General features: G+C 39.7%; 14 protein-coding genes across 27 annotated transcripts; 8 read left to right on the top strand and 6 right to left on the bottom strand.

Moving 5' to 3' along the window:
- Window positions 1-12974: 12974 nt before the first annotated feature.
- tpm1 (tropomyosin 1 (alpha)) lies at window positions 12975-27038 on the top strand. 7 transcript variants are annotated; one of them, XM_037768480.1, is made up of 10 exons: window positions 12977-13227; window positions 13708-13833; window positions 19038-19171; window positions 19506-19623; window positions 20761-20831; window positions 21671-21746; window positions 21948-22010; window positions 22138-22207; window positions 22797-22875; window positions 23822-24057. In XM_037768480.1, the coding sequence occupies exons 1-10, from the start codon at window positions 13114-13116 to the stop codon at window positions 23823-23825; spliced, it is 855 nt and encodes a 284-aa protein (XP_037624408.1). In that variant the 5' UTR covers window positions 12977-13113; the 3' UTR covers window positions 23826-24057. The 7 variants fall into 7 exon arrangements, with proteins under 7 accessions (XP_037624412.1, XP_037624408.1, XP_037624411.1 ...); XM_037768479.1 differs by lacking the exon at window positions 13708-13833 and adding an exon at window positions 14026-14151 and having other exon boundaries at window positions 12980-13227; XM_037768484.1 differs by lacking the exons at window positions 22797-22875; window positions 23822-24057 and adding an exon at window positions 26332-27038 and having other exon boundaries at window positions 12975-13227.
- A 1632-nt stretch (window positions 27039-28670) lies between these two features.
- Window positions 28671-34613, top strand: lactb (lactamase, beta). 4 transcript variants are annotated; one of them, XM_037768477.1, is made up of 7 exons: window positions 28671-29175; window positions 30206-30436; window positions 30536-30602; window positions 32702-32892; window positions 32981-33293; window positions 33391-33556; window positions 33727-34613. In XM_037768477.1, the coding sequence occupies exons 2-7, from the start codon at window positions 30269-30271 to the stop codon at window positions 34250-34252; spliced, it is 1431 nt and encodes a 476-aa protein (XP_037624405.1). In that variant the 5' UTR covers window positions 28671-29175; window positions 30206-30268; the 3' UTR covers window positions 34253-34613. The 4 variants fall into 4 exon arrangements, with proteins under 4 accessions (XP_037624405.1, XP_037624406.1, XP_037624403.1 ...); XM_037768478.1 differs by having other exon boundaries at window positions 30154-30436; XM_037768475.1 differs by lacking the exon at window positions 28671-29175 and having other exon boundaries at window positions 30021-30436.
- Window positions 34614-36549: 1936 nt separating this feature from the next.
- LOC119487117 (pro-neuregulin-4, membrane-bound isoform-like) lies at window positions 36550-38177 on the bottom strand. Its single transcript, XM_037767779.1, has 5 exons — window positions 37837-38177; window positions 37582-37616; window positions 37400-37493; window positions 37071-37223; window positions 36550-36907 (listed from the first exon to the last, which is right to left on the bottom strand). The coding sequence occupies exons 1-5, from the start codon at window positions 37842-37844 to the stop codon at window positions 36835-36837; spliced, it is 363 nt and encodes a 120-aa protein (XP_037623707.1). The 5' UTR covers window positions 37845-38177; the 3' UTR covers window positions 36550-36834.
- A 2316-nt stretch (window positions 38178-40493) lies between these two features.
- On the top strand, window positions 40494-75893 carry tmem266 (transmembrane protein 266). The gene is made up of 11 exons (XM_037767088.1): window positions 40494-41232; window positions 42531-42640; window positions 50250-50438; window positions 64179-64333; window positions 66743-66816; window positions 67776-67832; window positions 67979-68117; window positions 68827-68942; window positions 69562-69754; window positions 74124-74186; window positions 74281-75893. Exons 2-11 carry the CDS (start codon window positions 42627-42629, stop codon window positions 74916-74918), a joined length of 1638 nt encoding a protein of 545 aa, XP_037623016.1. The 5' UTR covers window positions 40494-41232; window positions 42531-42626; the 3' UTR covers window positions 74919-75893.
- A 156-nt stretch (window positions 75894-76049) lies between these two features.
- On the bottom strand, window positions 76050-85917 carry etfa (electron transfer flavoprotein subunit alpha). The gene is made up of 12 exons (XM_037767089.1): window positions 85776-85917; window positions 83878-84027; window positions 83571-83652; window positions 82445-82527; window positions 82192-82291; window positions 81865-81975; window positions 81517-81618; window positions 80941-81009; window positions 80775-80857; window positions 79450-79515; window positions 78916-78996; window positions 76050-77194 (listed from the first exon to the last, which is right to left on the bottom strand). Exons 1-12 carry the CDS (start codon window positions 85812-85814, stop codon window positions 77159-77161), a joined length of 1002 nt encoding a protein of 333 aa, XP_037623017.1. The 5' UTR covers window positions 85815-85917; the 3' UTR covers window positions 76050-77158.
- Window positions 85918-88324: 2407 nt separating this feature from the next.
- On the top strand, window positions 88325-96747 carry isl2a (ISL LIM homeobox 2a). The gene is made up of 6 exons (XM_037766114.1): window positions 88325-89214; window positions 90241-90430; window positions 91547-91806; window positions 92633-92919; window positions 94459-94626; window positions 95348-96747. The coding sequence occupies exons 1-6, from the start codon at window positions 88872-88874 to the stop codon at window positions 95462-95464; spliced, it is 1365 nt and encodes a 454-aa protein (XP_037622042.1). The 5' UTR covers window positions 88325-88871; the 3' UTR covers window positions 95465-96747.
- A 1375-nt stretch (window positions 96748-98122) lies between these two features.
- On the bottom strand, window positions 98123-173654 carry scaper (S-phase cyclin A-associated protein in the ER). 3 transcript variants are annotated; one of them, XM_037767033.1, is made up of 31 exons: window positions 173319-173489; window positions 168260-168377; window positions 165646-165722; window positions 163551-163748; window positions 160051-160151; window positions 159484-159600; window positions 158778-158905; window positions 157658-157944; window positions 156817-157167; window positions 155216-155383; window positions 155040-155100; window positions 154829-154946; window positions 154426-154537; window positions 153840-153980; window positions 152643-152798; window positions 152410-152552; window positions 152206-152287; window positions 151966-152118; window positions 149882-149989; window positions 144637-144773; window positions 137244-137309; window positions 136071-136197; window positions 127969-128084; window positions 117091-117214; window positions 113986-114215; window positions 112212-112367; window positions 108601-108835; window positions 106926-107075; window positions 100289-100480; window positions 99147-99195; window positions 98123-98891 (listed from the first exon to the last, which is right to left on the bottom strand). In XM_037767033.1, the coding sequence occupies exons 1-31, from the start codon at window positions 173487-173489 to the stop codon at window positions 98794-98796; spliced, it is 4470 nt and encodes a 1489-aa protein (XP_037622961.1). In that variant the 3' UTR covers window positions 98123-98793. The 3 variants fall into 3 exon arrangements, with proteins under 3 accessions (XP_037622961.1, XP_037622962.1, XP_037622964.1); XM_037767034.1 differs by lacking the exon at window positions 173319-173489 and adding an exon at window positions 171390-171839; XM_037767036.1 differs by lacking the exon at window positions 156817-157167 and having other exon boundaries at window positions 173319-173654.
- A 2308-nt stretch (window positions 173655-175962) lies between these two features.
- Window positions 175963-181011, top strand: rcn2 (reticulocalbin 2). 2 transcript variants are annotated; one of them, XM_037767777.1, is made up of 8 exons: window positions 175963-176089; window positions 177351-177491; window positions 177597-177699; window positions 177794-177990; window positions 178075-178188; window positions 178312-178405; window positions 178494-178633; window positions 179835-181011. In XM_037767777.1, exons 2-8 carry the CDS (start codon window positions 177351-177353, stop codon window positions 179976-179978), a joined length of 933 nt encoding a protein of 310 aa, XP_037623705.1. In that variant the 5' UTR covers window positions 175963-176089; the 3' UTR covers window positions 179979-181011. The 2 variants fall into 2 exon arrangements, with proteins under 2 accessions (XP_037623705.1, XP_037623706.1); XM_037767778.1 differs by having other exon boundaries at window positions 176067-176114.
- On the top strand, window positions 180505-190637 carry pstpip1a (proline-serine-threonine phosphatase interacting protein 1a). Of its 2 annotated transcripts, XM_037767775.1 has the most exons (15): window positions 180505-180639; window positions 182235-182335; window positions 182432-182506; window positions 182654-182688; window positions 182788-182894; window positions 183000-183062; window positions 183630-183734; window positions 185729-185774; window positions 185991-186070; window positions 187184-187282; window positions 187385-187481; window positions 187669-187756; window positions 187866-187942; window positions 189732-189826; window positions 189919-190637. In XM_037767775.1, exons 1-15 carry the CDS (start codon window positions 180610-180612, stop codon window positions 190048-190050), a joined length of 1230 nt encoding a protein of 409 aa, XP_037623703.1. In that variant the 5' UTR covers window positions 180505-180609; the 3' UTR covers window positions 190051-190637. The 2 variants fall into 2 exon arrangements, with proteins under 2 accessions (XP_037623703.1, XP_037623704.1); XM_037767776.1 differs by lacking the exon at window positions 180505-180639 and having other exon boundaries at window positions 182301-182335; window positions 182432-182510.
- Window positions 190638-192000: 1363 nt separating this feature from the next.
- Window positions 192001-198267, bottom strand: tspan3a (tetraspanin 3a). Its single transcript, XM_037768093.1, has 7 exons — window positions 198068-198267; window positions 195500-195691; window positions 194832-194906; window positions 194516-194617; window positions 194249-194401; window positions 194039-194122; window positions 192001-192721 (listed from the first exon to the last, which is right to left on the bottom strand). Exons 1-7 carry the CDS (start codon window positions 198128-198130, stop codon window positions 192629-192631), a joined length of 762 nt encoding a protein of 253 aa, XP_037624021.1. The 5' UTR covers window positions 198131-198267; the 3' UTR covers window positions 192001-192628.
- Window positions 198268-200108: 1841 nt separating this feature from the next.
- On the bottom strand, window positions 200109-201265 carry ch25hl1.2 (cholesterol 25-hydroxylase like 1, tandem duplicate 2). The gene is given in 1 exon segment (XM_037766948.1): window positions 200109-201265. A coding segment is annotated over 1 exon segment (834 nt). The 3' UTR covers window positions 200109-200431.
- Window positions 201266-201998: 733 nt separating this feature from the next.
- On the top strand, window positions 201999-207546 carry si:dkey-24l11.2 (uncharacterized protein LOC100034462 homolog). The gene is made up of 12 exons (XM_037768235.1): window positions 201999-202129; window positions 203289-203909; window positions 204533-204592; window positions 204679-204731; window positions 204809-204953; window positions 205048-205415; window positions 205501-205729; window positions 205863-205977; window positions 206101-206218; window positions 206329-206440; window positions 206649-206761; window positions 206881-207546. Exons 2-12 carry the CDS (start codon window positions 203295-203297, stop codon window positions 206948-206950), a joined length of 1998 nt encoding a protein of 665 aa, XP_037624163.1. The 5' UTR covers window positions 201999-202129; window positions 203289-203294; the 3' UTR covers window positions 206951-207546.
- Window positions 207547-207681: 135 nt separating this feature from the next.
- Window positions 207682-209864, top strand: ch25hl1.1 (cholesterol 25-hydroxylase like 1, tandem duplicate 1). Its single transcript, XM_037768236.1, has one exon. The coding sequence runs from the start codon at window positions 208116-208118 to the stop codon at window positions 209136-209138; it is 1023 nt and encodes a 340-aa protein (XP_037624164.1). The 5' UTR covers window positions 207682-208115; the 3' UTR covers window positions 209139-209864.
- Window positions 209865-210617: 753 nt separating this feature from the next.
- Window positions 210618-217624, bottom strand: kti12 (KTI12 chromatin associated homolog). Its single transcript, XM_037768707.1, has 9 exons — window positions 217373-217624; window positions 214534-214585; window positions 214389-214441; window positions 214238-214293; window positions 214061-214140; window positions 213795-213954; window positions 213621-213683; window positions 212093-212161; window positions 210618-210828 (listed from the first exon to the last, which is right to left on the bottom strand). The coding sequence occupies exons 1-9, from the start codon at window positions 217521-217523 to the stop codon at window positions 210685-210687; spliced, it is 828 nt and encodes a 275-aa protein (XP_037624635.1). The 5' UTR covers window positions 217524-217624; the 3' UTR covers window positions 210618-210684.
- Between the last annotated feature and the right edge of the window lie 2697 nt (window positions 217625-220321).

Below are 220321 nucleotides of genomic sequence, written 5' to 3'. Positions count from 1 at the left end.
AAAAAAACAAAGAAGTCATCCTGCATTCTTTCCAGCAGATGTCAGTATTATCCTTCATAGTTCAGTCAGAGGGATCAGTGGATGTTTGGAGAAATACAGTATGCACTAGTGGAAGAAGGATTGGCAAAGTTAGCCTGACCAAATATGGACATAGTGGATGTGCTTTTTTTTCCTCCTGGTTCACAGACCAGACGTTGAAGTATGCACTGATTCCCATTTAGATGTTTTGGTCAAGAATGAGAGTTCACATTCATTTTGCACTCTGGGTTTCACAGTTACACTGCGAAAAAACATGTATTTGGCTGTTTAGAAGTAGCCTGATGTTGACATGTTGTTGGTCTGCTTCTGGCGATAACTCAGACTTGAACTTGGCCCTTTTGTCCTCAGCTGATTCAAAACTTATTTCACTCTGAAGCTGCTCCTCTTTCTGTGTCAGCAGCATGTGAGGGCAGAGTGTGTAAAGGATGGTTAGAGGTGGCCAGCACAATACACTGAGTCGTCCTAATGAACACCATATTTGGTTGTTTGAGTGTTTTGGTCTCATGCAAGGCCAGGCCACACAGTGGAGAGGGGAAACTGAAGCCATGTGTTTAACTGGGAGTGCCCATCCATTTACTTCTCACCCTCTCTCTCCCTCCAGTCCTGAAGACTATAGGAGGATGTTTGTCTGGTTAACTTTGGCATTTGTGCAAAGCAATCAAAACCTCAACAGATGAATGATGTAAAGCAGAGACGTGGGGTGGTTGAGTTTTTCCTCTTATTGTCCTGAACTTCATGATTTCAGACAGATTAGTAAACCACTCTGTTATAGCTATAATCAAGTTTTCCACAAAGGTCCTGCATTTATAGCCATTTTCTGCAAAAATGCCATTTAAGAAGCACCATGGTCAGCATGATGGTGTGCCTGTCGCATGTCATTTTCCTGCACATGAAAGAATGTATGGACTCCAGATCAGATGCACCTTGTTGGCACTTGGTTTGATGCCTGATTTGTTACACTATGGCATATAGGCCTATCATTAACTTCCTCAACTCCGCAGACTGTTGACAGGTCTATTGTTATAAAGTCATGTAGTATGGAGCACATTTGACCTCCAGAGCTTTGTCAAGATCCCAACTTTTGTAAAGATGCTAGAATTGTTGAGCTAAATTTCAGGGAAATGTGCACAGAATCATCTTGAATTTTCAGTTTGAAATCATAGTGCTGCAGCCAGGTGCTAAATACGGGATTGGGTGCATTTCTATCACCTCTCAACGGCTCTCAACATGGCGATGGCGAGCCGGCTTAACGGTGCTAACAGCAAGCCCAAAAGGCCAAAGATCGTAACTTTCTCCTCACTTTTCAATAACAAAACGCTGTAAAAAGTGTAAAAAAATGCTGCTTTTTACGTTACTCTAGTGAGGCCCAGTGAAATGCTGCTTTTCACAGCGTTTTTCCTTGATGATATGCATCTTCATGGATGCTTTGGTCTGGCTTTACTCTTCACTGATTGGTTACAGAAACTTTGAACTTCCTGGCCATGCAAAACAGAAGGAAGGGCTCATTATGATAAAGAAAAACGCCGTGAAAAAAAGCGTTCTTAACCGATTTTAAAGCAGAAAAAGCGGCGTTCTTCTAGACCTCACTATAGAGCGCCATAAAAAGCGGCGTTTTTACAACATAAAAAGCGCTGTTTCACCTTTGCATGACGTGAAAAGTGGCGTTTCACTGATATGTGCTGTAAAAAACGCCGTCCTGATGTTTTGTACGCCACTTTTTTTTACAAAGCAAGGAGAAGAGTGACTTCATCCTCTGCTCAGGTAGACACTACTCCTCTATATCTTTACATAGCAAATAGTTGTTTGCTCTTATATTAATGCTCTGAATATTAAATTTAGCACCTTTAAAAATGGTATCTTGACGTGAATATTTCACTTAAGTGGTTTAATGAAGCCCCTGAGAATTCTTCTTTTTTTTTTCTAAGTCTTATGACGCATACTGTACAGTAATCCTTAGCATCAACAGTGTATATCTCTGGCATCCTAAATGTTTTGCTGTGTTGGAAGCTACTTGTGTCAACCCTAATCCCCACAGCCTGGCAGCCATTTAGGTTCAGGCTTTGTTCCACGCTCAAGTTCTCAAAAATGAAGCCATGTTAACCCGACACTGGGTCAACTCTCATCTTTCATCGTTTCAACACTAATCTGCCATGGCAGAGCAACAACAAATGCACTTGGCCTGATAGGCTACAGGTTTCTTAAATCCATATGTTTATATATTTCCAGTGTTAATAACAGGCAGTGGGCTCAGAAGTGACACTCTGCAGGAATGGAGTCTTGGCTTGTGCTAAGAACAGAGTCGGTGAAATTGAGAGGTGTCACACTGGGAAGCTCTGTAGCCGGTTATAGCATGTTAAGAATACTCCGTAAAATGTCAATGTTTACCAGTTTCTTAATTTGCCTTTAGGGGAATTACTTTTACAGTTATATTACTAGACTAAACAATTGTGAATTATTTATATATTAATAATGTCACAGAGTAAACCTGCATGTGAATTTACAATGTGTTTTTTGTTTGTTTAAAATTATAAAACCGATTCAGAGGGCATCATGGTCTTTTACTGCACATAGACAGAGGGAAACAGTATCTGCCCTGAGCCAGTTTTCTCCACTTGTAGAGAAAATGATGAAAGAGGAAGTGAGGTTTGGAAAAAATGCACATCGGGAAAGGCTTTTGGGTTTTGGGCTGGGCCATTTGTCCAAAGCATGCTACTGAAACTTTCATTTTTTTCACAGACAACATCTCAATCTGACAGTGGCTTTCTTTCTTTCTTTGTCTGATCAAAACATCGGTGAATAAAAAGTTGTAGTGTACAAAGTGTAAACTTTGGGCAATGTGAGGGATATTCTCATCCCTTTTCCTTTTTGGCTGCTTTCCAAGCACGCCTGCCTTTCAAGATTTTTATGAAAGTTTACAGAAGTAAAGGAAGGGGTTTAGCGGTGTGCATGTCAAGCCAAGAAACTTCCAGCTTGCCCGAGCTGATAAAACAGTGGAAACCAGCATTGAATGGCTGCAATTAATGTTTGGCTTTGGTCCATTTGTCAGGAGTTTCACATAGTCCAGACCCAAAGATGGTATGGCAGAGAGAAGGTAGAAACTGCAGAGGAAAAATTACCAGAACTTCACAGACACATTTACATCCAGCTTTCTTTTTCTGATCGTTTATGTTACCTGTTTTGAAGATGGTGGCTTTTATGACTGAACCAACTATTGTGTTTGTCTTTATCCAAGTTTCTTTCAACAAGACTCTGGGGCTCTTCTGAGTAAAGTGAAGAAAAGGAACACAGTGGAATATAGCGTCGACTTGGTTTTCCCAAAGTTCATTGTGAAGATGCCTGTTGTTTACTCGTACTTACATACCATACCTCTGCCTGCTCTGAGAAGCAGGGCTTCTCAACATAAACCTGGGAGACAGCAGCTGATGGATGTACTGTAAGAGAGCCTTTTACTCAGGTCTGGAGCACATGACTATTTTAGGTCATCAGCATGGTTCTCCCAACATGATGGCTCCATAACGTATACACTGTACAGCCTTTGATTTAAAGAGAATAGTGCGTCTGTAGAGATGACTTCAGTGCTTTTATAACTCAGAACATGGCAATTGTCTATATAACTATGAGTTAAAACCCAAGAGGTTACTGCAATATTCCTCTAAATCAGTGGTTCCCAACCTGGGTTCGGGCCCCCCTTAGGGGGGCGCCAAAGATCACAGGGGGTGCGCCAGGATTTGTCTGCTCTGAGGTTGTCAAAATTAGATTTGCTCATGTCATATATATATGTCATATATCTAAAATCATAATAACTGGATAGTTTATACAAAAGTCTGTATATAAAACTATTCAAAAAGATATATTTCTTTGCTACTTATTAGCAAAATCTAACTACATTTTCAGCTTCAATCCATATTTGTTGGCATTTAGCCTTTCAAAAAAAAACATTTTCACTGCAGTCAAAAACCTATTTGCTCTCCCATTTGACGCACACAAAGGGAGGCACTCTACTTTATTTAAGCAATTAAGCAATCTATGTAACCAATAAAAATCAGCTATAACAAATAAAGCACATTATAAATAGTCAAAAATAGTAAAAAGAAAAGTGACGTCAGTGTAAAGGGACACTTGACACTTGGCCTCAATTGCCTGATGCACAGGTTGTCCGAGGATGGTCCAGCTTTAAATACAAGTAGGGGAGGCTTCAAGTAAAATAGGTTGGGAACCACTGCTCTAAATGGTTGATTTCACTATTTTGAATTTCGTATCTGACAGATATTCATCAGATGGAAGTCTCCTGAGACCAACTGGGGTGTATTAGATTAAATGAAAACCATGCTTTCCATTTAAAAATGTCAAACAAAGTTGGTTCACATACTCTTACTGCTCAGCAAAATGTTACTGAAGTGATATTTTGAGTGTCAAATTGCAGGAAGTGCCCCACATTTTAGCAGACATAATTCACCATTTCCATCATATAACAGGTGGGTGGTGCTTTTATGTGAAGTATTGCAGTCACATTCAGAGTGTCCATTCTCTGAGTGGCAGTATTCGCTGTCTATTTCTCCCATGACGGCACAGCAGCCCCTTTAGCCTTCATGTAAGGAGGTATTTCTCAGTCAGCAATGACAGCAAGGCTATATTGGGTCTCAGCTGAGACCCCAACCCTGGGTGCTAATTTTGGACGACTCCACAAGCAACATCAGTAATATCCATTAGATGTAATGTGTGACTCCAACACCCGTTCTTCCAACGTCAAGCTTTTCCCAGTGATTAACAGTGATTTTTCTCGGTGTTGCTCACGTCTTAAACAGTGTCGAGAATGAGACGCTGAACAGAGGAACCGTCGGCGTCAGACGGTGCCGCCGACTGGAACTGATCTTCAGTGTCTCCTGGGATTTAAGCTGTCCAGAGTGAAATGCAACACTCGTCCCTCCAAACCCTCTGTCTTAATAAGGAAACTCTGCTCGACACTCGTTAGATGACAGGCCACATTTCTGCAGAGAAAAAAGTCCTTGGCTCCTTTTCTTCTCTCAATCCTGCGGCCTCCCCGCCCTGTATTAAAGCTGAATAAACACTCAGCTCACTCAGTGCTCAGCACATTTTTTCTCAACACTGATGCCAGTTTTTTAAGAGAGGATTTGGTGTTGGTCACAGCCAAGATGATTAATCAATGTGACTTTATCCATACCATTATGTCTTTCATGGACAGTTAGTCTTTTTTTCATCTGCTGTATTTATTCAGCCAGAGACTCAGCTGATCACCTTTGAGTGACTGAAAAACTTTCTTCACCCAGTGGTGGAAAGTAACTGTGCATTTACTCAAGTACTGAACAGTAGAACAATTTAGAGGGCATTTTTATTTAATTTTTAGGTCCATTTCAGATAACTATTTGACAGCTCTAATTACTCGTTATTTTTCAGATTAAGATTTTAAATAGAAAACAAATGATACGCTTATTGTTAAACCATTTTGGCTTGTGACCCTTTACAAAAAAGCTAAATTGAAGGCAGGAGATGAAACAATGATTGTTTTTGATGTCCCGTGCGTTACGTTTCACTTTCACATTACAATCAGCTGATCGTTCGTGCCCCGTGCTCACAACTTTCAGTCACATTTTCACTGTACAAACGTAGTCATTTTAAGCCCAACCCTGTTGTTTTTCCTAAACCTAACTAAGTGGCTTTGTTGCCTAATCCTAAGCAAGTGTTTTTGTTTAATTCACAGCATTAAGCACGTGTTTACTGCGACCGAAAAGTGACACCGGGGTGTCTGACAAAGCGTCTGTATGTGACGAGGTGGGATAAGAATGTGTTGAAACTACCCATCTGCATATAAAGATAAATGGTAGATGGACTTGCATTTATATAGCGCTTTTCTAGTCTTCCAACCGCTCCAAGCGCTTTACACTACATGTGTACACTACAAGAAGATCTAATCTAAATACTCATTCACACACCGATGGCTATGCCTTCGGGAGCAATTTGGGGTTAAGTGTCTTGCTCAACAACACATCGACATGTGACCCGGAGCAGCCGGCGATCGAAACACCGACCTTCCGATTGGTGGACAACCTGCTCTACCCTCTGAGCCACAGCCGCCCCAAATGTGGCTCAAAATGTGAGCGTGAATTGTTGTCTTTCTCTATGTGTCAGCCCTGTGATAGTCTGTCGACCTGTCCAGGGTGTACCTCACCTTCGCCTTACGTATGTCAGCTGGGATCGGCTCCAGTCCCCCGCTCCCGAACAGAACAAGCGGTTACAGATAATGGATGGATGGATGAACTTCTACTACTTCAGTAGGATTTTAAATGCAAGACTTTTTTTTACTTTAATGTATTGGTATGTTTACTTAACTAAAGGATCTGAATACTTCTTCCACCTCTGGTCTTTCCCATTCTTTTGATGGGAGAGATGTGTTCTTTTGGCAGACTCGGAGCATAATTACCCTCTTATCGTACTGTATGTTATCTCAGACATCCGAGGCCTCTGGGCAACAACTATCCAGACCACACCAGATGGATGTCTATTTATTCTCACGTCCCTGCACTCAGACAGTTGTTTTATAACTGGCTAGGCACAACTGTTGTATCTAGCTCCCTCGCTGTGTGGTGGTGAGTCTGATCCTGACTGGAAAACGGTCACGGCATCTGATCAAACGTGGGGCTGCAGGCGGGCTTTGGTATAAGAATGCAGGTGCTGCAGAGAGCTGTGGGTTCCTTTGGCATTCCTCGCCGCAGAGAGACCGCTGTGACCCAGTCATAGTGAACATAGCCTGCAAGCTTTCAAACAAAACCACACTGGAATGTCTCATCACCACTGATTCTCACACACGCTCCACATTATGGCTTTTTCTTCAGCCAAGCTATGGTCATTTTGCGGTTTGAAGTTCATATACTCATATAAACCGTCACTTTCTCTTTCAAATTTAGAAAACTGGACTTTTTGTTTACCCAAAATGGAAAGTGTAAAGGTTTTGATCACTATCATTCTCCCTCAAGGAGAGCTTAGACAGATTTTGTTGTTAAGAGAGGATGTATTAAGAGAAGTTTGTGCAACTAACATACTCCCATAGAAGTCCAGCATCCTCCTCCTCTTGCCATTGTTTCATTTCTCTGCGCCAAGAGGGCTCTGACAGGCAGGACTGTAACAGAGAGAACAGTGGCTGAGCTGGAAGTGCATACCAAGAAGTTTTATAGCCCTGTGGAATGGAAAGAAATATCGAGTGCGTCTTTGGACCTCACAAAAAGCCCCCGCAACTTTCAGCCCTCTCCTCTCGTCTCCTCTACCTCACTGCTTACACCAGACAGAGAGTCCATATATGGACACATATATGAAAGATTCTCCCTCTGTGTGCAAACACGGAAACTTCTAGCCCTGTGACACGAGGGGCAAAAGATTGAAGGCAAATATTTAAAGAGGGCTATCAACAAGATGCTGGGCAGCTGTGGACTGAGTTACAAAAGAGCAAGAAGCAACAATTATTATGCCGTAGGAGGACAGTGAGCATTTAAGTCAACGATTTAGATCTTTCAACAGCCTCTGAGGACACTTCTTTGATGCCGTGGAAGGAATCTGTTATCTGGAACTGGGAGAAGTTCAAGCTGCCTGTAAACAATCATTTACTCCCCGTCTTGCCCTTTACTGTGTACAAACAAACAGAAGTGCAGAAAAGTGTTTTCCTGAATTGAAGGCAGATTTGTACAGCAGAATGTCGAACAGATTGACTTCTCTGTTCCAGTATTCGTGCAATGACACGTCTGGCCTTTTGGAGAATTTAATTTTACACAAGTATTCTAGCGTGGCATCCCGCATGAGTCTGAAATGAATCGTGACAGTTCCCCCCGAATGCTTTCTCTACTCCCCTCTTTTAGTCTGAGCTGACTGAGCAGCATCAGATACGGCTGGCATTCTTGCCTCTACTGTGTGTCTCCATCGACAGAGAGGGGGAACACAAACAAACAGTCTGGGAGGAGCCCTGTCGAGGCCACAAATATTCCTCCATTATGACTTCTTCCCACATTTGTGTGTGCAGCGCTGGAAGCCTTCACTTTTGGTATTTTTACACCACAGCTCAGCTTGTTTTCTCTCAATAAATCGTAGCAGGGTCACTGAGGCTTCTCTGCAAACTTTCTTCTCTAAAACTTGGACATCTAAATCTCAACTTTGACTAATTTCATCTGTCCAAGAAATCCATCCAATCATTGGGATTTCTATGAAACAATATACGACTATTTGTCCCCCCCTCCCTGGCCTGCAGGAGTTTTATTACAGGAGTCTTTACAGTCTGAGGGATGACAGATCCTTTCATTTAGCAGCAGCTACTTGTACTGTTGGCACAAGAAGAATGCTACCCATCTTCAATGGAGCACCTGCAGCTGAAATATTTGACCTTCATACCTCAATTTGACTCGAATTATTAAGCATGGGCGTGGTGAAAATTGGGAATTTCAAGCAGCTTATTCTGCGCTCTCAGTTTCCGTTAGCTAAATAGAAAGTTTAAATTGAATTACAACTGACTGAGGGACACTTCTGTTTGATTTACAGCCTTAAGGACAGATCTATCATCATGCACAACAGTCAAAGTGTCACAGCCTTATTGCAACTATCCATCAAGCAGAATACTGTGGCAGTGTCTGTGTCCTGGTTATGGTTAGATGTCCACCAGTGCTCTCTACCAGTTTGAGTCTTCCGAGTACCAGTAGGAACGTTACTGTGAATAGACCCAGCGGCAGTAGGCCATGAACTGGGCTTGGGTTACAGCTTGGGTTGCACCCCCCTCTCTCCGTTATGCTATGCTAAATGATTATGCCCCTGCATGGAGCTATCTAATCCCAGGGGTACCGTCTGAAAGAGCCGAGGAGTTCTCTCTATATATATCTGGACGATGTCTGCAGAAATCTTCAGATGGCATTTGACAAGGAGCCTGCCAACACTGTACTTCTCAGAGCTTCACTCGGCGGCCCTGCACTCAAACATGGGGGGACAGCTACCCTCATAATCCCCTTGCTGTAACTTCACACTAAATGACATAATTTTAGTACAGAGCAAGCAGTTTAAGATTCCCCCTCCTAGAAAACCTTGCCATTTTTGCACCATTTGGAGACATACTTTCTCTAATGCAGCACCATTTCAGCCATGAGCGAGCCTTAAATGTCTCTCCCAAGGGTCGCCTTATGCAAACATGATTTGAGGCACAACAGCCAAGCTCCTCCCTGAGCGGCGACGGAGGAGAACCGGACATTCCTTATGCATAGTGGGTTGTCACTGTAGGCCTAACAGATTAACTAATACAGCATTACAGTATTAGTGTTAAAGCACTTGGAAAGCTGCTGCGTCACTTCAATTGGCAAGCGGACAAATTGCACTACCACTTCAAGACCACAAAGTGACTGAGGTGAAAGTTTGAGAGTTGAGGGGATCTTAGGTCTCAGTTGTTGGTTTCCTGCCCCCTGTTCATCTATATTTGCTCATTTTAACGCTATAAATACATTTGTGGACTCGCAGATGTCTCGTGTTTTAATGTGGTTCTGTATACGGTCATTTTAACAACCTTTTTTATAACCACGGATGCTGTAAAAAAGCTCATATGGTAGGAAAGTAAGGATAATGATAGCGTAGTGAATAGGAATTCTGCTCATCGCTGCACCTGTCCCACTCAGCTGTTGCCTCCTGTAGACCAGATCTCAGATCTGTCCACATCAAATGGGCAACTGTTACTATTGTAACTGTTGTCTGACAGTCTGTTTATATATACTGTATGTTGTGAGAAATTAATTCCTCGTCATCCTCTCAGCTGTTCGCTGCCTCAGAGGGTGAATAGTGAGAAGATTCTTGACTTTTTCAATGAGCTCATGCAATCACTGTTTTCAGATTTGGGCCAGAAGAAATTATAACAAGAGTAAAATCACAAACATGTATTTGTTCATGTTGCTCATATGAGTAAGTTTTCTGTTAGATAAGATATAATAAGTTTTCATGTTTCCATACCAATTCAAATGCTACAAAATGTAAATGTAGGACATAGGTTTGAATGGATTTCAGATTCTTCCATCAGCTGCTCTGGTTGGAGGCTTTAGAGGCCTTGAGAAGGAGATTCTTTTCCAAAGAGCACAAAATTATAGGTCTGGAGATTTTTTTATTTTTTTTACTTCAGCAGCCACGAAAAATAAACTCTTGTCTTCAGAGCGCCACCACAGCCTATAAACTGCCTTAAATATTAAAAGACTTTGTAAATGCTGTTCTCATTACATGTAGTCAAATCAAGAAAACTAAGCTTTATGTCTTTTAGCTCTGTATTAAAGGTGCTATTCGAAATTCAGAACATTAATATAGCAGCAATGTAAAGATATAGAGGAGTAATGTCAACCTGAGCAGAGATTGAAATCACTCTCCCTCTGTGTGTGTTATAATCCAAGCTTCTTTGTGCTTTGTTGACATAGCCGGGCCGGCCATGCGTGCCTTTCAGTACATGAGTCTCTTTGTTGTGCCCCACTTGCTAGCTAATGGCCGCCGCTCTGCACTGCGCCATGATCATGTGTAGAAGGTAACCCACGAGTTGAAGATAGGTTGTCAGGCTGCGAGTCTTCCAAGAGTTTTTGCAGATTTCAGATCTGATTTCGAAATTTGCAGGTTACCTTGTAGACATAACCCCGCGCCGTCCCGACCCATGGCATTGTTGCGATGTAGCGCCCACCCTCCGGTTCCCCCTGCAGGTTAACACTGTAGCTCTGTCAGCACTATTTCTGTTTACACTGTTTGTGCTGTTAGCTCCATTAGCTGTCGCCATGTTGAGAGCCGTGTGGAGGCAATAGATATGCTCTGAATTCCGTATTGAGCAACGTAAATGGGTGAGTGCCTTTAATTTTCCAATATAACTCATAACACAGCTTTTCAATAAGGTCTGCTGGACAGAAGGAGAGATCTGTGACTATACTTTAATCAACACAAGCGTATTGGGCCCTGGGCTATATTAAGGAAACATCATAATGGAGCTTATTTTCATTCCCAGAATGCCACAGCAAATCCAGTGTGCCATCATAAACCTCCCCGGAGTCCTTTAAGTGCTTAAGATTATTAAGATCAAATTGCAAATCAAGATTAAAACCAGCTTTACTGTCAACAGTAAGGACATTACGAAGACAAGAAGATATTAAATACGACAATAGCGTAAAATGCTGATTGCACACAGCAGCCTATAAAATCTAGAAACATTTACAATATGTTTAATACAGCGTGTTTAATATGTTAAATGTGTTGGAAGCACATGATGAACATCCATGCACACTATAAAACATTACATAAAGCAAATGAGTTAATAAAGCAAATCATTGCAGTATGTTGGAGTATTCAGAGCCATTTCTGTGCAGTAACAACCTCCAAGCTTTATACATTTATTGGGGTTATATCATTTTTACTCATATGCATACTGAGAAAAAGAAAAAGACCTTCTCCAGTAATATGATCCTAAACCCACATGTATTACCTCAGAGTGAGAGAAGAGCAGGCAGAAATGAGGCCTGATCTGTGACCAGTATTTTTCAATGCCAATCACAATTATACAAATGCCAGTCTATGAGAACAAGGGCTGGCATGCAATTATCAAAATATTTGTTTCTATCACTGAGCCTGTCAATCAAAGTCTAAAACAAGTCTGATGCCTGAATTTCCAGGACAATATCTTAAATTATAGTATAAAAAATGGTAAACCCTTTTGCTGATATTGGTCATATTTTACTACTGACAATCTGCCAGGCGTATAGCAACAATAATCTGTAAAACAGACCAAAGTCTGCAGCAGGACAGGGATTATTTTAGGGGACATATCCAATAGCATTGGACCTTGGACACTTGACACTGAGTCATGGATCCATTTTACAGACCAAGGCAGGTGCAGGAAAGAGAAGGCAATCCTAAAAATATCCTTGAGGAACCTCGTAACGACGAGAAGACACTTGGAGTGTCCTCAGTCACCGCAGTTTTGTGTTTTAGCATTTCATTAGCTCAGTGCATTTATACAGGGTTTTTAAAAATCTAAAAAAAGGGAATATTTGATCAAGTGATTAATTTATAATCCATGCATTGTAATAAAAGAATATAATAAAATATTTATAAAATAATAAAATGTTACTCATTCATACCCTCTGAGATTTAACGCTACTAATAAATATTCTGCATATAAACTGAAATATTCTTCTTTAGTACTTTATAAAGCAGTTAACATTTCTCAAATGTCAAGACAATTAGCAGCTGAGCTGCTGTAATTGAGGTATAAAGCCCATCCTGGCTGGCTGCTGCTGGACGCTGTGCTGTCAAATTACACATCATCAGTTTACAGGGGGGATATCCGATCCATTATCAGGTAAACACTTGCCCAGACTGTGAACAATGCCTCTAGGGCTTGATGGGCTTATCGAAAGCATCTCCTCTTAAACAGCAGCTACTAATACTCATCCCAGAGGAACTTCACACACAGACACCAGTGGTTGACAAAAGCTGATAAAACTGTCTGCCTGTGGTCCCACTCCCAACCTGTTACAAGGTAGAAATGAGACACAGATGAGAATACTGTCACTATTACATGAAAAGCAAACTCAGATTTCTGCTGGAAACAAAAGACACTCAATGAAGACACAAATACCACATGCTGCTTTTACATGTGTTGCCACAGTTGTAAAACAAACAAGTGTCATCCAGTAGGCTAAGCTCCATCTGCATCCTCTCCATGCATTAAATGGCTAAGGTAACTTTACTATAAGGACTTTACTTTCAGTGGGAGCTGCCTGCTTGTCCATCACACCCCCATATACAGGCGTATCAAAAGTCAAATGTTTGGGAGCAACGAATCGCAGAGCACAGCCTTAAAGAGCCCACACACGCCCCTCTCCAAAAAAGTATTGGATGTCCAAAGGAATCCAGTCAACCCCCCTTGATGGTACATATTTGACAGGGTACAGTCAGGCAGAGCCTGCACTCCAGCTTCGTGTTCAGTTAGGCAACAGACGCTCTCCTCGCTCTCCCATCCCTTCTTGGTTTTCATTTTGTTTCGTTTTTGTTGGAGCAGAACATCAATAAGCAGCAGCCATGGACGCCATCAAGAAGAAGATGCAGATGCTCAAGCTCGACAAGGAGAATGCCTTGGACAGAGCTGAGCAGGCTGAGGGAGACAAGAAGGCAGCGGAGGACAGAAGCAAACAGGTCGGCTGAGTTTTTTTTTTTTCTTCTTTTGTTGGAAAATCCCATAGAGAAAGAAAAAAGCAGGAATACAAGTAGCAGTGTAAAAGCTGCTAAATGGATCGCCTCCCTAAATGCGGATTAATTACTTTCATGGATAATCCCAAATAAGGATTAAATTAAGAATCCTTCTTGATGTTTTTTTTTTGGGATGTTATAAATCCTCCTCTCAACAGTTTTTGGTGATGTAAATATAGCCATGTTGATAATTTAGAAATGATATTGATAATAAATTGCATGTTTTATTTAATCATATTTCTGTTTAACTTCATGATGGTTTTTTTGGGGGGGGGATGTTATAAATCCTCCTCTCAACAGTTTTGGTGATGTAAATACAGTTTATAATTTAGAAAAAGTGAATTATATTGATAATAAATTGCATGTTTTATTTAATCATATTTCTGTTTAACTTCATTTTTTTTTTGTTTATATATGCATGTATAGTTAGAGGACGATATAAGAGAGTTGGAAAAGAAATTGCGTTTATCTGAAGACGAGAGAGATAAAGTGTTTGAGGAGCACCAAACTGCTGAGGAGAAGCTGCTAAGCGCTGAGGAGGTCGCCACCAAGGTATTATCTGATGTGCATGAGCATCTCCTAACTTCTCTCCTTTTTCTTTCCCCTGTCCTGTCCTCTCCTCTCCTGTCCTGTCCTGTCCTGTCTTCTCCTGTCCTATGTGTGTCTCTCTACTTGCTCTTGCGCTCCTGTGCGCGCTCACGCATCTCCTCGCTGATCACCCTCTGAAACTGACGCGCGCCTCAGCTTGAGGACGATTTGGTAGCTCTGCAGAAGAAGCTCAAGGGAACAGAGGATGAGTTGGACAAGTACTCCGAGGCTCTTAAAGACGCCCAGGAGAAACTTGAACTCGCTGAGAAGAAAGCTGCAGATGTAAGTAAAGGAAAGGGTTTCACAAAAGGCACCATTCCTGCTTCTTCACTCCTTCACTCTTTCTCATCACTGTGACTGTTATGAAGCGACAGTTCAGCACCAAAGAGACATACAAGTTTATCATTCAAACTTCAAAAAAGACCAATTATTGTTGAACTGTCGCTTCATGTTAAAGGATACCACATGCACAATCACCTACAAGTCTGCCCAAAGAATGTCAGATTAATTAGCTCATTTCTTTATTCTAAATCCAATCAATCCCTATAGGCTAACTCATAACATTAATACCCTATATTTTATAATCGCATTGTGTTTTTTAGGCCTAAGTGTGTTCAATCTTATGGGTCTTATAGGCTGAATAAGTCTTTTTTCAGAGCAACCAGTGGCGGCTGGTGGAAGTTTTCCTTGGTAGGGGTTGTGCCACATCCTATCAATTTCAGCAAACATCCTGGTATGATTTAATGCAAAAAAAAAGTGAAGGTATCAAAAACACATTACTACTTTGCAGTTAAATAATTAACAATTATTTTATTCCAACAGGAAGAATAAATAATGCTTTTAAAAAACACCACAGTATAAAATGTACTCAGTGGTGGAATGTAACTAAGTACTTAAATACAATCTTGAGGTACTTTACTTGAGTATTTCCATGTTCTGCTACTTTCTACTTCTACTCCACTACATCTCAGAGGGAAATATGAGACTTTTTTACTCCACTACATTTATCTGACAACTTTAGTTACTTTACAGATTCAGACAGGCAGTCACTGAGAGCAGCCTATAATGCGCACTCTTCCTCTTCCTAGGAGCGCGCCTAGATAAATATAGCCCACTGCTTTATATGGTCAAGATAGAGCTCACATCTGCAGGCTGTGCTCTCTCTGCTTACCACAAGGGGGGGGAAACACTGTTTCCCATCAAAAAATATCCCAGGAAGCTTACTAATTTAAAAATAAACAACATAATAGCTCATCTACATGAAAAAAAATCATCCTTTTAAAATATCTTCCCTTTTGGATAATGACAGGATGTTTAAATTTAGGTATTTTAAAAGGTCTTGAGAGAAAAAATAGGTCCTCATAAACTTTTTTTTTTTTTTGCTCACTACAAACAATCCCGTGAATGACCGAGTTTAGTGTGACTATCGGGCTCAAGTGCAGCAGACACTTCACACAGGAGTCAATCAGTGTGTAGTGTGGCTTGTAAGTAACCTCCAGGATATAACCTGTTGTAATAATCCTTTAATTGGATTCCCTTGGGGGGAGTTAGGCCTTATAGTGTGACTGCTTTATAGTCTAGTGAGTTTTAGCACGTCACACTTGATGTTGTATTACTTTATTCCCCATAGGCCTATATATATATATATATATATATACACTGTAAACAATTGCTGTTAATTTACAGCAGGATTTCAACAATATTAACCTGTTATTGCTAAAAACAGTGCTCTGTTCTTCACTCACATGTTGTTATGGTATGTATTCTGTGCTTGTAGCCAGCTATAGACAGACATTTTGGGAAAAGTGTTAACAAGTCTATTATAGCCTTTTTCCTAACAAGTGCCTTTAATTGTATTTAGTGTGACTATTCCTATGTCTGTAACCTGCTAAGTCTATTCATCTAGGCAAAAAATAATGTTTATTAAAATGTATGTAAAAAATACAACCTAAATAGTGCATTAAAAAAAATCAGTAAGATAATGTAAAAGAAAGGTGAAAAAAGCTATATAATGTATCTTTAAACAGTAAATTTACTGTAAAATACTGTGAAATTGATAAAAAAAAAAAAAACAGTTCAAACTGTATTTGTCATTAACAGTACAAAGCTGTAAATTTCAGCGACAGTATAATAATGTTAATTTTACAGTAACATAAAGGCAACCCTGCTGCCAGTTCTTTACTGTTATTTTACTGAGAAATTCTTAACAGTGTATATATATATATACTTCTTTTCTTAATAGTGAGGTTTAAAATATGTCTGTAGTGCTCAGCTACTACTTAGTGTTTTATGGCCTTGTTTTTTCCCCTCTTTCATATTCTTAGAAGATTTTTTCTTTGATATTTGCAAACTCTAGTCTGTAATTACTGTATTCAGTACTGAATGGCCCTGTATAGTCTGTAGAAGTAATTTACTGCCATGTGTATTGCTCACAGCTGACCAGCAGATGGCGCTGTTGCTCTGTTAGATCACTATACAGGCGTGATTATTATTACAGTCTGGGGTGTGTTCTTATATCATTAGAAAATACAATACATCTATTAAATTTCACATTTTATTATTTTATGGTACAATGCAGCAGAAATGCACATGGTAAAGCTTTGCGCAACCGTTTTAGAATATTTAATTTTTTTTTTGTAGGTGTATTTTGAAATGAGCATCTACTTCCTGGACAATGACTCTAGTGCGTCTCCAGAAAGCTCTGCGCACCGCTCAGCGTCTCTTCACGCAGCTTTCAGAGCAATCAAGGACGTCATCTCGCTCCTTGGCACATTTCTCTCGGAAATCGGTGCTGCAGCTCACAGTGTAGTCTTTTTATATATATATATATATATTTATATATATATATATATATAAATATATATATTGTAAACAATGGCCGGAGCGACGTCGCTAGAGGCAGTCAAACGAAAGATCAAATCGTTGCAAGATCAGGCGGACGTTGCTGAAGACAGAGCCGAGAGATTACAGAAGGAGTTGCTTGAGCAGAGGAAAACCAGGGAACAAGTAAGCATGTTTACCAGACAAGACAATTAGCTGCTTATCAAAAATTACACATCCTCCTCTTTCTGTGTGATGTGTTTTTCCTCTGAATTGATGGGCCACACAGTGAGGTAGCAGGATTTCTCTTCTTGATACACCCGCAGTGCTGCAAGCTGAGCTTTACATGGCTCCATGCAGAGCCAGCCACCACAGACAGAGTCTAGTCCTCTACTGAGGGTTGATTTAGCTGCTGCTGCTGCTCAAGGGTTATAATTGGTAACGTTAGGCCGCCGATGCACAAGTCAATTTAGAGATGAACAACCGTGCATCACTGTGTTGCCTCATACTGTGTTTCACTTCTTGCATCTCCTTTTGATGCACTTAACGGTCCCATTCAACCTGCTCTCTAGTAACTTCCGCTTCTTCTACTCTTGCAGGATGCAGGTTAAACATTTGAATAGATTATTCTCAGCAACCAGGAAGTTGCAACTAAACTGTGGCAACATTTAAGGTGCCAGTGATGCTCTTTGACTTGCCCATATAAGGACAATAGGTTGACACACAGCCACTAGAGAGTGTGAACAGTTATCTAGAGGGGGAATAAATCTTTCTGCAGGAGGGATTATAGCAGTCTGAGCCCATCTCAGGCTGGCAGTTTGTAAGAGTAAGCTTTGTTAATCAACCGTGCAACATGCAATTGAATGCATTGCTTCACTTTATAGGTTATTTGTAACTTCCTTGTTTTTTCACAACCCTCAGATGCACTTTGGTCCACCGCTGCACACATTGAGAAACAGTCACACTTGTGGTAGTTGTAGTGTGGGGTGGATTAATGCACTATAGGCTGCAGCCTAGGGGCAACATGTTTGCAAGGGCTAGATAATTTTACTTATTTAAATGTACTTCAGAGAAAAAAACAAATACATTTTGATCCTTATTGGCCCATAAGAAACATTTAAAAAAATATTAAGCAGCTGATTTGTCACTGCTACTGGACAGAATAGTGGCAATATGTAATTTAACCCTTATTTAACCAGGAGTAAAAAACTCATTGAGATTAAAAATCTCTTTTCCAAGAGTGTCCTGGCTGCCAAGATAGGCAGCAGCACAGTTACAAGGTTGCAGACATAAAACAAACATAACAATTGAAAACGAAGATAAAAAAACAAATTACAGAATCATAAGGTATCAAAAAAACATTCATCAACATTCAAAACATCTAGAGCCAGATGTGCCTGTTTCCATGTAAGAAAGAAAATATGATTGCGGAGCACAAAAAACTAAAAACACAATAGCTGAAAGGACACCGTGACCAAGATCTACTAAAGAAACTCCCTAAATTGCTAGATATTTCCAGGCTTAGCTTATTCGGCTGTCTCAACTCAATCCGCCACTGGTTGTAGCCTGTTTTCAGATCAATCAGTCTCATACCTGCTGAAAAGACATCATAAAGCAAAACAGGTTTGCTACCTGTATTCACGGCCTTTGCAAAAAAATACAAATTGAAAAGAAATGCAAAAATGAAATAAAATATTCAAGTTGTTTAAGTTTAGTTGACAAGAAAAATGTAAAGTTACAAACTAAAAATTAAATACAAAAATTAAATTAAATGCTTGATTACTTTAAGTTTTGTTGACAAGAAAAATGTAAAGTTACAAGTTTACAGGTTCGAATAATCATAGAAAAGGTCAAATTTTCTTCAAAGATACCAGATCATGTAACCAATTCATCAACATGTTGCAAATGTGACCAGTTCAATTACACTTAAATGTCTCCAAACTATCCAGGGAGTCTCCTCCGTGGTTGTATGTGCGCCATGTGAGCAGTCATTTACAGTTTAATTGTCTCCCTTTCACTTGAGCCTTGTTAATATTCTCTCAGGGGCCTAGTAGTAATGAAGCCGGGTATTCAACCTTCTGTCAGCTTGGGGACATTGTTATCATTATACATAGTCAGTGAGGAGCACAGGCAAAAGACTCCTGGGAGGTCTTATCCCAACATACAGAAACACTTTTGAACAGCAGTTCATCCACGTGGCATAAAACAAAAAACAAAAAATCCACCACCTATACTGTTAATTCTTTGGGCTGACGTGTATGTGTGCACTTGTGTGTAATTTCCACGTTGTTTGTTAAAGACGGCAACTTCCAGATTTTCTCCTGACGTGCTCCTCTTCTCTCCCAAAGGCTGAGTCAGATGTCGCCTCCCTTAACAGACGTATCCAGCTGGTTGAGGAGGAGTTGGATCGTGCTCAGGAGCGTCTTGCCACTGCCCTGACCAAGCTGGAGGAGGCTGAGAAGGCTGCTGATGAGAGCGAGAGGTGGGTTCTTATGAGCAGCGTTGACTCGGACCTCTGATCAGCTGCAGAGACCAGGTGGCAGGGCTGTGTTTCCATCCCTTTGTATGGGGTACAAGCAGAGCCTCTGTGCTGCAGAGCTGGATGTCAAACAGATAGTGCAGTCATTTCCTAACATCCCAACATGTTGTATTTTATCCCTCTTTCATGTCAGAAAACAATTCACTTTAGAAGGATATATTAAAGATTTACCAGCCAACACAGTAGTGTGCACTAGACATTGTGTGTCCTCAGAGAGACTTTCAGGTCTCAGTTCCTGATTTTCTAACACCCCTCGACTGTTTGTTCCCTCACACAGAGGCATGAAGGTCATTGAGAACAGGGCCATGAAGGACGAGGAGAAGATGGAGCTGCAGGAGATCCAGCTCAAAGAGGCCAAGCACATCGCTGAGGAGGCTGACCGCAAATATGAGGAGGCGAGTCTTTCAGCCGCTGGCAGCCACCCCGAAAGACTTCTACAACATCAAACACACAGCTGCTCATTTACTGCGATCAGTCATTCTGCGACAGACGTCTTACACTTATTGATAATAGGCGGATTCCCAAGATATTTGTTTGATAATATCTTAATCTGTTAATTCTTTGTAACTTTTCTACATTTTATGGTCCAATTAGGAAGCATTTTTTACCGAATTATGACAACACTTTTGAAGTTTCAATCCAACATCAGCATTCTAGCTGTACATTATCCCACTTATTACACGACTACTTACTGAAGAAATCAATATTTTGACACAAATACGGTCCGCCAGAGTCTGACATCTGAGCTGCGCCCATAGCAACGGTCTGTTATACAGAAATGACAGAACGCCGTCATTGACCAATCAGAATCGAGTATTCAACACGTATAATAAAAACTTCTAATAAATGGTTTATAACACACTATAATCTAGTTGTAAGCACATATGAAAATACATTAATGTATTATTCAACAACTATAACTCCCATGGGCACCCCTAAGTAGAGGCTGGTGTATAAACAGATGATGAATGACAGCATCGTAAAACAATAGTAATCAAACTAAGTACATTTTTTTAAGGACTCTACCCAAGTAAACATTTGAGGTACTTATGCTTTACTTGAGTATCTCCAGTTTGCACCACTTTATACTTCTACTCCACTACATACATATACAATTAGAGCTGAAACAAGTAGTTGATTGACAGAATCTTCCTGATAATACTGTACTATTACACTTTTATTTAAGTAACCTTTTCAATGCAGGAATATTACTTGTAATGGAATATTTTTTTTACAGAAACTAGAGTAAAGTACTTTTACTTAAGTAAAGGGTCGTAAGACAAAGTTATAATTGTTGGCAAATACTCTACATTAATAAACACAAAAAAGTTCTTATATCTGCTTACAACTACATTATAGTGTGTTACAAACCATTCGTTAAGTGTTTATATCATGCTTATAAATGCTAAATAAGGGGGGATAAAGTTACCAAGTGTAGTTAATTCATATTAGAGGGTGACACTTTCACATTAAGTCGTGTCACAGTTGAAGTCTTTGTTGTGTTGTAACACTTTGCTGTGCTGCACCTAAAGGTTGCCCGTAAGCTGGTCATCATTGAGAGTGACCTGGAGCGCACAGAGGAGCGCGCTGAGCTCTCAGAAGGGTAAGAAGTTTCACCTTTACATGCACTAAATTTGCACTTAACACTTTTGCACGTGCACCGCCATTTCAACAGTCGCAGCTTTGAAGCACTAATACACAAAGTATCCGACTTATATCCATTTGAACAGTGTGTGTGTGTGTGTCCTGTGTTCTCACTTACCGTATGTGCTGACTATTTGCATGCTCTCCATGGTTTGTTTAAATGGATTTGGCTTGCGCTCGTACGCCGCACCCACAAACAGACGGGTTCGGAGAGCGGATGATGAGCTAAGGGTTTTGGAGCAAAGCATGAAATCACTAAACTCCTCAGTCATACAGGTACTACAAACAAAAACTAACACACTTAAATGTTTTATTGAATGGCTCTTCCCATTTTCATTCATTCATGCTGCTGAATGAACCCTCTGCTTTGCTTGCTGTGCTTGTTCATTTCTTCTTTAATGCTCTTTTATTCTGGGTATATTAGACTCACTTTCAGGCCTCTAACATGGCAGAGACTGTGCAAGAATAACACCTCACATTTTAATAGAAGCATGACATTGTCGATGCGGAAATAACCAAATTATTGATTTCATTGTAACCAACTACTACTACGTTGTGTGATCACAAGTGTGCTGTTTTCACATTCCCGCTATGTTAAGGCACTTTAAAGTTACTTTGGGTTCCCTCCTCGTTTAATCCCTGTAGTTCTTATTTATCTTGTTTCCTCTCCCCCTTTTTCTTACTTTCCCTCTACCTGTTTTGTGTCCACCTCTGGTTCTGTCTGCCCTCGCTTCCCTCCTCTTCCTCCACCCCTTCCTCTTGTCCTTTGCAACTTTACCCCCTCGTCTAAAACACCAGCAAATGCTCTGAGCTTGAGGAAGAGTTGAAAACTGTGACCAACAACCTGAAGTCACTGGAGGCCCAGGCCGAGAAGGTAAGTCTGGCCGAGTGCATGCAGTCTCCCCCCGTTAGACTGGGTGGATGTGGAGCAGACAAAGAAGAAGACTTCAGTTGTTTTTTTAATAATCCATATCTGTATTAAGTGTATGAAAAGCGTTTGAATGCACTACTAGGACATTCAGAGTTTGACTCCGTGTCCACATGTTTGACACCTTGCATTGTTTTCCTCCCACAGTACTCACAGAAGGAGGACAAATACGAGGAGGAGATCAAGGTCCTCACCGACAAGCTGAAGGAGGTAAAGTTTCACGAGGCCTTATCTGGGCTTGCAGGCTGAGTCTGCAGGGTAATTTACACAAGTCACAGGTGCCGTATCAGAGTTTGCGTGTTGGACTAACTCATAAATCTGTCTCTGAAACACACAGGCTGAGACTCGTGCTGAGTTCGCTGAGAGATCAGTAGCCAAGCTTGAGAAGACCATTGATGACTTGGAAGGTATGTTTTTTTTGCCCCTCACCCCAGAATGCTACTCTGGTTATTTTGAAATGGTTATCAGTCGTGGTATTTGGGCTAAAAAAAAAAAAAAAGCTCTCTTTAGCCCATTATTTGCTTTGCTCTTGAACTTTATTTCTACTTCCCTCTTAATGCCATCACTTTTGTTGTGGTGACTCTGATCATTTCTCTATTAAGTGTAGTTGATTTGTTTTTGAGTTTCAAGGTAGGAAAGAATGGCTTTGAGGCTTATCAGAGATATCAGGCCTGAATGTTGACTTAGTGTTCAAGGAGTCATAGTGAGGGCTAAGAGTGATATATACAGTATATATGGTCCATTTCTTCATGACGTTGAGGCATTTCCCCTGACTTTTGTTGCACTTCCATTCTATCATTTTCTGGTGTAACTTTGTTTTCCTCTTTTTTTTTCCCTGTTTTCAATTTTTCTTTCTGTCACCTCTTCCTATCCTCCTCTCTCTCTCTCTCTCTCTTTTGTCAATGTTCTGGATACTTCACCCTTCACCTCCTTGCCATGTGCTCCTTCACCTTTGCCCCCTCCCTCCCTCCTCGTGCACCCCCGGCCCACCAATAGATGAGTTGTATGCCCAGAAACTGAAGTACAAGGCCATCAGCGAGGAGCTGGACCACGCCCTCAACGACATGACTTCCATGTAATTTTCAACTTGCCGCGCCTGCTTGTTCTGCCGTCACACACTCTCTTCCCCATGCACCTCTGTTCCCTGTACACCAGCTACCTCGCCTTCGTTTTCTCCCTTATATTTCCTTCTAGTACATCCAACCTCTGTATCTTTCCCTATACACTTAAAATGGTCATGCAGCTATGTTTTTATAGAGTCTTAAAGTCTTAAAAACAGACATTGTGCTATTCCGTGTCTGTGTAATTGCAATAATTACAACTCACTCGGAGCGGTTTCCCCCTTCACTCTTCTTCATCGGCGTGGTCATGATGATACTGAATGCCCTTTGTATCATTGGTGTTTGAGAATACTGTAAACTGGACTAAAGTTATGCATTGTTGATTTTGTCAGTCTATACATTTTTATAGCTTTATAGAAATTTCTAAATATTTTCACATGATATCTTGACATCAATGCATGCAAGTTGTCTATTGAAATGTTGTTAACTGTATTACAAAAGCATTTCAATGAATCTGATTCTAACTCAAGGTTATGAGTGTTTCCTCTTCTACTAACACGGTCTACTTCTGTCCAGAAGAGAGGCCCTCCCGCGTGTTTGTGAGATCCCCCCTTTGTTCTGTCGTTGAACCAGTTTAAGGTTAACTGTCGCAGTTTAGCATCACTGTTGTTGCTAAATTAGAGCTGTCCCTCAACTTCCGTTCTGTGGGAGATTGACATAGCGCACCACATGGGTCCGGTCGTATTTTAGCAGAGAGGTCTCGATGTAATCATTGGGAGGAGTTGGTCCTACCTCCAGTTTGTGTTTGCCAGTGTGTGCTACCTCCCAATGCACTGCCGTGGTGCATTGTGGTTTTGTGCCGTGACTCCTGTGGTTCTGGTGTATTGTGGTGCGCATCTCAAATTCCCGTAGGTCCCATGCCGACCCCCTGGTTCACTGTACTTCTTCTCTCCCACACAGATAAATATTTCACACCTCATCAAAGACGCCTCCTGCCGACTGAGCGGCATCTGTCCGCTCTCTCCAGCCATCTCTCAGTTTCCCCATCCCTCTCTGTCTTTGCTTTCCTTTCTTCCTCATGTTTTCATCCTCACGTCAAAGTCGATCGCATCCCATCACTTGTACAGAATCCTAGACTCTTTCTGCATTGTGTAAAAAATAAACGTCCTTCCTTCTATGTAAGCTGTATCTCTTTACTCTGTCCTTTTTTTTCTTCTTCTCCTTTTTCATTTATTTATTTTCAAGTGGCTCAAATAAAACCAGGAAGCCTTGATTTTAAGTTCTGTTTTTCATGTTGTTTCTGCATCTCAACAAAACCGTCAGTTGAGCTTTACCCTGCTTTCCTTGGTTCTTTTTATTTTCTCCTCTTCAAATATTGTTCTGTGAAGCTGAGATATGAGCACCGAAACTAGAACAACTACAGGTGCTTGACCCGAAAGCTAAGCCTAGTTGTCTTCTCTCTTAATTCGAGCGTGATGGATGCAAGCCCTTTTCAACATTTAGTACTGTGACAGGAGGAGCTGACTGGGAAGATTTGAGAATTGTAGGGAATTAGTGTTGCATTGTTATCAGGAAGGTTGTGGTGAAGTAGAGTAAAGGGTAGAAGTGCAGAACAGTATGTAAGATTTGTTGAGCTAATCTGGTTGGTGGAAAAATTGCTATCAGTGATTATGAGACATGGGCTTTGTATGATACACAGTATCCTGTCATATATTTGAATAAATATACAATCACACATTCTGAGTCTTTTTATTAAACTCGTTCCCATAACTTCAGACATAAAAAGATAAGCAGAAGTGAGCAATTCACTGGTGTTGTGTGTTTCGAGACGTCATAATTCAAATGAGACTAAATGAGAGTAATAGTTGAGTCACATCCTTAAAATGTCATAAAGGCAACAAAGTGGTTGATTCTCAGTAGCAGTTTATCCAGTTCTGATGTTGATCAGCCGTATGTACAGTAAGATGCACTTGATAGAGAATGGTATAACCAGCATTGCAGATATAGTTTAGTATTCATTTCGTTTTTTCTATTTTGTTCCCACACTATCCAGTTTAAAGATTTTATTTTAGGCTGCCATTTGAGCCTTTAACCTCTCTGGGTTACATCTGCTCTTCCTCTATTTTCACTCTACATGCTGTCCTGCCTTACTTTACCTGCTAAACATGAAAATCTAAAGAATGGATTGCCATAAACCGCCTCTCAAAAACAAGAAAATCAAACACAAAGTTTGATAATGTTATTTTGAGCCGTTCTCATTCCCAGGGCGTCAAAAACCAATGCTTTGTCACGGCCGTCGGAGTTTGATACCTGAGCGTCCCTTTAGCGCCGGTATGAGACGCACCGGGCTTTCTACTAACTTCAATGTAAACCCATCCGCGTCAATATTAAACGCTTAGAGAAAGTGCTGTGGTGACGTAGTTTAAAGAGCGAAAGAGACCCACCATGTGGGCGGGAGGGGAGGTGGATGGGTCCAACAAACACAGGGCTTCCATCCAGGACGCCGCTGTTGGCGTCCTGTGTGTCATGTTACAATCAGCTGTTCATTCGTGTCCTGTGTTCACAACGTTCAGTGTCATTTTCCCTCTACGGACATAGTAGTTTTAAGCCCAACCATGTTGCTTTTTTCCTTAACCTAACTATAGTGGTTTTATATGGTTTTATAACCTAAGCACATTTTTGTTTAATTCACAAAGCATGTGTTTATTGCGACCAAAAATTGACGCCGAGGGGTCTGACAAAGCGTTAGTATATGACGAGTTGGGATGAAAAGGTGATGGTTATTTAAGGACTATTCAGATACTGGCAGTGTGTTTTATAAAGATTAAAAAAGCCTCTGGTGATCTGTTCTAAAGGAGGTAAGTGTCAACGGGCATCTTCTGTTTTCCTATTTTCCTCTGACTTCCTGTCCCTCTCTCTTTTTTTCTACTTGCTTTCTGACTGCAAAGATCGCCTCCACCATCAACTGCAGAAAAGCCGCCTTCTCACTAATGAACTACGCGTGGCCTTGAATGAGGACTAAATTGCGTGAATGTGTTATGTGTTTGTTGCGTTTTCGTGTTTATGACAATCCGATCCAGAGCGAGATCCAAAGCTCTTCCGTTTGCATCGTCCACGTGCGATGCCTGCACTGCTTGAAATCTGTGTTGCTGTTTGTTGATTATAGTGAAAATCAGGGATTAACTCAAATATATCATTTATAGTCTTGCAACCTATAATATTATACAATAACCATTTTTTTATGGATTGTTGTTGTTTTTATGTGCATTAATAAGAACTTTGTTGTAACCTGTTTGCATGGTGGTTTGCACATCATAAAGTGTGTTTCTCTCGTTTTACTGTGAAGTTCAAAGCATTTAATAACTGACCTGAGTGATGTAGCCAGCTTGATTATTAACGCAAGCTAACCAGCTGACTCACTTTTGCTCGCTTGTGTGAAATTAAAACTTCTCCATTTGATGTTCTAACAGAGAAACTGTCACAAGCTAAAGAAGAGAACCTCGATATGCACCAGATGCTGGACCAGACTCTAATGGAACTGAATAATTTGTGAAAGCACGGTCTGACCCCCCACACGCACTGTGGTTTTGGCTTTTTGTACTTGCACCATGCTTACCCTAAACCCCTCGTCTCGTACCCCGCCCACGGTGGAGATGAACCAGCCAGATGCTATTCCTATTGCACCGTCCTGCCTTCAGCCGATCTCGACCAAGGGGCAAAGCTGAGGGGAAGTAAAGCTTAACCATTCCCTTTGATGAAGCCTCAACTGAGAAACAAGAGTGTTTTTTTTCTCAAGCCAGTTCTTAATCTTGTAATGGTGCCTGCCTTTTGCAATCCTTGAGATAGATTTTTTTCTTTTCTTATTTTGACAAGTCATCTGGTGAAATGACATTTGCAAGATTGTTTTCCACATCTGATCTGGTACGTTCCATTCCACCTTGATTATGCACATACCAAAGGACAAAGTGGAGAAATTTTGCACCTAGTTAAACCTTAACATTATGCACATTTTGGATTCTGTAAGACAAACTATGTTTAAAAAGATACATGCCCTCCTCCAAGAAACTTTCCTCACAAGTGTAAGTATACATTGGCTATGCCTGTCAGCGTGTATACTGGTGCTACTGGATTGTTAAGCAACGGCCGAATATTCGTAGTCTTTAAAACCACGGTTCAACATTTTTTCATCTTGTCTCTAAAGTATGATTTCAGTCATCTGGTTGTGCATTGTTTTAGCATAGTGTTAATGTAGATGTCTCAAGTGTTTATCATATCTGAAATGTACAAATTATGAAAATAAATAAAAGCACGTTTTGAAAGTTTTCTGACTTTGTTTGTGATGCATACACAGCCTTTTTGTCCATCGTAGATTTGACCTAAATTAATTAGATTTTGGGGTGATTGAATAAAAACTGATTCCAAGGAAAGTCTTCCCCACAAAGGTGTAGAACGTGTTACATCTTGGAGTGGAGATCTGTTCATTTATTGCATTGCGCCTGGCTCTTTTAGTTTTTTTGCTTGACACTCAATTTGACTTCCAGCTGGGTGAAAAACATTGTCATGTGTTTCTTTGGTTCACTGGAGCTCATATCAGGTCAGCTTCATAATAATTAAACCATGTAGCACTGGTGGAAAGCTTTTAAATGTATTTAGTCAAATGAAAGTAGCAGCACCATGAGAAAAATAAAAGATAGAGGTCTTGTATATGTTTAGGGCCTACAGTATGTATCAAGGTAAAAGCCTGCTTCTGAATTAAAATGCTTTTCATTTGTGTAGAATCATTGTTGCATTAAAATTTAAGAAGTGTTGGTGTAATTTATCAGTGTTGGGTAGATAATTGAAACTCCAATATTTACAATAATTTATGACTTTATTGTGGCCTATGCTATTTTATTTTACTCAGTAGCCCTCAGTGGAGTTAACGCAGGTGTTCCCTCTGACATGTTACGGAGTTTAAAAACCTGCAAAATTAAACAGACTACTATAGTATTATAAGGTATAAAGGGACAGAGCATAAGGACCTCAACGAGAAAAGGGCAAATAAGGCAAAGCCCCATCTGCTGGCAGCAGAAAATAAGTTTCAATGTTAGCCAATTGATATAATTCTGGATTAATGCCGGACTTATTATACAATTTAAGGTCGGTGGCTGGATATGACATTTTTTAAATGGTGTTTTAAATGCCCTTGGCAAAAGAGGTCACTATGTGGGGATAGCCCATAGTGCAAGGGTCAGCAACCTTTACTATCAAGAGCCATTTTAGGCAAAAGAAAATCTGTCTGGAGCGCAAAACATTTGAGCATTGTGATGAAGGTAACACAGTTTATAGTCTAAGTATATAAATCTAATGCAGTGAGGGCCAAAGAGCAAATGTACTACGGAGTATTAGGGTCACATTGAGGGAAAAAACATCTGAGATTTACAGAATAAAGTCATAACTTTACGAGAAAAAAGAAAATAACACGTAAAATTACTACTATATATATATATATATATATATATATACTAATATTATGACTTTATTCTCTAATACTACAACTTTGTTTCTCGTAATATTATGACTTTATTCCCGAAATCTCAGATTTATTTTTTTTCCTCAATGTGGCCCTAATACTCTGTCGTACCATAGACCTATAACAATGATAAATAAAAATGAAAATATTAACAAAAAAACAGTTATTCATTTCCACTATTTTTTTTTTTTTTTAAAGACCCACAGGGAGCCACTGGAGAGGGGCTAAAGAGCCACATGTGGCTCCGGAGCTGCAGGTTGCAGACTCCTGCTCTAGACAGTCTATTAACCCTTTACGCTGTCAAGTGGCCGGTGAGTGGGAACACAGTGCGCATGCGCAAAGAAGGATGTTTCATGTCTGATGCCGGGTGGAGCTGATTGGGCTGATTCTGGCTGATTGGCTCGTAACGTTAGTTGGCAGAAGTTAGTATGTCTTCAAAGAAGATAACATTACTAATTACAGTCATCATGAAAGATATGAGAATTATCTTTGACAGCACAAATGTTGAAAGTTTGCCTTTTGAAGAAAAACTTCAGATAAAGTGCTCACTAGCCTATTGTGGTATATTGTTATATAAACCAAACCTCTGGTAAAAAAAATAATGAATTTAACCATTTTGCTTCCGACGTGGCCTTCTGGATCTCAAGCATCTTCCTGAGAGGATTAACCAAACATGAGAGCAGCCGGACAACGTGGTAAGATTGGACTTGCTTGGCAGAGCAGAAACAGTTATCCCACTTTGACAGCCTGCATACAAACAAACGGGGGATTGAGCAACTGTTAACGGCAAAGGAGACTGCAGGTATGTACCCAGTCAGTCCAACTACATCCACTACTTGTGTATGCATCAAAGAACGTATATTGCCGAGAAGTGAAACTCAATTGTTTGTTCCAGCGCCCAGCAGCAAAGAAACACTGAAAGCGACTACCTAAAACTACTTAAAAAGTGTCCTACAAAAGCAAAACACAATTATTTCTATCGTACTGTCATATTCTACCGAAAGGGCCTGTGTTGAACAATAAAATATTATGAGTATAATAAGCGGTTTCAGTCCATAATGGCGGCAGCGGCTGTTGTCAAAAAAACACCAGAGTTTCTCGTCTCTTTGTTTTTATACTCTTTGGTGTGTATTATGGTTTGGGATAAATTAGGAGAATTAGAATTTATATATATATATATATATATACCCCAGTGTTTTTGTTGCCTCTTCCAACACTGTATATTATTCATTTATTTTTTTGTTATGTTGTGTAGTCTTAAATTGTGCAAAATAAATAAACAATAAATAAACAAACAATGAAGACAAAGTGCAATTATAAGCGGTTTTAAGGACACTGACACAGGTGAACACGAGAAATGTACTCTGAGAATGTTTTAATATATTCTGTATAATTAAAATAATTAATGATTGTCCATAAAGTCCAAAGTGTTTATTAAAGTAGAATTTAGGAAATTCTCTCTTTTTTTTTTTAATCCTGTTTCATGTATACATACAGATATTTTCACACTTCTATGTCTAAAAATAACTGCAGACTTACTTTACAATGTTTAAATAGTGTGTAGATCCAGGTCTCCAGGTCTGGGATGAATCATCCTCTCTTGCTCTATTATGTGAGTCTGAATCGTGGTTTGACTCTTCTGGTCTGGCTCGACCATGCAAAAACAGGAAGTAGTTAACCAGAGCTCATCAACAATAACAGCGGACAGTATATCTCATGAAGCATCATATGTAGCAATGTCGCGACTGTTTTTGCCAAATCGTTTTTGTGCCAAATGCAGCCTCCTAACAGCGCGACGGTCTGCAGACAAACTGAGTGTTTTAATTCAACAGCAGAGACGACATTATGTCGGAGGAGCAAACACAGCGTTTTATAAAGACTGGTCAAAGTCCAGCATGTGGATCTGTGGGGTCGGCGTGGGGGTTGCTGTAGCTGTCGGACTGAAACACCGAGCTGACACTAACTGTGATGATAAAGTGAGAGAAGCACGGAGGACTGATCGATACAGAGATGCAATACAAGTTAGCAGAGACCTCGTGCAGCGGATACAGGTGAGCATTGAGGTATGCATGAATACTCTGACCTCTAACCACTCTGCTTATCTTCTATCTGTCTGTATCCTCAGTGGCACCAGTTGAGTGTGTTTTGTTGTTGTCCCTCAGGCTGAGGTCGGGGCTCCAGGAGTGGTGGTAGGGGTCTCTGTGGATGGAGCTCAAGTCTGGAGTGAAGGTTGGTGCCTGTAAAAGTCCACTTTAAAGGCATTTATTAACAATTACAATACAAATGTAGCTAGTCTTGTTTCTACCCAGCATGATTTTGTATTAAAGGGACTGTTTGTAAGAATCAGAAATGCTTGTTAAAGTGGCAGTAGGCAACAATATTTTGGCATAATTTGGCAAAAATTCCATAATAACCTTTCAGCATATTGTAATTCAAGTGATCTGAGAGAAAACTACACCTCTGCACCTCCTCATGGCTCTGTTTACAGGCTTTAGAAAATCTTGCCCGTGACGGCAGACTTTGACCAATCACAGGGCATTTCAGAGAGAGCGTTCCTATTGGCTGTTCCACAAAAGGAGATGCGCGTTCACGTCTGGTCTCTGCAGATAGTGAAAGCCTCGGTCAATGGCGGAACAACCTACTGGAAAGCTTGCTATTCCAGCATTGGCAGCAACTGCCTACACCTCAAAACAACCCAAAAAAAGAAAGACAGACTTTCAAAAAGACAGTCCAAACTGTTGATGTCGTTAGAAGGTAATGTGTAGCTCGCTGCGGTAGCCTCCTCAGATGTAGCGAGCACGTATGAAGCGCGTGCATATGCCCGTTCTCGTGTGGGGGGAGGGGCTTCGGACAGAGAGGGGAGAGAGGAGAGAGAGGAGAGAGAGGAGAGAGCAGCTCGAGGGGATGCAGGATTTTGCGTTTTCCGGATTTCTACGCACTGCAGCTTTAACAGCAACACCTGTGGCTGTTAAAGGGACTATTTGTAACTTTGTACGCGCATAAATGTAGCGGGTCGTCACACATGCGCGCTCCCATATGCGCGTTCGCGTGTAGCCGCTGTACACTCCTCCTCTGCCTGCTCGCCTTCACTCAGACAGCTCAGCTCGCTCCACCTCTAGACGTGAACGCGCGCTCACTCCACACTGCAGAAGAGTTAGTTTAGCTCTGAGAATATCTAGTGAATGTACAGGGGGTGTTTGTGCAGAAATAACTGCTTCAGCTCCTCCAGACCAACAGAGGTTTTCCGTGTCTTGTGAAGTGACAGAGCTCTACAGAGATTTACGTTGTCTTCTCGTTACCGACCGGGTGCCGGTGTCTCCTCTGCTCTCTCCGGCTGCGGGCGGAGAGAGCAGAGGAGACTCGCTGCAGAGCCCCGCTGCATCAGCCTGCACTTAGGCAGGAAAAGCCAACACTAGGATCAGATCTAAATCATGTTCATGGAGAGACCTTCGTCTGGTCAGCTAACATTACTGCCAAGCAGCTGAAATATAGAGTGATGTTGTGGTTTTAGCTGACGTGTGTCGCCTCACTGTTTTGAGCGATGCTCGTTCAGATATATTTAGAGCGAGCAAGCGCGAGCCCGGCGCTGACTTTCGTTGATTTCACGGCCACAGGTGTCACTGTTAAGAAGCATTTCTGAAAGTTACAAATAGTCCCTTTAAATCAATGAAAGTCAGCGTCGAGCTCGCGCTTGTGCTCGCTCTAAATAGACATGAACGAGCACGTCAGCTAAAACCACAATATCACTATATTTCACCTGCTTGGCAGTAATGTTAGATGACCAGACGGAGGTCTCTCCATGAATCACTGCTGATCCTAGTGTTGGTTTTTCCTGCTTCCGCCTCCCGACCGATGCTTCACAAGACACGGAAAACCTCTGTTGGTCTGGAGGAGCTGCAGCAGTTATTTCTGCACACACGTCCACTGTACATTCACTAGGTATTCTCAGAGGCAAGCAGGCAGAGGAGCAGAGACTCCGGCCCTGGAGACCAAAGCTACGGTCTCCTCCGTGTCCTCCGACCGCGGCCAACAGTGTTTTGCAAGACGGGCTTCACTAGATATAACTTTTAGGAACAAGTAAAATATAAGAGATGAATAAATTGCTGTATTAACAAGTCGCTTTTAAGCTTTAGCTCTGTTTTCCTTAGAACACAAGTGGCCCACTTCTTGTTTGTGCCATGTCTCAAGCCAGTAAAATAATCTCCTTTTACTGAAATGTCTCAAAAATAAAGTGATAGTAGGTTTTCGCAGTAAATGATTTTGAAAATGCAACACATAATAACATTGACATTCTTATATGATGCATTTAAATTCTTCATGTAATTCAGGGATCGGTTATGCTGATTTGGAGAATCGTGTGCCATGCAGCCCAGCAACAGTGATGCGAATCGCCAGCATCAGTAAGCCCCTTACATCTGCAGCTGCTGCACGACTGTGTGAGGAGGGGAAACTAGAACTTGATGTCCCTGTCCAGAAATATGTCCCAGAATTTCCCCAGAAACAATTTGATGGACAGGATGTAAGTTACTTGAACAGAATGTAACCGTTTTCTTATTATCAGTAATAATGTCATGCTGTTGAGCTCACATGCACATCATTTATTTCAGGTCACAATAACCCCTCGTATGCTTCTGTCCCACCTGAGCGGTATACGGCATTATGAGAAGGATGCAAAGAAAGTGAAGGAGGACAAGGAGAAAGCTAAGCGTCTCTTAAAGCCAGAAAAGAAAGAGGATGTAAAGAGCTCGTCTGAAAACAAAGATAAACCTGCAACAGAACAGAACGCCAAAGACAAAGAAGCCACTCAGACTCAGAAGAAAAAAGAGTTTGAGCACGAGGAGTACTACTTAAAGGACAATTTTGAAAGTGTCATTCAGGCGTTGGACCTCTTTAAGGATGACCCACTCATTTTCAAACCTGGTAAAGCACATATCTGCTCGCTAAACCATTCAAATATGATACAATGTCTTGATGAGTGAGATTGATTTTTGTGTTTTTTTGTTTTTACTATGTGCAGACACCACTTTTCTGTACTCCACCCTCGCCTTTACCCTGCTGAGTGCTGCTGTGGAGCGAGCTGCTGGACAGCGCTTCCTGGATGTCATGACCAACATGTTCCATGAGCTGGGAATGCTTAATACTGTGCCCGATGAGAACGACCCGATTATTTACCGCCGCTCCAGGTAATCTATAATGACATCAGTGTCACGTTATGTCCAAAGTACTAAGTCACAATGAGAGATGAATCAGTGACATCAGAGTAGAACTTTGTCGAGATCTGTTATTTCTTTGAGGTTGTTTTTATGATAAAAATCTAATAGAGGCCAAATCAATCTTTGATGCTCCTCCACAGATTTTACCATCTCAACAAGAGAGGACGTGTTGTGAACTGCCCATACGTAGACAACTCCTACAAGTGGGCAGGAGGCGGCTTCCTCTCCACCGTGGGTGACCTGCTGCTGTTCGGTAACGCTCTGCTCTACAGCTACCAGGTGGCCCACCTGAAGGACACTGAGGGCTTGCTCCCTGGCTTCCTCAAACCCCAAACTGCCATAGATCTGTGGGCACCAGTTAACAGGACAGAGGCTAGCTGGGATAAGGATGGACTGTATGCCCAAGCCTGGCTGGTAGTGGAGAAACTACAGAAGTATGGCCAGTGCAGGAAGCGCAGACACTACGTGTCGCACACAGGAGGCGCTGTGGGGGCTAGCAGTGTCCTCCTGGTGTTACCCAGTGAGGAGATAGACGAGTGCCAAAGACAGACCCCTCTCCTCCCACAGGGAGTGGTGGTCACCATCATCACTAACATGCAGTCAGTGGGACTCAACAGCACAGCACTGAAAATTGCACATGAGTTTGACAAAGCCAGAAGCATGTAAGAGTAAGTTGTTTACAGAAAAGTGTGAGTTTATATTTTACTGAGAAGTATTCCAGATTAACCTTCTTTGACATTTTTATAATGCTTTTAAATGAGTCCATAGGAAATTAAATAAATCTTAAACATGTATTTTTTCTATACCATTTTAATTAAAGTAAACTCTACTTACTTTCCACTACAAGACTTGGCCACTAGGTGGAAGCAACTACATCTCTAAAACTAAAAGAAGCCACTGACTTGTGGTATCTGTTTGTTGGCTTAATACAGAAGTTCATACATCTCTACCTTTTTAAAAGCTAACACAACAACATTTTAATATATGTAATATGCATTATTGTGCATTTGAGAGAAATAAAAACATGTCATACTGTATGGAAAGAGGTCTGGTACATCTCCATAGTCTCCACATGACATGTAGTGACTTTTAAGGCCTACCCTGAACAGATATTTCCTCATTGCAACATGAAATGCTTTCGGGAAAACCCCCATGTGTGTCGAAATAATACTGTAGCTCCGTCAATTATCAATATGATGACATTTTCACAATGTACTCACTGCTTAGCCAACTTTCAGCCACGAGTACAATCCTGACTTTGTCTTTTGAATTCAACAAACAAGAACAGATTTTAATGCCCGAGTGTGCTGCAGAGCTAGTTCATCAATGGTGACAAGACTTTTAAAGAAATGACTAATCTGTCAGCAGTCCAAATTTAGTTTTTTTCTTCCACCGTTAGCAACTGTTGGAGAATACTGGAAGCCCATCAAAAAGAAAAGACTAACAAACTATTGGCAATGCAGTCCAACAAGTTTTAATTATCTCCTAACCTCGCTGAGCAGAAGCAGATTTGATGCCATTTTCATTATAAGCCTTCTGGGAGCTCCTGTGCCCCTGTTTTTAGATTTAAGGGGACTGATGAATAGCTTGGGATACGCTAATTATACAGACTCTCACACAGACACACACAAGTGTGTCACTAAATTTGCTACTTGTGTGTGTCCCTGCATGTCCAGCCATGTGAGATTCTATTTGAGTTATAAAACTGCTGCGTAAAGACATTTTTGAAAAGCGAGGTCACCCTGACCAGTTCTGGCTGCTTCAAGGGGCAATTATGGTTTAGGGTTACGATTAAATTTAGGATTAGGTTAAGAATAGGCTAAAGGTTGAGGTTAGGAATGAAGTGCTGATGGTTAGGTCTAAAGGATGACTATCAGGATCCTCTAAAGTATACAAATGCAACTGTGTGTGTATGTGTTTAGTCTCCCACCAGAAATCACACAGTCAAGTCATTCAGTAGGGATCATTGCATATATTTACAGAAAATATTAACTAATAGCATACTGAGCATATTTAGTAATTGATACAAGGGGTTATTTCATAATTCCATATTTCAAGTTCAATATTTAGAATATAACTTCACAAAATATTTTTACATCATCCAAATATGCTTTGTAAATACATTTCAGGCAAAGCACATAGATTGAAATGTGATTTAACACGAGTAACACCAGTGCCAACTTCATAGCTGTGTTAAAAAGGCCACTGTGCAAGGTGTGATTCAATTCCCACCCACTCACACTTGTTTCACACCCTGTTTGTGTGCGTGCGTGTGTGTGTGTGTGTGTAAATGAATTACACCTTCATAGCAAACCGCGTGGACTCCAGAAATCTCATGAGACGATTAATCAGCTCTTGACTGAAACTTGATTGAAAGTTAAAGCTGCAGTTGGGAACTTTGACAAATATGATTAAAAAGTTATTTATATAAAACTGTCACTATATCCTGACAGTAGTGCATGAGACAGACGGAACAAAATCATGTTCGTCTGTGTCCTCATGTGCCCTTAGTGCCAGTTTCTACCGCGCCCAAATAAAATCAACCAATCAGAGCCGAGCTGTCTCTGGGTAGCTGTCAATCACTGCTCGCAAAACTGGCAAACTCCGATGAAACTGTTAATCCAGGCAGTGCTTATCAAATATGAATCAATATTCTGTTACTGTAATGCCTGTTTCTCGCCTCAAATGTTTTCAGAAACACATTGTAGTGTACTGTTCAGCTATAAAAGGAGAGTTTGTGTCCCATGTTGAAAACAATCAAGCCACAACAAAGCACCGCCCACCAGCCAGAGCTAACTTTCTCATTTTAAAGCTAAACAGTTCACTAAAATGTTTCTGAAAACATTTGAGGCGAGAAATAGGCATTACATTAACAAAATATTGATTCATATTTGATCAGCGCTGCCTAGTTTGACAGTTTGATCGGAGAAACTCCTCGGCTCTGATTATTTGTTTTCCTTCGGTGTTGTGAAATCTTGCAAATGCCATCAGGAGCACAGGAGGAACATGCACTACTGTCAGGATATAGTGACCGTTTTATACAAATATTAGTTTCATATTTGCTCAATGTTACCGACTTCAGCTTTAAGGTCAGTGCAGCAGTTTTTCTCCTGCCTATTGGCCTTTTATAGTCACACCCAAAACAGTACCAAGTCCAATAAGGTAAGTGACACTCATCTCTGAGAATTATATCATCATCGCACCCAACACATAGCCAAAAGAGAAACAAGTGTACATCAGAAGAAATATCATACTCTGGGTTTTACTTTCCAATACTGTTGCGGATTGTTCTGTCGGCTCTGTTGCTTGGCTTTCAACATCCTGCGTGTGGACACAAGTAATGGTTATTAGCTTTCAAAGAATACATTCTGGCTGAAGAACAATAATACCAAGACTATATAACACATCAGACACTTCCACATCCTAATACTATTTTTAGACAGCTTGAGAACACTTGGTTATCCTAAATCCATAATGTACTTACTTGCGTATGTAGTAGATAGCAACTGCCAGTACCACTAAGATGAGGACGATAACAATGATCACGGCTGCCATTAACCCAGCTTGCCCTGCATTGGGGTTAGAGCTGAAGAGGTGGAACTGCTCACATCGGCTGCCTTTGAAATTGTCTTTGCACCTGAATTAAGATACGACATACAGAAATGTAGGCAGTCTGTCAGCACAGAGGAAAGATGTCAACAATAATGCCATCTTGTGACAACAACAGATATTCCAACATAAAAGTTAAAGTTTCCTGAAGACTCATTCTAATATCAAAGACAATTGAAATTAAGTTTTCTTTATTTAACTTACACACAGGAGAGTGTATTCATGGCAGGTATTTTGTAGCACGTTCCTCCATTCATGCAATAGGTGGCTTCCTGCCCATCGCACAGGTCTCCGTGATCTACACCGACATGACAACAACTTTTAGAGAGCTGAATAGTCACTTTTTAAAATGATTTGTTGCTTCGTATGATCAGTTTTATTATTACCTGCCATCATCAGGAAAGTTGTTTCTTGCTGTGTCCTGACAACAGAAGAAACATTCGTGTCTCAGAAAAGGAAGTAATCTCTCACCACAATGAAAGCAATCATGGCATAACCAGAAGTTTCAGATGCCTCTAATGAAAACAAAGCTGCGTATATAAACAGTTTCTTAAATCTGAAAGGCATCATAAACTAATATTGTGTTGTGAGAGGAAGGAATCATCACCCTGATTGAAATAAATCAAAAAATCCGTCCTTACCAGCTCATGAAATCCCAGCTTTTGATAGTTAGTGCAGGTTTCTGTGGTGAGTCATAGTGACGCTTCACAATAGCTCCTAACCGCTTTTTGTTGGAGCTCTGAAGACGCTTTCATGTAGGCGTGTTTCTCTCTTGGCCTGAAAAAATGTTGTGATTGCAGTTTGTCCACATTGTAAATGGCAAGGTAAACGTCAGGATACTACCTAGGTTATTTTGTAAGTGTGTCATAAATGGTGTCACTTAGTGGCGTGTGAGCAATACATAGAGCTATAGACAATGTTGACATCTGTGTGAGACTACTTACTGAAGATTAAGACGGAGTACATTACATTTTGTTTTTGTTCTCAGAGGCTTAGTTGCATCATGAGGAATGTTTTGTGGCTGAGCTATTCACCTGTTGTGCATGTGAGCTCAGCATGTCTGGGTTTGGTAAGAAACAACTGAATGATTGGTATGCGAAGAAGGCATGAATGGAATCGTGGGAACTTTTTCGTAGTCTTAAGAACACTTCCTTCAGACAGATAATTGCTGTTGTACGCTCAGAACCGTTAGTTGACTCATCAGCTGGTCATTTTTAATTGTTCCAGTGGCGGAAATAGTATTCAAATGAATTACTTAAGTAAAAGTGGCGGTACCACATTAAAAGTATACTCCATTACAAGTAAAAATATAGTTAGGGCTGCCCCTTCTTAGTCGGTTAGTCAACTAATTGGTCGTTTTGGTCTTTCTTTTAGTCGATTAGTTGTTTTTATTTGTTGTTTTATTTCTAAGAAACTTCTGAGCACATCTCTGGTAAACACAAGATTGATCTGTCTTTAAATCAACTAATCGAATTGTTGACAAAATCGTATGAGTGTTAGTCGAGGACAGCTCTAATAGAAGTATTAGCAACAAAATGTACTTAAAGTAAAAGATTCATAATGTAGAGTGGCTACTCTGTGTTATATTATTGAATCATTATCATTGATGTATTAATATAAAAGTGGCACTTTAATGTTGTCGTTGGTCAAGGTGGAGCTCATTTTAACTACTTCATATACAGTAACCTTTGGTAGTTTAATCTGTAACAATGGATCATAGTGTATAAACTGAACATATATTTTGTACGTAACATCTTAATTTGAAAAGCAACCATTACACTACAGGCAAAAACATTGTTTTTCATGCACTGGTCAATTTTGAGATTTGGGGCTATTTTGCTTCCATGACATGTCTTCTTTCAGACTAGTGGAAAGAAAACATCCAAAATACACATTTTGCGTCAGTAGATTTCTCCTAAATTCACCAAAAGTTAGCATTAGATAATGCCTCATTTGCATATTTAAACATACAATTTCTGAAAATTTGTAATACAAAAAAATAATTGCCTTAATTTAAGTAATGAACTGTGGAGGTTTTGTTATATCTATTAGTTTACCCTATTCACCTGTAGTGTCCCCATATAGTGAAGTGAAAAGTATAAAGTAGCATAAAATAGAAATACTCAAGTACCTCAAAATTGTACTTAAGTGCAGTACTTGCATAAATGTATTTAATTATTTTCCACCACTGCTGATTTCTTATTGAGAAATTGTGTTTGAGCAGTCTAGAGGCCTTTTGCAGGTTACAGCCTATAGACCTCAATCAAGAATCATTGTGGGGATGCTAAATGGACATTTCTGTTTAGTGTCATTTGATAGGGAGGGATTTTTATTTTATATCCTGGCAACCCAAAATGTTCCACCTTTACATGAGTGTAACTTACTGATCTCTTGGTGAAATATTTACTAAACACCAATAGAGCCGTTAGTTACAAATTATAAGCTCTTTATGATGGGTCCTTTAATAGAAAGTGATAGTATTAAAGGTCCCATATTGTAAAAAGTGAGATTTTCATGTCTTTTATATTATAAATTGGGTTTAAGTGATAAATAAATACTGTGAAAGTATCAAAACACTCAATCCATGGAGAAATACACACAGCCCGCATTCAGAAACTGTGCGTTTGAAACAAGCCGTTAAGATTTCTGTCCATTTGTGATGTCACGAATATGCAATATTTAGGCCATTTCACAGTTTTAAACGTAAACATTCTAAATGTGTCTCAGTTTATTCCTGGTTGCATTGTATGTGAATGTCATCAGCTGACAGGAAGTACACATGGACCCAAACTGTTGCCTAGCAACGCAATTCTGTAGCAATTCCATCACAATTCCATCAAAATGTGCTAAAACGGAGCGTTTCAGACAGAGGGTAAATACAGGCATATTCAAGCCGACAATATGAGGAAAATAAAGTTGTTTTTTTTAACATAACAGCATGTAAACATGTTCTACTAGAAACACAAAATACAAGTATGAACCTGAAAATTAGCATAATATGGGACCTTTAATATCCTGGCAACCCAAAAGGTTTTTCCATGAGTGTAACTTACTGATCTCTTGGTGAATTATTTATTAAACACCAATAGAGCCATTGGTTACAAATCATAAGCTCTTTATGATGGGTTCTCTAATAGAACGTGATAGTATTAATACAAATGACAACACAGATATGTTGCCATTCTCCACTTATCCTTTATTTCTGGGGCCTAATTCCTGCATTTCATTTTTTAGGAACATCTCAGCAAGGCTATCACCTGATACATGTCATTAAATACAGCAGATTCATTCAGGCATCACAGAAACACTTGAGGTCACTGTAAGAGAGTATTAGTGATGTGTGTTTTTCGTGCGGGTGGGTTGTTATCGCGAGGAACTCTGAAGCTCAAAGAGGTGAAGTGAAGCGAGAGTGTTTTTCTACGTCGTCGACGCTTCCAGGGTGGCATAGAGAAAAGAGGGGATGTGTGCAGGCTTGGATAGGAATATAGACTCTACATATTTGATATTATTTTGCATGTAAATCTATAGCTCGCGTTGACGGCGCTGCTCGTCGTCACACATCTGGAGCTGCAGCTGGAATCCCAGTTTTTCAGCACCTGGACAGCTCCTCTGGTCGTGAGCCTCTTCTCCTCTTCTCCTTTTATCATCGGGCACATGGAGTCCCTGGTGTGATTGTGGGGGAAGCCCTGCAAGCACATTATTATGCCTCCCTCCTCCTCCGAAGAAGAAGATGTCGTTATATCCTCCTGATTTCAGTCACAGCCTCCTCGTCGTCGTCTCTCCTCTGAAGGATGCTGCTTCCAGTCCGGAGTAGGTGTTTTCATCGTGCACTGTCTTCTTCTGCGAGGCGATCCGGCTGCTTGGCCAACGCAAATTTTAAGAGGGAATCGCAGCCTTACACACAGCAAGATCCGATCATCACCATCATCATCATCATCATCATCATCTGCGAGCAGAGCAGGGAGATATTACCATCATCACTGCGAGGGCAAAGCAGTCACGACCACACTTTACACAATGTAGAAAAACATAAAGAGGTTAGTGTGTATCTTCTTTTTTTCGAGGCTGATGCATTTGTGCTGGTTTGAGCAAGAATGAGACTGTGTGGCCCTCTAAGCACAGTGCTGGGGGAAAATGTTAACAGCACCATAACTGTTTATGTATGTAGCTGGGGAAATGATTGCAAAATGCATCTTGATCAGGTGAAATTGCAGAAAAGCCTGGACAGAGATGGCCCATGCATAGTGCTTGTTTGGTGAAATGAAATATAGTGGTAGTGCCTTTTGTGGACATGCACCTCCACTGATGAAGCACTCACTGTATGGACTGTACTTATAGTAATAAGTGGCAGCTCAAGATGCTAATTGTGAAATGCAATCTCTCTTAATACTGTGATTTACTCAAGTCTATAGAAATACTTTGCTCTGCATTAAATTACATCCATAAACAATCTTGCCTTTCTGATCCACCTCTATATGGTGATTCCTTACAGAAAGTGAAGCACCTTGTTAAGTGACTTTCTGCTCATCTGATGGCCAGATCAATATCTTTTTTTTTTTTTTTTACTGAGTATTATGCTAAAAAAAAAGAAATTTTTGGGTGCTGCAGTGAAACAGTGTCACTCTCAGCCCTTGAATGAACCTGGGCTGATTTATCCTGAGTAGCATTTAATCTGCTGTGCTTCACTACATTACTCTGCTGCGGCTGTGGATGCTGACTCCTCACCTCTGTGTGTGTCTCACACACACACACACACACACTACCCCAAATGTAATAATAGACGTTTCATGTTAAATCAGTGGCTATAGTGTGTATGTGACTTCCCCTGTCTGCTCATGTCATGTCTGCCTCCCTGCAAAGCAGCTGGAGTGGGCTTTTCAACTGAACGGACTTGGACATCAATGGCTCTCTATCCCCGTGGCACAAAGAGCTAGCATCCTGCTGTACTTGCTATGCAAGAGGTGTGATGTTCCTCAGTCCCTGATTCACGGAGCGGAGCGTATATTGGAGGAGATTTAAAATCCATTACAGTTTAGTGCTCCCCAGGAAAATAGTTGAACAGAGCATGGCTAAAGTTAGGACAGGGCGCCTTCAGGAAAAAGCACAAGCACTGATACTTCATGGATAATTTTGCATGCAGCTGTGTTACTCAACTGTATATACAGTAGATGTTTCATGATTTAGAGATTCATTTTTGACCTTGGAAACAGCAGTTGGCAAAAAAAAAGCTGCTGCTCAATCATATCTCATGATCTTCCTCAGCTAATAGATGATTTGCTTCACGATTTCCTTTTTTTCTGTAGTAATTACACTGCTCTTTTTCTATTTCCCATAGGTGTGGTAGGAGCCAGGTCTCTGCAGTGGTGAAATCCCATTTCACACTTGGGGTCATTTAGCGTGGACGTCTATTCGCAGCAACAAGAACCTCAACATGAGCCACCCCCAGTAAGTATAATACCTGCCAGAGCCTTGTTTGAAACCATGTCTGAGAGAGTGTGAAATCTTAAATCTCTATTTACAAACACGCAGTCTTATGCAAAGGGCATCTCAGCGTGGTAGGATATGATCAGCAGAATGGGACCTGCATATTCTCATAACCCCTCCTGCGAATGACTTTGAACAGGGGGATCAGCGGGAAAGCGGAGCCCGGCCTCGTCCGGCGTCTCAGAGTGTGAGACGCTGGCCGAGCCGTCTCCAGCCTCCTACTGGCATCTCTTAGCATTCAGGAGGGATGTTCACTTGTCATCTTCTCTTATTAATAATTACTCTGTGTGTGGTCCTCCAGACAGCCACTGCATTCTGATGACAGCCAGGGTTGGGGCTAAGAGAAGGGGAAAAGAGGGAGCATGGTGGAGTGGAGTGGAGTGGGAGGAGGTGGAGTAGAGTGGAGTGAAGGGTGAATGCAAAATGGGTTCAGTCAGCTGCATCTTCTGGTTAAAGGCACAGGATGCTGCTTTCCAAACCAGCAGAGATATATCTCTGTCCGGCCCCTCAGACCAGCAGATTAGTGCAGATGATTTCCATTTGAAGGACAACGTTGTGTGCAAAAACATCTGTAACCAGATAATATAGAGAATGTGTTGACTGGTTAGTACAAAGGCAATGATGTAATGCTGCTGAATGCCGGTGACTCTCTGTGATGTGACAGATGGGAAACTCTCATGCAGAGAAAGGTCTTTGGAGTTATTTTCACCCCTGCTCTCTTGACTTGATGCTGCTGTAAATCCCCTTTCTCTCTCTCTCTCTCTCTCTCTCTCCCTCTCTGTGTAACCCTGTAGCATCTCTGCTGTGGAAACAGTGGGAGGCGGGATGGGGAAATTATTAGATGCTCAAATACAACAAATTCAAAAGGTTTTATTTTAATCACATAACAATTTAATAAAAAAAAAAGTTTCATCTTTCTATGTCTGTCTGCAGTTTAGATTAAAAAAACAGTATACAAAGAGAAAATTGAAAACATTTCAGAGCCTTACAAGCAGAAGTTTTAACGCAACAGATACAGAAACACTGATGCAGTAATGCTCTTCCAGTTTGTGAAAAGCACACAAAGCGAACATCACATCCCAGTGGCTTTGAAACGGGTCAGCTAACATTTACTGTAACTAACCTCAGTGTCACGTGATCCAGTGCCCCGCTGCTCTTATAATTTCTCTCCATAATGAAGCCCTCTCTCCAATCACTAGAATAAAGTCTGCTGATTAGCAGGTCACTGCTGAGCAACTGTCTATGTTTATGTTCATCACTCTGATTTTTAAATGTGTCTCTGTTGAAATTTGGAACTGCAGATCTATTGAATATATTGAAGGAATCTATTGATAAACTGAATTTCTAATCTAATAAAAGGCAATGTGCTACACTTCCAGTACACAGTTTACAGTTAAATATTTAAGCTATAATGTGTCATGGTGTTAAAGTATTATTCAATGTAATTTCCCGTAAGATATAGAATTGTACAAAACAAGCACAGATTCCTCTTTAAGATAATACATTCAATCACTAAATTACATGGTTTAAAGAATAAGTCTGTATTTTATCTTATTCTTGTCAACAAATCCCATGAAAAGACTAAAACCACCAATTAATTGTTACCTACAAACAAATATTGTCTGTCTAGCCAATTCTTATTCTTATTCTTCTGTGCCACAGATCTCCATTGTTGTCTAAAAACTATTAAAAACACAACAATGAGTCTCACTGTTGCTCAGGATGACATGTTCCTCCACCATGACGAACCTGGACACTGCAGTTTATTTTAAGTATATCCCATATGCCGTCCTTTTGCTGTAAATACTCACAATTGCATTGAATGTGTATTAATCCTCGGCTGAAAATAGTCGCCCACAAATCCATTATTACTTGTGTCTGAATAACCTTTGCTAAAAACAACAGTGCAAATCTGTTTTAGGAAATGACTTTGCCCTTTTTATGCCTCCACGGTGGCAACAGCCGTGGCCGGAGGCATTATGTTTTCAGGTTAACTGTCTGTCCGTACCATTTTTGTGACCGCGAAATCTCAGGAACGCCTAAAGGGAATTTCTTCAAATTTGGCACAAACGCTCATTTGGACTCGAGGATGAACTGATTAGAATTTGGTGGTCAAAGGTCACTGTGACTTCACAATTTTGCACACATGTCTAATAGGATAAAATGATGATATTCTGGACAGACATGGATGTAAACTGCAACTTGACTGATCGGCGGAGGAATACAACTGCAACGCTGTAATTCTAGTTTTTAAATGAAACTATGTATTTGTGACCTGTTTCTAAGATTTACTTTTTCAGTGGGAATGAATGGTATTGGGACTGAGTACCAAAGACAGGGTAGGGAAGTAAGAAAGTATTGCGGAAACGTTGTTGGTGTTGGCCTTTCCATGGGATTTTTTTGACAATGAGAAAAATATAGAATGACTGCCTTACCTTTAAAGTGTTACTGTGTCCATATCCAACATAGTTATTGTTGGTTACTTGCATGCTGCTGTTGGGATGTCTACAGAGTAAATCTTAATGTTTCTCTGCCTGTTAATTGAGGTGATGTGGACATAAAACGACAACTGAAGCGCATTTTCTCTAATAACAGTAAAAAAGAAGACTCCAAAGACCAACAAAACACATTCAGTCTTCATTGATGCAGTGGAATTGTGAACTGCTGTAATTTCCCCTTGGACTTTGAAAGAGCAGGCATTGCGTAAAAGATCTGATCTTACAAATGTACCATTGTGTTGGGAGTTTGTGTCAGGGCTGCTGTTGCTGCTGCTGCTGGGAAATCTGGACGATGCCCATATAAATGATTTGGCACATTGGTCCCGCTCTCCTGATGATATCAGGGCAGTGAATTGCTGTGCACCGAGGAGTAGCCAAGTGTCCGTATACAAACTTATTGGGTGAGACAGAGCGGCTGGGTTGTAGACAGCTGGCCAGAAATCCCATGGCAGTGAGCACTCAGAATGACAATGATACCGATGCCCTCTGCAAACCACCAGTTCATGCTGAGGCTGCACTTTAAAATCCACTGAAGTGACAGGAGCAGAGGATGTATTGCCCCGAATAGGTCATTTAAGATATAATGTGACAAGCATCAATCTCACCCCTTATCACCTTGATAGAATAGCTATATTATACTCTGTTTGATGGTTGTTGTTGTTGTCCTGTGTTGGAATGCATCGCATTATAGTGACCATAAGCTATTGTCAATGTTTAGTTTGACTTTATTAACAGTTTATTTATCCATGGGAAGTTGTATAGCTGCTCTGTGTAATCACACCTGAGTGCTGAAGGTTGGGTGGCTGTGTTGTAGGACATGTCAGCTACAGTTTTACAGCCACTATGGGGAATTTGAAGGAAAGACCACTCAGCCACAGCTACCTCTTATCCCAAAAGACTATTATAAAGTAAAATACAAAATAATATAACTTGAACACTTTTGTGAGGCATTTAATATGTCCTGGATTAAAAGAGAAAGAAAGAAGAATTGAACACTGATTTTAGTCTACTTTTAACTTTACATATAACGATGAACAGACTCTCTCTCGATTGACGGTTAATACAGCCCCAACTACAGCTCTGGAAGTTAACATATTCCCTCATGACGTATTTTATGTCAGCATTTGAACCTCCTTTATGTGCGCTGGTGTTAGTATTCAGAGTAAAAAAAGTATGCTTTAGTTTTACTTTCTGTTGAGTTCAGCAGTATTGGACTTCTTCAGTGGTATTTGAGTATCTTTCTCACCGACGGCTGCAGAAAACTGAGGCTAGAATAGATTACAAGTGAGATTCATTTAAACTCCAGATCTATATGGAATCACTGAGTATTGCCAAGAAGAAGTTCTTATTGAAAATGTCCAAGTGAAAAAAGGCATTCTTGTATGTATTTCCAAGAAATGTGTTACTGGGGAGTGTCTTTGAATGGAGGGTTGTACCTTGTTGTAACTGCAAAGAGTCGAGGCAAATGAGGAGTCACATCATCGACATTATTAATAATGAAACCATGTAAACCTGATCACTTATTTTTGTTGTGTATTCAAGGTAAACAATAATAATATTATGCCTGTCATGTTGTGACAAATGGCACATGTTAGAGTTAGAACTGGAAAGGAGAGTTCACAGCTGGCTATTATATATTTTTTTATATAAATTGATAACTGCATGGTGACTTATAGTACATTCCTGTTTCCTAAAAATTACGTTACAGCGAAACTGCATTGTGAATTACGTTTTGAGGGAAATGTATTTTGTCGCTGATTACATTTGTTTTTGACGCACTGCAAATATGTTTGTAATGATAGTCTTAGGAGGTTGGGTGTTGGATGGGTCAAACTAACAGACTTTCGCCCATAATACCTCTGAACGCGTATCATGTGAAACTAAAAGTCAACTTTCACTTATTTTAATCATGATGCTTTTTTTTTTTTTTTTTTTTTTTTACTAAACCTAACCAAGTAGTTTTGTTGCGTTTTTCTTATTGTTTTGTTTTAATTTACGTTAATCACGTGTTTAAAATTGTTTAAAACTGTGATTGTAATCAGAGAGAAAATATGTTTCCCTCAAAACATAATTGAAAATGCAGTTTAGTTGTATGGGAACATCATTTTGTAGGAGACAGGGTTGTATAGTGATGTGATGTAAAATTACTGGGGGAATAACAATGCATCAACACACTCTCGAGGAGCCAATCCTTGGCCATAATGACACAAAAGGAGGAAAAACACTTCCTAGAAAACACAGTACTAAAACTACAGTACTATCTAAACACAAATTAATATTAACACAAACTACAAATTCCTAATAGTGTATTATATCTTTGACCAATGCATTGAATAAGGATTGCCAGTTAAAGAAAAAAAATGTTTGTGCTTAACAGTATAATTACTATAATAACTGTACTGAATAGATTAAAAGTTGAACTATAACCAGTTTATTTTAGTCCTTTGCATTATAATATAGCTTAAGACGTGGCTGTAAGAACAATACCATGTAGAACAAAACCAGACCAGCATTTAGAAACATAAGCTCATGTAGAAGCATGTTTTTTGCGCCTCTTGGGCTTCATGATGAGCCTTGGCTCTTACTCTGTATGGGTGCGATATTTCTCCTCCAGCCATGCATGCTCTATGTTAACCTTTTTGCTTCCCCGTGGCGTTTTGCTAATATCACATGCCTCTATAAAGATCCCGGCATTTAGCATGCTACTGGCTGTCCTTGCCTGCGTTGTTGAAGGGAGCAGGGTGTTCAGATGTGAAGCCTCCTCTCCCTCCCCAGGATGGCAACCAGCCACTCCACTGGGCTCTGTACATAATGGCTCCTGGCCCGCTCCGTGATTGTCTGGAAATGTGATTTTGATGCACTGAACAGTTTGTGTCTGTCATGACTGATTAGCGTCCTCCTTGTTTCGGTCGGTCAGAGGTGCCAAGTCCACAGATAACACTGGGATGCGCAAGCGTGTTTTGCGGCGAGCATGTTAATATATGGGCGTTTGACCCTCAGGCTAAACAACACATCTAGCAGGACACGCATAACGAAAGGATCACATATTTATATATTATTTTATGTAGTGAGGACACGAGAGTTTGTGTTCCACAGCCCGATTGTGCCATTTTAAGACAATATAGTTCAAGTGAGAATAACAAAATAACCTTTCAAGGGAGTCCATTAAACCGCTATTAGTCAAGAAGTAAGTCAGGAAAAAGACCTACTTTCCTTTCCAGGCCTGCCTACATTAACATTTAACAGGAAGGTGGGTCTGCTCAGTGATATTCTACTAACTGTCTTCTCCCACTCGGTTTCACCTCCAGCACAGAGGTTGTAGAATTCACCAAGCCAATGGCCTTTGTTCCCTCTGTCTTGTAATCAATGCCTTCCTCCACTGTTAAGCACTGGAGTTATTGATGTCTCCACACTGGCTGCACTGGGACGGCTGCCAAGCCGTGCGAGACTCCTGTTCCAGGGTGACTTCTCCTTGTCCGCTATTGGCTGAGCTCGAAGGATCGCAGCCCTCCCTGCGCATTTAAGTTTCAAGGACCTCAATGACCGATAAAATGACACTTTGTCCGGTTCTGCTGAATATAGCTAACCTCACAGAGGAAATACAGCGGATATATCAAAATGGAAAAAAACAAAGCTGAAACAAGCTTTTCAGTGCCCTCCAATGTCATTTATCCCATTTGAAAAATGTTGTGTTGTAGGATGACACTGCTAGTTTTGCATTCAATCTTGTAACCCATCGGCTATCAGTGTCATGATGGAGAAGCCTCTGGGGGGCTATATTTCTAGGTTCTGGTGTAGCCAGCGGATATCCGGGCCAAGACTTCCTTTTCCGCTGCTCATTGTTTACTGACCAATTAGCAACTTTGGATGCGAAACTGGAGTTTGAGTTGAGAGATGACGAATAGTAGCCAGTTTACCAGCTAATTATAAACCAATAAAAAGCTTAATCATCGTCAGACGATCGCCAGTGGGTTTCGAGATTGCGTTTCAGCCAATGCGTTCCACATGGACTGTTTATCTGCATTCAACCAAATCCTGCTCGAATGTGATTGGTCAATACTACAACAGAAACCAGAACACTTCCGATGCCAAAATGTTGTCCCGTTGCCTACAGATTCTATGTGTGAACGCAGAATATATAGAGATTATGCATGTTTTGACCCATGCCATAGGTTTTTATATTGATTTCAAGCAGCCATTGGTTTCCATTTATTTCATTATTCTGTCAGGTAGAAACGTAGGTAAACCATCCTAGAATACAGTCATGTTATTAGTCATGAACTATGTTTTCAGAAATTCAAAAGCTGAAATAATGAATGTTGTAAAAGTTGCCAGTTCTGTAGGCAACCGATTCTGAATTATCAGGTGTTGGAACATCCTTGAGTGCACCAACAGGGAGAGTTTTCAAAATGGTACCAAATGCACCAAATTGTTTACTGTAATAGATCACTCATCTCAAGCAAGTTTTAAGTTTTTAAGTTTCAGTCTGTAGTGATGAATGGAACATCAATGAATGCTTTGGAAAGTAGTCGGAAAGAATGTAAAGTATACATGATTTGTTGTTCAAGCTGATATCTATAATCTTTTTAATCAAGAAACTGTTAAAAATTCCATATTTGGGGAATACAAATTGCCATATTTACTGTGGCTTGAGACTTCGCTGCATACTCTGCTAATGAGAAATGTAGATCCGCTTGTCATCACTTGCCAGGTAAATGTGCCCTTGTTGAGTGTGCCAGGAAACACTGCAAACAAGGAATTTCACACCATGTTTGTGTTTTCATTCATCAAAATTAAGCGTCGTCCCAGTAGTTATTATCACACTCTGCTACCGGGAGCATTTCCCAAGTACGTGCATTGGCTAATTCAAATAAACGGCACACTTCCATACAACCTTGCACTTCATTATCTTTGCTGAAGACTTAACACCACTACACAGGGTGACAACATGCAGGTACACATTTTAGCTACAGTTTAATGAGGCATAAATGCGAAACCACCCATGGGTGACACTGACAACACATCCATCCTCTGACTCTAATGCTGGTTGTGTGTGTCTGTGTGCACTATAGGGCTCCTCCCAAGGCCGGAGCCTCAGACCTGGAGGTGATCTCCCAGCAGGTGGAGGAGGACAACCAGTGCGTGGCCCCTGTCCAGCTGGTCAGCTTCGCTTACAGAGACTTGCCTTTGGCCGCCCTGGACATATCCCTAGCTGGATCGCAGCTCATCTCGAACCCGGACGAAGAGGACAACAGAGACGGGTACGTCCCATAAATAAACTCACTCTTCAATTTCTGTTGTTGCTTGATACTTTGACCACCAGTCAGTAAAACAATCTCTAGTCGTGAGCAACTTGAGCATGTAGAAAGAGGCACTGTGTTCAAGGGAAGTAAAGCTCATGAAACTGAACACTTTTATCATTTGAAGCATATCAAACATCATACAAAATAGTAGCATAATTATCAATGAAATAATTCTATAATTAATTTATATACTAAAAAGCCCAAAATGTAATTACATACTGAGTGATGTTCCCCGATGTTTACCATCACAGTTAGGAAGATACCAGAAATGTGTCGTCGGAGACATTGTCTCTGCTTGTTGCGTGAAAGTGCTACATCCATAATTAAGGCAGAATTGCAATTACTACAATCTATAATCTACCCTGGCAGAGAAAAGCTCTGCTGTCACTCTCTCCATTGCTCGTTATTGCACATGGTAATTACACCTGGCGTATTGAATCACCCCTCATTTTATATTAGAGTCCGCGAGTCGAGGATATTTGGCGATGAATTTATTAGTGTCACCATGTCAAATGGACAATGTCTCCACTGATGTGTTCATTTCAGCTCAATGACACATCAATTTCTCGCTACCAGACAGGCTTCTGTTCATAATGTCGATTTCTGGCAGAAAACAAAGAGTGTTGTTAGCACCGTCGCTTTCCCTGAAATGTCAGAGCCCCGTGGCGGTGCTGTTTCTGTCCACGAGGCCTGCTTGTCCAGGGTTCGTGTTGTTTTCTTATCACCATATCGCCATGCTGCAGGCTCAGTACTCTCAGGACAGGACACGCCCCTGCTAGAGCACCCCTGTAGCAAGTGTCCATGGCTCTCCACTCAGGAAGCGTGACTCACAACCCCTTGGCATACTGCGACGCTGGCATCCATGCAGAGAAAGTCGTCAAACAGCATAAGCTTAATTAGAGCATCCGGCATTTCGCCATCCAAGCCCCGGTGTGTCAGCTGACCATGTCCGGCCGGACTCTGCCTGGTCTGGGCCGATGGCTCTGTGGGACGGAGGGCAGGGACAGATGGGTCCTGTCCAAACACCCACTCTCTCATCGTACCTCATAGCTTTCTCACTCTGCCTCGCTCACAAAAAGGACAGAAAAGACGCACATAGCAATGCCACAACAGAGCGCAGGATCTGGCAGCCCAGCAAAATTATCATCACAGTGGGCACTCTCATATGGCTCCATATGACACCCAGGTCCCCTGGGATTTGGCATCTTGCAGTGGAAAAAGTCATGCAGTGTCAAGAAATGTCTGTGAGGGATTTATCAAGTCAACAATGTGACTATTCTTTATCATGAAAATTAAGACGGCATTCAGAGAAACATACCTCCTCAGAGTCCAGGAAGCTGGAAAGTATTCAACTTCTAGTGAAAGCAGTGTGTAATCTGACACCCACGTGGGTGTTACGGCATGTTCAATGAGCCTTTTAGATTGGAATTCCCGATTTTCAGGTAACAGGCATTCCAGGACATACCTGTCATTACAGTTTCATGCACACATTCATCTCTTGGAAGCGCGTCTTGGAAAAAGCAACAGAGCCAGGTCGTCACCACAGTTTCTGGCTGCCTTTGTGACTCATGTGTGTAACATCAGAGGAATGACACAACGACGGGATGTGTTGTGTGCTGCAAGATTTTAAATGAATCAAGACTATCAACAGCCCTAATGGCAAAGCAATGAGCTGACTGATTCACTTTGCTCTGTCAGCTCTGCATCTATTTGTTTTCTTGTTTATCGGGATGTGTAGTCACGGAGACTCCTCTGCACACTGTAGGCTAATTTTAGCACTGATTATGTACAAGAATGTAAACCCACTTTCATTGTGTTGCAGTGGCTTTGTGCATTGATTTTGTTGATTAGCAGGATAGTTTGTTTTCTGAGCTACTATAACTTACATTCCTGAGATGTTTTTATATCTTAGTTACGTCATCTTGTGGATGTGACTCTATCCTGTGGTAGTAGATGTATGAGCAGGTGCGTTCTGATTTCAATTTGATCATAAACCTGACTGTTGTTTTTGGTTTGTAACGTTTATATTGACTTCTGCTCAGTGCTTTGGTTTGGATCTGGACATGGTGAAAGGAAAAGCATGAAGGTCAAAGGAATAGCTTTATAACAATGGTCAGAGAATGGAAAAGAAAGGGATCATTACTAAATCTTTTGATAGTGAGGCCTTGGTTTTGTTTTGTTCCAAATGGTTGTGAAAAAAAGAGCAGAAGAATACACACCAGAGATGCGCATTTAGTCTTGCATGGCAGCTCCTCGTGGCTCTTTATCAGGAGACGTGGGCGGTTATGTAGGAGGTGGATGTTCTTGCGGACTACAAGGGGCACACGCAGTCCTTGCAGATTCTGTGCAGTGGTGAGCTGGATGGAAATATTAATAGATTTTGGCAGCGCCATCTTCTCCAGAAGTTGCTGGAAAGTCCAAGATGAGGGTGGTGTGATTTCACGTCCACCTTAGGTCACTTAATTATTGTCTCATTTCTATTATTTCAAAGATTCTGCCTTTTAAATAGTGGATCATTTTTTGAAAACTACAGAATATCAGATTCTTTTAATGCATTGTCATTTTACTGTATTTTGATTAAACTGTAGCAACCTAACCAACATAATAGACCTATAATAGACGTGTGTAATTAGTGACAATAGCTGCATGTGTGTGCAAAGCATAAACAAAAAACAAATTATTTTCAAATTTGGAAGCAACATAATGGAGTGTGCTTCTGTTTCATCTATTGTTTTAATCAGAGGTTATTTTTATTTGCCAAAAATGAGTTTTGGATGCAGCCAGGGCTCGGCAGTAAGGGTTGCCAGGTTGCCATTGGCAACAATTTTGAGAAATTGGCAACCAATTCTTGGCCTGTGGTTGCCATCAGTGGCAACCACTTTTTAACATATAAAGAATAGGGGCAGCAAACCGCAAAACGTGTACCGCAGTCTCTTCAGCTGTATGTGAGAGAAGATTCGGCTGTCTAAGCAGAATCCAGACAGATTGGAGGTCGTCTCTGAAAGTAGAGATGATGGACAAGCTGACGTTGGTGTCGTGTTATGGACCCACAATCTATGGCTATGTTCCAAATTGCATACTTTTTCTTTTTACTTTTAGTAAGTACTGCAGCTGTCCTTACATAGTGTTGCATTCAGTATGCATACAGTTGGGACATACTACTGCGCCTTGAACTTTGACCCTCTTGCTCATATATCTGCTGCGCAGAGAATTCTGGATCAGAATAACCAGAAAAGCATGCTGGCTTGCATACTGCAAAATGCGACCAGATGTAGTAGGACATCCTGGTATTTTGGCATACTGCATTTGACATACTATGGATGGGACGTACTAAATCTTTTTCTGGCAAAATAAATAGTATGTTAGTATGGGTATTGGAACGCACAGCAAGACTTCAGAGCTGAAGGGCTATTGGATCTGTGGTGGGAATCGGCACAAAGGTTGAGAAAGCCAAAATTTGAAAGGGAGAGAACGAGCGAACAAGCAACCAGTGACTTGCTGGATTCATTTTTGAGGGATGTGTGAAGAACATGACAACAGCTACACTACTGGTATTTTGCATATCAGGATTTGAGGGTGGACACGTTAACTGATAACACTTAAGATTCAAATTCTTTAAAGTGCAGTATCAGATAAAACACAAACTACAAAGAATTTTATTTGGTTACTGTAATAAAGCTTTTTTTATGTCACATTTTCATTATTGAGGTGACATATAACTGCATCTTAATTACTGAAAATATATGGTGGTTTAAAATGGCAACCATATTTTCAGGTTCGGCAACCAAAAGCTGATTCCTGGTTGCCAGATTGGTTGTTTCCTGGGCTGTCACCAATATCCTCATCAATAACTCTCTTCTACAGTTTTTTCAGAATATGTCATAGATCACGACATAGTCAGAAGACTTAATGATAAAGCTGTAAAAAAAAAAAAAAAAAAACTTTATTAAGTATAAAATATTTTTTTATTAGACACTGCACATATAAATGCGATTACAATTTTGCGGGTCTGAACAAGGGTGCAGCAAAAAGGTGGTATGTTGAGATTTTCCTCCACCTTAATCCTGACCGTATCTCCCCAGTCTCCAGACTCCGTGCTGCACATCCCACACTTGTCCTGGGTTATCATCCCCAGATCAGCCTGCTGCCCACAGCAGCAGTAGCAGCATATGCCGTTGATCTCCAGGGGCCAGGCGGAGAGGTGTGAGGCACCGCAGCAATGACAGATGGTTCATATGGGTCAACCTGCCGCTTTGACTGGAGGAGAGGTGGAGGAGATAAAGAGAAGGATGGAGGCCTGACGACCATCCTCCACCACACTTTGATTCACAAAGCTGCCGGCTGCAGATCACAAGGAAATGGCTCCATTTGATGAATGTCATATCTGTTCATGTTGGACGGTAGAGTGGGATTAACCCTGTGCCACGTTGCGTGGTGACAGCGACAGTTTAGCTGATACAGTGTCGGGTGAAATATCGGCTATTAGATAAGAGATATTAGATAAGATAAGTGAGCCCAGGCCAGCCTATAGAGTGATTACATTACTCAACAGTGCTCAGACTTCCCCAATGAAATAAAGTTCTTGAGTCTCTAAAATGCATTAATAAAGCAGTATGTCAACATGCACATAATCAAACCTAGGTTGACAATACTCATGGTTTGAGTATAATGGAATAAAACATCTAGACTGTAGAATACATCACTGACGGACCTTGCCAGAGTCTAGTATGAATCTTGGCAGCAGCAATATTTCATGGGGCTTTGGAACCACAGCCATACTATACCTGCTCTGTGTTGATGGATGTCTGAAAAGAGAGCAGGATTTCTCCCTCCTCCCCTGACTCTATTTCAAACACACAGAGGAACAGTCCTCTCCATCAAATTGGCTCTCTTGCCTGGCACCATGTGCGACACAATAGATGACATTTGAGTGCAGGGTTTGAGGGTTTGTTAATATTCACAGACATGCAAAGTGTGAGATTGCTTTTTAGGCTGAGAGCGAGAGAGATCAAGTGTCCTGGTGAAAACCCATTTATCAGGGACAGCTTGTCTGCTGCTCCGCACATGGAGCCCCATCCATCTCCATTTGCTTAGTATCTGTGGCCCATTTCTCTGGCAAAGACCGGCTCAGAGTCCCCTCTGCTAGGTTGTACCACGGCGTATAGGATGCAAGGAGTGGAGAGATGATAGCTGATAACGCTTGGAAACCAGTGGAAAGGTCTGGTTATACTGGAAAGTAAGGGTGGGGGAAAACATCGATACAGCATAGTATCGCGATGTTTTGAGTGGTAATATTGTATCGATACACGGACGTCAAGTATAGATCTTTTATTATATAAACTATTAATACAGTACAGGTTAAACTTTTTGGTAACAATTGCTTTTTTAATCCACTAGGTGGTGCATAGTTTTTTTTCTGGTACGGTCATGTGTGAAGTCAGTGGGATTGGCAGGAAGTTAGTCAGGAGACATCAGAGAGATAAATCAGAAATGCGCTGTCCGCATTTAAATCTAACGTCTGGATTTATTTGGGATTTTTACACAAGAAAGAGAAGAAGGACATGGATATGACGCATGCAATTTGCAAGGAGTGTCCTAAATAAAAAAAAATAAAGTACTCTGGGAATACTAAAAACATGAGCGCTCACCTCACATGCCACCATCCACAGATGGCGTTAACCGTTGACGGCCAAGCCAACGTTAAATCAGCTCCACCAAAAAATTTGCCAACTCTGAACACACTTAGCTTGACAAAGTACCTTCCAATTCTGAGCAAGTTATAAGAAATGAACACAATCCATCACTTACTTCACGTGCAAAAACCTGCGTCCATACAACATTTTGCAAAACGAGGGCTTTTGTTACATAAATCTCAATAAAACACAATATATCTACTCACAATACTCAGCATATCGCAAAATGTTTGAAATCGCAATAAGATCACATCCTGATAATATCGTGTTGTGATTCCCACCCCTACTGGAAAGCTGGCTGCATTTTCATAAGAAGATAAAAATTTCCGTTTACCTATTACTCAGAGGGAATGCTAAAGCCTAAACTTTATTTATTGGCACCTGTAATCGATTAGGCCTTTTCATTTGATTTGTTAATTTACCGCAAAAGTGTTTGCTAATTCCCCAGGCGTGAGACTGTAAGAGATTAATAGCGGTGAGACGTGGATGTAAAATGTACAATTGATTACCTATGATAACTTCACTTTATTCAGCATATTTATTGCTTAGCTGGTTTTCCTCTCTCTCAGGGCTTCTTTGCCTCTTTTGGCTGTGATAACACAGATGACTCAGCAGTGGTTACACAGGAAAGGATTTAGCCAGTTGTTATGCTGGCATTTGTCTTGATTTTCAAGCAATCTAAGCGGATGCCCCACCTGTGCAGAAGCTCTCGAGTGGGATAAAAAATGCATATATCAGGGATTAAATTAAATGCCTCTTCAAGTGTATAAAGTAAGCTAAGGAGCAAGTGTAATGTAGAGAGTTTGAACAGCCTGAATGGGATGAAGTCCTCCAACCTCTGCTGTTCAGTAGCCTGCAGGCGCACAGTTGTGGTCCATTTTCCCCTGCCCGAGCCTGCTGAGTTCAGCAGATTGGTGTGAATTGGTTGAAGTTTATACTGGAGGAACCACGGGGCTATATAGTTATCAGTACAGAGAGAGAGTAATTGAGAGGAGACAGAAAACCTGAGTCAAGTAGTATCATTTTAAAATGCTGCCGGAGTAGTAGCTGGCATTGCCCCTTACACCTTCAAAGACGATACATTCAACTCAAAAGCTTTCCCCCAGTGTTCACATGTTTCCTGCTAACAGTCAGAGAGAGTCATGAGATGTCCTCCACCTGGAGAAAGAAAAATATTCTATAACAAGAACAGAAGTACCTTTCAGAAAATATTTAGGTTATCATTTTTAAAATCTTATTCATGGCATGTCCTAACCTGCGGGTCGGGACCCTCCTAGCGGTCCCAAGATAAATATGAGGGCTCACAAGATGATTTAAAGGAACAGTGTGTAACATTTTGGGGATCTATTGGCAGAAATGGTAATATAATAATCATAATGTTGTCATTTGTGTATAATCACCTGAAATTAAGACTTGTGTTTTTGTTAGCTTAGAAAGAGCCCTTCATATCTACATAGGGAGTGGGCCCTCCTTACGGACTCCGCCATGTTTCTACAGTAGCTAAGAACGGACAAACCAAACACTGGCTCTAGAGGGAGCCTACACACTACATGACTTTCAAAGTCATCTGATCGCTGTACTGTTCACACTACACAACTTGCTGTCTCGTAATCGGTCTTTAAGTCATTATGGTTTTCACACTACATGACTGACCGGCGACAGGGGGTCACACATTACAAGATCTTTCACCAGGAGAAATCCCCGATGAAGTCTCAAAACTATGTTTGATCACGAAAACTTGCGAGAAATACACGGTAAATGACGTGATACCATAAGCGAGACACATTGCTGATATTGTTGTTGGCACGTGTTCACAAAATAGCCTGTTTCCATCGGTTCCCACTCTCTTTTTTTATTATTTATTCCTCTAGGGGTCGGCAACCTTTACTATTAAAAGAGCCATTTTAGGCAAAAAAAATCTGTCTGGAGCCGCAAAACATTTGCAGCAAGGTATGGGTCAAGATTAAGGGAAAAACAAAATTTAGATTTCGAGAATAAAGTAAACAAAAAAAAGTTATTGATTTCCACTTAGTTCTTTAAAAAAATCCACGTTGAGCCACTGGAGAAGGGCTGAGGAGACACATGTGTCTCCGGAGCCGCAGGTTGCAGACCCCTGCTCTAGGTGAAACAACAACTTTGCTTCGTGTTGCAAATGCAGAACATACAGTTCCTACAGTCAACCCCTCCTCCCCCTGGTTTCCCCTCAACTGGTGTCTTGTACTCTCATTGGCTGTAGCTCATGGCCAGAGTCCCCGTCAGGTACAATGTGGATTTGCCTCTGTTTTGGAGCTTTCGGGAAGCTGAAAATCATGGCTAAAGTCGTGTAGAGTTAACTAGGCATGAAGTAGTAAGGATGGCCTCTGGGCGAGGCGAACGGTGTTACCACAGTTTTGCACTCAGTGGCTCACGTTACCGTAGTCTTGGAAAGGGAGGAGTGAGCGGAGTCAGTTGGTTATACTCTGCAACCACGGCGTTAGATGTCGCTAAATCCTACACACTGTACCTTTTGGAGGTCCCATTATTTTTTTTTCTGACTTTTCTATATAAGTGTGTTACATTCTTGATCACCTATTCAAGTCTCTAAAATTCCTGCTCACAACTCATGTTTTGAGCATTAAGCGTCACATATAGACACTGCTTCATTTTTGTCTGGCATGGGCCAAATAGATTGGGACCTACTGTACTGAAGTGACAAATATGATTTTTTTCTTTTTTTTCTTAAAATAATTTATATTTTTTTGCAAAAGCCTAATTTTCAGGTGTGCTTGAATATATTAATGGCTGCCAGGCACAGTGATCAGTCTTGGCCATGTAGAGTTGTTTTTTTTTTAGACTCATAGCATGATTAATCATATTGGAAGCAAATGTAATTGTGTGAGGGCTGTCACAGGTCTGTACCATAATGTGCTGGAGTTTTTCACCGAGCAAAGGTGCTCTGTTGTAAATGTGCAATCAAGACATCAATCAAGAACTCAATCAATTATTTAGAAGCCTTACACAGCAGTGTCGTTCAGAGCGACACTATTTTAGGCTTTCCTTTGCAAACACACTGAGGTAGAGGTTGGTGTTTGCAGCTGTTCATTGCTTGTTTGTGTGTGTGTGTGTGTGTGTTTGTGTGTATTTGTGCTACAATCAATACCTCTGACGGGTTGATAGAGTCTTTCAGACTCATTACTTCTGAATTAATTTTTCCCTTTGCTGCCCTTCCCCTCTCTCTCTCGCTCCATCTCTAAAGTCAAAAACACACACACAAACAAACAAACAGCACCACCTCTCTGATTTAATTTCCATTTAACTTGTACTTAATGAGTTTACATTGTATTTTATCGCGTCTCAATTACAGGAGACAGTGTAATAAAAGAGATGCTCCTTGTGATAGGCTCCCCACCTCAGTGAGAGTTACTTAGCCGGGGCCGGAGCCAAAGCTCTGTCCCGTCTGTGTGAATTGGTCCCAAAAGAGCGACCGGACACCTTCCTCTTTGCCTTTCACTCTGCCTGACGTCTCTGTCAGCTCTGTCCTGTCTGCTGTAAAGGCCGCTGCAGCCGGCGTCATGTACAGCATGCCTTTACTTCCATCTGAGGCCACTATTGATCGGTCTCATGATCTAATCCCCTCGCTCTGCGCTGCTGTCGGGCCCGCTTCGATCGTCCCTCAGTACTGCAGCTGCCGGCCTGTTGGATGTCTTTATGAACCTGTCCACAGCACATGCCACCCTGCATCTCTCATTCCCTCCACACAGTGTGTGTGTGTGTGTGTGTGTGTGTGTGTGTGTGTGTGTGTGTGATGTTTGCCTGTGCACGCACATATTTGTGCATGACCAACCCATAAGGTATTGCCCATTTGATCCGCACCTGGCGTGACGCTGGGAGAGAGTGAGGTGATATCATTCCTTGCCTTAAAGTGGTGGACACACTGCCCGCATACTCCACCACCGAAGCAGCCTCACTTCCTCATAAATACTTCAGGTCCTCAGCGTTCAAGGTTTAAAGTGATTTTCCTAAAATTAAGTTTCTGAGCTCGGAGTAATCCATCACTGCCATTTACTCTGCTTCCAGACAGGGTTTTTCTTTACAGGTTTATTAAATTAATACCTTTTCTGCCTGGCTTGTGAGAGAGGTCTGAATGAATTATGATTCTACACAGTATGAGTTAAATCATGCTTTTCAGTCCTGAAGGTAAGTGAGGTGTCTCTTGGAGTGCGTGCTGCTCATTCCTTCTTTTAACTAATGGTCCACAAATGTCCGGTGACTGTGTGTTAGGCGTATCATTAGGTAAATGTTTCTTTTTCTTGGCTCTCCTCCACTGGCAGATGGGGTTTGACATTGTTCCTTGGGAACAAATCGGTGCTGGGGGAAGTCTCCGTGGTATCTGCTAATGATACCATTACCCTCCACCACCTCTTTGTCACCCCAGGTGTTGAGCCCCTAATCTGTTGCCGTTGGCTGGTACTGAAAGTTGGTGCAGAGGGTTGAGTGCACCGGTTAGCCTCTGGGAGAGCACTGACAAAACGTGGCCCAGCTCCAGCCTCTCTGCTGACCTTGGTGAAGGATGGAGACGATGGATGTGTGCTACACCGGAGGTTCAGCTGCAACTGCAAAATGACGCCACTTGCTAGAATCCCCTCGAAGGATAACTTTATTTTAGTATTATTTTTTTATAGTTTTGGCCATGATTCCTATTCACCAAAGTCATTCTAACATCGGTGAACATTGGGACAGAGCTACAATGTAGTCCAATGGGCCAAGAAATAAGAGACCAGCAGACAAGTCATAAACAAGCCAACTTTTTTGGAGTTGAAACCAGAAGTAAAGCGTGCCCGAAATGTCAATGATAACCCCTCATTGTACAAGTACAGTTGGTCACAGTTGCTCCAAAGCATCAGTCAGTAAACTGAGGGATTTTTATAGTGGACATTTGGGTAATCATTTTACCGTTCACCTTTTGTTTTCTCTTCCATATACAGGCGAAATGACAAGACACAATAATTATAGGCAACTATTTTGATAATTGTTTAAAGGTCCAGTGTGTAGGATCTGGTGGTATCTAGCGGTGAGATGTGGAGATTGCAACCAACTGAAGCTTCTCTCATGTGCCAAGCGTGTTGGAGAGCTACGGTGGCCGACGCGAAAACGCAGATGGCCCTCTCTAGAACCAGTTGTTGTAAGAGTAGCGTAGGTCATTTGGAGCAGAGCGTGTGTGTATGTGGGAAGTGAGTGGTGAAGCGAGAGAGAGAGAGCGACAGAGACGGGAGCGTGTAATGTTATCGACTTTGGCCCAAGCAGGAAAAGTTAACAATATTTGGTTTGTCCATTCTGGGCTACTGTTCTGGGCTTCTGTGTAGATATAAACAGCTCATTCTAAGCTAACAAAAACACAACAATTCTTATTATCAGGTGATTATATGCTAAAGAAAACATACTTATTAATAATATATGTAATTTCTGCCAATAGATCCCCCTAATTGTTACACACTAGTCCTTTTAAGTAATTTTTTTCAAGCAAAAATACCAAACATTCCCTGCTTTCTGCTCCTCAGATGTGAGAATTTGCTACTTTTCATTGTCTTATATCATAGTAAAGTGAACATCTTTGGGATTTAGACATCTGAACGTACGTCGTCGTTTCACGTCGAGGATCCCACTTCTGACACCAAATTGTGGAGGCAATTTCTGTTTAATAAGTACTCAAAAACAAGAGAGCGTCTTTCAGAGTTTTAATCCACACTTGCAAGTGGGCACACAACCATCAACATAGAATGTTCAGGGCTGAGAGTCTCTCAGTTTAGACATTTATAACCTTGCATGAATGCTCACAGTCGTATATCTCACATTGTCCTCTCTGTCTGACACTTCTGTCCATTTAAGGTACTTGTCCTCAAATAGGCACTACATGTTTGTTGACTAGGTATGCAACACAGAAACTGAAATAGACTTCAAGGGCAGTGAGTGTCACCTGTCAAGACCTTAGGAATGTGCCTCATGTATGTATTTTTCCACCACATGTCATGTTGTGGTTCAGGAAACTAACATTTTCGCCATTTTCTGACAATTCATAGACTAAACAGTTGATCAATTAATTGATAAAATAATCATTGGTTGCAGACCTTCTTCCAAATAAGTTCAGCTTGGGCGTTTGTTTACACCTGTATGATCTTCTGACCGCTTGTGTTTCCTGCCCCTTTGGACTTCTGTCAAACGATTTTGCCACGTTCACAAATCCTAGCAATTAACTGCGTGCAGTACAGTCGTAATTTTGGCCATTATTCCTATTGACAAATAAGACCTAAGTTATAATAAGCCAGAATTATCCTTTAACTCAATCTGCATCTCTCTCTCTGTTCTTTCTTTCTCATTCTTCCTTCTCCAACTCCCCTCCTTCCTCCCTGGCTCTCTCTCCAGTTCACTTTTGGATGAGTCCCAATGCCTTTGAACCGGCTGCATCCCGCTTCCTCTCTGTGTTTGCCTCCTTCGTTCTGAGCTGAACCAAGAGGAGAGTAGAATAAATTGCATCCTCTTTTGTCCTCTGACAGACATTGCCCGTAGCTTTCCTCCTATGGGGGACAGGTGACAACGGATAGCTGCTATTTTCAAAGAAACCTACTGCCCTTCTCAGCGTCGCCTCAGAGAAAGGACGGCAACCTCCCACACACACACACACACACACACACACACACACACACACACACACCTTCCTTTTCTGCGTCTGGATCTCTAAGAGTACATCTGAGTAGCGTGTGCGTGGAATGCAGAGCTGTGACAGGAAGGGAAAGCCCCGGTGTGCCTCCTGGAGATTTGTCATTATTTATTGACCGTAAATCCCCAGGAGTCTCAGACAGTCACAGTCTCTGATTGGTGGGACTTGAAGGGAAGAGTAGGGATGGATTTAAGGCAGGTCTGACACTCACATCTTCAAGCACAATGTACCTGGACAAGGAGTAAGCACACGAGGGACACGGGGGCACTCCAAACTAATGGAAAATATATAGCAATGTGGAGGACGGTGTATAAAGCAGTAGCTGCTTAACCACTGTGCGATCAGGAATTATAAGTGTTGCTGTCTCAACAACCAGCCGGCCAGGTGCGACTGCACCCTCCAGATGGTGCACATGCACTGTCATGCCGGGAGAGTTACAGTACATCATGCAGTCGGTCGGTCGACCATCCAGAGCTCTAACAAGAGCAGCGCCAGTGAGATAACTACCAGCTTGATTGTTAGTAAAACAGTTGCAAGTCGGCTAGCCAGTTTTCACCCAGAGATCTGTCCCGTCACCCAGTGAAGCAGAAGGGACGGGAATTAAACACAGGAGACTCTAATCTGTACAGAACCACACTTTATCGACTGCAATGCTATAGATGTTTAATATGTCTAAGCAAATCTAGAGAGTATAAGACACCCACTGAGTCAGGAATCACCTCCTCTATAGATGTTCTGATTATTTAATGCTTGAATGTGGATTACAACAGACGTCATGTAATCTGTTTCTAAAAATAGGCAAAAACAAACTAATGGCTGTTATAGTAAGTAGGCTACACAGGCTTTAATGGGAAGAGGAAGGTTGCAGAAATATGTAATAGAATAAATGGTTTTATGAGATGAGGAAAGGGGCAAAGAAGCAATGACACCATAAATTCATGAACAGAATTACTTCATAATAATATATCATCTCAGTGCCGGCAGAACATGTATTTATGCTTCACATTAAATTTAAGAGTGTGAATTAATTTCAGCATGCATGCTCTGAATTTTGCCCTCTGCTGAAAACTATTTAGAAGAAAACGGAGCAAAATCAAGGTTGAATACACCTCACGATTTGTGTATCTTGACGTTTCTTGTGATTTATTGATTTGACCTTGCGTGCTGCCTGTCAGATCCACACTATGTACAAGTATTACATTTTAAAATAACACCGCAACAAGACCCACCATTTATCTTTGCACCCACGGGTTTTTCTAACCGCCTTTTCTCCCCCCTCTCTGTCTCTCACCCCGTCTCTCCACCGGTCAGGTCGAACTGGCTGAAGCCATGCTGTGGTCGAAGGGCAGCGCTGTGGCAGGTCTGTCTGCTGTCGGCAGGATTCAACTGTTTCCTGGTGGCCTTGGTCATTCTGGTGGTGGTGCTGCTGACGCTGGAGCTGCTCATAGACACCAAGCTGTTGCAGTGTGAGTGGATGAAAACATGTAATCACCTGAGATTATCAATATGATAAGGATGTTGTTTTGAGGGCCACATTCTTGTACTGATACTGTGGAAGTGGTTTGTTACACTCATTCTTCATGGTCCTGGCTTAAAATAGCATTCTTGAAGAGAGAGAGAAGTGGACCACTCAGCACAATTGTTTACTAATTGCTATACAAAGGCATTGGGTCAATGCATGGACTCGAGATCTACGGTACAAAGGAGTTGTTCACAAGAAGTTAATTAGCACAAAAACTCAGCCGCAGATGGATCATATATGCTTCATCTCGTTAGACTGAGCTGCAGTTTGGATGGAATGTGAACTGTTCATAAAGCTATAAAGCAAAGACTAAAAAACAGAAAGAAAATATGCAAACATTTTCTAAAATCTGTTGCGGAAATATAAATTTCATAGGTGAAGGTGTTTCTTTAATTAAGGATAGGCACCATTTACCTGCACCTGGCAGTATAATGCAGGTAACAGCTGTTTCCAGTAAACGGGAAAAAAAAAATGGCACACAGACACCTGCCTTTTCTGGCAAGTCTTTATTATATCATAGTTATTCATTAACAGTGTAAGTTTGAATATGTGTAAATGATAGTAACATAGAGAGCCAACACTATACAGTAATACACTATATAATAATATACTTACTAGAGCTAGACCAATAATTAACCAGGCCAACAGATCAGACAATTAGCTTTTTGCAGATATATCAGTATTTGCGTATATATGTCAGCCAATAAATAACAAAAATAATTGTTTTTGAGATAACTTATTTGTTATAACAAAAGTCTCCATTACATAGTTAGCCACCAAAAAGAGCTTAGAAGTCTATTTATCAACTGCAAAATGTTGCATTGTGGTCACACTTCTTTTCAAATTTAAGGGATCCTCATCAAAAATGTTTGAGTTTCTTTAAATAATGTACGTAACACAGTGAGAATTCAGGGGTCTGAAAAGTGAAGCCAATGCGCAAGTGCCTTAAACTTGCATTCTTTCTAATAGCCAGCAGGGGGCGACTCCTCTGGTTGCAGAAAGAAGTCTGATTGTATAGAAGTCTATGAGAAAGTGAGCCTACTTCTCACTTGATTTATTACCTCAGTAAACATTGTAAACATGAGTTTATGGTCTCAATCGCTGGTCAAGTCTTCATCAATACAGCATGATGTTCATTTAGTAAATTATGGTCCCATTTAGAGTCAGATAAACCATAAAGCAGGGGATGCTTTAGGGCGTGGCCACCTTGTGATGGACAGGTCGCTACCACGGCGTTGTCCGGTCTGGGAGTTGTCCGGGTTTCCTTTTTGAAAATGACCACAATGACCAAAATGATGACAGTCCCATCTATCAACAAAATATTACAAGTTCATATTTATGTCAATTATAATAGTATTAGTAGTCTGTGAATGTTCTATAGTGGTACCGGGACGGTAGGTACCAGGTGGAACAGTGGTTGATGAAGTTATACTATACCATAATTATGATATTTGATTTAATATACAGTAATTCAGGACAGTTTCTAGATCTGTACACAGAACATGTATGTGAGCATGTGCCGAAGGTCATATACGTCTAACTGTATAATGAGTCTGTGTCGCTGATGATCAACCTGAGGCTCTGATCAATCATGGCCTGTGGAATATAATCCACCTATTAGTATTCCACAGTTAACACAAAATGTCAAGTGGTCGAAATGCCGCTGTGACCCAAGTCACCCCAGTATCACCTTCATCTACATCATCCGGTGTGGTGGAGACATCCTCATTTATCATAAGTGGAAGGTCAAGGGTCAAACCTGTTTGATGTCACGGGGCTGAGTGAAGAACGCACGTGGCGGAGATGTCTCTCCGGCAGTATCCAAATGCACTCAAGTCTTTACTGTTCCCCTGGGACTGACTGACTGACTAGACGGGGCAGACAAAGGCAAAGTAAGACAAATGCGTGAAGGGAGATTAGCGGACAAAGAAATCAGGCAACACAGAGTTGGCTGGTGAGTGTGGTGAGGACTTGAGGAAGATGAATGGACTGATAGGCAGATCACTGAACACAGCAAACACAGACAGATGGGGGGAGAGGTGAAGCGTGAAGAGAAATGCCTCAGCTGACAGCCGAGTGCTGTTTCAGGCTCTTCACAATTAGCCTGATGAATAGACAAGAAGATACAGACACATGCATGTACATTAAGTGTTGAATTCATATTTATGATGTTGCTTCACACCTCTTGTCTGGGCATTTATTTGTGTTTGTGTGTGCATGAATGTGTTGCACCTTGTCAATGATTCGCAGCAGGTAACGGCTGTTAGAAACAAAAAAAAAGAAAGTTCATGTTCAGTTCATGCCACAGAAACGGTCCTTAGAAATAATCAGTTATTCTGTTTTATCCCTACAGTTAATAATGCATTCCAGTTTGCCAGCATCATGCACTGGATCAGCCTGGCTATTCTCTCTGTGTTCTTCACTGAGGTGAGTCTCTTATCTTCTCCGCGTTCAACACAAAACAGTCTCACTTACAGCTGATGCAGCGGCCTGTCGATTAATGCTATGTTGTGCAGTATGTGGGGGCCAGTGAAGTACACTGATGTGTCCTCATTTGAATACTAACAACACCGCATGAAACGCCCCGTGTCCTCTGTCACAGCTTGATTAGATTCTGATTAGTAGAGGTGAACTTGTGTGCGGCTCCATTAAAAGTGTACTTAACGGAAGTGACTACGAAATCACGAAACAAAGATCTACACTCTGTAAAAAAAACTTGCATAACTGCTGTTGTTAGAGCTGGCACAGTTGGTCCCTCTCGGGTTATTCGATTGATCCGCAGCACAAACACTTTAAAATGCAGATGGAGCTTTTCTGTGCTGCTAGTTTTAAATAATTTCGAGGCCTCAGGTGTGCTGTATTGATTACCATTTTCTTTACAGCCAGCCACATTTGTCTTAGTTCCCTACACTTGACCACCCCACTGCTAACGTTTGTGTAGCTCGCGTTTTACTTATCAATACAGTGATACATCGAAGGAGCAGAAACAGCAGGGGAGGCCGGTTTCTGCTCCAGTACAACCTTGAATATGTGAAATGAGGATGGGGGCTAGGGGACGGCAGGAGACGAAAGACAAAGGGAGACTTGTTTGCCCTCTGCAGCCCCTGCTGCGTCAGCAGAAGGAGCTAAATGCGGTGTCTCTAATTGTTTGGATGAAATCCTATCGCGCCGCCTGTGATGTGTATGAATATGATGTCATTGATGAATTACCAGTTGGAGGGATGAAATAAATCTGAATCGCGACTGCAAATTCACTAGGACTGTCAGGTTTATTATTGGGAATTACTACCCAGCATGCTCAGCCTCCATCATCCAGTCTCTTCTTCCATCGCACCCTGTGTGTAACCTGCTCTCTGTCTCGCTCTCTGTCCCTCTGTCTGTCTCAGACGGTGTTCAGGATCGTGGTGTTGGGGATATGGGATTACATAGAGAACAAAGTAGAGGTAAGCTCCCATGGGTGCCATTAGTCCTGTTACTCTGGGCCCCTTTTCACTGCAGTGTCATTCCCTCAATGTCATACCACTGTGGAAGCTATACAGACATAACAGTAGCTGAATGTGTGTTTGTGTGTGTGTGTGTATTTTCTCAGGTGTTTGATGGAGCTGTCATCGTCCTCTCTCTGGCCCCCATGGTGGCCTCCACAGTGGCCAACGGCCCCAGCAGCCCCTGGGATGCTATCGGTCTCATCATCACACTGCGCATCTGGAGGGTCAAGAGGATCATTGATGGTGAGGCTGGGAGGGGCTGATGTCCTCTGCATCCTGTCCTTTACTGTCAGGTCACAGAGATAGATACCGCAGTGTGCTCTCTGCGGTATCGGCCACATTCAATCTTGAGGTTGTTTGCTCAATTATTTGCTCGTCTTTTTTTCATGTTTTTTCACCAGTCAGGGCATCATCTGTTGTAACGGACCTGTGCTTTGAAGCTCACACATCAGCTGCTACACGCACATTATTTCATCATATAGGTCCATACAGAGTATTTTCTTTATTGGGAAGAATGCTTTTTTTTTAACAGTGTTGCTCCCCCTTGTGGTTTTTGAATACAGTACGTGTTCAAAGGGATGATACTGTATATAACACAATAGAAAACACCACCACAAACTAATGCCTTAAAGCTCACCATACAACTTTTCTGACACAACATCAACAAAAACTGAACATGACTGAAGCCTCACAATTGTATCGTCGCATTGTTTGCAGCATCCATTGTGCTGTTATTTTGTCCACTTTGTGTACGGTATGTTAGTCATAGTCTTTTGTCATGTGCCAGAGAATATGCAGGCTTTTGTTTAAACAAAACAGTGGTTGACTTTGATATTTAGAAATGGATTAATTAAGTCAATGTAGTCTTCAGTTGAAATTAAGATCGACAGACACAAGATTAAATGTTGTTTTTTTGTAGGAAAACTGACTATAATATGCCTTATTGTTTTAGCCTATGTGCTGCAAGTGAAGGTGGAGATGGAGCTGGAGATCCAGCAGTATGAAAAGGCCAAGGCGGTGAGGGAGGAACAGCTTGACCGTCTCACCCAGATCTGCCAGGAACAGGCAGTATGTCCTCTTATCTCTCTCATATAGCTCACCTACTTACAGTCTATAATTTATAGCTGCATGCAACCAGCAGAGGGCAGCAAAGCACTATGCAAGAAAAATAAATGAATTTGTACTCAAAAAGGCATAAAAGATGCCTACAAAATGTATCCTCTATTGCCTCTAGAAGCCTTGTGGGTATCAGATAGCCAGCACTTTGCATTATCTCAGAGCAATCTACTGACTACTTCACAATTTAATAATGATAGTTCTAATATTGTTTGTAAGTGAGCTGAAGAATAGGTTTAACTTTATAAGTGTAACTGCGAGTGCATCCACTGAGCGCTCTATATTTCTCAGATGTCGACCTGGAGGAGGAGAAGAGTGTCTACTGTATGTCAGAGTTATACTGCAAATGTTAGAGGGATTGGAAATATGCAGTTTGGCATAAGCTCACACTGTACTGTATATGTAAATGTTAACTGTGATGCAAGCAACATAATACCTGCTTGGACACAGGTGGATGGAATATTAGTGAGTGTAATATACAGTATGCTGTTGTGTGTTAAACGCTCTTAAAACATTCCGTGTGTTTTTACTTTTTACTTCAGTTCTCCGTATTTTCCCTCTTTCCTTTCAGTTTGAAATCAGGCAGCTGAGGGCACACCTGGCCCAGCAGGATCTGGATCTGGTAGCAGAGCGTGAAGCAGCCATGCAGATCCACCACATGTGGGGTAAACAGAGCAGCAGTTTCCAGGAGGTGGACGGACTGGCCCCTGGGGCCTCCGAGCATCACGGGCCATCTAAAGCTAGAGAGCCCGGGGGGCCTGCAGGTAACCGTCTGGAACACCCCACTTCATTGTATTATAGGCTATCACAGACCTCTGTGCACACGAGGGAGGAAGCTGTGCTTTCTATGGTACATCCTGTTGAATGTTGAATGCAGACACTCCCTCAGCGCCTTTAATCTTTCAATGTAAAAGATGGCTGAAATGTTAGAGAAGTTGGCTCATGTTGGAAGGTTGCAGGGTTTTTTTTTACTTTTTATTTAAAAAATGTTGGCACAGTACAGAGACGGACTTTGATATATTGCTGTTGAAGTGTTTTCACTTTGACTCGGCATTGATCTATTGTACGCACAAATCCCTTCCCTTTAGTTTATCTCAAATGACACAAACGTCCCTATTTATGCAGTCTTTATTTTGCGTATTCTGTCTGTTCTCTTCGGCCCATATATCAAGCAAACATCAGACTTATGCAGAAGTCCAAGTCAGTCTTCTCACACTCATTTTAACCTGTAGTTTACCTGTGTCCATCTCAACAAATGCCCACACAGGCAGCCTGCGCTTTGGTTTGATGGAAAACAATCTGAGACCACCTCTTGCAAGCAATCTTGGACTGGTTGTTTTGGTCCGAACCAGAGTTTGATTACTGCGTTCACAATCTCCCAAACCAACTGCACCAGGGGTTGAACCACACCAGAGTTTGATTAAAATGGACAAAATGTTGGCTTGTTAAAGCGCCCTAAAAAAGTCATAGTATAGTATGTCTAAAAAAGTCATTGTATATTATGAAGTAAAAAAAGTATAGTATGACATGAAAATTCATAGTATAGTATGTCATAAAAAAGGCATTGTATGCCATGAAAAAAGCATAGAATAGTGTGTCCTATAATAAGTCAGAATAGTAAGTCATGAAAAATTATAGTATGTCAAAGAGTCATAATTTATTATGACATTAAAACGTCATTGTACTGTATAGTATGTTATTAAAAAAATCATAGTATAGTATGTCTTAAAAGTCATACTATAGTATATCATAAAAAATCATATTATATGACGTGAAAAAGTTATAGTATAGTATGTCGAAAAAAGTCGTAGTATAATATGTGGAATCAAGTCTTAAAAATCATAAAAAATCATAGTATAGTATGTCAAAAAAAGTCATAGTATAAAAGGTAGAAAAAAATCAGAAAAAAGTCATAGTATAGTAGGAAGAAAAAACGTCATGAAAGTCATAGTATAGTATCTTGAAAAAAACTCATATTATAGCATGTCAAAAAAGTCATACAATAATATGTGGAAAAAAAGTCCTAAAAGTACTAAAAAAAAGTCATAAAGTCATAGTATAGTATTTCGAAAGAAATCATAAAAAAGTAATTGTATAGTATCTCGACATTGTTTTTTTTAAATTCATATTATAGTATGTCGAAAAAAAATTAAGAAGTCATAGTATAGTATGTTGAAAAATTTCATGAAAACAAGTCATAGTAATGTATGTCGAAAAATTTTATAAGAAAAAGTTATAGTATACTACGTCGAAAATTTTATGAAAAAAAGTCATAGTATAGTACGACAAACAATTTCATGAAAAAAACGTAAAATATATTTTGTCAAATAATTTCATGAAAAAAGTTTAGTGTTTACTATGCTGAAAAAAAGTCATAGTATAGTATGTCGTAGCAATTTCATGGAAAAAGTTATAGTATACAATGTCTAAATATTTTATGAAAAAAGGTCAGAGTATAGTATGTTGAAAAAAAAGTCCTAGTTTAGTATGTCCAAATATTTTATGAAAAAAAAGTCATAGTAGGGTATGTCGAAAAATTTTATTAAAAAAATCATAGTAAAGTATGTTGAAAAATGTTATGAAAAAAAAGTCATAGTATAGTATGTCGAAATATTTCATGAAAAAAAGTCATAGTATTGTATGTCAAAACATTTCATGAAAAAAAGTCATAGTAAAGTATGTTGAAAAATGTTATAAAAAAAGTCATAGTATATAATGACAAAAAATGTTCATGAAAAAAAGTTAAAATAAACCATGTTGAAAAATTTCATGAAAAAAAGTCATAGTATAGTACGAAGAGAAATTTCATGAAAAAATTCATAGTATAGTAAGTTGGGAAAAAAGTCATAGTATAGTATGTCAAAAAATTGAATGAAAAAAAGTAATTGTATAGTATGTCAAAAAAAATGTATGGAAAAAAGTCACAGTATAGTACGAAGAGAAATTTCATGAAAAAATTCATAATATAGTACGACAAACAATTTCATGAAAAAAAGTCATATAATAGTATGTCGAAATTTTTTTTGAAAATAAGTCATTGTATATAATGTCGAAATATTTAATGAAAAAAATCATAGTATTGTATGTCAAAAAATGTCATGAAAAAATCATAGTATAGTATGTCAAAAAAAAATTATGGAAAAAAGTCATGGTATAATATGTCGAAAAAGTTCATGAAAGAAATCATAGTATAGTATGTCGAAAAAATTAAAAAGTTTTAGTATAGTTTGTGGAAAAAAGCCATACTAAACTATGTTGAAAAAAAAAAAAAAGTCCTAGTATAGTATGTTGAATTTTTTAAAAAGTCATCATAAAGTGTGTCAAAAAAAAATGAAAAGAAGTCATAGTATATTATGTCGAAAAAATGAAAAAGTCATAGCATAGTATGTTGAAAAAAAAATCATAGTATAGTATATCAAAAAGAGTTTATGGATAAAAGTTATAGTGTAGTATGTCGAAAAATTTCATGAAAAAAAGCCATAGTATAGTATGTCGAAAAGTCACAGTATTTCAAAGGAATGTAACATATGAAGGCTAGTGTAGCTTTAGAGACCTTTATGGTTATTTAATGTAAGAAAAAAAAATTAGCACAACATATCCCTGCAAACCAGACACGTCTGTAAATAGTCAACAACCCTTTGCTCTGAAGCACCATGCTGGAGGGTAGGACAGTGTATTAATAGTTGGTGTCCTCTTTTCATAAACATTCATCTCACAAGCCACACATCAAAATTCTGGTGCCACACCTAGATGGACTATAAACCTTTCATACAGTGACAGGTCATAACTTACAGGACTTAAAGCAACAAAGTGCTGTCAGTGCAGGTGATGTCAGGGCTCAAAACACTGAGGCTTTTCCTTTATCAAAGCTATAAATCATCGTGCGACCTGCCATGCATCTGAGCTACAGTGTTTCTAGTCAGACATCCTTTTAAGTGGGGCTGCTCCTCATATATTCATGTGGTATTGATCATCTAGAGATGGTCCCTGTCCCAGTAAAGGCTGAACAATGTGGCCCCTCCTGGGACATTCATAAAATTAATATGTGAAACCCAAATATCAATGAATATAACCCATCTAACAGTCCTGAGGGACCTTGGATAGCACTTAAACACTTGGACTGATTTAGGATCTGTGCACCACATCCACACAAGTGTTGCTCAATAATGCCTAAATGTATGATATGTAAACGTTGCCGTTTGTAAACACACCGCATTAAAAGTTGGCTAAAAGAGAAATAAAACGCTATTTTCCGATTGTTTCCCAGCGGTTACGTTCTGAATCACACCACTATGTCACTATGTATACTAGGCTATACATTGTGTTTTAGTTCATTCTTGTATATTATACCTTTAAACAATTTGTTGATTGATTTGTTTGTTTTTCATTTTAATAATTGATTAGTTGTTTAAGTTATGGATCAAGCAAAAATAGAAAACATTTTGTAATTTAACCTTCAGTAATATGAGGATTTTCTGCTTTATATAATTGTAAAATAACTACCTTTGGGTTTTGGACTGTTGGTCGAACAAGTGATTGACTAAGAATGAAAATACTAATTAGTTGCATCCCTACATTTAGGTACATTACCATGAGCATTCGAGGTAACATTTCACTTTAAGTTCCCCTATTTAGCATTTGTAATCCGTATGAAAACATGTAATAAATTGTTTATAACACACTATAATGTAGTTGTAAGCAGATGTATAGTAAGAACAATTTTTAAGAGTTTATTAATGTATATTATTTGTCAGCAATTATAACTTCTCACATTAAGACATTTAATATTATAACAACCGTGTTTTACTATATTATCATTAATTATATGTTTATACATCAGCCTCCACTTATGGGTGCCCACAGGAGGGGATATAGTTGTTAATTAACACATCTGCTTACAACTTCAATATACGGTATTGTGTTATAAACCATTTATTAAATGAATGCAAAAGTAAAGGACTTAAAGTAATGTTGCCACTTTCTATTATCTAACTTTTAACAAAGTTGTATGGATTCTAAATAATTCAAAAAGTTACTGCACACTACCTATCTTTAACTTCTAAATTCACACTGGATTCACTTTCATTGGGTCTAAGACAAAGTACATTAAGTGTCCATTTTGATCCTCTTCAGATCACCATTTTCAGGATGACATGAACAACTACATCAGCCAGTACTACAGTGAACCAAGCAGCGGTGAGCATCAACCAGATCCCGCTTCACTCTTTCCTACAGCCCATGTTGCACCACAGTATTTCACGACCCTGTGCTTTATGTGTTGTTCTTGTAGATATGGGGATCCCAGACCCTGCACGTGTCATCACCACAGCAGCCATAGACGTGCACCTGCCAAACAACCCCAGCCAGCTTCCCTCCTCTTTGGTGAGTGTCGACGCCTGTCCGTCCAGTCGCTTGCAGCGCACCGGCAGCTCGGTCAGCGAAGCCTCCACCACCACGGTGTCCCGCAGCAGCTTCAGCGCCCGTCAGCACAGCATCAGCAGCCACACGTTTGGCTCCACCACGGATTGCAGCTCCACGGTGCGCGAGGCCTCGACCTCCACGGATTACAGCGACCAACGCTGCTACCCTCCACCCTACAGCAGCCCTTTGGCCCTGGGCACTCAGCCGAGAGGGAGTCCCAGCGCTGTGATGCAGGAGCTGCTCTCCTCTCTGACGGAGAACTCCTGTCTCACCCAGAAGGGCCTGGACCCTGTCAACCTTAAACCGCCAAGCCCGGCAGGTTCCACCAAAACCAGCCCCGAGCTGGAGCACAGGGTCAACATCTACAACAAGAGGAACCAGGAGAGCAGAGTTGGGCTGCACTCAAAGCCTCTCATCCATCTGCAGGGCAATGAGACTCTTCTAGAGGAAAAGTACAGGATGATGGAGCCGGTGGACGGACCGGTCAACCGTCTGTCAGAGACATAAACCTTTGCCTGACAAGTGGAACTTCACAGGACTCACATTTCAGATCAAACGCAAAAATAAACAAAACTCCAGTGTTGTTGGGAGTCACTGTATGTCGGTCATCCTCTTTGTACTGTTGGGAGTGAGAGGATGAACTTGAGCCAGAACAGCACAAAAACAGAGGGCATGAAAGACTGGAGGAGACACCACTTATCAGGAATTGACACTCACAAAAACACTTTGAGTTTTATGAAAAATTTTACCAAAAGAAACCAGCAACAGGGCTCGAGCCCAAAATTTTCAGACAACCGGTCTGCGCAGAAAAAAAAAAGAAAAAAAGAGATCTGGCTTTTGATATGTTAAGTTGTTGTTTGATTTCTAGGAAGTGAAACCAGTGCGTGGATGGTGCTGAGGGCTTAGTTCCTCTGATACACTTTGTAGGAATTGGAGATGCTGAACAGATGAGATCACGTATTGGGAGGGCCACAAACTGTGAATCACTTCCCGCAAGCTACAAGGCATGGATTTATCACATGTGCAGGTGTGTCAGCTGTTTTGATAGTCAGTCTAGTGTCTCCAAACTCACAAAGAACAGTCCTCTTTGATGGGATTGCTGCAGGGTACATTGGATCAGTCTCAACTTCTTTCTAATCTTTGTCTTTCTATATTAGCAATGTTAACATTTTTATCTAAATTCTATGAGTGGAAAGAGTGTGCGGCAGATTCAGAGTTTTGTATCCAGGTGCCATGACTGGAATCTGACCAAACCAAGCTGAGTCAGTGTTTACTGAGATTTTGCAAACTACAGCGTGTCCCACACGCACCAAATTAATTGAAAAGCTACCTGCACATGATAGATTTGATATCATTCAGGGCTCAAATATTACCTTTTTTTATGATTTTAATGTTTTGAAAGCTGTTTAAATATTTCAGAATGGGTTTATCACAGCAAAAAAAAAAAATACTGAGGGACTTGAAGTGGAGCTACAATAAAATGTCGAAAAGAAAATTATAGCATGAACCTTCAAGATTTGCCTCCTAAATATTGAAACCAACCCTGTTTATTGTACCGTCAACAGGTATTTTCTATTTTGATCATGGAAAGAGGGCATTGCAAAATTAATCCAATAAAGAGAAAACATGGCAAAATGAGAAGTTGTTATTTGCTGTCAATTTAATACATTATTTTCCAAGAGCATCTCAGTGAGTACACATACTCTAGGAGCTACATCTTACAGTCAACTACATCAGAGACAAGTCAAGCATTCCCAAAGATGTTCCTTGCTGTACCAGAAAATTAAATACCATTTACAACATGTGTACTACTAAAGGCATAAAACACCACCCCCAGGTTAGTACAAGCTTATTCATTGATATTTAATACTAAGGGTTGGAAAAAAAACATCGATTCACTTATGTATCGCAACATTTTATTTATTTTTTTTACGATAATTTACGATTTAATGCCTGAATTGATACAATTGCCTCATTTGAGTCTATGCGGAAGTTACCCCTTGTATTGTTGTAGTCATGTTTTTCCATTTCAAGAAAAACAAAGCCGAATCGAGAAAGCAGAAAATGTTACAACCCGCACCCTCACATTTTAAATTCAAAGTATGGTAAACACTACACATCCAGTGAAGTATGGAAACATTTTGGTTTTCACACAGTCAGGAAAAGCAGAGCTAGACATCACCGCTAAAGCTGCATGCTAACTCTGTCATGCACAGGAAACGTCATCATATTGCGGTAACATGCGGTCAAGTCGGCCGTCACTCACATCTCTGTGGTCAAATAACTGACGCTACAACTGTAGAGCACCCATATACTGACATTTATGTTAAATGCATTCAAACGGCCCCGATGGAGCTGACCTTGGATGTATAAAAAGAACAGTGCTGACGAGGAGAGGTCGTACCTAACTTGGCTTTTTCTAATGATCTCGTGTTAAAAAGGTTGACAAAAATTGCAATTAATCGTAATATTGAATCGCAATACTTAAAAATCGCAATACATATCGAATCAGGAGATAAGCATATTGTCCCCGCCCTATTTAATACACGTGTAGTATTTATACAAACTGACATTTATTTCTAGATTGAGAATGTTCTTCTGTTTACAATCAGAGAAAATCTTGATAAATTATTCCTGAACACAAACACTCACAGCTTCACAAATGCGTTAAGGCGGTAGCTATGGGTGCCTGTGGTCTCCTTATTGCAGGTTCCAGCGATGGAAGTTTGGTGGGACTTTGTTTCTCCTCACTTGTCCAATGCTGCAGTCATCTCCGGGACCGCCTGAAGAGAAAACAGTGCAGAGACTTAAATATAATATTATACATATGACATTATGGCAGAAACAAACTAGAGCTGTAACAATATCAGAGTTTCACCACACTCTTATTGTAACCAAAAGAATTCACGATAATGATATTATTCCGATATCTATATCAAATTTTTAAAAAACAATAATATCCGTCAAATTGCATATTGTCTCTTTTTTGGCAAATGAATTACACTCAAAATATAACTGTATGGAGGTGGAGAGAGTCTGAAACCATAACTGTATATATAAAATTAATAAAGAGGTGCTGGATTATTTACGCAATATTATCATATGTGTATTATTAACATGATTCCAATATTTCATTTTTAAATATCCCTGTTATCATCAATATGAGTTATCGCGACACACCTAGAACAAACTCAGAATATTTTCTGTTAACGGCAGGAGTTTGCTGCAGTCGTGAAAAGTCAAACTACATGTTTGTAATTGCCGCAGAGTATTTTTAAATTTGTTAACTAAACTTAAATACACTGTGGACATCTTTTTTTAAATGAAGTTCTGTTCTGCATTAATAACTGCTGAGACCAGGTGAAATATTTCCAGGCTTTACATGTGGGGATAAATGTTCTCCAGCACCTGTCATTTTCATACCCAGCATATTCCATAAAATAAGATTTATGACTTTATTAAGCAAACCATCATGCATGCTGGCGCTCACGGTATAAATGAGCACACTGACTTTCATCTGAGATTTATCAAGAGCGCGGCAGGCTGTGCACATTTATCACAGTGTTCGCAAGGTTGACAAATGCAGAGCAAGATCCTACAGGGGAGGGCATCTGGCCCATAAATTAACACGCTGATAATGCCAGACGTGTAGTTTTAAAGAAGACAAATTCAAAAAGCCTTTTTTTTACGGTAAATATAAGTACAAAATTATTCAAATGGCTCTCCTTGTGAGTCGAGCAACTTCAGAAACTGAATCATCAGTCACTGTCTGAGTTGGTCCGAGGTATCAATTGTCCATTTGGGGGGAAAAGTAGAAAGCCCATCCATTTTAATCAGCTATCTGAGGAGTGATCACATGTAAGGTGATCTCACCCAGGAGGTCACAACTCTACTGCCACTAGCTATTATTACTAATCACCTCTACAGAGTTTGTCAGGACACCTGGGCTGCTCATGCAACCACTGAGGGGCTAAATAAAACATGACCAACAGGACACACATGAAAATATAACCGACTAGTCTTTCACAAGCAGCACTGGACTCCAGTGTTAGTCGTGCCAACACTCCTGGCTCACTATCCCCAGGTACCAGCTAGATACAAGAAAGCAACTAAGCGTGTAAAATGCCTGGCAAGTAGAAGCTCAATACAAAACTGAATCCACCTTTATTAGTAACTCTTGATCCCTTTTTATATCTTCTGAGCTTCTTATGTGTTTCTCTCTTCATGGCAAGTTCAGCCACAACCCTCCTCTGATTAATTCAACAACTTAATTATTCAACAGTTGCACATTTCCATTAGGGTGGAATAAGACTTCGTGCAAAATTTATCAGTGAGAAAGCAAATGTTATACTCTGACTGTCACTCTGGACTCTCGGCTATCACAACATCCAGAGTGAGTCCAGGCAGAAGGGCCATGAGTGCTGTTTATGACTCACTGCTCGGTTGTTTCCCAATGTAAGATCACAGTGACATTACTGCAGCAATATCAATGCCAGACACGTACCTTGAAAAGATCAGCGACCAAGCCATAGTCAGCCACCTGGAAAATGGGAGCCTCTGGGTCCTTGTTGATAGCAACAATAGTCTGAATAAAAAAACAACAACATAATGAACAAACTGCCTAAAATGTTAACTGCCTGTGTCTTGTGCTTAACAAAAAGCACAGAAACTATGATCATTCAATTGATAAAAATGCAGAATGTCAAAGAAATGTGATGTTTTATGACGACCAGTCTAACATTTGGTTCTTAATTGCAAATACAGAAACATTATAGCAAAGGGTATAACAAACGTAGTTATGTTTGTGGGTGCCGTGTACATGCAGACATCGGCAACCAACTTCAAATTGTTTTTCACGTGGTACTAATTCCTTTGTAGCAAGGCAACATTTTTCAGAAATTGTACATTAAAAGTGGAACGTTTTGTTTCATTTAATATATGGGGGAAAAAAACGGGTAAAAGAAAATGCATGGGGAAAAAAAATGGTAAGAAAAGGGAGGTTGGGAAAATCTTTTCATGTGGCCCCCAGTGACTTTACCTTGCTATCTTTCATTCCAGCCAGGTGCTGAATAGCTCCAGAGATACCAACAGCAATGTACAGCTCCTGTGGACACGAACACAAGACAACCAAACAGGTGTTACTGGCTTGTAGACATGAAGTGTAATCTCAGGCCTATTTGGAAAAGGTACACCTCAGAACTGCGGTACAGCAGAGCTGACGGACGGTATAATGACCTCAGGTTGTGTAATCTATCAGAGGGTGCTGGGGCGAGTGTGCCATGGGTCACCCAGTCTGCATATCTCCCCAACCCCGCTGGGAAAACCATCTCTGCCATATTGATATTTCAGCGCTTATTTAATGTTGCAGCAAGAAACATAGAAGCAACATATTCCTATGAGATTATGAAAGCTCTTGGGAAAGGACGGTCTAAGCAAGGTGATTTTGGCATTCCAACTGAATCTTATTAAAAAAGTTTTTAACTAAAATACCTTAAGACCAAATTTAAATGTGTATGATTCATCCAGTGTCTTCTTTACATACATTTTAGCACCATCCCTGAATGGATCAGTTAAATCAATAAATACATCTCTGGATTTAATCATCTTTAATCATTGGAAGGAATGTCGATGTGATGGTAAGTGACCAGCATTTTACAACTACACTCAAACACTGCCAAGCTGTTTTAACACACTCTATTCAGAGTCTAACCACTGCTCAAAGACACTTTATTATGATGTTTACATAACATTTTGTGATAATAAATTGCACTTTAATCAGCAGAGAAGAGATTATCTTACACGCATACATGTAAATAAAATGTGAATCTTTCATTTTACTGAATACACACATTTTTTAAATTGGTAGGATAAGAAGATAAACTAGATTTAAAGTGTATTTAATCAACTTAGCCAAATTCAACAAGCTTGTCATAACATTTGGAAAATCCAATTTGGGCAGTCTGGCCCGGCCTGAGGCTCTGACCAGACATCCACTGCACTCTACTTTAATGGATCAGCTAAATCATTTAGGGCCCTAAATGTGCCATCAAGTACATTTTGCAGGGCCTAATGTGTGGATAATCGCAGCTGGGGTAACCCAGCTGAATCACATAATGGGAACGTTAACCTTTTTAAAAGGGCAGAGTAGCCACCCTGATCATACTGAATTGCAAGCATGCGGTGTAAAGGCAAACAGGCATTTGTTCACTCAGACCGGAGTTCAAGTGTTTCCTGCCTTTAAACATGATTTTGAAGGTAACTGTTCACATTTTGCTATTTGAAAATGTTCCATGATTATTTTCTTGATTTGCTGTACAAGATGAAGTAAATCCAAATAACCAATTCAGAAAACAAAAAACCTACCGGTGCTACGATCTTGCCCGTCTGTCCAACCTGCATGTCATTGGGGACATACCCAGCATCCACTGCTGCTCTGGATGCACCAACTGGAAAAAGAATATTGTGCTATTTGAACTCTACTTACGTAAAAAATAAGGTAAAAATCAAGGTAATTAATAACACAATATACCTGCAGCATTCATCTTGTCAGCGAGGTCATAAAGCAGCTTGAAGTTATCTCCACTCTTCAAGCCCCGTCCTAGGAAAAGAAAACACCATTAGTGTAATTAATACAAATGTTATTGACATCGCAATATGGCCTACAGCAATATTCAAGGTGGCGCAATAGTTGTTAAAGGCAAATGTGTACCATTCTGAATTGCCATGCTGCAGTGATGTCCTGGCCTACACATCATATATCTACAGACTTTTAAAAAATACAGACAGATCTCCACAAAGATAACACCATAATCATTTAATATGTTTTTCAATAAAAATGAGTATAATGATGTAAAAATGATCATTCCCTCTAATATCGCAAATCATATTGCAATTGCAGCATCAGACAAAATCATCGCAATTACATGTTTTTTTTTCAAAATTGTGCAGCCCTTACTTTGTGGAATTTTTTGGAGAAAAAGTACACATGCTAATGAATTCACTACAAACCCCAACGACTACTACAAACACAGAAAGTGGCTTTGCAAATAAATGCTGACTGCTTTGGCCATAATTTCTTATTCAGAACACAAATATGATTTCCCACCTCCTGAAACCACGACCTTAGCGCTGGTCAGATCTGGACGGTCGCTCTTTGTCAGACACTGTTCCAGCCACTCAGAAACACCAGCGGGAGAAGCTGTAGCAACTGCAGTCAACAAATGAGATGATCACAAATGACAAGGAGGAACGTTGCATTAAAAATGATGAACAAATAGCATTTGTAGTTGTTTCTTTGTGGTATACTGTATTTTTTGTATCAATATAAAAACAACATCAAAAGTGGTTAATCAATTACCTCATAAAGCAAGCTACAACAATAAATCCATAATAAAGTCATATCTTAGCATGCACTGTTTCAGGGCTCTCTGGATGAATCCGTTAGCTACTGTACCATCTTCTGATGAAGCACTTCCTCCCTCTGTTGCAGCGGCCTCAAAGGATGTCCCTCTAACCGTGAAGATCTTGATCGACTCGTTACACTTCACAGTACTGAGAGCATTTCCTGTATAATCAAAATATTATTAACATTCAATATTTAAAAAGCACAAAGAAATCTTCTGATGCTAAAACTGAGTAGTGTTTAAGTTACATCTGCGTCATATCAAGACTGTACCTCCAGGTAACATCATTTATTACATCATGTCAATACTAATCAAGAATTTATCAGAAGATTAAAAAAAAACATTTGTTACTTCTTAACCATGATAAAAGGGCTTACCAGCATAAATGGTTCTCACAAATGTGTCTGGAGACTTGATCTCAATGATATCTGAAATTGGAGCAACATCCAACTTGGCAGCTACTCTGGGAAGCAGGTTCTGCAGAAAAAAATAGATATCAATAGATAGCGGTATATAGATATGTATCGTGAATTCTTTTAGACATCGCTAAGTGAAAACCTGACATCGCGACAGCCCTAATTTCAACATATACACATTCAAATTGTACAGGAACCGCTCTCCATGACTTACCTTTCCGAAGGCAGATGCACCAGCACAGATGTGGGTGAAATTGAATTGCTTTTGTGTTGCCAGGATCAGTGGAGTCAACTCCTCTGAGGAAGAAAAAGAGAATCAGAAAGCCGAAACAAAATCAGGTATCAACTACGACTACTCCTGAGCCAGTTCTAGCCAGCTTTAACATATGAGCAGAAAAGGATCAAAATGAAAAACAATCTCCCCTCCCTCAGCTACTACCGCCAAGATTTTTAGATAAGCCCATTTATTATTTTGATAGTTTGAGATACTTTTGTCAGAAAGCAATTCTCCACTCCATGACAAAACTCAACGTATTATTCTGACAATAGGGTTAGAAAATGTGGGCTAAAACTTTGCGGTCCTGGGAACAGCTTGTTTTGGCATCCCGGTGAACAGCTGATTTTACAGCAGGAAGAAAAGTGGTATTTATGTCATATCTGACCCGTTTTCAGTTTATTTCTGTTTCTTTCTCCCCAAAAATGCCTATCTCTTTAATATTTAACACAGCACTATCAGCTCTTTGTCCACGATACAGTTCCAGATTTATTTATTTAGGTAGGCCTATCTATTAGTTTGAGTTTGATGTTCAGTGATCCAGATTTATTTATTTATTTAGACATTATATCTCAAATCAAAAATCAAAGACATAAACACCTAAATAAATAAATAACTCTGGATCACTGAACATCAAACTCAAAGTAATAAATATCTAAATAAATAAAGTGAACCAGTTGTATTTATTTATTCAGATATTTATCACTTTGAGTTTGATGTTCAGTTCCAGATTTATTTACGTATTTATTTAGGTATTTATTACCTTGACTTAGATGTCAGTTAGTTATATAGTTTGTAATACAGTCAAAGCTTGTTCATTTCCAACAGTGTCAAATTTTTTCAGGGGGTGGGGGGTATCGGCCGATTAATCGGCTAGCAGCTTTTTCCTGCACCGAACTATCGTTATTATATCAGTCGACCTCTAAACCAGCTTTGAATAAGTGGGATTGAGCAAATATTAAGCAGTTTGTTGCTTAAAACAACAACAGAAATGTTCAGTATATACTTGCTCTGTGAGTGAAAGTTAAATAAACGATAGGCGTCAAGTTTATTTCGTGTTACATACCTGGCAGGGAACCTTTGTAAGAATCATGTTGAGCAACCAGAACCTTCTTCACACCTTGTACTTTGCTGATTTGCTCTACAACCTGAGAAGAGAGAAAATCTTATACATCAGGCTTACTGGTGACCTTCTATATTGTCTTGTCTCCATGTATGTTCAAAATGCACTATTACATTCTTCACTATACTGTGATTTTATTAATATGTATGTTAATGCAGTATGGTGATGCCAAAATAACATCTACATAATATCACAAATACCAAACGTTTGGTGATCCCTTAAGCAGGTCAGTCTAAAAAGCTTTGCCTACCTGTGCACAGTTTGTTCCAGCAACCAGGCAAGACACATCTTCACCCAGCTTACTGGCAGCAGTGACGGCATTGAGTGTAATAGGGGTCAGCTTTTCATTGTTGTGCTCTACAACCACCAAGGTGCTTTGAAACCTTTGGAGGACACCAGTCTGTTGGAGAAAACAACATCTCAGTATTCAATGCACTCGTGGATCAGTAAAACCAAAGATCTAGTGGTGCTGCCTTTTAAACAGCCTCTCAGATAGCTTATAAAGCCTGCTTATTAAATTCAATGTTATTTGTATAAATAAAAAATGGGGAAGACTAAAGCGTTTGGCAATGTAGCAAAATTTACCACTGAAAACACGTTCTTCTTAATCTTGATGAAACATTTTGATTAAATGGTAAATTAACAGTACAAACCAATTATGTTTAAATCAACATTGCTCAGAAAGATTTTGATTTCTGATTTCTGCTGGCATGCTTGATCCTTGAAGTTCACATGTGATCAAAGATATGTGTAGGGGGTATTCATTTGTTTGTACTGTACAAAGTACAGTCCCGCAGTTGGGAAATTTAGAGTGTACAGAAGCAAAGGGGATAGTGCAAAAAAAAAATGCATCAACTAACACAGTAAAAAAAAAAAAAAGAGCTAAACAAAGTGTAACAAAATATGAACCATTTAAATAGAAGGAAGTATAAAAAAAGGAGCAGTATATACAGTATTGACAATAAACAGACTATTAACAAAATTGCACAAGTGGAAAATGATATTGCACAGTATGAATTACACCTGAGTAGTACTGATAGACAGTTAAATGTACAGTAAAGTGCAGTTCTTGTCAGGTTTTTTTTGGTATGTATGTGGTCTACTGGGAGCAGTGCTGGTTGTGGAGTTTGATTAAACAGTGTTTGTCTAGGTTTTAAGGTTATTAATAGTGGAAGTGAACACGTAGGTTAGACAGACAGACAGACAGACAGACAGACAGACAGACAGACAGATAGATAGATAGATAGTGACTTTATTGATCCTGAGGGAAATTCAAGTGTCCAGCATCACGGTTCCATAGTGCAAAAACATGTTAGTAAAAAGGCAGTAAAAAAGTTAGTAGTGCAAAGTGCAAAGTACAAACAAATATATAACAGATCTAAAAATACAAGGAGATGAAGAAAACTGTTAAAAGTGAATATAATGCAGGATAACAGATGTGATACAGGACTATTAAAAAGTGCAGAAGAGACTGTTCAAAATTAGTATAATGCAGGGTAACTCCAGTAGCTTAGTCTAAAGTGCACTGTATGCATTATTATTAGTGCAATCAACCACTTTAACAACTGCATCAGGCTCTGTGAAAGTAAAACAGGAGAATAATACCAGCCTCCTCTGGACATGACTGATCACTATCAGTCAATGAAGGTCATTCAAATGATGTCAAACAAATGGAGAAAACAGATGCCACATGCTAGGTCACGTAATGAGCTATTACATACTGCTACCTACACGTCTCACATGTTGATTCAATGCTTTAGGTAACAGTTTGGTAACAGTTTGGTAACAGTTTGGTAACAACAGCTGCATCAATGACAAAACAACAGTTTCATAACTTTCAGGTTACATAAATGCTAACACTAGCTAGCACCAGCTCAAACACAATAACTGTTAACTTATATTCTTGATACATCATTATGTATGTAAAACAGCTGTAGTCACACAACGCAGACACACACACATTAAGATATAGCACCCTGTTTGCCATGACAACGACTTACAGTAGTGTCTAATGAGCTAATAGGCTAGCAGCTGCTGCTGCAACAAGCAGGCTAACGTGACGTGTTTCGTGTTCTCGTTGTGCTACAACAGATTAATACAATATATATGTGTGTGTGTGTGTGTGTTATGAAGTTATAACTGTCTTACCAGTTGTTTCAGAGTGGTTTTGTTGAACGCTCTGTTCATCTTGGACTCTTCTGGCTGCTTGTTTGCTCCTCAGTGCTGCTGTGCTGCAACAAACTGGGTCAAAGGTAATCTGACGTCAGCGACGAAATCTCGCGAGATTTAAGAACGACAACTTCCGGTCTATCAGTTGTTGTTTTGTTTTTTTATTGAAGATAATTAATTTACAAACATTAAGGCATTGTAATCTAAACTCAATATTTCGGGTTTTTTTGTTTTTTGTTTTTTATTTATTTTTTTTTTTTTTATTGAAGATAATTAATTTACAAACATTAAGGCATTGTAATCTAAACTCAATACTTCAGGGGTTTTTTTGTTTTGTTTTTTGTTTTTTATTGAAGATAATTAATTTACAAACATTAAGGCATTGTAATCTAAACTCAATACTTCAGGGTTGTTTTTTTTTTGTTTTTTGTTTTTTATTGAAGATAATTAATTTACAAACATTAAGGCATTGTAATCTAAACTCAATACTTCAGGGTTTTTTTTGTTTTGTTTTTTGTTTTTTATTGAAGATAATTAATTTACAAACATTAAGGCATTGTAATCTAAACTCAATACTTCAGGGTTGTTTTTTTTTTGTTTTTTTATTTATTTTTATTTTTTTATTGAAGATAATTAATTTACAAACATTAAGGCATTGTAATCTAAACTCAATACTTCAGGGTTTTTTTTGTTTTGTTTTTTGTTTTTTATTGAAGATAATTAATTTACAAACATTAAGGCATTGTAATCTAAACTCAATACTTCAGGGTTGTTTTCTTTTGTTTTTTTGTTTTTTTATTGAAGATAATTCATTTACAAACATTAAGGCATTGTAATCTACAAGTCACAATTGGATAGGAAAGATAACTTAAATTATATTAAAAAAAAATACAATAATAACAAAAAGAAAAGAGGGTAGAAAATAATTAAAGGAACAAAAAAAAAGAAATGCATAAATGAATAAATAAATAATAATAACACTGCACTCTTCCATAGTAGCTCTAGGGGTCATCATTATCTAGCAAAAAAAAAAATTTGCAAAATATATTTCAAAATAAACAGTAGCTTGATGCTTTATTATAATAAATTAGATATATGGAGACATTCACAATTCATTGATTCATAACAAGTTCTTCTAGAGTTGACAGTTTTGTTCAATTTCTCCCTCAGAGACAAAATAAAGTCGGAAAAATCATTTTTTCCCATTCCTATTTTAATTATAATGCTACTGCTACAGCAACAGTCTTAAATTGTCTTTTCAATCAGAACAATTAATCCGGTAACAAGTGCAGACCAAAAAATATTATCCATTTTCAAAAATAATGTTAAATATTAGTACACATTTAGTTGCAAATACATGAAAAATCCAATATATTAATTTTGCTGTTGTTGAATTTACAATCCTCAAAGTACACAGTAAAGCCCACATGGGTGTTGTAGGTTAGGCTATTTAATCAAATCAAATATTTAATATGAAAATGCTGAAATAAATAAATAAATATATCAATATAATAATATAAAAATAAATAAATAAATAAATAAAAATAAATATATATATATTTTTTAGGCTATATGTCTAAGCTTTTTCTCATAACATACATTTGAGGAAATATTTAAATACATGATTTTTTTCTGATATAATAGTAAATTTAACTCAACAGCTTTAACAGCAGGAATAAAGCTTTTCAGTGGGCTTTGTGTCTCTCTCTCACTCCTTCCCCCTGTCTCTTTTACTCTATAGTGACTAATAATAAAGATTCTTGTGTATGTGATGATAGTAAAATAACTGAATAGTCATCTATGGGGTCCTTCATATTTACAGTATTTATTTATTTATTGTCGTCAGGGCTTTCTATCAACTATCAATCACAAAATAAATGAAGCCAAGGATAATCATGGATAATCCATGCGCAAAAGAAAAAGGATCAATTTCTATAGATCTTAAATTGTGCAGTTTATTGATCGCTCTGTGGATCCAAGATCTCTATATGACATTTCATCCAGTAGAGGGCTCTCTACAGTAGGGTGAGACTATTGGTTAAGACAGAAGAAACATAAAAGATAAAAACCAATAGTTTAATAGCTTTTATAATAAACAATAAGACTCTTACCCTGAAACGAATAACAATAACAATACTACTAATAGTAATAATAATAATAACAGAATTTTCATAATTTATAGCAGTAACAAAATCATAACTAGTGATATTCAAATTTGTACATGTTCAACACTGTGTTTTGGAGGGAATCCAAACATAATATGATGGCTTTACAAAAAAAAATGATGCAAAACCATATAACATAATATCACAGTGTTATAAAATATATTGATTATAAGTTAAGCTTACAATAAACAATACGTATTATAAAACCCATAGATAAATAACAACAAAAGAAAAAATAACAACAACAGCATTGAAACTCACACTTGATATCACACAGTGAGTCCTATACAACTACAAACTAATGAATCATATTTACCTCTATACTCTGTGAATAGTATTAACTTGAACCCATAGGTCCTGTGTTGTGTGTTGGGTTGTGACTTGAATATTGTTGTGTTTTGTTGCTGTTGCTTTTAATGTTGTGGTCATTGTTGGTAACGACTGTAATGTGATTGTGTACTGAAATGTAGCCTAAAACTGTTAAAAGTGATTTAAGTGGACTCCAAAACAAAAGAAATAGCAACAACAGCAGTGAAACTCACACTTGATATCACACAGTAAAGTCCCTACAATTGTATACTGTGAGTTAACAGGGAAATTGCTTTAGAAATAGAAATGGGACAAAAAGATGAAGACAAAAAAACACTCTCACAGCTCAGTCCAAAGAGCCAAAAGGGGAACAGAAAAAAAATGCAAAACCACATAGCATAATATCACAGTGTTATAAAGAATATTGACAAGGTTAAAGCTTACAATAAACAATATAAACCCATAGATAAATAACAACAAAAGAACAACAACAGCATTGAAACTCACACTTGACATCACACAGTAAAGTCCCTACAATTGTATACTGTGAGTTAACAGGGAAATTGCTTTCACTTAAGGAAATAGAGATGAAGAGAAAAAGATGAAGAAAAAAAACACTCCAGTCAAAAGAGTCAAAAGGGAAGGAAAAAAAAAAAAAGAGCGCAAGAAGTCCAGGAGGAGATTTGCATGGCACCCTCTCCTCGGACCAACAGAGGTCCAGGTTTGCAGACGTCACTGGTCGAGGATCTTTGTTTTCTCTCTCCACCTCTCTTCTCTCGGTGGAGGACTACAAGTGAATCATCCAGCCGTAGGGACGGGACGGTCTCCTCTGCTCTGCCGCTCCTCTCCTCCATCTCTCGGCTTGCACTGGGGCTATTTCTCCTGTATGGTGGATATCCTGCTCAACACTTCTTTCTTGGATGATATGGGGGATCATTCAAAAAGTAAGTTTATTTTATTCATGCTCCTTTTTATTGTCATTCTGGTGGTTTTTATTGTGAGTTTTTTTAATTTCCTTTTTAAAAGTCTCTTGAATTTGATGATTCATTTGCTCGATTCATTTCACAATTGTGCAGAATAAAATCGAAAATCTGCCTTTAAGGCAACTGATCAACTGATCACTTCAAAGAAAAAACACTATAATATTATACTACACTATAATAGCCTTATAAACTTATGGTGCTCGGTGCGTTTGGAGTGCAGTAGGTTATACTTTGTGATATTTTTAGCTTATGTAGCTTCATTATTATAATAATTATTTGATATTCTTGGAAGATCCCACATGTTTGTTGTGAGTTTTTAATTTCCTTTTTTAAGACTCTTGAATTTGATGATTAATTTTGCCGATTCATTTCACAATTTTGCAGAATAAAATCGAAAATCTGCCTCTAAGGCAGGATCAAGTGATGTCTGCATCCAAAAAAAACACTATGATATTCATAATAGCCTTATAAACTTATGGTGCTCGGTGCGTTTGGAGTGGCCCATGCAGTATAGGTTATACTTTGTGATATATTTAGCCTCATTATAATAATAATTATTTGATATTCTTGGAAGATCCCACATGTTTGTTGTGGATTTTTAATTTCCTTTTTAAGACTTGAATTTGATGATTAATTTGCTCGATTCATTTCACGATTTTGCAGAATAAAATCGAAAATCTGCCTCTAAGGCAACTGATCTCTATAACGAAAAAAAAACACTATAACATTCATAATAGCCTTATAAACTTACGGTGCGTTTGGAGTGGCCCATGCATGCAATAGGTTATACTTTGTGATATTTTTCTCATCACTATAATTATTATTTGATATTCTTGGAAGATCCCACATGTTTGTTGTGATTCAACATTTTTCCTCTCCTGAAGGTGAAGAGGTGAAGGGGGGTTTAACAGGGATGTCATGGGGATTAAAAGAGAGAGGCTCAGTGTTGCATTAATGCATTAATGCATTCCCCTCCTCACGCTGCAGAGAAGTCGGGTATCGCAATGTGTGTGGGCTGTGGAAGTCAGATACACGACCAGTACATCCTGAGAGTCTCCCCGGACCTGGAGTGGCATGCAGCCTGCCTCAAGTGTGCAGAGTGCAGCCAGTACCTGGACGAGACATGCACATGCTTCGTCCGAGACGGAAAGACTTACTGTAAAAGAGACTATGCAAGGTAGGAGAGCACAACAAGAGGTTTTGAGCATTTTTTTATTAATTTCACACACAATGTGTCGGGTTGTTGAAAAGAAAGTGTGGAATATATAAGATAAGATAAGATAGGATGAACCTCTATTAATCCCTGGAGGTAAATTCAGGTGTCAAAGCAGCAATATCAGCAAACATCAGCAAACAGAGTGAAACACAGGAGAGGTATAAATACAAAAATTATAAAAACAATAAATAGAGATATAAAAGATACAGAGTGAATGGGTGAACATAGTGTGTGCAGTCCGTCAATAAATACATGTAATATGTGCATATGTGCAGTCTATAAAGTGGTATATAGGATGTATAGTGTAAAGTAAGTGTAAAGTGTGCCAGTGGTTATAGAGTCCAAGATAGGTAGGTAGTTAAAGGTAGATAGTGCATGTTTAAAGGTAGATAGTGCATGTTTAAAGGTAGATAGTGCATGTTTGAAGGTAGATAGTGCATGTTTAAAGGCATATAGTGCATGGTTAAAGGCAGATAGTGCATGTTTAAAGGTAGATAGTGTATGTTTAAAGGCAGATAGTGCATGTTTAAAGGTAGATAGTGCATGTTTAAAGGTAGATAGTTCATGTTTAAAGGTAGATAGTTCATGTTTAAAGGTAGATAGTGCATGTTTAAAGGCAGATAGTGCATGTTTAAAGGCAGATGGTGCATGTTTAAAGGTAGATGGTGCATGTTTAAAGGTAGATAGTGTGTGTTTAAAGGCAGATAGTGCATTTTTAAAGGTAGATAGTGCATATTTTAAAGGTAGATAGTGCATGTTTAAAGTTATTAAAGTCCTAATAGTTCACAATATAAAGGGGGACCTGAGATGAGAGTAAATAATATTATCATACTGTCCATTTCAATGTGCAAAAATGAAAGTGCACAAAATTGTGCACCATACCTGAATCAGATTTGTGTTGTAGGCATTCAGATTTGTATTCTTTTTTTACGATTATTATGAGCTCACACCTTCTTTTTTTTTTGCAAAAACATGAACTGATGATCAACATCAGTTTTCCTATATATAAATCAACAAACTTTTTTAGGGCCACTGCATGAGACCAACGCAGTCTCTCTCCGTTGCTCCCTTTTTCAGGTTATTTGGCATCAAATGTGCAAAGTGTAACATGGGCTTCTGCAGCAGCGACCTGGTGATGAGAGCTCGAGACAACGTGTATCACATGGAGTGTTTCCGGTGCTCGGTCTGCAGCCGTCACCTGCTGCCGGGAGACGAGTTCTCTCTGCGGGAAGACGAGCTGCTGTGTCGGGCGGACCACGGCCTGCTGGTGGAGAGGAGCTCTGCAGGGAGTCCGATCAGCCCGGGAAACATCCACACCAGACCGCTGCACATCTCAGGTAGAGAGCCTCTATACACACACACGGGTTTATTGGTCTGCTCTGTTGACCTGTTTTTATTCTGCCTATGTCTGTAAAGCACTTTGGTCAGCTCATGTTGTTTTAAATGTGCTATACAAAATAAATTTGACTTTATTATGAAACACAGTGCACTAGAAAAATGACCTGCATAGGCCTAAAATCATGCAAGATATAACCTATTATTATTATTATTTTTATTTTGTATTATTATTATTATTATTATTATTATTATTATTATTATTATTATTATTATTATTATTATTTTTATTTTGTATTATTATTATTATTATTATGATAAAATGTTCATTAACAGGTCTGCTTAATAACGACGACTCAATAATAACTATATTTTGTGTGCATATATACACAGAAAATGATTTTTGGGGCAATAATTGAGTCAGATGTGTCAATATTATTCAGAATGTTATTAACAGGCCTCCAGTTTGTTTGCAACGTTTTATATGGGTGCAGAGACCTTACAGCAGCATATTAATATTTTTTCTGTTATTTTCATAAACTATATAGACGGTGATAGGCCTATTCAAATTTTTTATTCTTATTTTATTCTAACGTTTTTATCTATTCTTTTGTTATTATACTGTTTAACTTGCACCAACAAAACCAAAACAAATTCCCAGTGTATACCTCTTACACCTGACAATAAACACCTTTCTGATTCTGATTCTGATTCTGATTCTGATTTCTTAAAAATAATTTTGAGTGTGTTATAATTTCCAAGATGTAAAAACGTGTATTTATTTTAAGTTTCTGATTCAAAATGTTCCTTTTTTTTTTTTTTTTCCAGAACCGGTTTCGGTCCGACATCCTCCTCATCACCGGAACCACGGCCACAAGCAGTCGGAGAAGACGACCCGGATCCGGACGGTGCTGAACGAGAAGCAGCTCCACACCCTGCGGACCTGCTACAACGCCAACCCGAGACCGGACGCTCTGATGAAGGAGCAGCTGGTGGAGATGACCGGCCTCAGTCCCAGAGTCATCCGAGTCTGGTTCCAGAACAAGCGCTGCAAAGACAAGAAGAGGCAAATCTTCATGAAGCAGCTCCAATCACAGGGGCTCAGCGAGAAAACCGTGAGTTATACGATTTTATATGTTCATGGTATAACTGACAAAATAATGCATTATTATATTACTAAAACCCCCAATGTATGTTGGGCAACACTTGCTTATTATAGGCATATTTTCCAATTTCTAGCTTACTGTCACTCATTATTGCCATCCCACAACTTGTTTGTTTGTTTATTGTTTGTAGTATAATTTCCCAGATGTAAAAACGTGTATTTATTTAAATTTTCTGATTCAAATTTTCCTTTTTTTATTTTTAGTATTTTATATGTTCATCGTATAACTGACAAAATAATGCATTATTATATTACTACTCGTTTACCATTTAAAAGAACCCCAATATATGTTGCTTATTAGGCATATTTTCCAATTTATAGCTTACTGTCACTCATTATTGCCATCCCACAACTTGTGTAATTTCTCCTCTGGTTTTAATGGTGGTGGAATAATGTTCATGTGCAATGTTACCTTTGGTCGATAAGGTATATAGATACATAAATAATTAAATGCTGCTGGAGAGAAACCATATGGCAGATAACACATAAACATAATTTAAACTGATTATTGTGAATTAAAAAAAAATTTAATAAAAATGACTCGTTAAAAAAATTATTTTATATGTTCATGGTATTACTGACAAAATAATGCATTATTATATTACTACTCGTTTACCATTTCAAAACCCTAATATATCTTGGGCAACACTTGCTTATTATAGGCATATTTTCCAATTTGTAGCTTACTGTCACTCATTATTGCCATCCCACAACTTGTTTGTTTGTTTATTGTTTGTTTATTTATTTTGCACAATTTAAGAATATACAACATAACAAAAAATAAATGAATAATATACAGTGCAGGAAGAGGCAAAAAACCCACTGAGCTTATCTGAAGCCTCCACTTATAGACAAGGTTAATATAAAGAAATAATATGACTACATAATGGTGATAACAAACTTGTGTAATTTCTCCTCTCTGGTTTTAATAAAATGGAAAACATAACAAAAGTCTGTGTAATAATGTATATGTTACCTTTGCTCGATAAGATAAATAAATAAATAATTAAATGCTGCTAGAGAGAAACCATGGCAGATAACACATTAACATAATTTAGACTGATTATTGTGAATAAAAAAAGACAGAAAATAAAAATGACTCGTTACACAACCCGCAAGAAACAGTAAAAAAATGTTCCATTTTGTTATTCTAGTTTCATTTTAAATATATATATATACAAGTGGTATATTTTATCAGTAAATATTTGTAAATTGAATTACTGAACTGAAATATTTGAATTGGAAAGTATAATTGCAGTTTTTGGCAGAGCAGATCACAGTAAAACAAATTTTAGGCTATAACTATTGCAGAATTGGATTTAGGCTATTTTACAGGCTCATATAAATTTAATATGCATTTTTACAGATGGTTAGTGTTTAGTTCATGATCATAAAGTTTACTGTATAATTTTTTTTTAACAAGTTTTGTGTTTGTTGTTGCACAAAATTGGTTTTCATTGGCCAATATTTTTTTTTGTTCCTCCTGCAGAATCTGCAGGGCCTGACAGGCACCCCTCTGGTGGCAGGTAGTCCCATCCGGCACGACAACAACATGCAGGGGAATCCTGTGGAGGTGCAAACCTACCAGCCTCCCTGGAAGACACTCAGCGACTTCGCCCTGCAGAGCGACCTGGACCAGCCTGCCTTCCAACAGCTGGTAGGATTATACATCCAATATAGCCTATACAGGGCTTATTATTATATTATATTAAAAAATACATTATTTAAAGTAATACAAAGGGACTGCTCGGCTTACATCCGCAGAGAGAGGAAGGAAAGAGACGGATTTGTTAAACTTCAGTGATAATAAAGAATAATGCAGATACACAGATGATGAGCTAGTTAAGATCCGTTTTGCTTATAATTTATTTAGAATTACAAAACTATTATTTCACCTATAGTAATATTGTATAGTAATAGTATAATATAGTAATATTGACGCCTTTGATTTTCCAAAAGGACTCAAGTGCAAACAAACTTGTTTCTCAACCTTGTGTATAGGCCCCCACGTGGGGTCACTTGATATGCTATTGTGGTCTCGTGAGATTTACAAGCCTGATAAAGTGATTTGTAGCCTGATGTTTTAATAGGAGATATAGGCCTGATATTTAAATAGGAGAATAATATTATTTTTTATATTTATTATTATTTATTTTTTACATTATATTATTATTTCTACATCCATTTGGAGCTCCTGGATATGAGCACATTCACATGATGACATCTATAAATGGGAGCATGTGGGAAGTTTTGCACCAGCAGAGAGAGACAATCTGTAAAAAAAAAAAACAAAAACAACAATAAAAAACATAAATCATATAACAAATATGTTGTTGTTGTTGATCTTATACACCTTTCTGTTTCCTCTTGGCTGGCAGGTGTCTTTCTCCGAGTCGGGCTCTCTGGGCAACTCCTCGGGCAGTGATGTGACCTCTCTCTCGTCTCAGTTACCAGATACACCGAACAGCATGGTGCCGAGTCCCGTGGACACGTGAAGAGGTCTCGAAGGTCTCGAGGTCAGCTCGAGATCCCCATCCTAGAGCGCGCACCCGCGTCCTCTGCATGGGGGCACGCGCAGCAGAGACCTCAGTGACATTCAATCAGAGAAAAACCAATTAAAGGACCAGGATGGATTATTATGCTCGAGGATACATTCAGGTGCCCGACTGGAGGATTGGAGATCTGACTATTCCCTTTTACATTTAGGCATTTTATAGCTCTTGCTGTCTTGCTCAAGGATACTTCTGCAGCAGGAGACACACACAGCTGCTGATGGACATTTTGGGACCTTTCCACCATGTGATGCCAATGCCTGATGAACTATGGCCATAACGTGGTGAATATGTATTTGGAGCCTGTAATGGACGGCTGAAGGGTTCACAGTATGTTTGTTTATCAGGAACCTGCAGAATTACAAACTGTGTATAGGATGTGCATGATTTGTAGGTTTCAAAATATCGACTCTTGTAAATTAATGAAACAGATGGGGATGCGCATTTGTTTGCGTTTTTATCCCAGAAAATAAGTTATTATTATTTATTATGAAGACAGACATAGCCGATCTTATCAATAAAAAAACACAGTTTTAACTGATTATTGCATGCCAATTCCATTTTGTTCCATAAAGAGAAGATTTGTTTATTATTATTATTATTATTATAGTCGGCAAAATAAATCAGTTTTAAGGTAAATCTGCTGCTTATAATGCTTGACACTGTTTGAAGTATAGAGGAGATCCTCTGTTTAGACTAACCCTTTTATTATAAGGGCTAAAACTCATACAGATTAAAGATATTAGGGGGATCAGAAATTGAATATTTAATTCATTTTCCCACATTTTTGGGTTTCCCTTCTCTGTCAGCTTCAGTTCACAAAGGTATAGCAGCCTGAAGTCCTGCTTATATTTAGACCTGCTCTAAGTTTTCTGAGCCAAGTGGATCAGTGACTGATGGCTTACAAGAGAGTATTAAGCATTTGGTCCATGTGTCATTGGTCAGTATCTATTTTGAAGTCTTACAAATCAGAAACAAAAAAAAAAAGGCAGGCCCTTTTTTAAAAAAAAAAAAATGTATTTTCTAATTTTAACTATTGAATGCAAAATCAAACACGTGATTTGATCTTTTTTTCACAAAACAAACCCAAGCAAAAATTCAAATACATGTAAGCCACACCACCAAAAATAGAAAGCAGAAAGAAATAACCATCGGTTTGAGAATTTCAACTAAGCCAAAAAAGAGAGTACATATAAACACTGGCAAAAGAAAATATTTTTGATCACTTTCGATTGGTCCATGTGTCATATTGGTCAGACATAATAGATCTGTTGGAATAGAATTCATTTATTTTAAATCAGGGCCTCCAAATAGCCAGGGCCTATATATTTAAAGCAAGTTTTCATAGTGTCATAGTGATGAAAAGGATAAAATTGGTCTTATTTAGACTTAATGTCACAGTGCCATAGCAACCTGAGGCCCATGGTTACAAGTCTAGACAGAGAGACAGGCTTATCTGCATCTGGCATCACCTGCTAAAGGATACACTGAATGGACCCAAAACAAGACGCTCATGCAGCCTGGCTGAGCTGAGGAGACTCCCAGCTCCCATGCAGCCTGCAGACGCATCCTGGCGTGTCTTGAGTTTATTTTCATTCCAGTAGGAATCCTGAAGGGCAAAATAGCCGCTGGACAAAGAGAGCAGGCAGGTCAAGCAGGGACTGACACACTACACCTCAACAATTTGTTGGGGAGGATCAGCTTTTATCAAGTGGAAGGAAGTATAGAGTCTCATTGAAATCCTGTTAAGTCCTTTAAAGGTTGATATGGGCTACTAAATCTTTAAACTGGGAGTAAAACAGTTACATTTAAGAAGGAAATGTTAATTCGAAATATACAAGACAAGGCTATCTAATGAGACCCTCCCCTCAAAATACATTTGATATGCTCACTATTCATTTTAAATACACGTTGTCTGAATTAGAATGGTATGTTAAGACTTTAAACATTAAACAGACCCCAAATGTTCAACGTCAACACTGTCATCAAACTAAAATTGGACAAGCCGGATGAAAGCTCACAGCAGTTTCACACTGTGGGAAATGCAAAAGGGCAGTTTTATAAATAAATTTGAGTTTTATTTTGGTTCCCAACTAATTTCTTTAGCCTGTTTTTTTAAATTCTGGCTAAACATGTAGGTTGATTGTCATCTGTGCAGAACTAGAAGCAGCATTGACGCTGTTGTGATGGACCATTTACAATAACAAAATCACTATATTTTGAAATATATACACCAATTAATTAACTTCCAATAAATCAGTGCAGGGCTGTTACAGAGGAAGATGGCTCCCTTTTTATATGTGAAAACACTATTTTTTCTGAGGGTTCCAGTTTATGAGGACTTGGCGTAAATGTACATTTCACACCATTGTTCCTTAATATTCATGTTTCTTTGAGAATAATGGAATTTGTTTTTTCTACATTAGTCCATCAAATCGTAGACCAAATTAGACCATCTTCATTATTCAAGTTTAGGAGGGTGTAACTGACAGATCTACAAGACTCACCACCGAGTGTTGACGTTTGTTATATCACATTCATGATATCAATTGATTTTGTAGTACAGTTCACACAGAATAAAATCGCAGGACAAAAATACACAACCGTAAGTATTTTTATTTTATTCGATAAAGGTAAATAACTCAATAAATTATATTAATTTGTAAATGGCTCCTAACAGAGAGAAATAAAAGAAAAAGATGTGAACTTGAAAAATATAAATCTTAACACAAGTTTGAAATCAAGGCAGTTAATGTCACTTGTAACTGGCTTTATGTACGTATATACTTGAAATAACATTGTGGCCATTCAAAACGAGACAAATACATTAAATTAACACAAACAGTATTGATGAAAATACTTGGCAAGTTATAAATTACAGTATAAGTAAATATTTCAGGTTTAGATCGTTGCTGCTTTTGAAAACAGATCCATTTCTATCGACAACAGGAACAAAAAGAGAAATGGCTTGTTCAGACATTAAATGGAATAGTTGTGCATGTGTTCTGACTGCAATGAACAAACAAGACATTTTGTGCAAATTCCTCATCAAACATCAAACTGATTTCAAAGAAATCAAAACAGATGCACCACCATGGGGATAAGGCTTCACCATCTTAACATTTGACAAAGTCTGAAGCACATATTTACTCCTGTGCAGACTTTAAGTCAGTAAAAAAGAGAGAAGAAACAAAAACAACTCCACCCTTCGTGTTTCTTTTGAAGTGTTTATACTGTGCTTATCCATTCTGAGGACAGTGTGTGTGACTCCATCACTCTTCCTGCTTCTTGAGAAAAAACTGCAGCGCTGAGTCCCACTGATCACTTGGAAAGCGGTTAGACAACTCACAGAGATCCAGCAGCTGGGTAACTTTGAACAGACAAAACAGAACAACTACATTAGTCCGGCAGAAAAAAAAAATGCTTTCAAAATCAACCAAAAAAAAATCAAAAAGAAAAATTCTTATGACTCAAAAATATTCCAGATTAATTGGGGAATCTACATGTTTGTTTTTACATGAAGCAACACCTTTTTCAAAACATTAACATATCTTTATAGAAGTAAAAATATGAAATCAATACAATCCATCATTTTTTTTGCTATGCATTTATCAGAATAACTTACCTAGGTGCTTTATATTGTTGTCTGACTCTTTCTCATTTGCAGCACAGTCCTAGAGGAATTAAAAAGGAGCATTAGTACTTACTATCACTATTTTATAATATACTGCAGGTACTAGTGGTGTTGTGTGCGTGTGTACAATTTCATCTTTCTCATCTGGAGCTGCAATCATTAATCAATTAATCGGTTTCAGTAATTTTTAAGAAAAAAAAAGAAGAAAAAAATTCTAATTCCAGCTTCTTAAATGTGAATATTTTCTGGTTTCTTTACTCCTCTATGGCAGTAAACTGGATATCTTTGAGTTGTGGACAAAACAAGGCATTTGACGACGTCATCTTGAGCTTTGAGAAACACTGATCAACAAATTTTGAACATTTTCTGACATTTTATAGACCGAACAACTAATCGATTAATCGAGAAAATAATCCACAGATTAATCCACAATGAAAATAATCGTTAGTTGCAGCCCTAGTCTCATCTAAGATTAATTAAACCTTCCAGCCAAAAAAAAAACCCCAAAATATTTAAAAGCTGCTACTACATCTCATTGTAATTTATAAATCAAAATAAATGTTTTGAGTATAACCGGTGATAAAGAACCATCCGAAACTCAACTGTTTCACTCCGAGGAGGAATGCTCTTGAGGTTAACTCAACAATGAGGGCAGCGGGGCAAGACACCATGCATTATTGCTTTGTTTGAAAGAAATGACAATAGCTTGTCTCCCTTTCAATGGAAGTTAATCGGTGTCTAAACAGTGGTGGTTGCAGAGTGGTGAAGGGCGGGTTGTCAGAGGAAGATGAAGGAGACAAGCTGTTTACTGGGAGTCGAACCAGTGGCAGGTAAATCCACTGTGAAGGAAGCCATTTATCTTTGTAAAAGCATGCCTCTTACAGATCCACCGCGGCCCAGATGAGCAACTGTTAATCAGCCGATTGCAGAGAGAGGTTTCCTTTATGATGTGAAAGAAATTTATTGTGTTTGGATGTTTTATTTAGATGCATGAAACTGTCAAACCAAAGAGGATGTTTTTGATTATATATTCTACATTCTTTATAATCTGTTTTGGTACATCTGTGTGTAAAATAATGATATATTTATGCGCGTACATGTTCTGTATGTGTGACCATGTATCCCATATTTACCTGAATGAATGTAGCCAGCAGCACGCAGCTCATCTCCTGCTGCAGGATGACCTTGTTTTGGGAGTTGTTGTAGCAGGCTGAGATGAGGGAGGGGAAGAGCACTCTGATGAGGCGCGGGTGGCTGAAGTACTGGAAGGGCAGCTGACACAGTTTCTGCAGCACGCTGGGCTGACGGCCAGACTGCACTATCACCTGGAACACACAGGGAGCAGGGCCAGTCAGTCACTAAGCCAGTCAGTGGCACTGCTGGTTGTAAATCACCGCCCCGCGTCCCTCCCACATGTAAATCTGCCACTAAAACAACACACAAACAGCCATTAGGAGGAGACCTGGGGGGCACAGCCTCCCACCACGCAATTATGGGCTATAAAACACAATGATGGGATGTTTTGTTCTTCCTTTTGTACCGAACGGCAAACCGCGGAGCTGCTGTAACATACAGGGGAAATGAACTGATGTCATTATCAGCGGTTAAAAACTTCACTTTCAAGTTCTGTGTTACTGAGCAAAACACTGAAGCGCAGAATCAGCGCAAAAGCTTGTTACCGCCCTCGCAGGAGTGAAGCGCAGGTTGAGAGGGCATTCATAGTGCAACAGGGGGGGGGATGAAGGGGAGTGGGGGTGGCGGGTGTGCGCAAGCCTCCACCAACAGCGTGGCCACCCCCACTTTAAGAAATGAGCAATACCATTAATGGTATTTTCACCCCGCCGACATCCTGCTCGCCATCACAGCCCGTCAATCACACACCATCACATCCGGGCCACCAGTATTAAAACCAAATCACTCCCAGCCTCATTTGATTAGAAAGGGGACCGCTGCAAAGGAAGGGGTCTCGGCCTAATGCTCTGGTCATCTCCCTTGAGCCTGGGAAGACCATGAGCACCCCTCTGAGAGCCAGCGGGGTCAGCACGCTAAATCCTGGCTGAAAAAAACACGGCACTTCTTTACAGTTACAGACTACGGGACTGGGGGGGGCTCAGTGCCAATGGAAACCAGAAGGGCAAGGTGAGGTCCCCAAGTCACGGTGACATAAATTCCCAAGATTTACAAGATTTTAAAAATACACTCTCTAATACTCTTCCATTGGCTTCTCCTTTGATAATGCACTCCAAGTTTGAGCAGCAGGATAAACAAAGCGATAATTCACCCGCTTTTATCAGTTCAAGGTGAAGCTTCTCAGAGCTGCCCTCTACAGCGGCGTTCAAAGGGACACAAAGCAGTGCCATTTCCCATCATGCTTTGTTTAAAGGATCCATATGGACAGGTCAAACAAGCTCAGCTTTAATGCATTGCAAATACTTAAAAATGTGAAGAGGACTGAATTTGTCTTAAGTGTTAATTTTTTGAAAGCTAAGAGAACACATCATTTCTGCTCTGGTGCGTTTTACCGAGTGCAGTATTGAATTAAAGAATAGTCTGGAGTACATTACGAGGATGTAGACCGTGCCGTGAATATGTGTGCGTAACAGTGGAAGAACAAAATCCCCACAGTTTCACTGACTCAATAAGTGTTTTTTCACAAAGGAATGTGGGACTCGGACAAATTCATCCACTGACGGAAGAAAAAAAAAAAAAGGCAAAGGCTCTGGTTGTTTTCAAAAGTAGAGCTGCTTATTTTCAGTGCATGTAGTTTTAGCATTTTCATGCTACTTCCACTAAATCCTACATCATCAGATTTATCTTGTCTGTTGCAACACTGCCCTAAAGACAAACTGGCATTGAAGAGGAGGGTCATAAATTTATACAGCTGAATTCAAAGCCAAAACCATGATTCTGCAAAAGCTAAAGAATCTTTTCCTTCTTGTGTTTTAATCCAGAATATTTATGATTCAGGTATCATAATTTAACACCACAGCAAGTGTTGGAGGTTTGAGCCTGGGCTCCTGAGAAGATCCAACCCACAAATCACCCAGCGATCTCATAATCCTCCACCACGCACAGTTCCATCTTCAGCTGCCTAAACAAATTGTCCACCCTCAAGTGCCTGACGCAGAAAGACATAAAACAAAACCTGGTGGCAGTGAGAGCATGGAGGTTACAAAGAAACCCGAGTCCCCTGCCAACTTTCCACGCCTCTACCAGGTGAGGAGCGACGCCAGAGCCCCGAAATGGTTTCCAACTAGAGATTATGCCGCAGCGTTACCTCTCCCAGCTCAGCTGAAGTATCAGCCTGACATCATAAAACTAACAACAAGCATCTGAAGCCATGCATCTGGCAACACGTATAACGCAGACCCAGTAAAAAAAAAGACTCAAGTGTCTTGGAGGCTCTGTTTTTTCTTAAGTTCAGAGACCTGGCGTTTTCAAACAGTGCCGAGTTTTATGACGCCTCCGTTACATAACTTCCTCACTGTCCACAATGACAACAAAGAGTGTGTAAAGTTAATGTTCTGAAACGCAAACAACTTCTTGGGAAAAACCCAGTGTCGAAGCGGAAACCAAAGTTAAAGCAGATTTGAGAAATGGAGAGGAACAAGAAGAGGCGGTCATCATCCAGCCATGCCATAAAGCATAAATCTCAGATAGCATAATTATCTTGTACGTACGAGGCTGGATGAGGCAAAGAAATTCATCTCATTATACATTTTTCATGTCACACGGCAGACAATCTTGAATGTGTAGAAGAATCTCCATTCATTGTAGCGTCTAGACAGCCTGAACACCTCAGGAGGAGGAAGCCGCGTCAGAGAGAGAGAGGGCCATATATCTGACACTTGAATCCACAATACAAACCAGATCCATCAGAGAGGAACTGCCTCGCTGATAAGACGAGCAGCGCAAAACAAAGTCAGTCAAATAACTGTTTAGTGCCTTCTTTACAACATTTACAATGGGCTGATTGAGACGCGCACAGGACGCTGCGTAAATTACCTCTGGACAATTGGATTGCCGGCAAACGCAGACATTGACATAGACACTCCAACTTGACTTTTAAGGCAATTGTCAGTTGTTTTAAAATCTCATAAAAAAACTTCTGTTTACACAACGAAGCTCAATAACTCTTTATTTATCTCTATGAGGCTGACGCCGTCATTCCACCCCAGATCTTTACTGCTGATAATTCTGCTGAGAAACTAACCTGACGACAGTGTTACAGACAAATGGAAACTCCTCACTGAAAGGTTTTGCGGGGATAAAAATGTCCTCGGCTTCACTTAAAGTCAGTTGGACCTGCGCTCACCCTTGAAGCGGAGTGTAAATCATCTACCGAGCTAACAATCGGGGCCCTCTCCTGCCAGTCAGCGGAGAGTGTGTCTGTCTGTGTTACTCTGCCTCTGTTTACTCTGCTGGGTGATACAGAGAGTGCATTCCCCCGCTGCTGGCTCCCTATGGTCTGCACGAGCTGCACTTACCCCGCAGGCAGCGAGGGCTTGGTTGTCTTGGCTGTAATGGACTGCTGAAGGGAGCGTTTCAACATCAGGTTAACAGGAATTACAGGCCTAAAGCTTGGTTTGGGCCTGCAGGGCAGAGGAAACGCCCTCGTAGAGAATGGGAAGAAGAGGAATGACCCCACAGATAAGGCTGAGCTCTGGAGATGTGTGTGGGATGTGCAGTCTGGAGGTGATCCATGTGATGCTTACAGGTATAAAGAAAACAGTTTACGAAACATAAGCACAGAGGAGTCAGGTTATCTCAGGAGCCAGTGCGGGGGAAAACGATCCCATTGCATTTCTAAAACGTCCATATGCTACCTGAAATTAGACCCGCTCCTGTGTGGATGTGTGTTTTAGCTCGCTCTGCTTGTGCGTGTGTGTGGCCATTTTTTTCCATGTGCTGAAAAATGCAAAGTTTTCTTAAGATTTCCACACTCTCAAAATTGCATGCGTCCTTTTAAAAAGCAAGCGGGAACAAGGTGGGTTAACATGTCAACAGTTTACAATTACAGTCTCGTCAGCTCAAAGATTCAACAGATCAACGCCGCTGGATGATTCACAAATGAATCACTGTATTCAAAGACGAGGAGATTAACCGGCACATATCTCGTCATGGGGAAAAAAAAAGGAAGTACAGTTACATGTCAGTTGCAAAATAGGTGTCATTTGTTCTGCTTTTTTTTTTGTCAAAAGGTCTCTACGGACGCTCCCAGCAGACAATGAAACATATGGCTACATGGCTCGGTGGCCCCCGCAAAGCAGAGACGCACTTGAAAAACACACAAGCCTACATATGTCACTCTCCCAATGGCTTTTTGTGTGACAAGGTGAATTATTCATGCCCCCGGAGCAGAGGGAATACATCACTATGTATAGTGCTGCTTCAAAGTTCTGCTTTTTATGAGCAGCCTTATTTCTAGAGCATATATATAAACAAAAGCTGGTGTGCCGACAGTGAATCAGCAGTCTCCGCGACCGCACAGGCCTCGGGTCGGGCCGCTTTTGTGTTCTGCCAATGCTTACATTAGCTTGAGAAAAGCTCAAGCTGCTCTAAATATTCTCCTTAACGCCATCCATCTTGGTGCGGAACTGAATGGACGCGTTCCAGGAACTGGACCACTGGCAAAGATCAACTCTGCTGGATCTTGTTTCCCGACAATATATACATAAATATGATTTTTTCTTTTAAACTAAATCCTTAACCCCGTAAGCAAGGTAAGAGGATTTCTTTTTTGTTGTTTTCTTATTGGCAGCGCCAAGGTTGTGGAGGAATGACATCAAATTAGCAACATGCTTTTTTCACCAAATACAGTCAAGCATGGCTGCTCTGTTAGCGTCGCTGTGGGTGCACAAAGACGAATCATCTGTCACCCGCTTAATTTAATCATCGGTCCTCATTCAATTATTCAATATAATATGCAAATTGGATCTACAATGACCAAAAGATGCTAATTCTGTACATCAGAATAATTAAATTGCACAGGAGCTGAGAGGAGAGCGCCACAGACTGGAGGAAGATCCTTTAATTAGAAGTACAAAAAAATCTGAGAATCAGTAATCAGCCTATAAATTGTTGTGATGGGGGTTGACTGCGAGCGCGCGGACATAAATGACATATCAGAGGTTTGAGACGCTGAAGCTGTGGCTGCTGCCTGTGTGGGTCAGGCTTAACATAATCAAAGCCCAGCCAACTGTAGCATGGCTAATCAGGGGCCCGGTAGACGGGCCATGCATGACAGCCAATTACACAGCAGCCAGGTCTGCTCCATCACATCCTGCTCACTTCCACAGAGCCCCCTAAGTAGTTGTAACACCGGGGCCAGCACGCCGCTCTGCTTTACCAGCAGGGAACAATGGGTCACTCTGTGGTACAATAGACGACACACAGACCAGAAGCAGGAAGGTGCCAAGTCATGAATCTTTGAACAGGTGCTTTTTGTTACGATTACAAAACTACACCCTTTTTCTGACAAATAATACATGAACAGAACAATAGTAAGATGATATTACCGCCGGGCTCTTCTAACCCAGCAGACAACTGAAAGCATTAAAGGGAACTTGTACTGAAACAATTAAACGATTGACAATTAGTAGATTGACAGAAAATGTATCAATTACAATTAGGGCTGTCAAAGTTAACGCGATAATAACGCATTAACGCAAATTTGTTTTAACCCCACTTATTTCTTTAACGCATTAACGCAACTTGCAATTTTTAGCTTGTAGCGGGCTCAGTTTTAAAGCTAGAGTAAAGACGCTGGTATCCAAACTTGCGCTAAATTTTGGCAAAGAAAAACTGGCATGGCCATTTTCAAAGGGGTCCCTTGACCTCTGACCTCAAGATATGTGAATGAAAATGGGTTTTATGGGTACCCACTCCCATGTTGCTAAAAGTATTAAATACATGACAACTCTCCCTTTACGGTACATTTTGAACAGATACAAAATTTGAGATTATTTTGTGATTAATCACGATAAACTATTTGAATTAATTGACAGCCCTAACTACAATTTTAGCAATTGATTAATTGTGTGAAGTAGTTCTGAAACAATAAGTTGATGAATTCCAGTATAGTATATATAGTATAATAATATAGTATAGTTGTATAAAAATCAATTACTTGAATTCCAGCTTCTCAAATTATGAGGATTTGATGCTTGTCTTTTCCATATATTATGATGAATATCTGAATATATAACTGAATATCTTTAGGTGTTAAGACTGTTAATCGGATGAAATAAGCAATTTGTAGACATCAGCTTGAGTTATGGGGAATAAATATGGATATTTTCCACCATTTCCAAACATTTCTTAGACAAAATGCTAGAAAAAAGCAGTCACATATCAAGTGAAAACACATTTAGAGAAAGCATCTTTTAGAATATCTAATTTCTATTTCTTTTCTTTTGCTTACATGATTTGATATATTTTAATTTTTCTTTACTTTTTACTGATTGTTGTTTTCTTTTTTTTTCTTTTCTTTTTTTTTTACTGTTTTTAGCCTGACAAATAAAGACAAAAAAACCCACACAAAATGTGATAATTAAGATGGGAATTAGTCATGACTTTTTAGATTTTATATGATGATAAATCAAACAATTAATCAACAAAAATTGGTGGATGTATTAATAACAATATCAATTGTAATTTACAACTTTAACTATAACAAAAAATATATCTCATCGTTTAGAGTAGTTTGGTTTTGTCAAACTGAAAAAAAGGTGAATTAATTTCTGTGCAGTCAGGTTCAAGCTGGTTTACCTGGTTGTCCGGGTGGTTAACGGTAAAGTATCCCACACAGATGATGACTTCGTGCAGCAGCTCATCAGAGGAATGCTGGGTACAGTACCAGAGCAGCGAGCTGACGATGTGTCGGAAAGCAAGAGACAAGCCCTCGGCTCCTAGAACAGACTGACAGGTCACACACAAAACATGTTAGTAGGTTTTACAGTAAATGAAGCATAAATTGTCTATGATTGTGATTACAAAGAGCTCCATATAATAACAAAGTAATGAATGACTATATGTTTTGCTGCTGGGAACATACATGGTGTAAGAGAGTAAGCAACTGAAGCGGGGTCCCGCCATAAAACACCCCAATCCCGCTCAGAAATGAGATGCTAGGAGCAGCTCACAGACAGTATTTATTAAACATGTCAGTGTGACAGAGCACCATAAGATCATCACTAGTCCACTGTGTGTTAGCATCGTAACATCCATAAACGCAATACCTGAGAGGCTTTTCTCAGGCCTCATAACGTATGCATGCAGGCAACATATTAAACTCACTGAACCATGTAAGCAGCTGTCAGATGGAACAAAGGGAAATTGTTATTTAGCAATAAAATTTAGATTTAGATTTAGAAAAAAAATCTACTTTCAGATTGAAAAGGAAAACAGTAAAACCGCTCAGCAAGGAGGGGGAAAACTTTATTTTTGAGGATCATTTGTTGCTGCATATTCTGCCAAAATGCAACCACTGCAAAACCCAGTTATTTATATAGCAATGAGCCCTTTTGAAACTCCTCTCTAAACATATTATTGGGAGCTGATGCGGCAGCGCATAGCCTTAACGGCCTGAATTCTGATCATCCATCTATCCACCGCAACACATATTAGCCGGTGCTGAGCAGCTAATGTGAAACACAAGGTGATTACAACCCCCCGGGCCCAAAAAAAAAAGAAACATTATTTAAAATGTTCATAAAACTCCGGCAGTGAAATGCTTTCATTTCCAGCTGTTTTGAGTTGCCTGAATGTGGCGGGTCAGTGAGAGGAAGCCGCTTCAAAGTAATTACCACGAGACATTAAAATAATTAACAGCGTTCTCGCTCGCTCTCGTGCCTTCCCGTCTATGTGGTGAGTTAGCACAGTGAAGCTGTCGCCCCCTCCTCCTCAGGGTGGGTAATGTACGGCCCGGCATACAGTGATAATCACTCGTGCTCCGTCCTAACTGCTGACCATTCAACCCCAACAACTGACCCGGGGTCAGAGGGCACCGGTGTTTATGTCCACAGGTCAGCTTTGTCCTGAGGAGAGTAACTCCTCTTCTAATGGCTCTTAACAAAGGAACTAGCATCAATCTGATCACGTATACAGATTTATTAAATCCAGAGAGGATCATTTAAATATTTATAGGCATTTTTATGACATGTGATAAGGGACAAGTCACTTAAGTTGCTCTTTCTACTGTTTATTCAACAATTAGTTAATGTGAAGGTACCAGCTATTCCTTCTACAAACCATGAACTGTGAATGTCATTCTATAAAATATGTATGGTATAATAATTTATCTACAATACAGAAAATATGCTCTAACAGTCAGATGCAGAACTGTAAAGAAAAAAAACACTACGTCTAATCTTTTGTCACCAATAGACAAAAGGATTTTTTTTTATTTGTGAAGAGTGAAAACAGATTATATTTTGGATAATACCTGGAAGGCGGATAGGTCAAGCAGGGCAAAACTGTTGAGGAAGCGGATGCCTTGCAGAGCCACCTGGATGACCCCGGGGCTGTAGGGTTCCTGACTCTGGGAGGAAGACTCTGGCGAGAAACTGTGCAGCAGGATACAATACAGCGTGTGCACCACTCCCACCAGGTCTGTGGACTGCAGCAGGGCCGTCAGTCCAGTCGGGTCCTGGCGTTTATTGTCAAATATAGTGGGAGTACTGGAGAGGAGGAGAGGGAAAGTGTGTGGTCAGCAAAACCAAAAATACATGAAAGTGTTTATTAATCCATTAGTATGATAAGGAAAAATGCCATCAATGCATTACTTCTGATTGGTCAAAAGTCTTGAAATTTGGTTTGGACTAGGGCTGTCAGAGTTGACGCGATAACGCGTTAACGCAAATTTGTTTTAACGCAACTTGCGATTTTTAGGTTGTAGCGGGCTCAGAAGAAGACCTAAGGAATCCATTCATATCAACCAATACTAGCTTTACTAGCTTTTTCGAGAAGGGGGTTAAATAACGCTCCAAACTTGCGCTAAATATTGGTGAGGAAAAACATTTTCAAAGGTGTCCCTTGACCTCTGACCTCAAGATATGTGAATGTAAATGGGTTCTATGGGTACCCACGAGTCTCCCCTTTACAGACATGCCCACTTTATGATAATCACATGCAGTTTGGGGCAAGTCATAGTCAAGTCAGCACACTGACACGCCATATTATGATTTTGAGCATATTTTTTTTATGCTAAATACAGTACCTGTGAGGGTTTCTGTACAATATTTGTCATTGTTATGTGTTAATTGATTTTCAATAATAAATACATACATACTTTTGCATAAAGCAAGCATATTTCAGAGTATTGAATACATGACAAATCTCCCTCTAAGGTACATTTTCAACAGATAAAAAAAAAGTGCGATTAATGTGCGATTAAGCACGATTATCTATGTACAATCATGCGATTAATCCCGATTAAATATTTTAATCAATTGACAGCCTTAGTATGGACATACTCTAGGCAAGTGTCTAACGATACAACAAAATCCCATTTTTATTAATAGCCAAAGTCAGGTTTTTTGAAAAATGAAGAAAAATGCTAATATTGTGTTTATTATTATATCATATCATTGTTTTTTCCATATGAAATATTTTTTCCATTTTTTTACGTGTGCATATCTTTGATATTCAACTTGTTATGAGTTCGTAGATACCAAATACTTGATTGAGCTCCTTGTAGATTCTGAGATACAGACATTTTCTTCTTATCATACCATATCTAGTATTTGGGCACATGGGACTGCTGTTCTTTCCTAAAATATAATGGAGTCTATTACAAAAACAGTTGTCCCATGTGCCCAATGACTAAATATAGTATGACAAGAAAAACTCACTTTTCAGCCAACAGTTTGACTGATTTTGAAAATGTCCACCCATTTGTCCTTAGGCAAGCCCAGTGAACATTTCAACCGAAGGAAATAAATAACAAATACACAGAGATATGATACTAGGAAACACTGCGTAGCATTGAGGTCTTTATTTTGTGCTTTTATGCTGCTGGTGTCAAGCAAAAAAAAAAAAAAACTGAACGTCAGACCGTTCTCTCACTGCCACATCCCAAGACTTAGGACGCAAATAACCGTCTAGACCTCGGCGGCTTCTAGATTTACTCACCAGACAAGGGCTTAGAGATGACTTTCCCTTTAGATAAGAGATACAACCCTGTTCGTGCTGTCTGTATTACCTGACTTAGCTGACTGCTGCGAGTGGAAGAGCACCAACTTTAAAATGTGTTGCATATTGACATGTTGGATCCCAGCTGCTACAACTTCTGCTCTTCATGTGCTTCTGTTTATTTATGGAATAACAGTTTTTCAGTCTTTTGCATGCAAGGAGCCTCCAATCTGTTTCACTTATTTGACTTAACTAGTAAAATTCACTGCCAGCCAGTTTGGGTGCAGCTGAAGAGTGGGACCTTCCAAGATTCAAGATCGGCTCTTCCGCTCCCACTCCAGCTACAGTAAACATAGTAATGCCATGACGTGTGAAGCTCATGGCAGCGACTTCAAGCTGGCGGATCGCACTGAGCTGCCTGACAAGGTGCTGAGTGCTTCGGTGCATTTAATCAAGGCCCGCCTGAGAGGATTCAAGGTGATATGTTTGTTTGGTTCCAACAAGATGCCACCTTGCTGGTTAAAGGGATCAGTAACACCACCCTTTCATTGAACATCACATTTAACAACAAAGCCAGAGATAACGCTTGTTGGAAAGAGGAGGTAATTTGAATATAAGCTTGACAGTACGGAGAAAAGGCTTCAATCTGGTTCCAGTTTTCTAAGCAAATGTTTCATGTTAAGGGCTTCAAAAGATTTAGGAGGAGAATCCAATAATAGAAAATGTTTTTAACACAACATGAAATAAGTTTAAAAGTCTTATTTAATCATATCAGTACCTGCAGGGTAAACTGGATCATTCACTCAACATTACTGACATAAAAAAAACCTGCGATGCTAAAGAAAATGAATGCAATAATGTTATTAATTCTTTCCAGTCGCAATGCAGAAGACTCTGGTGAAAAAACCCTCGGCTAGTACAGACAGACAATTTAAGACTACCGCAGCAGCACCCAGCTATGATTTGCAGCCATGCAGAATGGAGGGTGTGTGACCTCTGGATGGAACCTACAGTGCATGCTGATACTTGATGTTAGCCAACAGGCTCTGCGTGAAATATGCTGCTAGGCAAGAACACAGCCTCCTAATGCCATTATAATCCCCTGACACAGCAACTGGCATGGCTAAAATATTCTACAAGCCCACTGAGCATTCTTATATACACGGAGAATCTTGGCAGAACAGAGCTTGCGCTGCTGTATTGATCATAACACTGCTCTCATTAAACCTGCAAAGTCTGACACTGTTTTCTCACAGATATTCAGTGACAAACTGCTGAAGATATCTTCTACTGTGCTGGTGTGTGAAGCAGCTGGTCATTGTTACTGCAGCACCTTGCAGCTGGCAAGGTACAGCAGAAACACTGGGCGACACTTCAAACGCAATGACAAGATCCTGGAGTAATGTGCAGCCGAGCGGTGCGGTTGTTATGAAAAAAAACTTAATTGGCTCAATTGATACCTAGATCCTGGATGACAGTTCAAATGCATAAAGCTTATTCCAGTTCAAATTTTATTGCACGGCATCAAAGCATATCTGCTACCGCGGTCAGCATTTCTTTTTCCCTGTGATACTGATGTCCCTCGGTGTGACTGTGTGCGTCGCCTCTGTCAGCGGCGCCACTGAACCTCTCTGAGTGGAGGTCACTGTAGCACACGTGGGTGGGCTCCCCCCACGCTGCAGGCTAAGGTTTATGGTGAGTGACAGAGCGCTGGGTCAAGTAGATGCCTATCTCTATCTGCAGTAACGACAGCTTAGCCAGCTAGCTGGCTGGAGGAAACGACCTGCTGGCTGATTGCAGAGGAGCCACGGTCTTTGTTTGAGTAAACGTGATCTTTACGGATCCTTGTGACATTAAAGAACTGACTCAATCCCACAGAGAAAGGTGTGTGTGTGTGTTTGAGTGTGTAAGAGACATGCTCACCGTCCGGTTACGACGAAACACAGCTTACACATGCTGTGCATCAGAGCCGAGGCTTGCTGGAGGAAAGCAGACATCTTGGGGTGCTCGTCTACAGGACCTTGGATCGACAAGAAGCACCCGTACAGCTTGTCAATCAAACCCATGTTTACTACATAGCTGGAAGAAACACAAAAGAAGAGAAAAAAACAAACATGCAGTGGTTAAAACAAATGTACTATGGGAGACTTCCTGTGAAAAAAAAGCTCATCTCACACAGGCAAACAAAGGCCTTTACTGTGCATACTTCCACAGCACTGCAGCTGAAAGCGGATACCTCACCTAAGCCCTCCACCCCCTGCTATTACTGCGATATCTCCAATTTGTCTTTGCCAATGACAGGTCTCATGATCATGTTCCCTGTACTCTTTCAGCCACAAATCACTGCTAATAGTGTCATTAGAGAGCTGTTGTGGCCCCTGTGCCAGCCCAGCTCTGGGCCCTTGACAGTCTGCTGACCTGGGGCCGTATTCTCACAGCTCTGGTATGCTCGGACCTTCGGGCTCAGCTCAGGCACCAACAGCTTACGGAAATCTATAGGAGCACTACGGCTGCCAATCAAGGATCTCTAGTAGCTGATGTGAAGCCACGGTTCCTCGTCTTATCACCGTCTCGACTCTTCGCTTCTTTCGCATACCTTTTTTTTGTTAGAACTGTCACTCATTGAGGTCCTCTCAAAACAGGTGATTATGACCGTTTTCAACCTCCACTGCAGGTCATCTGACACTTGAACCAAGTCCCATTGTTTTGACTTGATCCTCTTCCACGGCTTTACTCGGGTTGAAAGGATCTTTCCTCACACCGACTGCTTTGTTTCGATGCCTGCTCTCCGTTTGACAACCTGCTTGGTGGTCGAACTTGCCGCTCCGTGTGTCTCAACATTTATGACAATGATAGGGGACTAAAAGCGCTGAAAGCCAAACTGAGAAACTGGTAATGAGAGGAAAGGAAATGGCGATCTCCTCTCTATGTGATATATGGGTTTGCATAATGGGAGAGTGTTGCAAAAGCTAAAAATGTTTTGATCTTTTGTCCTTCCTCGCGAGCATATACATTATACGAGGCAGTTGAGGTAAATCTTGTGCTCGTACTTGGGATTACCAGTCTGACGACACCATTTTTCTCAGGCCCTCCCCTGTCTCCAGGGTTACGACTGGGTCAGTGGATGAGAGTGGTGGGCCTGTGCAGCTGCTCCGTTCAGATGAATCATGGCTTGTGGGAGGGATGGTGGAAAGACTGCACTCTTCCACACGGCTTCATCGGGCCGGGCCTGCCTTTCCTCACAGCCCACATTTCTCCAACACAGCCCCGACTCCTACAGCCCCCAGACCCACATGGCTAGCTCCAACGCCAGGCTCAAGGAGACCTTTCAAAGCTTTGGAAGTGCTCTTTGTTTATGCTACTTTGTGCCCCCCCTAGAAACTGATTTGACTTGAAATGTGGTGCTGAATGTGTGGAAAAAGCACACGCTGGAAGGATGCCAGACTACACCCTCATTCTCACACTACTCCCATTCTAACAAGACACCAGTTGGACCATTTCCAAGAGATCTGACATTTTGTCAGATTGTTCTTTACATAAGGCACGCTGTTGAGGAAATCAGAGGTTGACCAACTCTCAACCCCGGTGAAGAGGAGCGGAGGAGGGATATACTAAAGGAGGTAAAAAGGTCGTGAGGTGCCATGTAGAAGGAGGAGAAGCAGTGTGAGAGTAGTGCTGAGCATTAGAAGGGAAATACCTGATGAGGTCTTGTATGCGAGAGTTGAAGGACTCTGTGGCAGAGCTCTTGACCTTGGCATCTGGGGAGGAAATCCATGTGTTTTCGCCTTGTCCAGACTCGTAGATATGCGGCCAGAGGGACCCCAGGATGGTAGAGATGGTCTGCAGGAGGCCTGTAGTCAAACCCTCAAAGACTTGTTTGTTCACACTGCGCCCAAAGATAGATTTGTCCTCATCTGGCACATATAGCTGCGAGAATTGGGGAAAAAATTACATTAGAGGAGGTAGCAATTAATAAATATTTGTTAAAAGGCAAAATGTGTGTCAAAATATAATTTTAAATTAAATATTATGATGCTGCAGAGACGTCATGGCCTATACACAGTGGGCAACTCCAGGGTCTGAAAAGTGAAGCCAATGCTGAAGTGCCTTAAACTTGCATTCTTTCTAATATCCAGCAGGGGGAGACTCCTCTGGTTGCAAAAAGAAGTCTGATTGTATAGAAGTCTATGAGAAAATGATCCTACTTTACTACTTACTTACTTACTTACTTACTTACTTTATTAACTCAGTAAACGATGTAAACATGAGTTTATGGTCTCAATCGCTAGTTTCAAGTCTTCTTTAATACAGCATGATGTTAATTTAGTAAATTATGGTCGTGGCTACTTTGTGATTGTCAGGTCGCTACCACAGCGTTGTCCGGTCTGGGAGTTGTCTGTGTTTTCGTCTAAATATCAGTCAAAATAATCTCAATCCGATATTTTTTCAAAATCGTTCATCCCTAGTTATTATTCACCGGCTTTAGGCCAGAAACTTAGACTCATTACAGTTTACACTCTTGAGGTTTGTAATAGCTTATAGTAGCTGTTTAAGGCATTTCCTCAGCCACACAAAAGACAAAAAAGCTGGTGTAAAAAGGTAAAGATATGAACGAGCTACATGCTGACAAGATAAAGCCCAAATAAAAAGGCTGTAGAACGAGATGGAACAGAGTAGTCAGAAGAACATTTCTCTCATTTGCATTTTCCAGACAAACTTCATGAAACACACAAGAAGCATTTAAAGCGTTTAAAATATAGTGCTACCGTGTAACGTGGAGAACCTCGCTAAGGTAAAACCTTCTCATTTGCTCTAATGGTTGGGGTGCATGCTGACAGCATAGGTAAATCCACCGACATTCTCCACAAATCTAATTAAAAGGGTACATGCTCATATGGCAGCGCAACCCCCACCGCTTTACTCTATTGCTCACACACACGCATACCAGAAACATAGACATACACATGAATACACACTCAGTCTAGCAATAAAAAAAACAAAAAACAATAACATAAACAAAGCTGTGCAGAATTTTTAAATCTTTTACTTGTAAATTAAATCACAACTTATTACAGCAGGGTGTGTGGGTGCATGAGCCTAATTCTTAATCTGTAATGAACACACAGAGAACAGTTAGTTTGTCTCCTGCAGTGCTGCTGGATATGTCAGTCAGCAGAGCAGCTGCTGGGATATGTTTTATATAAACTGAACCATACAGGCTAACCTCTCCCTGTGTGCCCTAAGGAAATATGACTGCTTTGGATTGGAACTCGCTCACTGGAGAAGGAAGCCCCAGAAGAGTTCATGCATGTACCACAACCCTGTGCTGCCTGTGCCTTGTCCTGTCTGTGTTGTGAGTGTAGGCGGCCCCAGTGAGCCGCCACCGTTAGATGTTTGGAGTGGGCTGATGTTTACAGTCCTTCTTACAGAGTGCTGAAGGATATGGGCTGACATGTCGCCGCAATGCAGCCTGCCTGACTGACTGCGCTCTCACATTCCCCCAGTCAGGAGGCATCTGTGGAGAGGTTGGGCCAACGGTTTGTTACTCGCTAGCTTGTGTCTTTCATTAACACTGTGGCAGGAGCAGACACCAGCAAAAACGCAGGGTTTTCTCAGCGGTCAAAGGACTGTATATCAACAGATGAATGTTAAGAAAACAAAGGAAGGTTTGATTAAAAAGGCTAAATGTATGTGTTAGGGGTGGGAATCACCAAAGGCCCCACGATACGATATAATCACGATATTTACGTCACGATGCGATCTTAGTGTGATATACTGAGTATTGCGATAAGATATAATGCTATTTATTATCTTTTTTCAACTGCAAATGATGCAGTTTGTGAACTTCTGTTTTATCTAATAAGATACAGTTTAAACTCTGTTCATCTCAGAGTTTTCATTCACATATCTCAGAGGTTAGAGGTCGAGGGCCCCCTTTGAAAATGGCCATGCCAGTTTTTCCTCACCGAAATTTAGCATAACTTTGGAGCGTTATTTAGTGTTCTTCCCAACTAACATGACATAATTGGTACCAATGGATTCCATAGGCTTTCTAGTTTCATATGATACAGTATCTTCTCTCTAACTCTAAGACTGAGCCCACTACAACTTCTTAAAGACAGAATAGCGGCCGGGCCCGTCATCAGGCCGTCGGATTGTTAAGAGGTTAATAGTTTATATAATAAAAGATTATACTTGACGTCTGTGTATCGATACAATATTGCGATACTATGCTGTATCGATTTTTTACCCCACCCTTAGTATGGGTGGCTACGTTAGAAACAATTGATCACGCCTTGAATACCTTATATCTAAACATATTCAGCATCTCCTTTACATTTACTGCACTTTATACAAATTGAAATAATGATGTTGGCACAAACTAATTACTCAAATACTGAGTCTCATTGCATCTTTTGTGAAACATTTTGTTTGTGATGGCAAATTAGGGGTCTTGGTTAGGGCTGGGCGAGATGGAGAAAATCAAATATCACGTTATGTTTGACCAAATACCTCAATATCGTTATTGCGACAATATTGTTGGGTTGACTTTTGGTGAGGTTTGTGATAAATAATCATCAGTAATGTGGATATAATGAATAAGACAGCTAGAACAGTCTGGTAAGTTCAGAAAATTAAATCACTTTACTGTATTGCAGCCTTTAAAACCAGGAAAAGACAACACTTATGTCGTATTACGATATCCAAAATCTAAGACGATATCTAGTCTTACATCACGATATCGATATAGTTTTGATATATTGCCCAGTCTCGGGTCATGTGCTGGGATGCGTAAACTTACTGTGAGCTGATGCAGCAGCAGGTCCATGAGGAGCGCTATCTTGTTGCTGAACAGCACATAGGAGCAGTTGAGGGAGCAGCAGGAACATGCCAGGTAGTAGGTATTTACAGCAGCACAGAGGGATCTGAAACAGAGAGATGACAAATAGTTATTGATCACAAGGTAAGAAAAAAAAAAAACACCTCAAGGCAAGGCTGCTACTCCCCCTTGCAATGCAATCCGTTAAAGAAACACTACTACTGGGATGTAAATGTCTCGCCCTGGGCACTGACAAGACTATCTGCAGTCATCAGGAAACCAAACACACTCTCCTGTATTTGTGGTTCCTTAAGGGTGCAGTTTGTCTTCACTAGTCAGAAGCATATCTCACCGACAGCACGAGCAAAGGAAGCCGATTTGAGGAATAAAACACTCATATCAGCTACTTATGCGGAGACTCCCCTCACTACAGCCACCTTCAGAGGAGCGGAGTGCAATCTCAGTCCCATCTTGGCTGAGATGGTGCAGCGTTTCCGCCGGAGAGATAAAACTACTCCTCTCAGCAGCTCCTCGCAGCCGCCAGGGCCGAGGCAGCCAAACATGCCTCTGTATTATGTCTGCTCCAAAACAAGCCGCAGAGAAGATTAATGCTTCAGATAACTGACCAATCGTTCTGCTGTGACTACTACTCCCCCTCGCCCCCGTTTCATCAGTTAATATTTTCTGACAACTGTATATTTTAGCCATTGGCGGGATGGCGTGTCCTATCTGCTCGCTGGAAGAAAGGAATCTGCCTCTCCAGTGCCTAAAGTAGGCCATGTTTATTTCAACTGGTAAACATTTTGATATCTACCGAAACCTTCACATCTGCTGCGCGTTTTCGGTCAAACCACGCTGGCATAGGAAAGGAAAATAGATTAGGCTGAGGCAGACCCCAAGTCTGTCAATAACTTCCTCTATTCTTTGCTCTGCATTCGCTCGTGGGCGGATCAGTCGCTTCGCTGTATCATTATTGACATTGCAGAGTAAAGCTGTCAGACGAGGAATGCGGCGTTAATGTGAGAAGCACTATGTTTTGAGTGATCGGATGGTGTCCAAATCTGACATCAAAGCTCACTTCCGTCCACCTGAAAACAATAACAGAGCTCTTGCAAATTGTTAATGTCCTACATGGCAGCTATATTGACAGTAATTTTTATTGAAAGCATAAAGTCGTTGGAAAAAGTGAAGCCATAATGGTTAAGTGCACTGATTGAGCAGTGTGTGTGGAGCAAGAGGTGAAGTAACACGAGATCCCGACCAAACTACGCTGTGTGCAGGACTCTGATTCTCCAGTGAACATGGGACAACGATCAGCTTCTATGCAGATACCAAAAACGACGTTCTCAAATACTGTCGTATAATTATATGCTTCACGCAGCTTATGAAATTCAAGCTGTGGTAGCTGACATGTACATTCCTCCAAAGGACAGGAGTTACTTAGTTAGGTGCTTTAAGTCACTGTCCTGGTATTTAAGATCATGTGCTTGTTGAGTAAAGTAGTGCACAATAGTAGGGATATCATATGACCTATCGGAGATAAAATGACTACGCAGGACTGACTTGATTACTGTCAAAGAGCTGTTTCAGAACGGCCAGATAAAGTTCATCTTGGTCAATGGCAGCAGTCAGGTTACATCCATGACAACTGAGATTTGGTGCTCTCTTCCTGACAAATGTTTGTTGTTCGTAAAGTATACCTGGGAAACAGCAGCAGTAGTGTCACCATTTTCTTTTATAACAGCGTCAATCCTCCCTGGAATGCTGCCATGCAAGTCCGTATAATGGGATATTCAATCGTTCCTTCAAGAAGAAATGAAGAAGGCAGTAATCTCCCTTGAACTCTGAACTTCTCGTAAAGATTTAGAGAAGTTTTAGATCAGCGGACTGGAGAGGCGACGCACTCCTTCTGACTCTATAAATGCTCAAAAAATTATTTTCTTATCTAAAAAAGTGCAAACTTTTCTCCTATCTTAGACAGGGCTGTGTATTGTCAAGAATCTGGCATTAGAGGGGTTAGATTCAATATATTGTGATATATAGCGATACTGTAATCAAGGCGATATATGCACTTTCTTTAAACTGTCATAGTATAAACACATCACCTTATGCATAAAATCTGAATAAAGAAAGTAACTTTTTTCTGAAGTCAGAACAATTTGATCTGCATTTGCATTTATCACAGTCCCTGTAACATCCAACATCATAGCACTACTTTGAGAAGGCACATACAATGAGAGGGAGCATCTCTTTGCAAATCAAATAAAGTATTGACTGAGTTAATCTTTGCATTTAAACTATTAATTAAGAATCAATACAGCCTTTTTGAGAATCAATACATAATCACAAAACATAATATCGTGATACTCGATATTTTTGATACAGGCAGTTTCCACATGGCTTTGCGATAAACACTAACTTTGCCAAACTTACAATGAAATTATGTGACAGGTGTGTTAATTCGGTTCGGTCATCAATTTTGTTTTGGTAGTTTTGTAATGTTAAGCCACATTTAATGGTCGCTCTATCTATGTCCAACAACTTTTGAATAAACTCTTCAAATGCAGTTTGTCCATGTTCGGCATATGGTGCAATGATTTCTGAGACTGTTCCCCTTGTCACATCCTACTTAAGAGTATAAACAGGATAGAGCTGCGACAAGTAATCAATTAGTTGTCAACCATTGAATGAATCACCAACTACTTTTTTTAATCGATTAATCGGTTTGAGTAATTTCTTAAGAAAAAAAAGTCAATTCTCTGATTCCAGCTTCTTAAATGTGAATATGTTCTGGTTTCTTTACTCCTCTATGACAGTAAACTGAATATCTTTGAGTTGTGGACAAGAACAAGACATTTGAGGACGTCATCTTGAGCTTTGGGAAACACTGATTGACATTTTTCATAATAATAATCGTTAGTTGCAGCCCTAAAACAGGGTACTGTAAAACTTCAGCTTTTAAGAAAAAAGTTTGATTTCATGACAAAACAGGACAAATAGGAAAGTAATACTACACAGCAGTGATATTAGGGTTTTGAACATTTCAATTCAAGGCATGTCTGTATTTTCTCTCTGCAACCTGACGAGTATATTCTAATTAAATCACTTGACTTCTGTCAAGACAGATCGGGCCCTCTGGCTTTACAATCGACTCACTCAACTGCTCATGTAATGAGCATGCAATTGCTTTGTAACACAGCTAATCAGGCTTGTCTTTGGTCGTCTCCGAACAAATGAGGAGGCTGTCAAAGGCATGTTTGAGTTATGCCCTAACACCAGCTTGTACAATGAACCATCACAGTGATCTGTCTTTGGTTTCCTCCCACCTAATTGAGCTTGATGAGCACGACACCTGATAGTCCGCCCTCTGTGGGATTCTCACTCATCTCAATACCCCTCAATGACAGCTCCAGTCAAAGATTTTAAGGAACAATTTGGTAAAGTGCCACACCGCCCTGTCTCATGTTGCACAAAAAACTTTGTGGGGACTGATGTGTGCCAGTCTATCTGAGGCAGGCCGCATTCCTCCACCTACACCACTACGGGGTTCTCGTTACACTGAGAGATTGTGCTTCACATGTTCCCAAGATGACCACAGCCACCATCCATCCATCCATCCATCCAGTGCATTATCACTATTAGAGCAATTCTGCTTTGAAGTGTTGAGGTTGGATTTGAGAAAGAAAGTGAGATGCAAATAATGAGCAATGTAATCTGCTCATCTACACTAAACAGCTTAACCTCACACACAGCCAGGGGGAATACCATTTTACCTGCAAAGCTATTCAGATCCATAGAGAAACGAGGCCAAGAGGTAGTGGGATGGAGCAAATCTGATCCTGTCTCGCCCCCCCTGCAGCCCTCTGGGGGCTCTGCCTGGGTGGCCAACAACCCTACGCATGATAAGGTGGAGGCTTGGGAGGAGGGGGGATTGATTGTGCAACTGACCTCTGAATTTAAACTAATATTCACTAATATCACTTCATTTTAGGTACAGGCTAGAAAAAAAAGACGAAGAAGAAGAAACTATTCCTGAAGGTCAGGATTTGTCCACGATGTGACTCAACTCTCCAGCATAAATCAGAAGTAAAAACCCAGGTTTTCCTAGCAGAGAGCAGAGAGATATACGGTTATGGTTTTTGTCCATCTTTCAACATGAAGCCATTTATTATAATAAATGGCCAACTCCCAATTCAGCTGACAACAGGATAGACAAGCATGTAAAAGGCTCTTTATGCTTTTTGTCACTGCCTTGACTTATCAACCTCTGAGATCTGTGCTCCTCAACCTGAGTCTCACATTTCTCACCCTCTCTGTGCGTTTCCTATGTGCCCAGTCGAGCCTGACTGGAGCGACGCTGCAGAAATCTGACCAACTTCCAGATCAGGTGGAGTCCCTGCCTCTTAAACAGGGTAAATTTGTGTTCAGGGGAGGAAAAAGAATCCTAAGCCAAAATAAAAGGTGAGGAGGCAAATCCATTTCCTTGTGCTGTCAAACAATCCCTTCATTCACTGCTATCTAAATGACATTTAATTTGATTCTGCTGTTGATCTCCCCGATACCCTGAGTGCTTCCAAGACATCTACTCTGGCTGTCGTGCCACACTGGCCAGGTATGAAGGGGGAGAAATCTGATGAGCCGTCACACAGCATCCCGCAAGGGAGCATGAGTGCCTGCACACATACACACTCACACACTCTCTCGCAAATGGTGGAAAACATCCTGAAATAAAACCACAGGTAGCGGGTCTGATTTCACAGGATACTCCAGGTCATGTGAGACAGTGGTGGAAATACAAATTGGGTTAACACGCAACGTCCAAGGACTCTTAAAGCCTTCTCTGGAGATCACCTGTTCAAGTTACCGCCATAGCTCTGCTTTTCTTTTTTAAAAAACAACGTACAGTACGATCAAAACATTAGAATACAAACTGTTGAAATAGATTTTTGCTCAGCAAATTATCATGATGAGTGGCTCTGTTCTCTTTGTTGTTTGGTTTTTAAAATCATAGGTTGTGTACAGGCAGATAGATCCCAGTGCTGAGACCATTCACAAACAGTAGCCTTCATACGTCTTTGTTCCTCTCTCCTCTTCAGTGACCCCTATTGGAAGACATCAAAAAGATTCTAGTCATCTTTGACACTGGTTTTGGGTTTAACTGGTATTATGCAGCTATCATAACTACTGAAACACAAACAAGAGTTGGCCACTTTATTTATTTGGTCCTCACTAGTTAAACAGTCTAGGACCAAACAGCTTCAACTGCATTATAGTGATTAGATACTGTGTAAGTTACTGGTACAAATACTGGTACATATGATGGGTATTATGGGTACTTCATATATATACTAGAGCTGCAACAATTGATTTGATTAGTTGTCAACTATTACATTAATCGCCAACTATTTTGATAATTGATTTTACTCATAGTGAGTTTGAGTCTTTTATTTTTTGTCAATTCTCTGATTCCAGCTTCTTAAATGTGAATATTTTCTGGTTTCTTTACTCCTTTGAGTTGTGGACAAAACAAGACATTTGAGGACGTCATCTCGGGCTTTAGGAAAACATTGATTGACATTTATCACCATTTTATAGACCAAACAACTAATCGATTAATCAACAATGAAAATAATTGTTAGTTGCAGCCCTTATATACTGATGGATCTCAATCTAAAGTATTGTTTTATATTTAAGTCCCTTTAATAATAGAGCTGAAATAATTAGTCGATTAAGTCAATTGACAGAAAATTAATTATACCAAAAATGTCTCAAATTGGAATATTTACTGATTTTCTTAGACTTCAATGGTAGTAAATTTAATATCTTTTGGTTTGAATTGGATTCTGTTAATTGGATAAAACAAGTAATTTGAAGACGTTATCTTGGGCTCTGACATGCGATGGGCATTTTTCACTATTTTCTGATATTTTATGGATAAATCTATTACTTGTAAAAGTAATCTGCAGATTAATTGCTCGTTGCAGCCCTACTTAATAATATTAAAATGCAGATATAAATATGTTTAACAATGGCAACGAGTGATTTAATCATATTAAATCCCATAAATTTGAATTATTGAGAAAAATAATTAACTTAATGAAAATCAAATTAACTAACAAAACTAATGTGAAGTCAAATTAGTGTTGTTCACAAAAAACTTCATGCTTCATTTGTCATTGTGTGTTTTGTGAGATATCATCTCTCCAGCTGAAGCTAATGACAGTGGCTGCATAAACCCTGATGTAGACGTTCCAGTGACCACAGGGTTACACCAGGACATTAGGGGAGCCTCGCAGAGGAATTAGCTCATTAATGTAATGGTAACAATATGGAATCAGCCTCCCCGGGGAGAGATACGGCAGGAGCATCTCCGCAGCTGCCTTTTTTGTAAATCACTCAGCTTATCTGGTAGGAGGAGGTGATCAATACGCCAGCATCACTGTAAACAGATAATGTAGCGCACTCTGGGGCGAGCGTCTGCATAGCAGCCCATTAGGCCACACAGCCATCCAGATGACGGATAGTGATAAGTAGACAGTCGGGCTGCGTCCTTGTGTTGCATCTCGTCACCAGCTCTCGACTACACTGAGCTGACCGATGTGCATCACAAGGTTAAAGTGTGACCTCTCCGGCACCTTACACAGTTTACAAAACAGAACAAAAGGTGAGATTTGTTTGAATGAAATTCCGACTATTCAAACGGATTCATAAAATAAACAACCTTTTATTTACATACATTGTTGTAGCCTACAACTAGACCGTCAACGATTAATCAATTAGTTGCCAACTATTGAAATTAACTATTAAATTAATCGGCAACTATTTTGATAATCGATTAATCGGTTCGAGTCATTTTTGAAGAGAACATTTTTTTTGAAATTCTCTGATTCCAGCTTCTTAAATGTGAATATGTTCTGGTTTCTTTACTCCTCTATGACAGTAAACTGAATATCTTTGAGTTTTGGACAAAACGAGACATTCGAGGACGTCATCTTGGGCTTTGGGGAACATGAAAATAATCAACATATTACTCAAAAATGAAAATAACCGTTATTTGCAGCCCTACCTACAACTGTACTGTAATAACTACATTGATTTATTATGGTACATTCTACGAGCTGTTTAAAATCTACACTACAGAACATATTGTATACAATATATGTGGTCATGATGAATGTCTCCTTGGTGCTGGATCAGGAGCTTATCTCTGGTTCAGTTTTCGGCTCTCAGCTGGCAAAGCTCTCAAGGGTCCAGCAGCAGTGTTAGCAGCACAGGACTAAGTGACAGGCAAGCCGGTGAACTGAGGTATCAATTCTACACAAGCTACTGAAATAACCTATAAGGCCTTGGATATACTGTAGTGTGACTGCGGATAATCTCATGCTCGTGTGGGGCTGGGAAATAATATAATATATAATCATTCAATATGATAATTTATTTATCGTCTTTCAATGGAATCATAAATCGAGATACCGTGATACACAATTATGTCATCTAATTTGATAAAAATTAGCATATATTAACTCAAATTCCACAGAATGCATGCATGTAAACATAGTCAGTGTATAATTGGACATGTTTATTCATTTTTTCTCAATAATTTTCTTTATAAAATCTTATGTTCAATTTGCACTAATGTTCTTAATCAAATGAAAAAATACTGTACTTTTCAAGTATTTAATTCAGACAGGAGTATGCAAAACTAGGCTTTACTAGGGCCGGGCAATATGGCCAAGAGCTTGTATCACGATATAGGTCATTTCATATCTCGATAATGATATATATCACCATATAGCATGTTTTGTGGTAATTCAATAAATAAATGTCTATATGAAACAACGACATGGTAAAGGCTATTTTTTGTATACGCCTGTGTGAAATAAATACTTGACAAATGAGTATTTTCTCATTTTAAGAACTTGAGAGCAAAGTGAACTTAACAGTTTTAAGTGAAATTATAGAGAAAAAATAAATAAATATAAGCCTAGTCTATATTGCGATAGAATTGATATAAAAATATATAAATGAAAGACATATTTATATTGTTTTGACGATATATATCGTCATATTGCCCAGTCAGAGGCTTTACCATGTGGTTATTTCATATAGACTATTTATTTATTGAATAACCAGACAACATGCTACATTGTGATATATATCGTTATTTAGATATGAAATGACCTATACATCGGGATAGAAGAGTTTGGTCATATCGCCCAGCCCTGTGCTCGTGTAAAACTCCTCTGCAGAGAAACCAGTTAAGCCATGTTGGAAAGGTTTAGTTATGAAAGAAAAAACATAATTCAAGACCATTCTTTTATAATAATTCATAACTCACTCCACAGATTGGGCTGTATGCAGAGGAGAGAAACACAAGGCCTTAATCTACCTCCTGCTCCTTCACCACGGCATGTCAAGAAGATGTCTTAAAAGCAGAGGAGGTATTGTGTGCACTTAAGCTAACACGGCGACACGTCATGCACGGGATGTGCAAACAAACTCAGCAAACAAACGCTTTGTCCAAGAAGACAGTCTTTCCATTTAAGATAATAGCATTTCTTCCAATTCAGAAGTCTGCTTGAAATTCCCTCAGATTACAATGATTGAGGAAGAGAGAGTACAAAAAAAAAATCAATATACATGTGATGCCCTTTAAAAGCCTTATAAATATAAGAAGCATTTGTCCATTAGCAGAGATTCAGAGACCAGTAAATGCTAATGAATGGGAGTGCAAGGCCATTCGAGTCCATTACAGAGTCCCACTAGTGAGTACGGCAGCCTCTCTGAGGTTATCTACTGGCAGGCCATGCAAACGCCAGACCCACAACTCAAAAATACTCTGCACTCTAAATGATAGATGGGACACGTGTGCTTTTTGTGTTTCCAGAGAAAAGAATGAACACAAATTGATTACGGAAATGGAAATGCTCTCCATTTCTAGACGGGCAGCGCTGTTACTCATTCATACATTTTGAGGATATTTATTGAGATGAAGCAATTGTAAACAATGATAGAGTAGGTTAGTTGAGATTAGCTCACTCACTTTGCAAAAACAATCACAAAGGAAGAGGAAATAAAGAAGTGTGTTGTCAGTGGGGTCAGAGAAAGGATGCAGTCAAAGTGAAGTCATTGGGAAGAAGGACTGTAACAGCTGGTTGAGGCCACTCTTTTCTACTGATCATTTCCATCGCAACGTATACTAATATGTTCTTCTCTGTGTAAGTCTGATTTAAAAGACGTGCAGTCTATGGCTAGAACTTATTTATTAGGGCGGCAACTAACAATTATTTTCATTGTCAATTCATCTGTTGATTATTTTTTTGATTAATGGATTAGTTGTTTGTTCTATAAAATGTCAGAGAATAATGAAAAATGTTGATCAATGTTTCCCAAAGCCCAAGATGACGTCCAAATATTTTTTTGGTTTTGTCCACAACTCAAAGATAATCAGTTTACTGTCATAGAGGAGTAAAGAAACCAGAAAATATTTACATTTAAGAAGCTGGAATCAGAGAATTTTGACTTTTTTTCTTAACAAATTACTCAAACCAATTAATCAATAATAGGTGATTCATTTAACAATGGACAACTAATCCATTAATCGTTGCAGCACTATTATCTATGAAATCATCACGTACATGCTTAGAAATTAGGTTGTCAACTTTAGCAACTGAACCAAACGTGCAACCCAATTTAATATTATTCAACCGTTTAAAACAAGTTGGGCAGAAAGCAACATTATGTAATGTCATCCAACCTGCATGTGCTACCATGTGATGTGACATGGGGGTGTGCTCACAGCGTTTCCACAACATAACTGAGAGCAGCCTATTCAAAATACGCTTATCCATAAACTACCACTTGAACGTTAATATGATCCTGAATAACTCTCAGATGGCGATGTTATCTGTTTATGGGAGCTCTGTCAGACAGCCTATAGTTCATTCTTAGGTAAAGGAAAGTAGGATAGATTTGAAATCATTTACCAGGATAAAACAAGAGTTTCCAGGTGGACGTTTTGCTTTCTCTCTCATTTTCCATGTGTTTTCAATAACTGGAAAATTGGTCAACTGTTTTCCAGGTTTTCCAGGATGCATGGGACCCCTTCAGCACACTAAACAGTAGTGGTCCTGTCCTTTAAGTTGTATAAACACAATCACACATGCAAAAATTCAAATGTACTAACACTATTTTTATTCTTTCGACACTAATATTTATCCCCACACAATAAGCATCCAGTATATTTATACATGGCCAAAGAGAAAAGTAGAAATGTGTTTATATTTTTGTCAGTGAATAAGGTGTACTGCCAGTCATAAATAACATAATCCATTTCTCTTTCTTTGATATTATTTACTATTCATAGAGTATTTAGTTTACTTTTTTTACATTATGGATTGACATCTATTAAAAGAGAAGATATTATATATGTATTTTCAGTGGGGTGGTCACGCAGGTGCTGTTCATCATAGATCGTTCATAAACGCAGGATCACAGGGAATATCTGTCAGTGCGGAAAAATCACTCCACACCTGTTCCAATCCTGACAATGAAAACTAAATTTAGACCTACACCTAGTCAACGAGATCACTCCCACTCATGGCTAATGTCACGATTGATCTGAACAACAACTGGTCAGAGTTTCAGAAGTCAAACCGCTCCAATCAGAAGCTAAAGAGAGAGAGCTCACCCTGCTGGCTTGAAACAGAAACTTGATTAAGTCATGATAATAAACTAAAGGAAGCAATTGTAGTTTTTTTGTTTTGAGTTGTGTATTAAAATCACAGGAAAATACCTGACCACGTATTCATAGTATATCATCATATACTATCAAGTATACAATTTGGTAACAGTACTCACTTGAGAGGAATACGAGGAACTGCAGTGGGTGTGGAAGCAGCAGTGACGACCTGCAGAATTTGTTCCAGAGCCGACAGGCCGCCGCCTACTTGGAAGGCCACTTGGTCTGCATTGTTCTGTTTAGGCAGGAGAGAGAGAGAGAGAAAGAGAGAGAGAGAGAGAGTTGGTGGTGAAACAGAGGTACAGTCAGGGGACAACAAGCCACAGGCTGGACGGGGGATTACATGGCTCTCACCAGAGAGGGAACCGCTCTGACTCCGACAGGAGCGAGGGGATTGAAATCTGAAACAAAGTGATCCCAAAAGTATTCCTGTTTAATCTCAAAAGTGCACAACCCGGCGGACTCCGCCCCACAACAGTCAAGTTTCAGAGGAAGGCAAATGCTCTGCAGGCTCCAGCTAGCCCTGGGGTGGTCTCAACGGATGACCACAGACTCTAGGTGAAACTGAGAAAATGCCAAACAAAGAAGTGAGCAATTAGAGAACTTTAAAATTAAGACAATCGGAGGATATGTAATAGGATAGATACAGAAAGACATTAGATTCTTATTATAATCAGACCTAAGTTGATAATACATTAGATCTACTGAGGTAATAAAGATGCAGCATTTACATTACTTCACCAATCGTGTCAGCATTTACAGAGATTAAAGAGCTTTGTAATCCTGTTCAGAGACTTTTCGTCAACCTTCAACACTATCCAGCCTCACACGCCTGCAGAGGAGCTCCTCTCACACTTCTACTTACTTTAGATCTCAAAGTTTTGCACTGATAGGCTTTTCTCACAACAAAGTGTGTTTGACTTAATGGTCCTATTTCAAAGTGGTGCTTTGGCTCTAATGCCTCGGTTCAAATTCTCCCTTTTTTTCTCTTTTGATTGTCTTATTCATTTTATTTTAGATTAAAGATCGTAGAAAGGTTTTTTAGATATACAAATGACGGGGCAACAGTGGAAATGGTAATGTCATTAAACACATTATTTTCTAGAAACTGAAAGTTTCTCAAAGTAAGAATTAGCCAATATATTTAAAAAGTGTACTTGAGTGGAAAAAAATATTTCTGTGAATATCAAGGTTAAAAAAATATATGTTTTAAGTGTTTTTAAATGTGCCCTATTATTGCATTTTAAACTTAGCTAGGAGCGCTTGTTAAAAATATCCAGTCAACAAAGAGCAACTCACTCAGATGTTAAAGAGACATGTGCTGAGGGAAGTTAATGTCATTTGACTTCCTGATCTCTCTCAGAGAGGGTATTTTAATCTCTCCCTGTAACTTGAGTAAAACTACCGCTAACACATTTATCGGTTGTACAATCAAACGGCTTCATTTCAACATTTAAAGGGGACATATCATGCTCATTTTCAGGTTCATACTTGTATTTTGGTTTCTACTAGAACATGTTTACATGCTTTAATGTTCAAAAAACACATTATTTGTCTCATACTCTCCGTCTGTATATACCTGTTTTCACCCTCCATTTTAGCGCCTGTCTCTTTAAGACCCCCTCGTGAAAAAAGCCCCGTCTGCTCTGATTGGCTTGTGAGAAAAATATGGCGCACCTATGCAAAGGTAGTTCTCAAGCTATGGGCGATATATTCTAATGAGCCTGAATGTGACATACGAAGGGGAGCCAAATCGGAATGGCTTGTTTTCTGATTGACAGGCCAAAAAAAACTGACTGGGTTGTCTTATTTTTGTTTTGCATTTCCTGTAGTGAACTAAACTGCCAAAAGTTTTCACAAAATGATGTAATAAACAAAATCAGCCGTAGTGCCATGGAAGAGGATATTGGTTAAACTGACTTAATTTCATGCTCCCGTGTACTTGATAAGGGTACAAAAGATTTTTTTTTATTAAGTTAAGTCCATTGGTTCTTGTTGTTTTAAAGTTACGTCCTTTTTTTTCTTACTTTACTTATAAAAAATAGATTACAACTAAGCTAACTTAATAGAGGAAACAAGTCAGGCCAGTACATTAGATTTATGTACACATGTAAATAGTTAGGTCCTGCCCTCCTGTGATGATAGAGTAATTGGCAGCAGGTCAGATGCTGTTGCTACAGTGTCTTATAAATCAACAAGTACAAAGCCAGGAGCGAGCGCTGACTATCAGGCATGTTTGTGCCTGGGTCGACGGGGAGGGAAGGGAGCTGGAGGGGAGCTGCTGATGGAGGGCCTTCTTCTTCACACAACTGAGGAGGGCCGTGTTACACTGCAGGTCACTCCTCCACCTAATGAGGTTACAGGCTCCTCAGTGCTGTGACAGCACTAAAATCCAGCCACTTCACAGCGCTTTTGTTCCGCAGATGGGAAGTTGCCAACAAGCCTGAACACATTGAGAGAGAAGCGCTTTACCAAATTACAGATAAGCTCTTCATCTGTCATTCATGCTCGCTGCTGCTGAGGTAACTGCTCCTCGATTCCGGTGTTAGACGCACAGAACAATCATTTAAGGGTTGGGACAAAAACATTATCAAACACCCAAAAGACCCTTTGCCTTCAACATAATGAGAAATGTCGAAGAGACACTCTCAAGACTCTAAACTGTGTTTGCAAAAAGACCTCAGGATGACTTCTTTTCTCTATGCAGTTTCCATGCCTAATCAATTGGGTCTCAGTCACTGAGCTTGGCTTAACCCCTCTCTTAACCCTCCCATCAACACACCTACCTAAAAGCTTCTAGGCTAAATGAAAAAAGGCAGCTCTTTCATAGCAGCTTATCAAATGGTATTAAAGGGGGTAACTGGGACCTGCCCAGTCCTGGCTGGGTTTCTTGGCTAGTCCGTGCCTTTCCTGCTCTGCTGACAGATTTATCTGTTGTGATGATGGAACAATACGAGTGAAGAGGATTAAGTTCAAACTACCTGACATACTATCTTTAGGTGGTCTTATGCATGCAACCGTCCACAGAAAACAAAGCAGGCACCAAAGTATTACTGTGAGGACACATTTCACCAAAAACACAATGTTTAAAGTAAAGGTTTGTTTTGCATAATAACAGCTCTGAGGTCTGTGACGGTTGATCTCCGTGCTGTGCAAAGCAGTTGACTTTCTAAGCAAATGGGAAACAGCATAGTGATGACATATCCTTTCTACAAACCTAACCACGCTGGGCAACTGAAATCATGTTTGTATGTAATTACAGTGACAGTGTATGTACAGAACACAGTGAGCTGAATTTGAAAACAATGTTTTCACCCAGTTCCACCCAGCGCTCTCAAACAGATAATCTGACACAAATACACTTGTGTGCAATCAAAGTTAGATAATTAATTATCAGTTTCCTCCCTGTGCAAGGTTAGCGCATTCTCGCAGTTAAAAACAAAACCAAAGAGACTCTTGGATGCATAGGTGGCTACAAAATGTTAGCATGCTAACATGCTAACCATACTCTGTATATAAGAAGTGGACAAAGTCACCATGACATCACCCATTGATTTATGGACTGCCGTTTTAAAGCCTCGAGTTCGGCATTTTGATTTTTGACCGCCACCATCTTGTTTTTTTGCAACCAGAAGTGACACGACAGGGTGGAGCTAAGTACAACCAAACACTGAATAAGACATTTATAGACGACCAAAATGTTATAATTAACTTTCGTGAACTGAAAAAAACACTGTGAAAGGATTAAAGTTCCAAGACGATAACACGAACAACTCCCAGACCAGACAACGTCGTGGTAGCGACCTGACAATCACAAGGAAGCCACACCTTTATCATCTATTTTACTCTAAATGGGACCATAATTTACTAAATGAACATCATGCTGTATTGAAGAAGACTTGAAACTAGTGATTGAAACTATAAACTCATGTTTACAATGTTTACTGAGGTAATAAATCAAGTGAGAAGTAGGGTCACTTTTCACTTCTTTTTGCAACCAGAGGAGTCGCCCCCTGCTGGCTATTAGAAAGAATGCAAGTTTAAGGCACTTCCACGTTGGCTTCACTTTTCAGACCCGGAGGTTGCCCACTGACGCTGACCTAAGATGATGAACATGGCAATCATTATACCTTCTATATATCAGCATGTTAGCGTTATCATTGTGAGCATATTAGCATGCTGATATTAGCATTTAGCTCAAAATCCCCGCTGTGCATAATGTACAGAGCTGCTAGTGTGGCTGAAGACTCTTAGTCTTATTTTTAGACGGTCACTCATTGAACAGATTTTACATCAACATCAATTTAGGAGTACTACTTAGCATTTGAAAACAACTGCTAATGTCCTCTGTGGTCTGACATACTAAACGGCTCTTTTAATGTAAGCTAGATGTTAACCTTTGCTCTAATTCTTTGTGCTAAGCTAGGCTTAACATGTCCCACACACTTTCAGTATCTCTGTACTGAAAGAACATAGATGAAATTCATATTGTGACTGTGGGTAAGACAGCTAACAATCATATTTCCCAAAATGTAGGAGTGTCCCTTCAAGTTCCAATCTGTCATTGCCTGGTCACACCCCAACAGAAGCTACAACAAAACACAGTAACAAGATGAGCAACTCATTTTCCCTCAGACGTAAAAAAAAGAGGCAGCAGGGCTGAGCACTAAGACACCAGTGAGGAGGATGGCTCCTGAATTATACAACAGGGGGAATCTTATCCAATTATTGTCCAGGGTGACCATTGTTACCCCAGCTGATGGGAGGCCCGAAGCAGCTGGTCATTCCTGCAACAGTGTCCGCAGACCAGCAGACCAGCAGACCAGCCAGATTGCACTTTGCAGTCTCCTCCCACCAGGCACTTTAATTAAAGCAGAGAGGAGGGCACAGCCTCAGTCCTGCCCTGCCAACAGATGGACAACAACTGGCAGAGTTCATTAAGGACTGGCTTCAACTTCTGATCTGTATCATCAAATCACAAGTTCACTCCCTCACAACTAAAAACCTAACAATGACAGAGTATGATCGCCCGCTCCTTACATGAGTTTCATCATTATACAGCCTTATAGAAAAGCTTGAGAGCGGTAAACAAAGCTCTGTGGGCCGAGTCGACTGGAAACCACAACAAGGCTGCTGGAGTAAACATTTAAGGTAGAGTATAAACATGTGTGTTTACAAGACATAATGGCATATGATTTAGTACACTGTGTGAGTACAGGGCGAACATGGAAATGGATAATTCTACAAACTGTGTTTATTCAATAAAGGGAGCCAAGATTAATCAAAGGCCAGTGTGGCGCAAAATCTTCCACAGAAACCACAGACAGCCTCTAGTTGTAACTAATACACCAAGAAGCTTAGAACCATTTCACTCCCTATTTGTCTTGTGGTGAGGAAACAAACATGAGGCTGTTTGGGAACAAATGACAGTCTACAATGATAAAATACAATAACAATAGAGCCAAAACTTTTAGACGATTTTCTATTAATGTATAAATTGAAAGTGAAAGGTATCTATACTGTTTTTGTCATCCGAGCCTGCTGGCTTTGGAGAGAGAATAGATAAGTTTCACTTTCAGGTCAGTTCCCCATCGGAAAGGAGAAGGAAAAAGGCTGTCTAAAGGCAAGATAAAACGGTGAATATATTCTAAATATAGCGTTCACTTAAACTGATAGATTTTTTTAAGGTGAGCTTTTCTTTTAGGTGGCTAAAATTTTGCTGCCAGCCCCGTCCACAGCACTGTAATGCTTTGCTCCGGTGTCTGTACTCCTGTCTGTTTCTTCAAATTGGGGGCGTGCTGACCGTCATCTACTGTAAGTAATATGCTGACTATGGATAAGTGCCTCATACTATTCCTTTAAAGTTGACAAAATGATGAACCGACTAATCATGTCAGCTGTTCATTACATTTTAAAAATGACTAAAACTAAATATTCATCCATTGCCACATACAAGTTTAAGATAATGTTAGGATGGATGCTTATGAAATGCTTTGTGAATGGTCAACCACATAAGATAAAAAAAAGGAATATGGTATTATTATTGACAGATAGCGACCGTTTTTATAACTCAGTTTTCTTAAAACCAAGAAGTGATGTACAACACAGTGACACTTTAAATTCAAGTATGAGAATATAACAATATTTTGCTTATAATGTTGGGAAATGTCTAAACTGAACAGCATGTTGCTCACTTTTGCCGTCTCTGACAAAGTTTTTCTGACACCGCTGATCTGGGCTGTATCTGTCAGTCTGCTGGAGGCCCAAGCAAGAAACCTTATTATCCTGCCACGCTGCCCTTCACCTTCCCCCATGTCCCCAGATACAACTCCCCACCAGTCCCCTTGCTCGGCCCAATCCGGCTCCGACAGCTGGCAAATGAAAAAAGTGAAGTCTGTTCCTGACAGTTCCTTACCTGTCGTACAAGTTTCCCTTTCCTAGACAGACTTTAACTGAAAGCAGTGGTAAACACTTTGGGGTACAAGTGCTCAATAGTAAGGCAAGAAGAGAGCAGCACATTGGGAAAATTGATTTTCTCAAATTACCGAGAGTAAAGAAAAAAAATCAGGTTTGACACAAAATAAACCATTAGAGGCCACAGAGGGAGAAACATGCCGGGGTCAGAGACTAGACGTAGCCTAGAAAGCAGGAGAGGAGTGAGGGGGGGGTGGGACCCAAACAGCAGTGCAGGAGAAGGGGGGAGTGTCGGGTGTTGTCTAAGGAATTAGCAGAGAAAGTGGAGACTGAATCAGATATGGGGGAGAAAAACAAATCTCTAGGTGAGTCAATGACATGAGAGATGCTTGTTAGGTCAAATAATCTAAACGGTCCCGACTTGATGTGACTCAGGGGCCAGACAGCCATGCTGACGGAGACTCTATTTATTTGACTTTGTCCAGGGATTAGAGAGGGAAGTGCTCCCCTGGCTGCCTCATTGGCCAATCACATTGTTCCACTCAGCTTTGGGTGGACAATTCTGTAAGAATCTGGTGAAGCAGAACTTGACCAAACAGCTTAAAAAAATGTGCTTTTGAGCTGAAAAAGACAAAAGCAAAAGCACCCGGGCAGAGCTGCCTCCTTCCCAGCGACACCGCTGTTGAATAGAGCACATCTACTGTGGCCCACTGACCTTTGACCTCCCACTGGGAGTATGTGGAGCTGAGGGGAGGAGCCCTCATGTAGTGACAGCTTGTGAGCTACTCACATCACACTGGTCTCCTCCTCTCTCCTTACAGGACGCCGTGCCACCCACCTCAGCCACCTCTTTCTTCGCCTCTCTGGGGAAATTCGGTAATAGCCTCTCCAGCCGGCCCCCTCGTCACTGATGGGACACCATAATCTCTCTATCCTCACGCCCAGAGGCATGCACAGTGGGATGTTATGATGGCTCGAACCACAACTTGGCAGGAAATTTATGCCTCATTACAGGAAGTGGGCTGTATATTCTCCTCATCATAAACACGGTGGCAGGTGTTTTAATTCCTCCTCTCAGTCTCAAATTGATATGAGTTTTACTGTAAAAAAAAAAAAAACGTCATGCGCCAAAACCTCTGGGACAGATGTTTCAAATCAACTACAGTTATAAATGTCTGCCATTATATCTGACAATTATATATATTTACACAGCTGTAAAGAAGTGAAGGAGAAAAGCTAAATCTCTGAAAAAATGTCAAATTCGCTTGCCTTTGTTCAATAAAGTCTGGTGCATCCATGGCATTTCATCTGGAAATCCAATTTACTATTGTCTAAACCAGTGACATCTGAGTCGTGCAAGCCGCATAGACACGAGACAATGCTTGCTCTCGTGCTAGGAAGCCCCTCTATTGGTACCATGTGCACAATGAAAACACAGTTAATGTGGTCTTCATTAGCCAATAACCAAAGGCAAGTTGGTTTGGGAGTAAGTGATACTCTACATTGGGAGGGTGAGACACAGGGAGACACAGCCAAACACAAGTCATCACTGAGGAGACATGCCAAAGGGCTGGCATGACCTGTGTGCACTGCAGCAGACTGTTCGACGGAAAGCAGACCAGCACATAATGCACCAAAGAGGATGTGAAGTGGTAAGAGGCAACTTCAAACCATTATCTACGATAAAGAAAAGTGAGGGTATAGGTGCATAAAAACGATTTGAACAATAAATCACTGCACCAATAAAAGATACATTCAACTCATACACATTGTCTGCTGAATCTATGTGATGCATTTGTTGCTCTACCTGTTTCTCTAGGATGCGAGAGATCTCTCCCAGCGTTCGGTCCAGACCCGACACTTTGTTGTTGGCCCACTGGCCGCTGTCTTGGCCCTGCAGCTGCTTCAACAGGTCCTTCACCAGGCGCTGCAACCTGAACGTACAAGAGTTATTATAAATCTGTTTACAAACACCAGTTCAGTCCATGTTTCCATGCTGCGTCAGCCAACTTCTATCCACCACAGAAGAGCTGAAACTATTAGTTGGTTAAATGTAGGGCTGGGAGATATGGCCAAAATCTTATATCTGGATAACGATATACATCACAATATAGCATGTTTTATGGTTATTCAATAAATAAATATTCTATATGAAATAACCACACGATAAAGCCTATTTTTATGTGAATTAAATACTTGACAATTGAAAAGTATTTTCTCATTTTATTAAGTAGTGCAAAATGAACATAAATGTTGAATGAATAAATATTTCCATCTATACGCTGACTATGTTTACAAGCAGAATAATCAGATTAAGACAACAGTTTTACTGGGGTATTCCCATGAGCAGAATTCTTATCGATTCAGATTTTCTGAGTAAGTTGAGTTAGTATGTGCTTGTTATTATCAATTTAGACAATGTAACTGTGTATCACGATATCCCGATATATGATTTCATCAAAAATGAATATGATAAATTATCATATTGAATTATCACCCAGCCCTAGTTAAATGATTAGTCAATCAACAAGCAAATATTACAAAATAAATACAGTTTGAGCTTCTCAAATGTGAAGATTTGCTGCATTTCTTTGTTTCCTATGACAGTAAGCTCAATATCTTTGCGATTTGGACTGTAAAATTTCTTTGGGTTTTGTACTGGTCATTGCACAAAACAAGAGGTTTAAAGATGTCACCTTGGGCTTTGGGAAATTGTGATTTATCATGAAATAATTATTAGTTGCAACTTTGAAATAGGAATAAATCATGCATTTTGGGAAATTTTGATGAGCATTTTTACTATTTTAATTTTCAGATTTTTTTAAATCAGATTTTCTGAACCAAAAGATAAAAATAAAATAAAATGCAAATAATTGTTCGTTGCAGCCCTACACCAAAGCTTTATAATCATTAGAATAAAACATTAAAAATGAAGAAAAACTATGAAACTATGAAATTATGAAAAAAGGAAAACACTCACTTGGCCTTGTATGGGGAATCGGGGACCTGTGTCTTTGCCTCCATTGACGTCTCATATTCCTTCGCCCTGCAGAGGGAGAAGTAGGAAAATGTCTTTGAATACCAGGAAAAACGTGTTTGGCCTGTCAGTAAAGAACACAACGGATGAAAGTGTAAAGAGAGAGAGAAAAAGTTCAAACTGAGTCCGTTTATTTGGCCTGTCAGCCGTTAACCAAGTGACTTGGCTTAAAATAATCAGACAGCGGCTCTGTGGGGATGTGTTTTGCTGCCATCGGCTCGTATTATGAAGACTTAATTCTACCTTTAAAATCCGCCTTCCTTTGAGTCGTTTTTTAACAAGGGAGGCTCAAGTTCTTCACTTCACTCATTGTCAAATAAACAGTTAAAGGGGGTTACAAGCAGTGTTTTGAATGTGTGACCTCCTAAAAGGTCATGGTCATTAGGGGAATGGTATCTCTGCGGCTTTACTCCAACAGCCAGACTCTGAGAAGACGTCTGAGAAACACAAACCGTCTGTGTGTGTGAAACTGGGTGGGGGTTTCTATCTGTCACTCAGGTATTCCCAGACATGATAAGTAACTATTGATCCGAGTTAGATTGAGCCTTCCGGTTACCCATCTCTACAATGATACGATCAAACACTTCCTGGAAGACGACAGGTGGATTTGTCCCGGCAGGCCGGACGTGGACCGACCAAAGCCTCGTCCTCTTTTCACAATCTCCTGTATTCAAGGGCAGTCATCTAACAGCAACTGATAACTCACCTCACAGCTAGACCGCGACATTGAGATACCAAAAACCTTTAAACTGCTCATGCGGGGCATATATTCTAGCCCTCAAAAAGATATTACTGTTATTACTAGTTTATTGTTCCATGGTTTTAATTGTTTACTGTATAGATATAGATGTTACAAAACTCTTGTAAAGACTATGATAAAAAACTTAGGGCTGCCCCCTCTTAGTCGATTAGTCAACTAATCGGCCGTTTTGGTCTTAGTTAACTAAGATTTCTTTAGTCAATTAGTCATTTTCTTATGCTTTTTCATACTGAATGACACATGAACACATCTCTGGTAAACACAAGTGGTGCATTTTTTGAGGAGAAACTCAGTTTTAAAGATCTGTCGATTAAATCAGCCAATCAATTAGTCGACAAATTTGTATGACTAAGAATTTCTTTGGTCGAGGACAGCCCTAAAAAAAATGCAGCCTTGTCTTATCAAATACTTTACTCTTCTATATATTCTAAATTAAAATCTAAACAAGCAAATACACAAGATCAGCCTTAAAAAATAAGAATGGAAAAAAGCACAATCTTACTGCATTAGATATTAATGTCAATAGACCGAGTTGTGAGTGAGGATAACAATATACATTAATTCTAGATATAGTCATTTTCTGTGTCCAGTGAGTAGGATAAATTGGTAGCACAGACCTGCTTTCAGAAGGGCCCTGAAACAATATCCGCCCTGTTTGTCATTCATGATATTACAATATTAATCTCAGACAAGTTTATACCTAACCAGGTTAAACCGGGAGCAATTGCAGAGAAATTCATTATTGTCAGAGGCAGCCCATGTTAAATTGGCCTCCGGCAATAAATATCAGTGATCGGCAATAAAACTACAATAATTTGATTAATCAATGTCAACTATTTTGATAATCAATTAATCTGTTTCAATTTGTGTCATTTTTCAAGAAAAAAAAAATCCAAACTCTCGGATTTCAGCTTCTTAAATGTGAATATTTTCTGGTTTCTTTACTCCTATATGTCAGTAAACTGAATATCTCTGAGTTGTGGACAAAACAAGACATTTGAGGACGTCAACTTGGACTTTGGGAAACACTGATCAACATTTTTTCTGACATTTTATAGACCAAAAAATGGAATAATCAAGAAAATGATCAACAGTTTAATCAACAATGAAAAATAATTGTTATTTGCAGCTCTAATAAGCAGTTTATAACACAACAACCCCCCTATTTCTTTTACAGAGGGACACTTCTCTCCAATGCTGCGAAAACACATGATTGCAATGTACACAACAGAGACCTAGAAAAGGAAGCCAGGCATCAGTTCAATGGCAATAAAGAGGAGTAGAGCCAAAAGAAACCTGAAATTATACTAATACTTCAAAAAAACTATATACTTTTGTGCATTGTTAAGGATGTAAATTCATTTACGAGCGGGACCTTTCCCCTTAATCTAGGGCAGCAGACGGTAAAACTAGTTAAGGCCATGCTTACCACCTCATACTGTATACCATACAGGAGTGTCTTTGTATATGTACACCACCATCTGAGGTCCCACACACACACAACAACACACTGGCCACTCTGTTCCCTGCTGAGCGAAACCACAAGCAACCATCTCCAGACAAGCAGCTCGTACCAGAGCTGAAGTGGAGACTTTGGTTTCCAAGTTCAGAACCCGTCCTGACTTGACGCTAACTGACAGGCTTCTTGCATGAAATTTTAATAGCATTTTTTCCCTTCCCAAAACACTTGTTATTACTTGAGGTTGGCCAAACCGCAAAAAAAAAAACATGTGGGTTAAAAAGTGTGTTCAGTGCTTTATGATGGAGCGAGGCTGCGATGTTGGCCTGGTGAGAACCACTCACGTTTTACGGACACCATACGGTGTTCCAATAAAACGGTTCATTTCCACCCGGCGGTGACGCGGCTCACCTTTATGTTTACTGGGGCTCTGTGTTATTTATGACCTCTGAAAGCCTGCTGCCTTTGAGTGCTGGTCTCAGCAGGGCTGGTGCAGGAGTGACGGTGAACAGAGACAGATCATGTTGTCACTTTCTCAGCACCGCTGAGCCTCACAAAGCCAAAAACAGCAGCACTGAGAATAAAGCACTGGAGCAGCTACAGTGGTTCAGCCTGTAGCTGCCTCTTATTCCTCTGTTGAATAAATACTTTCTCCTGAAAAGCATATTAATAATAATGAATTTCTCTTTTTAGAAATCTCACTCAGGGTCAAATCCACAGCTCAATCATGACAAGAACTTGGAGGCTCTATTAGGATCATTAAATCTGGCTACAGTCACAGGAGCACATTGATCTCTGTGATAACAAAGGAAGAAATGTACTTCACCGTAGCCAGACTTAAATTGCCGAAAGTGATTCACCTAAGAGTGGTACAAAAGTCTGAAAGATGATCAGGTCACCTAGACAGGGCTGCTCGCTAACTCCGCTCTTCTTACCAGTTTATTTTCTAACCGTTCTGTACAATAGATAACACAAAACAATACAATTAACAGAATAAAAATGACTGCAGGTGAATAGAAATTGGGTTTTTGAAGTTGATATACACAAATGATGTTACTATTAGAAGAGTGTATGGGTGTATGTCCAAAAATCTTTATTCTTAAAAGGTACTAAATGTAACAATTTACATGTATTAATTGCTTGTATTGCCAATGCGTGAACAGAATGTAATGTAACTTAAAAACTGAGACCGCCCCCAACTTTCTCGGTTGCCCTTCCTGTGGACAGATTTCTATGTAAAGGACTCGGGACGATTTCGCTTTGTAACGTTAGCTGATGAAGTCATTTGCAAATGGCAAGCTAGTTAGTATCATGGAGATTGGACATTACAGATAGTAACGGTGATATATGATTGTAATGTAACGTCACGTCACTGTTTTGGTCGATGCCCAGGATGATCACTCACACTTACGGAGTGCAAACAACAGGATGCTGACTGTGGTCCACTTAACGGACACCGCTGTCATTAATAACAAGGATTTTCTGAAAGTTACATATAGCATCTATAATCATGATCCCAATAAAGATAACAAAGAACTGGGGCTGGTTGCACAAAACACCTTAAGTTAAGATTTTCCTTAAAGTCCAAGTTAAGGTTTCCTTAAAATAAAATTGGTTGCACAAAATACCCTTAAGTCTTCTCCTTAAGGTTTCCTTAAAATGTTCACCGAAGTAATTTAAGGTTTTGTCCTTATCTTGGTCTTATAATTAAGGAAACCCTTAGAGATGGTTAAACCATTAGACCTTAAAAAGACCTTAGCATCCAAAATAAGGAAAAAAATGTAAGGTACTTGTGACTCTGGCTGACCGCAACATGGCTGAGTTTATGGCGATAAAAGAAGAAAATTATTGCATCCCGCGAAGATTGTTCCACGACCAGGAGAACCCTTTGGATACGCTTAATAATGAGCTTTAATTTACACTGTAGATTTGACCGTCAGTCAATTCATTTGTCCGACCGTCTAGAGTGCAAGCAAACAAACGGTCTCTATGGAAACTGTAGAATGTTACAGCTGTAAAATCTCTTTTCAGTGCAGTAAGTGCCTTAACGCTTTTTTTTTACCTAACTAAGAAAACCTTAAAGGGATTCTGTGCATCACTCTTGTGTAGTGTAAGTAAGTCCTTCAGCTAAGGATACATTTCACCTTAAATGTCAATTAAGGAGAATACTTCAGGTGTTTTGTGCAACAGGCCACAGACTCTTTACAATAAGTCAGTTATTGTTGTTATCATCCCAAACAAGATCTTGAAGCTTTAATACCGTTCTCTAACCCTTTGCTTATAAATCATGAATGCCATGATCGAAATCCATTCACAGCTCTTTCAGATACCCAAATGAAATTATTATTATCATCATTATTATCCACTAAGAATTGAATTATTATTCCAGTAGCTTACATACGCTTCATGAGCGGGAGGCAGATTACAGCAGAAAACAACAAACAGAGAGAGTTTAGCTAGCAGTTAAGAAAGTTTGCTTTCTCTGTACTGTTGAAACTGAAATCGAGGCAATTATCTATTAATTAAAATGAATCTACTATATATAACACACTCTAAAATACAGCGAAATCTCAAGGTGCTTCACACAAAGGGTTAAACAATACAATATTTAGACAATTTACACAAGAAACTTGATTAAAAGCTTCAAAATAGGATGGATAAAATTATTTATGTCCTGAACTAAAAAAATACTGTTAGAGGTCTTTTACTAGGAGATGGGCGGAAGAAGGAAGTACTGTTCCTAGTGTTGGTAATGTTGTTGATGTCGGTGTAGAGACTGTATGCAATGGAAAATGTTATGTATAATTTGAGAATTAAAAATGTTATAAAAGTTGATATCTGTATCAATTGGATTATGTATGTCCAACCTTTAAGACCACATTATAAACACACCCTCCATTAGATCGTAAATTGTAAATGGACTGCACTTAAATTGCACTTTTCAACCTGAGTGGGACAAAGCTTCTACACAATAACTCTCATTCACTCATGCACACACACTCACAGAGGGCGCTGGCCTGGCCAGTGGAGGCAATTTGGGTCCATGTGGACAGAAGGAGCCAGAAGAACAACCAAACCTGGGATTCATGGTCGACCCGCTCTACTTGTTGAGTCAGAGCCGCATCATCATGTTGGTTTTTTTCTGTATATAAAAGGCTTTGTGTTCTGGCTGTGGTGTGTGTTAGCACTGTTTATTTTGTTACATGTTCATGCTCTATTGCAAAAACTAACAATAGAATAGGAAAAAAGAAGAGTGTTGTTTTGATATAGTTCCAGACCAATACCAATGACCAGTTTTCCATTTTCCAAGCAGATGGAGAATGATGTTTCATGAGAAGTACCGCCTCCACAACACTCACAAGCTAAAAACTAGAGCTTGTCCTCGACCAAAGAAATTCTTAGTTGACTAAAACTCAAACGATTTTTCTACTACTCGATTGATTTAATCGACAGATCTGTAAAACTGAGTTTGGCAACACTTCATTTTACAGGTCCGCAAATTTCATGGTAATTAGCAAGTAACCTGTTTGAAATTTCTTTGGAATTACTGCCAAATTACCCAAAAATGTACCTCAAAATTGATCGAAAATTACTTTATCATAAACATTATTTTATAATTATATAATCCTCTATTTCCGAATAGTTGGTAAATTATTTAATACATTTCCAGGAAAAGATTACAAAGTTAATTGTTTTGCTTTATTTCCATGTCTGCTGATAAATAGATGTTAATTAGAAAATAACTTATTTGAAATTACTTTAAAAAACTCCCTGAATCATTACATTAGTTACCAGGTTACATTTGTGTAGACAATAAGTCACACAATGGTGAGATCCGTGTCTGATCAGAAGTGTCTTCTATTAGTTTTGGTTTTCCACCTCCGAAGAAGAGCAGCGCACAGCCGCTTCTCAAGCCTAAGGGCCCTATTTTATTGAATAATGTTTATAATAAAGTCATTTTTGATAAAATGTTGCTGTAATTTGGTAGTAATTCCAAAGAAATTTCAATTAAGTTACTTGCTAATCATCACCTAATTACCATGAAATGTGTGGACTGGTAAAATGAAGTGTTACCGAGTTATTCCACAAAATAATCACACGAAAGCACCTCTTTAAATCTTGTGTTTACCAGAGATGTGCTCATAAGTTTCTTGGAAATAAGTGATTCAGCATGAAAAAGCATAAAAAATGACTAAAGAAATCTTAGTCAACTAACACAAAAACTGCCGATTAGTCAACTAATCGACTAAGAGGGAGCAGCCCTGGTAAAAAACAGGAAAATAAGTCAAGAATTTTTCAATGTGATTGACACATCTAGACATTTGTGTCTTTTTTAGCTTGATTTCTTTACAACAAAAATGTGACTTTAATATTTATAGGCTACTGTACTTGTCTACTGTACACATATTTAATGTTTACATTATTTTAGTGAATCCTAAGCCAATGCGTGAGATTGATGGAGGCCATATTTGACTTTATGCCTCTTTATTTCTTTTTAGTACGTTCCTGTCTTTAGTGTATACATATTAGATATTAGTCATCCTGTTTATAGAGGAATACTTCCAATAGTCTGCATCAATAACATCTTACAGTAAGTATTGTCAACATCGTGTCTCTTTCCACTCCTCTCCCTCTCTGTTGTGACAGCCAGTTAAATTGATTGCGCTCAGGTCCAGGTTCTGACACACAGCAGCTCTGCCTCCTATTTGTTGATTACTATTGATTTTCTTTGATACTTCATTTAAAAATCAATAGCTCAGAAGAAGAAAAATAGGCATGGCTCATACATACTTTAACATACATCCTGTACGCGGAGGAAGGCTTCAGATTTGGCAATGCCATGGCAGCAATTTGGAGGAAAGCTCTTTACAGGTGAAAGCCGGGGGCCCTACAGATCGATTTGCAGTTTTGCTCCCCAATCACAGAAAGTGGTCATAAATTAAGCTCATCAGTGTTACCTTGTGGACAGCCAGGATGCACATAACACCTGCTTTCCATCTCCTTGTCACTCATAAAAAAAAAGTCCTGGCACAGTTTTGTCCTCTGAGAGGATGCAGAGGGAGAAAGAGAGAGAGAGAGAGCGAGAGAGAGAGAGAGAGAGAAAATGAATGTATTACCTGGAGTTCATTCTGGCGCGGAGCTTCTTTGCTTTCTTCCGTGCCTTCTGCCTCTCTTCTCCATCCTTCATGCTCTCAGAAGACACGGAGCTGTCCGTCACGATATCCACGACGTATTTCTTCAAAGAAAGATGCTCCTGGAGTAGACAAAATCAATACATCAAAGACATTACCAAGACCATTACTTATAACAGGCTTCTAAAATAACTGTTGTGTCTGTTTTTTGGTGCAAAAACAAGCCCATAAATCAGAAGTGGAAAGTAAATAAGAACTTTTACTCTTTTTACTTAAGAGCAGTTTTGAGGTACTTATACTTGAGTATTTCCATTTTCTACTCCAGTAAATTTCAGAAGGAAAATACCGTACCTTTTTACTCCACTACATTTATCTAACAGCTCTAGATTGTAGTTACTCTGCCGATCAAGATTTGATTTATTAAACACGTAATCAGTTTATATGACAATTTACTGTAACAGGAGATTAAATTAGGACCATTTCTCTATAGACTGACTGCTTTTATCTCTACTAACTGAAAGCAATAAACCAGGTACAAAATTGCAAAAATCAAATCGTCATAAAAACTAGATTTGTTTTTTGTATTATGCATTTGACTTCAATCAATGATCCAGAGTAAATGAGTGCTTCAGAAGCATCAACTGGCTTTCCTAGATTAAAAAAAAAAACTTCACAAGCAACCAAAACAAGCAGTCAAGGGTACAACCTCCAGATATTACTCTTAAAAAGGGCTGCATAATGATAATTCATTCCTCTTTGCTTAAAATAAATTGCTTTGGGACACAACTTTACCCCCAAGGCAAATTCCATCCGGTTTAAAAATCAAACTCACATTTGAATTCAGAAGAAAAGATTTACTCTATAACTGTACTGCTTACCAACACATGTTTCACAAGTTGGTAGATCCTGTCTGCTCCTCCTAACATGGTGAGTTTAACGATTATTCAAATGTAAAGGGAGTGCCTGACACCACACGTTTCAATGGAACGCAACATACTACAACATGCATTTCAAAATAAGTAGCTGAATTACATGACCGTTAGTTATGGAAGCAATGAATCATGACAAATAGCAATGATCCATTGTGTAGCTAAATACAGTAGGATGTATGTTATAGATGAAACTATCCAGGATACAAAATAGGTAAAACCAGCTTTACTTGGTCAGCTACAACATTAAAATGCTGCTGATATATTAATGCAGTGGTAATAATATTCCAGAGTAAAGGATCTGAATATTTCTTCCACTATGGACACAATTACTGTAAAGAAAAAACAGGAGGATGGCAAACTGCCTTATCCTAGTAAGAGTTGTGTCTAATTGTACACTATTTATCATTAAGAAGTTCTTCTCAAAATGACGATGGAAGTAGAACAGCAACTATAATACTTGTTAAATGTCTCTAAGCCGAGGTTATACACTTCAGGTGTGTCATTGAATATATAGTGTGACATGTAGATCTACACCTCTCAATAACACCACTGTATCCCGTAATTACCCCCAATGCTATACAGTCTTTTGAAGCCTACTCGCCCACAGCCATGCTAAAAGGCTGGAGGTGTTGCCTCCTGTCTGGCCCTGTCAGATGAGTCTGCTATTTCCACCAGGAGACGGGGGAATGTAACCTAATTTGAACAACATGATGCATGTGCAAGAAACCAATTACCCAATTATGCTGTCATCCAGCACCCCAGAGGATAGGACGGCCCCACAGATAAAGGGTTTCCATTCAGCAGGCAGTCGAGCTAACCTGTGTGTGGGACGCCATACCCGTTGGTCACAAGTGTTGCGAGTGCACCTGCTGCCTGAATAAAGGTTTTCACTTAGCGTCGGGGGAAAAACAGGTGTCCTCAGGTGGGCGGAGGTGAATTAGTGCCACAAAACTACTGACTGAATGTTTAAAAGTGAAAAAATGTTTTCTAAATCAGCTTCTTACTATATTCAAACTGTTTGGGTTATGTTACATGACGGATATTCCGTGTTTGTTTGTTTTCTGTGCTTTTTTCCAATGGTTGGAAGTCGGCGGGACTCCATTGGGAAAAGGCGATGTCCCACATTTCCCTGCACCAATCAATATTTGAATCAAAATGTGATGACAGTTGTGGTGTTGTTTGCATTTTTTTGTTTTTACTAGCAATTACAATCAAATCTAAAATTACACCACACCAACAGTCTTAATGACGCAAATTGGCTTTTGATTGAGTATTTGGGTGTTCAACTTCAGAAAAACATTGTTATATATTATTTATTAAGAGTTTGAGTTTGAATCTGGTGTGCAAATTTATTTTTATTTATTTATATTTATCTTTTTTGTTTTAATTTAAAAAATAAGAACATAAATAAACCAGCAAAAATAATTTAAACAACCAATATAAAAATCGAAATTATAATACTTTTTTTTAATTTAAAAAGATAATGTATTATAATTTAGATTTTTAAACTGCTTGTTTATTTATTTTTTTATTATTACCATTTTTCCTCCTCCCTTGTTTTTGAATACATTGTCTTTCAAATTAACAGTTACTATCTGTTATTCTATGTACATATTACTTTGCTTGTTATGGTTTAGGTCGGTGTAGTCATTTTTCTTAATGAAACAATAAAAAGCATGATTTAAAAAAAAAAAAGAGTTTGAGTTTGATTGCTGTGCACTCAATAATGAATATTCAATATGATAGAGACATATATAAGACTTGAAGCAACATTTTACGCAGCTTTAATGTTGATCAAGTAAGTAAAAGCAACACTAGTAAAAAAAAGGGGATGCTGATAACTGACTATTGTGTTTTCTAGAAAGGATGTGTGTGTGTCTGTATTTGTATGCAGACACCTCTGCCCTCTCCTCCATGATACTACAGGTCAGTCATGACTCATGACCGTCGCTGTCCCTCTCCTGGGAGGCAGCTGTTCAGTAATCTCTCTGAGAGGCTATCCAGTGCACGAGCCACTCACTTAATGGATTTTTTTTTTCAGTCACACATCCAAAACATCTTTGCAAAATCACACTGGTAACATTAAAGGCTACCTGAAATATAAAGTTATCAAATACAGTATAATGCTGACTATGAGAGCAAATAAATATGTAATGATTACATCTCATTTCTTGTTGCTAGGAGGCGAGTCTGAATGGAAGTTGTGTAGACTTCAGAGACAATCAGACTCGATGACAGACAGCTGTCTACATCTGAACCATTGTAACAAAGCAGCAGGGACGCTGGCCTGAGGGCATTGCTGCTACCGCACAATACCACAGACCGCCTCTGGTGGGAGTAATATGACACTGCTCTACACATCTCTCCTTTTCTCTGACACAAAAAGAGCTATACAGATCTAAAAAGGCGGCCAACACAAATACAGATTACATGGGATATGTTCGTCCACTGCCTCTTTTGTGACATACAAAGGCCTGAGAGGTAGGTGTGAAACAAACAGCTGTATTTCATGTTGGCTACTGGGTAAGATACGCTGGATTGAGTTACCATCGCTACAGTGGTTACATGACCTTTTTGTATTGAACTGCATACTATCAGTGACATTTAAGGAGGGGACAAGTCACACATAAGACAAAAAAAGCTATTCATTGGTTCTCTCTTTCAACAGCAGCTTCACTGTAACTAGACAAATGTCCGATCTCAAAACAGTGTGGGGAGGGAGAGGCTCGCTTCAGCTGGCTGTCTGGATATTTCATCAAGGTTCTCAATTTGTGGCTATCGTTTCAGCTTTGACTACTTTAGGACTATTCAGTGCCTTTGGGATGTCAGCTCTGATACCCTCTGCCGCCTGGTGATCCCTCTACCGGCCCACGCTTGCAGAGACAAGCAGGACAAAAGAACAGTCTTTCCTCAGACGGGCCACCAGTTTCTTTTTTTTTTTGAGCTGTCGTGTCTAAAAGGTGATCAATAAATAAAGTCCTTATGTCAGAAGCCATGCGTCTTGGATATTACCTGCATCATATTAAAACCAGGACAGATGGCGGGTGAAAAGAGTGATTGCGATCCTCAAGCTCTCTCCCCATACATCGATCCTATCCCTGTTGATAATCATTGTAGTTTCAATTTAACTCGCAAGTCAGAACGAGAGGAAATGACCAAATATGAAGGCGCAGGGCATCTGCCGCCCGCTTCTGCCGAAAAACTATGGAGTGACCTCTGCACAGCGGAGCCAACCATCTTCATTTTAATTAAAAATCTTTCATTGCAGGAAGAGTTATGGAGCCGCAGTCTGGAAAATAGTTGGCAGTGGTATGAATGAAATAGTGGACACCAAAATGAGGTTTGATATAAATAACAAGGGGGCCACATAAGTCTATCTAAACAAAGTCTGCGGGCGTAGAGCTATTGGACAGCTTGATGTACTTTCACATAGAATAAGAAAAAGCCATTCTGGACATCTAAATATTATCTATTAGATATATACCACAAAGACTAATAGCCTAATCCAATAATAACACACTTAAACTGTTCACATTTAGATTTAGAAGACGCAGAATAGGATGACTTGGAGTTCTTTGACTGATAAGTACTGACAAAAAGACAATATGCAAGGTGGGAAAACAGTAAAGACTCAACATTATGGTTATTGGTAAAACTATATCATATAGAAGGAGACTTATTGTAAATGTGAAGTAATATGAAGTATAAAGTAGCGCTCATATATGGACTGTTTATAGTGCTATATTTGTGAAGTGCTTCTCTCTCTCTCCATTGCCTTGTTTATCATACTGTCAAACAGAAAAAAATGACCTGCATTTGGAAAGGCAATGATTTAGAGGAAAAGAAGGAGGGGGTATCAATTATTCCCTGCTGAAAAAAGCTTTGAATGAAGGAGCTGCTGGGGCCAAAGGTGCCGCGTATAGCACCAACAGTTGTCAGCCTCACAATGAGCGCCGCTGAAAAGCCAATCTCATATTGCAGCCTGAGAGGTTACCTTGCATTAACGAGCTGCCTTCCCATGGAAAAGCGCTCCATGACAAAAACAGCCTGGAGACAAGGGGGTGATGTCACCCCTCCACAGAGGCACTGAACCTTAACTGTGTACATTTCAAGGCCCATTTGTGTTCGCACAAAGAACAGCAACAGAGCCGCGGCGGTATACAAGGGGATGCATAAACAATAATAATGACCATGTCGTAAAGGACAACTACGGTGTCTCTTTGTCTTTGTACATGAGACATGCAGTATTCTTTGACAGGATGAGTGGATGTTTGTTCCTGTGTGTAGGTGATACGCACCACTTCCTCATCAGAGAGCTCCCGTCCCTGGATGCTGCTACTGTCTCGCACGGCCTGTTGGTGCCTCTTGCCCTTGGTGTGGCTGAACAGGTGCACCTCTGAGGTGATCTGCAAACACAAACACAGCGGTCAGAGGTCAGTGCTGCGGACACAATGGAGACAGAGGCAGGAAAGGGTCAGCAGAGCCTCATGGGACTCTGGTGAAACGATATACCACATGGGCTTGTCAATGGGACATGACCTGTCTCTCCTGAACCTCAGGTTTAAAGCAAAGACGAAGGAAAGGAAATGTGATGTTATGTGCAACTTGCCTATACAGATAAGTAGGGCCGTCCTCGATCAAAGAAATTCTTAGTCGACTAACAATCATACGATTTTGTTGACTAATTGATTAGTTTATTTAATCGACAGATCTGTAAAACTGAGTTTCTCCACAAAGAAACACACAAAAGCCTCGCTTTAAATATTGTGTTTACCAGAGATGTGCTCATAAGTTTCTTGGAAATAAATCATTTACTCGTTTTTTATGTTTTTTTCATGTTGAATGACTCAAGAAATCTATTGACTAAGACCAAAACGACCAATAGGTCGACTAATCGACTAAGAGGGGCAGCGCTACAGATGAGATGATTTATGATTGCATTATCTTGTTTTTATGATACTAATTGAGTCTAGAGCAACACAGCGTAACAATAACTCTCTTCTGGGATCTTAATAATAAACAAAAAAAGCTAAATATAAAAAAAAAAAATAGAATGCCAAAATGCTTAACAAATTTTAAATATGCTTAATTTACTTTCCCTACAATGTCATTCAGTGAAGTATTTAGAGATGCAATGATTAATTGATTAGTTGTCAACTATTAAATTAATCGCCGTCTATTTTGATTATTGATTAATCTGTTCTTTAAGAAAGAAAAGTAAAAAAAAGTCTCTGATTCCAGCTTCTTAAATGTGAATATTTTCTGGTTTCTTTACTCCTCTATGACAGTAAACTGAATATCTTTGAGTTGTGGACAAAACAAGATATCTGAGGACGTCATCTTGGGCTTTGGGGAAACACTGCTCGACATTTTTCACCATTTTCCTGACTTTTTATAGACCAAACAAGTAATCGATTAATGGAGAAAATAATCAACAGATTAATCGACAATGAAAATAATTGTTAGTTGCAGCCCTACAAGTATTGTCAAAGGGAAGTTGTGGACTAGATATCTGAATAAAGGTCTGAGAAATGGCCACAACAAGAGGCAGGTGTACAGCGAGCAATATTGTTCTCCCATCTCTGGAAACCAGCCCATTTCAAATGGTTTGTGTTTAATGTCATTAAATTAAGTGCTTGCTGCTGACCCATCCATGATCTCTGGTGTCAGACGCTGGCCAAGGTCATCCAACATTTTAACAAGATTCACTCTTTCAGCCCCCAACCCTCCTCTTTATCTGATGCTGGTTTGAAGACTCAAGGTGTCCCACCCTTGTTGCCCGTCCGTCAGAGATAAATATGTCTGCTTGTGGATTTGTTGCCCGACACTTGAAAAAGCATAATCATGCCCAGTCATAAATCTCCGTTTAGGAGTCTATGTTTAATCAATGCAGTTAAATCCTCATTTAAAATATGCCCGCTTCCAAAAATCCTCTGAATCACCTTCCTCAGCATTTTTACGTATAAACAGCCAGCCAAATAACACGGGGGAGATTGACTAGAGCTGTTGCGTTGCAGCATCTTCTTCGTTTCCTCTCACCCGTGTGTACCAAAGACACGCACATATTAGTTCAGGAGAGTAAAATAACTATATGACAGGTTGGTGAACAATTAAACGATGTTGTTAAACGATAGTGCACATGTTGGGTGTGTAGTGCATAGTATGTGATTTCAGACGCAGCCTGTGTATAGACCATTTCACAGTTATAAACGTAACGGTGTACCCGTTTATTTCCTGTTGTAGTGTATGTGACTGACATCAGCTGACAGGAAGTAAACATGGACCAAGCTGTTGCCTAGCAATGCAATTCCGTTGAAACGGTCTATATAAGTTAGGGACACCAAATTGAGCCCTGAGACTGATGGGATGAAGCTGTACATACCACAACGCAGCACAGGGAGCAGTGCTTCTTGCGCTCATAGGGTGTCAGTTTGGGGGCGTAGTCTGTGTTAGCGTGTCGGCCACTGCTGAGCTCCGCAGCCTTCTCCTTCCTCTGCTCGATTTGCTCCATGTGCCTACGGCTGCTCTCATCATGCTACGGAAGAAACCAGACATCAAGGATCATATAGAAAACTGGGATTCCTGTATGGTGTCCGATGGAGACGGCGCGGTATAAACTTACCTTCATCTGTATCTTCTTCTGCAGCTCCTCCATGGCCTCCTGTTGAGCAGCACTGAGAGCAGCCAGACGCTCTTCTCGATCTCTTCAGAAAAGGACATAGAAAAGCAGTTTGAAGCAACTGTACATGTAAATACTAGTCTCACATTCATAAAAGTGATTGGAATCAAATCAGCCACCGTACTGAAGGGATTTGGGACTACATACCTGGCCCTTTCCCGTGCTGCATCTTCCCTAGCTTTCTCTTTTTCCTGCTTCTGCTGTTCAATACGAGTCTCCTGCTCCTTCCTCCTCATCAGCAGCTCCTCCACCCGAGCCTGACGCTCTGCCTCCAGGACCCGTTTACGCTCCTACAGAGGGAGCAGAAGAGATCGTTGAAAATGCACCTAAATGTGAAAATTACAAGTAGATAAAGCATAGAGCATTGGTTTGTTTAGTACCTGCACAGCCTCATCTCTGGCCTGCTTCTCCTCCTGTCTCCTCTGTCTCTCCTCCTGCAGCTCGTTGAGGCGTTGCTCGTACTCATTTAACTTGGCCAGGGCATCGTGCCTCTTGTTTTGGGCTTCCAGAGTGTTGATGAATGCGATTTCATTCACCTGTACAGACACATATACTTATGAGCAAGGATTTAAACACATGCATGTGTGGGTATGTAATATGTAAATAATAGGGTTGTCAAAGTTAACGCGATAACACGTTAGCGCAAATTTGTATTAACGGCACTAATTTCTTTAACGCATTAACACAACTTGCGATTTTTAGGTTGTAGCGGGTTTTAAAGCTAGAGTGAAGATTACTGGTATCATATGAAACTAGAAAAACCAACCATGTCATACTAGCTTGTTGCGAAGGAGGATAAATAACGCTCCAGACTTATACAAAATTTTGGCGAGGAAAAACTGGCCAGGCCTTTTTCAAAGGGGTCCCTTGACCTCTGACCTCAAGATATGTGAATGAAAATGGGTTCTATGGTTACCCACGAGTCTCCCCTTTACAGACATGCCCACTTTATGATAATCACATGCAGTTTGGGGCAAGTCATAGTCAAGTCAGCACACTGACACACTGACAGCTGTTTGAATTTGCCATGTTATGATTTGAGCATATTTATTTTGTGTGCTGAATGCAGTACCTGTGACGGTTTCTGGACAATATTTGTCATTGTTTTGTGTTGTTAATTGATTTCCAGTAAAAAATATACACATACATTTGCATGAAGCAAGCATATTTGCCCACTCCCATGTTGATAAGAGTATTAAATATTACAAATCACCCTTTTAAGGTACATTCTGAACAGATAAAAAATGTGTGATTAATTTGCGAGGAATCGTGATTAACTATGGACAATCATGCGATTAAATATTTAAATCGATTGACAGCCAAAGTAAATAAACATAAATGCATACACAGCCTAAATATTGTAACGTGAAAAGTGTTAAAACATAGGAAGAATATTTTGGCTAGAATCGACCCAACTGACACGCAACCAATCCACAGCACTCTTTTTTAGACACACTGTATGTATGAATATCATTTAACAGTTGAAATGAAAAAAAGTACGAGAGTAAATGTCCCACTTAATTCAGAAAATTCCCCAGCTGTCACACTTATATGGTTGCTGCATTCCCTTCCTCTACCTTGGCCTCTTCTTCTTGGGCCTTCTTCACGATCGCCTGGAGCTGCACCTCTCGCTTTAACTCCGCGTGTAACAGCTTTTCCTCCATCATGCTCCGACGCTGCTCCAACAACTCCTCCTTCCATTTCCTCACCTCCTTCTCCTGCAGAGAGCGACGAGTGAGAAGCAGGAGTGGGTGAAAATAAAGAGCGAATAATGTACATTCTCCAGGACAACACAGACAATGGATTCTTAATCTATCAGTCGCTACCCTCTCCAGTGTGTGTGTGTGCACATGGGGATTAATGCAAATATACACCACTTTATGTTTTTATGTGGTTAATCCTGATTTATTCTAGGACTCACTCATCTTGCCATGGCCTGGAGAACAAAAACAAACTTCATGAAAGGCTGTTGATTTTGGCCGGGGGTCTCTCTCATGGCTGTCTGCGGCCAGCTGGCCTGGATGCGACTGGAGGGAGGTTATAATATTTAGTGATTCTATCAGGCAGCGTGCTGACAAAACCTCTCGTTATGAGCCAGGCTGGGCTTAGCTCGCATGGAGTTTCTTCAGGGTGCTTTCCGTCAACTCGGCATGTCTTACTCACCCTCTCCAAGAGCTTCTGCAGTTTGAGCGTCTTTTCCTCCCGGAGTTTGTCCCTCAGCTGCTGCGCCTTCAGCTGCTTCTCCTCATGTTTCTTCTTTGACTCGGCAATGGTTCTGTCAAAAACATGGAAACAAATCATTCGTCTCAACCTCCTTATCAACAAAGGCAGACATAGACTCTGATAGGCACTAGGGCCTGTTTAGACGTTCTGGGTGGTAACCTAAAAAGAAAGAGAGGTCATACGCAGTAAGTGGGCCTTTGACTCGCAGGCTGCTGGGATAAATACTTGTCAAAATAAGGTGAGGGGATTGCAAATGAGTGGACTGAGGTGCTGTTCAGGAGGGCACTAAACAAGTAGAGAAACGAACTGTAGTGTGTCAATGTATAAAGAAAATGTTTTGCACCTTTTGCGTGACGGTGAGGACAATTTCTCGTGCATGTGGATGCCATGCCCAGGAGGCCGAGAGGGTTCTTCTTCTACTATGTCACCCCACGAGGTACTCTGACGCCACGGCTCACGAGCTACTTGAAAGACAAGCAAGAAAAAAAACAGACTTTAGTGTAATATTTGCCATTATAAAGAATCACTTTTCATTTAGATTTTGATGTCCATACCGTCATAATCTGCCAGCATGTCAGTCCAGTCCAAATTGACTCCACAACCTCCGTTGCTCGCCTGTGGTAAACATTTGTGTTTTACATATTTCAACATAAAAGGAAGTAAAAAAAAAAATTCCAAATGTTAACTTGCTGTCAAATATTTCAGTCTAAATGAGCATGATTGATCTTACAGAGAAGTCATTTTCGTTGTCGGTCTCTAGCTCGTTGTTCTCGGCCTGAATCTCTCTGGTCAGCTGCTCCTCCTCAGCGATGGCGCTGGCGATCGCCTCCTCGTTGGCTTTCTCCAGACGGTCAGCAAGCTCCTCTTTCTTGGCCAGGACCTCTGCCATGGACTGGGGCTGATCAACATGGCACAGATACCACGTCACACACACAGCATTTCACACTTTATACGTGTTGAGTTCATACAAACAGCAATAAAACACAGGTATAAATAGTAACATTAATGAGGGCTGAATTCCATTTAGCTGCTTCAGTCAACATGCTGGCTCGTTGTCACATTCTCGTGGCTTACTGGGACACTTGAACCGAACAGAGCCATCGTTATATATGTACCTAGTTGTTTTTTTAATCATTACTTACATTATGTCGTAGAGGTGTTTCTATACTTTTGCCGCTCTCTATATGTAAATTATGTTGACAAAATATTCAAAGCACCTTAAATCATAATACAGTGTATCAAAACTACGAAGATAGAGCAGATAGAGTTTCTATTCCTCTCGTCAATCAGTGTAAATTATGAAATATCTTTAAAAAATAAAAAAAAATCTTAGATATTAGAAATATCTAAGATTTTTTTTTTATTTTTTGAACAAAAAGTTGTCAACGTGTAGCACCTGTAATACTACATTTTAGCTTCTGTGCAGTTGGTCTGATTTATACTTGGGTGCACGATCCAAAGACTGAGGGGAACACCATATCAATCCAGTCACAGTTTGTACCACACGATCATCACAAGAATCACAAGTGAGGAAGCATTCAAGAGTCATGCAGGGCACATTTACCGTGAGGATGAAGAGATGGTGGAAGGAGGCAACTGATGGTTTTGCGCTAAGAAACTGTTTACTTCAACCGTTTAAGTGTTTTGGGAGTTTTCATGAATGACTCACAGATTCGTCCAGAGCAGCGACTACTCTAAATCAATTCTCAACAGTGTGTGTCTTTTACATGAGGTATGCATGGGAAGGTTAAACAGTCCTGGATCTAAATCTTAAGCACATAAGTATTGCCTGGACAAGGTCAAAGACTAGACTGGTGTTAAATTAGAGGCCAAATAGCCTTCGCTGCAGATTTCTGTTGGAAGTTTTTTCCACTTTTCCATCCACCACCTGTCAAAATCTGACTTAGAGGCGTAGTCATCCTTGATTAAGTATACGGAGCTCTGTGTTTACACACTCCATGAGGCTTTATAATAGTGACAACACCTAAGATCTGATGCTGGGTTGTATACAAACTCAGTCCAGGTTCTGCAGCATTTTTTATTTGCACAGAATTTGGTGGAAGAAGTGGCCAAAATAACTAAAACAAGTTGAGAGATTAGTTTTGGGCAACACCCTGGGAGCACTTGTACAAAAGTCATCTACTCACAGCTATTCTTCACAGTGAACGCTGCTATAACAACACTACACAGAGCTATGCGGTCTTGCCTGCACATTTGGTCTGGAGGTTTCTTAAGATTGACTTTGTTTTGGCGGTGAAGTACCCTTGGGGAAACCCCCCCGCCCCCACCTTCCCTCCCACTCCCTCTGCTCCTCCATCTCTCAGCACTCACAGTAGAAAGCTCTGTGGGGTCCAGCACACTCTCCAGTTTCACCGCTGCCATGGGAGTCTCAGCCTGTCCTGAAGCAGATGTGGCCGTGCCCTGCGACGCGCCACCCTCAGCCCCACTGTCCCCCGTGGCCAACAGTGCACCGGGCCCATCCGTCTGGGGAAGGTCTGGGGATGTGGAGGGGGCCGGAGCAGGGACTGGGACTGATAGGGTAATGTCTGTTGGTGGGACTGTGGCTGAGGATGGGGGGGGCTCTGGGGCTTGGGAAGGGGTAGGAGTTGGTATGGGGGGAGGCGCGTCTTCACAGGGTGCGTCGACACACTGCCCCGAGTCTTGTACACTCTCTGCTGGGGGCTGCACCGACAGTCACACACAAACACACGCAAACTCAATTAAAGTCATGCATATTTAGAGCAATTCATGAGCAACACAAAAAAATCAAACCAGTCAACACATAGCTGAAAACACAAATCATGCAGGAAAGCTGGTACTGACATGCCCTAAACATCCAATTATGATCTGATAGATTGGAAATACTGATCTGTATTTCAATATCAACCGATGGCTATAACACACGCTTACCAAGTGTGTCTCGAGGCATCGACAGAGTATTTATTTCATGAGAGTGAAAATGGGTTTTTCTGCCTCTGAAATGTCAGAGCACAATCAATCGCCTTAAAGTTGATATGCCTGTCTGGACAGTCTGTCTATGAATACCATGGAGCCCAAAACAAAAACAAATGTGGCTGATAAAATGGTCTAGTGTTACTCTACTCTTTGTGAATAATTGATATCCAGGGACTGCTCTGGGAGAAAGACGTCACAAGGTACTGAACCTCAGTACCTCCATCGTGTTCCCGTTCTCTGGACGTCCATCCTTCTCAAGGGGGTCGGCCTCCGCAGGGACCGGCTGCTCAGTGTCCTTCTGGGTCATGTCCTTGTCCAGGGGACACTCAGGATGGAGTTGTTGCTCCTCCTTTGGCAGCAGATGTGACTGGTCAGACTTGGCGCTGTCCTGCTTCGGGTCGACATGAGCCAAGAGAGGACTGACTTTTGTAACTATGGCGGCACAGCGAGGCTTGGCAGTACGTCCTCGCTGGACCGTCTCCCAGCCCTCAGCATCCTTTTTAGCTGGAAAACAGGAGAGGAGCTGTGTCAGTCAAGGAAAAGAAGATGCGTTCGGCCCTGATCAGACAGAGCGCGTTTTGTGGAAAACGCCTGTTTGTTGCCCGATTACACAGAGCCTTTTTTGCAGTTTCCTGAATATTTTTTATTTTATATGTTGCTAGGCAACCACCAAATGAGTGCCAACGTTATCTTATTACAAACCATGAACTGTACGAGACCTAAATAGTTAATAGTAACGTCATACAGTTCCGGGTATCCAGCAAAAGTCACCACAATGCGCAAAAAGCTAATGACGTCGGGCGTTTTTCTGCTCTAAGTTGATTTTTTTTCAACTCGAGGCGTTCAAGGCGCTCCTGTAAAAACACGAGGCACACAGAGCGGATAAACGCGAGGCGCTCAACGCTTCAAAACAATTACAAAAAGCCGCCCTAAGCTGCTAAAACGCGCTCTGTCTGATCGGGGCCTTACAGTGCTCTCCATGTAAGAGGGAACCATGGCTGGCCCCTCTTAGTCGATAAGTCGACTAATCGGTCGTTATACAACTAAGATTTCTTTAGTCGATTAGTCATTTTTTATACTTTTTTTCATGCTAAATGACTTATCTCTAAGAAACTTATGAGCTCATCTCTGGTAAACACAAGATTTAAAGCGGTGCTTTTGTGTGATTCTTTGTCGAGAAACTCAGTTTTACAGATCTGTCGATTAAATCAACTAATCGATTAGTCGACAAAATCGCATGAGTGTTAGTCGACTAATTCTTTGGTCGAGGACAGTCCTAGAAGGAACAGCGTTCTCTCAAAGTGCATTCTGGGTCTGTGCAGGAGGAGAATTCTTACCCAGTTTTTCTACCGGGGCGTTGGTCTGTTGACTGGAGCTAAAGACGGACTGAGTGCACTTCACTCGGTCCGCCCAGCTGGGGCCTGTGTGGGAGAGCCGGGCTCCAGCCAGCGCAGGCGGGGGACCACTGAATAAGAAAACACACACATCACGCATGAGAACAAACAAATGTGCACCTGTTCAATGAAGCCTTTACTGTCAGCAGGTTTCAATTTTATTATACCATTACACCTCCTACTGTGCTGCCTGTCTACTGAAGACACCCCAGCACTCTCCACTCTGAGATAGCACGGGACTGTATTGGACAACAGGCCTCCATCATGATCAATATCCATTTCCTGCAGCATCCGATTACAGAGCAGTGCTCATATTGAACCGATGCTTCAGCAGTCTTTAACTGACACTTTCATCTACACCTTCCACTGATTCTGTGGCCAACGAGTGAGAGACTCAACAAATTGCATTAAACAAATGCTTCACCATCAGGAATCAATGGCTGCATTGTTAGATAACGTAGTCTGCATTTCCTAACCCCTTTCAAAAACAGGCATAGTGCATCATTTAAAATATTGATTGCTTAATAACAGGATGCCTTATGATACAATTTTAATCAAATAAAATGTGTTGACCTTTAAAATCAAATCAAATATCTAATGAGGTTTGGTGCAGCACACTACTAGAGATAAAGACAGTAAGGGAGCTTACCCAAAGTTGAGGACGCGGCGTGCACCTGGAGAAGGAACCATTCTGTCCGCCGAGGGGCTTGGCATCACATGACGTCCCGGAGACATTTTACGCACCTCCCAGGCTAAAGACGTGGGCCTGAAACAAAGTGAAAGTGGCAAACATTATTTAACTAACACGAACTACAATTCCAAGTTGCCGAACAAGCGCACACTTGGCTCACACTTTGGCAAATCAGTTTTGCTTCACTTGCAGCAATTTACGCAATAAATGGAGCATGTAAAAGTTTCAGGTTGTCTTATTGATTAACAGTACGCTTTAAATGAACAAATTGGGAGGCAGCACTGGGAATTTCATTTCTTAGTCAATTTACGGTTGCAGTGGTCACTGTGTTAAAGAGAAGCCAATAAACTCATGGATCTCTTTGAATTAAAGCCAAGGCTATTGATCCGTTCTGTTTGTGACTCAAAGCCAGGGACCAGACACCGGCACTTCCAGTTTCACCTCAGGGAGCAATTGAAAATGGGGAGTGAATGAGAGCGAGAGATAAAGAAAGGCAGTGGGGAAAAAAAAGCAAGTGAAGATCACCTGTTCTGGGCATCTGTTTTCTCCAACTTCTCCTGAAGCTGGATCCAGTCTATGAGAGCTTTGAAATCCCGTACGTAGTTGTCCAACATCATCAACACCTCCTAAAGACAGCAGGATGGAGAATGATTATAAACACAAACATGAAGAATGGTACAATGTACAAACCAATAGAAAGTTAGGTTTCTAAATAAATAAATAAATAAATAAATAAATAAATAAGTGACACACATGTAGGCATCGGACGATATGAAAATTTCATGTCACGGTTATCCTGACCAAAATATTGTGATTCACGATATTACCCTGATAATCATTTAAATATGCTATATATGGAATCACTTTACCTTACATTTGGTTAAGAAACAAATATTTTTTATTGCATCACATATGGGACACATCTGTTTTTGGTGAAAAACAAACAATCTTAAATAAGGTAATCATAAACCATAAGGTCCACCTGCATAAATAAAGGGAAAAATAAAAAAAATAACAACATTGCATGAGTTTGTTCTGTCTTACATGATAATTCCTGAATTTTTAAAATCAGGCTCCATTTTTCTGTTCTCTACAGCTTTTTTAAGTCCCTCGTGAGGATATTCACGATTATCCCAATAATGGAAATTCACCACGATCGACCTATTGTGAGTGTTTTTTTATAATCACAATCTGCGATAAAATCCAATATCGCCCCCCCATCCCTACCCACATGCATCGGATTTCACTTTTGTTTCACATTTGTTGGACAATATTAATGTACAAAGCAGTCAATTTTGTTTCATAAATCTAGGAAATACCACGACAATTTCTATTTCAGTGTCTGTAAAATACATTGTCTCATAGATTTTGTATTGATATTGTTATATTTATTGCATAATGTAAGCATTAAATGATGCAATATATCTTCCGGTTAGTATTTTCTAATTAGGGTTTGTGTCGTGATATTGACCATTTTATCAGTTAAATAAAACAAAAACATATATATGATAATATACATATCGTCAAAATCATATAAAAATGTCTATCATATAAATGTTTTCTATATTGTTTCTAGGCTAGGCCTATATTTATTTTTTCTCTCTATAATTTCACTAAAACTGTTATGTTCATTTTGCACTCAAGTTCTTCAAATGAGAAAATACTCCGTACTTTCCATATGTAAAGTATTTAATTCACACAAAAATAGGCATTAACATGTGGTTATTTCATATAGAGCTATTTATTTATTGAATTACCAGAAAACATGCTATTTCATGATATACAGTGTATCATTCTCAAGATATGAAATTATCTATATCGTGAAGTTTTTGGCCATATCGCCCCAAACATGCTTTCATAGATTTTGTATTGATATTGTTATATGTTTTGCATAATATAAGCATATGCATTATATCTTTATGATAGTATTTTCTAATCAGGGCTTGTGATATCAAACTATTTCATTAGTTAGATAAAACAAAAACATATTGTTTCCAACCTAAACCAATAACTGGCATTTCAAATGCTTGTTGAGAATCTACCATTCAAGTCAGTTTATAAAACTGACAGGTTGATCAAGAGTGTTGCTGGCAAGCAGGAGCTGACCCACACATATTCATGTGCAAAGACGTAACACTTGATTGAAAAGTTTGAGTAAGAACAGAGAAGGCAAATTCCTTATAGTGAATGCCTAGGACTCGCTTGATTATCCAGAGGTGGTGGAGCTTTTCTTCCCAGAGCTCTAATGAAACGAACACAACTGATTGATGGGGAGCGTGAAGGGAGTGGTAATTGAGAGTAAAGCTTCACAGTGCTTTTAGTTAATAGACAAGTCAGGCCAGTGAAAGATGTGTCCGGCAGCAGGTCTGCTGATTAGAGCTGGTTAACAGGCAGAGACCACCGCTATGGCGCGGCGTTCATTTGGTAATGAAGGCCGAGATGGAGAGAGGTTTTCTGCCCCTCTGTCAGATAAACCAACAATGAGTGAAGGCACTATAAAGTGGCTTTCAGCATGTTAACAGGCATACTTACCTAAATACAACCCTCACATAACATTTCATGAGGAATGACAAAATGTTTAACCTTCTGGAGGCATTGCCATAAAATAGGATGGGCAGTAAAAGCTTGTGGTGCATACATAGAAAACAAGAATGAACAAGTACAGCCCGGGTTAGACTGACTGACCTCTAGTAAATCATTCACAGTTTTGATTGTTTTTATTTTAAGTTGAATAATTTCAGACCAGAACAGCCTATTTTGGTTCACTTTAAAAATATCTAAAAGTAAATTCAGAACATGAACTTCCTCCAAGCGAACAGGAACGCTGAGTAGCGTTCTTGCCCGGTCTGGGTGATACGTCTAATAAATCAAGGATGGGATAAAGGAACAGTTGATAGGAACTAATTAGGCCTGGGGGCTGTGGGTTAAAGAGGCGTGGGCATTATTAATAAGCATATATGAATCATTCTGCTGGGTGAACAATTTCCCCTCTGAGTGGGAAAACATTATATCAGCACTGAGGTTCAAACTTACACAAAGCATTACAGTAATTCTCAGCCTTATCTGAGAATTAGGCATCACTTCCTGACAATGATGTGATGTTTACGTCCATAAGTTCTTGGGTGGAAAATTGTTTGTGTGAGAGTACACAATGCAGATTGCCCACAGCTACACTGGGGGTTTGTGGTCGGGGGCTATCAGGGCACTCTGCTTCCCCTCCAGATGACTCCATCATCTATCAGTGTCCATTAAGCCCAAACTGGGTGGGATGGGGGATTATGAACAGCGCCCAGCTCCATGGCCATTAGACAGCATTAGGGTGTAGATGGATACAGTGGTATGAGGGGGAAAAAAAAAACACCTACTACTAGCCAGATGTCTGACACAGGCCAGCTGACAACATGCTGATCACACCACAGGGAGCGGTGCTGTGGCACTGACAGCGAGCCAACCACACCACAGGGGAACTGGGCTACGGTACTGACCGCAGAACGTCACCAGAACCATGCTCAGCATAATGCAGCATGGCAGAAGAATCAATAAAACACACGACCGGCAGTATCATACCAAAACGCCCTGGAGCAACATTGCAGTGTCGCACCACAACAAACAAACACAGACCCACAAAACAGAGAATAATGCCGCTGGTTTAACGTGCAACATGTGGACCAAAAAGGAGCTGAAATGGCCAAGCCTCATTTCAACCTGACGACAAACACAATGCATATACAATATTGTTTACAGTCTGTCATCAATATTCAGTCAGCCAGGCACAAGAGAGAGTCCTGTGATAATTCTTTCAGCAGCGAGCCTTCAGAGAGCCCCTCTGACATAAAGCAGAAATCAGGAGGAATGTGAGCTGTGAGGGAGAACCTTTGTTATGAGCTCAATGCCCCCCTCTAGTGTCCATACATCCGAACACCCTTCAGTCTCCACAATTTAAGAAGGCAATTTAGTTCCTGTTTGGTCTGTTTAGATCATGAACCCTGGACCACTGTATTTTTTCTCCTCAAAAGCAGACTAACCTTGCATTCTACGACGCTCTGATCAGATTCACAGGTCACGTAAATCTCGTCCACCGCTCGACGCAGGTTGTCGAAGAGGAAGGCCCAGTAGCGTGCTCGCAGGTCCACCTTGCGGGGCTGTCTGGCTTTGGTGGGGCTCTTCTCTGCCCCTTTGTCCAACAAGGCACCAGCTGTGCCTTTACCGTCCACACCAGCATTCTGGGGAGACAAAACCCAAACATTACGGTAACAATGACAAACTCATTAGAGTGTCATGCAAGTCTTTAGTTGTTTATATATAGCAGCCACAGCATTTTTTCCATGTTGGCTGGCATACAAGGTTCAGCTATTAGATGCCTTATATTACAAACCATGCATATATAGCACCAAAGCAACAGTGACAGCTTTTGGCTGTTCAGGGTGATATGGGTTGGGTTCCTGGTTCAATAATGTTAAAAATGTGAATGATAAGACTGTGGAATCGTTTGATTAATATGTCACAATACAGGGTCAATAAGAAGGTTTTCTTTGGAGTAAATCAAATAATGCTCCATGAGCTACAGCACGTCATGCTATTTTTGAGGAAGCTGAACTGCAATGTATTTATAGTAATAATTTATCATGCAGCATGAACACAATTAGAAGAAAGTTACTTGCTAGATTTGAAGAAAAATGGTTGAAAGATATATTGTTAAAACCAAAATTACGAACATATATTCAAATCAAGCACAATTATGGCACTGAATCTTATGTTATAGCAAACTTATCACGGAGTCAAAGGTCTTTAGTTGCACAGTTAAGAACAGGAATCCTTCCTCTGGCCCTTGAAGTCAGTGGAATTTAAAACAAGGTTTTACGCGAGTTAGGAGAAGTTGAAAATGAATCACATTTTCTTTTGTATTGTCCAAACTATGATGAGTTAAGAACTTCTACTACTACTAAACTTTTTTTGTTTCTCAAGCTTGGAAAAAATGTCAGGATGGTTTATTTGTTTAGCATTATTTGTACTTAATATTGCCACTCTGGTTTCCGCCTTTGTCTTTTCATTATTTTCTAAATAATGGTGTCTCGTAAACCTGTTTGAGCTGGGCATGTTATCTATGCATGACACGTTATAGCAGAAATGGAAGAAGTACTCAGATCTTTAACTTAAGTAAAAGTGTCAACACCACAGTGTAAAAATACTCTAGTCTGTTACAAGTAAAAGTCCTGCATTCAAGATGTTACTTAAGTAAAAGTACACCAGTATTGGCATTAAAATATATTTAAATTACCAAAAGTAAAAGTAATCATTATTCAGAATGGCCTTTTTCAGAATAATATAGTGTATCACTGAATTATAATTATTGCTGCATTAATGTGTCACTATTGTTGCAGCACGTTGAGCTAATGTCAACAACTGAAGTTTAATTCATAACAATACATCATAATTTATTAGTTGGTTTATATTTTGTATAAATAATCGGAATCTCCTAAGTAATAATGCTGTCAAATAAATGTAGTGCAGTAAAAAGTACAATATTTGCTTTTAAAATGTAGTGGAGTAGAAGTATAAAGTAGCGTCAATTTTAAGTAAATGTACTTAGTTACATTCCACCATTGTAAAATAGGGAGATTTGAACCCCCTTGTGGCAATATTGGCACCACACATTACCCCAGTGGTTTCAAGAAGTATTAAATATTAAAACAGAAAGCATCAATAAATATGGGAACTAAAAGAAAATAATACATTAGCTTAAATAGGATTTTACTAGCCCAGTCAGTGGCAAATTGTTGTTGGCAACAATCTTGCTGTCACACCATTACATCATATCCTGTCTCATAACATCATCCTTGTAAGCCTGTTTCAATCTAATGCTAAATGACATTAAGATGTTGGTGTGGTGCCACAAAAGAATATTCGGGCAGGTCACACACTACAATTGCAGACTAGGATTGGTTACTTTTTTTCCTTTTTCTTTGTGAACTCAGCTTTTCCAAGACTGACTTACAAAATGCAAAAACAGGGAGTTTCATGACCATCACAGATCTACTTGCAGTGTGAGGCAAAAGGAATACAGTCGATGCCTTAGCTTGGTGAATGGTGCCCTCTAGTGGAAGAAGATGATACACTAACCTGTTTCTTATTCCTTTGTTGTCCAGTGTTGAGCCTCTGGACCTTGGAGCTGCCACTGGAGTTGCTTTTGGACTTTGCTATGTGGAGGGAAAAAAAAATTAGGCTTATATATAGTAAAATAAACAATCTCTAATGATCCTGATGAAGGTAACAATCAACATGCATATGAGATGATTATGGACAGTTATTAAACTGGTGATAGTAACGTGGTTGTGAGTAGTTGTTGATAATACAAAAATCCCCAAAACAGAGAGGTGGACCCTAATAACCCTAATAGAAGCGTCGAAGGTAAATGACTATTCAGTTGCGGACGATACATGTAAACAGAAGAATCCATATGACACCTTAAAGGGATAATTGGATTTTCTTAAATGGGGTTATGAGGTACTTATCCAAAGTCAGTCACTGTATTACCTACAGTAATGTAATGATGGCAGTCGCCACGCCCTAAGTTTGGATAAGCAGACAGGAGTACCGGCACGCAAGCAAAGCAATGTACTGCTGTGGACAGGGTCAGCAGAAAAACATATTTTAGCCACCTAAAACAAATCAATATCAGTTTAAAGGCAGGTGGGCGACCTTGAGAAACTTGCAACAGTACACTAGATTTTTTAAAACAAGTAAGCAGAGGAGAAAAGATGGGTCTTGAGGCGGGACTGGAATATGGTGAGGGAATTGGAGTCTCTGATGAGTTTTGGGAGTGAGTTCCACAGCTTGGGAGCTGCCCTGGAGAATGCTCTGTCCCCAAAGCTGCGGAGGTTGGACTTGGGGGTGGAGAGTAGACCAGCTGAGGTGGATCTGAGGGACCGTTGAGGTTGGTAGGGGGAGAGGAGGTCAGAGAGATAAGGGGGGGCAAGCTGGTGGAGGGCTTTGTAGGTGAGGGTCAGGATTTTGTACGTGATCCGGTGGGAGACGGGGAGCCAGTGAAGGTTTTTCAGGACTGGGGTTATGTGATGCCATGATTTTGTGTGGGTGAGAAGTCGGGCAGCTGCATTCTGGACCAGTTGGAGTTTATTGATGGAGGTGTTGCTGATGCCATAGAGGAGAGGATTAGCTGCTAACTAGCTCCAAAGGTCCCTAAATCTAGAGAGAAAGTCGCCAAGTCGGCAACTCTGATAGTCTGTTGCTTCAGGCCTCCTTCCAAAGCCACTCCCACTATTATCATTACAAACATAAACATATAATAATGAACGTTAACGCCAAACATGGCTATTCAGTCAAGCTAGCAGCTTGTGGAAGACTGTGATGTGCAATGAGTGCACGGGCAGAGTGCACACAGGTAGGTAGGCAGGCAGTCCGTCCAATCATTACATTTGGGCCAAATGAAATGATTGGACGGGTTTATTACCGTCCTGCGACAGCCACAGATACCAAATTCTTTTTTTTGTCAGAGCATTTCATTTATTCATGCTGTCAGGATGTTATGAGAATTTCAACTAATATAACAAAAATGTTTCTAAAATCTTTACCAACCCTGTCTTTAAGTGTTACGCTATATTTAGAATATTTTCACCACTTTACCTTGCTGTCAGAGAACCCTTTCCGACAGGGAACTGAGCCGTTATCTATGATCTCTTCAAAGCCACCAGACTCCTTTGAGAAAAACAGTAATTTTACCTTGCAGAACACGAGAGTTGGTGAAGTCTGGTGGCTCTGAAGAGAGCATAGATGGATATAACAGCTTCACTTCCCAGGCGGAAAGGGCTGTCTGATGGCAAGGTAAAGCCGTGAAAATAATCTAAATATGGTGCACACTTAAACTAATTGACTTTTTTAGGTGGGCCTTTCTTTTAGGTGGCTAAAATACGTTTTTCTACTGTCCCCGTCCACTGCAGTCCATTGCTTTGCTTCAGTGCCGGTACTCCTGTCTGCTTCTCCAAAGTGGGGGTGTGCATTCATGGCACGAAACTCAAGAGCAGCAAATACGCCTTGAATAAAATAACTGAGCTGATCCACAAAGAAGAGGGAGAACCAGAGCAAAAGTGAGAAAGTGTGAGAGGCTGTGAAGGTTTCTGAGTAAGCTGGTCTAAAAGGAGCTTTCTTTGATAATGTGATGGAGCACTGCCAACCATGCTATACAGGAAACTATATTGTTGAACAGACAAGTGGAAAGTTACCGTCTTACCGGTTTTATAGGACTATGTAGACAATTCAAAGCCTATTACATAATATTTTATTGACTAAACACAGTGAACCACAGTGACCTGTGCCACCAAAAATATAATGTTCTTCTATATAACAAAGGACCAGGCATCAGTGTAAGCTTTAAGCTCGCATGAGAGATTCTCAACACTCCTTTATTTATCAGTCTATGAGATGAATAATGATCGTGTTCCTTCTTTCATACACTGTGAGTGACATTACCAAAGATGGTCACTGTAATACTCCAAATAAATGACTAAACATCCTCCACTGGTCCAAAGACATGGGAAATCCCCTAAAGTAAACATCAGCAACACCTACCACTGCACATTGAGGACCTAAACAATACAAATGTCATACTCCATTTACTCTTGTGATGTTGATATGGCAATAATGTGAAACCTGCCACAAAGCAGAATGATAGCATATTAGCATGCACAGAAAGTTTGTTTTGGATGCAGCTACTACTTACCTTCCTCCTCTTTGTTCTCGAGGGGTACACTCCAGGCAATGAGATTTCGAGCAGCACGGCCCTCTTCAGCGACGATCTTCCTCACCTTGTCATGGCTGTTGGATCGCTGAAAAGATGCCTGCGCGAGAAAACACATTCAAAACCTCAATTTTACACTTTATCCAACAGCCAACTTCGTGTAGAGCAGTACGACATGAGTCATGACTCATGACATGCAGTATGTGACAAAATAGAGAAAAGATGAGGGATTCATTGAGTTCAGTAAAATGTTAAAAGATGTACGTCTTCATTAGAAATGAATGGGCTTGGGGCTGTGGGCCACACACAGGGTAGGGACATTGGTAAGTATTATACACGCATATGTTGCATCCGGTCTAAAAGAGTTAAGAGATGGACTAATTGTTGGTTTTGGTCTCTTCATTGGATTTGTGGACAATAACAAAAACACAGAATATCACAAGCCTTGTTCTTTAAACTAAATAGTTTTACTGGTGAGCTAACCAGTAACAGTCTGAAGCAGGAGTAGTGTTGCTATGGTTACCTCTATTTCAAAACCCTTTGCACACTGATTTTGTACAGTGGTTAAAGTGTTGTGTACAACAGTATAGTGTTATTATCATAGCCCTAAACATGTTTTCTTAAACAAGCAAATCAATTGATTTCTGAATTTATTCAACGTGTTATTATTTTAAAGGTCCCATATCATGCTCAATTTCAGGTTCATACTTTTATTTTGTGTTTCTAGTAGAACATGTTTACATGCTGTAATGTTAAAAAAAACACTTTATTTTCCCCATACTATCAGCCTGAATACGCCTGTATTTACCCTCTGTCTGAAACGCTCCGTTTTAGCGAATTTTGACGGAATTGCGATGCAATTGCAACCGAATTGCGTTGCTAGGCAACAGCTTGGGTCCATGTGTACTTCCTGTCAGCTAATGACATTCACATACACTGCAACCAGGAATAAACTGGGACACGTTTAGAATGTTTATGTTTAAAATTGTGTTTAATATTGTATATTTGTGACATCACGAATGGGCAGAAATCCTGACACCTTGTTTCAAATGCAGAGTTTCTGAATACGGGCTGTGTGTATTTCCCTGTGGATCGAGTGTTTTAATACTTTCACAGTATTTATATAGGACTTAAGCCTGCTTTATAATAAAAAAACAGGAAAATCGCACTTTTTTACAATATGGGACCTTTAAAGGTATCTGACATCAAACTGTGTGTAACAGAGTACATATCGTTCAAACCTAAAACAGATATAAATGCCACAAAACTCAAGTTAAATGTGTGTAGCAGAGGGAAGAGTCATCTATCCTGTGCCTGCATAGTAACACAAAAATGTGCAAAATAAGTTAACAAAACATTCTTAATCAATAAAAGTACTAATTGCTATTTAAAAAATGACTATATCAAATCCCTAATCCTTCCATTCAGTACCACAAGAGAGGGTTTTGTAATATGCTGTTTCAATTATTCGTCCCAGTTCATGGAAGAGGTCTACTAGTACACACTGTGACAAGAAACAGCTAGAGGCAGGAACTCTAAACCCGCTTTGTGCCCAGCATGCATCATGGTTGACCTACACATTGACTATGCATCAGTGAACTTGACTGTAACCTCGGGTGGAGCAGACACACTGTGAACCAAAATAAATTCCGCGTGAAGTCATTCATCACATCCTTTACCTATGGGACATTAAGATGCCCTCTGATGAAACACGGCGTCAACAACTCTCTGCATCCTCATCTCACTGAGAAACATCCTGTCACATAACACTTTGGTCAAACGGCTCATGCATTAATACACAGACCAAATGTGCAAAACGCTCAAAGCAATAACATTTACAACTCAATTGCAATGACAAAGACAAAAATACACAATGTACCCAACAGTCTACATGATATAATGGTCCTTTGTAATCTGTACATCCCTTAATATTCTGACTTCTGGCAATCTGGTTACAAAACAGCACAGAAGCTAATACCTAGAGGCTTATCATTCGGGATCTTCCACTCATTGTGTTCCCAGCAGAATAGCCTGATCTGTGCTGCTCATAAATGATTTAATCTAATGTTGGAGTCCAGAGCAAACTTGGCTATTTTGGTCAGACAACTATAAGATGTGGTTTCACACTTAAAATACATCATTACCTGAAACCAACACAAAAATCGAGGGCCAGTTCTCCTCTTAATAGCAAATGAGTCATGGAACAAACCGTTCTCTCTCTTTTCCTGGCCATCTCTCACTAGCAACACTATTCAGACACGAAAAGCTACAGCTAAATTATTCCTCTTGCAACACACTAGAAAAGAAGAGGGATACAGTTTATGTCTTCTCCAAGGCTTTGACGAAACAAGTGATAATTAGGTTTATGTAACATAACATGTAACAATCTTTGCAGACCATGCTTCAATGAATGTGAACATGGCTCATTAGGCGTTATACATGCAGGAGCAGCATGCGTGTATTAGTCTGATACTATTTAATGTCCCTAAGGGAGATACCCAGCTGACCTACTTTTGGTGAGCGAAAAATTCTTTACATGTCGAGTGGCCTGAGCTTTATTCGGCCAAGAAGAAAAGGAGTACAAAAGAGATAAAAGAACATCAAACAACACAGGCCAAAGCTAAAAAAGAGCAAGAACTAGTGACGTAGGTCAGCATCAATGCACCATCCACAATCTAAAGTCTGCAAATATTTACTCTGCGTTTACTGGGCTTGGCAGCCTTTTGATGACAGACGAATGTTGTGAGAATACCTTACCTACTTACAACTGATGGCTAACTATGTGCAGCAGCCGGAGGCAAAAAAAAAAGGCTTACAGCAACATTCGCTTGATCCACTTAACCAGCTGTATACAAGCTGTCGCCTTGGCTCCACTGTAGAAAAATAAGATAGACACTGTGGAGCATAACTTCTGTTATATTCTCTGTCCAAGCAATCCTTCCCCCATGCACCAGAGAGAGAGCTTATTTTATAGACTGTACTGAGTAAGGGGCAAGTGTAAGGTTTCCCTTTTGGCAAAGTCTACAAACAGATGCAAGTAGCATGACAGTGGGTGAGATCTCGCTCATTAGGAGAGACACAGACAAAAATCAAAAGATTAGAGGATACATACAGAATAGAAGTACAGTCTGTAAGCAGGTTCTTCGTCCTTATCCACAACTGACATACTTTTTTCAGCCCACTTCAGGCAACCTGTTCCTCCTCACCAGCACTGACACTGGTGCAAGGTGACATCGTCATCTGACGGCACGACCAAAATAGACTCCTACTGTGTAGTCCTCCCTGCTATAGCAACTTGCCAAGCTGTGTCAACTCCTCTCCCAGTGGCGATTGAGTGAGACAAGTGCTCAGCAGTCCGCCAGTCCTGCCTTTCACTTTGACTATGCTTGTAATCTAGCCTGAGCCCCTCAGTGCTCTGCTGAGTTAGCAGCCATTTCTTAGGCCTGCTGCTGTCTGTCTGCAAAGCCACTCTCTTCTGCTCTCCACTGCAAGGAGCTTCCTATATTTACAGCTTCTCTCTCTGCTTTTCCCTGCTCTGCATCAGAGCCCCCTCTCTCTCTCTCTCTCTCTCTCTCTCTCTCTCTCTCTGTTTCTCATCTCTCACTCTCCTTCTGCCACAACACCACTGCGCAGTCATGTGCACACAGCAGGCCTGCCGCTCTGCCTCCCCATCCTGTGTTGCCAGTGATGATGAGAGTATATAGCTGCAGGCTCAGAGACAGTGTGTGCTAACGCTAGCCTGGCCGTGCATTAGCCACACAGGGTGATGATGCTCTGGATCTGATTGGACTCGGCATCTGATGATTCATAGGCTGCTGGGGTGACAAAACACACACACATGCCCACATGGTTTGACCGCCTACAAATGGTACAAACTGACAAAGTCCTGCAAAGAAGACAAACAGGGAGAGCATAGATGACCATGTGATACAGACTCAACGCTCCTGCTTTCACACTCCTGCTGTCACAATTGTTGCCATCCTCTGCACGCCGTCATCACCAAACGTAGGAGTCTGTTTAGCGGCAGGCTGCTGCTCCCCAATTGCTCCACAGACACAATCAGGAAATCCTTTGTCCCCCGGGCCATCAAAAACTGTACAACACCTCTCTAGGGAGGGGAGGGGGGGGGGACGGTCTGCAGGACAGACAATAATGCACACAGTGCACTTTCATAGACTAAGCTACTGGCGTTACACTGCACTATACTCAGTTTTAACAGTTTTCTTCATCTCCCTGTATTTTTATATCTGGTGTATTTTTTTGTACTTTGTACTTTGCACTACTAACTTTTTTACTGCCTTTTTACTAACATGTTTTGCACTATGGAACTGTGATGCTGGAAACTTGAATTTCCCTCGGGATCAATAAAGTTACTATCTATCTATCTATCTATCTACTGACATGACAATACATATACACACACAAATCCCATGATGCATTAGCATCTTCTCACAAATCCCATGATGCATCAGCATCTTCTCACAAATCTTACATATACACACATAGATCCCATGATGCATCAGCATCTTCTCACAAATCTTACATATACACACATAGATCCCATGATGCATAAGCATCTTCTCACAAATCTTACATATACACACATAGATCCCATGATGCATCAGCATCTTCTCACAAATCTTACATATACACACATAGATCCCATGATGCATCAGCATCTTCTCACAAATCTTACATATACACACATAGATCCCATGATGCATAAGCATCTTCTCACAAATCCCATGATGCATTAGCATCTTCTCATCTTCTCACAAATCCTACAAGGCTATTTATCATAATTTAGTAAGCAATGCACAATTGGGTGCTGGTGAATTGGGAAACACACATGGACCACCATGTTTGCACACAGGTCCCCCTAAAATGCTCCTTTCCTACTGTAACTGGATCAGCTGACTGAACTCATCCTCAATCTATCCAGTCACTTAGCTCAAAGCTAGCCAGTAGGAGTGTATGGGTGTTTTAACGCCCTTGACTAGATCCCCTGCTGTATTTCAGCTGTTAACATGTCACTACGTACCATTAAAGCAGTCATGGAGGCGTTCTTCTTGCCTCCTCCGTGAGAGGATCCTGAGCTGTTGCTGCCAGACCTCTCCCTGCCTCCCTGCTCTCCACCTTGGTTAGCTCTCGGGCCCAGGCGGTGCTGTCCTGCTCCTCTCCGCCGTCCATCATGACGGTTATCTTTAGACATCGACCCAGCAGCGTAATGTTCAACTGCTCTGAGAAATAAAAAGCCTTACGGACACGGTTGTCTTGTTGTGTCAGAGTTGATGGAAAAACATGTCAGGTTAACAACATGACAGTGTGCGAGGACAACCTAACAAAAGCAGGAAGTTCAGTTGAGTTTACATTTTTGACGAGCGGTGGGATTAGCCAATGAAATCGCCGTAACGTCATGATGACATACGCGCTAGCCAATCACGTAGAGTGTAGTTTAGGTCAAGGGGCGGGACTTCGTATTGTCTACCATGGCAACCGTGTAGATCGGGCGGGACGTTTGGTTGATCGCTCAGTGTTGTCAAGTCAACTACAGGCAGCCGGAAACCAGAGGAGGAGAGAACTTGCCTTCAAAATAAAAGCATGTGGAAGCAGACCTTTCTCTATTGAAACCAAATAAACTGGAAAAAAAAGTTCGGAAACTTGTGTTTGGTCGATTATTTCTCTGTTGCAATGCTAATTGGCATTGTATTTTACATGGTTGGAAAGCCTGTTCATTTACCTTCACAATGATGTCCAACTTGTAGGGATCATGCATTTGTGGGATGAGCAGCACAGCTGATTATGTGGGGAGCGCCCAAGAAAGATTTGCCAAAATGCTCTGCCGATGGTAAACAGTGTATTCTCCTGTTGGTGTTGACTCTTCTTTTGAGTTGTTTGGTGGATTGGATGATTGAACTCTTTATCAGTAACAATGAACAAACAAGACATATTGGCTAGTCTACACTTTATTAATTTAATACACCGTCAGGAGCCTCAGTAGCGGTGGAAGATCCATACGCAGCCACAACAGCCTGGCACCTCCTCCTCATGCTGGTCACCAACCTGGTCACACGTTGCTGTGGGATGGCGTTCCATTCCTCAACCAGGATTCGTTGCAGGTCAGCCAGCGTGGTTGTGTTGGTCACTCTAACACATACAGCACGCCCAAGCTGATCCCACAAGTGTTGAATTGGGTTGAGGTCTGGACTCTTGGCAGGCCGTTCCATTCTCTCTACTCCCACATTGTGGAGGTAGTCTGTGATAACCCTGGCTCTGCGTTGTCATCTTGGAGGATGAAGTTAGGTCCCAGATTGTGGAGATATGGGTTCACCACTGGCTGCAGAATCTCATCCCGATATCTCACTGCATTGAGATGGCCTTCAATGATGAGAAGCCTTGTTTTGCCAGTGAGGGAGATGCCGCCCCACACCATGACACAGCCCCCACCAAAAGCTATTACTCCATCGGTGCAACAATCAGCATAGCGTTCTCCGCGTCGTCTCCATACTTTGACCCTGCCATCCAACTTTGGCAGACAGAACCTGGACTCATCACTGAACATGACATTCCCCCACATGTTCAGGTTCCATTGTCTGTGTTGTCGACACCAGCGCAAACTGGCCTGACGGTGAAAGGCAGTCATTGCAGGCTTCCTGGTAGCCTTATTAGAATACACTGTTTACCATTGGCAGAGCATTTTGGCAAAAAAATGTTTGGGCGCTACCCACATAATCAGCTGTGCTGCTCATCCCACAAATGCATGATCCTTACAAGTTGGACATCATTGTGAAGATAAATAAACAGGCTTTCCAACCATGTAAAAGACAATGCCAATTAGCATTGAGACAACAGAGAAATAATCCACCAAACACAAGTTTCCGAACTTTGTTTTTCCAGTATAGATACACCAAGTACGCAACTTAAAGGGACTGTTTGTAACTTCTTACACATATAAATCTACCGGGTTGGTCTCCCATGCGCGCTCACGTGTGGCTACGCTGTTCAGACTCAGATTCCAGCACAAACTACACGGAAGCACCAAAATCGCAAAGTTATATCTAGTGAAGCCCGTCTTGCTAAACAGTGTTGGCCGCAGTCGGAGGACGCGGGGGAGACCGTAGCTTTGGTCTCCAGGGCCGGAGTCTCTGCTGTACTCTGCTCCTCTGCCCTCGCTCCACCTCACATGCATGCACGCACACTACACACTGCAGAAGAGTTAGTAGCTCTGAGAATATCTAGTAAATGTACAGTGGACGTTTGTGCAGAAATAAGTGCTGCAGCTCCTCCAGACCAACAGAGGTTTTCCGTGTCTTGTGAAGTGACGGAGCTCTGCAGCGAGAAACGTTATCGTCTCTGACCGGGTGCCGGCGTCTCCCCTGTTCCCTCCGACCGCGGTCGGGAGGCTGAAGCAGGAAAAGCCAACACTAGGATCAGCAGTGATTCATGGAGAGACCTTCGTCTGGTCAGCTAACATTACTGCCAAACAGCTGAAATATAGAGTGATATTGTGGTTTTAGCTGACGTGTGTCGCCTCACTGTGCTGAGCGATGCTCGTTCATGTCTATGTAGAGCGAGCACAAGCGCGAGCCCGACACTGACTTTCGTTGACTTAACGGCCACAGGTGTCGCCGTTAACAAGCATTTCTGATTCTTACAAACAGTCCCTTTAAAGTTCCAAAAAAAAAGTTTGACATGCACCAGAATAACATAACGTTTATTTTGAAATGTGTCACCGGAAGTACACGCATATCCGTCTCGGGTGAATGACACAGTCAACAGAGCAGAGGACTCATCAGTGTAGGTTCTTTGACGGTAATAACAACATCTTCCATCTCGTGTATTCATCAGCTTTGACACACTTTCTTTATTATGAGCTCGTGTGTGTTGTCTTTAACTGTGTCTGTTTATTTTGGCTGATGCTTTTGGTTTTGTCCTCCATTCTGCCTGTTTGTCTCTCTGTCTCATCCTGTCTCACATAAAGCATCAACAGGAACTACTGCAGACAAGACAGCTCGTGTTTACATACCAGGCTTTCTACCTCTCTTCATCTTATAGGCACTTGTTCCTGTAGATGTAACATGAGCAGGTTTCATCTTCATGCAACATTAAGTTTGGTTTGTTTGCCCTAAAACTAGTATACTTCAAGTAATTATTATGAAGTAAACTTAGATAAAGATCAAGTATATATACTAATATCAATGTACTAGTAGTATACTTAAGTGTACTACTTCAATACTTCTTGGGGACTAAATTGGCCCACTTTTTAGTTTATAAAAGTATAATTTTAAGTGTAAGAATAGTAATCTTTGAGTGCACAACTAGTTTACATCTATTTTGTAAAGCATGCTATACTATGAAGTGAAGTATACTACAAGTGAACTTATAGCTATACTGTTATATACTTGTAGCAAACATTTTAGTTTATGAAAATACACTTCAAAGTATACTCCCAGTAAACTACTAGTTTAATAGTTTTTACTGCAAGTATACTTGTACATTTTCTTTAACTTATAGTACTTAGCCAATGGTTTATGGATTGCACAAAGAGACTTGCTCCTTTTTCTATTTGACTTTATGTTTTGTGATGAAATTTTCTCCCATCGGTGAACGGAGAATGGAAAAACGTAGAAAATTCTTGATGAATTGAAGTAAATTCATATCAAAACACACGTTTATAAACTCTAACACACTCTTAATAAGCTACTCTATCAAAAAGTAAGCATAAGTCAAATATACTTTTCTGTATACTTGTCAGTATAAGCCAAGTAAACTTAAGTATAATTTTGTATCTCTGATAAGTAGATAAACAGTAAACTGAAAGCATACTCGCTTATTTTAAGTTTAAAGAAGTATACTAATAGCACACTTGAATACTTTTTTTTTTGGTAAGGGTGAACTTCCACCAGCTGACCACAAGGTAGCACAGTTGCATTGTGACTGCTCTGTTTGGCCATGGTTGGTCATTTGAGTTTGCAACTAGAAACCTACCCTGGAAACTAATTAATAGCACTTTGTAGTGTTTCAGTTCATTCACTCATTTGTTTTGCTGTTAAATAATTGTGTTACTCAACAGATGGCGCCCTCTGCAGTGCTGGTATCGCTGCTGGTACTTCAGTTTGGATTTGGACAAAGCTCTCATAAACATCATGAAGATCATTATATTGACGAGCAGCACAACCCTGAACATGACATGAACATCCTGCTGGGAGATGAGGTTTCTACATATGTTTGACTCATTATCTTACACTCCTCAGCTCAATTTCTAATCTTCATTCATCACCTGCTCACTCTTCGCTGTACCTGTTTTATGCACTTCTAGGACACAGAGGAGATGAAGACACTCAGCCCAGCAGAACAGAGGAAAAAGATTATGGAAATTGTGAAGCGGATTGATACAAACGCTGACAATCTGCTGAATGCAGGTACATTTATGTCTCTCAACGTTTGAAAAGGAAGCAAAGTTAAACAGAAGTGATGAAAGGTCATACTCAGTGCTGCTGTGTTTTTATTAAACAGAGGAGATCACGCTATGGATTCAGTACGTCTACAGAAAATATGCTCTGGATGATGTAAAGGAGCGCTTCCCTGAGTTCGACACTGACAAAGATGGTGTTGTAACATGGGAGGAATACAACATGGTCACTCATGACCAGCTCCTTAGTTTTGATGACGGCGCTGTTCTGGAGGATCCAGAGCAAGAGTCTCTCAGACACGTAGGTATACTTTTATTATCCTGTTAAGAATCACACAGCTTGATTTATCTGAAATACCTTAACATAGGCACATATCCCCTTTAGCTCCAACTGAAGGAGAGGAGGCGCTTTGACTTTGCTAATGTGGACGGCACACCCGGGCTTAATGTGACAGAGTTTCTTGCCTTCACCCACCCGTCTGAAGTGGATCACATGGCCGTAAGACGAGTTTAGCTCCTACTCCTGCAAAACCTGATATGATAATGCATTCTTCCACCCATGATGAGAGTGCCCTTCTTATTTCATGTTAAAATTGAATCATTTACCCTTTTTTCCTAATAGGATTTTGCCATTGAAGATGTGTTGACTGATTATGACACCGATAAAGATGGACTCATCAGTCTGAGTGAATTTATTGGAGATGTTCGTGGTGATGGTAAGACCACAGCGATTCTTTTAAAACATAGAAGGATCTGTTTGTTGTTGGTTTCCTCTGCAATGTTAACACTTTATTTTGTTATCAGAGGATTCCCCTTCACAGTGGGAGATTGAGGAAACAGTGCGGTTTCAAGATATCTACGATCAAGATAAGGATGGCCAGTTGAATCGAGACGAGCAGCTCCGCTGGGTTGCGCCTAATAGCTACGGCTCAGCAAGAGAGGAGGTGAGACTCAACTGTCCCGACGTGTGCCCAGATTTTGTTGGCATAATGGCAAAATAATATTGACACAAAATTCTTGAGTTTTTAAGAGGACCTATTATGATTTTTTTCATTTTCGTTTAGTGTGTTATATATATTTTTTTGTGCATGTAAAAGGTCTGCAAAGTTACAAAACCAAAAGTCATTGTCAAAGGAAGTTACTCTCCCCCACAGAAACACTGCTCCTGAATTGCCTGAAACGCTTTGCCTGCCTTTTCTTCCATAACGTGGTGATGTCACCAAGTAAAACATTTGCATAATACCTGCCTGACAGTTAGTTTGTCACACCCTCTGACAAAGCTTTTAGGCCCTGATCAGACAGAGTGTGTTTTGCAGGTGAAAAAAGCGAGGCGCACCACACTGCCTTTTTGTCGCCCGATCAGACAGAGCAATTTTTTCTTATATGTTACTAGGAAACCACCAAATGAGTGCTAACCTGACCTTATTACAAACCATGAACTGTGCGTGACCCAAATAGATAATAGTTGTTAATAGCTGTGTTCTGTTCAGATGATGGTAGCTTCGGTTGGTAAAGTCATAAAGCTCTAGGTATCCTGCAAAAGTCTCCACAATGAGAAAAAAACATAAATGACATCGGGCGCTTTTCTGCTCAGAGTTTAATTTTTTTTTTTCAACTCGAGGCGTTCAGGGCGCTCCAGTAAAAATGCAAGGCACACAGAGCAGATAAACGCGAGGTGCTCCCGAAACACAAAACACTTCAATCTCATTGAAACAATTACAAAAAAGCTGCCCCACATTGAGGCTGCTAAAACGCACTCACTGTGTGATCGGGACCTTAGAGCGGAGCTGGAGCGGAGTCCAAAGAGTTTGGTTCGGTTGACCAATCACAACAGAGTGGGCCAACTGACCAATCAGAGCAGACTGGGTGTTTTGGGAGGGATGGGCAGGAGCTCGAACAGAGCTTTTCAGACAGAGGGTGATAAGAGGTGCAGTGTTTTTTGAACATTAAAGCATGTAAACATGTTCTAGTAGACACCCAAAATACAAGTATGCACCTGAAAATGAGCATAATAGTTCCTTTTTAATACAAATCGATGCTCCTTTAGCTATTGCTTGACAGGATTATATATGATTTCTCTCCATGATGCAATGGCAGCATATTGACTGCTTTCTTTTCCTTGTTTTGCTCTCATGTCATCAACAGGCTCTTCACCTCGTAAAGGAAATGGACCACGATGGAGACGGGCTGATCTCAGAGGCTGAAGTTTTGAAAAATGAAGAAACATTCATGAACAGTGAAGTGACGGACTACGGCAGACAGCTGCACGTATCACATGATGAACTATAACTATACTTTATGTTTTTTCTCATTTGTTTCCATGAAGATGTAATGCTGTTTATTTCCTGTGTTGTACTTCGACATCAGTCAGTCATAGGATTTATGCCATTGTCGATCTGCAATCATTTGCAACATTGCGTGACTTGGACAAAAGAACAGGAAAGCATATATTGCAACACAAAATCGGAAGCTTCATAAACTAGTATGTGTTGCAGGGCTGTTTGATTGGATTGCATAATATTGTGAGCTATTCCTTTTATTGTATCCACTCTACATGCACATACTCCTGAAGAACAGGGAGGTTCAACTGAAGATATGATTGTAACCACTTGGAGTTTGTTTTGATTACATTTATACAACAGGTTAGCTGTGTATCATCATTAGTTGTCCTTTCACATGTGCCAAAAGTGAACTGACAGGAGTATCAGTCCAGCTGTGGTAACTGCTGACATGTTGCAGCTCTTCCTCATTTAAATCAAATGAGCAAGTGAGCAAGTGTTGCTGTTTGCTGGTTTCCTGAATGTGTCATGATCCGTTTCAATTGCACCGAGCAACAGCCTGTTACACTGCTTGTCGTTACAAAGGGACTTCAAGTTAGAGTGGATTCTCCAACAGGGACTAATTTTAACCACTTCCAAAGATGACGGTACAATTTAAAGATGCCTTTTGGGTGAGTCAGTGGGATTCTACTAATCTACTACTTTTTTATGTTTATGTTCAGAGCTCAAGTTGACAATGAATTATTATTACTGAGCCGTGAAGTCAGTGTTGTATTCGGTATGTTCACTGGAGTTTTGAGGTAATATCTGTAGTGTACCTTTATACTGCTACTGTATTTATGCTTTTTGTATGGACAGTATCCATGGTACCATGCACTAGTAATGTATTTAGTTATCTGCTTCGTTGACTACAGTTAGCTAAACACTCTATCCTGTCTCTAGACTTATAATCTTCTTTGATTTATTTCCTTTTTCTCATTTTGAAACTCACTGAACTTGTACTGAATTGTTGCTTGGATTAAAACATTAACTATATATATATATTTTTTTTTAATGTGTGCAGTCATGATAAGCAATACAATTGATTTGTTATCTCTGGGTTGAGTAGAGTTTTTATCTGAAACTAGGTGTGTCACACAAACTAAACAGCTCTCTCTCTCAGTACAAAGTTTATAAAATAGTGTTATGGTAGTAACCGTCTGTTCTGTATCGTTATTGAAAGTTTCCTCCCATTATGTGCCTTTGAGAGAGCACCTGTTAACACGTGTGTGTGCAACTATGCAATAGACCAGAACTCAAAATGTTCATGTAACCAAATTTTACAATTTACTTTTTCTTTTACAATTTAACTTTTACAATTACCACAAGCAAAGCATCAGGAACTGGCCAGTCAGAAACAACAATTAGTGTAACTGTATCTGTAGCTTCAGTTTACATTGTGAAGTTGTGTGCTTCCTGTTTCGTCTTTATTCTCATTCTGCTATCAGCGCTCTCGTGCCAAATGTCCCCCAGCAACAATATAAATGAACATCAGAGATTTTTGAATCAGATAATTTTACTTCCACATTAGTTAATTTTCAGCAAAGTAAGAGTACTTTTACACGAGAGGGTTTTTTTTTTTAGGTACTCCTCCCACTTGGCTGCTTTCCATTCAGACCTCATCTTGTAACAGTTTCCATTCTTGATGAGATACGACCACAATATCTCTGTGGAAAATCACAGAGGTCATGAAAGTAAAACTTGAACTTGAGCATCATTTAAATCATCAGCTATTAGCCTAACGGCGATCATTTGGATCTTTTAAACACTGAGCAATAAAGAAATAGTAACACTTTAATTTTGTATAAAAATGTGATAGGGTAGCACATCACAAATTTCAAAATCAGGGAGGACAAAACACTAGCATCTCACTTGTTTAATTGGCTCACATCACAATAAACATGTACTATATCGAGCGTATGTCTATTGTGATGTGAGCCAATTAAAAAAAGTGAAATGCTAGTAGTTTGTCCTTCTTCATTATGCTTATTGGACTTATTGGGTCCAGCACTCGACTATGAATCCCGTTGTTGAAGCGCAACCTTCTTTACCAAAGCATACATTTTATTTTTGTATTAAAACATTTTGTATTAACAGCATTTATTTCAACTTTTATTCCAAAATCTAACATTATGTGTGGTTTGTATTAAGGCTGAGACTCCCTATGAACATTTTTTCCTCTATCACTGACAGTATGAGTGTTATAGTTTGGTATTTATGGTTGCAGGGAGTGGACTTCGTCAGTAATATTGGGTATGAGACTATCAGTCAGAGACTTAATGATGGTCGGCGGACATGCAAAGACATGGAGGAGATCTTGAAAATGAGGTGGGCTCACACATTTCTGATGAATTGTACTTGACAGATGATTAAAGTGACCTAAGTAAAATGTGGTTCAGCTCTATTGTGCTTTTGTCCATGTAGGGCATCAGCAGAGGAGAAATACGGCAAGGAACTGGTCACAATTGCCCGCAAGGCTGGGGGTTTATCTGAGATCTGGTAGGTGTGTGGGTGTATTTGAGCATTGATGTACTATACTACGCATCAGTGTGTCTACCTTTCTAAGCAATACATTTATTCTGCAGTATTGGACTTCATTGCATGAGAAAAAGAATGACATTGTATTCACTCATTTTGTTTTCACAGCACTTTGAGAACATCTTTTGATGAAATGAGAAGACGTAAGCACCGGATATATTTCCTGCCCTATTATTCCTGTGTGCTTCATACACGTCTCAGTCAGTTCTGAGTTTTTACTTGCATGTTTTGGTGTTTTTCAGAAATTGAAAAAGTAGGAGACTTGCACATCCAGCTTTCTGGATTCCTAAAGGAGGAGGTGAAGAGAATGGAGCAGTTCAGAGAGCGACAGAAAGAACAGAGAAAAAAGGTGCCAATGAAAAGCCTTTTTTTCTTATAAGAGGAAATCTAAAAAGAGTTGCCTCTCTCGCTGCGGTTTTCTGATGATGGTGATGTTTTGTTCTTCACTTCTTAGTTTGACGTCATCATGGAGAAGGTCCAGAAGACAAAAGTCTCCCTCTACAAAAAAACAATAGAAGTAAGTTCAATTCATATGATCATTATGATCTGTATGATTAGATCTTGTTGTGTGTGTGGAGGCCCTTGTTACCAGTTTTACAGAGATTTCAGGTTACGTGAGTTTATTTACTCTTTATATAGCTGTGGTTAACAGCCTGCATTATCTCAGGGGGATTTTTTAAGCTACTTCCTGCTTGTATGTGCAATAAATGTGCATCCTGAAGAGCAGAGGAGCATTGCTGTGTATATTATTATAATTATATAACCTGTATAAGAGGAAGATGGTTTTGCAACCAGTAAATGACAGTCATAACATATATGCCATGTCACATCACACTGACGTGATAGGCACTTTTAGGAGCTTATACTTCTCTCAGGTTAGAAAAAGGAAGTGAAGTTTTGCCCTTTGTTTTGTTTTTTTGCAGATACATGCCATCTCTTACTTGACTGAACTTGCCCTCCTCCTCCTCCCCCCCCGCCACCGCCCCCACCCCTTTTCCTGTCAGGGGTTCATAGAGCGAAGTGCTGATGAACAAACGCATGCGTGATATAGTTTCATATGGTTTCTGTTCTGTTTCCCTCCCAGTCGAAAAAATCCTACGATCAGCGTTGCAGGGAGGCAGATGAGGCAGAGCAAACTGCTGAGAAGATGGGCAACACTCCCACAGCCACTCCCAAACAGATCGAGAAGGTAAATCTGCCCATATATCTGTGGTATATGTTGTGTGTGGCATTTAATAAAAAAAAAAAAAACTAAAAGTAAAAGCCCTTTAATCATGTAGTTCACATGTCCCATACAGCCTAGCTTTCTGGCATGCAATCGGCTGCACATAAAACCCTAAAAATTACATTTAAACTTTACAGCCAAGCAAAACTCACTGCAGCCTTCAGCATCAACTTTAATCTTTTGTTCCATTTTGTGTTCACTAGCTTACAGACAGTGGAGGCATGCCTGTGTGTGTCTCAAATTTATTGAGAACCTAAAATTGATATGGGGGCCGGATCAAAATTTGCAAGGGGCCGGATTTTGCCCGCGAGCCTTGAGTTTGACATGTGTGCTCTGAAAGGATGAGTGCTGTTTTTTTTCTCTTAAAATACATCCAACCAGTGAATCTTTAAAGATCCCCTACAGACATGTTTTATAAAACTACTCTGCTTTGAATAATAATCTGTGTCAGATACGTTTTTTCCGCAAAAAAAAAAATGTCCTTGTGAAAAACAACTCTCAAACAATCTACTACTTCCTCCTGGAAAAATCCAGTATCTATGTATATGCAAATATCATTTCAAAAGTTCAACTACTGGATACAAAGCCTGTTGGCACGAAAAGTTGTATGAATGCCACGATAGGCAAGGCATTAAGAATGCCTCTCTTGATTACGCGTGTCATTTGTACGACATGTGTCCTGTACTGACTGCAATGTAAATGCATCCACGTATAAATGCTACGGTAAGAGTTGGTTACGTAGTATAAAAAGCAAGAAAGACCGACCATGACGTTTTTCCTTAACCTAACTAAGTGTTTTTTTGCCTAAACCTAACAGATGTTTGCGTGGCGTACAAATGACACGCGAAAAAGGCTAAAATGCGTACTCATGACACATGGAATGTCCATGCAATGTCGCGCTACTGATACGAATTGCTGTTGTTGTCAAACAGCACTGACAGTTATTCCATTTACTCCACAACACTGACAGATTAGGAAATTCAATTATCTTTTCCCTTTAACTTATTATTTAAAGGGACTGTTTGTAAGAATCAGAAATTGCTTGTTAACAGCGACACCTGTGGCCATTAAGTCAACGAAAGTCAGCGTCCTGTTGCTCGCGCTTGTGCTCGCTCTACATAGACATGAACGAGCATCGCTCAAAACAGTGAGGAAACACAAGTCAGCTAAAACCACAATATCACTCTATAATTCACATGCTTGGCAGTAATGTTAGCTGACCAGACGAAGGACTCTCCATGAATCAATGCTGATCCTAGTGTTGGCTTTTCCTGCCTCAGCCTCTCGACTGCAGCCGGAGGGAACAGGGGAGACACCAGAGTTTTGGTCGGAGACGATAACGTTACTCACTGCGGAGCTCCGTCACTTCACAAGACAAGGGAAACCTCTGTTGGTCTGGAGGACCTGCAGCATTTATTTCTGCACAAACGTCCACTGTACATTCACTAGATATTCTCAGAGCTAAACTGAGTCTTCTGCAGTGTGTAATGTGCGCATGCACGTGAGAGTGGAGCGCTGAAGGCAAGCAGGCAAGCAGGCAGGCAGAGGAGCAAAGTACAGCAGAGACTCCAGTCCTGGAGACCAAAGCTATTGTCTCCCCCACGTACTACGTCTGCGGCCAACACTATTTTGCAAGACGGGCTTCACCAGATATAACTTTGCGGTTTTGGTGCTTCGGTGTAGTTTGTGTTGGAGTCTTGTCTGAACAGCGTAGCCACACGCGAGCGCGCATGGGACACCAACCCACAATGATTTATACGTGCAAGAAGTTACAAACAGTCCCTTTAATGTAGTCATTTATAAGTTGTGAGTTTCTCTTCTGATTTAGAATGTAATTTACAAAGGTTACTGTATGTCAAAGCACTTATGCAATAAACTATATTTCCTTTTACTGAGAAAACTACATGTTTAAAGATATAAAGGCAATGTGTAATTTTGTATTCTCTTTTGTTTTTCAGATAAATAACAAATCTAAACAGTGCAGAGAAGCTGCAGAGGAGGCTGGTAAGGACAGTTAATAGCAGCGTGGTGTTCAACTTTGTCGTTTCATGTAGGAAGCCGCTATGGTTTACCAGAAAGATTTTTTTGAGGATGGTGGTTTCATTTACTTCCCTTTTACTGAGGATTCCATAAATAGAATTAGATGCAGTATATGAATAAAACCTCACCACGTTTATTAAAGTGTTACAGACGATTTTCTTTTCTTTAACTTGTCTTCAGACAAACAGTACAAGTCAAACATCGAGCAGCTTGACAGGACTCGTCAAGAGTGGGATTCAACACATAGCAACACATGTGAGGTAAAGTATGACACTAGAAGCTGTGTTTCTCCTCTCGCTGTATTGATCAAGTGAGGAATGCACACTTCAGCTTGATTTATTTCAAAATGCACAAAGTTAGACCAAGAGTGGCAATACCCGAGGCTTGTTTTGTCAATGAGGATGTGTGATACTTCCTAATATAAGCAGAGAAAGTGAGTCATAATATGCAAAAAATTGCAACAAAGTCTTCCTTCATGTGAAAACATCAACAAAAGACAAAACACATGCACCCAAAGAAACCAGGAAACAAACAGGAAGGACAGTTGACATAATACATTTGAAAATATGAAGCCTTAAAAAGCACTCAAATGACAGCTATGAGTTTGTAGCTACACTGGTCTGATGAAATAATGTCTTTTGAAGTTTTATTTTATTTCTCTGTTTTCTTCAGCAAACACCGTGAAAACTACAAAAAAATAAAAGACAAAGGTTTCAAATACACATCTCTCAGTTATGTTAAAGTCTCTCAAGCTAACGTCTGTTGGCCCAAACACATTAGCACAACACAAATGTGATGAAATCAAATAAAATTACTGAAAATGGATCACATTGTCCATTTAAAGGCACGTCAACAAACATTATATACGTAAATATAAAACAAAATTAACGACAATTACCATGTGCGCCTCTTGGACCATGTGCATGTGCTTATTTTGGGGCCACATGTCTTTCCTCCGCATCCATGTTGGTTCTTACCCCTAATGCCACAGTCGTGCCCTTAACGAAACTCTGGTCATGGGACCCGTTACACTCTACAACTCAAATAAAACCTTACATAAAGAGCACTACATTTTAACCTATCATTATTTGAAGGTGACACATTTTAACCATCGTTTCCCTTTTAACATTTGATTTATTACATTTTTAACCATTTTTTAATAACAAACAGACAGAAAAATATGAAATCATCATCTCATTGAAACAGTTACAGAGTCGAAAGATCGCAGACTAGACTAAAGGTCATGCTGGATGCTTTTGTTGTGCAAGAAGTTTCCTGTTGCATCAATTTCAGAAGTGTACATACAGTACACTGTTGTAAATGTACTGTGTTTCTGCATTATTCACTATTTTTCCAATCAAACTGTTTTGCAGATGTTTCAGCAGCAGGAAGAAGATCGCCTCAGCGTACTAAGGAATGCGTTGTGGGTGCACTGTAACCATTTATCAATGCAGAATGTGCAAGCTGATGAGGTGTGTGCAGCTGTTCTAACACATCTGTACTTTATGGGATAGGCTTTCCAATATACTGTGCTGTATTTTTTTAAATTCACTGTGGACAATTTGCTCTTTCAGTGCTATGAGGATGTGAGGAAAATGCTGGAAAAGTGTGACATCATCGCAGACAACAACTGCTTTGTGGACATGAGAAGCACCGGCTCGACCCCCTCAGGTAGGCACCCGCCCAGCCGCCCGGCGGCTCTCCTGATGTGGATTTGAATATGTTCCAAGAGGACATTTTAATATTATCTCTCAGCTGCTGCTAAAAACTGTTTCACTTTTGGGATACAGGTGATAGAGGCATCGCCCCTGAAGCATTAGTTTTTTATTTATTTATTTTCTTTTTTGAATTTCCACAGCTCCAATTGAATACCAGAATTACTACGAGGGGAATGCTAGAGACGACAGAAATGGCAGTGCTGGATTCGTAGGAGGAGTGATGAAAAAGTCAGAATTACACAATGGAAATCACTGTTACCAAATTAATGATGATGACGATGATTATTTCGTAATGTCTTTTGTGTATTTCTTACCGAGTACTTTCCCCAATTTGTAGGTTCTCAAATCTTCTGCAATCGAACTGTTCCAGTGGCTCCAAATTGAGCATCAATGAACCAGTTGCACAACCTGCTGGTATAGTACCAAAGTCATTCAAGTAACACTGCAGTTTCCAAAATGATGACAGATATGATTGTGAAAGCTACTTGCAACACACGGTGTAGTAAAGAGCAACTATAAGTTACATACTGTAGTTATTATTCTTCACACTAGTGATTCACAACTAGGGGTCCTTTTTCTCCAGGGAACTGGTTCCCAACCTGGGGGTCCTGACCCCCACTAGGGGCTTCTCGGGGGGTCGCAAGGCCTTCTTGATTTCAAGGGGTGTAAGACTTATTATTATAGTTGGCCTATACTTCAGCATTTCATTCATTTCTGTGAAGAAATTTAATGAAATTGTTATTTGTAAAATTTAGATAGTTATTTAAGATATAAATTCAGTTAAAACAACCAAAGAGCAAATAGAACAATGACCAAGCGTCAGGGAGAAGAAAACACTGAATTTGTCACAAAAGAAGCCTATTAAGTATGTATGATTGTTAAAAGTTAAGCTTTGTATTAAAAGGTCCTAAAAATAACAGGAAACCTCATCTCTGATGCAATATTTACAGGAAATAATCTGTTCAAAATTCCTCCAAAATCGCTTATTTTACACAAACTTCCAGCAGTTATTGTGCTCACTATTTGGGTTAATTGTAGTTTATCAGTTGTTCTGTACTGTTATTGTTATACATTGAAGAGCAATGCAGTTACAAGAGCTTATGTGGAAATATTATGGAGTTCAGGTAATTAAAAAGTTATGATTTGGTAAAAAAGATATTCATATTCACATTTATGTGTTTGGGAGCAACATTATACACAAAGTAGGATTATAAATTTATGTGAGGCGTGAAGTATATTTATTTGAAAAAAAGCCTACACATCGACAATTGCACGATCACGTAACAATAATAAAAAAGAAATGAATTTAATTTATATATCACACTTTACAATACAGCGAAATCGCAAGGTGCGTCACATAAAGGGTAAAACAATCATAATACAACATTAAAACAATTTACACAGAAGCGCCATGCAATTAAAAGTGATAAAATAGGATAAATAAAATTACAGACACAATTTTTCAAGACCCAAGTTACAACGTAAATAAAATTAGAGACAGAATATTTTGAGATCGAAGTTTAAAAGGAAATCACAACCCAGAGCCCTAAGGGAAGGCTGAGAGTATTCACTTTTACATATTTAACAACAGTCTCAACTAAAATCCAGGTTAAAGGTGCTATTGATATATTCAGCCACTAGACGTCTCATTCTCCCTCCTCTGTTCCATTGCATTTACTTCACAACAAGTCGTTGCCAGGCACTTACTGTCAATCTCTGCCATTTATCGTGATACCAACGTCGTTTTACTATTGGCTCACAAGTCTTGTTAGAAGTGGGAACCAAATATCAGATATCTTCCACAGAGATAAACAAAACATTAATTTTTTGGACCCGCAAATTTTTTTAAATGATTCAATCACAATAATCTTTTTTGAGAAAAAAGCCATACTTTTATTCTGCACCTTCCTAAAAGCTCTGTAGATGTATTCTTTTTTTTTTTTTTTTTTATAATAATTATAATTTTCACCTTAAAAATGTTACACTTGGAACGTGACAGGTCGTGTCGATGAAGGGTGACAGTGATGACAGGGCTGAGGGGGTACATCGGCCAAAATAAAGGGTTGGGAACCACAGCTTTAAGTCACCACCACCAACATCAAATAATTTGTTCAGCTTGCCAATGATTCTGATGAGATGTTCTACTATCAGCTGAGTCACTAAGTGAACCAGTGCTGATAATGTCTGAAATCCTGTCAAACAGAAACATCAGAAGGAGTATACGCGTCCATTCCTGGGTGTCAGGTGTCCCAGCCAAGCAGTGACGGGTACAAGGTCGTGTACGACTATACGGCACAGGTCAGCTTCTAGATGAGACGTATTCAAATGTTCTAATTCTTGTTCATTTTAAAGGATAACTGTTGACTGGATGTTTCTGTTCTTTTGTTCAGGGTGATGATGAGCTCTCTGTGTGTGTCGGGGACAATGTGGACGTCATAGATCAAGGGGAGGACGGCTGGTGGACGGTGAAAAGAAATGGCCTTACTGGTTTGGTCCCAGGCTCTTACCTGGCCCAAGAATGAGTTTCCCTGACAGCCATATGTAGGACTACTTCATGTAATATTTTGTAAAGGTCTTGTCATTTCAAATTATAGTTTGATCTTATTTGTTGTTCATATTTGTGTTTCGTGCATCATTAAAGCCCCTACGAGTAGCCCACTATGGTAGTATCATAAAAGACACTGTGGCAGAGATGCTGATTGTTTTCACAGGGCTATTCTTGTTTTTTCTACAAAACCTCAAACTGTTAGAATAATTTGAAAGACACTTTTATCACATAATAATCCTACAGACAGGGGCTGTCACATACAGTAGCACGACACAGTGTTGAATGATGAATTATTTATTGCTATGGCACATATTCATATGACTTTGCCCTTACTGCTGGCGTGTTGAGAGCTCCTCATACCAATGACAGCTGGGAGATTACGTGATATTTTTGCACAAGGTCACTGCACTAAGTTTATTCATATGCTACTGTGGTATTCTTGTATATCTGCAGTCCTAAATGTTGGGCAAAATGTTTTATTTCTGTTGTTAGCGTGTATATAATTTCTATGTGTGGTTACTGTTTCTATTTTGAATGTTAAAAAGAATAATTGTTTGTGAATGGGCCTCTTTTGTATTTATTAATTCAATATGAAAGACTGTTATTTTCATGGTCGATTAATCTGTTGATTATTTTCTCGATTAATCGATTAGTTGTTTGGTCTATAAAATGGTGAAAAATGTCGATCAGTGTTTCCCAAAGCCCAAGATGACGTCCTCAAATGTCTTGTTTTGTCCACAACTCAAAGATATTTAGTTTGCTGTCATAGAGGAGAAAAGAAACCAGAAAATATTCCCATTCAAGAAGCTGGAATCAGAGAATTTTTAAATTAATCAAACCAATAAATCTTTTAGCAAAATAGTTGGCGATTAATTTAATAGTCAACAACCAATTGATTAATTGTTGCAGCTCTAACATGATCAACATTGTGTTTAGCCCCCGCTAACTAGAGGACCAGAACGGTCCAAACAAAGTAGGTGAAATGCAAGTGAGCACTATTCTTGGGTCATGTGGCTGAGCAGTCAAGCGTATCTGGTTTCTCTGCAACAGGTGATACATTGCTATCTATCGAATAACCAAAGCGGAGTCTATTTACCACCATTTTACAGTAAGAGTGTATAAAAAGGTCTACAATGGTTGTTTGGTGGTCACAAGATGTTCCAGAAGCAGATACAACTACATCTAGAGATTACAGTAAGAGCTATAATATAATATGCATGCGTGTGTGTGTGTTACATTTTGAGCCCATGGTAACCAAGTTTGCAGAAGCAAAGCTACAAAGCATAACAGATTAGAAACAGATGAAACCATCTCACTGAATATGTGAACCTCTTACACCCCTCCCTCATGGGAAACACCTGACCTTTGACCTCGCTTTTTTGGGACCAAATTGACTTATGAATATGAGCTTTGTCTGAACAGAGAGAAAGAAAAAAAATCCCATTTGGTGGAGCAATTTTATCTCTTTGTAAAGATGACAAATTTCTGTCAGAGAAATTAAAGAGGACATATTATGCTTTTGTGCTTTTCCCCCTTTCCTTTAGTGTGTTACATAGTTTTTTGTGTATTTAAAAGGTCTGCAAAGTTACAAAGTCCACGCCAAAGGGAGTTCCTCTCCCCCACAGAAACACTGAACTGCCTGAAACGCCTTGCTTAAAGTCACGCCTTTCCTTTCGTGATGTCACCAAGTAATCCATTTGCATAAAACCAGCCTAGCAGCTAGTTTGGCTCGCCCTCAAACAAAGCTGAGTTTCAGACAGAGGGTGAAAAGAGGTGCTGCAGCACAGTACGTATCAGAAAAACAAAGCTTTTTTTTAACATTAAAGCATGTAAGCATGTTCTAGAAGAAACCAAAAATACAAGTATGAACCGGAATATAAGTGTAATAGGTCCTCTTTAAAACAATAAATCAGAAAACACATTCGATTTCAAACTTTCCCCCCATTTTATTTACATTCTTGAGTCTTGCTATTGCTACATGTCAGCAAATCAAATTCTAAAACTACCATCAGTGGACTGTTCAGACAAAAACAAACAGAACAGCTAATAGGACAAAGTCTATCTCGAGTTGAGAAAGCATTACTACTACTACTCAAAAAGCTTGATTATTAAAAGAAAGATCAGAAAAGCAGAAGCCGGTTAAGTTACACACTTTAGGGCTGTGGTGTCCACTATTTCTAGAATAGTAGTAGCAGTAGTAGTAGTGGAGGTAAAAGGTAAAATTCATTTAAATATAAAATATTCAAAGCCATACACATAGTGCAAACTAACATATGAGTAAATTACCCTGTCCGCACTTCACTCCATATAAAGAATGAGGCGCCGTCCTCACAGCAACAGAATGCTTTCTACATCTCATTTACTTTGACCTTTAAAGAATTTGGTCTATAGCTTTTTTTGGGGGGAAAAACAGGTCAAATATATAACTCTAGTGTAGTTGGTGGTTAAGGTTAGTGTGGTAACAGATTCATGCTCTCACCAATGACACGTATATTAATTCTGAAAGTGTGTCATGGTGTGTTAGTGTGTTATGGTGAGAAATGTGTTCTCCTTTATGCATAGGTGCCCCCTGTAATAAGAAGCTCATAGGTAGGATCTCTGCTTCTGCGGCACAGTACGATACCGGCACACAACATCCCCAGCATCTAGAAGAAAGAGATACCTTATTAGTGTTTTTGCTTTTTGAAATCTGTTTATATACTTGTCAGTTACAACCATTCAGAAACTCTACTTTGTTTGGACTTCAGTATTATAGTACCAATAGTGAGATGGAAAACAAATAGAACCAAATAAGTAAAGGAATAGTTAAACATTTGGGGAATTATTTGCTCTCTTACTGAGAGAGATATGAGAATATCAATACCATTCTCATGTCTGTACGGTAAATATGTAATTGGAGCTAGGAGACCGTTAGCATAGCATAAAACTATAGAAAGGGGGAAAACAGCTACCCTCGCTCTGTCCACAGAAATCCACCTACCAGCACCTCTAAAGCTAATTTAACACATTACATCTCATTTGTTTAATCCATACAAAAACCAAAGTGTAAAAACAACAAGTTGTCGTTTTATGGGGTGTTATAAAGCAGACTATTTCTTGGCCGGTGCAGAGCTAAACTAAGCTAAACTAAATGCTAAGCTAAGCTAAGCTAATCGGCTGCTGGCTGTAGCCTTACATTTGTCAGACAGACATGAGAGTGGTATTGATCTTCTCAAGCATGTAGAACAATGATGTACGCGCTATGACTTTTTAAAATCATACTGCAAGTTAAACAGACATTTAGTAGTCGATACCGATACCCGTGAAATTCCACGAAAAACAAAACAATACGTGCCGTGTACTTCAACATACACTCCTTTATTACTGTTTGCAAACTAGTTTTGGGGAATTTATTATTAATCCCTGACACGCCTCAAATTTCTCGCCAAAAACTAAATTTTACAAGATTACATATGAACACATCATGATAACGTTATAGTTTATCTCCGCCCAATACTCACTTTTATTGAATAGAGCTTGAATGCATCATAATGTAATTCAATACAACCTCTGTTAACGTTAGCTGTTAGTTTCGTTATTTAGCCAAGCAGGACTGTGCTGCCCACCGGTTGCTAACAGCTAACGTTACTAACTGTCCTCCGGACGATTTCAACATGATTTGTTGTTGACAACATAGCATTATCAGGGGAATTTTCTATCGTCCCCGGGATGACGGGACACTGTGGTACTGTAGAAAAACTAATACTGCCACATTTTTATAGTATCTCTTTGTTATAAAACACTAAAGATAACGCTGCAGACATTAATCTCATCATTTCACTACTTCACCTGGGAGCCTGCTGCTCAACATCCTAATAGAATTACATTAAATGCAGCAAAGGTCCAGTAAATAAGAGAATACCGATTCTACAGAAAACCGGTGATGTCCTACAAAACATGGTATCTTGATGAAAGTTACATACCTGGATGGCAGCAAATGTCAGTGCAGTCCAGATGACATACATCATGATCTCCTTCAACTTCTTCACAACCAGAGCTTCACAACCCTACACACACACACACACACACACACACAGAATAAGTTAAAACATACAAACCGGTAACGAGTCACTCCTCTTTAAACAGAAGAGGTATTTGGTATGAAAACGTAACACATTTAGAGGTTGTTTTACCTCTTGGTAGAGATCATCAGGATGAGTGAGGGACCCTGTGCAGCTTCCAACGTTAGCTTGGCAACAGCTGATGGGTACGCTGTTGTTTTTGGATTCTTCATACCAGTGTGTATTCTGCCAGTCTGAGTAATTGTGGATCCCACAACACTGAAGCTGTAACAATGAAAACAGTTAACTATTTTCTCAGTCGGGACCAGTTTAACAGAAATGCAGGTGAAACAATATTATCACTATATCTGATTTACAGAGGAGACATTCTGTCCTCACCTGTCTCTGAATGTAGTCGATTGCACGGCTCTGTGCATTGCTGTTGGTGCCGTTGTACTCATCATACACTTTCTTGATAGAAATATTAACTTCATTTTCAACCTGCCAATGGTCAAGAAGGGTGACATGTGATGACACATCTCCTTGAACGGTACAAACCAACATGATTGCGAACACAAGCAGATTAGATCAGGTTATCTTTGTTTAACAGACTGTTCCTGTGGACGTTATTTGGAAGATCTGCTGGGTCACAAGATAAGTTTCAAATAAGTTCAAGAAAAACAAACACGCACTGGCTTGTCTTCGACTTACTCACCTTTGCTCTGTAAACATATCCGAGAACCACCACTGCCACTTCCGTCATGAAAACCAGCAAGAGAATGACGACAAACTGTGGATTGAATTTCAAGCTGTAAGATGTAGAGACAACAAACACTCGCACGCATATTTAGTTGACTGTCTGACACTTGCATGTTCAAGTTAGACAGATTACTACGACTTGTGAGAAAAGGCTTGAATGATAGGTGCAGTTTTGTGCTGTTATCTAAAATCTTGAATGGCTTCTGAAGTTTTGTACTTCTGCTTAATGTCTAATTAGGTATGAAAAATTACAAAATGCTTTTGTCAAATTTGATATGTTATTACCCTGGTCTAATGCATCCTGAAAAGGGCTGGGCGATAATTCAATAGGATAATTTAACGTTCTTCAATGGAAGAGTACAAATATAGGCTTTAGCATGTGGTTATAGACTATTTATTTTTTGACTTACCATAAAAACATGCTATATTGTGATATATATCGTTATAGCGATATGAAATGGCCTATATTGTGATAGACGATTTTGACCATATTGGCCAGCCCTAATCCCGATACCCCCCCTTCTCTTCATAATGTTTCAAAGTCCATCTTTGATTAATCACTTACTACACAAGGACTTTAGTACCCTCATCTATTGCGCTAAATGTGTAAACTGGTTGACTGACCGTTGTAAGACCACATCGGCTCTCTCTGACTGTAGCGCAGCATCCAATGAGCCCAATAATGAAAAGGAGGGCTCCAACTGCAATAATGGTCACTGCTGGGATGAGAGTGTACACGTCTTCAAAGAAATGATCGTAGTCGTCGTATGTAATGAAGACGTAGGCTCCAACATAGCACAGGATGCCTGCAGCTGCCTGAGGGTGACAGAAACATCAACATTTCACTCAAGCCGAACCACAAAGGGAGAGCAAGAAGTAACACATCATCACACCACACCAAGACATTGCAATAGGGTGAAACAAAACACATTTTACTGTGCATTTTTGCACATTTTTAAAAGTGTCTGGGTTCTGCTGCACCATTGATATACATGACAATAAACAGTATGTTATGATTGGTTTTTGGATGGTTATTTGCTCATTATCTAACAACATACAGTGGCCAATCATCACTGCCGGTAGGCCTACACTTATCCTCAGTGGTGAAAAGTAACCTCATACATAATATCTCTACTTAAGTACAAGCTTCCGCTACTTTTTCTGTGTGATGCTAATTTTAACTGCACTACCAGTCTGAGAAAAATGCTGTACTTCTTGATCGACTACATTCATCTGACAGCTACGGTTACTTTGCTGTTTCAGATTTTACATTTTGATAAGATTTTTGTCAGTGTAACTGCCCAGACCTTAAGTATGTAGTCAAAATTAGCTCCACCTCAAATTACTCCAACATTAAAATGCTACTTATGTATTAATGCATCAGTAACAATAATTTAGCAACAGAGTATAGATAATTTCTATAAAGTGTAGTTAATACATTTTGCTGGTGAGACATATATTTTTGCATTTGCATGACTTTTACTTGTAAAGGAGTCGTAGGGGGCTAACCTGAACCTGCAGTTTACCAAAACGACCTGAGGGCCTTTTGTCAATATAAGATGAACAATTAACTTCAAAATGTATATTGAACCATGTTAACTAAGCTGTCTTCTTGAATGTTTCTGCAATAATCAAAATAAAGTAATCATTCTCTGCTGCTTGGTGGATATTAAGGTTAACCTACTCTTGGCTGTGGGGTGAAAGTAGAAATACAATAGTCCAAAAATACTCCTTTAAAAGTCCTGAATTCAAAAAGTAAAGTAAAAAGCATAAGTAAAGAAGTATTATCAGCAAAATGTACTTACGTTATCAAAGTAAAAGTACTCACCATGCAGAATAGCTACTTTTTTTAAAGTGTTTTATTATTAAAGAATATTAAATTATTCTGTTTTTTTGTATTTTTACCACTGACAAATACATATAATATATAATAGAATTAATTTGTAATAGAATAAATATACAATATAACGTATGAGCATTTTGATGTTGTAGTTCATCAATGTGTAGCCAACTTTAGATCATTTGTATACTAGGTACTAGATTAATAGTATAGTACTGCATCATCACTGCATTGCATACAGTTGTGGAAGAAGTATTACGATTTTTTACTTCAGTAAAAATAGCAGCACCACAGTGTAAAAAAAAATACTTACTTAAGTAAAAGTACAAAAGTATTAGCATCAATATATATTTTAAATTACCAAAAGTAAAAAATAGTCATTATGCAGAATGGTCCATTTCAGAATAATATATATATATATATATTTAATTACTGGATTATAATGAAGGTTAGTGATGCATTAATGTGTACATCACTTTAATGTTGCAGCTGGTTAAGTTGGGGCTAATTTTAACTATTGTGTGGGCAGCTTAACCTACAATAACACATCACATTTTAATAAGTAGGCTGCTTTTGAGGTAACTGTTACTTTGGTATATCAATTTTAAGCTACTTTCTACTTCAACTCCACTAGATTTTGCAGGCAAATGTTGTACTTTTTTACTCCACTACTTTTATTTGATATACTAAAGTAACAGTTACCTCAAAAGTTGCAGTACATTTTAAGTACCAAAAGTAAAAATAGTCATTATGCAGAATGCTCCATTTCAGAATAATATATATATCATTACTGGATTATAATGAAAATTAGTGATGCATTTATCACTTTAATGTTGCAGCTGGTTGCAAGGTGGGGCTAATTTTAACTATTGTGTGGGCAGCTTAACCTACAATAATACATCATATTTTAGAAGTAGGCTACCTCTGAGGTAACTGTTACTTTAGTATATCAATTTTAAGCTACTTTCTACTTCAACTCAACTAGATTTTGCATGCAAAATGTTGTACTTTTACTCTTTTATTTGATATACTAACATAGAAACAGTTACCTCAAAAGTTGCAGTACATTCCTCCACTGTCAACATTGCATCTTTATTAAGCAGGCAAATTGTCTTTTTTCACTCTAAATGTACTATAAGATACTTCATTTAACAATGACTTGTTAGCAGTAAATAAATAAACATTAAAAAGCATATCTTTCCTTCTGCCTTCTCAAACTAATCCCTCCCTGGTTAAACAAAGGTCGAGCAGCTGACTGCACACACACACACACACACACAGCTAACAGCTAGCACAGCTACACTCAGCTACAGCTAGCTGGTGACGCACGCTTTTAAAACCTCCAAACTTACCCAAAATATGAGGTTGAGAAACACCAGGACCGTCTTTGACGACGTGATGCCGCACTTCCCCATCTTTAACACGGGAGGGTTTAATGCTTTAGCTACGTGTTGGATAATAAAGCAGGTTTCTACTCGGACATGTCCCGACCAGCAGCTCCTCTCATCCAGCAGCAGCTCTCATCTCATCCCGACGCTGTGTCACTGGATCTGGATCTGGATCTGGATCTGGATCTGGTTGCAGCGAGGCGACGCAGCGACACCAGAATAACAACAATAACAAATAACTTCATCACCACCAAATGTATTGGAAATTATAGTTCTAGTTACTACAATATGCTGTATGCAACATGTTCTATTGTTAACTATTAGACTTTGATATATGCAATCAACTAATACAAATATTTTAAATAAAATAATAAAAAATAAAAGTCAAAATGATACAAAAATAAAAGTCAAAATAAAAATAAAAGTAATAAAAATAAAAGTAAAATACTTTAAAAAAAAAATAAAAGTAAAATAAAAATAAAAGTAAAATAATAAAAATTATATTACTTTTATTTATTATTTTATTATTACTATATTATAGTATTAATTTACTTTTATTTACTTTTATTTTACTTTTAATTTTACTTTTTACTTATAAAATAAGAGTAAAAATAAAAGTAAAATAATAAAAAAAATAAAAATAAAAAAAGTAAAATAATAAAAAAGTAAAATAAAAATAAAAGTAAAATAATAAAAATTATATCACTTTTATTTACTTTTATTTATTATTTTATTATTACTATATTATAGTATTAATTTATTTTTATTTACTTTTATTTTACTTTTAATTTGACTTTTTACTTATAAAATAAGAGTAAAAATAAAAGTAAAATAATAAAAAATATTTTGCTTTTACTAACTTTTATTTATTATTTTATTGATACTATATTATAGTTTTCATTTACTTTTATTTATTATTTTACTTTTATTTACTTTTATTTTACTTTTAATTTGACTTTTTACTTATAAAATAATAAAAAATAAAAGTATTTTAAATTCAATCGAAATGATAATTGAAGTTTTTTTCTGACATCTAGTGGTGGAAAAAAAACATAATGCGACTTTTACCTACTTGTCCTTTTACATAAAACATTTTTGAGTATCAGTACTATCACCACTCTGGGACAACTGCTGGTCAGATTGCATGACCTAAAAAATACAAGAGATACTGGTGTGTTACAAATAAAAATCCAGATATAAGGCATTTTATGGTTGAAAAATAAAAGGGAAAACATACTAATCCTGGGTCAGCGGTCATTAAAGGTCCCATATCGTGCTCATTTTCAGGTTCATACTTGTATTTTGTGTTTCTAATAAAACATGTTTACATTCTGTAATGTTCAAAAAGCCCTTATTTTCCTCGTACTGTCTGCCTGAATATACCTGTATTTACCCTCTGTCTGAAACGCTCCGTTTTAGTGCATTTCAAAGGAATTGCAACGGAATTGCGTTGCTAGGCAACAGTTTGGGTCCATGTTTACGTCCTGTCTGATGCTGGTGTTATTTACATACACTGCAACAGGAAATAAACTGGGCCACATGTAGAATATTTACGTTTAAAACCGTGTAATGGTCTAAATATTGTATATTCGTGACATCACAAATGGACTTGTTTCAAACACGCAATTTCTGAATACGGGCTGTGTGTATTTCTCCGTATATTGAGCGTTTTGATAGTTTAACAGTATTTATATAGCACTTAAACCTGCTTTTTAATGTAAAAGACCTGAAAATCTCACTTTTTACAATATGTGACCTTTAAATCATTCATATGTGCACTTTGTTGTAATTTGCTGTCCTTTCACCATGGCAAAGCCGTCCAACGCTTAGAAATCTTAGATGACGAGCTACCGAGTCCCCTGTGCAAAGAAAAACATATTTAAAAAAAAAAAAATCGTTTGTCCCTGTTGCCATAAAGTATCTCAGTAGCCAGCCTGCCACCTCAGCACACCGCACTTTAGATCTATTTATTTAACCTTGATTCAGTCCTGATACCTGGTATTACGTATGCCATGTCCAAAGCTCACGATCACTTTCAAAGTAAAGAAGCCAGACACACTAGATGCATTTAGGCATTATTTAGATTGCGCATGATATTATGAGTTTATTTTCTCACTATCATTAAAACTAACATCATATTTTGACAGTGTTGTTTTTATAATACAATACAGAAACATGCCTCCATTTGTGTGCAATGGAAAATGTTGATTTCTCTTAAATTTTCACCCCTTCACATTTTAATATCCACATGATTTGTAAAAAACAAGCAAGCAGAAACAACAAGCACAGGTATCTATCTATAGCAGCTACCAATGGTGTTATAGCTTTCTATTTCACTGCTGTAGAGAAGCAGAATTCAGCATGCGTGCCAAATATTTTATCCCAGTGGCTAAAGTATGGTGCAAAATTGGTGTTGGGTTTCTGATGGTGCACATCGTGTTTGCTGGGCCCTCCGTAGATGCCAAACGGTATCAGGCGTGATGTGGACCAGGGTAAATCATAGCCACAGTGATTCTCAATAGAAACGTAGACATGCAGAACCATGAAGGCCCAGGTGGTGAGTAGGTGGCATCTCAGGATCACAGGATTAAGAGTGGTCAAAAAGCCAATTGTGACCAGCTCCCAGCCGCCAAGACACTGAGTGGCCAAAGCGAAGGGAGATGAGTAATTATGATGGATGGCGTGGAAAGTGACGTACAGCCAGCGGTTCCTGTGATGGAGCAGGTGCCAGATGAAGTACTAGAAGTCAAAGAGCAGGAGGTTGCTTATCAGGCCAGCAATCAACACCAACAGGGACGGAGCTCGGTCCGGCAGGTCCACGGGGGGACTCCATGCCCACTGGGCCACTGATGCTGGGAGCACAAGAAACACATGGTTTTACAAGGTGACACCTGCACAGTGCAGCAGCATAGAGGCTGTAGGACGACGGCTGGGTTGGATCTTGAATTGCTGGACCCATGCCCACTTCTCTCCCATGATGTCACAAACAAGAAAAGGAAGACAGAAGACAAAGTAGGAAGACACAGACAGGACAATGGGGAAGAGTGGAGATCTCAAATAGTCTCTGTAGTTGAGCCTCATGCTGTCCCACAGAGGCTGCAGCAACGAGTCGTTTCCTAAGCATCCTATCCACAGATCTACGCTGGTATCTACAAGATCCATCCTGATGTAAAAATCCCGAGTTGAATATCCTTTAAATGTCTGAGGATTGTTGATGTTCCAGCCACAAACAGCAGCAATGGTAAAGACTTTTAGGGGGACAAAGGAGGACGGTCTGCATGACAGATAATAATGCACTTTCATAGACTAAGCTACTGGAGTTACCCTGCACTATACTCATTTTTAACAGTCTCTTCTGCACTATATTCACTTTTTTAATAGTCCTGTATCACAGCTGTTACACTGCATTATATTCAGTTTTAACAGTTTTCTTCATCTCCTTGTATTTTTACATCTGGTATATTTTTTTGTACTTTGTACTTTGCAGTACTAACTTTTTTACTGCCTTTTTACTAACATGTTTTGCAATATGGAACTGTGATGCTGAAAACTTGAATTTCCCTCAGAATCAATAAAGTTACTATCTATCTATCTATCTATCAATCTAGATTATGTCTATTGTTTAATTGCCCCCTTTGGGAACATAAGCCTACATTTTTCTAAAGTCTAAAGTCTAAGGGAACTTGTGTTGAGACTGTTTTCTCAGCTGCTGTAAAAGGTCAAGAATGAACTTTGAACCTCTTCACGTCCATTTCACACTCCCGAACTGTAGAGGGCGACAAAAAAACACATTTGTGTCCGTCTCCGGTGTACAACAGAGGACGTTTCGACAGCATGTAACTAAAATCTTCATAACCTTTACTCATGATAGTCTAGATTGGTTAATGCCACGGACCAGACTGTTATCCCAACTGATTCAGAACCTTCCGTCGCACACGTAATGACGTAATGACGTAAACGTCTGTGCTGTTGGGTTGTGATTTCCGGTGGCACGTAACGGTGCTGTCACTTGACAGGTAGCAGCAGGTGAGTGGACTTTAAGAGGTTATTTGAAGCTTTTTTAACACGTGTGGTCTCATCATTAGTTGGAATAAACTGTAACGCGGATCTTGGTGTGTATTTTTAGGTAATATCATCCTCCAATAATAACTAATTTGAGCTAAATGAAGTGACTAACATTAGCAAAACACTTCCTCTTTATCAACTAAAGTTTAGCTAAACAGATAGATAGCTAATGTTGGTCTGTTTCTGGATGGATCATTCAGCAATAAAGCAGATTCAAGTCTATTTGATGGACCTTTAAATATCTGAGGTATTAAACAGAGGCAACTTTGATGTTGGGGTTGCCTCTAACAGATCATAATGCTACACTATCTGGCCACAGGTATATGGACATTGTTGTCCACATTGTTGTATTCAATAATAATGTCAATGTGTTTTGAAATATATAATTAATAGTTTTGTATTATTCAAAGGAGAAAAAAAAGGGTCCAGAGACAAGTAGGCATTACTTTATTTTAAGGAGTCACAAGCCAAAAAGGTAGGAACCACTGTTTGAGACCAGTGGTTTTCAAAGTGGGGTCTGGGGACCCCCCAGGGGTCCTTGAGGGGGTTCCAGATGGTCCCCAGCAAAAAGGGCAATTATTTATTTTCACTGTAATCCCATCCATAAATAACACTATGACATAATCTATGACTATTTTGGTCATGGATTTCATACACTTTCTGTAATAAAACATCTAAAAGCAAAAATACTATCAGATGATTTGACAAAATCTTATCAAATGGGGGTCTAATTTGTGTCAGTTTAGGGGTCCTTGACATGAAAAAGTTTGGGAATCACTGTTTTAGATGATAGCGTTCTTCCAACTTTGTGGCAGCATTTGAGGAAGTCCTTTGTCTGTTTCAACATGACAATACCCCTGAGCACAAAAGCACATCAAGAAATGAATTTCCTATTTTGGTATGGAAGAACCTGAATATCCTTATTGCTCAGCATCAGTGCCAAACCTTGCTAAGACTCTTGTGGATGAATGACAGCAAATACCTGCATCCGGGATCCAAAATCTTGTAGAAAGTCTTCTCAAGGCTGTTCTAGCAGCAATATTAATGCCGATGTTAATCACAAATGGGTGTGTGTCCACATCTGTTTAACCTGTGTTACTGTATTCATCCATCCATCCAGGTGATAATGCTGATGGAGGAAGGTGAGGGAGAGAAGACAAGGGAGTCAGAGCCTGTGCTTCATACAAAGCCGCTGTGTCGCTTCTTCTCTCAAGGAAGACACTGCAATTTTGGGAAGAAATGCAGATTCCTACACATAAGAGATGATGATACCAAAGCTTGTGAGACGAAAACCACCAGGACACCCAGCCAGTCAGATGTCACATCTCCAAACTCAGAGGTCCCTCGAGGAGATGTGGAGCACAGGCCTCCTCCCAGTAGTGACCACAGGGTTGCCACAGCAGCCGGCCGCCGCCCCTGTCGCTACTTTATCTCGGGCCACTGCACCATGGAAGACAGATGTCGCTTCTGGCATCCACCACAGTTCCCCCCAGCGGATGACCAGCCTGTTCCTGGCAATTACCCAAGACCTGCGCAGAGGATGCCAGCAGTACCGCGTCCCGGCATCCTCCAGGAGGTCAAGCTGTGTGACCTGACGGAGGATGTCGCCAAGCAGCTACGAGACACAGAAATCAAGCAGTTGAAGAAACGTTTTCCCAAAGACCAGCTGATTATTCAAGAGCGAAGTGATGGCAAAGTTACTTATTACAGGGCGACTGTAGAGGCCACTGATCCGGACTGGGTAAACATTTTCTTCTCCCTTCTTTCTCCTCTCCTCCCCCCCAGAGCTTAGAGCAACCCACATATTATTTCTATAATACGTACAGCTCAGTTTTACTACACAGAGTGAGACTGTATTTGGAGACAAATACTGAAGCCTCTCCATAGACTATAAATAGTAGAACCATACCTACTATGTTGTGACAGCACCCGTGGTGATTTTACTGTGAAAGTGTAATTGTTAATTAGCAATGGATAACATGGGATTTGTATCAATTAAGCTGCAGCACTGAGATTAAATTAAGCCTATTTGTTATATGAGAAATAGGGTAAAGCAGAGATTTAAAAGATCAAAAGATATATTTATTATTCCACTATTCCTTTATGGTGTTTCCAAGCCACTAACCCCCAGTATAGGGTAAAACATAGCCAACCATTTGACTGAATAAATATTACTGGCATATCAGAACTATTAATCCACTTCATCAGCGTTGTTATAGAGGCCATAATCCACAAATTTCACCTGTAAATCATGAACGAACCAACTTTCCTTACATTTGAAATGCTTTGGTTTGATAATAGGTTTCATAGATGAACAGTATTATCGAAATATACTGTATACTAACTGTGAATTTTAACTTGTAGCCTTTTGATCTGAAAGAAGTCGACATCATGGTGAGCTTCCCAGACAGTTACCCCCAGGAGGTAAAGACCATCCATTTACACCACAGGTTCTGTAATATACTACACAAGAAAGAACAGTTCCTCATCACCTCGATACATTTCCTTAGATTTTCACAGTGGACATACCGTTGGACCAGGAGCTGCCACAAGTAATGTCAAGGTAAAAGCAGTTTATTTTAAACATTTAGTGGTTCGAGTCATTGGTGTTGACATTTCTATAAATCTCTGGCTACATAGACATGTACAGCAAGCGTCACTGGAGTGGCTTCAAGCCAAGCATGCAACCAATCAGCTTCGGGGAAAGGTAGAGCTGCTCTTCCGGCCTTTTCTTCGCTGGCTAGATCGTAGTCTGGAGAGACTGTTCACTGAAGGAGCTCGGCAGGTGAGTTTTGTTTTCCTTTGAATTCACCAAAATGACCTTTAAACAACTGCTTTACTTTATTTTCTTAATGCTGAAAGATTTTTTATCTTTGCAGTTGAAAAAAGACGTTGATTTAGAAAAAGCCGGATTGCAGTTCATAACGTACCAGGAGCTCCAGGCAGCAGTGTGTGAAAAAGCTGGGAATGATGCTGCAGAGGAGGATGTCAGTGAAGAAAGAAAAATGGAAAAGACAGAAGACGAGAGGACAGTGGAGGGAGGGAAGTTGGTGCAGCAGGAGGGTCCAGGTTGTGATGAAGGGCAGGAGGAGGAGGAGGAGGAGGAGGAAGCCAGTCATCGGGTGGAGAACATTAAGATCAGTGATCCCCGCCGAGGCACTGAGGTGAAGCTGCTGGGACTGAGGCTGGGAGAGAACACAGCCACCGTAACGGCCCCACGAATCACTGTTTGTCTTCAGTGTAACAGGTGAGTAAAAAGAGCTAAATGTCATATCCATATCACAAATGATTTATTTAGAACGACAGCTGGACTGTTTGTGTGCTGTCTGCAGGTGTAAAGTGACTGCAGACCTGACGCTGAGTGGAAGGACACCCTGCACGGCTCAGTGTGAAAAGTGCAATGCAAGCATCGACGCTGCGTTCAGGCCCTGCATGCTGCACCATTACAGCGATGTCCTGGGATACCTGGACCTTCACAATGCTGCACCTGCTGACCTCGTGCTTCAGGACTGTGACCTCATTGTGGGCTGCCTCAGCTGCTCACAGGAGAGCCCTGTGCAGGTGATGTAACATACAGTCCTGCTTAACACTGCACATCTGTTTGAAAATAACCAATGTGAAATATCACCAGAAGTGAAATATATATATCTTGATGAGCTCTGAAATTGCTTTTTTGTCTTTACATTTCCATCAGAGTGTTTCCTATGGTCAGACAAAGGAGTCTAATTGTGAACACTGCCACAGCAAACTCAGTATTCTGGCTGAGAGCGCAAGATTCCAGTATATTCCGCCACGGGCAAACAAAACAGGTCAGCGCTCACCTACATTTGCTATCAAAGGGATCAGCAAAGGTTTAAGATCTTACAACAACAAACTGCCACAGTTGGCTCTCTCACCAATGTTACCTCACATTTTGTTTTACTTTTGTGCAGGTCGAAGTGCTGGTGCTTTTAATTATAAGACGATAAGAGATCCTGCTGTGCAAAAGGGAAAGCCACTGCCAGAAAAAGGAGTATGCAAACATTACAAACAGAGCCATCGCTGGCTGAGGTATCATCATCACTGTGTCTTATCTCATTTAATTTATGTCTGACATGGAAGCTGCTCTGAGAAGAACATGTAGAGTATCGTGAAAGCTTTGTGCCACTGTCTGCCCTCAGGTTTCCATGCTGCGGTCGGGCTTACCCCTGTGACGTGTGCCACGATGAGGACCAGGACCACCCCATGGAACTGGCAAACAGGATGATCTGTGGTTACTGTGCCAAAGAGCAGGTGAGCTAAAGACTCAACATGACATTTTAGCCACGGAGATCAGATAAGATACTTATACTCAGTTCACTGAAGAGAATAAGTTTAGTATCTCTAAGGTTAACACTAGTAAAGAGCATAAAGGTCAGTGTCTGGAAGCATGAATGCATTAGGCTGATGATAGACTTTGCCTTTGAATGGAAACCTTTTTTTTACATTTTTGTTATTGCAGCCGTACGGCAATGGAAAGCCATGCATCAGCTGTGGAAGCATGATGACGAGAGGTACACGCACCAGCCACTGGGAGGGAGGACTGGGATGCAGAAGCAAAGTCAAAATGAGCAGGTACGTCTATCTAACAACACTCCGGTCCACATTTGTCTATGTTTATTCAGTAGTTTTATTCGTTAAAAAAGATTTTCTATTTTTCAGTGGTTAAAGAGATTGTTTTTATTTCTTTCCAGAAATGATCGACACAAATATGCCAACACCAACAAAACGATTTCAAGGAAGGCCGTCAGTGAGAAGAAGTAGTCGGTGAAGAAGAGCATTATCGCCTTAATTTGTGAAAAGACAATAGGCCTCATGCAGCATCTAAATTTCAAGGCATGCGGTGGGGGTGGGGAGCGTATGCATTGAAACAGACATAGGCCTATATTACTATCGTTACTGGTACTGTTAAATGCACTTAAACAATGTAAATGTGATTTTCCAGAGCTGGCATTTACAGTGAAATTTGAAAAGCATCAAAGAGCCACACAATATTACCTAAAGGTTTTTATAGTCTTAAATGGATCAATGGACCAATGGCAATTCTTTAGCTCACAAATTTAATAATCCAGTCATTAAAATGACTCAATAATACAACATATAATGATCTAAATTTGATTACATTATATTCATGTGGACTGAAAACAAGATGTTTTTTCTTATCGCAAAAAAAACAAAACTGCTGCTGAATCCCAGAAATCAATGGTTCCTAACAAAATAAGAACAAATCGATGGTTACTAACAAAAATAAGAGAAAATGTGTTTGTGTATCGCTTCCTGCATGAAGCCCATTATTAGATACATGATTTCAATGAAATTTTTGCACATTTTCCCCAATAAATCATGTTGTTATGATCATTTAGTGTGACTGTGAGAAGTGTTAATATTTTAAAGTCTGGACATTTAATGTGGGTTGATTTGGTTGACTTGTGAGTTTGTATTCAATTCAGGCACATTTCTCAAGGTCTAACTGTTATTTATTACATATAATATGATAGACACAATTAGTAATGAAGAAATGCATGCAGGTCATTTGATCAGATTACACACCTGAACAATTCAAGTAGTCCAGCGTTCTAATCTAGATGTCCTGGTTAATAATTTCATATTAGGGGAACGGACAGAGCAAGAAAAGACACAGCTTATAAAATACAATAAAGTTGTGTCTGCCCCTGAGGAGTTACATAAAACATTCAGATAACTTTCCTTAGCTGTATTGACACACCATCACATGTCACGCGAACAATTTCATCAACACTAAAATAGGCAGTTTTGTGGTTTAATTTTAAGATTTCTGACGGTCTATTCTGCAACTCAGAAAACTATTTGGGCATATTTCACTTTCACAAAAAAATGTCTCTGTCCTACTTTCTTCCATGCATTCAAATATGTGACCTTGAACTGGTTAAACAGTTGTTGTGTCTAATGCATGTTCTTGAATGGCTTTGTTAATCTTCTTGTGAAGGTCTGTGTCGACATGGAGCTGCTAGAAAAAAATAAAAGCTGCTGGTCTGTTGTGATTGAGAGAAAATCCCTTTCTGTTGAACTCCACTATATAAAGGCAGAATGTTGTGTTGATCCTGAGACTTGCAGCAGCCTTCAGTGGTGCCACAGCAAGATGTTGAACATCAGTGAGCTACCTCTGCAGTTCCTGCCCTCCAGGGCCTCGGACCGTCTACTGCAGCCTTTCTGGGATTACTTGCTGTTTTACCACCGGCCTCTCATCTCGTCTCCTTATTTCATCGTCCTGCTCGCCTTCTCCAGCTATTTCTTCTTCAGCATACCTTTTGCTGCCCTCGACCTCTTGGGAGAAAGAGCGCCTTTATTCTACCAGTACAAGATCCAACCAGACAGGCGGCCAACGGTGGGAATGATGGCTAAGAGCTTCATGACGGCAATGTATAACCACATCTTCTTTGTTTTGCCAGCTGTAATGATGGGCACGTTCATACTGCCCATACCTACGCTGCCACAGGATGCTCCTACTCTCTATGAGGTATTCATTGATGGACTGGCTATGCTTCTCCTCTTTGACACTCAGTACTACATTTGGCATTTCATACATCACAAGCATGCACAGCTTTACCGGTGGATTCATGCAATCCACCACGAATACATGGCGCCTTTTTCTTGGTCGACTGAGCAGCTCAGCATCCCAGAGCTGATGACTGTTGGACTCTGGAGCAACCAGGACCCCATTCTTTTAAAGTGCCACCCGATGACCACGTGGGGCGTCACAGTTTTCAGTATCTGGATGTCTGTGGAGGACCACATAGGCTATGACCTGCCATGGACCCTCAACCACCTGGTGCCTTTTGGCCTGCTGGGCGGTGCACCGGCTCATGACATGCACCACCAGAAGCCGAGCAGCAACTACGCTCCTTTCTTCAGCCACTGGGACCGAATCTTTGGCACCGCCGTCCCTCTGAAGAAAAAGACTATTAGAAAATAATGAATGCAATGCAAATACTGCATGTTTTCTTTTTCTTCTGACGTTATTGTCACAATTGTTTTAGCACAATCCATTGTTTTTATATCTTTACTATTAATACTGTTTGCTGCTCCTCCAGGTTGTCTTTGTGAGGCTATGTGGGGTAAAAGTTGTGTTTTTTTATTATGGCTTTTCGTTCAATAAAATCATTATGTTTGCAAAGATTATTACAATATTGTTTCTATAATGGACTAAAAGTCATATACATGTTGACACATTAAATACATTATTCTCCATGCATGTCCTGTATAATCACACTACATGCAAGTCGGAAACCGACAGTAATTAGTTACAGCATTCCTGTCAACAACTTCCTGTTCTTGCTTTTCTCACAATCTTCTTACATAATGGAAAATCTTTGAAAGAGCATTACTCAGCAATATGTTTGCTTACAAATCCCACGAAGAAATAAGAAGCTTTTGAACAAGACAAACAAGTACTGTTTGTCGGGCTTGTCACCAAGAGGTCAAGTATAGTACAAGGGGGAATTAAGGAAAACCCAGAGAAAGTGCTGAGCTGTGACTGGAAGTGTGCAAGAATGTTGAATTCATTATAAATAAATAAAAAATGACATCAAAAAGGGGATAAAAATGATGGGAATACTGGTGCATGTGGAGGCCAGTAATGATATTTACTATCAAAAATACGTGTCTATGTTGAACTTTACGGTTCATTCTTGACCATGGAAATAGTGTAAATCACAAGTTTCATCACGATACGATATTATATAGATACGATATTTGCCGATATCACAAAGTTTACCATGTTACGATTTCTATCCAATTAAATTTAGGGGTCTGCAATCGATAAGATAAAATATGATATTTTCATGTAAACTCACAATAGCAACTAAATTATGACTCGGGCTCTTCCACATTTACATAAAAAACAATCTATTCCTTTTAATAAAAACATTAAACATAGACCTCCTGTTCACTATAAATTGCCACACTTCTCATGTTTAAGTGCAAATGTTTTTTTTTAATCAGTTAAGAATCTCAGAATAAAGGACGATATGTATCGATGTTTTCACTTTGCATCGATGATATTGGATCGTTGGTCAATGAATCGATATATCGATTACACCCCTACTTATCTGGTGTTTCATCTCCATGACAACTGAGCAGCTCAATGTGCCTGAAAGCTTTGGGGCTTATGATGACATGTTTTCCCCAAATATGTCTGTTCTCTTCTTTTTGCTTTTACCTAGTTGGGTTCACAGATTAACCTTCAGAGCTGTTGTGCTTACTGTGTCTAGAAAACAATATGTAAATAATATAAAAGTATTGCATGACAGTTTGTTTTGACTTTTGACACTAACGTTTTATAATGACTGTAATTTCTTCTCTTTACAAAATGCAGTGCTTTATGTATCTCAGCTCCGCAACATGTAACTGAACTGAATCATTCCAACATGGTAAATAACACACAAACATGCAACAAATATTAATAAATATATTTATTTGGCGCAGAAAATAAAGAAAATGAAACCAATGCTATACAAATGTCAGTGAAGACTCTTATTTAAATACTGCACAAACATGTTGGAAATGTGTCCGGTGTTCTCCGTTGGGTGCATCTTTGTGTAGCTGATGAACTGGCGGCGTAACTTCCTCAGCTCCGCCATGTTGATGCTCCTGGTGAGCTCGATGTTAAATGTCAGGTTAAGGACATTAAGTACAAGAAGGACACAGAATATTTGCTTCAAGTTTTCTACAGTACAGCTGAACAGTGAAGAAGCGAAAACTAACTAACCAAAAGTATTTGAAAGGTCACAATTTCACATCTCAACCTTCAAGGAGAACAACAACACAAAGTACTGAATGTTACGGACGTCATTTGTCGTTAAAGGTTGACTAGTGCAGAACCTAATGTGCTTTACGGTTAGTTGCCTGGACTGACGCGTTCAAAAGGAGAAAATCAAAGTGTTTTTGCTTCTGAAAAAGGTCTGACGCAGTGCAGCTGCCAATAAAAATCCACTAATCTATATCATTTGGTTTCTCTCCCCTCAATACGTATCCCACAGTATGTTATTACAGGCAAGACCTTTAACAGTGATTGGCTGCTGTGCCTTTCATTTAAACTTCTTTGATGGACGTGCCTTCATCCACCTTCTCCTTCAAACAAGTCATTTGAGGTACTTTGCCTCCTGCTGGTGAGGGAATATGACTTCTTAGTACAAATTTACAGAGCTAATACACATTTCATGACAGTCATAAGCTGTGAAAGGTCACTGTTACGTGGACTTGTGACATCCCACATGAAAACAGAACTACCAAAACCTGTGAAAGGATTCTTCCTAATTTGGGTTTTAACCCATTTGTGCCCAAAGACTATATTTAGTATGATGAGGGGAAAAAGACACATTTGTTTTAATTGGTAAAAAATCTTGTAGTATCTAACAGTACAACTTAAAAAAAATTATAGCTCATGAAAAATCCCACTTTTATTAATAGTCAAAATCAGGATTTTTTTAAAAATTAGGAAAAAACACTAACATTGTGTTAAGTGTTATCCATATGAAATATTTTTTTCACACTGCATATGTGTGTATATCTTTGATATTCAACTTGTTATGAGTTCAAAGATACCAAATACTTGACTGTGCTCCTTGTAGTCTCTGAGATGCAGACATTTTCTTATATTATATCTAGTCTTTGGGTATATGGGACTGCAGTTTTTTCCTACAATATAATGGAGCTTATTGCAAAAACAGTTATCCTATGTCACGTACCCAAAGACTGGAAAAACTCACTTTTCAGTCAAACGGTTTGACCAATTTTGAAAATGTCTTCACATTTGTGTTTAAGGTAAGCCCAGAGAACACTTCCACCAAAGGAAATTAAAAAAATCCAGTTGTGGGCACAAATGGGTTAAATAAAAATGTGGACATGTAAATTGTGTTAAAAGGATATCTTTTCTGTAGCTCCAGGAACTGGGATGAGGTCTCCGGGAACACTCGTCTTCTGTGCGTTAAAAATGGCCTGAAAATTTTAAATGACCTTCATCAAAACACATTACATACAGAGAGTTTTTACTGACAAAACACAGTCCCCCAGGTGTGTGTAGAGAGTTTGAGATCAGCAAAGCGGGACCTGCACACTAAAAATGAAATGGACTGATGAATTTAAATTAGAAAAGTATTGTTCTTCTAATTATTAGTTTCATTTACAGGGAATTTGAGCTAAAATAGTAGGGCTTAACGATTTTGTATTGTATCTGCAGCGTGACAATATTTAATTTTAAATGGTATTTTGACACACTTTAACAACATTTTGCGCCTCCTGCGATTTGAAAATTGCAGAAGGCCATATTGTGATTTCGATAAAATTTCGATTAATTGTGCAAAAACTTCTTACCAAGTGTAGCAGAAATCATTACGTTCTTCACTTGGCTGAGATATAAACCCCTGGAACATGTTGTCTGCAGATCACATCGACAAAAACATCTCATCTCCTCTCCACTCTTCTCCTTGTGAGCAAAGGACACGCTGGTACGTACTACTGACACATCAGAGACTCGGATGTCAATAACTGATAACATTACTGGTTTCTTCCTATTCCACCATTGTGCAGCCACATCTTATAATAGATATGTCAATGATTTCACTTAGGGAAAAAGCATCAATATATGCATCCCATTTAGTTACAATAATAGAGCCTTGTGGTACTTCAGGCAGGCATGGATGTCATCTATAGTCACATATTCCATACACCCTCCAAGAAGTATGTCAACGAAATCTCTCACAACAGGCGGTCCATATAAAGATTTACTGCTCATTCAGTCTGCATACAACAACTGAGCTCTGCATCCTCCCTGCTATGCTGCTGCTGCTGATGCCTGCTTTCAGACATCTAACTCCCTCCACCTCCGCTGCCTCCTCCGGTACTGGAGGTTTTCAACACGTGTTCATGTTCAATAAATGTTGGTGTCTCAGGCTCCGCCAGGGGAGTTGTGAGCTCAGAGTTAGTCAGTGTCGAGCTAGCTCAGATTAGTTCCAGAGCATCACATAAGCAGAGCCACACCGCCAAAAACTAAAATGCATATTGCTGCATTTAATGGCGAGTGTCCTGACTGAAATGTTATCTATCTTCAATATGCTGATAAAACAAGTAGACAACTCAACTGTCAGAATCAATGAACAAAAGCGTACACATTGACATTCTGCAGTATTAATATTATTTTTCCAAGCTGCAGGGAAGTGAATTTGGAAGAAAGATTACTTCATTTGTTGTGCTTTGCAAATTGAAATTCAAACCAAGTTTTTTTCTGAACATGACTCATCAGTCCATTATTCTTAATTTTCAATGTGTGGGTCCCACTTTGGTGATCTTGAAATATGACATGACTCAGACCGGTTCCAGCAAAAAACAGTATCCCAAGAGAAAAATCTGAGTGACTGACAAATGAACGGAAAATCCCAAAGAACATATGAAGACATACCATTAACACCTCTTGTGTGATCTTGTCCAACTCGTACAAGAAGTTTGAAGATGACAACGGTTGCTGCAGAGAAAAAGAAAGAAGTCAAAAAGGCAGCACGACAGCATACATCTACATCTATTGAATATCGTATGCTTGTTAAAAAAACAAACAAACAGAGTGTGTGTCTCTTACACTCTGTGTAGACTGGTTTCGTGGGGGCGCTTTTCTTTTGAAAAGCGCGTCAGAAATGGCTTCATACGGAAGCGTGTCGTCTTTCAGGATGGTGAAGAGAGGACTGTCCCATCGGTTTCTGGAGTCTGGAGCTTCAAATCTCAGCACTAATGCATCAAAGCTACAAAAGGCAAAACAGATGTCAGACGAAATATAAAAACTAAATTGCACAGTGTTGATTTTTGACATGCACCTGTACTGTTTATGTGTAGAGGCTTCTCACTCACATGTCCTGGGTGTACTGCTCAGCAGCATCTCTGTTGGTATTCCACGTTGAGCTCACTTCATCTGACGTCAAACAATACACCTTTACCAAAAGAAAGCACATGATTTTGACTTGTGTGATTAATGTTTGGGTAATATTTTTTTTTTTTAGATATAATTTTTTTCTCTAGTATACTTACCAGGCAGTGTGGTGTCTGTGCATGTTTGATGAGACAGAAGAGTTCATAGCGGTAGCCTGTAAGAAAGTTCAACATTAAAGGTAAAAGCATGACCTAATCATAACGTTTTAATACAGAATCGGCATAGCATACTATTGTTAACAAGATTTACCTTTTATGTAATTTAGTGAATCAAAAATTACAATGTCATCCTTGTTGACTTTCCTAAACAACAAATAAATGAAAGGTTAAAAGGGATGTGTCGGTAGAACATCACTGATGAATCTAATCCAAACACAGATCTGCGAAAGCCTCACCTCTCGACTTCAGCTTTCAGAGATGCTCTGACATTTTTTTCTTTTTGGGAATCTGCAACATATCCAACAAGGTTTAAATTACAACAGGAGTATGCACAAGTAGTCAAGGGTTACTTTTCTAGGAATCTAGTCTTCTTTGTTTGACTGTTCATTTGTGACTGTAACAGCAGCAATTGTGCCATTTGCAACTAACAAATATTCCTATGGCCAATTAATGTCTTGATTAATCAATTAACGGTTTGATATATAAAAAAGACAATAGGGGGTGGGGGGAGGGTGGCGCAGAAGTTTTTATTTAAGTGACCTTTTGTTGTTTGTTTTTTTTCTCCCTTTTTGTTTGTGTTTATTTATTTTTTTCTGTAGCTGCTTGCCAATTTTGTATTGATTAGTACATGGACATTTATGATTATATTCTTTTACTTTATTGGTGATCTATCAATTTGTAACCCCACTCTATATAATTATGCCCAATACCTATACAAAATTGATCACAAAAAAAAAAGACAATAGGGAGAAATGCCCTGCCCAAGTTGGCATCTTGCTTGTTTGCAAAACTGTCCACAATGCACATACATTGAATTTTCTATCAGAGAGGACTTAGATAGACAGACATTTTTCACATTTGCTAAGTTGGAAAAAGGGATTTTGGGGAATTTTTTTCACATAAAAATATCCAAAATGGTTGAAAAACTGATTTGTTGAAAAATGCAAAAACCTTTTAGCTGCTGCTGATATCAGGAATTTATTGAATTGTGAGGAGAAAATGATCTTGCAAAACCAAATAATACCCAAAGTGATGTATAGTAGTATTACCGGTATGTAAAAGAAGAAGGAACATTAGTTTCTTTTGTAAAGAGACTATTGATGATAATCCTGGTTCTGTATGTTGTTTATAGGAAGAGCCTCTATCACAGGACAGTGATGAAGAGCCTCTATCACAGGACAGTGATGAAGAGCCTTTATCACAGGACAGTGATGAAGAGCCTTTATCATAGGACAGTGATTAAGAGCCTTTATCATAGGACAGTGATGAAGAGCCTCTATCACAGGACAGTGATGAAGAGCCTCTATCATAGGACAGTGATGAAGAGCCTTTATCACAGGACAGTGATGAAGAGCCTTTATCACAGGACAGTGATGAAGAGCCTCTATCATAGGACAGTGATGAAGAGCCTTTATCACAGGACAGTGATGAAGAGCCTTTATCATAGGACAGTGATGAAGAGCCTCTATCACAGGACAGTGATGAAGAGCCTCTATCATAGGACAGTGATGAAGAGCCTCTATCACAGGACAGTGATGAAGAGCCTTTATCACAGGACAGTGATGAAGAGCCTCTATCACAGGACAGTGATGAAGAGCCTCTATCACAGGACAGTGATGAAGAGCCTTTATCACAGGACAGTGATGAAGAGCCTCTATCATAGGACAGTGATGAAGAGCCTTTATCACAGGACAGTGATGAAGAGCCTTTATCACAGGACAGTGATGAAGAGCCTTTATCACAGGACAGTGATGAAGAGCCTCTATCACAGGACAGTGATGAAGAGCCTCTATCACAGGACAGTGATGAAGAGCCTTTATCACAGGACAGTGATGAAGAGCCTTTATCACAGGACAGTGATGAAGAGCCTTTATCACAGGACAGTGATGAAGAGCCTTTATCACAGGACAGTGATGAAGAGCCTCTATCACAGGACAGTGATGAAGAGCCTCTATCACAGGACAGTGATGAAGAGCCTTTATCACAGGACAGTGATGAAGAGCCTCTATCACAGGACAGTGATGAAGAGCCTTTATCACAGGACAGTGATGAAGAGCCTCTATCACAGGACAGTGATGAAGAGCCTCTATCACAGGACAGTGATGAAGAGCCTCTATCACAGGACAGTGATGAAGAGCCTTTATCACAGGACAGTGATGAAGAGCCTTTATCACAGGACAGTGATGAAGAGCCTTTATCACAGGACAGTGATGAAGAGCCTTTATCACAGGACAGTGATGAAGAGCCTCTATCACAGGACAGTGATGAAGAGCCTCTATCACAGGACAGTGATGAAGAGCCTTTATCACAGGACAGTGATGAAGAGCCTCTATCACAGGACAGTGATGAAGAGCCTCTATCACAGGACAGTGATGAAGAGCCTCTATCACAGGACAGTGATGAAGAGCCTTTATCACAGGACAGTGATGAAGAGCCTCTATCATAGGACAGTGATGAAGAGCCTTTATCACAGGACAGTGATGAAGAGCCTCTATCACAGGACAGTGATGAAGAGCCTCTATCACAGGACAGTGATGAAGAGCCTCTATCACAGGACAGTGATGAAGAGCCTTTATCACAGGACAGTGATGAAGAGCCTTTATCACAGGACAGTGATGAAGAGCCTCTATCATAGGACAGTGATGAAGAGCCTCTATCACAGGACAGTGATGAAGAGCCTTTATCACAGGACAGTGATGAAGAGCCTCTATCACAGGACAGTGATGAAGAGCCTTTATCACAGGACAGTGATGAAGAGCCTCTATCACAGGACAGTGATGAAGAGCCTCTATCACAGGACAGTGATGAAGAGCCTCTATCACAGGACAGTGATGAAGAGCCTCTATCACAGGACAGTGATGACACCTGCACACCAAACTCCATTCAAAAAACCTTTAAATTAGTGCTGGCCAAGCCCTACATCAACACACATACTCTGTAGTACACAAATACAACAACATCATGCAGTATATTAAATCGGCGGCACACTTATCAATGCTACTGCAACAAGTCTATTTTAATAACAGGTTTAGCAAAGTGACTCCACTGTTAGCAGCTAGCATTAGCTCCACTTGCCTGAGTAAACTGTGTTTCTGTCCACGTCCAGAGCTTCGTCTCCTACTATATGAACCTTTCTGTCAGTGTTCCCTTCAAAACACACCTTCAGCTCTTCTGCCCTTCGTGTTTTACCACTACAGGGGTAACCACACATCACTATCAGAGGCATAACTACTGACAAGTTACCACATACACTACTAGCCTGAAGATGTGATGAGAAGCATGTTCACCCGGATGTGACGTCAATAATGACGACCAACCAGCAGGAGGCGCTCCACAGCTGACTGAATGTACTGATTAGACCATTCTTCCATGTCTGTGAGCATACTCTGTTTAATAGAAATTAAACCCATATTTTCCATTACATTGTTTACTTTTAAAATAAAATAAGATAATATTTTATACTTTTATATTTAAAATAAAATAAAATAATAAAATTTAATTAAATAAAATTAAATAAAATAAAATTTAAATTTAGAAATTAGAAATTAGAAATTAAAAATTAAAAATTAAAAATTAAAAATTAAAAATTAAAAATTAAAAATTAAAATAGTAAATAAACAAATAAAAAAGAAATAAAATAAAATATTTCAACAAAAAGGTGAAAATCAGCAAAAAAATGTCTGACAACTGGTCTGGCTTTCAGTACTAGTTTATTTACAGGTGTCACTAATACATAAATATTATTAGGTTAAAATAATTGGACCCAAAAACAAAGCAGTGCAGATGATGAGCATTTACACCGTTATATACAATGTAACATATCACATTTAAAATTGAAGATTTTTTTTAAAACTCTCCTCTTCATCAGTAGGATTTCATATTGTTACAGAGTTGGTTGAAATGTTCCTCAAGCAGGATCCCTTCCTCCTCTAAATAAATGGAAAAAAATAATCAGTTATACAGCTGATGGATTTATATAATAATAATAATAATAATAACAATGGCAATGATACTGGTTATAATAATACAAATAGTAGTAATAATAATAATAATAATAATAATAATAATAATAGTGAAATATTCCTCAAGCAGAATCCCCTCCTCCTCTAAATAGATGGAAAGAAAATTATCTGTTGTGCAGCTGATGGATTTATATATTAATAATAATAATAATGATACTGGTAGTAGTAATAATAATAATAATAATAATAATAGTGAAATATTCCTCAAGCAGGATCCCCTCCTCCTCTAAATAGATTGATAAAAAATAATCAGTTGCGCAGGTGATGGATTTATATAATAATAATAAAATAAACATCAACAATAATAAACTTACATGTCCAATGCCCGTTTCAATTGTGTTTGTTGTTCAGTTTTCAACATCTGGATGAGCAGTGCCTGCAGGTTTTCCACTGGGTACAAAGGACTAACAGCTTTGACTTCAGTGGGAACATTTACATCCTCAACGGCAGACTTCATATAGGAACTATCCACAACACTTTTCTTCCCCATGAAATGCCCTTAACACAAAAAACATCATTATAAACTGTGAAATACATATTTAAAAAAACAACAAAAAACAACAGCATAAAAACATGACCTAATGTGCGATCAAAAGTGTTATTTTTCTTACCTTGTGCCCACAGATTCCCCCTTGGATTCACGTTGATCTTTGACACTTTATTTCTCAGCTCAGTTAAATCAAGAGTCATTGAAGATGTCATGGCAATGTATGAGATGAGAATGACAGAAGACAGGAATCCTGCTCGGCAGATCTTTGTCAAAGTGCCTTTCATTACTCAAACGTGTTTTACGCAATTTGGTGTTGGTTAATTAAAATATTTCTCTGCTCTGCTGTTACTTTGGGGCCAGGCAGTTATACTGAGATAGGATGGGCTTAATATTCTAATGAGATGAAGTCACACATCTGTGGTTGGCTTCTTATTGGATGAATGATGCACATTAGAGTGCTATTCTGACTTGCTCATTGCAAACCCCCTAATTATCACGTCCAAATACCATTAAACACTTTCCTCCCCTGCATCCAGCACTTTAACACAGAAGCAAGTCTTTAACACACGACAAAGCAGCAGATGTATAATTAAATGCACCAATTTATTTGTAAGTACTTTGACGTAAACATTACAGCAAGGCACATGGGCCACTGCATGCTGAGTAGATGTAATGGCTTAAGAAATGCTGTGAATCCAGGGTTCATTGGCTACTGTATGTACACAGGTTACTTTCCTATACAAGTCCTCGCTGTACACAGTATCAAAAGTACAAATATCTTTCAACGAGCATTACAAAAGAACATGAACAAGTCATTCTTTTCAGCCTCTGCAGTTTAACAGCTGCAGCGTGGTAAATTAAGGATTTTAAGATTACAGAGGAATAAAGAGCTCACATAGCACTTAAATAGAAAAGTTCACTTGCCTGTTAAGTCAATATGACCATATAGCCTAGATATCATTCCCAAAATAATTTATAAAATTGAATAAGGTGGGATAATACACACTTAATAAACTAATTTTTTTTACATTGCACTGAGATTACCTGCAACTCCTCTAAAGTCTTTCGTTTAACAATCACTGCCATTAACCATGGAGGTAGGAACTGTCACGTATTCAATACAAAACAAGAGATGCTGCTTTACAAATCAGGACATGCTGCGAAAAAGAAGTACCCACAAAATTTATGAGCTCTGATCTGAGAAATTTCGTTCCTCTGAAGTGGGTTTAACAAATTCCTCTGATCCTACTAATACTATTATCAGGTCCTGATTTATAAAACACTACCTCCGATACGCCGCCAAACTTCACTTTCACACCTGCTCTGGCTCATCCAAAACAATGTACCCTGATTTGACATTACACTGACGGTTCACTTGCCTGAAAAAAATACACTTCTGGCAATTTGAGGTATTTTCAATACTGCTGCACCACACATCCAATACCTCTCCATGTTTCCCCTTAACACTCGTTCAAAAAAACAAAACAAAGATTTAAAAAAAAAAAAAAAAGG

Source organism: Sebastes umbrosus, chromosome 4, assembly GCF_015220745.1.
Source record: "Sebastes umbrosus isolate fSebUmb1 chromosome 4, fSebUmb1.pri, whole genome shotgun sequence".
NCBI lineage: Eukaryota > Metazoa > Chordata > Actinopteri > Perciformes > Sebastidae > Sebastes > Sebastes umbrosus.
Note: the sequence above shows the minus strand (reverse complement) of the source record. Positions and strands in the feature narration are given on the sequence as shown.

Excerpts from the sequence above, each read along its gene's own strand:
- ch25hl1.1 (XM_037768236.1), top strand. The coding sequence starts at position 208,116 with ATGTTCTTGAATGGCTTTGTTAATCTTCTTGTGAAGGTCTGTGTCGAC.
- lactb (XM_037768475.1), top strand. The coding sequence starts at position 30,029 with ATGCAAAAACAGGAAGTAGTTAACCAGAGCTCATCAACAATAACAGCG. Across the intron at positions 30,437-30,535 it reads GGATACAGGTGAGCATTGAG|GCTGAGGTCGGGGCTCCAGG; the intron begins GTATGCATGAAT and ends GTTGTCCCTCAG. Across the intron at positions 33,294-33,390 it reads CCCACTCATTTTCAAACCTG|ACACCACTTTTCTGTACTCC; the intron begins GTAAAGCACATA and ends TACTATGTGCAG.
- kti12 (XM_037768707.1), bottom strand. The coding sequence starts at position 217,523 with ATGCCTCTGATAGTGATGTGTGGTTACCCCTGTAGTGGTAAAACACGA. Across the intron at positions 214,294-214,388 it reads TTCACTAAATTACATAAAAG|GCTACCGCTATGAACTCTTC; the intron begins GTAAATCTTGTT and ends ACTTTCTTACAG. Across the intron at positions 213,955-214,060 it reads GAGCAGTACACCCAGGACAT|CTTTGATGCATTAGTGCTGA; the intron begins GTGAGTGAGAAG and ends TGCCTTTTGTAG.
- si:dkey-24l11.2 (XM_037768235.1), top strand. The coding sequence starts at position 203,295 with ATGCTGATGGAGGAAGGTGAGGGAGAGAAGACAAGGGAGTCAGAGCCT. Across the intron at positions 204,732-204,808 it reads CTGCCACAAGTAATGTCAAG|ACATGTACAGCAAGCGTCAC; the intron begins GTAAAAGCAGTT and ends CTGGCTACATAG. Across the intron at positions 205,416-205,500 it reads GTTTGTCTTCAGTGTAACAG|GTGTAAAGTGACTGCAGACC; the intron begins GTGAGTAAAAAG and ends TGCTGTCTGCAG.
- scaper (XM_037767033.1), bottom strand. The coding sequence starts at position 173,489 with ATGTCTAAAGATAACCGTCATGATGGACGGCGGAGAGGAGCAGGACAG. Across the intron at positions 160,152-163,550 it reads AGAGCGTCGTAGAATGCAAG|GAGGTGTTGATGATGTTGGA; the intron begins GTTAGTCTGCTT and ends TGCTGTCTTTAG. Across the intron at positions 136,198-137,243 it reads GATTCCCCATACAAGGCCAA|GTTGCAGCGCCTGGTGAAGG; the intron begins GTGAGTGTTTTC and ends TTGTACGTTCAG.
- etfa (XM_037767089.1), bottom strand. The coding sequence starts at position 85,814 with ATGAACAGAGCGTTCAACAAAACCACTCTGAAACAACTG. Across the intron at positions 81,010-81,516 it reads TAAGGTCGTGGTTTCAGGAG|GACGGGGCTTGAAGAGTGGA; the intron begins GTGGGAAATCAT and ends TTCTTTTCCTAG. Across the intron at positions 79,516-80,774 it reads CGGGCAAGATCGTAGCACCG|GAGCTGTACATTGCTGTTGG; the intron begins GTAGGTTTTTTG and ends TCGTGTCCACAG.
- tspan3a (XM_037768093.1), bottom strand. The coding sequence starts at position 198,130 with ATGGGGAAGTGCGGCATCACGTCGTCAAAGACGGTCCTGGTGTTTCTC. Across the intron at positions 194,907-195,499 it reads GCCGATGTGGTCTTACAACG|TTTGTCGTCATTCTCTTGCT; the intron begins GTCAGTCAACCA and ends TTCAATCCACAG. Across the intron at positions 194,618-194,831 it reads GATATGTTTACAGAGCAAAG|GTTGAAAATGAAGTTAATAT; the intron begins GTGAGTAAGTCG and ends GACCATTGGCAG.
- pstpip1a (XM_037767775.1), top strand. The coding sequence starts at position 180,610 with ATGACGGTACAATTTAAAGATGCCTTTTGG. Across the intron at positions 182,689-182,787 it reads TTTTGATGAAATGAGAAGAC|AAATTGAAAAAGTAGGAGAC; the intron begins GTAAGCACCGGA and ends GGTGTTTTTCAG. Across the intron at positions 187,943-189,731 it reads ACCAGTTGCACAACCTGCTG|AAACATCAGAAGGAGTATAC; the intron begins GTATAGTACCAA and ends CCTGTCAAACAG.
- isl2a (XM_037766114.1), top strand. The coding sequence starts at position 88,872 with ATGAAGAAAAAAAACACTCCAGTCAAAAGAGTCAAAAGGGAAGGAAAA. Across the intron at positions 90,431-91,546 it reads TGTAAAAGAGACTATGCAAG|GTTATTTGGCATCAAATGTG; the intron begins GTAGGAGAGCAC and ends TCCCTTTTTCAG. Across the intron at positions 94,627-95,347 it reads AGCCTGCCTTCCAACAGCTG|GTGTCTTTCTCCGAGTCGGG; the intron begins GTAGGATTATAC and ends CTTGGCTGGCAG.
- rcn2 (XM_037767777.1), top strand. The coding sequence starts at position 177,351 with ATGGCGCCCTCTGCAGTGCTGGTATCGCTGCTGGTACTTCAGTTTGGA. Across the intron at positions 177,991-178,074 it reads AGCAAGAGTCTCTCAGACAC|CTCCAACTGAAGGAGAGGAG; the intron begins GTAGGTATACTT and ends TATCCCCTTTAG. Across the intron at positions 178,634-179,834 it reads ACGGCTCAGCAAGAGAGGAG|GCTCTTCACCTCGTAAAGGA; the intron begins GTGAGACTCAAC and ends TGTCATCAACAG.
- tpm1 (XM_037768484.1), top strand. The coding sequence starts at position 13,114 with ATGGACGCCATCAAGAAGAAGATGCAGATGCTCAAGCTCGACAAGGAG. Across the intron at positions 21,747-21,947 it reads TGGAGGCCCAGGCCGAGAAG|TACTCACAGAAGGAGGACAA; the intron begins GTAAGTCTGGCC and ends TTCCTCCCACAG. Across the intron at positions 22,208-26,331 it reads GACCATTGATGACTTGGAAG|AGAAACTGTCACAAGCTAAA; the intron begins GTATGTTTTTTT and ends ATGTTCTAACAG.
- LOC119487117 (XM_037767779.1), bottom strand. Across the intron at positions 37,224-37,399 it reads ATGAATACACTCTCCTGTGT|GTGCAAAGACAATTTCAAAG; the intron begins GTAAGTTAAATA and ends ATCTTAATTCAG. Across the intron at positions 36,908-37,070 it reads GCTATCTACTACATACGCAA|GATGTTGAAAGCCAAGCAAC; the intron begins GTAAGTACATTA and ends GTCCACACGCAG.
- tmem266 (XM_037767088.1), top strand. Across the intron at positions 64,334-66,742 it reads AGACACCAAGCTGTTGCAGT|TTAATAATGCATTCCAGTTT; the intron begins GTGAGTGGATGA and ends TTATCCCTACAG. Across the intron at positions 68,943-69,561 it reads AGATCTGCCAGGAACAGGCA|TTTGAAATCAGGCAGCTGAG; the intron begins GTATGTCCTCTT and ends CTTTCCTTTCAG.